Source organism: Odontesthes bonariensis, chromosome 22 (genome assembly GCF_027942865.1).
Source record: "Odontesthes bonariensis isolate fOdoBon6 chromosome 22, fOdoBon6.hap1, whole genome shotgun sequence".
Taxonomy (NCBI): domain Eukaryota; kingdom Metazoa; phylum Chordata; class Actinopteri; order Atheriniformes; family Atherinopsidae; genus Odontesthes; species Odontesthes bonariensis.
The window spans coordinates 30,388,077-30,676,434 of NC_134527.1; the positions used below are offsets into that span (position 1 = coordinate 30,388,077).

At 42.8% G+C, this 288,358-nt stretch overlaps 5 protein-coding genes across 16 annotated transcripts; 1 reads left to right on the forward strand and 4 right to left on the reverse strand.

The window, feature by feature from the left end:
• Positions 1-13,959: 13,959 nt before the first annotated feature.
• Positions 13,960-21,035, reverse strand: psmb7 (proteasome 20S subunit beta 7). Of its 2 annotated transcripts, XM_075455583.1 has the most exons (9): positions 20,927-21,035; positions 19,264-19,357; positions 17,594-17,691; positions 17,308-17,448; positions 17,004-17,119; positions 16,828-16,886; positions 16,547-16,698; positions 15,004-15,030; positions 13,960-14,165 (listed from the first exon to the last, which is right to left on the reverse strand). In XM_075455583.1, exons 1-9 carry the CDS (start codon positions 20,986-20,988, stop codon positions 14,054-14,056), a joined length of 861 nt encoding a protein of 286 aa, XP_075311698.1. In that variant the 5' UTR covers positions 20,989-21,035; the 3' UTR covers positions 13,960-14,053. The 2 variants fall into 2 exon arrangements, with proteins under 2 accessions (XP_075311698.1, XP_075311699.1); XM_075455584.1 differs by lacking the exon at positions 15,004-15,030.
• A 3,049-nt stretch (positions 21,036-24,084) lies between these two features.
• On the forward strand, positions 24,085-49,523 carry dennd1a (DENN/MADD domain containing 1A). 7 transcript variants are annotated; one of them, XM_075455134.1, is made up of 23 exons: positions 24,085-24,233; positions 25,026-25,090; positions 27,565-27,611; positions 27,874-27,923; positions 28,299-28,418; positions 28,719-28,788; positions 32,154-32,234; positions 32,541-32,594; positions 33,775-33,885; positions 35,510-35,610; positions 36,057-36,102; positions 36,276-36,377; positions 36,477-36,602; positions 36,955-37,056; positions 37,214-37,305; positions 39,360-39,396; positions 43,772-43,843; positions 44,141-44,197; positions 44,446-44,613; positions 45,683-45,747; positions 46,313-46,447; positions 46,655-46,901; positions 47,161-49,523. In XM_075455134.1, exons 1-23 carry the CDS (start codon positions 24,217-24,219, stop codon positions 48,193-48,195), a joined length of 3,000 nt encoding a protein of 999 aa, XP_075311249.1. In that variant the 5' UTR covers positions 24,085-24,216; the 3' UTR covers positions 48,196-49,523. The 7 variants fall into 7 exon arrangements, with proteins under 7 accessions (XP_075311249.1, XP_075311250.1, XP_075311252.1 ...); XM_075455135.1 differs by having other exon boundaries at positions 44,446-44,598; XM_075455137.1 differs by lacking the exon at positions 46,313-46,447.
• An 18,292-nt stretch (positions 49,524-67,815) lies between these two features.
• tpm2 (tropomyosin 2 (beta)) lies at positions 67,816-93,340 on the reverse strand. Its single transcript, XM_075455662.1, has 9 exons — positions 93,047-93,340; positions 84,980-85,105; positions 83,405-83,538; positions 82,060-82,177; positions 80,524-80,594; positions 75,762-75,837; positions 74,283-74,345; positions 73,756-73,825; positions 67,816-68,205 (listed from the first exon to the last, which is right to left on the reverse strand). Exons 1-9 carry the CDS (start codon positions 93,158-93,160, stop codon positions 68,123-68,125), a joined length of 855 nt encoding a protein of 284 aa, XP_075311777.1. The 5' UTR covers positions 93,161-93,340; the 3' UTR covers positions 67,816-68,122.
• Positions 93,341-95,906: 2,566 nt separating this feature from the next.
• On the reverse strand, positions 95,907-211,192 carry tln1 (talin 1). Of its 2 annotated transcripts, XM_075455366.1 has the most exons (58): positions 211,026-211,192; positions 197,088-197,146; positions 193,115-193,192; positions 190,874-191,036; positions 185,254-185,351; positions 183,389-183,518; positions 182,970-183,122; positions 179,284-179,426; positions 174,521-174,648; positions 174,361-174,421; positions 174,038-174,142; positions 170,885-171,040; positions 169,867-169,968; positions 169,459-169,535; positions 169,202-169,382; positions 168,304-168,417; positions 167,889-167,997; positions 167,090-167,298; positions 166,898-166,996; positions 161,130-161,297; positions 160,690-160,984; positions 159,864-160,030; positions 159,646-159,774; positions 157,046-157,159; positions 151,004-151,117; positions 150,462-150,596; positions 149,518-149,646; positions 149,236-149,338; positions 148,575-148,783; positions 145,317-145,436; positions 143,035-143,232; positions 142,591-142,730; positions 142,421-142,514; positions 142,145-142,234; positions 141,263-141,385; positions 140,982-141,125; positions 140,720-140,881; positions 139,597-139,737; positions 137,480-137,661; positions 136,163-136,295; positions 134,949-135,050; positions 134,628-134,798; positions 133,482-133,730; positions 132,457-132,576; positions 132,216-132,362; positions 131,871-132,037; positions 131,118-131,301; positions 128,776-128,901; positions 126,638-126,754; positions 126,339-126,524; positions 124,271-124,378; positions 107,460-107,565; positions 104,873-104,997; positions 104,443-104,568; positions 104,105-104,167; positions 103,834-104,016; positions 97,852-97,977; positions 95,907-97,106 (listed from the first exon to the last, which is right to left on the reverse strand). In XM_075455366.1, exons 4-58 carry the CDS (start codon positions 191,001-191,003, stop codon positions 96,972-96,974), a joined length of 7,626 nt encoding a protein of 2,541 aa, XP_075311481.1. In that variant the 5' UTR covers positions 191,004-191,036; positions 193,115-193,192; positions 197,088-197,146; positions 211,026-211,192; the 3' UTR covers positions 95,907-96,971. The 2 variants fall into 2 exon arrangements, with proteins under 2 accessions (XP_075311481.1, XP_075311480.1); XM_075455365.1 differs by lacking the exon at positions 193,115-193,192.
• Positions 211,193-245,688: 34,496 nt separating this feature from the next.
• On the reverse strand, positions 245,689-262,336 carry hmgcs1 (3-hydroxy-3-methylglutaryl-CoA synthase 1 (soluble)). Of its 4 annotated transcripts, none has more exons than XM_075455866.1 (10): positions 262,189-262,336; positions 260,544-260,992; positions 259,153-259,278; positions 258,747-258,911; positions 255,884-256,052; positions 251,504-251,674; positions 251,257-251,363; positions 251,036-251,161; positions 249,383-249,540; positions 245,689-247,923 (listed from the first exon to the last, which is right to left on the reverse strand). In XM_075455866.1, the coding sequence occupies exons 2-10, from the start codon at positions 260,989-260,991 to the stop codon at positions 247,846-247,848; spliced, it is 1,548 nt and encodes a 515-aa protein (XP_075311981.1). In that variant the 5' UTR covers position 260,992; positions 262,189-262,336; the 3' UTR covers positions 245,689-247,845. The 4 variants fall into 4 exon arrangements, with proteins under 4 accessions (XP_075311981.1, XP_075311983.1, XP_075311982.1 ...); XM_075455868.1 differs by lacking the exon at positions 262,189-262,336 and adding an exon at positions 261,849-261,988; XM_075455867.1 differs by lacking the exon at positions 262,189-262,336 and adding an exon at positions 261,627-261,833.
• Positions 262,337-288,358: the final 26,022 nt, after the last annotated feature.

A 288,358-nucleotide genomic window follows, 5' to 3' on the forward strand; every position in this document is an offset into this window, starting at 1 on the left:
TAGGAGCTCATTTTAAATGGACTGCACATGTATAGCACTTTTCTAGTCAAGCTGACCACTCAAAGCGCTTTTATACTACATGTCACATTCACTCACACACTCATACAGCACATCTTAGTCCATATTGAGCTACAGGGCTTTTGTGTATTCATTCACTCACATTCATACACCGATCGATGTGTGGCGGGAGGGGGGCCTATTATAAAGGGACATTTATGTTTTCTTTAAGCTACAAATGGTACTGTTAAAGACAGAGCCAAAGCCACCTGGAGGTTATTTCCACCCCCAAAAATTAAAGATAAGCACCCAGGTTCGAAAGTACACCAACAGGCGTGACCAACAGTGTCAAGTCTTTGTTTACATAAAATCTTTTATTTTTAGTCTTCTTTAAAAGAAGCGGTAGTTCACTGTAATAAAATATAAAAGTAGTTACAAAACTTGATGCTCAACCATCATCCAAAGAGCAGGTCTTTACCCCTTCAACAACTCTAGCTAAATTAATATATAGTCAGAAGCAGACAATTACAACAGCATATCAATTCAATTCAATTCATTTTTATTTATATAGCGCCAAATACAACAAATGTCATCTCAAGGCACTTAGATAGTAAGTCCAATTCAAGCCAATTGGAATTCAATTAATTAATAATAATCATAATTCATAAAATAATCCAATTCGTTCATATAGAGCCAATTCAAAAACAATTTCCTAGCTAAGAAAACCAACAGATTGTACTGAAAACTTTTTGTTTTTTCGGTCCAATCTCCCGGCCTGAGCGGCGTGCCTGAGGCGACTGTGGAGAGAAACGACTCCCTTTTAACAGGAAGAAACCTCTGGCAGAACCAGACTCAGGAAGGGTGGCCATCCGCCTCCACCAGCTGGGGTTTGAGAAGACAGAAAGGGGGGGAGGGCGCGGCGGCGGCGGCACTGTAACACCATTCAAAGGATATCTGTTGGAACAGGGAAACACGAGTTAATGACCACAATAATGTCACATATACATAAAGAGAGTAAAGTGAGGAAAGGTGTGACAGATGAGGCCCCCCAGCAGTCTAGGCCTATAGCAGCTTAACTATGGGATGTTTCAGGATCACCTGAGCCATCCCTATTCAAGGTAAACACAAGAAACTTGTGCTAACGAAAATAAATAAATAAATAAAGGACCAGACTCAGTGAGTAATTCCCTATACTCCCTATATAGATCTGCTCCTCACACCACAACAACCATCTTTTTACAGCCACAAGCTACCTCAGCCTCTCACCAACTGCACACCAGTCACAGCGGGGTGGGGATGCAAACCCTGGTTCGGGTAGGGGGAGAAATAAAAGAGGTAAGATAAGCGGGAATGGGATTCAAACCCTGGTTCGGGTAGGGGGTAATGAAAGTATAGAAGGTGCCAGAGGTGGAGGCAGGACAAGACACACTAGCAGATTCAGCAGACAAACTCACCTAAACAGTCCTATAATCACTAAAAATACCAGCAAAAACAAAGCCATACAACTCACTCTCACCAACTGCACACCAGTCACAGCGGGGTGGGGATGCAAACCCTGGTTCGGGTAGGGGGAGAAATAAAAGAGGTAAGATAGGCGGGAATGGGATTCAAACCCTGGTTCGGGTAGGGGGTAATGAAAGTATAGAGGGTGCCAGAGGTGGAGGCAGGACAAGACACACTAGCAGACACACATATGAGTCTTGAATTGGGTTAAAGAAATGAAACATCTGAACATGCAACACAAATTCTCCAAATAAAATTAAACTAATTATCCCAAATACAACTGAACACATTTTCAGGACTTCAATACCGAGCAGTCTAAAGCTCCTCAAATGTCTTTTCAGCATACGGTTAGGTGTTAGTTATGGACCAACTTCTATGGTATGTCCTGCAGGACATCACCCACAGATACAGTGAGGGTGGAGACCTGCAGCTATCACAGGTGGAGACACTAAAAAACAAGAGGGAAAGACGTGCAGAGACAAGACAACAGCAGCTGGGACCACCAGAGCCACAGCACGTTGAGAGAATACAAGCAAAGCGCATGTTACACATGCCCACAGTACAAATATCCTTTCCTATATGGGCACATACATACCTGGGAGCTGAGGCACAGCTTCCCCACACAGGGGAGGTAGGTGAAGCAGTGAGCCATGTCTCTACCACTACCAGCTATAATGATTGAAAAGACAGATTAGATGCTAATTCAGAAAAGGCATACCTCAGAAGGTGAAGCTGCACAGTCTTTATGTCTTTGAGACATGCTTGTAGTCTAACCATCTGATTGGTTTCATAGATACGTACAGCTGAGTATCATCAGCATAGCAATGGAAATTTATGCCATGCTGTCTAATAATGTTACCTAATGGAAGCATGTATAAAGTGAAAAGAATCGGTCCAAGCATAGAACCCTGAGGAACTCCATGACTTACTCTGGTGTGTGAGGAAGATTCTTCATTTACAAGAACAAACTGAAATCTATCAGATAAATATGACTTAAACCAGCCTAATGCAGTTCCTTTAATCCCAATAACATGTTCAAGTCTGTGTAATAAGATACTGTGATCGACCGTATCAAATGCAGCACTGAGATCCAACAGGACAAGCACAGACACAAGTCCGCTATCAGAGGCTAAGAGGAGATCATTGGTAACTTTCAGCAGTGCTGTTTCTGTGCTATGATGCACTCTGGATCCTGACCGATTAATTCTGATTAAAACAGATTATTTTGTGTTCAAATTATCACAAAGTTGATTTTCAAGAACTTTAAACCAAAGAGGGAGATTGGATATAGACCGATAATTAGCTAACACTTCTGAATTTCTTTATTTGAACCAACACAGCTGGACAGCATGAAAACAGTTGCCTCTTTGCTCACTGGAGCGAATGGCGCTCTCTCACTGTCGCACTAACAATAAATAAATACACAAACATTTCATGAGGTAAAGACAAATAAGGCAGCAAACTGAATAAATCTCTATGTCAACATGGGAGTATTGCACAGAAAAGTAACAAAATACATACATGTTTATGGAACGCATTAGGATACTGTATGGAAACATTGTAACACAGCAATCTTCTGAACAACAACATAACATGAAAAGACCACTCCGGGACATCACATATACGGGCCCCTGCAGAGGTGGTAACTAAACTAATAATAAAAACAAAAGACCAAATGAACCATAGGATAATATAAAAGAGACGACAGACGGAGACATTAAAGGTGAGGATCTGACAATTACTGAATTAAACCAACTGATGAGTGAGTGACTGCAGCTGTGACAGATTGGAATCAGGTTAGTGTGGAACTGAGGACCATACAGGGGAACTGAGGACAACTATTGGTGAGAACGCAGAACAGAATAAACAAAAAAATAAACTGACAGTACACTTTAGTTAAGTACAGAAATGAGGCAAGACTAAACTAAGAGTACAGACAAATGCAAGAACAACAACAAAGGAAAACCATAAATTGAATTATAAACAAGAAGTATAGCTCAAAATACTTAGAACCCAAACAAAATAACACAGAAGAACCAAGACAAGGAAATCAATTAAAAAAATTCACAAACCCTAACAAGGGCAACTTTTCATGAAGTGGTATTACATGAATTGGACTGATTGATTTTAAGGAATTTGTTTTCATTTAATTCTGATTTAACTCAAATCAATTTGATTGAATTGTAATATAATTCAATTTAATTGGACTGGATCTTTAAAGTGCCTTGATATGACTTTTGTTGTGACAAGCACTGAATGAATAAAACTGAATTGAATTGAACTGTGTAAATTAATTGAACTCAATTAAACTGAAAGTGTATTTTATTGGGTAAGGCAATACAAAACCACAAAACCTGAGTACTGATGGAATAACTTGAATGTAAAGTTGGTATGAATAGGTTAATGATACTCATTGATAAAGGTCCAATCGTGCTTTAAGATGAACTTTATTTTTTTTAAAAGGTGGACTTGAATCCCCATGACATCTTCAAGGGAAGAAAAGTGAGATGTGAAGCTTACTTTTTAATCCAATATAATGTACTGGAACACAAAGGCAGCGTGTGACGTGAAAACAGACAGGCAGAGTCAAGTCAGAGCACATTAATCCATTGAAAGTGTAATCACTGGGATCTCAGTGACTAATAACAACCGCCTGTTTTGCCCACTCTGCTTTAATAAGAGGCTTAATCAACATAATGCACTCCCCCTGTATTTTTGTGTTGCACCTGTATCTGATCTTGTCCACCTCGTTGGAGCCTATTACTAGACCTTGAGAGCAAGCTAGCAATGAGTTGGCACCTTTGCCGTTCAAGGACACAGCTTGGCACCAGATTAAAGGTACAGGATGGGACTAAAGGATGGGACTAGACTTTGTTTACAGCTGCATGCAACTTCTAACAGAAGGGAAATAATTCTCTCTTTAGTGGACCAGCGAAAAGATCCTGCTAAAATATATTTTATTGTAATCTCAAAGTATTTAACAATTAATCAGTTGTACATATATATTTACTGGATTGACAATAACACACCAGTTGAAAAGCAATGCAAGAATGTGTTTTAAATGTATTTATTTGCAAGCAAAAAAACCAATATCTAATGTTCCTAAATTATGTATAAAGAGTTGATGATTCTAATTATTATATTGCATTATATCATTTCATATTGTTGTGAGTTGATAAAGATATAATTTATCTGTTTTTGTGGACCTCCACGCATTTTTTTTTTTTTACCAAAGATTCAAGGTAAACACAAGAAACTTGTGCTAAAGTAAAAAAAAATTGAAAAAATGGACCAGACTTAGTGAATAATTCCCTATACTCCCTACATAGACCAGTGAGCAGTGCTGACCAACATGTCATTGGAGTCATCGGGTGGGAACCTCCTTTCATTAGTGTTTTGTCTAGTTGGGCCCACGACACCTCCAGGAGGCTAGACAGTGACCACTGGCGTCCCAGAGTCACCCCCCTAATGCCAGCCATCACTGCTCCTCACACCACAACAACCGTCTTTTACAGCCACAAGGTACCCCAGCCTCTCACCAACTGCACACCAGTCACAGCGGGGTGGGGATGCAAACCCTGGTTCGGGTAGGGGGTAATGAAAATATAGAGGGTGCCAGAGGTGGAGGCAGGACAAGACACACTAGCAGATTCAGCAGACAAACTCACCTAAACAGTCCTATAATCACTAAAAATGCCAGCAGAAACAAAGCCATACACCTCACTCAAAGCCAACTCACCCAAAATGGCCGCCTGGTTTCAAAAGGATCACATGGGCTGTGTTCGAAACCGCCTACTACATACTACATACTTGCAAACGGCATACTCATCGATCAGACAGTATGCAGAGCATTTACCCACAATGCATTTCGCTCCTGCCTGAGCTGAAATCAGCCGGCCTGAAGCTGATTTAGCTTAAGTTATAAACTCTGTAAATATATAACTTTAGCAACATTTGAAACATTTTCAGGCGAGAAAGTAGTCGTTTAGATCCCCAACGTGTTGAAAATCTGACAAAATACCGGCTATTTACAATTTTGTTCCCACGAATTCGGCGCTACTAAAGCTAGCCGCAGTGAGCAACGCACTTCCGGTTATTTTCACAAAATAAAATAACCGTTGCCTTTTATCATAGGGAAAGCCATTACCATACAATTGGTGCTTTTGTTTTGAAAACAGGAAGGGAACCTACCCTCGTTGTAGCTAGCTTGAAACTGCCGTTTTGACAGATAAAGAAATAAAGATCGGCGACGTCAAGTTACGTTGCATCTTAGGTAGTTTGAGTATGAGTAGTAACCTCATGATGCTTACCCAACATTTCGGAGAATCTAGTATGCATCCGGGAACTTAAAAAAAGTTAAAGTTAGTAGGAGTAGCGGGAGTAGTAGGAGAAGTAGGCGGTTTCGAACACAGCCATGGGCCACAACCTCCACTTAAATATCTTGATCTTCTTCTTTGCTTTTTCAAGAGTCTGTTTACCCTAAGTGCTCCCCCTGCTGGGCCCCCAGCTGCTATTGCTTCTTCTAATCCAAATCCACTGACTGGATCTTACTGCCTCATCTGACACTTCCTTCACTGTTTTCCTCACACTCTGCCCACTTACACCCAGCTCCCTCAACAATGAGACAACAGATTTTGCAACAAATCCTCTACATCCTACTTCCACTGGACAGATTCTAACTTTCCATCCTCGCTTCTCTGCTTCTGCCCCCAACTCTACATACCTAAGCTTTTTCCTTTCATATGCTTCTACTACTAATTCCTCCCAAGGAACAGTCAGTTCTATGAAATAGACTCTCATTCTACTCCTAGACCACAAGACTATATCAGGCCTTAGGTTTGTAGAGGCTATTTCCTGGGGAACAACAAGCTTATTTCCTGAGGCTACGGCTACACGAAAACGAAACGAGGTTTTTTTTGAAAACGGGTACGAAAATTCTTGCGACCACACGGAAACGCGCTGCTGTCCAAACGAGAACGGATGAAAACGATGAAACGATGCAATACACACGCCGCTGTGTCACGCCACGCTGTGAGACAATAGAGAAGTGTTAAAATTGGCTCACAGCGTCAACTTGTGACTGACGCAAAAACGTTTTCGCTGTAACAATGGAAACGAAACGAGGCCGTTTTCAAACTTTCCCACTCTGGAACCCGTTTTCAAAAACTATCGTTTTGGGGTAGTGGGAACGCCGGCTCCGTGTGGCCGCGACAGCGAAACGATAAGAAAAAGTATCGTTTACAGTGAAAAACGTTTCCGTGTAGCCGCAGCCTAAATCTACCTGTATCTCCCAATCACAAGCATCCTCCAAGCTGCCGTGCCTCCTTATCGTCTTTTTAACTTTCTCCCCCTCTTGAACAAACTGAATTGCCCTTCTCTTCACCTTAGACCTTCCTAAATATACCTGCCTTTGTTTATCTTCAATACCTGCAGCTAAGCTTCTTAATACTTGGTCATGTCGCCATGTATACCGGCCTTGTGACAGACTAACCTTACAACCTGACAAAATATGCCTTAGAGTTGCAGTACCTGAACATAACGAACATAACTGCATTTGCTGCAGCCAGAGTTTTGATGAGAACTAACAGGAGAGATCATATTTCTCCAGTTTTAGCTTCTCTTCATTGGCTCCCTGTTAAATTCAGAATAGAATTTAAGATTCTTCTCCTTACATATAAAGCTCTTAATGACCGAGCTCCATCATATCTTAAAGATCTCATTGTAAGATATTTTCCTAACAGAGCACTTCGTTCCCAAACTGCAGGTTTACTTGAGGTTCCCAGAGTTTCTAAAAGTAGAATGGGAGGCAGAGCCTTCAGTTATCAGGCCCCTCTATTGTGGAATAAGCTGCCAGTAAATGTCCGGGAAGCAGACACCCTTTCCACTTTTAAGACCAGGCTTAAAACTTTCCTTTTTTATAAAGCTTATAGTTAGGTCTGTTGAATCTGATAGTGTGTCTGCTAGTGTGTCTTGTTCTGCCTCCACCTCTGGCACCCTCTATACTTTCATTACCCCCTACCCGAACCAGGGTTTGAATCCCATTCCCGCTTATCTTACCTCTTTTATTTCTCCCCCTACCCGAACCAGGGTTTGCATCCCCACCCCGCTGTGACTGGTGTGCAGTTGGTGAGAGGCTGAGGTAGCTTGTGGCTGTAAAAAGATGGTTGTTGTGGTGTGAGGAGCAGATCTATATAGGGAGTATAGGGAATTATTAGGAGGCCAGAAAGCTACTTTTAAATTCCTTTTTCAATGTTTATCATTATTTAGTAATATCTAGAACCCGGAGATGACTCGCCATTGTAAAGTTAGCTAAGAGAGAGTTTGGCATTACAGACGACAATGTTAACTTTAGACAGTTATCAATAAGGGGACAACTCAACATACAGAACTGTAAACACTGATGTTACCATGTATATTTTGGACAGTGCAGCATGTGAACATCATCATCTGATGATGAGCTGACAGATAAGACTTCAGAAAGTTCATGTTTGGTTTCACTCTGTCAGGTTTAATGTGCTATAATAGCATAACATTTGTCTATTAGCTTTATTTTGGGGAATAATAAATCTCTATTATTGTTTAATTTAACTGAGGATTTCTAAGCTATTATAGTTTATAACGTAATTATGTATAAAATGTATTGCATCAATAACATATCGAAATAATTAAGCTAATGACATCTGCCAGTAAATGTAATTGGAATGGAATGGTCAGACTACACACTTCCATATTGGATTTGATCAATCTGTCTTTGTTGACAGGATATGTACCTCAGCCTTTTAAGGTTGCTGTAATTAAACCTTTACTTAAAAAACCTACTCTTGATTCAGAAGTGTTAGCTAATTATAGAGCTATATCCAATCTCCCTTTTATGTCTAAAGTTCTTGAAAAAATAGTTGCAGCTCAGCTTTGTGATCATTTCCACAGAAATAATCTGTTTGAAGAGTTTCAGTCAGGATTCAGAGTGCATCATAGCACAGAAACAGCACAGCTGAAAGTTACCAATGATCTCCTCTTAGCCTCTGATAGCGGACTTGTGTCTGTGCTTGTCCTGTTGGATCTCATGAGCACTTTCACATGTGACTATGTGTGGGTTTTTCCTGTGATCAGCTATCACAGTCTTGAAAAGCAGGTGTCCTGCCCAACAACGGGGTCAGCCCCACTTCCTCATAAGATGTGTTTTTTTTTCTTTCTTTGCTCAGAGGTGCTGTGATATTCAGGCTGAATAATTACTCTTAAACTATGATTCTGAGCTGCAGGACTTTCAGGTTAAGTTTGCAGTTCCGTGAGGGGATTCTTAGCTTTCTGGCCACAGCCCAGAGGAATTCCATCATCGCCATGGTTCCCTCCTCAGAAGCATCATCGCAGCATCATTTAAAAACAAACATAAACACCATCAGTCTACACAACTTCTTTTCTTCACATTTCCCTCCACCAGTTCTGGAAGATTCTAACTTCTGCTGAGGACTTGTTGCATCCCAACATGAAGAAAACACTCTCAGAAACCCAGAAAAGTGGAACAACATACTTCCAACAGGAAAAATATCAGGTTTGAGAAATGTCAAAGTCTGCACTCTTTTCTAAAGTTTCCAGCTGTGATATTCAGGCTGAATAATTACTCTTTAAACTATTATTCCGAGCTGCTAGCCTGGGAATTCCCATGCTGCTTTGCGCTCGATTTCATTCTCACTGCAAAGTCAGCCTGGAAACCACCGCCCTTATTTTTGCCAGAGTTTGGGAACCAATCACAGAACGGGGGGGGGGGGCCCAGCAAGACGATGACGACGTCCATGCGCTATACCGAAGCTTGTAGAGTGTTAATCCAACATGACAGCGGACACAACGTTACCGTTCGACGCAGCCTTAGAAAGTGTTTCGGAGTAGATTCACCCTAGGGTCATTTGAACCGTGACATCCAGTCAAGTAGCCCACCCGAAGTTTTTCCGATATTGGCTGAACATCAGTTGAGTTACTGAGTTATCCCGAATAGCTCAGTACAAGCGCTGACGGACCCTGGCAGTATCTCCAAAATTACCACACTAAAATCACATGCCATGACACCAAACTTCTACAGTAGTACAAATATGGTCTGTACTCACAAAATGATGCATTTGGAAGTTTGTACATAGTCCAGGAGTTTATTATTATCATCAACACAAGCCTGATAGCTTTTCTGCTGCTAAAGCTTCGTTGACGTCACTTCTGGGAGCTGGGAGCTTCAAAGTAAGATGAGGGTTGATCTGCTACTGTAGACAACAAAGCAAGGCTGCTCAATTTCTCCATTATCAAAATAAATTCACAACTCTACAACAAAAAAATTCATGTAGAATATAGCATATAGGCCTACTTTGTTGTTAATTTAAGTAGCTTAGAGCGAAAGTTTACTTTTATTTTACTTTTTTTTCTTCTTCCTCGTCGAATTTCTGTCGTCATCTGGTATAAGTGATACAATTGGCTATGAATCGCGCGCAAAGCAGCATGGGAAGAACCTGACGTCATTTGATAGACATTCGTAGCGCCCAATAAACGGCTCTAGGCATTCGTAAACCACGCCTCAAATACGAGAAAATGCACACCTAGTTCCCAGACCACCATCTCATCGAGATTGTGGACGCGTCAGCCAGGCTACCGAGCTGCAGGACTTTCAGGTTAAATCAGATCAAATCAGGTAAAAAGTGATGTGTTGAAGGAGAAGTTAATACACATATACCAAATAAATCCTGGTCCAAATAAAACTGCTTACCAAGAGAGAATAGAGTTAAAAATAATTCCAAATTTTCCAAATTAGCCAGAAATCAGAAATCAGAAGACAGAGTGAGCCAGTAAAAATGTTGAGGAATTAAATGCCTTGAGATGATGTTTGTTGGAATTTGGAGCTACATAGATCAAACTGAATTTAATTAGCTTGGATTAATACAAGCAGAGATATTAGCAAGTATAGGATAGTGCTTTCTTTGAGAGTATTAAATGTTGGGGGTGCAGTCCCTGGGGATGCCAAACCCTCACACTCTCCTGACCAAGGTGCCACCAGTTAAAGTTTTACAGTGTGTTCCATCTGTCTTTTGAATGTTTCTGCATATTTTTCTGGATCACTAATGTTCTGCTTATTCAGTGTGTTCCAGAGTTTCTCTGGCTGAGGACTCTCAGTGTTAGTTTGCATTCATACAGATGTAAGCAGATGTTCATTCAGCACAAAGTCAAGTCATGGCCGAGAGAATTAATGGAACCTGAAGAGCCAACATTGATATGATCTATGAACTGTTCCAGGAGTTGTTTTTGCATTAAAGCATTAATGCTGACATTCTCATGCCAGCACCATAGTTGAGGGGAATCCTTTAAAGGACCCCTACTCAAGAGTTTGCTGATTATTTTGCTTTTAGATGTGCACAGTGTAAATACACTGCCTGGGGGGGAGAAATGGAAAGAACAAAACAGCTGATTACTTCATGATGAGTGATTTTAGATCAGGTTTCAAACCCACCCACTAAACCCAACACCTACTGAAACAAACATATTCTTATAGATGGAAAGAAGAGTGAGTGTGGAGTGCAGTGTTTGTGCGGTGTTCAATGTTGTTATACGTCTAGTTAGTCTTTATTCCCCATTGAAGTTCCTCAAAAATCTTGTGTTTGCCTTTTTGATGTGTTTCAATTTTCAGGGTAAGAGCGGGGGACGAGGGGGGAGACGAGAGGTGTGACACATACGCTTGCGCTGGTTGAATAACAGTTAGCTTCGTGTCTACGATGTCAAAAAGACAACAAACTTTACTTAACTTTTTCAAAGTCAGTGACCAGTCTGGTCCAAAACGATCAAAAATAGTTTCCGAAAATCATGAGTGTGAAGACCACGGTGGAGAGAGCAGTAGTATGCAGCCTGCCATTGATGCTGCAAATGCACCTGTCGTTAGAGGGGATAGCGACTCACACGGGGAAGGAGATGAAGAGGACGAGATGGATGATGGGCACTTGGAATCTGCGAGAAATAGTGATGGCGATGAAGCAAGGTATTGTCAGGGACACTCGCGATGGGCAAATCTGGACGGACGCCCAGTTTACACAGAAAAAAAAAGTTATCCATGGCTGAGGAATATTTCCATGCTGTGTTTGATTATTGGGTGGTCTATGGTTTCATTTGTCTGCAAATCTATATTGAAATCGTAACTTCGTAGAAATCGTAATTCCCACAAGGCAGTGTATTTTTTTTGTTCCCTTACCTATAACACCCATACTGAGCCGCCGGATCCACCCCCCCTCTGCGTTCCGGCACCTCCCACTTTACAAATTAAGCACTGCCGCAGCGTATCAAGCCTCAAATATCATCTCAACGCTAAACATGTAGCAGCTAGCGTGGAAGCTAACAGGGGCCCAACGCAGCTTAACATCCAAGATTCTATATACTGTGTTTTCATGCATGCTACATTCAGATTTCAAATAGGGATATGTTCTGTGTTTGTTGAAATATTGTTGAAAATGTTAATTTTCTAAAGGATAAAGTATATGCGATTAAAATGCGATTAATTTCAAAGTCTGTAGTTAACACGATTAAAAATTTTAATCGAGTCACAGCCCTAGTTAGCCTGGGAATTCCCATGCTGCTTTGCGCTCGATTTCATTCTCACTGCAAAGTCAGCCTGGAAACCACCGCCCTTATTTTTGCCAGAGTTTGGGAACCAATCACAGAACGGGGGGGGGGGCAGCAAGACGATGACGACGTCTATGCGCTACACCGAAGCTTGTAGAGTGTTAATCCAACATGACAGCGGACACAACGTTACCGTTCAATGCAGCCTTAGAAAGTGTTTCGGAGTAGATTCACCCTAGGGTCATTTGAACCGTGACATCCAGCCAAGTAGCCCACCCGAAGTTTTTCCGATATTGGCTGAACATCAGCTGAGTTACTGAGTTATCCCGAATAGCTTAGTACAAGCGCTAACGGACCCTGGCAGTATCTCCAAAATTACCACACTAAAATCACATGCCATGACACCAAACTTCTACAGTAGTACAAATATGGTCTGTACTCACAAAATGATGCATTTGGAAGTTTGTACATAGTCCAGGAGTTTATTATCATCAACACAAGCCTGATAGCTTTTCTGCTGCTAAAGCTTCGTCGACGTCACTTCTGGGAGCTTGGAGCTTCAAAGTAAGATGAGGGTTGATCTGCTACTGTAGACAACAAACCAAGGCTGCTCAATTTCTCCATTATTAAAATAAATTCACAACTCTACAACATAAAAATTCATGTAGAATATAGCATATAGGCCTACTTTGTTGTCAATTTAAGTAGCTTAGAGCGCAAGTTTACTTTTATTTTCCATTTTTTTCTTCTTCCTCGTCGAATTTCTGTCGTCATCTGGTATAAATGATATAAACGGCTCTAGGCATTCGTAAACCACGCCTCAAATACGAGAAAATGCACACCTAGTTCCCAGACCACCATCTCATCGAGATTGTGGACGTGTCAGCCAGGCTAAGCCCTAGTTACATTGTATCGCTTTAATACGTACCACGTCCCCTCTGGGCTTCCGTATGAACCATTTACCATCGACAACGTTTATTGGCTCTTTAGAATAATAATCTAGTCTCACTGCTGTCCCCAAGTTTTCCAAATTGCTAAAACACCAAAGCAGCTACTGCCATCTACTGGTCAACATGTTTAGTGCATAAAATAACGCTACTCAGGTGAAAACAGGTGCATTTTGTTGTTAGAAGACCATTAGTGTAATCTATATAGATATCACCAAATAATCAGTGGCACAATAAACTATTACAAAAATAATTTTGCCAACAATATCATGCACACAGTTAGGCCGTAGCAATGAACCGTAGCCGATGTAGAGCTCACTACTTCAATGTCTCAATAGAAGACGCACAAAGAAATGAACTCACCATCAAGTATTTCTTGCGATCTGTGGTCAGATCATCCAACTGCACCCACATCAAGCTTGAGTGGTTAAGGATAGGGGGTAAGGTTGGGGGGTTTGTGGGGCATGGCTGTAGGTCAAACATTGATTCTAAGCAGATGTAACCATGTTTCCTTTAAATCAGTGAAATGTTGCCTTTGCGGTATGCTCCCGGTATTTGCCATGGTGCAGAGTAAAGCTCCCGTCTGAATTCTCTGACAGAGGTTATTCCCTAACTTTAACATTACACAGCAACCTCTGCCTGGAGCGTGCCAAAGGTTCTCCAGCATGATCCTTTCACTACTATACTTCACTGTGGAGATGGGCTTCTCAGGCTAATACATTTGTGCTTAGCCTTCTCAAACTTAAATTAAACATAAATAAAAATACAACTGTGATTCCATAACATTCAACAGGAGTTGTTCAAGGTGACAAACTACTTTTTTTAAATTGAAAAACTAAAGGAGTAAATCGGAATTATCATTTCAGACAGCAGATACTCTTTTAAGGAAGCCGTTTTATTTTCAGCCTTTGAGAATGAATAAAAACACAAATCAACTCAAACTCTTTTATTGTAAACCATGGAAAAACAACGTTTGTGTCAGGAATTCTGAGGGGTAGTGAGTCACATCAAGAAACATGACACTATTAGGAGGTATCCATAGTTTGGACAGACTCCTCAACCAGCTCCAGGTCCAGCGGGGTCACAGCCTTCGTCAACACAGCTGTGGTTCCCCTTTTGTACTTGTAATCACCAGCTCTGCATCAAGAGGGAAAGAGGAAGATAAAACAGTTACCTACATCCATTACATCTATGCTCTATGTAGACCAGGGGGCGGCAACCTTTAACTCTCAAAGAGCCATTTGGACCCGGTTTCCACAGAAAAGAAAACACTGGGAGCCGCAAATACTTTTTCACATCTAAAATGAAGATATTGTTTTTTTACCTTTACGCTTTGTATAAATAACTATAGTGTGTTCCTTACGAAATCCATGAAGTGCAACAGAGAAAATTTCATTTTATTTATGTAATGAACACATTTTGAACTCTTAAAAAAAATAATAAAAAAATTAAAATAAAAAAAAAACACACCGAGTTGAAGGTCTCTTTCTCACCATAAATTAGGCTGGTGAGCCACTCTGGTCAGAGGTAAATGCAAACGAATCTGCCCAGGCATCATTAAATGTTCTATTTTCTTCAGATATTTTTCTTTTCTTACATTTCTCCATACCTGGGGTTAAAAGTCTCCATGCAGGCAAAGCGTTTTGGCAGGAATATACCGGCTTTCGGCGAGTGTAACGCATATTTTGAGCGACGAAAAATAATGAAAATAATAAAATATAATTTTATTTTAATATTTCAAGATCACAATAATCTTCCAAGTTAGAACTACAATAAAACACACAAATAAAATACACTTCAATTAGAAGTGTATTTCCAACACACACACACACACACACACGCCAGGCATATTAGTCATGAAATCCAACTAAGCAATCCAAGCGGGTAAAATGAACGGGTTGGTTAGTAGTTAACTTAGGTGAGTGGGAGTCAAGGCAGTTAAGTCTGCATTCAACCAGAACACAATTTTACTCACAGCTGCAAGGCCTCTAGCTCATTTTGTCTTCAAGCAGAAGAAGCAACAGAACATCAATTCAGGCGCCGTTTAGAAAGGGATGCAAGTACGATTCATGAGAGCAGCGTCCCAACATGCTTTGTGAGGACGTTAAATGACAGAAGGGGAGAAACGCTCGCACCTTGCAACAACACACCAGCACAATTGTTTAACAACAGTTTAACAACAGTTTTCTCACACATATTAACCAAAATGCAGAAGCAGTTCTGTCCACTGATTAATCAGACCCACTTTCCTTGTAGTGGATCAGAGCATTTGAACAGAGGCTTTCAGCTTCTATCAGCATCAGTCAGGTTCTGCTGTGCCCCGATGCTAAGCCAATTAGCATCGGTGCGACTATTCTAACAGCCGGTCAGCTGCTACAGATGAATGGCAGCACAGTAGGTGTGGGCGATATGGGCAAAAAAAAAAAATCTCGATATTTTTTAGGATTTTCACGATAAAGATATTTTGACGATATTTAAAAAAAAAATTAAAACTTGCATTAAGATCACAATAAAATGAACATAAGCATGCAAGTCTAAGCACACACGGCCGGTACAGTGAAACTGCGAATGGCTCATTAAATCAGTTATGGTTCCTTTGATCGCTCTACCGTTACTTGGATAACTGTGGCAATTCTAGAGCTAATACATGCAAAACGAGCGCTGACCTTCGGGGATGCGTGCATTTATCAGACCAAAAACCCATGCGGGGTGCCTCTCGGGGTGCCGCGGCCGCTTTGGTGACTCTAGATAACCGCGAGCCGTTTCTCAGGCTACTTCTCCCTCCGGAGAGGGAGCCTGAGAAACCGCTACCACATCCAAGGAAGGCAGCAGGCGCGCAAATTACCCACTCCTGACTCGGGGAGCCGGTAGTGACGAAAAATAACAATACAGGACTCTTTCAATTCTTTAACGAGGATCAATTGAAGGGCAAGTCTGGTGCCAGCAGCCGTGGCAATTCCAGCTCCAATAGCGTATCTTAAAGTTGCTGCAGTTAAAAAGCTCGTAGTTGGATCTCGTGATCGAGCTGACGGTCCGCCGCGAGGCGAGCTACCGTCTGTCCCAGCCCCTGCCTCTCGGCGCCCCCTCGATGCTCTTAGCTGAGTGTCCCGCTGGGTCCGAAGCGTTTACTTTGAAAAAATTAGAGTGTTCAAAGCAGGGCGTGGCGCCGTGGTAAGGGCAGAGGACCACTGGCGCCGCACTTTATTGATTTTTGGCGATTGAAAAAAAAAAAATATATATATATATATCTATCTCGATATTGCAAAATAACTCATCGTCAAAACAACATTCACGATAATTTCGCAAACGATACATATCGCCCACCCCTACAGCACAGACATCAATCTCTGCAGAAACACCTGATCATCTGGAGACATGGCACCTTGAGTAAAGACAACCCTCTGAGGGCCAAACTGATATCCTGCAGTGAATCAGATTCTCCTTATCTGAGCATGTACAGGAATCGATCCCGAGTGAAACCAAAGAGTACAAGAGGTAGTAGAGGGGGTGGTTCTCACCTGATCCCCTTCTTGTTGGCCTCATCCAGGGGCCTGACGTAGTCCACATTGCCCTTAGTTATAACACACACGTCAATGTTGCTGCCAGAGCCCAGATCATTAAAGATCCCTGCAGCGATGGCGTCACGCACCAGTCGCTTCGCTTCTTCTTCCTTTGAGGAAATATCCACATGGATGCTCAAGTGAAAACAATCATGTCACATCAACTTATACAAGGCTAGAAAACTTCTGAAAAGGTCTGTGTGACGTGGTGCTGGGAATTATACGAGTTCTACACTCACCTCCATGTTCGGCTTGTAGCGGTCTTCAAACACAGCCATGGCAGCCAGGGACCCAGAGCCTGGAGAAAACCAACAGGTGGATCACTGATCTGGCATTGCTATCTGCTAACAACACATTCCCCATTTCACATTGTGTGCAATATGAGATCCACGTAAGGATAATGAGTGACACTGACCCATGGTGACGTAGGGCAGCTTGTCAGTGGAGCCATGAGGATAGATGCTGTAAAGATGAGGACCATTGCAGTCTACTCCACCCAGAACCAAAGCAGCACCAATGTAGCCCTGATACCTGGAAGCATCCACATGAAAGAGTGCTCATTCACATGTTGGACACTTTCTTACCATGTCAGGACTAAGAAAAGACATTCAATAAAAATACCAAATTTTACATGAAGATTGATTTGGTACCTTTACCTGTACATCTTTGTGTTATTTCAGTTTGAAGAGGTTAGACAGTAGCAGGGCACAGGGACATACCTGAACAGCATTTGTTTGAGCATGCGATTGGCAGTGGCCACGCGTGGCACCCGGCCTGTGGAGAGGGCGTGCAGCTCCAGGTTGGAAGAGATGATCTGAGTGGTCATTTCTGTGTCTGCAGCTGTTCCTGCCCCACAGCAGCTGGATGAAAACACAGTTGCACAGCACTTTTATGTGTATTCACACGCAGTCAATTATTTTCATTTGAACACAACTAATTGTATGCAGAATATTGTAAAGACAAACCATCTGCTTTTTCACTTGCAGTCTGTGCAGCATCACTTACTAAATGTTGGGCGAGATGTAGTGGATCTTGGAGCAGTTCTTGTCTGCCACTATCATGCCCTCAGTGGCTCTGGTGTCAGCTCCGAGGACAACACCATCCTGAACAAGGAATCCAAAAATATCATTTCAGCAAAGTGAAAGAATTACGGTGGCGGTGCCATCTAAGTATCCACCTCTCCCTGTAATGTTTGACCGCATCAAGCCCCAGTACATACTGCAATGATATGCAAATATCATGAACCAAAACTCTGTTCCTGAGCACATGCACTGATTTCCAGGACAGAATCAGGTCTGTTTCTAATACAGAGCTGCCTGAAGGTCACACACATCCAATATTTATTTCAGCCATATGTCTCCAGGTTCTCTGAAGGTTTTGATGATATAATGTACCGTATTTGGTGCAATCATTTTGAAGTACATCAAAATGCACATTATGCAGAATGTCCTCAGAGAGTGAAGTTCTTATGAAAATGGTTGTTAAAGGGAGATGTTAAAGAGTCAGGACAGAAAACTCTAAGAAATACATCTGAAAATAGAAAATGTACAACAAAATAAATTAAACACAAATGGTGAGTTAGGTCTTGGTTCAATAGGCTATGTGCAATCATTTCAATATGTTTTAATAAACATTGAACCAGTCCGGCCCTCGGTGTATTTGACTTTGACATCCCTGAACTACAGGGAGCCGGTTCTCTTCAAGAACTTTATGCATTTACTTATTTTTTATACAGTATATCCATACGGGCAAACTCCCAATAAAGCTGCTCTGATTCACAGAAGTTTTCTGCTTCTCCTGTTACGTGAATAAAAAAATGCCAGAAATTGTTATTGAAAAGCAGCCCATAAGAGAAAGTGTTAATTCATGGTCACTTTAAAACTGCTATTCAGCTTTGATAAAATACATATAACATACCCTCTCTGTAGTGATTTAGGCTATATTTACCTTAACTATGATCGCTTTCACGAAGCAGAAGGGCAGACACAGATGTTTCGACAGACAGAGGTTTTCGCTCTGGAAGACGCACTAATTATGAGTTAACAAGACTGGCGGCGTTTATCTCCTTTTAGGTTGTGATATTTTATGTTTTGAATTTTTAATTCACTGTCTGAGGAAAAGAGTGTGTAAAGAGTCTTACAATCAGTGCAGATTTGAAAGCCCTGCGTATAGGACATTGATTTACAATCAGTGCACATTTTCAAGTGCCTGCCCGCATCGATAGAGCGCTTTAAAAACTCAGATGTACGCTTCCGATGGTTTGGAAAACCTGGAACAGGTTCTTGATTCCATTCTTATCAAACATTCAAAATTTCTGCCAATGCAGCACAGACATAATTACGAATGGGAAATTGTAAAAATGTCTTCTTGTAGATGGAATTGATCTTGAGAAAGGTGACATTTTGCAGTTCAAGATATTCTGTCAGTTGCCATATCACCTTGTGTAGAAAGTAATAGAGTGTGTCTTGACGGTCATTTACATGAGGTGGCATTGTTTATGTTAATGGAAAACAAAAAGGAAAAAGTATTACAAAGACAGATTATTTCAACACAGCAAGAGAGATTAAAACAATATGTATTCTTACAAAATCATGCTTAAAAAGATTTCATGCAGAATTATGCAGACATTAGATCCCAACCTGTGCATGGGAGGCAGTTTGCCCTCAGTCACTCACCTTGAAGACAACGCCACAGATGGTAGTTCCTGTTTTTCGAGCAGCAGGCAAACAACATCCCAATTTGTTAGCTTCACCTTCCAAAACTGCATTTCTGAAATGAAATATATTAAGATATGAGGCACATTCATCACTGAATTATACATGCAACGTAAATCTTAAAACTATTTTGTCAATCAATGAATCCATGGACGTCGGAACTGTTCTCTGAAAGGGGGTGTGGGGTTTTTGTTGGGAGGGACGCACACTCATCAGTGATTAAGGATTTGATTTGAAGTTATTTCACAATAGCATGCAGTTATAAGAGAACTAGAATGGATGTACCCGGCATCTTTATTGTTAAGAATAATAATAAATCAAATTTGTAACGCACTTTTCATTAGCAAAAATCTCAAAGTGCTACAAAGTACAACTAAAATCAGGGATAAAAATCAACATCATAAAAAAAATGATGTTGATGAAGAAAATGAAACATAACAAAATCAAGCCATTTAAGGAACATAACAGCATTATTTGTACCCTTGAATGTTTCATTTATTCAGTAGCGATACTTTACATACCCCGGCATAGCAGATAAAATACACCAGAAATTTAAAAAAAAGAAAAGTCTGCGCTCATGACTCTGGGCTTTCATGCATTTCCAAAGTGGACCTTCTCTCAGGTGACCTACTGATGAAACTTTTAAGCAGGGTTGAGACGTGGCTTTCACCCATAAGGTCACTGTGAGCGTTCACAAAGGCCTAACGTGTTGGTCTCTCCTGCGCATGGTGTTGCGCAGCCAGATCTTCAGCCTGCGCAAAGCTGAGAAAGAGCGCTCGGATGCCGCGACAGATATGGGCAGACAGAGCTTAATGAGCTTCTCCACCTCTGACAGCATGGAGCGGGTTTGGGACTACAAGGTTTACAGGATCACAACATCCTGGATGGTGCCAACTTCACACATCCCTCAGTATGTCCAGCTCAAGGCTTAGCCGCTCTCGTGGAAAGTGGGTCAGTTCCGGGGAACCCACATCCACTCGTTTCCCCTGAGCCGCCTCAAGAACTGCCCGCTCTCGCCCTGGGCTACTGTATGTAGTCAGGCAGGCTGCATATCACAAAAGCATATTTCTGTGCATTAATTATATGAAATAGATAAATGTAAGTCAGACAAATTTAGTTTAAATTCAGATTCTTTATTCTTTTAAAGCGTAATGCAGTGGGTAGGGATGCTGATGGGGTGCGGGGTGGGCGGCCGCATCCCTAGTTCCGACGTCTATGAAGGAATCTATATCCTTTGAAAAATAATAACTGTGAAATTGCCCTGTAAGCACATCGCTTTAATTTTCGATTCGGAAGCCAACTTCATCGTCGTACCCGCGAAGGTTTTCCAGAACATATACCAAAAATAACGTGAATTATTACCGGCTTACTTTCGTATAATAAAACCAAAACAAACTAAAAGCGTTCGGAAAAAATAGTATTAAATTCAAACGTGGGATACATGTGACTTAATATTACAGTTGATGGAAATGCCTGAGTCATTCTATGAACAACAAGTTAGCATGCTCCCAAACAGTGTTTACATCCTGTGCTCCACACAGAAACTAGATTCAAAAGGCAAAACATATTGAATTCAATAATATCATAATTGTAAAACGTTTTTCATTCACTCAAAAGCGTTTACCGTTTGCAGTTTTCGAAACTGAATCCACCGAAAGGAGGTCGGCTCACAGCTAATGTCGCCATCTTGGTGGATGAAAACTGGTGTTTCCGGGAAGTAGAGGAAGCGGCCGGCCGGAGATGCTTAGACCAGAGAGTCTCTATTATGTAAAAGGGCTGTGCTTAGACCTTGTTGGAAAGCGTTCCGCGACTGAGAAAACTAGACCCAGGCTGTGTTCAAAATGTCCACTCGTTCACTATGTACTTCTTTACATTTTGGGGGAACTGGGTATTTTAAGTATTTTGTCCGAATATTTGATTTTGATTTGATTCACATTTGTTATAATTTCTAAGAATGAATGAGCTTCTTGCTATACCTGGGTATATGGTGTTTACTGAATACTGTCTTAAAAATGTATTGTTACATTTATCACTTACTAGGTCCAAATCATCTAATTTTATTTTATGTAAATTTGGAGTTGGAATGATAAAGATATTGTTCTTTACTGATTGGATAAGGACTTGTGGGATATTATGTATAACTTTCCTATAAGTCTCACTGGAACAACTCATGCTATATTTAGCATTAAAATAATTCAGTTCAAGAATATTTCCATTATCATCCATTATATGTCTAACAGACCAAATTTGTTTAGTCACCCAGTCTTCCATAAACACAGACTTCCTTCCACTCAATATTACCCGATTATTCCACAATGGTACATTATGAGGGCTGAAATTATGCTTAAACATCAGTTTCCAATTTAACAAAAGCTGTTGATGAAATTTGGATAATTTTATGGGCAGTTTTGAGATTTCAAAATCACAGACTAAGAGAAAATCAATGCCTCCAACTTTCTTAAAAACAAGAGAAGGTAGCGAGAACCATATCTCATCATGATTTCTTAAAAAAGAACGAAGCCATTTGATCTTCAATATACCATTCATAATTTCAAAATCAATTGCTTTTAAACCACCATCCTGATAATCCTTTATCAAATCTCCATTTTTGATGTAGTGATGCTTATTTTTCCATATGAAATTAAAGTTCATTCTATTGATTTCTTTTATAATTCTAGGTGGGATGGCGAGGGAGTATGCTGGATAAATTAATCTGGATAATGATTCAACCTTGGTTAACATGGTTCTACCGAATAGCGTTAAGTCTCTTTGTAGCCAATTATTTAAAGTTTTTTTGCACTTGTCAATAGTATTTTGCATATTCTTTTTTTCACTAACTTCTTCACATTTAGTTATCCAAATCCCTAGATATCTGGTCTCCTTTTTGACAGGCATATCATACAACGAAGAATCAGAAGAGTCATGGATACTCATGAGTTCACATTTGTCCAGATTCAGGTGCTGAGAAAAAAACTTTATTGTTTCTAAGGCTAATGGAATTTGATCCTTATTTCTTAGAAATATAGTTGTATCATCAGCAAGCTGACTTATAATCAATTTGTGGTTGTTTATGTCTAACCCTTCAATGTTTGAATTTAAAACAGTAATAGCTAGTAGTTCAGTGGCTATAATAAATAAAAGAGGTGAAATACTGCAACCCTGCCTTATGCCTCTTTCTACCCTGAATCTGGAACATGTACCTTCTGAGAGAGAAACACAGCTGTTAACATCAGTGTGTAACATTGTAATCATATCAAGAAATACTTTACCAAACCCAAAATGTTTAAGTGTGTTAATAATGAAAGCATGTTCAATTGAGTCAAATGCTTTGCGGAAGTCCAGGAACATCATAAAACCATCATCCTTAATTAGATGATTGTAATCAATAAGATCCAGAACCAGACGGATATTATTATGGATCAACCTTCCTTTGAGAAATCCTGATTGTGTTGGGCTAATTATTTTAGAGATACCGGTTTTTAATCTTGTAGCCAAAACTTTTGTAAATATCTTGTAGTCCGTATTTAATAGTGTTATAGGTCTAAGGTTGTTTAAATTTTTTTTATCTTTTCCAGGTTTTGGAATCAATTTTATTACCCCTTGTTTCATTGTTTCCATGAGCTCTTTTTGATTAATGCATTCAACTAAAGCTTGAGACAGTAAGAATTTGATATCTTCCCAAAAGTGTTTATAGAAGTTTGTTGTTATTCCATCCGGCCCTGGTGATCGATCAGAAGCCATGTTTTTAATAGCAAGATCAAATTCATTGATAGTCAAATTTTCGTCACAAATATCTTTAAAGTTATCATCAATTACCGGAATTAAATTCTTGATTTTGTCAAAAAAGGACGTGACATTTTGCTCTGAGTACGTGGATTTGTAAAGGTTACTATAAAACTTAAAAACTTCATTTGAAATGCGTTTAGAGTCTGTGCATTCTTCTCCATTGATCAATAAACTACAGATTGAATTATGTTCTTGTCTGCGTTTTTCAAGGTTGCAAAAATAGGCTGTGTCTTTTTCTCCTTCTTCTATCCATCTGGCTCTGGACCTCACATAAGCACCCTTGGCTTTATTCAAGTACATCACATCCAATTGGCATTGCAGGTTATTAATTCTTTCTTTTTCTTCCTCAGTCCAATCTAATTTGCTATAAAGATTCATAAGTTCTTTAACCACATTTATTTCTTCTTCTCTCTTTTGTTTGTTTAGTTTTTTTACTAAATGAGATTGAGAATTTTCTAATACTAAATTTGAGAAATTCCCATTTAGATATTGATGTGCTAATAATGTCATCATTTTTAATATCCAAAATTAGTTTTTTAATAGAGTTACAGTATTCCAAATTCCTTAGCAATTGGGAATTAAATTTCCAATAATCTTTAAATTTATCACTTGGATCTTTGTTTTTTAGTATCAGATTAATAGTACAATGATCACTCAAAGGACAATTAGAGATCACCGTCTCTGTAACATACTGTGAAATTGAATGAGATATCAACCAATAATCGATGCGTGATCTAATTTGACCATTGGGTTTGTACCAAGTAAATTGTTTGATATCTTTATTCAAGGTTCTCCAGATATCTATCAAATTGTTTCAGCTGCAGTAAAGTAACGGTCATTACAGCAGCTCTATCAAACTGGCCGCTATATTGTCACATGACCACGTCGTCACCTCTTCGCCGTATTGTGGAACCTGTAGTTTTTAAAACTTTATGAAGCCTCTTAATCTGTCACAGTAAAACTACAAGTCCCAGTGTTTGTTGCGAGGTGGAGCGTGACATCCGCGTGCGTACGCACCATGGCATTGACTATCTGTATGTGACAGGTAGGCTAGCATAAAAACATCCCAGGACTGACGCATATGCGCACAGGACTCTGCTGCCGGCTGCGGTGAGGCGACTAACAAAGATGGGGTCCCGAATCAAGTAAGAACGTTGGTGCCCTGCTTTACACAAGGCCGCGCGCAGCCTGCTGCTGTGTTAGCTGTGTTCCAGGGTGTCACTGGACATTTAGAATGCAAGGCCCCGACTTGTTGCGACACTGGCTAAAAACATTGATGGTTCCCGACTCAGGGGACCCGAGAGGCAGTGCATTTGAAAGTGTTTTGAGGCTTATGAGTTCCGCTGGCATCCATAACTTAATGGAATATGGCAATACGTCATTTCGAAACCCAAGTAAGGACATCTGTAGGAGCAGCGGTCAACGTTAGTTTGAATTCGCTCTCAGTATTAGCACTGCCCAGCAGCGTCCTAAACCGGATGCTCGTCTTCAGGACTGAGGCGTGGAATAGAAACGGCCCCCTGCTGCTATGATGTCAACTTTGTGCACAAGTCTCTATTTAGGATTTGACCAATTTAGACATTTCAGATTGTTTTGGTTGTGCCACTGAGATCTACCATCACTGTAAGTTATTAAGAATGTATACGTGCGTGTGTGTCCACACACACACACACACACCAAGATTTTACCATATGCATGAACATAAGAATTGTAGTTTCTTCACTCCAGCAGAAACAAATTGCATCCAAATATTGGATAGGCTCTTCTCCACCATGTTGCACTGTCATGTTTTTACAGTAGCTCAGAAAGCACAAACCATATAATGGGTCTGGAACTATGGAGCTCAATCTCTTTAAATCCCACATGCTGTGATGAATTCCCATAATGTTGAACACAGCTGAGTTTGTGACATTTCCTTTTGTAATTTTCTGTTCCAGAGAGAATCCAGAGTCCACTTTTGAGGTATATTTGGAGGTAGTCCTTGTAGACAAGCACAGCTCTGGTAAGTTCATGAAAGTAAGGCTAATTCTGGATTATATTAATATTCTCTTTCACATGTTCATGACTGCTTTTTAAAAAAAAAATCTGTTTCAAAGAACAGAGAAAAGTTGTTCAGAAGCTTGTTCCAAATATTGCTGATTCTGAGAAAATGGATCTGCCTCACATTGTTTTTTAGACTCCCTTCATCACAGCAGGTGTATGTGTACTCAAATGTAAATTCAGTGGTTCAGCAACTGATGTAATGCATAGGATTGACCAGTATGAGCCATGTCCACAATAAGCTGGATGAGTTGCAGGAGGAATGTCAGCTTGGTTCTTTCTGTGTGGAGTTTGCATTTTCTCCCTGTCTGTGCGTGGCTTCTCTCTGGGTAACCTGTTTTAGTTTAATTAGGGATTCCAAAATGAACCAAGGAGTGAGCGTGAGAGTGCAAGCTTGTGTGGTTTGTCTCTGTGTGGCCCTGTGATGGACTGACCTCTCTGGGGTGGACCCTGCCTTTCACCTGATGCTTACCCCAACCCCCACTGAGTGGATATTCAAAATGGATGTTTTGTCAACAGTACAGAGTTGGTTGTTATCGGAATCTGTTGTAGCCGGCTGCCTCATATGTGAACTACAGCAGTGCTCTTCAGACTTTATATATGTCCAGAATTCCTCCCAATGGATTCATGTCTGGTTGTTTTGGGATAAAGCTAAAACAAATCAACTCCTCTGAAAGTTTTGTAATCTATGTTGAAAGTGTGAGGAGTCTGTGGTCTCGTTGTCTCCTTGGACTGCAGTGGTGCCACACTGCTGCTGGAGCTCTGGACATTTTCTTACCAGCCTTTTTTTCTATTAAAAATGCTGCTTGTGTTTTCTACGCTAGTTTGTATCCTTTGCTGCTGGAAAGATTTCTGCTGGTAATTCTGATGCCTTTTTACAACTGCTGTGATGTGTAACCATGGCAATGGAGAGTTGTTGACATCTGGGATCAGCTGATTGAGCTTTCCAAAGCCCAAGTAATACCTGAAAAAAGACCCCAAATCCAGATGAGTCAAAGGGAAGATATTAAGGAAACAGCAGGAACAAAACAAAGATAAAGAGGAGGAAGTTTGAACCTTTCCATGATCATCATGGGAAATTTGAGCTGATCAGCAGATTAAAAAGGATGAGATTGGAGCTCATCGTGGAAGGCTAAGGATGGAAAGAAGTGAATCTTCTAAATACTCATTATAAGCAATGAATGTACCCATCTTCACTTGCCATATAAGGGCATGTTGCATTTCAGCTTTCAGACTTCAGACTTTCAGCCTTTTTTAACTTGTTAAAAACGCAGTTCATGCTGATCTTTTTTTAAATACTTCCTTCCTTTTTCTGAAATGGTGTTGCAGGACCTCAAAATATCTGTTAAAATAGATCAGATAAATTCCTAATCAAATATAAGGATATACACCAACTATAGTGATGCTAGGAACCGCCGTCAGCATCATAAGTGTTACAAAGACACAAACCCTACATCAGACCAGTTTTCACATCAGTTCTCCTCGGGAAGCGCAGAGATTTCAGTTCTTCTGTGGATTCCCGTTTGCTTTGCAACTTTCACCATCCGTCGGATCATTTCTGACACCAGGACCTGAAGTCGCACACTATGAAATATTTCTTTTCTCTTGGTCAGCCAAATATGCTCAGATATTCCGTCTGGCCGGCCAGCCAAAGTTGATCTTTACAGCAAGTGTGTTCCTTTAAATGATTTAGATGATTTATTAGCGTTTTAAAAACTTGTCTTTGACTCTCAGATAAGTGTTTAAAACAAACATTGAGTACTGCCTCATGGGGTCACAAATGAAAAAAGTTTGGGGCAGCTGAGTTAAAGCCCCTCTTCTAAATGATAAATGTTGTGTTAGTTATTCAAATGTTCATCATTTCTTTCAGAGGCATGTTTTTCTTTCAACGTTCCTGTATTCTCTTAAAGACCCACCTCTGCTCTGTGCTGTGCGCTTTTTTTTTTTTTAAGAAGCTTCTGAACAGCCTCACTAATTCACTTTGAACTTTTCACAAAGAAGACTAGTTTATATGGCAGTAATTAGATAAGGTTTTTTGAACAAAGTACTTTCTGCACCGCAGCTTAATAAATGTTGGGTGTTGTTTTCAGATGTTTGCTGTTAAACTGTGTTATTGAGTGACAGGATCCAGTGAAAAACTTGCACCGTTAAAGTATGATCAGTGTTACTCACTTCACTTAGTCAAAAAAGTCAAAAGTCAAGTTTATGTATAGCACATTTCATGTACAAAACAGTTCAAAGTGCTTTACATCAAATAAAAGCATTGTAGCGGGGAGTGTAAGAAGCATTGAAAATACATAAAAAGAATATAAAGAGAAACAAATGAAATAATTAAAAGGATTAAAAACAAGCAACAGTCCAGATAAATTCCAAAGTTTTTGTGTGTGTGTGTTTTTGGCTTTTTAACGGAATTGACTCATGTCTGTCCTCTTCCAGCAAAGCCGGAGGTACAGAGGCAGTTCCCAGAGGACTATACAGACCAGGTCTGAAACACACAATGTCATGTTTCCTGTTTCCGCCATGTCTCATCCTGCTGACACTTAGTCTTTTACTTTTGAGCACACATTAGAACTCTTTTTTTCATGTCATGTACCATTGATACAGCTCAAGTCTGGGACAGAGCCTTTAGTTTCCATCTTTTTAATAGATGTGTTCTGTTGTCTTTACATTCTTTTCTCTCTACCCGTTTTTTTTCTTGGTTCACTTTAATACAGTGCATAATTATCCCTCATCTGTGTCTTACAGGAAACACTTCAGACTGTGCCACAGTTTTGCTTCCCTTTCAGCATGGACAGGTATTCACACGCATGGGCCTTTTTCACATATCTGTTTCTACTTATCAGAGCAAAAATAACAACCTTGTTAACCAGCCTCTGTCCCTGCTTGATAATTCCTACATGCCAAAGACAGGGGGATCAACCCACACATTGGTGTGTGCTTACACACATCTAGCTGGCATCAGCTAAGTGACGACACTTAGTGGTGTATTCCGCAATACAGGCTTGCTCCTAGGCTAAGTGTAATGATATGCAGTCCTGTGTACACTGATTTATACAACAGGTATGGATAGAGATATGGAAAATACATATGGTAGTCTTGTGTGAGCTGATCTTTTTCTTTTTCCCTCTGTCCTTTCCTGCCCTCCCTTGTGAACCTTTCTCCCCCTACAGCCTGACGGTCAACCAGGTGGGACAGAACTTCACATTTGTTTTGACTGACATTGAGAGTAAACAGAGATTTGGCTTCTGTCGCCTGTCTTCAGGTGCACACACCTGCTTTTGCATTCTCAGGTGAGTTTGTGAGCAAGCAGTCAGCGTTTGTGTCTGGGTTCAGTTATTGTGTGAAAATGAAATATGTAGTGTTCACAGGAAAATGAGGGGGGTGGTAAGAAGGCACTTTTAGTCTGTCTTTTGGTGTAATTAATCTATGCATTGTACATAACACTTACAATATTTAACTTTAACACTTTAAACTGTTTTAGTACAGGATTAATACTCTCTTCATCCAAACTGATGCAAACAGTGGGAAAATGTGTTATTTTGTTCTAAGTACATACCCCTCTTCTTTTTTTTTTCTTTTTATCCCCTCAGTTACCTGCCCTGGTTTGAAGTCTTCTACAAGCTTCTCAATATCATTGCAGATTACACTGTCAAAGGCCAGGTGAGTAATGAGAGGTCACTAATCTTGCATCCAGATTTCTTGACTACAGCCAAGAAGTTCATAACTTCATAAGTCATAACTAATAATGTGTTTGCTCATAAGCTTCAAAGTTTCTTTGTTTATCTGAAAATGTGATATTTTCCACTGCCTCTCAGTGGGCCTCATGCAAGAACATTTTCGTATTTTTATTTTTCTCTCACTTTATTTATACGAAAGTCTCGTACGAACGCGCCACGTCAGATTCAACAAACGCTGTTAACTTCGGAAAAAGTGTGTAAACGACCTGCGTAAATGATGAATGCCACCCGTGCGTATTTAAGTGCACGTGCAAGAGGATAGTATATTTGCATACTCCACGCCCAAAATGACCGAAATAAAGAAGAAATGGTTTGACATGAAAATGGCTTGGAAAAAAAAACGTCTCGCCATGGCCAGGCACTCGATGACTACAACTAAAGCCGTGTAATCAGTTGTTGCCTCATCATGATGGCACTTTGATGGGGCGGTTAATACCACACCTTCTGGTCTGCCTGGGCTGGTTCAGGTGAAGACCCTTGTTCATGCAAATCTGGCATGCCTTCTCTGGGCTATAGAGCAGTTTGCCCCCCCGCTGTATCGAGACACACCCACCTGGCCTTCAGCTCAGTGGTGCTTTGATGCGTATATGTGTGCAGTCTGTTGCTCCGATTATGTTTGGCAGTCCAGCCACGGCATGAAAGTCCCTCTTAATTTGTACTTGTTGGACAGCGGTGTATGGGAATCTGATGTACCATGTAGGGCTGAACGATTTTAAGAAAAAATTGAAATTGCGATTTTTCTGGCAGAGATTGCGATTTCGATTTCAACCACGATTTATTTTCTTTAAATCAAGTTTCAGTGTAAATTAATTCAATGCGGCTGGCCCCGGTTCGACTCCCGCACCGGGCGGCCCTGTGCTGCGTGTCTTTCCCCTCTCTCTGCCCCCTGCTTCCTGTCTCTCTCAAACTGTCCTAACATTAAAGCAGACATCCCAAGTTCCAAAGACTCATTTCAGGGAGATGCTTATCGAACCCCCCCCTCCCGGCCGTCTATTTAATTTTTGGGGGTCTCTAATTTTGCCTATTTATCAATATATTAAATTGGGTATTTTTTCAAAAGTCTTAGACAGTTAGATACTGTAATTGGCTAGTTAGATATAGGCCTACACAATTTAGTAACTAAATGTGTATTGATACTTTAAATAAGTCTTTGATACGTTTTGCTTTATTTTATAACAGCATTTAACCTACAGAAATAAAATGCATGTGATGGCGTGTTCAATTTAGCCTACCTTCACCTGTCTTTTATAGTCATTAAGTCCACTGTGGGCAATACTAAAGTCACTATTGCATACTGTGCACCTTGCCACGGTGTCATCATTCTTCACCTTCACTAGACATGGATATACTTTAGTATATATTCTACTGTAAAATGAGTCTAATATTTTCGTTTTTTACTCGAGGATTCAGCCTCTGCCATATGGCAGGATGCACAGTTTTGAGTGGTAACTTAGGTGACTGTCAGAGAGTAAATCGAAGCCCTCCCACACCGAACGTTATTGGATTATTTTGCTGACTAAACCAATCAGCGCTCCTTCTGACAAGCAGTCGCCCTGAACGTTCGTTGAACAGAGCATCGCTTTGGACAGATACGCACAAGTTTCACAAGCAACCTCTCCCCACACCCCTCTCTCTCTCGTGCCTGCGCAGTCCAAACGCGCATGGTGCACGAGTTATTATATTGCCTGCACGCTCTCACTCGCATTGAAAAACAAAAAGGACACGCCCTCGCATAGTCTAAAATCCGGGATATTTTATCCGACTCGCGGGCATCCGCGATTAACTATCAATATCAGGGAGACTCCCGGAACTGCCGGGAGACTTGGGATGTCTGTTAAAGGCATAAAAAGCCCCAAAAAATAGCTGCGGTCGGCAACTTTGTTTTAGTCATATTAGCTTGAACTGTCATGGGATTCTGGAAGTAGAATATTAAATAGGCTGTTTAGGAAAAATAACGAAATCTGTAGCTCCCTCTGAAGCCTGTAATCGTGCTTGCAAAAACCGAGCGCTCCCGGCTGTTTTTAACCAATCAAGTTGGTGGAAATATGGAATGTGGATGGAGGAATCCTACCTGTCAATCACAGCTTGTGCACATGCTGCTGAGCGTGAGTCTGCCCCAGCTTGTGTGCGCTCACACTGGTGTGAACTCACGTGCACAACCTCGTCCACAGAGGGGGAGGGGTTTGGGGGGCGATTCGGAGCTTGTTAGAGGTTGGGGGAGGGACCTGAAAGTTGTATCAGTTCGAATTTTCCGACTTTAGACTCGCAATTTTGAAAACCTGCCAACGGCAGCTTTTCAAAAAAAAAAAAAAAAAAAATTATGCACCAAAAAAAAACCGCAGCTTTGACGATCGCAAAATCGTGTTGTCTGAGATCTCGATTTTCGGTCGAAAACGATAGATCGTTCAGCCCTAGTACCATGGGTGATAAACTGATGAGAGCTTTGATGACCAAGAGGAGCGCACGACTCACAGAGGACTGAGACACCCCCAATCTGTCTCCAATCTCCCTCTGAAAGGTTCCAGTGGCCAAAAATCCAAGGGTGGTGAGGACCTGGATGTGTGGTGGAATTGGGTTTGATCGGCGTGTTTCTCTCTGGAGTTGTGGCTCTAGCAAGCTGCATATCTGCAGCAGCACAGTCCTTGGCAATCTAAATCACGATGTCAGCCATTTGTCTGTCTCCGCGGGACATCTACATGGTCTCGGAACACATGCTCTCTTCCAAGAGCCTGACGCGCTAAGGCATCCAAAAGTAGCAAGTCAGCCGCTGGTTACGCTTCCCATTGAGCTTGTTATATACAGAGTCAATTTAACCTTCAATTAGTGCATAATTTAAGTCAAACAGAATAATGCAAGAATAATTATGGGGTATAATGTATATATTTATTTATGTTTGCTTCAAAGTAATTAAATATACAATCCATTAGTCAAGCTAACTTGATTGGAATAACAGCGGACTATTTTAGGAAACTCCTACGACAGGTCTGGATCACTGTAAATTCTGTTCGTACCTGAAAGAAAACGTAAAATACGAAAAGATTGGTGAATGCGCAAATTCTCTAAAATCACTCATACGGACGATTTAAGAACAAATCTGTGCGTACCAACGGTTGTTGCATGAGGCCCATCGATCTTAGCTTTGAAGATGGAGGACATGTAATCTGCTTCTTTTGTTGTATTGTGTGCCTGACTGCACAGTAATTATTCTGATGGTGCAAGTTGTCTCCCTAACAACAAAAAGCTCTTTAATGACCCTTCCTTGTGTTTTGGGTTGTCTTAATATTTCAGGAGAGTCAGTGGCATGAGCTCCTGGCGTCGCTACATTCGCTCCCCTTACCTGAGCCTGGAGTTCCCGTTCATCTTGGAGTGGTGAGCCCAACTTCATCATATTACATCCAAAGGAACTCTATTTAAACCTGAAACACCACAAGAATCTGTTCTATACACACAGAAAATGAGATTGAGTACTGAAAAGTTTACATTAGTTGGTTTCAGGTCTGATCTACCACCATTTCTGAGTCATTCCCAGCAAACTGAGCTCAGTCATTTAGCTTTGTTATCCATTTTTATCCAGTCACCAGTAAAAGAAGCACACATGGAGGACTTTTCTTCCTCACTGTTATGGTGTGATGCATGCAAACCCTAACTTACTCTTCTTTTGCATCTTTTCTCCAGCATTCCTTCTTTACTGTGCCTGACACAAGCGAGCTCCCCAGTATACCTGAGAATGTGAGTGTTGTCATTTCTCTTATACTGGAAGTCAAATCTCAAAGTTCTTTTGCTTTTATCCACCGAAGCGCTTACTACCCTGGTTCCACAGTAGTAGTTTACACTGCTAGTATGCTCATGTGGCCATCAAAGGAGACACGTTCTACCCTTTTGTCACAAGTTGACTGAAATGTCTGTGTGTTGGACACAATGCCACGCGGTTCCAGCACAGCGGCTCCCTTTTCAGCCATGTCTTACAGTTCTGTTCGCAGCAGGTGCTTTTGCTGGGTTCTCTGAGCCCCTCGATTCCAAACCCTCTCCTCAGGGGGCTGCGCCTCTTTGAAATCAGTTCTGCAGCTTAGTACTTCCATGGAAAATTTGGACACAAATTGCAGTTTTTGGCAGTTAAGCTTGAGATAACATTTCACCAATGTTTACAAGTTTTAGATTTTGCAATAGCAGCTTCCAATGCTGCACTTCTTATGCATTCAGTAACAAATCGGCACAATTTCTAACTTCCATCTGTGGAAAAAAATTTCTCAGTAAGGATATAAGCTATTACACAAAGTACTGGTAGAGCTCATTTCTTTTTTTTAAGTTAAGTGCAAAAAGTTTGAACTTCCTACCTCTGAGGTAGGTACAGCAAATCCCTCATTATGTAAAGATGTGGGTGGAGATAAAGGTGGAGAGGCTGGAAAATGGACTCTAAGCTGGTACTATGTGATGGTACCCTGCAAAGATGAGCAGCTTGCTGATGACATGTCTTCAGACCAGATAGCCTGAAACAAAGTGGCAGGTATTTATGCCAGTTTTTGAGTTGTTGGTGACTTCAGACACTCAAATGAACCCCAGAGGGTTTTGTCCCTTTTAGATTAATTTGAACACTCGGAGAAATCTTTTTGGGATCAAATGTAGGTGTTTGATTGTTTGACAGCTGTAAGAGATGCACATTGATATATAAAAGCTCAGTACAGATCAGATGCAGAGACGGCTCTCTGAACAGGGGGTGCACAGAAAATGTTCTGGTGCAGCATTGGAAATGAGCATTTTTCCAGTAATATTTTCACTGCTGTTTGAACTTGTGACCTGTATTAGATCGACTTTATGAATGAATCAGTTTATACTCATACATTCATACTGCTTTTTGCTGTCACAACTAACTCTTATTTATTTTTCTCTTCTTTTGTTTTGACCTTTGCAGAGAAACCTAACAGAGTACTTTGTAGCAGTAGATGTCAATAACATGCTTCATCTGTATGCTAGTATGCTTTATGAACGTCGAATCCTCATCTGCTGTAGCAAACTAAGCACTGTAAGTAGATCCCACCTCCTGTTTCCTTTCCCCTACAGCTCTGTTGAATGTTTCAGCAATAAACTGGTCTTTTTATGTCTGTTGTTTTCTGTTGTAACTTCTGAACTTTGGTAATGATCCACCGGCATATCCCACACTAGCTTTAGTTTGTTCCCCTGAAACAGAGTTCCTTTATGAGCCACTCTGCTGTACTGGCTGATATGCTCCTTTATTCCAAAAACTGTGGACACTACAGACCTTTAGAAACAGACCCAACAACTGCTTAAAAGAAAGATCACTTTATTGCTGGGTCTTGTCTTTTCATGGGATTTGCTGTCATATTAAAAAAAAAAAAAAAAGAGAGAGAAAATCACTAAATTGTCCTGTAAATATGGACGATGAGTCTGTCAATCCAATGCAGGTAGGACACTTTCTGCATGTGAAGCAAAGTCAGCTGGCAGCGTTCAGTTAGGATACCAACTGAAAGACATCAATATGTTCAATGTCAGAGCTCTGTACTTTGGTGTAAACTATAAATTGTATATTTCAGTATTTCAGAGATGAGATGTTCGGTTGCCATAAGGGTGGAAGAAAAACTCTAACTTTAATTCAAAAAGATTTATTGTTTCCACTCAGCCATTCTAAGTTTTTAAAATAAAAAATAATAGAAACATTTTGTATATGTCAATATGAAACTAGAAAGAGTAATAATGGGATGCAGTGCTACTGATGGCTTTACACTGCCATTGCTTTATTCTTTCATCTCCTTTTTTACTGTTTACTACACATCCCTGAATGTGAAATAATTTGAGTGCGAGTTGGCAGATAAGCATAAAATATCTTACAATTTCAGCAGCTATAAAGAGTGTTTTTTTTTTTTATTATAAATGAATAATAATGTGGGGGGAAATGGATGATAATGATTAACCTACAGATGATCGCCAACAAAATCTTTTTGGAGCGTTTTAATGAGTTTCATTTTATTGTTCAGCAGCTTTAAAAAAATTTTCAATTATTATTAAGAGCATCAGTTTGACTGTAGCAGATAATTCCTTTTCTAAGGAAAGCTGCAGAAGTCAGTGCAGCAGACGTCCTTAGCAGGACGCAGCAGAGGCCACTGCTGTGAACACAGCAACATATCAACAGAGATACCACTCTCTCATAAAGCTGAGGAAGGCAAAAACATTCTACTTTCATCACTCCAAATAAATGCAAACGCAACTGTTTCAGGAAATGCAGCATTTGCTTTAAAACTCACCTTAAAGGAACAATTTGCCATCGTTGTGCGGTGGTATCATGTGTGAAAATACAGAAGTATTTGGGGGGGGGGGTAACAGAAATGAATCTCTGTTCACAATCCTATCATCAGCCATGGCTTGTATAATGGAAATATCAACCTATGTGATATTCAAACTGCATGAGTGTTCAAGAGGGCATGACAGCATGAAGTTAATAAAACTTTAAGGAGAGGAACTTGGTAGGCAAATTCTTCTTTCCTCTGCCTGACACATACATAGCATTTATTCCTCAGCTTTTAATCAATTATTGTTATTATCATTATACAGTATAAATACATTTTATTTGTGACTGTTTTTGAAATAATCCCACATGAGACCTCACGTTGTTGCCTTGATATTTTCCACAGTTAACGGCCTGTGTCCATGGCTCTGCGGCCATGTTGTATCCAATGCACTGGCAGCATGTGTACATTCCTGTCCTCCCTCAGCATCTGTTGGACTACTGCTGGTGAGTGTGTCGGCCATTATTCAAAGTTCTGTTGAGCACACTATGTTCCCATTTAAAGGACTATAAATCACCTTTCTTTATATGTAGATTTTTGATGTTTTTTGTTAGAATATTACAGCAGCTCAGTGGCTGGGACTGCAAGTCAGTGTTTACATGCCTTACAGCTGATAAATGGTTAAGAAAAAAGGCTATAAAAGCATGTATATGTACCTGTCATGTAAAGACTGTTGTGCACTGTTATCTGACTTTGCACTTCATTGATAGATAACAAGTATTTGTGCCATTATTCATTTATTTATTGTTTTAAAGAAAAGGCATAGTGCTCGTCCAAGTCTCGGGGACCAGATGGCTAAAAGTGTCGTTTTCTGATCCTTTTGCTGTGCTCAGATGCCATAACCTCTGAGGCATGACTTTGAACCTTTTATTCTTTCTTTTTATCCGCACAGCGCTCCTATGCCCTACCTTATTGGAGTACATTCCAGCCTGATGGAGGTAGGTATCCACAACTGTGTGGCATTCTTGAACGAATCAAAGGGATACTTTAACTGAACCTTATCCTTCTTTCTTGGTACTGACAAAAAATGTTAATGATCCAAAGTCGGAGCAAGGACTGTGTGTCCTTAGTTATCTGTCACAATGCCATTTGTTCTGTCTGTTGCTTGTAGAAAGTTCGAGGGATGGCCCTGGATGATGTGGTCGTCCTAAATGTGGACACAAACACACTGGAAACCCCCTATGATGACCTCCAAAGTCTTCCGAATGATGTGGTGAGGAACCGCAGTCACTGCAGGAACACTGCAGTCAGGTGTCACCATTATCAGATTAAAATGAGTGTGTCCTAATACGTGGGACTCCCTGTACAACAGGTTGCACCGTTAAAAAGTCGCCTGAAGAAGGTTTCAACAACAACGGGTGATGGTGTGGCTCGAGCCTTCCTCAAGAGCCAGGCAGCTCTTTTTGGCAGCTACAGGAGTGCCCTGCAGATCGAGCCGGTCAGTAGGTCTGTTAGAGGAGGGAGCAGAACAGAGAGACTTTCTCTCTATTAGTCTAAACTTGCTGCTAACAACTACAATAAATGAAAGCCATACTCTATTAAAGCACTAAAGTGTTTGTGCAGAATCACATTGATTTTTTTCTTTTTCTCCATTGACATCCGCTCGTGGATATAATTTTGGCTCAGTGTTTGTTTTATTTGAGATAAATGTCATTTTCGCTGCAGTTAGATGAGACTAACCTCGTTGTAATTGTGTCTTCAGTCGCAGTAAGAGGTCGATCACGCATTTCTAAGAGAATTTAAAAGCTCAAACACCACTGAACTTAGTGTTGTGTTTTGCTTCATGGTAGGGAGAACCAATAACATTTAGTGAAGAAAGCTTTATCAACCATCGCTCCAGTGCCATGAGACACTTCCTTCAGAATGCCATTCAGCTGCAGCTCTTCAAACAGGTACTCACACTCACACACACACACACACACACACAGCCTTTAGCTTAAGCTAACCTGAACCAGAGAAATATGGCTGCACAGAGGTACAAGCCCTTGCAGACTGCTATATTTCAGTCTTCCTCTTCCAGCATTACACATTTTCTGCTTCTGAATGCAGTTCATCGATGGCCGCTTGGACCTGCTAAACTCAGGAGAAGGTTTCAGTGACATCTTTGAGGAGGAGATCAGCATGGGTGAATATGCAGGCAAGTCAACAGGAAGGTTTGGTTTCTTTTCATATAAAGTGCACCTATGCATTTAAAGGATAAGACCGGTTTTTTGACATTGGGCCCTTGATTTCACATTATAACATGATGTTCTACTCACCCCTGCTTGTTGTTGGTCATTTGGAGCTGTTCCGAAGATATTCGCGAGGCGTCTGGCTGCTCTCTTGAGATATTCGGCCATGAAACGGTTTCCTATGGGCAAGCTTATACAGGCACAAACTATGCTGTTTATAATTTATTAATTACTCTACACTAGCACTGATAACGTGGAGGTGCGTCGCTTACTTAAAAAAATCCGGGTTACTAATTTTGAATTTTAGCCGAATAAATAGGCAGCAGGTCTGTGGGCTGTCTGTGGTAGTAGCACGACGATGACGTCAGTAACACCCACTTTACGACAAAAATTCAAAATTACAGTAACCCGGATTTTTTTAAGTAAGCGACGCACCTCCACGTTATCAGTGCTAATGTACAGTAATTAATAAATTATAAACAGCATAGTTTGTGCCTGTATAAGCTTGCCCATAGGAAACCGTTTCATGGCCGAATATCTCAAGAGAGCAGCCAGACGCCTCTCGAATATCTTCGGAACAGCTCCAAATGTTCAACAACAAGCAGGGGTGAGTAGAACATCATGTTATAATGTGAAATCAAGGGCCCAATGTAAAAAAAAAACGGTCTTATCCTTTAAGGGAGAACCCAAAAATGACTGTGGTGTTTGACACGAAAACTAAACGACCCATAAAAATGCCCACATCTTAACTCTGTTAGGGCTGGGTGATAAAACCATTGAGAGATAGGAAACATGGTCATATACTAGATTACATTCGTCCATCTTTTGACAGACAATACGAATAGCCAATGACAACAAGAGTTGTGCCGCGCTGAACCAATCACGTGGCTGGAACAGAGCCATGCCAGCAACATTTGAAACGAACAAAATAATGATTTTGAAATAATTGGTTTGCTGTGTCTTATCGTGATATATATCAATGTCCACTGATGTATCGTGACATGACTTTTTTTCCTATATGGCCCAGCCCTACTCTCAGTCATAGAACCTAAGCTAACCCTTGAGTAAGCACAAGGGAATAGAAGTTAAGACTTTAGAACTTGTCCTCAGGCCATTTGAGCTCACAACCTACCACAGATTAAAAAAGAAAAAAGACCACCCGCTGACTCTGTGTGTAGATAAAAGTACTTTAGATTATTAAGTAGATTATTATTGAGACATGAGGTTCAAATGGCAGTTTACACAATTCCACAGCTCCAGACAAGAGATTAAAGCTGCAGTCTGCAGGATTTGTTGTTGTCATACGTAAAGTCCTAATTTTTGGCATTTTAAGAGTTTACATGATCTATCAGAACGCTTGAAGTTGAAAACGGTGACCTCCGTAGTCGCAAAATGCAAGAAATGCTTATTTTTTAACCAAAAAATAAATAGTTATTCAACTTCCTGTCCCGCCCCATCAAAACACATGAGAACTCGTGCACGTCTACGTGCACACCAGATGCGCGTACACGACTCCTCATTCATCAACTCACCTGTCATTTGCGATCATGGAAGACACAGTAAGTAGACTAGCCCGTAATGAAGTTCAATAGTCTAGATAAATAAGCGTGGGGACGAGCCTACCTTGTATCGCGCGTGCACAATCGGTGATTGACAGGCAGCAGAGCCCAGCTCGTAACCTGATTGGTTACCTTTTACCGGTCCGGTCTGCAATTTTGTAAACAAACCTGCTGGCTTTGGAGGGACCTAGCGGGACATATAGGGGACCTAGAGAACTCATTTTTTTTTGTATTGGGGTATTTAATGTACTACTTTCAGAATCCCCGGACAGTTCCAGGCATTATGCTTGAAAAAGAGTTGCAGACTGCAGCTTTAAAGAGAAAAGGATGTGGTCGCAGCACTGCTTTGCAGCCGGCAGGTCAGTAGCACACGACTGCAGCTGCTCTCTCAGTGGCACACCATGGGTGTGCAGTTTGTGTGGAACATGCTGATCATTGGGTGTTGTGACTTTCTCTCACAGGCAGCGACAAGAACTACCATCAGTGGCTGTTCACTGTGAAGGTGAGCAATTCATAAACACAAATAAAATATGCTGAATACATATTTTTGTTCTGCTTCTGCTTACACTCTTAGTCTTAAATTCATACTTCATAAGCTGACTGTATTATCCCAGGTAACCATTGGATATTTATCTTTGATTCATTCCTTTTTTCTGTCTTTCTTTTTCTCCACCACCAGGGGGTGTACTACACAAAAAGATTAGTGGCTGAGCAAACTGTAAAGTTCAAAGATTGCTTTGGCCGAACTTATAACCTGCTCCAGAACACTTTAAATTTGGAGTTTTGGTTGGAAAAAAACTCATTGAAACCAAGGAGATCACTGACAGTGTAACAGCATTTAAAGCGCATAATTGACCTTTAACAAGCACTGACAGATTGTTAAATAACTGTCCATAATTCAGCTTTCACTTTAAAAGTCACTCACTGTGCCACATTTTGATGTTGATCAAGTTTTAGCATTTTCATTACCCAAATTTAACCACAATACAATATTTATTGGTGACATTTTTTTCAGCATTTAATCCATAAAAGAACTGACCCACCATGGATTGTAATCTTGACTAAAAATCAGCCCTCCAGACGGGAACTTTTGATCCACTAAAGAAGCTGCAGTTCTAGTAAAACAGAGTAGGGTGTTACCATGGGAACCATGCTTTCAATTGGTGAATAAGAATGGATTGAGTACATTTTTATATATTTTCCCATTGCTGATATCTGATCTAACACACTGAAAATAAAATTTGTCCAGGTCGAAGAATCAATGAATAAATAATTAAGAAAATTTTCTGTTGACATCACGGAATGGGCTGAGCGACGCTTGCGTTGGTTCGATGGTTCTGCAACACCGCCTGTCCCTGACACACACAGCACATTTCCTCTCTGTACCACCTCCCTTACTGTGAAATTTCACAGTGTTTCTGCCACTGTGAAGGAAAATTCCTAATTCCCCATCTTGAAGTCTAGGTCAGTCTTAGTTTTACCTCTGGACGGTCATGTTGTCACATGTTCACTGTGAGATTTTCATTGGTGCACAGAGGACTGTTGGCAACTCTCTAAGAACTGAGTCTTTGTGATCTTGACCTAACTTGCTTCATTCATGTTTCCGTTGTGAAAGCTAGCCTTTCTGCACTTCTGGTTCAGGACAGTAAAAGTTTTACCCCAGAAAATAGTTTCTTTAATATGTTCTCACTGATTGCTTATTTTCATCAGGCAGCAGCTGTTTCTGACCTTTCGCTGGCATGTAAAAATTCTTGATACAATGATTTAGAAATATAGCCAGCCTTCTTTGCTTTTGACTGTATGTCAAAGTTTGTTGGATGAGCTGTTTTCAGCTGAAGTTGCCATTAAAGACGAGTGGGAAATGAATAATTCATCCTGTTACTTTTGCACAATGTAATTTTTGAGGAAACGTCCTCTGCTGTTGGTTTGTGTGGAGTCGCACTCGGCCAGTAGGTGGTCAGAATGTGTCTTCAGGAAGGATTGCATGGAGTTTTTCAAAAGAATTCTGACAGAAGTGTCCTGGACCAAAGTGTTTTTTCAGGTCTGTGCAACTAAAGGTTGCGCTACATGGACCTTTTTTCTTTTTTTTTTTTTTTTAAACCCATCCACCACCCCCCCCTTATGGGGGACCTATGTTTTCTTTCTTTCTTCTCACTTTAATAATTTCTTCCATATTTTCCTTCGTTCTTTTTCTCTTTCTTCATACAATCCTCAAGGCACAGAAATAAGGCAAATTATAACATATATTAGAGGACAATAATTGGACAAAGAAAAAAGAGAGAAAAAATACAAAAAAAACAAAAAAACAATATGTGTCCCCCAACATTTCAAAACCATATATTAACTACCCCCCCCCCCCCCCCCCCCCCTCCCCATACACCACCCCAGGAAGGAATTGTAACATATGTTTTGTGTGCTGATGTACTTTGAAATTATACCTTAAACATTTAAGAAATTAAATGAAAATCAAAACAAAACAAAAACCTAAGGCCATCCTTCTCCATCTTTTATCTTAAACCACCTGTCTGCATAGATTATTTTACCTGTCTCCCATGCCATTGTACATTCTATTTTACAATAGTGTCTGACATAATTCTTAAAGGCTCTTAAATTTAACTGTTTTAAATCCATCATTTTATTTATAAAAACTTTTCCCAACAAAAGAATGATATTATGTATTGCCTGGCTTTCATTTGCCAAATCGCCCAGGAGTACTGTAGGGAGATCTAAACGCAAGTTGATATCATATTTTAACAGCCAACTTTGTAATTCGAGCCAGAATATAACAACTGAAGGACAGTACCAAAATAAATGTTCTGTGGTCTCTTCTTCTTCTAAACAAAATCGACAGAATGGATTTGCCTCTATACCCCAAATATGCAGCATTTTCTTTGTGTTTAAGTATTTAAAAATTAACTTGTATTGAAAAAAACGTATTTTTATATCCAGTGATGCTTCGTAAAAATTATTGAATATTTCTTTCCATGGAAGAGGACAATCTATCATTTTTTCCCAGCTATCAAAAACTTTACATGGGAACTCCACCAATTTATCCGTTTGTAAATAAAATGTGTATATTTCCTTGTTAATTTTTGTTCGGTTTAGCCATTTGTACTGCTTTATATTTGGTCTGCACACTAAATTATTATCCCAGCTAGTTTTAATTTTTTGTCTCCAACTTAAAGGCAGAGACGCAATTAATTGATTATACTGTTGAATAGTACATACCTCCCCATACATAATTCTTACTTGACTATATGGAAGGATCTCACATTTTTCATTCAAAATGTCTTTAACAAAAATAATTCCTTTACTAAACATGTGCTTAAAAAAGATTACTTGTCCTCCACTTAATATATTTGAATTAAACCATAACATTTGTTGTAATATTTCTTCTACTTTTTCAGGAGGGTAATACTGGAAATGTAGCCAGCTTTGTAGTGCTTCCGTTAAGAAGGTAGAAGCTTTATAACTAATGCTTACCATCTTATCAAAGTGTGTTGGGCTAATCTGTAAAAATGGGTACAGTTTTTTCTCAAACATTGGATGAATGTTTTCAAGTAACTTGCTTGAGAACCAGTCTGGGTTAAAATAAAATTTTTGTATGAGAGATGCTTTTAATGATTTGTTCATTGACCTCAGGTTCAACAGTTGCATACCACCTACCTCATAATCATTGTAAAGATATGCTCGTCTAATTTTATCTTTTTTGCCATTCCAAATAAACTTAAATATTTGTTTTTCATATTCTTTAAAGAAAACTTCAGGTGGTGAAGGAAGTGCTAACATTAAATAAGTAAATTGAGACACAACTAAAGAATTTATAAGTGTTACCTTACCATAAATAGTTAGATTTTTGCCTTGCCATGGCTGTAAAATAGAACATATCCTACTCAACTTGTTTTTATAATTAATTAAAGATATGTCTCCGATGTTCTGGGGTATGTGGATACCAAGAATATTAACAGCTCCATCTACCCATTCCACTGGAAGATCACAGGGAAGATGGAAATCACTATTCTTCAAATTGCCAAGTCTCAATATGCGACATTTCTCATAATTGGGTTTAAGCCCTGATATTTTTGAAAATGTATTCAGATCACTAATCAGATTATGGAGCGATGCATTGTCTGGTTCTAACATAAAACTAGAATCATCTGCATACATACAGACTTTATTATTAATACCATTTAATTCTAAACCCTTTATCTCTCTATTAGATCTTATTTTCATTGCCAAGATTTCAATTGCAATGATAAAAAGATAGGGGGACAGAGGACAGCCTTGTTTGACTCCCCTTCTTATTGCTATTGACTTGGATAAATGTCCATTATTTAGAACTTTACAGACAGAGCCTTCATACATCACTTTGATCCACTCTATTAAAGAGTCTCCAAAGTTGAAGTGGTTTAAACATCTGTTAATAAAGCCCCAACTGATTTTGTCGAAAGCTTTCTCAAAGTCAGCTATGAATATTAGTCCAGCCTTATTTTTATGATCATAGTGTTCAACTATTTCTAATATTTGTCTGATGCTATTTGATATATTCCGTCCTTGTATAAAACCTGTTTGATCATTATGTATTATGGGTGAGAGTACTTTTTTTATTCTTGTTGCAATGCATTTTGCCAGTATTTTTGAGTCATACCCCTGTAAGGTCAGTGGTCTCCAGTTTTTGAGTCGTGTTGGGTCTTTATATTTTCCATTTGAGTCTTGTTTGAGCAACAAAGAGACTACACTTTGTTTTTGTGAATCAGAGAGTGTACCTTTTTCGTAAGAAAAGTTACACTACATGGACCTTTTGAGATTTGTCAGACCCTTGAAAACGTGACTTGCATGTCTGCCTCTTAACTGCTTTGCAAATGTTTTCTTTCCAGAAAGGGGGTGGGGCTATCTTCCAAACTGTGAAGACGAAGGCAAACCCAGCAATGAAGACCGTTTACAAGTTTGTAAGCACTTCCCCATTTAAACTAGACAATGAACCATTAGCTGGAAATGCATGTAAAAGTTCTGCTTTCATTCACTTTGTTCCTGCCGTTTCTCAGTCTGTAACAAAAGACATTAAAAGCTAATTGTTCTGGTGTTCCACAGTTACACCCTGTACTTTTATCCTGATGGTTTTCACCATCGAATGGGATTCATCACTTAATGATTGTCTGCTCTTTCTTTTGAGATACACAAGTTAGTTGTTGATGAGCAGCAAGAACGATGAAGATGGCAGTGATGTGGTTCTGTTTGTTCAACAGGCAAAGGACCATGCTAAAATGCGCATCAAGGAAGTCAGAAGCCGGTTGAAACAGAGGGTATGTAGCTCTACACTGCTAAAACAGTAGCTGGGATATTGCTTCATCACCCCTAATAGCAAAGGTTGTAACCATTCTTGTTTTTTTCTTTACAAAAAAAAAAATCCTAAACACTGCCTTGCCTTAACTGAACCCATGGGCCTCCCTAGCCGAGACGTGCAGCCTCCCTCCCCATCTCCCTTCCCTTGCAGTACCATCACTCCTTTCTCCCAGATCACCCTCCACCTCCCTGTGTTCCCCTTTCGCAGGAGCAGACAGAGAATGGCTTCTCAACTGCAGGGTCAGCGGTCATCGATGATGACGGTATGGCGGGGTTTGCCTCCCCCGCTGGTGCAGTACCCAGTGAGGGGCCACTGCGGACCTGGGAGGACCGTAGGCCAATCACTGTGCACTTTGGACAGGTGGGCCTAAATGAGGTGAGATGAGGGGCAAGAAGGAAAAGGGGTTTTGAGGAAGTTCACTTAGCTACAATGAGAACATGTGCAGATTGAGTAATAGATCCGTATAAAGCATTAGGCTGTATGAACAGTCTTAGGGTTAGGGTAGGGTTCCAAAGTAATTCCTCAGGATCGGTATGAAATGAAGCCTTTTTTAATGGATCAGTATCAGTTAAAGAGTTTGAGATCAGGTGAGTGTTCAGGCAAATGAGGTAATTCTCTTTTGTTTCAAAATGTGTGAACATCAAGGCCACACTGGTGCAAGTTACTGTATTCTGACAAGTGGATCGGCAAAACACAAACTGCCTTAAAAAATTCTGTTGCCAAATACACTGCTCCAAAAAATAATTTAGGATTAGGAACACCTAAACAACACAATGGAACTCCAAGTCATCCCACTTCTGTGAAAACACATTCCACTATGTAATGAATCAACTGGAATAATTCATTCATTGAGATCTAGGAAGTGTTATTTTAGTGTTCCCTTTATTTTTTTTGAGCAGTGTATGTTATCAGACTTCCCTCTTAATCATTGTAACTTTATTTCTACAGCCCTTTACAGACAATCCTTACGGTGTACCAAAGTGCTTTACAGCAGGTAATAAATTAAGAGAAGAATAAGTAAAAACAATAAAAGAACAGTGAAAGCAATAAAATACAACAAAATCGAATAAGATAAGTGTCATCATACTACTGGGTATTAAAAGCAATCCTAAGCTCATGACTATGATCATAATACCTAATCATACCTAAGCTATGGCGAAGCTCAGTGTAGTTAATATTCATTTAGCAGCCTCTTCTTCTCATGTTACATGTAAAATAAGAGGCCTCACCTGCAGCATCACAACAGCCGTCCATAACTGGTTTATTTCTGTGCCCGTTCATCTGGTTCCCTTCAGTAATTCCGTGCTGCTTACACTTACTTTGCAGCATGACATCGGGACTCTTTCAGATCGTTAACTCTGATTTTTCAAGCACTTCTCACATTCCTGTTGGTCACCGGAGGTATCGTTCCCATTTTTGAAATCGTATTTATTCTTTTCTACAGGCTCGGCCTCCGACACTATTGAAGAGACCAAGCAGCAATGTGAGTCTGGAAAGCAGCTCTGACCAGTAAGCCTGTCTTCATTAAATACACTGAATGCCTTCACACACAAGCTGAAAGACAAATGACATTTCCATATTTTTGATTGGTTCCTGAACCATGAGTCTAAATGAATGGGTGAGTTAATTGATTGATAGATAAATAAATGATGGACGCACATAACAGTCTCTGTGTTAGAACTCAGAGCAAGGCATGTGATGTTGGAGCCCTCTGGGTGCAGTTATTAACTAATAGGTCTCATCTTTGGGACTGTAGAGTGACATCTGTCAGTTATTGTTGGTACTCTAAAGGCTTTTCTATTTCACTCCCATGCTGTAATGCCACTCAGGTTTTCTGATATTTAATTGAATTGATTTTTAAATGTTATAGGAAAGCTGACATTTCAAGATTAGTCGACTCATTCACATGAATATTTATTGTAGTCTACCCAGTAACGCACTAACACTGTAATTGAATGAAGCCTGAAATTCTTCTCATTTCAGCTTTCCTTTTCCATTCTTTCCTGTCCCTTTTTAATGGACTAATGTTTGTAATGCGCTATGAATTTTCTGTTCTTTCCTCTCCTTGCTGTAGCTCTATCCGTCCTACTCGTCACTACACAATCTTTCTGTCTGAGGATTCCTCCGGGGACGAGCTCCAATATGACGACTCCATCTCTGGCTTTCCTGACAGTTTTCTCTTCGCTGTCCCTTTTGATTGGTCACCTTTGTACGCATCTCTCTGTTTGCTTTTGCATTGATTTCTCTGCCTTTCTGTCTAATGAAAGTATGTTTGCACATGTTTATGGCCAGGGAAAGGAAGTTTTGGATCAGATTTGGATTAGAGAGTTGCAGAAGCGTAGTTTGGATGTAGAAAAGCTGGATTAGTGGTTTGACAGTTGATCGGATTGTTTTGTTTTTCTTACTTTTCCTGCAGGCCACAGCCGTACCGCTCCCTAAAAGAAGTGGAGTTGATGGAAGGGGATGATATGGGTTTAGGAGCTGAAAGCCACACTGCCCCTCCCAGTCCAGTTACTGAAAAGTTCTCCAATATCAACCTGCTGGGGGACATTTTCGGCTGTCAAGACGAGCCTGACGGCCAACCCATCACCCTCGCCAAAAGTCTGGAAGACCTTAGAACTCCCAAAGACTCTGAGGAGCTCCAAACCAAATTCAGCTACCAGGTCAGACTAGTTCTAGTTAGTGGTGATGATTTAGGAGTTTTTTTTTTTTCCAACCATTAGAGAATTCAGTTGAACTAATTCAAGTCTTCACTACATTCATGTTCAGGAACATGTTTTCCTCAAGTTCCAAGCAGAATGTCATGAATGCAATGCTGAGTGGCAAATGAATGCTAAAAAGGATTGGCTGGGCTAACTGTAAAAAGCAAATGATCTGCTGGAATGGTCCTGTTGAACCCAGCTCTCTTATTTGTGCTTGCAGCGGATGGACCTGAGTGTCAGTGAAAACACACGAACGCTTCCAGGCCTCAAGCTCTCCAACCCTTACAACAAGCTTTGGTGCACAGGGCAGGACAAAGCAGGCCTGCCTGTTTTAATGCCCACTGCCTGTGAGAGACCTCCATCTGTCCAACTCCCTGCGCAGACAGAAGCCCCCTCCCCCGGCTGTGAACCCTCTGCCACAGCCCTCAACCCCTTGGACCCATCCTCGCCTGGCAACATCACTATTCCTCGTCCTCTCGGAAGGAAGACGCCTGAGCTTGGTGCTGTCCTCGGCCCCCCTGTGGCCCAGCCGCTCTCTAAACCTGCAGGATTGGCTGAGGGAAGGACTACATTGGGGGGACAAGAGTTCAGACAAGCTCTGAGCATGACCGCCGATGAAGACCTGCTGAGACCCACCAAGGATGCTGAGGACAGTACAGATCTGATAAGTCTTCTTGATCCTCTGAACAACTCGGCCCAGGTTCAAATGGACCCTGTACGGACTGACGGGGTCGCCATAAGCACACCATCTACCTGCAGACCGACTCTACCCCCCAGACCCCATCCACAGGGCCTGCCTCCCTTCAGTCTGCATCCTCACATATCACTGAACCCTTTTGCACAGTCTCGTCAGCACTACTCACCGACTGTAAGTGGAAATCCCTTCAATGCAGTCTACGGGCCTCCGCCGGGCTCCCTGAGCACTGCGTCCCAGCTGCAGTCCATCTCTGCGCTGTCAGGCCTCTACAGACAGTATTCACCCGGCAGTTCCACCCTGCCACTGGCCTACGGAGGACCCCCGTCAGCCTTCCCCTCCTCCGTGGCCTCGCTGCCTCACTCCTCTGACAGCAGTCATGGCCTCTCCACATCTGTCTTCAGCACAGCCCTGAACACGCAGGGAAGGCTGCCTCAGGCCCAGGGAGACGGCCAGAAAGTTCCGGATCCATTTGGGGACCTGTTGAGTATGGCCAAATCAGTTCCACCACAGAAGAAGAAGGTGGAGGACCTTCGGAGGAAGTGGGAAACATTTGACTAAAGCTGAACACTATATGTATGCACAAAGGTACCCGCTCCTGTCAGAATTTTCCTTTGTTGTCTCAATGATGCGTCACCTCTGATACTGCCTGCTCTGACAACCAGAGAAGAATATCAGTTTAAGACGTCCTTCTCCTCAATATGCACATATGCACTCTGACACCATGCTGATGAATAGATAGCATCCGTGGTTGTTCTTCCTAAACTTCTGTTCTTAATTATGATGGTGTTGTCCACCAGAGACGGTAAGTCCAGTACACAGTGGAGTGTCTAATTATCTGGAGTTTCTCAGAAAGGATCTGTCAACATGAGGAGTGTGCAGTATTTCAGATGTGAGAATCTGGTTAGAGGAGAATGTGAGTTCCTTCAGTAACGCAACACACACACATATGACACTGGAAAGATGTTCAGTTGCTTATTGTTCCCGTGCTATGGAGGCCCCCCATCTGTCTGGTTGCAGAACACACACGGCAGTGACCACTTTGAAGGTACCAGAAGATGAAATCATGTCCCGCCTCAAACAGAATAACACTGGGATCAGCAAATCAACGAGGAAAAAGATCTTATAGATCAGAAAAGGTTTCTAATCAGCTTATTTATTGAAATGTGTGTGTAATGAAATGTATCATCAATTCTATTAAAACGATTCTAAAACATAATTATCTTATAATTAAGATAAGTTTTAATATGATTTTGGATTTTTTTTTTTGCATTTCTGTAATGACAGGATTTTCTGCTGCCGTTGTGTACAGAGAGACGTTCTCCAAATGAATCAGATGAGGGTTCATATCCTGGCCAGAAAGTCCTGATCCAGTAGGCAGGAATAGTGACCCCCCCCCGTTCCGTTCCAGCAGTTCAGTGTTGCTTCTCACAAGCAAATTTTCCTAACTGCTCCCTCTTGTGTCATTTGTTTTCAGTGCTACATTTCCATACTGTTGACTTTAGATGCGATTCAGCTTCATGAATAACGTGCTCTACCTTCTGAAACGATGCATAGGTCCCATTCACAGCAAGACATGGCTTATTGATGTCAAATCCTACAGTGAGGCGCTATTATCAGCAGCTAATCTGCTATACTTTACATCCTAACAACATGCTGTAGATGCAGAATGTGCTGCATCTCAATCCTGCAGTTCATCTGCTTTGTGTGTGTGTGTGTGTGTGTGTGTGAGTGTGTGTGAGATGTATTCCTTTTCTGTTGACCTTCATAATGAATTCTGTTTTGTCTCCCTGTGACCTGTGAAGATTTTGCCTCGCCATTCTTAAAGAATACATTTAAGCAAACCAACAGACTAATGATTTCAAATATTTCTGTGTAATTAAACATATTAAGATTTTGAAAAGCTGTATTGGATGATCTGGTATTTGAAAGGATCCTTTGGCACTCTGCTCCAGAATCCTGATGTAACTTTAATTATACACTGACCTGTGGGGGGGCCCTGGAGCTGGCGATCACTCCTTTGGGCTCTCAGTGGACTGAGCTTGCTTCCGCTGTGCTTGAGAACTGAGAGGGGGGTCGACCTCAGGAGGACAGAATCATCAGTGGAAATGATTACCTTTGCTTCCAGTCATACTTTTAACCAGAATATGTCCTATAAACATGTAGCAGTACAGGCCTTTAGCACTGCCTTCTTTTGCTTAAGAGAAATGACCAAAATTAGGAAAATCCTGTTTCAGTGATACAGAAAACTAGTCTTTTGTTACTTCAACACTGAACTTCTGCAGTGTTTTCAGGCTGTTTAAAAAAAAGTCTCAGAAGCCTCCAGCTGATCTAAAATGCAGCAACAAGAGAGGTCATACTTTTCCAACTCTAGCTTCTCTTCATTCAGCTGTTAAATCCAGAATCAAATGTAAAATCTTTACTCTCTACATATAAAGCCTTTATTTAACCTCTTAAACACCTGGTGACTTCCGTCTAACTGTGGCCATATTGGTAAAGCCTCATTTGAATTATTGCCCACTGTCGGGGCGGTCGGTGGCGTAGTGGGTTGAGCAGGCGCCCATGTACAGAGGCTACAGTCCTCGCTGCAGCTGCCCCCGGTTCCACATCAGACGGCCCTTTGCTGCATGTTGTTCCCCCTCTCTCTGCTTCCTGTCTCTCTTCAACTGTCCTGTCCATTAAAGGCATAAAAGCCCCAAAAAATAATAATTAAAAAAAAAAAAAAAAAAGAAGATATTGCCCACTGTCAGATTAGTAGCCATTTAGTTGGACGCAGATTTTGTTAGAGAGGGTTGATGTGCTTTCAGAGGCTGATGCTTCCATCCTCTTATTGATATGAAAGAGTTTGGGGACACCTGGAATAAGGCTCTGAGTGTGACAGGTTTCATTTGAGATGTATTCTAATGTCAAAATGAAAGTTAATGTGAAACAAGCTTTTGAATTGATAAACCAGACCAAGTTAATTTCCTAATAAGATTCAGCAAAATGGAGAAAACAGCAGAATGTTTCATTTTTCACCTAGCTTTAAGACGTGATCCTCTATGTAAGTGAATCTGTCATAGAGATGAGCTTAGATTCAGATTCACTGTTTTCTTTCTCCAATTGGGTCAAAACAAACCATTTTAGGCTTTAAAACTATTATAAATAGAACATGTATGAAGTAGAAAGCTGTGAGTTTGAGAATATAAAAAATACATTTCCCTCTGTGAGAAAAGTGCATTCTCAGATTCTGTTCAATTTCACTTACTGTTACTGTTACCACCAATTCACAGCAAAAAAGGCATCTCTTAGTATTCCACCAATAAGGCCTTTTGAGCCAGCACTTGCCAACAATTATAAGGAAACATTCCTTTTTTTTTAAATATTTTTTTGAGGCTTTTTATGCCTTTAATGATAGGACAGTTGGAGAGAGACAGGAAGCAGGGGCAGAGAGAGGGGGAAGACATGCAGTAAAGGGCCGTCCGATGCGGGACTCGAACCGGGGCCAGCTGCAGCGAGGACTCTAAAGAATTCCTGAGATCAGAAAGATTCAGCTCAGAGTGCCACAGTTCCCTGCATGCAAAGAAAATCCCAAATTATGTTGGAGAAACATGTCAAAGTTTGTGACATGTGACAATGTTACATGCATGAAAGCAGAGAAAGCCTGCTGAGCCAGCCCGAACTCCTGACTTTATCAAAAAGGACTTTTTAAACTGTCAGAGTGTCTGCCTCCTGACCCCAAAGTGCTTTTAGAAGGGAGGACCCTCATAATTGTAAGCTCTGTCTTCCATCACAGTTTGCTCATGCAACAACCACTGGAGGCAGGTTTTAAAAGAAAAAAATCTTCTCCTTTACGAGCAGCTGATTGACTTCGAACCACCGTTGGCTTCTGTGCTTTTCCACATGACACAGTCCCAGCTTGAGAAGGCATATTTGCAGCTTATACACTGAATAACTCTCGTCTCCTTCTGACCCCCAACTGTTGAGGAAATGACATCTCACTTTTCAGAGGAGATTATTAAAGTCAGACTGTCATAATACCAGGCTCCAGAACCCAAAAGCAAACTGGAAAACCGGGAAAGTTTGAAGATGATTTTTCAACAAATGTTTTCTAGAACCCTTTACAGTTCAGTAAACCAGGATCTTCATACTTAAGAGAGTCCTCTTGGACAGACTGAGATAGGAGCCAGAGACTGAACCAGCGAGATTTTTAAGGAGGAAATGGTGAAGATAGGGAAGTGAATGGGTAAGTAACAACCAGACAGGATTCTTCACTGGCGAGGACAAAAATCTGGCAAGGAATGTACATTTGACCAAGGAAGGTACACTGCCAGGCTGATGAGTTGAAGAGGAGCTGCGTCAGGAGCCCTGCCAGAGAAAGCCAGAGCCACGCCCACACCTGTGCACACACTGAAACAGGGGAAAACACACCAGGGAAGAGGGGAAATTAAATAAAAGGAAGGATGAACCTGGGGTCAAATGGCTCATGACAGACACTGGAAGGCAAGGCAAGGCATCTTTATTTATATAGCGCAGTTCATACCACAGGCAACTCAATGTGCTTTTGTGGAACACTCTTGTAGGTTTATTCAGGCATCAAGACACCACCAAGGATGACTGTAAGGGGGAAACGCTAAAGAGAGAGAGAGAGAGAAAACGCTATTCTAACTCTCTTCAATGGTTATCATGGTTTCAGAAATGAAGTAAGCAAAAAATCTTGAACACAATTAACAGCAGGGGTACAAAAGCAAGATGGGCAAGGTTCATTTCCAAGCTGCCGAGTAAAAGAATTGTAGAGTAGCGCCACACAAGTGGCAGGTCTGGGCATATCGACGCTTTCTTTGTAGATTCTTGAGCATTTCTCTTGAGAAAACACTGATTTTAGATCTGTATATATATACTGCATATATTTACTGTTTTTTGGATGTTATGCTGCTGGAATGATTTCTGATGGAAATTTTGGTATTTTTTTTTACATCTGCTGTTGCATGTAGTAACAGCTGCTTGAACTTTTCAAAGCATGGAATATGACCTCAAATCCATTTGAGTTGAAGAGGTAACGTCTGGGACAAAAAAGGAGTAGAAATTGAAACTACTTCTTCCCTTAATCATAACAAAAATGTGCAATCACTGGTTGGTAAATTGCACCTTCTTAAGAGGACATGGAAGTGATATCTATTACTTTTTTCTTTGAAACCTGGCTGCAGGAACAAGTCTCTACCCTGCTTTCAGATTCTACAGTTAGACAGAGACTGCAGACAGAGAGATAAGAAGAAGGGATTACAGTGCCTGTTAACAACAGTGTAATCTTGGACATGTCACTGAGAAGGAAAGGAGCTGAACACCAGATGCTGAAATGTTGGCTTTGAGTATCTATCCATGCTGTCTGCTGAAATAAGGCAAGGCAAGGCAAGGCATCTTTATTTATACAGCGCATTTCATACCACAGGCAACTCAATGTGCTTTACATAAAGACAAGGCATTTAAAAGAACAGCATAAAGCAGCAATTTAAAGAGAAAAAAAATAGAATAAAAATTAAAAACACAGTTAAAAGCAATCAAAGAAGAGGGGAAAAAGAAAAATATAAACTCAACCATAAGCACACCGAAAGAGAAATGTTTTTAACCTGGATTTAAAAGTGCTTACAGTTGGGGCTGATTTCAGTTCTGCTGGTAGTTTGTTCCAGTTGTGTGCAGCATAACAGCTAAAAGCTGCTTCACCGGGTCTAGTTTGAACTCTGGGCTACACTATCTGACCTGAGTCAGTAGATTTAAGAGCTCTACTGGGTTTATACTCTCCTAGCATGTCATTCATGTATTCTGGACCTAAACCGCTCCGTGATTTGTAGACGAGTAGCAGAACTTTAAAATCTATTCTGTATCTGACCGGGAGCCGATGTAAAGACCTGAGAACTGGGGTGATGTGATCTGATCTCTTTGTTCTGGTTAAAACTCGGGCTGCAGCGTTCTGAATGAGCTGCAGCTGTTTGAGACTCTTTTGGGGGAGTCCAGTCAGAAGACCGTTACAGTAGTCAAGTCTGCTGGAGATGAAAGCATGAATCAGCTTCTCCTGATCTGTTTGGGACATGAAACCCTTCATTCTGGATATGTTCTTAAGTTGATAAAAGGCTGATTTGGTGACTGATTTGATATGATTGTTGAAGGTCAGGTCTGAGTCTATCAGCACGCCGAGGTTCCGGACTTGGTCTTTAGTTTCTAGAGACAGTGACTCAAGATGTTTACTGACAGCAAACCTCTTCTCTTTGTTGCCAAACACAATGACCTCAGTATAATGAACCTCTGTTATCTGCTGATGCTGCCAACTTGCCTGATGACAACACTCAAACCCAATGATGGCAATCTGGGAAGATTTCAATTACAATTATCTATCAGCACTACACTTCAGCTTTCCACAAGTTTGTCAACTGGCCCTCATTTTATTTTGTCATCTATCTATAACAATAACCAATTCAGAACAATAATTTATAATGCCGCAATACAATTTTCCGTCAAGGTCTAACAAAGTGTTATTGAATTCAATTCAGTTCAAGTTAAAGTCACCCTGACCTTCCACCACACATACGCACATAAGTTAAAGTTCTGGCTGTGGAAACCAAGATTATGACAAAGAAATGACTTTATTGTTCATACCCTCTTCATGTTGTTTAGGATCAGGGTTGCAAGAGGGGCTGGAGCCTGTCCAGGATGGGATCAGGTGAGAGGCAGGGAACACCATGGACAGGTTGCCAGTCCATCACAGGGCCAACACAGAGAGAAACAATTCTGCACGCTCACACTCACCCGCCCAGTTCATTCAGAATCCTCAATTAATCAAACGTGTCTGTTTTTGGACTGTGGGAGGAGGCCAGAGTACCAGCCGAAAACCCAAGCATACAGCATGGGTAAGGAAACAGCAACAGGATGCTCAAAAGCAACAGTGCTATCCACCACACAGCCCCATAGAAATGTTCTTCAACTCACACCTTTTTCTCATCTACAGGAGGGAGTTGAGGACATGGAATCTGAATGGACCAGATCAGGATCTCTAGTGCAGATGCGACTTCCAGGAGTTGTGGCATGAAGGTTGTTGTGCTTGTCGTGACAGTAACCGGAGGACCCACTGATGGACACCAGTGGTGAGGGAAGCTGTCAACCTGAAGAAGAAGGTCTTTCTGGCTTGGTTGTCCCGGGGGTCTCCTGAAACAGCTGACGGCTACCGAGTGGTCACAACGGCCATCCCAGGTTGTGCTGGCCTGGATGGAGAACTACTGACACGAACTGACAATATCGCTGGGCGGTGGAAGGAGTACTTTAGGGATAACCTCAATCTGGACAGCATGTCCTCCACTGAGGAGGCAGAGTCTGAGCCCTTGGGAGAAGACTCGTCCATCAACTTGGCAGAGGTAGCTAGAAAGCCATCTGCCTCGACCATCTGGAGGGAACTTGGAGTAGAGCCGTTGTTCTTCTGCTTCGAAAGGAGTCAGTTGAGGTGGTTGCCACCCGGTCACATCCTTTTGGAGATTTTTCGTGCAAATCCAAGTCGGAGGAGGTCCCTGGGTAGACCCAGAATTATCTGGGTCAATTAAATACCCTTTCTGGCCCTAACCCGAACGCTTTGGGATCCCCCAGGAGGAGCTGGAGAGTGTCGCTGGGGAAAGGAATGCCCGGGTTTCCCTCCTGAACCTGTTGCCTCCACAACCAAACCTCAGATAAGACAGTAGATGACAATAGATGGATGGATAATTTGCTTAAGATTTGGATGTTCATGTTCATCGAAACAAAATCTCAAAAAATTTGTCACATTAGAAAAAGCAGAGTAATTCTTAACTATGGGGACGTTCATCTGTCTGACAGTACTGAAAGTTGGAGACAAAAAAGAAACAAAACCATCAAATTGAACGAGATGGAGCTAAAACAGAATAAATCAGAATAATTTATTAGCAAAGTCTGATCTCTTCGAAGCATTATCAATGTGTTTACTAAATCATGTAATAGCTTTATTTCAGGGTCGGTCCTTTCTTGGAGTGATTTTTTTTTCAAATCAGTTCATTTTGATTCAATTCAATTTTATTTATGTAGTGCCAAATTCCAACAAATGTCATCTTAAGGCACTTCAGAGATGAAATCCAATTCAAGCCAAGCAAATCCAATTAATTCAATTCCAAATAGTCCAATTAATACACACAAAGCCTATTTTTAAAAAGTAGCCTTGCTACAGAAACCAACAGATTGCACCGTCCTCAGCATGCACGAGGCGACTGTGGACGGAAACGACTCCCTTTTAACAGGAAGAAACCTCTGGCAGAACCAGACTCAGGAAGGGTGGCCGTCCACCTCAACCCCAACTGTTCAGGCTTTGAGACACCTTTGAATATCAGATGGTTGACCTGAAGACAAGTTTGATAGTTTTAGACACCCTGCCAACAATTTACAATGTCCCATTCTTAAAGATATCATGGGAATATGTCACTTATTTTTTCATAAATAAAGCCTTTACACAATGTAACATTAAAGCTTGCAGTATTTAATCAAATCTTTTAACATGAAAACCAATATCACAAGTAATTTTTTAAAAATGTAACTTCCTCAGCTTTAAAGTTGACAATTAACAAGTGGGCTGCTACATTAATGCATATAAAGCTGGTATACGAATAAAACCAGTATGAATATAAATCCAATCTAGCTAAAACATTTGCTTTTGCGATAGCAAATGCAATTATTTATCAATTGATTCTGTTTCTAATAAACTATGTATTTCATGCAACAGCTCCCTGTACAATTAAAACAACTTTAACTAACACTGGAGCACACACGTTCTTACTCATGTTCTTCTAGGGGCTGGATAATTCAATATTTATAATTAACAGTTAAAAATATCTCATGACGACATGAAGGTTCAATCGGTGATAATACAGGCTGGACGACTGGGTGAGGACTAATCAGGTCTTCCTTCGTTCTCCATCTATTGGACTGTCCCTCTGTGTCTACAGATTGTTGAGCTCCAGCAGGGTTTGGTCCAACACCTGATGCATGTCCAGATTCTCTTCTTTGGCTTGGGCCAGATTATCTAAAGTTGGAAACAATGTAACAAGTGAGCTTCCAATGGCATGCTCTGTCTTGAGCTCAAAATACAGAAAATTTCATGTGCCTCCATTTGTATGTATTATGCACATTATGCGTTCGAATGCCACCATAAAAGATTGACAAAAAAGATATAGCAACATTCATATGTGTACATCCCTATACAAGCAAAGATTCGAAGTTTGCTGAACTGGTGCTCTCAGATTTAAAAAATATCAAAGAGGAAAGATATCAGTAATGATTTTAGAGAAGCTATTGTTGCTGGGGAATGGTTATAAAGCCATTTTCAAACTATTTGGAATTCAAGCAAGTTTACTCAAAGGTAAGAGTGTGTAATGCTCTTAGAAACTGCAAAGAACCCAAGAGCTACGTCTCAGACTCTGCAGGCCTCATTTAGCATGTTAAATATTTATGACAGTACAGTTAGAAACAGACTGAACAAGTATGGCTTGTTTGGAGCGGTTGCAGGAGAAAGCCTCTTCTCTCTAAAAAGAACATGGCAGCACAGCTTAGGTTTGCAAAGCTGCATCTGAACAAACCACAAGACTTCTGGAACAATGTCCTTTGGACAGAGCAGACCAAAGTGGAGAAGTTTGCTCATAATGCACAGCAGCACGTTTGGAGGAAACCAAACACAGCATATCAGCACAAACACCTCACACCAGCTGTCAAGCACGGTGGTGGAGGGCTGATGAACTGGGCTTATTCTGCAGCCACAGGACCTGGGCACCTTGCAGTCATTGAGTCCACCATGAATTCCTCTGGATACCAAAGTGTTCTGGAGTCAGATGTGAGGCCGTCTGTCCGACAGCTAAAGCTGGGCTGAAACTGGCTCATCAACAGGACAAAGATCCCAAACACAGCAGCAGATCTACAGCAGAATGTGTGAAGAAGAGAAGAATCAAGGTGTTGCAATGGTCCAGTCAGAGTCCAGACCTCAGACCTTCAGAGAGCTGTGCAGAAACCAATGCTGCAGACCTCAATGAGCTGAGATTTATCCCAGGTGTCCCTTGAAAAAGAGATCACTGATCTCAGTGGGACTAACGTAGATAAATATGGGTTAAATAAATAGAGAAATACAGTATATATATACATATATATATATATATATATATATATATATATATATATATATATTCATACATATACACACTATATTGCCAAAAGTATTCACTCACCCATCCAAATAATTAAATGCAGCTGTTCCAGTCACTTCCATGGCCACAGGTGTATAAACTCAAGCTTCTACAAACATCTGTGAAAGAATGTTTCTCTCTCAGGAGCTCAGTGAGTTCCAGCATGGTACCATGATAGGATCCCACCTGTGCAACAAGTCCAGTGGTGAAGTTTCCTCGCTGCTAAATATTCCACAGTCAGCTGTCAGTGGTGTTATAACAAAGTGGAAAAGCACGCCGCCACTGGACTCTAGAGCAGTGGAGACGCCTTCTCTGGAGTGACCAATCACGCTTCTCCATCTGGCAACCTGATGGAGGAGTCTGGGTTTGGCGGTTGCCAGGGGATCGGTACTTGTCTGACTGCATTGTGCCAGGTGTAAAGTTTGGTGGAGGGGGGGATTATGGTGTGGGGTTGTTGTTCAGGAGCTGGGCTTCGCCCATAAACACTCCTAAACCTTGTGGAAAGCTTGCCCAGAAGAGCTGAAGCTGTTATAGCTGCAAAGGGTGGGCCGACGTCATATTAAACCCTCTGGAGTAAGAAAGGGATGTTACTTAAACTCATATGCGTGCGTGTAAGGTCAGATGAGCCAATATTTTTATAATAATAAAAGTATACATATAGTGTATGTATTAATATTTATATCCCGGCTTCCAGAATGATGCCACTCTAGAGGCAGGCTGCCTGCTGCAGTAGCTGTGGACATAATGTGTCTTCCTTTGTATCTTTTTGAGAATTTTGTACCAAGTTTTATCTTTAAAAACTGATTTCTAAAACATTTTTCTGTGCTGGTTTGGATGTTTTACTGCTCGTAGGACCTATGACCATAGTTCTGGCAAGAGGAGACATCTAGGATGCAGAGCACGGACATTATGAAAAAAATGGTGAAAGAAGGTTAAACCATTTCTTCCCTTGATCATCATGGGAAGTGTGAGATGACTGGACAACCGATAAAATGGACAAGCTTGGGTCCCAGATAAGGACACAGCAGGAATATCAGGAAGGCATTATCATGTTTTTCATTGAGACATGGCTGCAGGTACAACTCCTACACCTATCTACTCAGTTTTGAGACTATACAGACAGACAGAGACTGCAGACAGAGTAGATTTTGCTCTTGAAATACTCACTTGATTGCCAGACTCCACAGATCTACCTGGAGACCTGGGGCCTCATGGACAAAGGGTGCATAAAAAGTGGCGTACTCCCTTTTTCACGTCAACAATCAGATGTATCAAGAGCAAAATGACCATGGAAATGTACGGTGCCTCATGCCAACTTGAGGGCTGGCTTACGCACGTTTCTACAGTTGTTGATTCTTTGGCGACACTTAGAGGTGATGTTAGGAAACTGTTATAATAAATAAATGTGAAAACAATTAGTCCTCAGACAGTGATGTGCACATTTGAGATACATGAACAATTAATACTGATAAACAATGAACGCACCCATGTGTGCAATTACACGAGTGGATATAAAAGCAGCGCAAAGTGGTGCAATGCATACCATTAAAAACAATCGCTGCTTTAGCAGTATTAGAAGACTTTGCAGATGGTGAAATTCGAAGAGAGAGTGTGTTCAGAGACAGAGAGGATTTGCTGGCCAAATGATGGTAACTGGCTCATCAGCTGCTTTAGGTTCCCCGAGGGCAATCCTCCTGGAACTGTGAGCAGAGCTGCGGCCGGCGTTGGAGCGCAACACAGAGGCCAACGGATTGGGACTGTGCCAGTCGACCCTGAGCCGAGCCATGCCAGCCGTGTGGGACGGAATTACCTGCATCTCAGCCAGGTATATCAAATTCCCACAATGCAATGAACAGGCCAACATTAAAGCGCAATTTGCAGCGAGAGCTGGTTTTCCTAATGTAATTGGAGCTATCGACTGCACACACATTGCTATAAAAGCGCCATCACATGATGAATTTGTCAACAGGAAATATTTGAATTCAATCAATGTTCAGATCATATGTGATGTGCAAATGCAAATAACCAACATTGTGGCGAGGTGGCCTGGTTCAAAGCACGATTCATACATTCTGAGTAACAGCATCGTTGGGAACAGACTACAAGCTGGCACTGTGCGTGGCTTCTTCGTGAGTAACTTTATTGTGTAATTGCCCTAATATTATTCCCTGTGACGTGCATTGAGTATGTGCGTCCCCAATTTCTATCCCATCTTCACAGCATCATGGTCGGTGGTTAAAGTTAGTTTCTCGCTGTTTTTTACTGGTTAAACTTCAGCTTAAGATCTTTCTAAGAAGCCCCTGATCGTCTCTGTGTGCAAATGTTAATAACCCTGTGCGTAAAGTGTGAAATGTCTTCATCAGCCTCACCTTTTCCCCGGCGCACTTCTGCATGTTACTGTATGAACACGTTGTTGTGAGTTACACAAAAACATCGGTATTTACCTTGGGGGTAATCAGAGTCACGCACATGTGCTCCCACCACCCCAGAGAGAGCAGTGTCACCCATAGTTGCCCCGACTCTCTGTTCAAACAGGATGGGCCCCTCTTCTCCTGTCCCCCTGCCTGTTTTGGCCACACTACGGTGGTGGGCAGCCAGTCTCCGCTTCACATCCACCTTAATGTGGGACCACTTCTTCTTCACCTCTGCTTGTGTGTGCTTCTCAGACCCCACAGCATTGACAGCCTCAGGCTCTCCCAACCTCTCCTCTTACGTTTGCTGCCTATGCCGGAGGACAGCGTGCCAAAGAACACATTTTTGTGAGCCTCCACGTCAGAAAGTGGCACCTCCATCTCACTTTCCATGAAGTTCTTCTTTTTTCCGTCTTACTCATTCTTTTTTCGTTATTTTCTAATCGTACAGAGAGGGGAATCACAGGTGCAGGGCTCATTTAAATATGATTTGCATATTCAAGTAGGGGCGTGGACAAGGAGGAGTCGGGTGCTCCAATAAGCGCGCTCACATGGGATGTACAAAGGAAATGTACTTGGATACATGCGTATGTACAGATTCATACATCCGGATATTTTCGTGCGTAGCAGGGCGTTTAGGTTTGAGCGTACGCCATGTTTCAGTAGGAAATCCACGCAAGTCTTTGTACATGAGGCCCCTAGGCTTTATTGAGGAATGGCCAGAAAAAAAGCCATTGTTTAAGGAAAAGTTCACTAAAAGGCATGTGGTAAACTCTTCAAACATATGGAAGAAGGTCCACTGGTCATATGAGACTAAAACTGAGCTCATAGAGACATACCCTAACAGACTTGTAGCTGTAATTGCTGCAAGAGGCAGCTGTACAAAGTACTGACTTTGGGAGGGTGAATACATACACATCTAATCTAGAAGTGGTGTCAGTTTTAGAGTTTATATTTAAATAAATCTAAGTAATTTTTTTCCCATTACACTTCATCAATTTTGTTGTACATTTTGTTGATTTAAAAAAAACAAACATGTATTTTACATTAAAAAATCCCTTTTAATTACAGATTATACTGTAGAAAAATCCCCAAAACATCAAGAAGGTGAGTGGCACTTTTGCAAGTCACTGAAAATGAAGAGTCTTCCTTAGTTCCTGTGGTTGGACCAGTACATTTCACTTTGTACATGCTTCTGTTAGGTATTAATAGACAGCACAATGTAAATTTCCACTGCTATCCAGATGAAACACAACTATGCTTATACATCAGGCAAAATTGTGCCAATTAGTCAGATAAACTGCAAGCACATTTAACCGGCAACAACCTGTCCAATCTATCACATGTACCCTGCGTCTCACCGTGTCGCAACTAGGATAGGCACAAGCCCCCACATAGATGTGCTGTTGCTAGTTTTCGGAACAAAGCAAAGCCGACAGACAGTGAGGGGTGTAGTGAACAAACTCTCATTGTAGTTCAAACACATGTACATAAAAAAAACAAAAAAACAGCAAATTAGTTTTACTTTAACCCTAAAGCTCGTGCACTTCAGAGGTTGGTGGTAAAAAATTGGAAATCTTAAAGTTCTAGTTATACGTGACGATTTTGAATACTGTAGTAATAGACCCAGATACTTTTGCAGAAAATGACAAAAACAGTAATAGTAATGTTTGATCATTTATACACTGAGGTATAGGAGTAAGAATATCTAAACTCCTTTGTAATTATACAGACACACACACACATAAGTCTCACACACTTCTCTGCAGCTTCCCACCTGCTGCTACCCACCCAATCGATTAACACAAAAGGAGCAAATCCTCTTGTGCAAAAAAAATTAAAACAAAAACTTTAACTGAACAAAAACATCAAACTATTAAATGTGGTTTGCTGAATATCAGATCTCTCCTTTCGAAGTCTCTGTTAGTGAATGAGTTGATTTGTGATCATCATATTGATATATTTTGTCTTACAGAAACCTGGCTGCAGCAGGAGGATCATGTTAGCATTAATGAAGCAACTCCCTCTGACTGTTTAAATGTTCACGTTCCTGGAACCACAGGCAGAGGAGGAGGAGTGGCAGCTATCTTCAGATCAGGGTTACTAATCAGTCCCAGACCCAAGATTAGTTTGAGCTCTTTTGAATCTCTGATTCTCAGTTTTTCCCACGCAAAGTGGAAATCCCAGAAACCTCTTGTGTTTGTTGTTGTGTATCGTCCACCTGGCCCTTATTCTGAGTTTCTGTCTGAATTCTCAGAGTTTTTATCCCAGTTAGTGCTGACTACAGATAAAGTCATTGTAGTGGGTGACTTTAATATTCATGTAGATGTTGAAAATGACAGCCTGAATATGAACTTTAATTCTATATTGGACTCTATTGGATTTTCTCAGAGTGTTCACAGACCGACTCACTGCCTTAATCACACCCTTGATCTTATGCTGACTTATGGCATTGAGAGTGAACAGTTAACAGTGTTCCCTCATAACCCTGTCTTATCTGACCATTTTCTGATAACCTTTGAGTTTACATTACTTGACTATACAGTTTCTGAGAAGAAATTTACGTATAGAAGGTGTTTATCAGAGGATGCTGTAACCAGATTTAAAGAATTAATTCCATCATCCTTTTCTTCACTGCCATGTGCAGACATGACAGAGGACGACTACATAAACTTTACTCCAGCAGCACTTGACTCTCTTGTTGACAGCACTATAGTTTCAATGCGTACAGCACTGGACAATGTTGCCCCTCTGAAAAGGAAGGTAATCAGTCAGAAGAGGCTGGCTTCTTGGTATAATTCACAGCTGCGTGCTTTAAAGCAGACTGCAAGAAAGCTGGAGAGACAGTGGCGTTCCTCTAATTTAGAAGAGTCTCAGTTAGTCTGGAAAGATAGTTTAATAATGTATAAGAAAGCCCTTCGTAAAGCTAGAACTGCTTTTTATTCATCATTGATAGAAGAGAATAAGAATAATCCCAGGTTTCTTTTCAGCACTGTAGTCAGTCTGACTAAGAGTCCGAGCTCTGCTGAGCCAGTTATTCCTTTAACTCTCAGCAGTGATGATTTCATGAGCTTCTTTATCAATAAAATTGTTTCTATTAGAGAGAAGATTGATGGAGTCCTTCCCACTATTATCAGTGATGTATCATCAAGTACAGCAGCTTTAGAAGTATCTTTAGAACCTGATTTGTATTTAGACGGCTTCTGTCCAGTTGATCTCTCTGAACTAACAACAGCAATAGTCTCTTCTAAACCATCAACTTGTGTTTTAGACCCAATCCCAACCAGACTGTTCAAGGAGGTTTTCCCATTAATTGACAATCTCCCTTTTATGTCTAAAGTTCTTGAAAAAATAGTTGCAGCTCAGCTTTGTGATCATTTCCACAGAAATAATCTGTTTGAAGAGTTTCAGTCAGGATTCAGAGTGCATCATAGCACAGAAACTGCACTGCTGAAAGTTACCAATGATCTCCTCTTAGCCTCTGATAGCGGACTTGTGTCTGTGCTTGTCCTGTTGGATCTCAGTGCTGGATTTGATACGGTCGATCACAGTATCTTATTACACAGACTTGAACATGTTATTGGGATTAAAGGAACTGCATTAGGCTGGTTTAAGTCATATTTATCTGATAGATTGCAGTTTGTTCTTGTAAATGAAGAATCTTCCTCACACACCAGAGTAAGTCATGGAGTTCCTCAGGGTTCTGTGCTTGGAGCGATTCTTTTCACTTTATACATGCTTCCATTAGGTAACATTATTAGACAGCATGGCATAAATTTCCATTGCTATGCTGATGATACTCAGCTGTACTTATCTATAAAACCAGATGAACCCAATAGGTTGGTCAGACTACAAGCATGTCTTAAAGACATAAAGACCTGGATGACTCAGAACTGTCTGCTGCTAAATTCAGACAAAACTGAAGTCGTTATCTTTGGACCTGAGCGCTTCAGGGAGAAATTGTCTAGCTATATAGTTACTCTAGATGGTATTTCCTTGGCTTCTAGTTCTACAGTGAGGAACCTTGGAGTTATTTTTGACCAGAACTTATCATTTGACTCGCATATAAAACAGGTTTCTAGGACTGCCGTCTTTCATCTTCGTATATTGTTAAAATCAGGAACATCTTGTCTCAGAGTGATGCAGAAAAACTAATTCATGCATTTGTTACTTCAAGATTGGACTACTGTAATTCTTTATTATTGGGCTGTCCCACATATTCTCTGAAAAGCCTCCAGCTGATCCAAAATGCTGCAGCCAGAGTTCTGATGAGAACTAACAGCAGAGATCATATTTCTCCAGTTTTAGCTTCTCTTCATTGGCTCCCTGTTAAATTCAGAATAGAATTTAAGATTCTTCTCCTCACATATAAAGCTCTTAATGACCGAGCTCCATCACATCTTAAAGATCTCATTATAAGATATTTTCCTAACAGAGCACTTCGTTCCCAAACTGCAGGTTTACTTGAGGTTCCCAGAGTTTCTAAAAGTAGAATGGGAGGCAGAGCCTTCAGTTATCAGGCCCCTCTCTTGTGGAATAAGCTGCCAGTAAATGTCCGGGAAGCAGACACCCTTTCCACTTTTAAGACCAGGCTTAAAACTTTCCTTTCTGATAAAGCTTATAGTTAGGGATGGCTCAGGTAATCCTGAAACATCCCATAGTTAAGCTTTTTTAAAAGAAAAAAGTTTCAGTGCAATCTGTTGGTTTTCTTAGCTAGGAAATTGTTTTTGAATTGGCTCTATATGAATGAATTGGATTATTTTATGATTAATTATGATTACAATTAATTGAATTCCAATTGGCTTGAATTGGACTTTATTATCTAAGTGCCTTGAGATGACATTTGTTGTATTTGGTGCTATATAAATAAAAATGAATTGAATTGAATTGAATAATTCTTTAGTCCAAACAAGATTTCTATCAGTCTTTGAGAGTAAAAAAAATCTAAAGGGTCACTCCTATTTTCTACATTGCTCAATTCTAGGAGTAACTGATTAGATATAATATCAGTCATTACACTTTGTCACAATATTATTTATGGAGATTCTGCAACATAAAAATCCTCTTACTAATAAAAGAATGCTCACAGTCTATATTCGTCCTATTCAAAACTTTAGTATTGTCATAAGCTGTGAAAATCTTCCCTCCCTGAGCACCAGCCTTAGGAAGCTGAGTAAATCAAGTGTTGGTGAAAGTGCACTCTCAATGGGCCTCATGCAAGAAGATTTTTATATTTTTATTCTAAATTTCTCTCACTTTTTTCGTACAAAGGTCTCGTACAAACACGCCACGTTAGATTCAACAAACGCTGTTAACTTCGGAAAAAGTGTGTAACCGACCGCCGTAAATGATGAATGCCACCCGTGCGTATTCAAATACGATAGTAAATAGGATAGTAAATGGAAAGGAAAATCTGTCATTTTTAGCAGTGTCAGCAGTGGAATTACGGGACCTGCTAAAGCCAAGAAATGGGAAGTTATTACGAGTGCTGTTAATTCCGTGTCACCTGTAGTTCGTAATGTCACCGAAATAAAGAAGAAATGGTTTGATGTGAAAATGGCTTAAAAAAAACGTCTTGCCATGGCCAGGCGCTCGATGACTGCAACTAACACCGTGCAATCAGTTGTTGCCTCAACCTGATGGCACTCTGAGCTGATTCAGGTAGTAGGAGACCCTCGTTCATGGCAATATTGTGCAAATCTGGCATGCCTTCTCTGGGCTATAGAGCAGTTTGCCCCCCGCTGTATGGAGACACACCCACCTGGCCTTCAGCTCAGTGGTGCTTTGATGCGTATATGTGTGCAGTCTATTGCTCTGATTATGTTTGGCAGTCCAGCCACGGCATGAAAGTCCCTATTAATCTGTTCTTGTTGGACAGCGGTGTATGGGAATCTGATGTACCATGGGTGATAAACTGATGAGAGCTTTGATGACCAAGGGGAGCGCACGACTCACAGAGGACTGGGACACCCCCGATCTGTCTCCCATTGGGTTTGATCAGCGTGTTTCTCTCTGGAGTTGTGGCTCTAGCAAGCTGCATATTTGCAGCAGCACAGTCCTTGGCAATCTAAATTGCAATGACAGCCATTCACCTGTCTCCGCAAGGATATCTACACGGTCTCGGAACACACGCTCTCTTCCAAGAGCCTGACGTGCTAAGGCATCCAAAAGCAGCAAGTCAGCCGCTGGTTACACTTCCCATTGACCTTGTTTATATAACAAGGTCATTGGGAAGTGTAACCAGAGTCAAATTAACCTTCAATCAGTGCATAATTTAAGTGAACAGAATAATGTCAGCATCATTATGGGGTATAATGTATATATTTATTTATGATATCTTCAAAGTAATTAAATATACAATCCATTAGTCAAGCAAACTTGATTGGAATAATAGCGGACTGTTTTAGGAAACTCCTACGACAGGTCTGGATCACTGTAAATTCTCTGACATGTTAGAGCCATATGAACCAACTCGGGCTCTGAGAACCTCAGGGAGGGGTCTCCTGCTGGGGCCCAGAGTCAGGACTAAACAAGGTGAGGCTGCGTTTCAGTTTTATGCTCCTAAAATCTGGAACAGTCTTCCAGAAGATGTGAGACAGGCCTCAACTCTGACAATGTTTAAATCCAGGCTGAAAACAGTTCTATTTAGCTGTGCATATGACACCTGAAAGTATTTTATCTGCACTCTTCATTATTTTTTTATGTTTTTTTTCTTTTTTTAATGATTTTATTGCCTTCTTGTGATTTTATGTAGCTGTAAAGCACTTTGAATTACCTTGTGTACGAATTGTGCTCTATAAATAAAATTGCCTAGCTTTTCCTAAATTCTGTTCGTACCTGAAAGAAAACGTAAAATACGAAAAAATTGGTGAATGCGCAAATTCTCTTAAGTTTTAAGTCTCGTACGCACGACTTAAGAACAAATCTGTGCGTACGAACGGTTGTTGCATGAGGCCCATTTCTTCTTTCATATAAAAACAAAAAACAAAAAAACATCCCCCCAAAAGAATCTTCTGGACACAACGTTTTAAGTCCCATTAATACCCAACTTTTTTTTTCTCTTGCTTTGATTTGGGAACTTAAATACAGTCCCACATCACTTCTACTTATTTGTTTATAGAGCCATTCAGAAGTGTGCATTACATTCTTCACAAAAGTTTTGTCGACATCTGTTGGTCTATACGTCTGTTGTTGTCACGGTGATAATAAACACAACTGTCATGATTCTTTAACATGATGCTTTCTATCTTTTTACTGAGGGATGCGCTGGTTGGATATGTGGCAAGTGCTGTGGAAATACTCTGACACTAACATATCTCAATTTTAATTTCAATTATTGTACATCTCAATATGATGCTGATCTTTTACTTTGCAAAACGGAAAGAAAGAAAATGTATAGTACAGCAATACATTTCAGAGAAAGCCTCTAACCGACTGCAGTCTTTATTGCTGTTTGCTGAATCCATGTACCTTGAAGCAGTCATTTATAACGGTCTATGACCATATATTGTAAATGTTAAATACATGAAACTAATGGAGGGTAAAGAATAGAAAACTGGAACGAGACAGAAAAGTCAAGAGAGCTTTGAATATTTATTAAAGAAAGGAAAGGGGATGAAGTATACATGAATATTTCACTGAGGACATGAACTCCAGAACCAGAAGGCATGCAGTAGGGAGTGGAAAAGCAGCAACTTAAGCTTCTGTATGAAGAAGAAAAGACCAGTATTGTGAAATAGAGATGCCGCTTGCTAAAAACATTCAGCAAATTACATTTCTAAAATTGTCTAACCCATAATATCAATTTGCAATGGAAGAGGATGGCAAGAGACAAGAGAGAATTCAGCGTGAAGAAGGGGGAGGAAGGAAGGAAAAGAGCATCTACAGTGTGGTCATGTCGTTGAGGGCCAGGTCCAGCTCCTCACTTAGGGCCTTGCCCTTTAGCTTCTGAGCATACACTTCATCTGGAAAAAGACAGAAGGATAGAGACATACAGAAGAGGAGCAGATTGAGGACAGGAAAGAGAAAAGTACAAAATGTAATTAACTTCCAATCTTCACAAAACAGATTCACTGATGTTAATGTCATCACATGAACTCAAATTTGATTAAACCATTATGCAAGATCAGTAGAAGAGCTAAGTTACATTTCTATTCAGTATAATCATTACTGAATCGTATTTTCATGACAACAGCGACTGTATGGCAACAACACTTGGTTTTAGGCTTTTTAAAGGAAATAGACAGGAGTGTGTACTCTGACCTTTACCAATTGCTGTGGCTCCTGAAACACTGGCTAACATTGGTATATTTGTTCTATTCCTGTTAACGTTGAGAATACTGTAAACAAGACATTTCTGTCAGTGGATGACAATTTCCATCCTGTCAATTTTAAGTATGATCAACCTATCTAAGGTCAACTACAATAAAAGCAAACCAATCAGACTCTAAGATTATGATAGTTATGGGTTCCAGTGCTGATAGTATTAAAGCACACATATTACAATTGTGCATACTTATTATGTAAATTATAAAAGCATGTTTTTGGACTCTTAATTTCAATAATTCATACATTAAAACATTCAACTCATTCACAAGATATCTTTTGTATCTTTTTTATAGTTTTTAAAACATTCAGATTTTTGTGCCTCCCAACTGCCCAACTGACAGCAACACAAACTGGGAGCAGGATTGTCTTCCCAAAGCTGAAGAGACCAGAGCTTTTTTCAGCTTGCTCTAATTTCCACAATTGATGCCTCAGTAACACAGATGACACGCTGATCTGTTCAGCAAAGTCTTGTTGTTCCTATTGTGTAAAAACTGTAACAGCTGGCATTATTTTTTTCCCCACAAAATTGATATGTTTGAAAGGATTTCTCAGTCCAGACTCTCATAGAATGTTGAATGTACCATCACCATGGCAACATAACTGACAGACAGAACAGACAGGAGCTGTTCCAACTGGATCTACCATCCTTCATGGATTTACACATATTCAAGCAACTCAACTATCCAATTATACCAGTGGTTCTCAAACTTTTTTGGTCATTCCCCACTTGTTCAAAGTGGGGATTTCCAAGCACCACCTGCGCCTGTCACCCCAACAAAAATATTGACAAATTACATTTCAACTTTATTGAACTAACATCACTTACTTACGTAACATCATATTTTATAATGAATCAAAATCAATAACATCAAATAACACAAAGTTCAAAAAGAGAAAATAAAAGTGTTTCATTTGCAATCTGTGCAAAAAAACAAAAACAACTAAAATGTATCCCTGCATTTATGGCTGCAATGAGCCTGTTTTGCACTGCACAACTTCTCAAAACGTGGTTACAGGCTTGAAACTGCCACTCAAGTCATGCTCAATGTTGAGCTGAGATCTGTGTTTTGTTTTCAGAGATGCCAAAGCTGAAAAGCATGTGGTTGCATTGCGGGATTCTGTATGCAACTTTGTATGAGGCCATTTGTGCTCGACTGTTAACCGACGCAGCCTTTACCAGGCGTTGCTCCTGCTGTCGATTTTCTTTTAAAGAAATCCAGAGGCTTGTTAACGTGACAGGGGTGTGTTATAGTGATGGGATACTCGATTCCTTTTACTGACTCGAGTTTGTATGAGTCACTCACTAAAATGAATCTGGGTTTTCGAGTCACTTGAATCAATCACCCAGAGTGTGCGCCACGGAATGTACAAACACGTCCCAAATCATTGTGAAAAAGGCTAAAAATCAAGAAGTCTCCAAGGCCAAACATTTAGTTTTCTTTCTTTCTCTCTAAATAAATTCAAATAACCCAAATAACCAATAAATTAACATTCAGTGCAAAACAGTGCAAAATTATAACAAAATGTATGGAACTGTGCACAAATAGAACATTTAAATAACCCAAACAATAGTGCAAAAATAATAATATTTTAACATTCAACACTGCACCATTAGAATAAAATAATTATGTACAAATGAATGAACTCCCGCTTCCTTCAAAATAAAGCCGGGAGGGAGAGGGAGCGAGTGAGTTGTGAGCTGCCTGTGAACTCTGTGAGTCATGAACCATGCGGAGCAGCGAGTTTCTACGAGCTGGGAGGGAGAGCGAGCGAGCTGTGAGTCCTGAATCATGAGTCCTGAATTACGAGTCCTGAATCGTGAGCCCTGAATCATGCGTCCTGAATCATGAGTCCTGAATCACGAGTCCTGAATCATGAGTCCTGAATCACGAGTCCTGAATCATGAGTCCTGAATCACGAGTCCTGACTCATGAGTCCTGACTCATGAGTCCTGAATCATGAGTCCTGAATCATGAGTCCTGAATCACGAGTCCTGAATCATGAGTCCTGAATCACGAGTCCTGAATCACGAGTCCTGAATCACGAGTCCTGAATCACGCGTCCTGAATCACGCGTCCTGAATCACGAGTCCTGAATCACGAGTCCTGAATCACGAGTCCTGAATCATGAGTCCTGAATCACGAGTCCTGAATCACGAGTCCTGAATCACGAGTCCTGAATCACGCGTCCTGAATCACGCGTCCTGAATCACGAGTCCTGAATCACGAGTCCTGAATCACGAGTCCTGAATCATGAGTCCTGAATCATGAGTCCTGAATCGTGTGGAGCAGAGAGCTGGCGAGTTTCTCGGGTATTGGAGGGGCTCTACGAGCTGTGAGGGAGCGCGAGCTGTGAGCTGTATTAGCTCCGCTTAGCTCCATGGCTTGAACGAGTTAATGGAGACAATGACTCGTAACTCCCGAGTCAGTAAAAAGAATCTCGAGTTTTGAACGATTGGCTCACGAATCGCACATCACTAGTCTGTTATCTCGAGGTGTCTCCTTAATTTGTTCGGCCTCATGCTGTCTGCTGCTAACGGCTTCAGACACAGAGCACACATCTGTCTCTCCTCTGCACCGACCATTGCAACCGTGAATCCTAGACCAAGATAGCTTTCATCATATTTTCCCCCGGTTCGGTTTTTGGTTGACTTGGCCCTTCCGTCTTGTGTGTTTGTGCTGACTCCTTTTTGGTCTGAGCCACAAATGTATCCATGTTGCTCACAGTTACGCTACCTGCTACCTTGTTGTCCCGCTGCAATTAACAAGCCAACGTCAATCATTGTTTTTGCACTTTAGTTCCAGGTTACGTTTTTCTCCCGGTCTCCCAATGCTCTCTCATAATTTTAGCTATTCATTACTACTTTGTTTGTGTATGGGTGTTTTGTTTAGTGAATAACATTGTTTGGTTCTTTAATCATATGTCATAACTTTACAGATATCCATCTGAATTTTGAGACTCATAATCGTTTCCTATGTTATGTTGTTATTTAATGTCTTTATACCATAAGTCTATGTTTCAGAATTCTCTTGACAAATGTTTTATGAGACGGAGGAATGGAGAAATCGAGTTTCTTTGTTTTATCCAAAATCTCTAACGCTAGAATTAGATCCTACAAAACACGCCCAGGCAGACGTCACAACAGTTTCAGGCATATCATTGGCTGAAAGTGTGGCGTAAGCCTACGTCACGCCCCGCCTCCACGAATCAAACCCCGGAACCCGCGATCCAAAGTCAGAACAAGAACGAAGTACGAGGAAGGATGAAGGAAATGAAGGAACGATGAAAGAAGATGGAAAGACTAAGACAGACAGAAAGATGACAGGATAGAAAGATGAGAAGGAAGAAAACGATCCAAGCAAAGAAAGAAACAGGATGAAGTAGTAGAAAGATATACGTTTTTGTGTTTTTCGTTTGTCCATGTCATATCGTCTCCATGTCTTTTTACATCGCACATTCTTAACCTCCGCTGCTGCACATGTTATCCCATAGTTAGTTTTTCTTACCAAGAAAGCCAGCGTTAAGCTTGTCAACTTTTATTTTGTGAATTTAAGTTCACCTCATCAGGGTTGGTCAGCAACCAAACCAACTCCGACATTTTGTCATTATTTGCGGTGAAGACACCAGCCAGTTCCATCTCCTGGCCAGAAGCCCCCCCTCCGGTGTAGAAGAGCGACCTGTCCAGGCAACTTGAAAGTCCACAAAAGTCACCCACAACTAAGGAGGGCCCTGAGACGCGGAACCGAGAGAAACCCACTTGGATCCCGCTGGTTACCACCTGGTGTGTTCAGAGCTGACTAACAGGGCTAAAGTGTCAACGAAGAAGTAAGGTCTGCCCTCTTCTTACCGTGCAGACGGTATACGATATGATAAATGACTCCAAGATGTTAGCCTTTAACTGCAAATAGTAAACAAAGCTAGACTATTAATCCGGTATCTCTCCATTCCCCATAGTTCTTTTTCAATTCACTAATGGCGCTTTTCCACTAGCTCGCTTCGGCTCGGCTCGGCACGGCTCAGCGCGCTATTGTGTGTTTCCACTAGCACGCAGTACCTGCAACCGGGTAGATTTTCCATATCACCTCAGCCCTGGTTCCAAGCGGGCCGAAGCGTTACTAAAACGTGACGTCAGCCGACTGCCTTCCACTGATTGGCCGATGAGTGTCGTCACTTTTCAATCCTGTTTTGTCTGGCGGCCAGGAGTCTTCTCTGGCTCTCTTCTCTTGCCTTCTGTGCGACAAAAAGCCACAGGGTGAGCAGCAACACGAGCGCCTCCATGTCCTCCATGCTATCCTCCTCGTTTGTTGTTTGTGTTGTTCTGGTCACGCAGCCGTGTTACGACGACCCCGCCCACGTCGAGGAGGCACGAAGTGTAATGGAAACACAACCAAACCGAGCCGTGCCGAGCGAGTGGAAAAGTGCCATAAGTGTTTCCTATATAATCACCCATATTCAACGCATTTCTCCTGTTTGTATTAAGGTTCATGTCTTTGGTCATCTCGTTTTAATAAATAGTTCATATATATATATATAATCAACAGGTTGTGTTGTATGTTTTCTTTACGTCTGTCAAACCAAACGAGAATTCACGAAGTAGCGCTATGAGACTGAATATTAATTTTTACATACCAGAATCGTAAGACTCTGTCTTTTTCCTTCTTTAAAGGTGGTGCCCATACATACGAGGTTAAATAAAGTTTATTTAGATAGTGAGAAATTCTTGTAGATCCTTGTATTTTGTCGAATTACGCTACAGTTGTTATGCTTTTAATAGGTTTAAACAACAAAAGCGGTATATAAAAAAACAGACTAATGTTGATTTTCTTCCAATAAAATTTGTATGATCTTGACAGCTCAAGTAATGGATAACATGAGGTGCAGTCCATATATATTTATGCTTCATTCATAAAATAGGACTTGAGATGAAATTCTGAAGCCATAAAACTCCATCAGAACATTTTTAGGGACGGCTCTATAGCCTTTGGAACCTCTACACACACAGAGTGTTAGATGTTTGACCACTTCTATGACTTTAAACCAAAAATCTAACATTTTCTCATGAAAATGACGTTGTGATTGATTATTTGGTAAGAGGAGAAGTCCCTACCTTTTATTCTATTTTAACATAATTTATCGAAGGACAGCGAGCAGACATGCGAGTAGGAGTACAAGAGAGTGCTCTATACCTTCCAAATCATCGATGGTTTTCTCCAGCTTCGCCACAGACCTTTCTGCAAACTCAGCACGGGTCTCAGCCTGCAACACAAAGCCCAGCTTTCCAAACACTGGCCCATAATACAAATGTAGTGTCCAGTTTGGGACACTGTATAAAACATGAATTAAATCCGAATGCAACAATATGTCAATTATCTAAACCTTTTACTTGAATAGAAATGTTACAATTCTATCAACATATCTCAACATTTTTACCATCTTCTTCTTTATTTTCTTTTAGACAGTTTTCAAAGAAAAATGTTTCCCTTTAGCTAAGATTGTTGCCTCTTTTGTTGTATTTTTTATTTCATACACTGCCAAATGTTTTCAGTGGTCGGTAGGTCAGGACAGACCGGCCAGTTTAGCATCCGGCTATTCTATGACAGAACAAAGCTCTTGTAATACACACAGAATGAGCTCTGGGACTGTCTTTGAAAGGGAAATGTAAGCAGAATCAGAACCAGTAACACCATAAGAATATGACTGGGAAAAAACTCACCTCTTTTAGTTTCTCCGTAAGAACTTTGATTTCCTCTTCAAATTTGTCCTCCTTTTGTGAGTACTAAAATCCAAACAAAAGCATAATTAAAATGCATTTCCAACTTTAGCTTTAAAGGGATGACAGGGACACTTCATACAAGAATGGCAAATCCATTATTTGCGTTAAAGGGAGATGAGGTAAATGTTTAAGAAACAGGTGGGATATTTAGGTGTTAAAATATTTCTGATAATTACATTACATTTAACTTGGCATTGTTTTTCCTCTAGTATTTCAATTCTGAGTAAGGACAAATCAGAGATTTGCATAGACAAAAGTTCTATGCTTGAGAAAATAGTTGTTTAAAACATTTGAAAAGGTTGGTAACTGTGTTTTGTTCAGGATTTTTGAGCAATTTCACTGTATGATTGAGTATTTAGGGTGAACAAAAGTCAATCCAGCCAAAACACTGGAGGGTTATAAATAGGCCTGCTATCAGGCATTAGTTTTGGACTAGCAACTAAACTGAACTGCCTTCATCATCCAATGAAATGCACTTTCATTGGCTGCTAGAATTTGCGGAATTTGGGTGGTTTACTTAAATTACAGGGGAATAGTGAGAACAAGAAAAACTGGATTCATTTTGTGAAAAAAAGTAGCTGAAATGCAGAACCACCACAGATCTGGTTTAGAGAATCTGATTCATGTTTGGTACATTTAGGGGTCAGATTAACAATCTTGTATCACGGTTGTAATAGGACTGCACTTATAGGACTGTACTTACTGAAGTGATTACACACCATGGATTCATTTTGTCAACATTTTGTCAGCTTCCGAGCTCCATGCTGTGGAGCTACTCAGGGAACCATGGTTCTAGAAATAACTTTGGTAGTGAATGCTGAGTGGACTGATTTTGTGTCGAGCTAAGGTGCTAGAGAATACTCTTTTTTTCATATTTTAGAAGAGAGACAGCTGGGATTAACACTGACTTGTATTGGTGTATCATTTTAGATAAGTTAAATTCTAGAATGGTGCCATACGAATTGCAGCCTGCTGCAAAAGGTCGAGACATATTGTTACTTTAAAACTGACTCTGCTGTCACTTTGTTTTACACCTATACATTATATATCATATATATTTATCTCTGCTTTAATCTGACTTTAGGTTTGAGTTCAACAATAGTTCCAGCACATTCATGCCAATGTGGATGAGAAAACATTACACGCAAAATATTTTAAATGTAAATTAAATTTATTCAATCCCAATTCTACATCGGCATCCAAAGAAAGATGACTTTTTAAAAAAGTGACATTTTTAAGGACCCCGCTTTCTCTGAACTGTCTTTGTAGTTTTTCATGTCTTGGCATCATATAGTGGATTCATTTGGATCTCATGTGCTGTATTGAATGGACATGAGTTCTTCAACACTCTGTAACTTTGTGCATTTTTTCACAGATTATATATTATCCTAAATCTCTGGCTCGCAGCTCTAGCTGTACCTTCTCAGCCTGGGCCTCCAGCGACTTCAGGTTGTTGGTGACATTTTTCAGTTCTTCCTCAAGGTCACCTGATTTACTAAGCAATGCAAGAAAGAAGAGAAGCAAAAAGAAGAAAAAGTAGTAATTTGAAAAGTAGAGCAGGAGAATAAATCAAACCCCAAAACTGTTTGAAGGGCCACTCAAAATGTTTTAGAAACATTTTAATTTTGGTCTTGCCCAATGGGTATCAGTTATGTCCTAATCTGAGTCAAACAGCCAACACAGGGTTCAGAGAAAATACCAGGGTGAATTTAAAGAAAAAAAATTAGTCAAAGAACTAGCAGTATGGAATTAATGAGGGCTGGTGGTGGATTAGATATAATCAATCAAAAATATAGTCAATTTTATACATTTTTGTTTCTTTATCATCAAATTCCATGAAAAGATAGAAACCAATAATGTTTATCACACTCAATATCTTCCTTTTATTCTGCTTTTTGCTCTCAGATGAAAGCCCATTGATACGTATTAAAGTCAAGTTTTCAAAGTGAAGCCTATCCCAGCTAGCATCAATAGAGAGCAAAAGGTATATCCTGAACAGGTCGACGGACCATCACAGGGCCTACACAGAGACAAAAAACATGCACACTCACATTCACTCCTCAAGCTACTTTAGAGTCACCAACTACTCTAACATATATGTTTTTGAACAGTGGAAGGTAGCTGGAGTGCCTGGAAAGAATCTACACATGCACAAGGACGACATGTAAACCCCACACAAAAAGGTCCCAGTCGAGATTCAAATTGTAGCATCTTGCTAATCTCATCCCACCCACATCTCCACCCGCCCGCCCGCCACACCCGCGACATTGTGATAAGGCAAATATATAAATAAAACTGAATTGAATTCAATATCTTTGAAACAGGAAGCATCACAGTAATAATGGATTCACTTTCTCAGCTTTCATGTTTTTGAGGCAAAGTGTCCTTTGGCAAGGCACTTAACCCCACAATTCCTCTCAGCAATTAGTGAAGTTTGTACATAAAGCACCTCTGCCTCGTCCTTTGGTGTGTGAAAATGCATGACAGATTGAAAATTCTGTGTTGCTTGAAACATTGTATAGGCTAAGAAGTGCTGTATGAGTCTGTGTAAAAGTAGTGTAAAAGCACTTTGAGTGGTCAACTATAAAAGTGCAGTTTCAATACAGTCCGTTTACCATTTTTACCATTGAAACATTCCAAGAGTTTCTAGAATCCTCTGTAGAATTGCCACCTTAACGTAGTGCAGGGGTTTGAGTACTGCCATGATCCTGAGAGCTGTGTTGTCTTGGGAATTAGCCACTGATATGTTCCAGGAGCAACAGAAAACCATCTTCCCAAAGGTTCACCACTCATGAGGAGGAAATTAGAAGTCGGATGCAGATAACTTGGGCAGCAGGCAAAGGAGGGGGCCTGGGTGTGCCCGTACATGGACATGGACAAGAGACATGGACCGTCAGGGGAAAAAGCCTGAGCTGGTATGTGAGGTGGAGTGGTACCAACTAATTATAGTTGAGCACACCTCCTCACACAGTATGGGTTCTGGAACCAAACTCCTGGAGGGGCTGGACTCTCTCATACTCTGGAGTTGCCTAGGGGGAGAGGCATCAGGCAGGTGTGGAGATAAGCCCCCGAATGAGTGCCTCAGTGTAGAGTTCTCCCCAGTGAGATGCTGGGGCTGCAAGGGTATCAGGCCCCAGAGCAGTGTTTTGTTTTTGGTCTTCAGTGCTAGTCACAGATTGTCCATTATAAAAAACATGTTGGAGCATAAGGTAAGTATAGTTGGTACCAGGTCACCTTCAGCCAAAGGTTGATGATCGACTTTGTAGTCATTTGCTTTTAATTTACTCACTCACCTTTGTTCAAACCTTCACCTATGGTCACGAGACCTGGGTTGTAAATGAAAGAATGAGGTAGCAGATAGCAGATAGATGCAGAGGGTGGCTGGGCTCAGCCTTAAAGATAGGGTGAGGAGCTCGACCATCCAGAAGGAGTTTGGAGTAGAGTTGCTGCTCTTTCACATCAAAAGGAATCAGCTGATGTAGTTTGGGCATCTGATTAGCATGCCACCAGGTGGCCTCCCTTTGGGTTTTTTTGGGGACATCCAACTGAGAGGAGGCCTCAGGGCAGAACCAGAACACGATGGAGGGATTGCATATCTGTAATACCTTTTTAAAATTGCTTTTCATGTTTAACCTCAGTCTAATGTGTTTTTAGTGTACTATTTTATATTGTTTTGATGATTTTATATTGTTTTTATGTAAAGTGTCTTTAAGTATTTAGAAAAGTGCTTTTTAAATAAAATGTATTATTATTATTATTATTATTATTATTATTATTATTATTATTATTATTATTATTATATCCTATCTGGCCTAGGAAGACCTCGGGACGCCCCAGGAGGAGCTAGAAAATGTTGCTCGGGGGTGGGAGGTCTGGGTTCTTTAACTGGACCTGATGCCTCAATTAATTGTAATTATGATTACAATGAATTGAATTCCAATTGGCTTGAATTGGACTTTATTATCTAAGTGCCTTGAGATGACATTTGTTGTATTTGGCGCTATATAAATAAAAATTAATTGAATTGAATTGAATGCCTCCGCAGCCCGACCTTGGATAAGTGAAGATAATGAATGGATGGATGGATAGAAAGGTAACTCTAGGAGACCCTTTGTTTGCTCCAGGACAAGCCAGAAGCTGCTAACTAGCTTAGCTGTATCTTGCTACCAGAGGTATTCAGTTCAATTAAATTCAGTTTATATAGCACCAAATCACAACAAATGTCCTCTCAAGGCGCTTCAATAATACAGTCCAATTCAAGCCAAGTAGAGTCCAATTCATTGTAATCATAATCCAATCAAATCCAATTAATTCAAATCTAAATTAGTCAATTGTATACATACAGAGCCAATTCAAAAACTATTTCCTAGCTAAGGAAACCAATAGATTGCAACTTCTCTTTGATCCAATCTCCCGTCCTGAGCGTGCCTGAGGCGACTGGAGAGAAACGACTCCCTTTTAACAGGAAGAAACCTCTGGCAGAACCAGAACCAGGAAGGGTGGCCATCCGCCTCGACCAGCTGGGGTTTGAGAAGACAGAAAAGGTATTCTGTTTCCCAGCCAAGTGGCACACCACAGAAGCAAGGCAGAGAACATTATGGAAGCTGGCAGCTGTGGAAGCACAAGGCCAGATAGACTTTGGAAATGAGCTAGCCTTGAACTATTTGGCGCTATATAAATAAAAATGAATTGAATTGAACTAACAAAGTAGACTGTTGCACACCCACCGGGAGCTCCTTCATGTCTAAGCACATGGGGGGTTTTGGATAGTGATCAAGATAATGAGCTTACAAAGAAAACCAGGAGAAATGTGTTTTCTTAGAGGACCAAGGGATAGACAAGTTAGAATAAAGCGTATGCAATAATAAGGACTATCTCATTATACCCTGGGATCCTACCGAAGAGCTGACACAGTTAGCCAATTTCAGATGAGCGTCAGGGCATGGATGGATCAATGGAATCAAACACCGGATGCTATTGTTATATGGGGTAGTGATGTTCAAAGACCATCTGACTGCATAATCTTCAGATTCCAGTATTGTTTGTTGGCCATCATTTGCAACTCTGTTTTAACTTTGACTTCACTGGAACCCATTTTGTATAATTCATTATTGGTTCTCATCTTTTCATGAAGAAAGTAAAGTAGAAATAAAAACAAAAAAGAAAGATCAACAAAATGGAATATCACCAGACCAAATTAATAAGGGATGCTTGGATGATATCAAAGAAAAGTTGTGCAGGTTAAACAGAAAACAGGCAGAAGTTGAGAGGCTGCAAGTCAGAAGACTACAATTTGTAAAGAATACATCAAGTACCTCTTCTTCGCCGCACATCATGGACTTCAAATTCTGGTCCATTATTCCTAGCTCCTCCTCAAGCTCCCTCACACGCCTGAAAGGGTTAGTCCAGTATGTTGGCAGTGGTGGTGTTGGGAGTGGGAGCGTGAATGGGCCATAAAACAGCATGCAGTCTCAAACACATGTAGTGCAGGCATGCATTGATGATGCATTACATAAAACACAGCACAACACATCTGTACGTGATTAATGCATTTGGTCAACTGGATTAGCTTTTACTGTGCACAGCGCTAGTTAGTTTGTATTCTATGCCAGAAAAAAATTAAATCTGTAGATTCTATTTTCATCTCATGAGTGTTGCCTGGATGTAATGTTACTGTTCATTTTATCACAAATTACTTTTAAAGGAGCAGTGTGTGTGATAGTGAAAGCTAGTGGCACCTCTTTAACCCTCCCAAGTCTAGAGTAGAAACAACAGTGAGCACTAAATTTTGCAAAAGGCCGTTTGTAGAGCCACTGTTCGGTTTGTCCCTTTCTGTAGAAATTGTAGAAACTTGGTGGTGCAACCCGGCTTACTCTTTGCAGGAAGACCTGTATGTCTGTACATTTCATAGAAATAGCTCTCTCTAAGGTAATACAAACAGTGACTCTTATTTCCAGATGCTTCACTAATGAAAACACACTATTGCCAATAAATGCATATAAATGGTACACACTAGAGTATCATGTTACATTGTTAAGCAAGATATTCAGTGACAGAATTTGTGAATTGGTGTTCTTATGTTGTCATAATTGTGACCACATTATTTCTAACATGACAACATGAATACTGCGCAGTAACTCTTATGTTGGTGTTAATTTTGATTTTGCAGATATGAACTTACGCTTCAGCCACCTCAGCACGCTCCTCTGAGCGTTCCAGATCGCCCTCCAGGATCACCAGTTTACGTGCAACCTGCAGGCAGTCACACATTTAGCTTCATCACATGGACAAGCAGTTTCTTATTTTGTCAAGATGAGGATGATTCATTTGCTCTAACTTTTAACATTGATCATAAGAAATTGCCTTTATTCAGAATGAATTTGATCACAATGTGATCATCACTGACAGTTTTGCACTACTTTGCCTGTTAAGTCAGGCAAGGTGGTTTTTAAAAATGGTTGGAGATTAGCAAAACTGACCAGGTAAATACAAAGGTGGGAGCTGCCAAAGACTGTTGGGCTCCACCGACACCTCCTCACTTGTGTTTATTCTGGGGTATCACTTTTAAAGACTTATGATCAGTTTTGATTTTAAATTTGACTTTGATAGGAAACTATTTATAGTTTCATAATAAATAATAATGAATAATATCCCTTGACCCAAATAGTTTTCGTGCAGGTTATGTTGGAGTACTGCAGCTCAGAGACATGAATCCAAATCTGCTGTGAAGCAGGAATGAGCTTTATGAACGTAATGAAAGGAATTATCATGGAAAAGTTGAAGGTTTCTGCAGATTTAATTCCATTGCTGGTCTTCCTAACACCATCGGCGCAATGACAGCACCCACGTACGCATTGAAGCCCCCCCCGCAATCAGTATCACTCCATAAATGTATATTTTCCATATTTTGCATGTTTATTGATTTTCATCTGTACAGCACTTTGTCGCAGCTACCGTTGTTTTAAAGTGCTTTATAAATAAAGAAGTAGTAGTAAATGTGCAACTCATCTGGGACTCGCAGAACCACCCAATGGATGTGGTCTCCTGCTTCATCTTATGGAACAGCTCCGTGGACATGCTGGTGACGCATGGCTCATTGGTACTTATCTTTTAATCATTCAAATGTTCTACAACAAAGGCTTTTTATTAGGATTTCTTTTATTCGGTTTATTCGGTTACTAACACCACTGACCAGCCCTCAGACTCACCAGGACCTTTTATTTTAATCAGATGCACACACTCGCTCCACAATCGAGTGCACCATAGGCATCCTAAAAGAATCATAGAGGTGTTTGCAGATGGCCCTTCAGTCATGCCCTTTTATGGGCATTTTGGGGTGTTTACCTATGCAAATTAGGGACAGCTGGCATTCGTCAATCTAAGAGCAAAGATGCGAACAATTTTGAACACGTTCATAAATCATAGAATCTTAAGAAGATATTGATGAATGAGGCCAATTGTGCAAATGAGGTCCCAGGAGAGACCAGCGGGGGGAAGATCAGTGTACATATCAACTACATTCTTTGTCTTGACAAGTTTATATGTTAAAATACTAAAGTGTAAATACTTCATCAATTAATACTGAAACACAGGATTGGAACTTTGAAATGTGTAAGCTGTAAAATAGATATTAAGATCTGAATAGGATTATTGTGCAATTTTAGTTTTCAGTCAAGGATGTTACGACATGACCATGGAAAAAGCAGCGACCCCTCACCTCCTCATATTTGCGGTCGGCCTCCTCAGCAATGTGTTTTGCCTCCTTTAGTTGCATCTCCTGGATCTCCATTTTCTCTTCATCTTTTGATGCTCTGTTCTCTATGACCTTCATTCCTCTGAATGATAGAACAGAAATAAGACATTTACTATATAATATATATGTGTGTGTGATTTACTACCTACATCAAATCCTTGAATGGTTGTGAAGGAGCTTTATCAAACTGAGACAATAACTCTGATATGATGTCATCGAGGAGAATAGGAATTTTAAACCAAGCCAGCATTACAAACTGGAACATTGAAGATGTGGCTATTTAAAAAAGTATTGAGGGTCTAAGTGAAGATGCAGTTGGTTGCATTTATGAAAGTGTTTAAATTAATAACAATTGCAACTGAACTAATAAAACTGTACCTACACTGACAAAGGATGATAATGAATAGACAATAGGACGGACAACTGTAGTTTTCTTGAACTTTTAGGACACAGAAAGTTGAGATGTGAAAAAGTGAGTATATCCTAAGGACAACATAACTGAACGAGTACCTGGTGATTACCTGTTGGTAAAATGTGGGCAACAGTTGTCTTCCGTGAACTTCTTCATTAAAGACAAATAGGTGAAATCAAAAATGAAAAAAACTTGCTTAAACAAATATCTAAAAGATAAAAACAAAAAGTGGTACATGACTGTGACTCTACAAAGTCAGTACTTTGTAGAACCAACCTTTGAAGCAAACAGCTTTGTGTCTCTTACAGTATGTCTCTATGACCTTGCCACATCTAGACACTAATATTTTTGTCAACTCTTCAGAGCAAAACTGCTCCAGCTCCTTCACATTTGGTGGGCTCTGCTGCTGTTCAGCAGTCTGTACTGATTCTCAATGGGATTGAAGTCTGGGCTTTGACTAGGCAATTCCAACACATTAAACGTTTTAAACTTCAACTTTCTAAATGTAAGTCAGCTAACTCTTTAAAAAACTATTTATACTACAGTCATATCATTTTCTTTCAGGCATTAATAAAGTATTATTGAATTACACATAACTCATTTTGTAAACCACTGTACCATTTACTTGCTTCTCGCTGCTGTCACACTGATCCGACCATAACAAGGGCAGATAAGGCATCAAACAATGAACCATAATGTCTAACTGTCATTTCTCATGATAAGTGATGCAACTCATCTGCAATTATGCAAATAACAGTCTTGGGCCTGATGTTCTCTTTGGTGTTCAATTGCAGCAACTATCTAAATAGTTTTGTATGGCCTTAAAGAAATGAATCTATAAGTGGCCTATTTAACTACAACATTTTTTAACATACAGATTAACATAATACTCTTCACCTCTCGCTCTCATCTGCAGCTTTCTCAGCTTCTTCCAGCTTCAGCAGAGCAGTTGCCAGTCTCTCCTGAGCTCGGTCCAATTCCTCCTCCACCAGCTGGATACGCCTGTTAAGAGATGCCACCTCTGCCTCAGCCTGCACACACACACACACACACATCTCATTATGGGGCAATCATGGTTAAAATGTTAGACTGTTAAGTCAAAGTGTCCTCAATATGGCAGAGACACACCAGACATACAAGATTTAATCACATTACAAGCTTATGTTCAATTCAGATTTAGCTAATCTAATTTATAAACAAAAAAATCAAGCCCCCCTCACCCCAAACAAATTAAACTAGTCACGGCAACCATTTCCATTTCTCACACTTCATTTTCTATGTCATAAAAGCAATAGAATGTGAGAGATTAGGGTTTTTAATTGGACGGCTTAGGAAGTGAACATGCAGACATATTTTAATACAAACTGGAAAGTACTATCTGAGAAAACAGCAAGAAATAGTTTATACTTCAATCATAATTTTAATAAAAACAAATAATGTTTTGGGTGTCAAATCTTCTGGAGTCAACACAGTAATGGTGTTATTTTTGTATTGTATCAGTTACACTACACACTGTTATTTTATGTTAGCTTTATTGGATTTTACTTTAGTACTTTCCCCCTTGTACCTTAACTGTTGCACAGCAGTTTCCCTCGGTATAAATACAGCTTTTTGAATCTTTGAATCTTTGAGTCTTGAATCTTATCCTTTTTTTAAATTCTAATTTATGATAAAACATAACTGGTCACGTTTATCTTGAACGTGGCTTTGCCGGAGCAGGTTTAGGTTTTCAGCGTGGGTTGCTATGGTGACACGCACCGGAAAGAAGTGAACCTTTGTCGGAAAGTACCCCACTGAGAGAAGCAGCCAGTACGCTACACCGGCTCCTGTTTAAACTAAACTCTGCGTTTAGTTTAAACAAACTAAACTAAAGTCTGAGAGTTAAAAACGCACACTTTAAATACACTTATATAAACTACAGCCAAAATGTAGTCCGTTTTGTGGCGCCACCGTGTGGTCACGCTGCGGTACTAATCGCACTTCCGGGCTCAGTCTTGTCAAAATGACGTTTAGCCTACTTTTGTTCATGTTTAAATAGCGTCAAATGCGTGATGCTGTAAGGTTCAGCCTTCACACTTTAGAGAAGTTAAAAAGCTTTTTTTGTGATACCCTCTCTCTGGCCTGCCTCTCTACGTCCGCGTGCCTCTGACAAAGCTCGCTTCGGTCCTCGGCCTCACACGCCTCGCGCTGCAGCGTCTGAATTTTCCTTCGCACAGCGTCTACGGAGGTTAAAGTCGCCATACTGAGAAGATGCCGCTCCAAGCTTTGCACCGGCGTCACCGCGTTTCCATGGCAACTGGCAACTGGAGAGCTTCCGGGTAATATTTCAAAATAATGGTAATACAGTTATCAATAATGATACACTTTTTTTTCACCCCCAAACTGCAGATAGTTTGAAACACCTGAAGAAACAGTCTGACAGACAGCAGCGCCTTAACTTCGCTGCTTCTGTGCAGTTTAGTCTTCACTTACATCTGTTGCCTTCTTTTCTGCCTGCTCCAGCTTCTCCTGGGCATCCTTCAGCGACTCTGAGTATTTGTCCAGCTCGTCTTCCACTCCTTTGAGCTTCTTCTGCAGGGCCAGCAGCTCCTCTTCCAGCTGTTAGCCACACAGAGGAAAAACACGTGAAATCAAATTTAATGCCAAATAAATTTACCTCCGAATCATGTTTGGCTTGGAAAAGCAGCAAATAATCTCAGTCGAGATAGGTTTTTACCATTGTCACTTGTAAAAAAAAAAGTTATTTAGCATTTTCTAAGGACTTAATAGATCCACAGCATTCATGTTATCATCACCGTCTGACAGTTGCAGAAATGAAAGTTTTTGCTGAATAAAATGTAAAGCCTAGAAAACATTACAAAGCTTCAGAGCAACAAAAACATCCTCATAACCACAATAATTCCATCTCACTGCTTCTCCTTGCATGGGGCACCAGAGCAGATAGTGATGAGGTTCCTCTGAGCAGCAAGCATGAGAACTACAATATCAGATATTTGTGAATATTTCTCACTTTGTTGTACTGCAGCTTTGAGAGAACAGAGAGGAGAAACCTTTCAGGTCCTTTCATTCAGTTTGCACCATTAAAACTGCATTCAAGTCAATGAGTCCATCCTTCTTTTATCCTTTGAAAGAAGCTGAGAAGCACCTGATGCACACTAAGAATACTGTTGAAAGATGTGCAGGTTTTCTTTTAAATAGTTGACATCAAGTCATTCTTTCTCACAGTTCTTGAGACTGTAATGGAAATAAAGAGAACCACTGTTTGTAGGAACTTTACGTCCTTGAAAATAGTCTGTGGAACAAAGGGTGCCCCATACTGTCCTGGCCCTCACTTTATATGCAGGCTCTGAGAGAGAGGTTTAGCCCAAATATTTTGAAAAAGCAACAACCAACTGGGAAACCTAAACGATAACCATTGATGTATTTTCACCATTCTATAAGTGTCAGTTTTCTCAGTCAGTCAGAAACATGAGCTGATCTGATCTCAGCAGCTGTTGCAGTGGTCAGCAGGTGTTCAATGTGGGACACACTAAACAAACAGATACATATTGCAGACATAAAAAGAAAAGTAGGAAATAAAGTGCCTGAAACAGGAGCAGCGGCAAGGTCATCAAAAAGAAATAAGAAGCTGAAATAAATGACAAACATGGAAAACAGGACCTACAGCAAAGGGCATCACAGTGGCGCACATTTGACTGAGCTAATTCATCATCCAGTAAATTCCAGAGTTAAATGTGTCAATTATATGTAATACTGACTGGCAAACTGACAGGAACGATCAAGAAAAGTCAAACTATTTCAGGTGTATTTTTGTATGACGTTAGATCTCTGATTCCCAGCAGGTGAGCACTGACTAAGTGGAATGCTGCCATGAAACGTGCTTTTTGTTGAAAGATTTGAAAGGATTATACAATGTACACCTAGCAAACATTCTGGTGATAAATTCTTGTGAGGATCAGCTGTTTTCATTTTAGACTTGTTCTTTTGTTAGCCGTGACTCATCTCGAAAGATTGTTGGAGCTTCAGGGACTATATAAAGGCAGTTGTAAATGACAGTGAGCTGGCCTGATGAGAATGTCCCAGAACAATTGTCCTTTCTATATCACTTCTGACAGCCTCTCCCAGCCTGTAGCCATGTAAGGCCTTTAACTCATAAATAGAGCTGAGCTTTCCTAATCCTACAGTCATTATGGTAACTCCCAAACTAGCAGCCCTGTCAAAGGGCAGCGATAATTCAAAGAAGGTGGGGGTCTTTAGGGGCAACACAGACATAGATAGTATTAAATGCTCCTAAGCAGAGAGAAGTAATGGAGCAGGCATTGTAATAGCTTGAAGCGGGAATCCACTGGGAACAATGACATGTGGGCAGTTGCACAGTTGAATGGTTTGTATCTATTAATATACTCTGCTACCTGATCTACTCAAATACACTGCGGAGCTGCACAAGCCGAACCTCAGGTCAAGCCATTTTTATTCAGGTGCTTTGTATTCAGTACTGAAAACAAGATGAGATACAATAAGATGGAACTTTATTCATCATTATATCCAAAGGGAAAATAAAACATCAAGTCTAAATAGCAATATATCTAAAAATTGCAAGAAGAAAAAATAGAATAACATGAATAAAATATTTAGAAGAGAATAGCATTCTCAAAAAGTAAATATTCAATATAAGCTATATTCTAAAAAAAAAAGTAAGGTAAGGAAATAGAATAGAAAAAAGGCAAATACTTTATTCATTTGATTTATTTATTAAATAAACTGAACATCCTAGTTCTAAAACAAATTGCACATTTGTATTGCAGAGAGCCGTGTTACGGACACCGCGTTATGTCAGCAGTGCTGGTTGATGACCCTAATGGCTGATGGGATGAAGGATCTGCAGAAGGGTTAACTCCTGCACAGCTGCTTAGAGCGGGAGTGGTTGTCCATGAAAGATGTTAGCTTAGCCAACATCCTGCTTGAGGGAATCCAGGGAACAGTCCACCACAGAGCTGGCACTCCTGCCCAGCTTGTTCAGCCTCTTCCTGTCTCTCTGAGCTTCCACAGCCCCAGCAGACCACAGCACAGAGCAGTGCAGATGCAACCCCTGTGTCATAAAAAGTCCTGAGCAAGGTCCTCCCACACCAAAAGACCACAGCCTCACCTCAGCTTTGGCCCTTCTTAAACTGGACGTTGGTGATCCAGTCTAGTGTATTGTTAAGGTGAACACCCAGAAACCTGTAGTCATCCACAATCTCAATGTTCACTCCCTGGACGCTCATCGATGAGACTGCTGTAGCCTTTCTTGGAAGTCAACCACCATCTCCTTTGTTTTGCTGGCACTGATGTCCAGGTGGTTACGTCCACACCAGTCAACAAAGTTGGCGAAGACCTCCACATATTCCAGATTATCCCTCTGTGACACACAGTGAACTATGGCGGGGTCATCACAGACCTTCTGGAGATGTTGTGTCTGAAGTCTGACGTGTACAGAGTGAATAGGAAAGGAGAGAGCACCGTGGCCGGAGGAGCCCTGTGCTGCATACCACCACATCAGACACAGTTTTGAAGCGTCACATATTGCGGTCTGTTGGTGACACAATCAGTTATCCATGTAGCCAGGCCACAGTCAGTGAGAGGCTGAATTTTGTTAAAAGCACAAGAAAAGTAAAGAATGGTGAGTCTCACAGTGGTTCCAGCAGACTCCAGATGGGAGAGGGAAGCAAACAGATCAGTACAGACAGTATCCTCACCACCAATCCCTGGTTGGTGCAGAAACTGGAGTGAGTCCAGAGCACTGTAAACCAATGGTCTAAGGTGGCTGAGTACCATCCCCTCCATGGTCTTCATTAGCTGAGAGGTCAAGCTGTATGCATCCTTGATATTTGCACACAGGTCCTGGGGTCTTATTGTCTCTGGTGGAGCATTTCACATACTGTAGACAGGGAGGCCTGATTAAAATCCCCAGAGATAGTCGCTACACAACAGCGTGTAGGACGTCCCTGGCAGCTGCAGAACTGGTCAACAGGAAAATATACACAGTTATCGCTATGTGAGAGAACTCCCTCGGAAGGTAGTATGACCGAATGCTAATTGCCAGCACCTCAATGCAAAGTTTTTCCTTTCCACCGATGTGCCTTGGGTTGCATCATTTGTTGCCCCACCCTTTCTCCTCCCGCTGTCCTCTGTTACCATAGAGTTACCCGTGTATCTGGCGTTAGTTACACATGACGCTGCACTCCCAGTACTCCCTCTGCAGTCTGGTGAGCACTGCAAGCTCTTCCGTCTTGTTGGGGAAAGATCCTATGTTGGCCATGATAACAGCTTGGCTTGTATTGTCTCTTTTTTCCCGGCATTTTGCCTCAGCTCTGTATCCTCGACGCCTCCTCCATAGCTCCCGCGGGATTTTAAGTCTCTCCATGGGAAGCTGCCTCGTAGCGCACAGGGCCACAATGAATCCATTGCTTTCACTGCTACATTAATTTTGCAATAGAAATGAAACCATCACCCTCTTCAGCCTTTGGAGAAGTGTCACAAGTGGTAAAGAATGAACCCGATAGAACTCTGTTCACCTGCTCGACCTCAGTTCCTCTGATGTAAATAGACTGTGTCTCTGCCCTGTATTCTTTTCAATTCAATTGTCAGCTCCTTGGTTTTGTTGACATTGAACTCTACACCAACTGTATTAATAATTTCCTCCCCATTGTCATCATTATTTGAAATTCCATCTATATAGGTGGTTTTGCTCAGTGGCTGACCTGTTGGTTCTGAATGCAACCTGTCAGAGGTCCAAGCTAACTGGAATGTTGTATTTTATGTACTTAGATGTACGTATTTTGAGAGAACTTGGCAATTTTTCAAAGTGTGTCAAAAGAATGAGGGCAAGTACCACAGTGGCATGAATGCTGGAATGGCCAATTTGGAATACGCTTGTTCCAGTTTGAAATTTAAAGAAAAAAAAGTCAGAGGCACCAGGTAGCTCAACTGTTGAGCAGGCACCCCATGTAAAGAGGTTAAAGCTCTTCTCACTCATCTTAGCTCACTCTGTTGCTGTTTCTATCATGCAACTTTAAAAACAATGCCTCTAGTGCCTAAAAGCTCTTTTAAAAAGTATGCATACACAGTCAGCACATCAATTAATCTTTTCTACAAGTTCATGTTTCACTTTACTCTTATCCCTTTCCACAATTTGTACATGTAAGATTCATTGCCTTGACACCTTCTCTCATGTCTTTCTTTCTGGCAATCCTCCTCTCTTTTCTCCTCTCTCCTCCTAGTGCATGTTCGGAACGAAGATATCCCTCAAAATACTATGTGGTCTGTTGTTTGATCTCCAGCCCTGTCGAGGTTGCTTCTGGCGAGACAGTAGCTCCTACATTGCCCAATGGTGTATGATAGCAGAAACTAAAGGGCTGCGTATTTGTGTATACAGTGCAAATATTTCATACAATTTGACCTGCAGCTCAACTTTGTGATCATTTCCACAGAAATGATCAGTTTGCAGAGTTTCAGTCAGGATTCAGAGGACAACATAACACAGAAACAGCACTGGTGAAAGTTACCAATGATCTCCTCTATGTTGATGATACTCAGCTCTACTAATCTGTGAAACCCGGTGATACCAATCAATTGGTCAGACTACAAGCATGTCTTAATGACATAAAGACCTGGATGACTCAGAATTTTCTGCTTCTAAATTTAGACAAAATGAAGTTGTTGTCGTCAGGGCTACAGCAAGAAACTATCTAGCAATATAGTTACTCCAGATGACATTTCCTTGGCTTCCAGAACTTATCATTTGACTCGCATATAAAACAGGTTTCTAGGACTGCCTTCTTTCACCTTCGTAATATTGTTAAAATCAGGAACATCCTGTCTCAGAGTGATGCAGAAAAACTGCTCCATGCATCTGTTACTTCAGGATTGGACTGCTGTAATTCTTTATTATTGGGCTGTCCCACATATTCTCTGAAAAGCCTTCAGCTGATCCAAAATGCTGCAGCCAGCACACACCGTCACATCTGACACACCTTTCCTCACTTTACTCTTTTTTCCCCTTTTTAATTTCTCAAATGATATTATGTACATGTGGCATTTCTGTGGTCATTAACTCGTGTTTCCCTGTTGCAACAGGTATCCTTTGAACGGTGTTACAGTGTTTGTTGTCCCCTCTTTTCTGTCCTCTCTAACCCCAGCTGGTGGAGGCGGATGGCCACCCTTCCTGGTTCTGGTTCTGCCAGAGGTTTCTTCCTGTTCAAAGGGAGTTGTTTCTCTCCACAGTCGCCTCAGGCACGCTCAGGACGGGAGATTGGACTGAAGACAAGTTTTCAGTGCAATCTGTTGGTTTCCTTAGCTTGGAAATGGTTTTTGAATTGGCTCTATATGAATTAATTGGATTATTTTGAAATTGATTAATTGGATTTGATCGGATTATGATTACAATTAATTTGGCTCCAATTGGCTTGAATTGGACTGTATTATTGAAGTGCCTTGAGATGACATTTGTTGTAATTTGGTGCTATATTATAAAACTGAATTGAACTGAATTGAATTGAATCACAGGGCCACACAGACACAAACAAGACACACAACCATGCACACTCACGGTCACTCCTTGGGACAATTTAGAGTCAGATCAAAATGATAATAATTTTCTTTAAGGAGCATTTTTATAAAACTGATAAAAATGTTTCAGTCCTTAGCTAACTTTTGCTGTGTATGTTTGTTTTATGTGCTGTTGTTGACAGGTGAAATAACCCAACGGCTTTCACTTCTGTAAGGTTAAATATAAAAAAAATAACTGTGCATTTGTGAGAGATTCCTCAGATAATTACAGTGTTCTCATCCACTACCCAGAAACCTCAATGCCAGCTTGCTTCCTTTGACAACATAACACCAAGACTAGCCAGCATAGTACTTAAGTGTGTTAGATGCTACGTGTAGATATTAGATGATCTTGGCAAAGAATCATCCAGCCAAATAACTTTTAATGCCATATATGGCATATCAGGTCAGGTGACTCCTCGTTGGGATTTTCTCTGAATGGGATGTGCTCAAGAAGAGACTAGATGAAGTCTATGAGGGGTTCCTGGGTGTCACTACCATTGTAGATAAGTTAGTATGAAGCCGCACTGAAGAGGATCATGAAATCTACATATATGCCATGTTGGAGAACCAGGGCAAGAAGAATTTAGCTGAAGAAGAACCAGAGCATTTTCAGTATGCCTGGACTTAGCTATTATGGGCATATGCTGATGTGAGAAGGTGATGTGAGGCTTGACCTTATCAAGGTAAAGACAATAAGTAAAATGGCCCCCCCTCACCCCAAGTTACAGCTGGAGGCAATGCTGAAAACCGTCACTTACCTTTCTTGGTAAATGTTCTTTTGAAGGTATTGGCCCAGCCGACAATTAAAAGTTTGTAAGGGACTTAAACCATGGTGTTGCCCTCCTACTTGAGCCAACATTGAAAAAGATCCAACACAGCAGCCTGGTTTATGACTCACATACTCTGACCTGGTAGCAGACATGAAACTGCAATCCAAGCGCTTAGAATATGGGGATGGAGCAGTCCTGCTTCAAGTTAAGGTGAGATGAGGGGTAATGCGATGGGGAAACCCAGAAAAGCAAAACAACAACCACAACAAAAAAGACAAAACAAACATGACAAAAAATCAAGGTCTACCTGGACTCAGACTGAGACAATTCAGTCAAACTTCAGCAAGAACAGACATGGTTCATCGATGCTTCAACCGTGCATCACATAACTAATACATGCACTTTGTGCATGGAGCTGAATCTTTTCTCTTCTCACAGAAAAACTAGAAGTTTGGAGATCAGGGAGAAAAATCAGGGGTTTAAGACTTGTACAAAGCCTAATCTGAAGTAGAAGGGAACTGAAAAAAATCACCAAAAACAGTCCTGTGACAGGAATACCAAATCACTGATGGCACTGTCAGACACACATCTCAGCTGAGATGGAAGCAGAAAAATATTCTCACTGGAAGGGATTCATGCTCACTACACTCTCTCAGCCGTACGAATGGCCAAAAGCTGCTTCTGTTTCTGAGCATGATGTGAAAGAATCATCAAAGTATTCTTCTTGATCAACAAATCCACTTGTTTTAGTCTTTACAAAATATTAGGTTTATTACTAAAAACCACGAGACTTTGAATTGTTCTGCTGAGTGTTTTAATGTTGATGCATATGAATTATCCAAGCCATTTAAACTTTTTAAGCCCCCTGACTTGCAGCTGCTCATCTGATGGCACAGTCTGAGTGATTCAGCTCATCACTGAAAAACCTTACCTGAGAGAATGAGTTGAATTCGGACCTTGCTCAGAAGTCAATGAGATTTTCTTCTCTTTCGTGTTATTTTTTTTATTTATTTTTTTTACTAGTTTACTTGGTTATTGACTTTTTTGATCAGCTCAAAGAAGTAACCAATTTCTTAGGAAATGTTATGCATCTAGATTTTGATCAGAGAGAAACTTTCTGAAAACACACACGTGGAAAGACAGAACGTTTGAGGGAACTTGGAATTGTTGCGCGCCCTACCAGTTTGCACTTGTCCTCTGCGCCTTTCTTGTCCACCTCGGCCTGCTCTGCGCGGTCTATCGCGTTCTCCTTATCCAGCTTCAGCATCTGCATCTTCTTCTTGATGGCCTCCATTTTTGCTTCTTTGTGATCTCAACAAAAAAGAAAGCTAAACTGAGTTATCCGACCGGAGACACGGGCTGCGACAGGGACCAAGGTGGACAGGAGCGCACTGAGTGGCTTGGCTGAACAGGCTCCTCCAGGAGTGCGCAGGGATAGGAATAGCCCACCAACTACAGGAGCCCGAGCCCGACTGATTCGTTGTGGATTCGCACGGATTGTTGCCCATATTTAGGCAGCGACAGTCTGTGCATGACGTCTGTCTTCAGTATGTGAGAATAAATCAGATCTGTCCTCGCTCTTTGGCTTCTCTGTTCCTTTTCCACCTGAGACATGAGGAAAGGTTGCAGGGCAGCACATTTCAAGTCACCTGCCAAATATTTTGGGAGACAAAGTTCATTCACATTTATTGCACCTTTCTGCAATAAAGTCTGTCTGGCTGCCATCATGAAGAAATCTTTGCCATGAGTAATGTAATGTGTGAAAAAAAGAATGGAAAGTGCATTAGAAGTCGCCTCCTTGAATGTAGCTTGTAATAGTTTGACTACCTCAGTTAAGAAAGAGATCATTTTGAAAGTGAATAAAAACAGAAAAATGTCATTACAGTGGAATATCAAACTTTTATTCAAAAATATAGGTGAGCACAAACATGAAAAAAGATTCACTTTGAGAATCAAACATGTAGAAAAATGGTTGAAAAGAAGACAACTGTTATTAGAGAATGAGGCTGTCCATCACCTGCAGGCACACACGTCTCAGATGTCCGCCTGAATGTGTCACCCTGTGTGACAACCTGAACCTTCATGTGCCATATTCAGGTCAGGAGGGGCCGCCCCCCTCCTGTGAGAATGAACAGGTGTTTTTGTGTGCTGTCACATCTATTCTTTACTGTGCATGCTTTAGTTTATTGCATTCATCATCTTTAATAGAATATGAACAAGAAATAAAGAAAAATGAGGGATCTACATTTATTCTCAAGTCATGTCATTTGATCATTTGCAGTAATGTATAACAATATTAAATTGGATTACAAAGCACATAGCTAGTACTTTCATTTAAAGTCATGTTTAGTAAATCTCAGAACCATGGGGCAACAATTCCAAACCGTTAGTCAGAGTAAGATAAAAAAAAAGCTGAATAAAGCGTCATTTTCCTGTACATTTTATTCTCCGGAATGCAGCCAGCACATCTGTTAAACCGGTCTGACGTACATCATGTTGAGGTTTGCTGCAGGCAGGATCCAGAATGAGTCAAAAGAGAAGAGACTTTATTTAAAGGTGGTAACAAACAATGAACAAACTGGCTGGTCTGAGAGTTTCTCCCAGAGGAGAGGTTAGTCAGTGAGGACTCAGTATTCTAGAAAGGATCCTGTTCCAAAGTGACAGCAGCGACCGGTGGATTGTTTTACTGAAGCACGGATGGACTGTCCTGTGAACGTCCCGTCTGCTGAAGGCGGAGCAGAGGGGCTTCTTCTTTCTGTCCTGGTTACAGCTGGTTGAAGGGAAATCTATCTCCAGTCTCTCTGTGAGCAAACTTCTACGTCTTAGTAAAGTATCCACAGAGCGTTGCCATGACGCAGGGAACTCATGAGCACTGTGCCGGCACAGTTCCGCTGCAGAAGAACAAACTGAGTGTTGCTGAGCACAGGGAAGGCTGGAGCTTAAGAGCTGGAGCCACTGGATCCGTCACATGTGGAGCTAATGAGGGCAGTCAGGTCAGCACCGGCTGCCATGCCCACCAGGCCCACCAACACATACAGACAAAGAGAAATCTGACACAAAGCACAGGTCCCGACTCAGAATCTCCCACAGAGGGACACACTTCAGCAGAAAAATCATCTCTCAAACTCTAAGGAGGACTCACTGAAATCATCTTAGAATTCTGTTGAGGAGCAGATTTTAATGAACAATTATTGGACAAGCACAGGCAGGCATCCCCTGACCTGGGGGGGGCAGGCACGCTGTGTTACTCAGCAGAACATTAAACAAAGAACCAAGACCAGAACGAGAACCGTCCAGGACAGCCCAAAGAGCTTTTAGGAAGAATTCAAAGTGAGTGGAACGTTGGCATTGTTTCAACTAAAAGCACCAGAGGCAGAAACTGCTGATGAGCTCATTTATTGGTTTGTTGATGACAGAACCCTCTCATCTGGCATCACACCTACAACCGCAGGGCAGTCAGTTTCCCTCCATCCACCTTATCCTTCCATTCTTCATCAGTGTTACCGTTCCCTCACTGCAGTAAGGAGGGGGGGGGGGATTCTTATTCCAGGTAAAGACCTACTGGAGTACACCACCAAGAAGGTGGTCCCACATGTTGGACTCAGGAAAGTGTTCAACGTGTATGCTGTAAGTTTAATGGAGAATAAGGTGGTGGAACATCAGAGTTGAGTGTTTTCCAACCCTGGTCATCACGGTACACAGCCTGCAGGTTTTCCCTGCTCCAACACAGCCGACTCTTCAGCTGTTAAAGCCCCGCAGAAGTCTGATGAAGTCTCTCTGAATTCACACACACTCGTGTCAGACTTGGGTCTCCTTCTCATTCACTTTCAGGAAGGTGAAACCTTTATTAAACAGGCTAATGTCTGTGGAAATGTGTCTGTGACTTCACATGCATGAATGGATCAACTTTCATCCAGCTGAGGCTACAGCAAACAAACAGAGCATCAGACAACCCTCGGGTTCGCTTCTTCTCTTTAAAGTACATTTCATCATCTGAAGAGGTCTTCATGTTGTGAGCAAAAAGAGACGAAAACAACATCAACAGTTGAAATGAAAACTGACTTTATTGTATAGAAATCTCTCTTACAGTTCCCACCAGGTGGCACTACTGTGCACCAGCATTATATCATGGTGAAGTCAAGATATGACCCAAAGAAGAAAACTGAAGGATTACAGTCATATACTGCTCTGGTTGTTCTAAAAATATGTCCGAGAAAAGAAAGCTGCTGGTGCTGTTACTGAGCGGAGTGATGGCAGGTGAAACAGAACCAGGGCACTTTATCAGCTGAAACACAGTCGCTCCTTTAATAAACTCATCTTTATGCAAGTCGTATTAACAGCAAAGCATCAGTTAGTCCAATCATCACTGATCAGAGTTCAAAGGAATATCACATTGCATCTGACACATATGATAGTAGAGGGGTCAATAAACACTTTGTAGCCAAATACAGTCACACTGAGGTCATTAAATATATGGCTTAGAAATCATTACACAAACTAAAGTCTAACACATAGGAAAACAATATATTTCATAGCTCACTCTTTAAAAAAAAATACTGATTTTCCCAAGAATTTCTTTAATTCTTTTTTTTTATAGATTTTTTAAAAATCTCAATTTTAAAAATCCAACATTTCATTCGGTTGAAGTAATACACCGAATATCATTCTATCATGAGACTATTTCCCATTCCCACTCCTCGTCATGGTCCTCTGCAAATGTGTTCAGACAAAACAAACGTGCACACAAACCTTGCATAGACTGAATACCTGGACATGAAGCATAATAACGGGCCTCAGATTGCATCTACAGCGGTGAGATGTAACAGCTGGAATAGTAGCAGGGTCAGTTGGTGAAGCCACAGAGTTAAAAAAGAGACAAAGTGAAAGCATGTGGACGCACATCATCACAAGCAAAGAGAACTTGAAGGCATGTATTTCAGTATTAGCTCAATTCATTATCAATGGTATTGTTCCACTTTTACTCTGAAAATAAAGACAAAGACATCCTGATAGCTTACTGCAGATCAGGAACAATCAGCCCGCTGCTGCTTCTGGAGCGTCAGCAGTGGGCAGATCCTGAGCATGACAGACCATCCTTTGGATTCTCACTGCTCCTGGCTGTCCTCTCGCAGCTCTGAGGGAAGGAACTTGTACTGCTGCTGTCTGATCATGGCCAGCTTCTTCCTGGCCTCATCCAGCTCCCTTTCTTTCCGCAGCATCTCCTCCTGAGCTGCAATAATCTGCAACATCACACAGTCTGTTAGCACCCTGAGGAAGCACCTGGAGAGCAGCATCCACTATGCACCACAAGTCAGTTCCAAACTCAGCCAAGCCTCCTCGGTGTGTCGCTGTGTGCTGCACACACCGGCGAGAGGAGTTCAGCGTTTCCTGGATGATAATGATAATTACACATTCAGGCATAAGCTTTTATCTTAAAGGTTTTCAAACCTTCTGAACAACTTTAACCCGTCCATCAAAGCTTCTGTTTCTAGTAAAAAAAAAAGCATTTCTGATCAAAGCTTTGCAACTTTGTGCTTAAGTTTATTAAAATCAAAGATAAAAACAAGTGTTTGTGTGTCTTAGAAAGGTGCAAACATTAGTGTTTCCTCAGGTCTGAATGACTTAGACGGTACAGGTAAAGGAACATCTCTCCTCACGCCCGTGCAACACGATCCCTGCCCTGCTCAGGGGTTACTGACCCCAGCACATCAAAGCATTCAGTGTTGGAAGAAGAATCAGGATGGGACTCTGTAACCTCTGAGTGGCTGTGGCTGTGCCGGCCTTTCACTGGTAACCAACTCTTTACTCTTTACTCTTCACCAGCAGTGGGATAGCATACATCAGGCTCTGACACCATGAACTTGTTATGCTGCCTTCAGGCTCTGTGTGGTGCTGCCTTCAGGCTCTGTGTGGTGCTGCCTTCAGGCTCTGTGTGGTGCTGCCTTCAGGCTCTGTGTGGTGCTGCCTTCAGGCTCTGTGGCTCACCTGAGCGATGCCTCCCACCATCTTGCTCTTCACCACCACGGCCTGGTCGTCCTGGGCATCGAAGGCTGCTTTCTGGGCTGCTTTCACCAGGTTATCGGAGGCTCTCTTTACAGCATTACCGGCCGCCTACAGAAACATACCATGAGTCGGGACTTTTTCACAGTAGCCCCTTTCACACTGCGACCCGCTATCTTAGCGGGTTCAAATTGCACCTTCGACCCGCGTCGAGCAATGTGAACGCTTGGCGTGTCAGGGTGACCCGTGTCGCCTGAAGCCGAGTTCAGGGGGCGTTGCCTAGTGGCAGAGCGTCACACGAAACACATAAAATGCTGGGCGTGTACAATGACGTAGGCACAAGCCATGCGTCGGAGGTAGGGTTAAATACACCTGTCTGCATCAAATTTTTCAAACAAACGATGGCGGGACACCTTGAGAACTCATTTTTGCAATGATGTTCATGGAGATGTTACTTTACGGTGCGTCTTGCTGCGTGGGAAACCGCGCTCTCCCATCTTTCTGGCCAGCCCTTACAGCAGAGGTCCATCTTTCACCGTCCCCGAAATGTGGCGGAAAATAACGTCCTCTGTTCGGGGGCTGAGGAGCTCGCGGACCTCCTTGTCTCCCCAGTTGGCCATATTAAAAAATGTCTCCAACTTGATGTAGGCTAAAACAGAGTAAAACGTGTCCTCACCTGTCGCTGTTGTTCTGAATCAGCTGTCCATTCTGTCTTTTAAACTCCTCACGTCACGCCCACGTCCGACCCGCGTCGATTGCGTTCACATCAAACTCGGCTCGGCAAAAAGACTAGCGTCCGACGCGGGTCGAAAGGCGAGTCGAGTTGACGCGGCAGCCCGGGTCGGCAGTGTGAACACAACAGCGGACACGCTTAATTCGCGAATTAAACGCGGGTTATTCGGCAGTGTGAAAGGGGCTAATGACAACCATGAATGGACAGAAAACAGTCGCTCAAGGAAACAGAGAAAAATGGAAAATAAGGCTGATCATCAAGTACAAACACACCCAAACACACCCACTGACACACCCACTGACAGACCCACTGACACACCCACTGACAGACTCACTGACACACCCACTGACAGACTCACTGACACACCCACTGACACACCCACTGACAGACTCACTGACAGACCCACTGACACACCCACTGACAGACCCACTGACACACCCACTGACACACCCACTGACAGACTCACTGACACACCCACTGACAGACTCACTGACACACCCACTGACAGACTCACTGACACACCCACTGACAGACTCACTGACACACCCACTGACAGACTCACTGACACACCCACTGACACACCCACTGACAGACTCACTGACACACCCACTGACACACCCACTGACAGACCCACTGACACACCCACTGACAGACTCACTGACACACCCACTGACAGACTCACTGACACACCCACTGACAGACTCACTGACACACCCACTGACAGACTCACTGACACACCCACTGACACACCCACTGACAGACTCACTGACACACCCACTGACACACCCACTGACAGACTCACTGACACACCCACTGACACACCCACTGACAGACCCACTGACACACCCACTGACAGACTCACTGACACACCCACTGACACACCCACTGACAGACTCACTGACACACCCACTGACACACCCAGTGACAGACTCACTGACACACCCACTGACACACCCACTGACACACCCACTGACAGACTCACTGACACACCCACTGACAGACTCACTGACACACCCACTGACACACCCACTGACAGACTCACTGACACACCCACTGACACACCCACTGACACACCCACTGACACACCCAGTGACAGACTCACTGACACACCCACTGACACACCCACTGACACACCCACTGACAGACTCACTGACAGACTCACTGACACACCCACTGACACACCCACTGACAGACTCACTGACAGACCCACTGACAGACTCACTGACAGACCCACTGACAGACTCACTGACACACCCACTGACAGACCCACTGACACACCCACTGACACACCCACTGACAGACCCACTGACAGACCCACTGACAGACTCACTGACACACCCACTGACAGACCAACTGACAGACTCACTGACAGACTCACTGACACACCCACTGACAGACCCACTGACACACCCACTGACACACCCACTGACAGACCCACTGACACACCAACTGACACACCCACTGACAGACCCACTGACACACCAACTGACACACCCACTGACAGACCCACTGACACACCCACTGACAGACTCACTGACACACCCACTGACAGACCCACTGACACACCCACTGACAGACTCACTGACACACCCACTGACAGACCCACTGACAGACTCACTGACACACCCACTGACACACCCACTGACAGAGCAACTGACACACCCACTGACAGACCAACTGACACACCCACTGAAAGACCCACTGACACACCCACTGACAGACTCACTGACACACCCACTGACAGAGTCCTGGACAGGGAATGCTCAGTGTGTGAGAACAGCTGTGAGGCAAAGATGAGCTGAGCAGCATCTCTGCACAGGTAGCTCACACAGGAATGAATGAACACTCCTCTGCTGCTTTAACTGGGCTGGAGTGTTGCTGTTGGTTTGGCCGGGCCGTACAACGTGACATCAGCAGCCCGTATCGTCACACTTTGGTAAACTTTGAAAGATTTTGTCCAAACACGTATCACTGTTGGATGTTTGGAAAAAAGAACACCAACGGGTTGTTAAAAGAGCATCCACATGCTTTTAGAATGAAGATGACTTCGGACCCAAACTCCTCGAAGTTATTACAGACAGTTAGGATTCAGTTTATGGTGAAAGAATGATCCCATCACTTTCCTCTGGCTGGCTCTAATGGGGGAAATGTTCCTTTGGAACCAGCCTCTCTGCTGGAGTTCAGACAGGAATGTGAATACGTGCTTCTTATCTCAAAGATGAACCATCAGCTGGGCTTTGATCCCGTTTTTCCTCTGAGCTCCATCAGGTTCCTCCTAACATGACTTCTCATCCTTGCTTGTAATTTGGCCAGTAACGGTGCTTTTACTGTGGGAATGGACAAACAGCATTCTGATGTCAGAGCTATTTTCAACTCATGTGAGGACAGACTGAGCTCCTGTTTCTGATGTGAGGGACATCCAGATGGAAATACCCTCTTGTGCTGATATTAAGATATCGATGCTAACATAAATGAGCTGACTGGCACATGCTATTAGTGCACAGCCCGGGATGTCATCAGCTGAGCAGCTCAACTCACTCACGCCGTGGGCAGAATTCTTCCTACAGCCTCTGCAGTCTCACAGCAGCATGTCCTGCAGACACTTTTCTCCTTTCAGACACTTTTCTCCTTTCAGACACTTTCAGAGGCTTTTGGAGACCAAAGTGAGGAGAAAAAGTAGCGCTCTGTTGTCTGGGATGCTCTGAACTGCCGGCTGCACATGCTTGGGGCTGTTGTCTCTGCAGACTCATGTCAGCTAACAGTCGTGTTCCACAGGTGTGCTTCCTCAGCACTTTACCTCCTTCAGCATCCATCTTTCTTTTTGAACTGTCTCCATCTTTACCAGCTTGTGTTTCATTCACAGCTGTATTGTGAACTCGATGCACATGTGTGATTTCTATCCCGCTTCTTCACAGGATTTAATCTAGCCTTCAAAGATGTGAAATGAGTGGCTCATACACCTAACTGTCCAGGGACATATTAAATGAGTGGATGAGCAATTACCAAAAACCTCTTTATTGGCTACTATTGCATCATATGCATCATTGAAGTGGCCACATATTCGACAGACGGAGTAATTACAGCTGTAATAAGGAGCGCAGAGAGCAAATGCTCCTGGTGTAATCATAGATCCAGACTTATGTTTCCAGCTCCCGGTGCCACGGGGAGACTGGGCAGATTGTTTCCAGAGCCCCTGTCGACGTAAACGTATGGGAATGACTGTGGTGGCAGCTGCAGGCCCAGAAGAGGAGGAGATAAGCCACCGCTGATTGGATCAGAGAATATGAGCTGGCCTGGGCAGCCGATGTGCTCACAGCTAGCATACACACAGCCTTAAAGATAGTATTTTTGGGAGGATGAGGGGACAGAAGATACTTGCACTTTCTGCTATGGCTTGCAACTGACTGCATCAGTTACACATAAAGGTCACAACAACCCTTCTGTGCTACAGTATTTCCACCACTGAGTCAGTGCAATTCATGAAGGAAAAGCAAGAATATCTTTGTAAAAAGATACCCGACTGATTCCACACAGAGGTCCACTGGTTGTGTTATGCACTGCCCGACTCGGTCTACAGAAGAAGCTGCTGCATAATGTCAGCTCCTGCTCTGCAGGCGCTCTGTCAGGCCTAAAGAAGACGTCATCAAAGTGCTCTGCATGGACTGTGGTGGGAAGGGAAAATGTCTTTGGACTGGACTAAAAGTAAGCATATCCCTGGTGTTGTTGCTCATTTTAAACCTATGGAGCAGCACTTTACACATCCTGTCAGGATAATGCCATGTATTAAAACAGCTTTCCTATGCATTTGAGACAGCTGTAGTTTTGGTGAGAATAGTACCACAGTGACAGCCACTTGTCAAACTCCACTCAGATCAACATCAAAATGAAGCTTTAATCTATCCAACCGGGCCAATCAGCCCAGTTGGAGCTCAGAACAGATACAAATCAAACCAACGTACAGAACAGACAATGAATGGACAATAATGTGCTCACTTAAACATCATAACTAGATGTGCAAAGTACAACTTGTATAATTGTGTGGAACTGACAATTCTTCCGATTAGGACACAGCTTGCAAAAGGCTCAAGTAGCAATCTGAAGACAGAATAGTTCTGCTCAGTATCTGGGAGGGAATAATGTTCAAAGACAGGCGGACTCTGTCTGCCATGATGAAAAACTGGCAAAGCTGGATATCCAACACACAACTGTGCAGGTGTGTGAGAAATGGAACAACTAATGGCCACCAAGCGAGTGTGTCCACAGGAAGAGTCTCTGATGGTCTGACACAATGGACGGTGCACCGTGTCACCCACGACACCAAAACTCTGTTGCTCATGTTCATTTGGAATTTAACAAAAAATGTTTGCTCAAATAATTAATTTAACTAGCTAAATAGCTAAACAATCAGAAACTGGAACTCTATCTGAAGCAAAAAGCTCAGCTCCAATCAGCTGGTTCATCTGAATTAAAACTTCCTCGTCTTTGATGGGTGTGGCTAGCTTTAGCTTTCCACTCATACAGTTTGGTGAGACTATTTTAGGTTCACAACTATCTCTTATGATATCTGCATTGTATTTTTCATTTAGGTTATGTGGTAGGCTTAGCATGGCACCGGGTCACATGTGGAGTTAAGCAGCTCTAATTTCACCTTTACTGGTACTTTATGCATTCCATTTCAACACAATGTGTTTGTTGTGATGGGGTCTTTAGTTTGTTGTGACAGACAGTTACTTTTGGTACTTGCCCAACCTGTGTTTGCTGTGATGGGAAATGATGTGTACATATTTGACTGAGTAGTTTCTGTTTCTGCCCTGATTGTGCAGAATGTGCCCACTTTTTGCATTTATTCACCTGTTTTGTATGCAACTCACGGGCTGTTTCAGAGCAGGTTGGGTGATGTCTACAAAGATGCAGTATATTGTGGGTGGGATTTAGGGCGGTAGTCCAGTGCCAGCTGCCCCACAGTTGAAATGCAAAGAGGTTTGTGGCTCAGGGCTAGCTTAAAACCTTCAAGCACTCACTGGCCCACTTAGTCCCAGCAGTAGAGGCTGCAGGCTGCTTTTCCCTGAGCTCCACCTGTCTTATACCTGCATCGTGACACTTCTAAGGATGATGCCTTGTAATTTCTCTGTGGAAAATATGCTTAGACAGGACAACTGCTGTATTTTAAATCTTTTAAATAAGGTTTTCTGATGAGCGGCAGTAACACCATGGTGTAAATAAAGAGTGCTGACCTGGAGCCTCTTCATGGTCTGGGAGTCCTGGTCAGCCTTGACCTTGCAAGCCACCAACAGCTGAGCAGTGGAGGCCGCCACCTGCTTGGCTGATGAGATGAGCTTCTCCTCGCTGGCGTGTCCCTGCACTGCAGAGTTGGCTGCCTCACACAGGTTGTTGGTTGCTGCCGCTACCATCCGAGCCTGAAGAGTCCAATGACAATCAATGGTAAGGAATTTCCCAACCCAGTTCAAAAGATTTTTACATTTAAGCTGGAAGAAACAGACTTACAGCTGAAATCAGCCCCTGAGACCACTGTCCATCATCCACGGCATTGGCTGGGATCGCTCCCACCTGAAAATATAAGACAACTGCTTTTAGTATGGTTTCTATGAAAGATTTAAATAATGCTCAAATCTAACTTTTTGGAGATTTTGGGAGAAATGAACAACCAGATCCTCATGTAGGACAAACCTGTTTGATTCATTCCTAAAATAAAAGGCTTTGGTTGGAACATTATCTCCATAAATTAGGTTCAGATTTCTAAAACTCACTGATCACAGCGAGCAGCACAGCTGAGACGCACTGGTAACATCCTGTATGGTGCTTTTAGTTGGCTTCTGACATACCTTTCCTTGAGCTACAAGCTCCCTCTGTGCTGCTGAAGCAGCTTTGACCAGAGCACTTGTAGCGGCTGCAATGGACTTGGCTGCCTCCAGAATCTGCTCTTCAAAGTTTAGGCTCTCGTCCGCCTCCTGTTTAACAGAGGGGGAAACCAACAGGCCATGAGTACACTGGGTTTGGGCTGTGAAGAACTTTAAAGGATGTCAAAACAAAGAAGCATTACAACAGTGAACAGGAATAGGAAGAGCTGGTGTTCAGAAGTACTGAAAAGGAGAAAACTAAATGCCAGCAGTGGACGCTGTGTGGGACAGCAAACATGCGTGGAATGGCAGATTGACTGCCCTGAGGATGTGGAACGCATACACTGAGTGTAACCCTGCGGTGAGGTTAACAAACTAAGTGTGAATGCCTGTGCTCTGTAAAAAGTCCTCTAACCTTGGGTTTGGTCCTTGGCCTCAGCTGCTCCAGTTTCTTGGCAGCTGCTTCAATAGCTGCCGCTGCTCCCAATAGTTCGTTCTCTGCGATGACAGTAGGATCCTCCGGGTCCACCCACTCTGTGCCTACAGCACACAGAAATAACATTAGGTCAGTCTGTACCCAAAAGCAATGTGGTTTGTGCTTGTTCCACAGAGAACCAAGCCTGGACAGAAGGCAGAGGGTGCGGTTCGAGTCCAAGCTAAGTCCACACAAAGACACGGAAGTTTCACTTTGTTCTGTGCAAAAAAAAAAAAAAAAAAAAAAAAGGTTTGTGCACAGCCTTGGATCTGAACATGAAACAAACAGTGTCTCAGTGCAATTCAAATGGCAAGGAATGTTGACTCTCATAAGCAACATGCACAGAAGTGCCCAGTGAACAGTGCTGCCAATCAAAAGGTTTAACTGCAGCCGTGAAAAAGAGAACAACACTTTGTTCTAATTCCAAGGCTTTAAAAATCAGAACAAAAGAAAAAAATCTTTTGGTCCTTTTTAGGCCGGAAAATGAGGGCAATGTAACCTTGGATGATGACATGTCACACTGTCATTCTTCATTGAACAGGAATGAAATGAGTACTGTGAGGAGCAGCTAGGTGCTGCTAATCAAATGCACTTGGTTAACTGATCCTCAGCAAGTATGAGCACCTCTATAAAAGCAGAAGTTTAGTCAGTTTGCTGGCTGAGAGGCATTGAGGTGTTTTCAGTTGTCAGTCTTCCCAGGAATGGACAACCCAGCAAGGTCAGACTGTGCAATGCTCTAAGAAACTGCAAAGAACCCAACATCTCAGACTCTGCAGGCCTCAGTTAGCATGTTAAAGGTCACCCCAAGGTCAGAAACCCAAGAGCTACATCTCAGACTCTGCAGGCCTCAGTTAGCATGTTAAAGGTTAAAGGTCACCTCAAGGTCAGAAACCCAAGAGCTACATCTCAGACTATGCAGGCCTCAGTTAGCATGTTAAAGGTTAAAGGTCACCTCAAGGTCAGAAACCAAAGAGCTACATCTCAGACTCTGCAGGCCTCAGTTAGCATGTTAAAGGTTAAAGGTCACCCCAAGGTCAGAAACCCAAGAGCTACATCTCAGACTCTGCAGGCCTCAGTTAGCATGTTAAAGGTTAAAGGTCACCCCAAGGTCAGAAACCCAAGAGCTACATCTCAGACTCTGCAGGCCTCAGTTAGCATGTTAAAGGTTAAAGGTCACCCCAGAAACCCAAGAGCTACATCTCAGACTCTGCAGGCCTCAGTTAGCATGTTAAAGGTTAAAGGTCACCTCAAGGTCAGAAACCCAAGAGCTACATCTCAGACTATGCAGGCCTCAGTTAGCGTGTTAAAGGTTAAAGGTCACCTCAAGGTCAGAAACCCAAGAGCTACATCTCAGACTCTGCAGGCCTCAGTTAGCATGTTAAAGGTTAAAGGTCACCTCAAGGTCAGAAACCCAAGAGCTACATCTCAGACTCTGCAGGCCTCAGTTAGCATGTTAAAGGTTAAAGGTCACCCCAAGGTCAGAAACCCAAAGAGCTACATCTCAGACTCTGCAGGCCTCAGTTAGCATGTTAAAGGTTAAAGGTCACCCCAAGGTCAGAAACCCAAGAGCTACATCTCAGACTATGCAGGCCTCAGTTAGCAAGTTAAAGGTTAAAGGTCACCCCAAGGTCAGAAACCCAAGAGCTACATCTCAGACTCTGCAGGCCTCAGTTAGCATGTTAAAGGTCACCCCAAGGTCAGAAACCCAAGAGCTACATCTCAGACTCTGCAGGCCTCAGTTAGCATGTTAAAGGTTAAAGTTGTGACAGCACAGTTAGAAACAGACTGAACAAGTATGGCTTGTGTGGAAGGGCTGCAGGAGAAAGCCTCTTCTCTCTAAAAAGAACATGGCAGCACAGCTTAGGTTTGCAAAGCTGCATCTGAACAAACCACAAGACTTCTGGAACAATGTCCTTTGGACAGAGCAGACCAAAGTGGAGAAGTTTGCTCATAATGCACAGCAGCACGTTTGGAGGAAACCAAACACAGCATATCAGCACAAACACCTCACACCAGCTGTCAAGCACGGTGGTGGAGGGCTGATGATCTGGGCTTTTTCTGCAGCCACAGGACCTGGGCACCTTGCAGTCATTGAGTCCACCATGAACTCCTCTGGATACCAAAGTGTTCTAGAGTCAGATGTGAGGCTGTCTGTCCGACAGCTGAAGCTGGGCTGAAACTGGCTCATCAACAGGACAAAGATCCCAAACACAGCAGCAGATCTACAGCAGAATGTGTGAAAAAGAAAAGAATCAAGGTGTTGCAATGGTCCAGTCAGAGTCCAGACCTCAGACCTTCAGAGAGCTGTGCAGAAACCAATGCTGCAGACCTCAATGAGCTGAAGCAGCGCTGGAAAGAAGAGTGGGCCAAGATTCCTCCTCAACCATGAGAGAGACTGATAACGTCCCACAGGAAACCATTACTTCAACTTTCTGCTGCTGAAGCTGCTGCTACCAGCTGCTGGATCATGAGATGGCTTTGATTTTCCTGAAGTTCTGCTTTGTTACAAGCCTAAAGGTTTAAATACCTTTCATAGCCTCAGCAGCTTGGATGAGCTCAGTGACGCAGCCCGCCACCCGCTTGGAGTAGCCAGCCAACTGTTGCTTCAGATCTTGAGAGGGCTTCTGGATGATCTGTGGATTAAGGAAAAAGAAAAGTTCAGCTTCATGTGCTCTCTTAAAGGATTTTTAGCTCCTTTATGTGCGACACAGTTGTTTTTGCATTGTGGTTATACTATCCAAACATGTCATAAGTTAATGCCATGATAATAAGGAATCTGTACCGTGTTCTATTCAAATGCTTTGATGTCTGGATCAAACCATCCCTGGTAGAGCTCCACAAACTTGGGAGGATCTGAACCCAATCTAAAATGATTGCTGTGAAGCAGCACCCTTAAAGAAACTTCTGCTATTTTAAACCTATCTCCTGTTGCAATCACTGATTGACAAAAACCTTGATTAAAACTATTTTGAAAGATAGTTTTTGGGTTTTTTCGTCAGTAAATTAAAGCTGAACACCCGGGTAGATAGGCCCCAAGCTAAAAGCAAAGTATGTATAAAAGTTGAAAAATATTGTGCATTATAATTATGAAATTCAGTTCATTCAAAACTCTCTCTGGCAAACTTTAGGTGAAAATATAAACAGTAACTACGGTACTTTTCTGGAGTTCAAATTTGTTCCTTTTCCATGAAATTACTTTTTTTTTCATTTCGATGTGAAGAGACAGCAAACACTGTTGGACTTATGCGAATCATTTTTCCATCTAACACAGCCTGAGAGTTGGGCAAGTAACAACAATAACTTCTACTCAGGTTGATGATCAACGTTGGTGCTCACAGATATGAAAAGTGCTCGAACACAGAATCCTCCTCATTCTGTTTCCCTTTGATTAACTGGGATTTAGAAAAGCACAGGGTGCAAATACTTTTCAGCCTGGGGAGTCATCTGAGGTCGTTAGAAAGAAAAATAATGTAAGAACAACTAAACCATTATTTAGACTGCATTGTTTTTTCAGCTGATAAATTAATGTGGAACATGTCAGTCCAAACTGTGTGAGGGGAACAACCCTGTTGAGTTTGTCCCCCGTATGCTGTGGCTCAAACTGCCAGTCGGACGAGTCAGAAACATGAAAGATGTACAAATACTCAGTCGGCCACATGGTGGTGCTGCAATTAAGGTCAGAAAATGAATTAAAAAGTCATTTGAATTGAGATTTGATACATATGATTAGCTTAATGCATACATCTCATGTCTGGACTGACTCAGAAGCAAGTGTAGGTGAGACTTGCCTTTCATATCCGCCCCTGCTGGGAACTTTAAGGCTGGTATGCCTAAAGATAATGTTGAAAAAACTTCAAACTTTCAAATTCTGTGACATCTCAGGGGTTAGAGCACTCAACTGAAACAAGATCAGACGTTCCATATCACCTACAAATACATAGGACTGTGCTAAACTTTGGGAAGCTCGCTGCTGCTCGTCACTTTCATTTTGAGAAGAATAGCAGGGCCACAACTCACACAACCCCGACACTTGCTATGATTTTATTGTTCTCATTTTTAGCACATTAAAGCATATTAAAATCTATTTTGATGCAAGTTCAATAACCAACTACAATGATGAAAGCTCATGCTTAACAGTTGTAGTGGCATTAGAAGTTTGGTCAACCCTAAGCAGCAATCTGCTAATATATCAGAAATACCTTCATACTTTTAAATATATGCACTTTAAGTTGGGCCCTCATCCACTAGTAATTCCTGTTTTTTTTTTTCTTAAACAATACGCAGCTTTTGCCAGCATCTGCTTTTCTCCCTTTATTATGTGCCCAGTTTTTTTAATGACATTTGAGTGAAAAGTGAAGAAATTGACCGTTTCTCCGCTGCCCATATGGTGACATCTTGTGCATATTTCTGTGGGACAGCTTCAGTGCCTCACACAGCCACACTTATTTTGTAGAATGGGATTTGTAATGTAATCCCAGAATCATGCTTAAGTATATAAGCATACTGCTAACAGTACATGTTCTTCTATCAAACAAATCATTTAATGAGGAAATCAAATGTCTAAGAAAATATTTGGTCATCTTGTGACTGAATGGCAGTAACCGCAGACAAGCTTCATACATAGTTGCTCAGATATGGTTGGGTCCGAGTTGGTGTCCTCTGACTGTCCTTGACACACAGGAAATATTCAGATTGGAACGGTGTGTGACAGGTGCAGGGATTTAACAGGGCTCAGCCCATACTCGGCTCAAGTTTATTCAGATGTGATGTCATAAGAAGATACATGTTACAGCACAGGAACGCATGCAGGGGGCCACACTAATCCAACAGGCAAACAAAAACACACTGAACACCAACACTCAATATGGGCTGAGAGTTCATCATTACCTAATGAAACAACACCAGAGGTCTTAAATAGATGCATGTTTATGTGTCACACAAATGCAAACATCCATGAGTTAGTATGATATCAAATGATTTAAAGGTTAACTTGACTAAGTTTTTATTCAATGGGATGACACTGACAAGAACTCTATATGAACGAATTGGATTATTTTATGAATTATGATTATTATTAATTAATTGAATTCCAATTGGCTTGAATTGGACTTACTATCTAAGTGCCTTGAGATGACATTTGTTGTATTTGGCGCTATATAAATAAAAATTAATTGAATTGAAGAAAGAAAGAAATAGAAATTAGAAAAGATCATGCGCCGATTAAAAGTGGTGGTTAGAATAGAACAAGAACGTGGCTGCTTTTTGACAAATCCAGAGGACTGACCACAGGCTCGATTCCCTGATGAAGGCTGAAAAATTCTGAATTCAATGCCCAATTAACTGTTTCATGGAATATTATTTCAGATTCAATACATATGAACGGAATTATGCTCGGTTTTACCCAGAAAACATTTTTATATCACCCTATCTCTAAGTGAGAGCCCAGACACCCTGCGGAGGAAGCCCATTTGGGCCGCTTGTATTCGCGATCTCGTTCTTTCGGTCACTACCCACAGCTCGTGACCATAGGTGAGGGTAAGAACATAGATTGACCGGTAAATGGAGAGCTTGGCCTTCTGGCTCCGCTCCTTTTTCACCACGACGGGCCGGTGCAGAGCCCGCATCACTGTGGACGCCACACCAATCCGCCTGTCAACCTCCTGCTCCATTCGCCCCCTCACTCGTGAACAAGACCCCGAGACCCCGAGATACTTGAACTCCTCCACTTGGGGAAGGATCTCATTCCCAACCCGGAGAGGGCATTCCCCCCTTTTTCGGCTGAGGACCATGGTCTCGGATTTGGAGGTGCTGATTCTCATCCCAGCCGCTTCACACTCGGCTGCGAACCGCTCCAGTGAGAGCTGAAGGTCACGGCCCGACGACGCCAACAGAACCACATCGTCCGCAAAGAGCAGAGACCCGATTCTGAGGTCGCCAAACCGGACCCCCTCAATGCCCTGGCTGCTCCATAAAAATTATGAACAGAATCGGTGACAAAGGGCAGCCCTAACGGAGTCCAACCGAACACAAACACCAATCTCTGCACCCTCAGATGGTCAGAACAAAGCGACAATCAGCTGACGATGCAACTGCACTGATAAGTCCAAGGTCACATGACCACTGGTATATGACAAACTCTGTCAATGTTCAAACACTTCCAACTAAGTCAGTGTCCATCACTCTCTTAATGCATCTCTAAGCAGAATATGTATGCATTTTGCTGGATTGTTGTAAGTTAAATGGTCAGTGTACCATCCAAATGATGCAACCCCACACTTGTGTAAGTCAGTCGTGCAGTGTACTCACCGGCTAGCACCAACATCAGTGAGCCAAACGTTTAAGTGAATATTGGTAAACCGTTGGAAGAAACAGAAAGAAAAGAGTTCATCAAACATTTGACACCTAGAGAGGAGAGGTTAGCATGCAGCCATCAAGCTACACATGAAATCACACAAGCTCTAAACCCATCAGATCTCCAATATAAAATCATGTTTGTTAGAGATTACACACAAGACGATAATGTGGAGACAGCAGAGATTCAGTTTGAGCTGAGCACTGGTGGAGTAAATCTATACTGGTGTACATAGCTGTTCAGACACCCCCATCCTCCTGCAGTAACGCTCTTCACCTCTTAAGAACCCAACACATACAGACAGGTGGAATGGTGGAGGAAAAAGACAACTCACTACAACACAATAAACATCAGGGAAACTCAGTCTGGATATTTCCACACTATCCAAACAAAGTAGGAGAATTCTTATCTGAGGAATTCCAGTAGAAAGAAAATTGGAACTTCTTTAAGTCTGTTTGACTCCATGAAGAAGGCTAGTGGGCCGAAATGCATTGGTGTTTTAAAAGTCACTATGACTATGCCAGAAAAATAAAAGGCATTTTAAGTTATTTTTAAAGGAGAGACACTTTTTTTTATATTTTAAATTATGGTACAAAATAGTATGGTATGGTTTTCAAAATAGGCGACATTAGATGTGAAATGTAACTAAAAAAAGAAAGTATTTATACCCAACTCTATATTTAACCGAAAAAGTATTCTATTGTAAATAACAATGTCTTTATATCATTCTGAATTTGATGATGGCATCAAATTAAAACTTGTGACAGGGGCAGGGTTGATGGCAAAATCAAATCTCTTAAAAGAAAAGATTACATTTGTTGGCCTCAGTATATGTACCCTTGACTTTTGCATAGAAAAGTTGGACTGTTTTAATGTCGCTGGTGTGGCAGTTTACACACTGTGAATGTGGGGAGGGTGGCAGCAAATGAGGTAGCTTGAGGGCCTCTGGATGTTATGTCTGTAGCTGAGTCATGGCATTGTAGAGGTGCTCCCACGCAGCAGGGACAGCGACAGGGGGAGAAATCTACACGGTAAACACAATCATGTGTGAAAACTCCCTCGGAATATAATATGGCCGAATACTGACTGCCATCAGACCGGCTGTTTAACAGTGTATCTGCCATTCACAAACAGCGCCAAGCCTCTGCCTCTCCTTTTTCCTCTCTCTGCAGCACTCCTTTCCGCATGTACCAGTGTAAATTCATTCATAGAAACCAGTTCAATGTAGTAGGGGTGGGCGATATGGAAAAAATGTTGTATCACGATTTTTTTGCATAAAATCACGATTTCGATTTTTTATCACGATCTTCCATCCAAAAAAAAAAAAGACCAATTACAGTAGAGTTAAGTCGACATGCTGAACCACAGAAGAGCTAAGGAGTAAAAGAAAGAATTTGGCATTCAACACATTGTAATTCAACTGTAACCCAATTCAAGATGAAAAATAATGATCTAATTAATGACATCTGACACAGTGAGAGTGAAGCAACCGGAAATAGAAAAACGAACCACTGATGACGACTTGACTCCACCTCATGATGCCATTTAGCAACAGATGAGCTACGCTGCATGTTCATTTACTGCAGCCACAGTCACGCACTGCCATCACCAGAGCGCCCTAAAGGAATACTTTTCAACTGTGTAATGTTTGTCACGGTCGCGCTGCATCCCTTTTCTCTTGCACCGTAGTTAGCTTACGAGCTAGCGGTTTCCTCATCCGACCCGAGAGTGCTGCTGCTGGCCGTGAGTTTCTCCCGTGCGCCGCTATGGATGTGCTGTGGATGGTGCCGCTGCTGCCGTTCCCATTCCTGATGTGGACCAGCAGCAGTGGGTTAGGGTAGAAGAAAACCCGAACCAATTCCAAATTACAGAGGTGGATTTCCTCTTCTTCACCAGCTCGTCGGCTTGGCTTTCAGCCATGGCTGTCCATGCGTTTTCTAAGTTTTTACAAACACAACATGGAGGCGTGTAAGAAAGTGTCACGACGCACAGTTCGCTATGATTGGTCAGTTAGGTTAAGGCCGCATCGGCGGGAACCTGTGGTATTCACTGTGAAACATTCATGGTGGAAGTAGGATTTTGCCTTGTCAGTGGTTCGGGACCTTCTAAGTGTTTGTCGAGGGTGATGGTTCTAATTGTAGTCGAGCTAGTTTATGACCCATCCTCTTATTACAGACACCCTATTACAATGTAACAGATGCAATCTGAATGCGAACAAATGATGCATGTGGCTCATACAGAGCATCCCAGTCTGTGGCCTCAGGAGACCATTTCCTCACTGTCCTCAGCAGCACCCGGCCACAGTGAGGACAGTGAGGAAATGGTCTCCTGAGGCCACAGACTGGGATGCTCTGTATGAGCCTCATGGTGAGGAGTTTGATGGCCTGACTGACTCTCTGAGTACGATGGGTTCTGCATTGACAACATCATTCCCACTAAAGAGGTCCGCTGCTACCCGAACAACAAACCGTGGGTAACCAGCGACCTGAAAGCCCTCCTCAATGAGAGGAATAATGCCTTTAGATCAGGGGACTGAGCAGAACTCAAAGGAGTACAAAGGGAGCTTAAGCGCAGCATCAGGGAGAGCAAGGACCACTGCAGTAGAAATCTGGAGCACAAACTGGAGAACAACAACATCAGGGACGTGTGGAAGGGGATGAGAGAGATCACCGGCTTCCAGAGGAGAGGTGGGGGTCCAGCTGAGGGAAATGAATGATGTGCCAACGAGTTGAACCACTTTTTCAATAGGTTCAACTCCAACCCCAACACGCCTAGCGTGCCTAGGCAGAGCGAGTCTCCTCTTTAGAGCTCGCAACAGAGGATCTGGGCCAGCGAGTGGCTAGCCTCTAAGATTCGTGTGCTGCTCTCCGTGAAGACAACGCCAAGCTAAAAGACAAAGAGACAAAACCTAATAAGAATGGATTATTTTATTACAGATACGAAATGGCTGCAGCAGATACGTTCCTGCTATTATCAAAGCATAGTTATCTCTGACCATGCCCCACTCACTGTCCCTGTCCCTTCCTCACTTCCCCCTAAGAACTGGACAATGGCGTTTCAATTCAACCCTGCTGTCGGATGAAAACTTTGCAAAGTTTATCCAAGATGAGATACGTTTCTATTTTGCTACTAACTCTTCCCAAGAGACCTCCAGCCTTGTTGTATGGGATGCCTTTAAGGCCTACATCAGAGGCCAGATTATTGCCTACTCAGCAAAAATTAAAAAACAATCCACCTATGAACAGAACAACCTAATTCAGCAAATCAAAGAGGTTGATGTAAAATATGCTCTGAATCAGTTGTCCTGAACTGTTCAAATGGCGTGTTGAACTTAAAGGGATACGCCACCCCCAGGCCAAATGAAGTGTATCCCCGCATTCCCGAGACATAAATAAGTGTGTGGGAGCGTTTTCCTGGCGACCCAGGCATTGTCCGAATCTCACAGCACTGACCACTGCTTGGTTTCGCGTAATACCTCCATGCTAGCATCGCCAACCGAAATATTTCGCACAACGTGAATTAATTTACTTGATTTACCTTCTAATTACTGTGTGAGTGGTGTACTTTCACATCGAGTGCAAATGACTGTGTAAATCAACACGGAAGGCTTGGTTTGCTCATGTCGGTTTGGGAACTAGTTTCCGGTGCGGACAACACAGCCGACACACACTCCCCGCTACGTCATTGGGAATCCCCACCCCCACTGTCCCATCTGTGTTCGAAACGGAGGTTGAGCGGAGTAATATTTCGATCGCCGACGCAAGCATGGAGGTATTACGCGAAACCAAGCAGTGGTCAGTGCTGTGAGATTCAGACAATGCCTGGGTCACCAGGAAAACGCTCCCACACACTTATTTATGTCTCGGGAATGCGGGGATACACTTAATTTGGCCTGGGGGTATCCCTTTAAAACAAGGCTTGACCTATTGACAACGCACTCAGCTGAACGTCTGCTTTTACACAACAAAGCCAAATTTTATGTGCATGGCGACAAACCCGATAAACTATTAGCAACTCTGCTCAAGGGCTCTAGGGCAAGGCAAACTATTTCTAGAATTCAAAAACAAGATGGCAGTATAGTCACATATCATGGACAAATTAATGATGCATTCAAGGACTTCTATGAGGAGCTCTACAGCTCCCAATCACAAACCAATCCTAACATGACTGATGATTTTCTAGCTAAACTTCGAATTTTCTGTAGTTTCACCAGAACTTAAGAACAAATTAGATGAACCCATCTCCCAGTCAGAAATCTCCCTAGCAATAGCCTCAATGCAATCGAACAAGTGCCCGGGTCCGGATGGTCTCCCCTCAGAATTCTTCAAACAATTCTCAGACTTGCTCTCTGTGCAGCTCAGCTTCACCCTTACTCCTTACTGATTGTTTTAAACACGGATCCCTCCCTCAGTCATTTTACGAAGCTTGTATCACACTTATTGCAAAAAAGGGCAAAGATCCAGTGGAATTCACCTCATATAGACCTATCTCTCTCCTAAATACAGATGCCAAAATTTTAGCCAAAATTCTTGCCCGTAGACTCGAAACTGTTCAACCATCAGTTATTTCACAAGACCAAACAGGTTTCATTAAAGGTCGGCACTCATATTTTAATGTTAGAAGGCTGCTTAATATTGTTTATTCCAGCGCCACAGATTCGGCTGAGTGCGTTGTCTCTTTGGACGCTGAAAAAGCCTTTGACCGGGTTGAGTTTGATTATCTTTTTGGGGTCCTTAGTAGATTTGTCTTTGGAGAAAAATTAATTTCATGGATTAAACTATTATACCAGCAACCGTCTGCCACAGTTCGTACCAATTTTCAGACCTCAAAACCATTTAAATTACAATCCAGGCACCCATCAGGGCTGTCCTCTTAGCCCCCTGCTTTTTGATCTGGCCATAGAGCCCCTCACCATTGCACTTAAAACCAGTGAGGAGATATCCGGCATTTGGAGGAATGACATGGAACATAAGGTGTCTCTCTATGCAGATGACCTTTTACTTTTTATTTCCAAACCATCAACATCACTGCCTTTTGCTCTCGATATATTTAGCCAATTTGGTCAGGTTTCTGGGTATAAGCTGAACCTTACCAAAAGTGAGCTTTTCCCCATAGGTAATAAAGCTGATGTGTCAGATTTAGCTATTTTACCGTTCAGAATTGAAAGACAAAAATTCACATACCTGTGTATCACAGTGACAAAAAACATAAAAACCTCTTCAAAGAGAATTTGATTCAACTCTTGAACCAAGTGAAGGAATCCCTCACAAAGTGGACATCCCTTTCCATGTCCCTTGTGGGACGTATCAACTCAATTAAAATTAATATACTACCCAAATTTTTATACCTCTTTCAGGGATTGCCTATTTTTATTCGTAAAACTTTTTTTAATGAGCTGAACTCGATTTTTTCATCCTTCATTTGGCAGGGTAAACGCCCAAGGCTTAATAAATTACAACTTCAAAAACCTAAACAGCAGGGGGGGGTTTGCCTTTCCCAACTTCCGGTTTTATTACTGGGCCGCCAACCTTAGATGTTTAGTGTTTTGGTATTTCTACCATAACCTGGACGGCTGCCCCGATTGGGTGGCTATGGAGCTACGCAGTGGTAAGAACATATACATCCCGGCCGTGCTGTGTTCCCCACTTTCACTCGCTTCATCTAACCTTATTTCAAACCCTGTGGTGAAAGACTCGCTGAAAATATGGGGCCAGTTTAGGAAACACTTTAAACTCCATGATTTTTCCCTCTTAAGCCAATTGCACTTAACCATTTTTTTAAACCATCTGTTCAGGATGGGGTGTTCCTAGAGTGGCACCGGAGGGGGCTTATTCATTTTAAGGACCTTTTCATAGAGAAGAATTTGGCATCCTTTGAGGAACTTAGCAACAAATATGGTTTACCTAAATCCCATTTTTTTAGATATTTGCCAACCAGAAAGTTTATTCAGTTTCACTTTTCAGCCTCAGTTTCTCTACCAGAGTATTCACTGTTGGAAACCATTCTTTTATTGAACCCGACTCGTAAAGGGATGGTTTCGTGGCTTTATAATAAAATGTTGACCATGAAAGAGACCTCCTCACCTAAACTTAAAACTTCATGGGAAGAAGACTTGAATATGACTACCGGTATACTGGATGAGACATGGGCCTCTATACTTAAACTGGTGAATACAACATCTCTGTGTGTGCGCCATCGTCTCATTCAGTTTAAAATAGTACATAGAGCCCATCTCTCCAAAAGCAAACTATCTCGTTTCTATCCAGAAATCACCCCATACTGCGACAAATGCAAAACTGCCGTATCCACATTGGTTCATATGTACTGGTCTGCCCCGCTCTTGGTCAGTTCTGGACAGATGTTTTCCGTACGATGTCCATGTTGGCCGGAGTCGCAGTAACACCTGGCCCTCTCTTGGCTCTTTTTGGCTTCATTGATGAGGGGTTGCCTTTACCAGCCTCTAAAAAACAGGCACTGGCATTTTGCTCATTGTTAGCGAGGCGTACAGTTCTGACCAGGTGGAGGGGTGCTGCTCCTCCAATTCACAAGCAGTGGTTATGTGACCTTATGTCGTGGAAATTGGAAAGAATTAGATGCTCTCTTCAACGCTGGTAAATTTGAAAAAACACGGGGCCCCCCAGTGTTTCCCACACATAGACTAATTCGTGGCGGTGCGCCACAGATTAAACATCGGCCGCCACATATTGCGTTTCGTTATTTATTTATTTTTTTAACGCCATTTAAAAAATACTCCTATTCGTTAAGCTGCATTTCCTTTCCCTGCTCTCCCTCCGTCTCTCTGTCCCTCGCGTCTCTCTCGCATAGCCTACTCACACACACAGCCCCTCCCCTCCGTGCTTCCCTGGAAGCGTGGAAGCTTACTAGCTTAGATTAGCTCTATAGCTCTGGCCCAACCGAAAGAAGACGGCTGGCGAAATTCACGAAAGGTTGGTATCACGTGCACCTTTATAAAATCACACATTAAAAAGTCCTATAAAAATATTTTATATTTTTAATACAATGTTGTCCCGTCCCGACCCATAGCAAACAAGCGATTACGCCTTCTTTATAAAGTTAACTAGTCGCAAGTTTGCCGTAAAAAAAAAAAAAAAAGTTGGGTTTGTCGAGGTCAAAACACTATCAGCTGTGAATCAAATAAAGTAGTTTTTTTAAACTCTTACACTGAATGTTTGCTGCTTCAATCCAGATGAGTATTGAAAAATATTTTCCGCGATTGAAAAAGAGACGTGTTGAGGATGAGGAGCAGCCTGAACCGGAGGTATCAGTCTGAAACAGCTGAACAGTCCGACCTGTGTAATTAGCTATGTTTTAATTTGTTTACAATGAAGATGTGAATATCTGCAGATAAGCCGCACAGTGTTACCCACCGTGACACAGGTGTCACACATCCTTACGTCCCCCATCATTTTCCTTGATGGAGAAATTATCCAGGTTCTTAACTCCCAATGTGACATATATGTCACATTACAGATCTCTGACAGTGGGGGTGGTATTTTGGAAAAAAATTCTGAAATGGGTTCTATGTGGTCTATTTAGTCTGTTATAACCCCCTTAATTTTAATTTAAGTAGAAATGGGTCTGGGTTCTTATGGGTTAATACAATAAAGTTCTGTGTGACCAATTATTAACGAAGGAATTATTTTGAAGAATTTTTTACCCCCGGCCCACCACCACCACACATTGCCTTCACATCTGTGGGAAACACTGCGGGGGCCCTTTCTTAACTCATTTCAAAATATACAATAATCCTCCAGATTAATTTATTTTATTAAAATGTGCTCCATTTCTGTCAGGGATAGGAATTAGGGGAGCAACGGATCAAAAATCTCACGATTCGGATCGTTCCTCGGATCAGTCACGGATCGGATCATTTTGCGGATCAGCAAAAAAATAAATAAATAAATAAATAGATAAGACAAATAAACATGTTTTGTCTTTTTGTTTATTAACACTTTTAAATTATTAAATTGAAATATATAAAATCAACTCAAAGTGCACAATTAACATCTTCTTTTCAACATAAAAGAAAAACAACTTAAAGTGCAACATAAACACAGCGATAGCGTTTGTGATCGCTTTAGCCCGGTCGGATTGTGAAGGAAGGGGCTGCTTAAATGCCGCAGTGATGAGCGGTTGTTGAGCCGCTTTCGGTTTCACTCCTGTCAGTGAAACACCGGGGTGATGTCGCAGCAAATGCGTGGCTATGCTCAGCGGCGTCGAACAGGGGGGGAAAGTCAGACTGATTCACAGGGTCCAGCCTACAGGGGGGGCCCTAAGGGAAATTTTCTTCTTCTTTCGTTTTTTAAAAATAATTTTTTAAATAATATCAATATATGTTGGTAATTTATAAAAATCCAATGTTCTCTGGAAATACATCTGTTGAAATGTATATCCCAGCCTGCAAATAGGCTATAATCTATATCAGACACCCCCATTATCAGTGCGCATTGGTTTAGTCCGCCCTCTGGCGGACTTTTGATTGTACATGCACCATAAATTTCACTCACTTCATTATTAGGCATTAAACGCAGCAGACGGCACATGAAAGATGTCATCAAAAAAAAAAAAAAATATCAGGCTTTCAGAAAAGAAAAGAAAGGCAAGAGAGACAAAATGAAGGAAAGCAACTGCTTACTTATTTCTTTCCCAAGAAAGGTGAGCCCAAATGTCAAAATTACAGCCTACAGTAACTGATTATCCCATTCACATTCCGTTGCATAGCCTACCACTGTGATACCAGCCATAGCCGTAGCCAGCTATGAGGAAAGCGAGGTCTGGACCTCGGTCATTTTCAGGGATTTTTTATTTATTTATTTTTTTAATCTCGGTTTTCGCATACACGTTTCAATTGACGTTTGTGTTTACATCACTTTCGTGAATGTGTGACTGCGTGGTACCATTTGAAAGGTCTGTTTCTGCCCTTTCCAACGGTGTGTATAACACGTGTGTGCGCTCTGTAGTCGATGAGAAAAGTACCGTCAACATAGTAGCTGCATACCAGTAATCAGTAATAGAAAAATTAGACGAATTTGACGAACGATTTCCTCGGCCACTCTGCAGTGCAGCGGCGATTGCTATATACTGACGGAAAGCTCAGCTCGAGCTCTTTAGAATGATATGATTGTTATATCGATGTCATATATGGTTCGTGAATAAAGAAGACAGCACCTTGTTATAGCAATGCACATTTATGTAGGCTGGAGACAATTTTTCACATCTAATTTAGTAATGAATTCAATATAGCCCATAAATCTTTATAGGTTGTTTAGCAACAGCAATAGCCTACAATATGCATCTATCCATCTATATTTAACTCTATTTTTTATATTGGTTAGTTAGCCTTACTCTATGCCTGGCCAAATGGCCTTTGCTTGTACCAAACATTTATATAGGCTTGCATTGGGAAATAATCAGGTTCTTTTTAGCTATGGGTTCTTGTTACATTATAATGGTTTATTTTGCTACTAGCCTCAATGTGCAACACTGCTATATATTAAAAACTATATAATTTAAAATATATATATATATATATATATATATATATTGTAAAAATTTCGGGGCGCGCTCTGCGCGCGCATCATGAGCCTCACCTATTCCTAAATCCTGGCTACAGCCCTGATAGCAGCCGAAGTCAAATAATTTAAAAATAATCTCTCATTTTGTTGGCTACCACATAACTGTGAAATAGAAGCCATATTTGTCTTAAATGTATTTATTTTCATAATAACTATTAGCCTATACAAGTGTTCCAAAAGCCTAACATAGGGTCGATGTTGGTTCAAATATGCATGGTAGTGGTTGTTCCTGGGGCCCCAAATTTGGTGCTACGCCCCTGGCCATGCTCGATGTGTTTCCACTGTTGTGTGGCTTTCTTGTGCCACAGTGCCTACACACCGTCACGGTTTTATCCACCAACCTCTTTCCTTCTTCATTAAATTTGACAGGGAAGCCAAAATGCTCCCAAACAGGGGATTTAAATGACGTGGGGCGTGAAGCTCTTCTGTTCCTCCGCTCGCCATGACCACGCTGTGTTGCAGGTTAGGGGTTTTCTTTATGTTAGCTATCGGTATGTCAGCTACGTGTTATGTCTGTGTGGTAACCTAGGCGACAGGTTTGTGGGCAGCGCGAGTATATGGAAACAGACAGAGACAGAGGCAGCAGTTATCGTTACAGTAGTCACCGAAGTCTAGCCTACTTTTATTTTCCATGCCCACTGTTCTACATGTTGTACGCTGAGGACAATAAATCACAAACGAGCCATAGGACCGTTTGCTTATTGAAGAGGGAACTGTTGCAGACTTTTACCCAGAGCGTGGAAAGTAGCTCTGTCCCTGGAAACTAGCAGGAATGGTAACGGCTGTGTGAGGACTGAACATGCGCACAATTTTTTTTTTTTCATAAATCAATCCGCAGATCATGTGTGTGCCGAACCGAAATAATTGATCCGAACGGATCACGGATCAATGATGATCCGTTGCACCACTAATAGGAATGTAGTGCGTGGACCTACTGGGCAGTGACCTGGGTGGTCTAAATGGGATTATTTTGTAGGGATTAATGTTCTGTATATTATTTTATGTCTGTGCCAGATAAACACTTCTTTGTATTCACAAACTGTATGCATAAAAGGAAAAAAACTTAATAAAAAGACAGTGATTTAAAAAAAAAAAAAAGGATCTCACAAACTAAGGTTATTGGGAATGGCTCTACGTTGTAATGATCTATAAATTCCACATAAGAGGCCGACCAAGAGGAGTCCGACTACTCTTTTCTCATGTGCCAATATAACCATATTGATATTACATATCATATTTATACAATAATATAAAATTCTAATCTGTTGCACATTCTAGTTACATATTCATATACATAGTAAATTATTTGTCACATTCTGTGTTTTTATTTTAAATTTTTTCTACCTCAGTTTTTTATTCTAATGTATTTTATTGTATATTGTATATAGACTGCCATGATGACCTAATTTCCCTTCGGGGATGAATAAAGCCATCTATCTATCTATACTACATAAGGGCTTAGAGATCCCAATCACTCAGTACAGAAGAATATTTCACTGACCTTTGTTTTTATAGAGATTTCTTATGATTCTCTGAATCCTTTAATGGCAGAGGGGTTCTATGTAGGTGGCAGTGATGATGTGGCTGTGCTGAAGTCTGTGCCTGAGATGACAAGGTGACACTCTAAATGTGTGACAATGAAGCTGTGGGTGCAGGAAGGATGTGAGGTCTCTATGACTGGGGACACGGGGTAAGAGTCCTCACCTCCTGAGCTGAACCTCATGAAAAAAAGGGTTCAACTCATTGGGTCAGTCCAGACTTCCACCAGTTTGATTTTCCTTCTCCTTGAAGCCTGTGATCTTTTTTCACCCTGACTTTTTTCTGTGTACCTCTTTTGTTAGCTTCACTTTCAGCTCTCTATGCATACTCCTTCAAAACTCCCTGTCTCCCTCCCTGAAGGCTCACTTGTTCGTGTTCAGCAGCTTTTTCAGATCACTGGTGATCCAATAGGGACCTGCATTTGGATTAGGGCCCAATGCAAATGTTGCTGGGGCATGTAGCTTTAATGTTGCTGTAGGCAGGACCAGGAGATGAAAAGCAAACTCCATTCAAGTCTTAGTGTGACAGCATCTCCGGTACTTCGCTAGCATCCATCCATCCATCCATCCATCCATCCATTATCTTCCGCTGGTCCGGGGATCGGGTCGCGGGGGCAGCAGCTTGAGCAGAGAAACCCAGCTCTTCTGGGGGGACCCCGAGGCGTTCCCAGGCCAGCCGAGAGACATAGTCTCTCCAACGTGTCCTGGGTCTTCCCCGGGGCCTCCTCCCAATGGGACGGGCCCGGAACACCTCACCGGGGAGGCGTCCAGGAGGCATCCTAACCAGATGCTAGTGTTTTTATTTTCACATCTGGACCAATTTCTCTATTGGAAACCTGATAAACATTGAGTAAGAGACAAAAAAAAGGTAAACAAAATTAACTGAACTGTTATGGTCAATAATGGTCTGAAATCCATGTGGAGTGGGAGGGAGCCGAATGAAGCAAAGAGTCCTACGCAGGGACCAACAAAGACAATTGGTTGAAAAAAAGTGAGATAAACAGTAAAAAAGAGTGAGGGAGTCAGTTGAATGTTTTCGTGTTGAGTGGTGAAAGAGAAAAAGGAAGAGAAAGTGTCAGAGAGAGAAATATACAACCTCACTTTCAGAAAAGTTGGGATGCAACATTTGGATAGAAATAGAATTCCACTTTGCAAATCTCATCAACCAATCAGCCATAACATTATGACCTCCCCACGCTGCCAAAACAACCTTCACCTCTTGAGGTATGGACTCCAAAAGACTTCTGACGTGTGTGTTAGGGACCGATGATATTATGCTCCATGCCTCTAACATCACTCAGCTAACTCTGCAACACTTGATTGCTATTTGAAAGCGCACACTAATGCAACAACCAGCTTAATGGTTCTATGGTAAGCGGTATAGCCCTTCCAGTTAATCGATCAATAGAAAAGAGCCCCCAAAGGCCTTTACAGAGGCCACAATGAGGTAGATTTCATGTCTTATTCTTGTGACTCTGATAAGATGAGATTGTCATCTTAAGAGCATGTTTACTCAGTCTTGCATAATGGCGGTGGCTCTCCATCTGACCCCATGGCAGGTGGTTTGTCCAAGCAAGAAATCAACTCTTTTGAATAAGAAGGTTATTTAGTTCAGACTGCACTTCTGTCACAGTGTTACTGGTGTTTCTGTGTGGAGCATTGCAACACTACCTGCCAAGAACACTTTCCTGATCATACATTCCTGAAAATGGAGTTTGTTTTTTGTTAACTTCAATTATCACTGCATCAGTTACATGTGGTAGTGTCATGGATGCTGTCAAGTAGGATTCCTGCTTTTACCGACCTCTGTTAAGTCTGAACATTGCATTCTTAAAAAGATATGTCGTCTTACCACCAGCACATGTTCCAGCAGACCCAGATATCCAGAGGCACATTCGTTGCCATAGCGCAGAGCTCGCATCTGGACGTCCTTGCTGACCTCTGGATGGTGGGCAGCTTCCTAAAATGCAGAGAGAAATCATATTACATCTAAACACTAACAGTATTGGCCAAGGGCCAAATATCATCTTAGAAAGCAAAATTTATGATGTGAAAAAGAGAAAAGGTTTCTTCCACAGTGGGCTTGCTTTGGCTCTGGTGTAATCCATGTTCAGTCAATGTTTTCCATTGGGTGTTCAGTGAACCCTTCACATTTTAAAGCATCCTTAGGAAAGAAAGTCAACTCCCACTTTAAACCTGATATGTTCATGGGTGTGTGATTGCATAGGGATAGGGTTAGGGTTACCCATAAAGGGTTAGGATTAACCCATACCCCATAAAGCCCTGCATCCACAGAATGAAATAAAGACATCAGCAATCATCTTAGAAAAACAACTGCTGCTGCCCATCAATCTGGAAGGGTCCATCATTCCACAGTGAATGGTGAAAACCAAACACATCATATGAGACCTGAACCTGACTGAGATGCTGTGGTGGGACCTTCAGAGAGCTGTGCAGAAACCAATGCTGCAAACCTCAATGAGCTGAAGCAGCACTGGAGATAAGAGTGGGCCGAGATTCCTCCTCAACCATGAGAGAGACTGAGAACGTCCCTGCTGCTGAAGCTGCTGCTACCAGCTGCTGGATCAGGGGTTTACTTAGTTTCTCACTCACTGCTGCTACCAGCTGCTGATCATGGTGTGGACTTAGGTTTCCATACTGCTTCTGCATTTTGGTTTCATTTTTGATTTGACACAATGTGTCAATGTGTTATTGATCATCTGAGGTTGTTTTTTCCTCATTATAAGACCTGGTGAGAACCAGATAAATCTTATGTCCTGGGGTGGTCCGTGGCGTAGTGGGTTGAGCAGGCACCTCATGGACAGAGGCTACAGTCCTCGCTGCAGCTGGCCCCGGTTTGAGTCCCGCATCGGACTGCCCTTTGCTGCATGTCGTTCCCCCTCTCTCTGCCCCCTGCTTCCTGTTTCTCTTAACTGTCCTGTCCATTAAAGGCATAAAAGCCCCCCCAATTTTTTTTTTAAATTTTTATGTCCTGAAGGATAATACTTTATAACTGAAAAAGGGTGTACCTTTCCTTTTCACATGACTGTATAGTATGCATTCACTTTACAAAGCTGCCTTGCTCAGGATAATGTTGAGCTTTTTGGTATATTTGATCTTCATCCATAACCGTCAAGCTGTCCATGCAGCAAAAGTAGATTTGTAGATGACATGGCAGTCATGATTTATTCACCATTAACAATGATAAGAGCACATGTCAGGATCAGTAAAGTCAGCTAAACCTGGTGTTGAGCAGAAGCTTTATCCTCCAGGAACATCAGGAAGAACATGAAACTTGTACTGGCCTGAGCTCCGTGCTTAGAAACAGTGAGGCAGGGAGGGAGGCTTCAGCTCGACCTTTTTGGGAGTTAACATCACTGAGGACTTCTAACAAACCACACACACCTCCACCGTTAAAACCCCTTTCTGAGAGCTGAGGAGAGTGAGCCTTTCACAGGACCACCTTCTCAGCTTCTCCAAAAACACAGAGGAGTGTACTGACTTACAACATCCCAGCATGGGATGACAACCGCTCTAAACTGAAGCAGAGAATCACAAGGACTCCACAAAACTTCTCACAGTTGTCCAGACCTCAAAGCAGGGTCTCTGAGATCATCCCAGACCACACTCATCTTGCATACCACTTCCATCCGCTCCACCTCAGGAACCTCAGGAACGCTGAACAGCTCATTTCTCCAAGCTGTTCAACAGTCCAATTACCCTGACGGATAACCTCAAGCTGTCCTCGAAAACCTTTTCTATCCGAACCTCTGAGGAAAAACTACTTTTTTTTTTACATTAAACCTTCTGCTTGTATTGAAAATGATGTGCTCATTAATACTTATTTTCTTGTTTGAAAATGATGATGCAGTGCTGAGCAGAACAAAGCGTGTTCAGTTTATCAGAAATCTGCTGCATACCTTGCAAGAGTGCAGCATGTCAGCGATGGCCCTTCTGCTCAGATTGGCTGTGGCAATGATATCTTCCTGACGACAGGAGTTCCCAGCAGCCACTGCTTTTGCTGTTGCCATGGTGATGCCTTTAGTCATGCGAATGAATTCCTCTGGTGTGGTCGTCTTGGGTGGTGGGTCAGAGCTGCAGAACACCTGTATGTCGAGGACAGTTCATATTACAGTTCGGAAGCTTTTCAGCAACTGTGTTAATGTATCAACACTTTATCATCATTAGAATCATTATCAAGCATTATACAATCACTCACAGCCAGCTCCTGCTTGATGTGTTCAATGGTGGCCTCTAAGGCTCTGGTTCCCTTCGTGGCTTCATCCTCCACTGCCTTCACAGTCTTCAGGAGGGATGTTACATTGGTCACCATCACCTACAGGTTAGGTCATATAGCCAAAGATCAGACGAACGAATATCTAACAAACTGTTGACTTTCTTCATTAGGTCTTAGAAAAAATAACTTACTCCTTAAAAATGTGCAAAACACTTTTCACATTTGAACAAAATGAAACATTTCCAGTTTACATGCATTCAGATATCCATCTTTACAATGACACCCAACTGAGATAGTGTGCTTCAAACATGTTTACATGCTAAACAGTTCAGTCATTCATTGGCATGGATACAAAATATAGCTTACAGTTTGAATATCACGTTCATATTCCTGCTGTGTAAGAGTGACAGGTTAATTATCTATTGTTAAATATTAATGGTCGTGAGTCCAGATTCCAGGACAGTAGTGGAACATTTGAAGCCCTGACATTATGAGGCAGTGGTTGAGAGTTGGATTTAATATTCAAAACAGCTGATGAAAGCATATTAACTCCCCTCCACAACATGTGAGATGATTCCTGACTTTCAGGAAGACCTTCTGTGCAGTGTTGGTCAAGTTACTTTTAAAAAGTAATTAGTTATAGTTACTGCTCCCCAAAAAGTATGTAATAAATTAAGTCATTTATTAGCTCAAATCAACATATTCATTCATAAGTTAGTCCTCATTGGTGTAAAATGATCTCTGTCAAAAATCTCACTTATCCTCCTGAGTGAAGAATAACTTGTCTGTATCTACATAGAGCAGGTAAGCTCTATGGAGGCTGCCATGTCCTTCCGGTCTATGAAAAATGACGAAGTGCCGAGAGGGACATAAAGCACTTCGAATCGCGATTTCCCCACCAGGCCTACAAGCAGAAATGACGTCATTGTGACGTCATTTCCGCCAAATGGCTTATTACAGCCGCTAATGCTAAATAGATTTTATTCCTTGGCACATATGTCTTTGTGTTCATTAGCTTTCTTTTTGTAAGTGCATCATCTTCTTCTTTTTATTATTATTCCTATGCTCCCCCTGGATATCTTCTTTTTGGCGTTATGCTCACATTTGTAAACTGTTATTTTGTTGATTTACTAATAAAGTTTAAAAAAAAAAAAAAAATGCTAAATAGATTTTATCTCGTAAATGATCCCACTAATAATGCATTGATTGTTACCAAACTTCTGCCGTAGTACACATAGGCTCTTAACTCACAAAACGAGGCATTAGAAAGTTTGTAAGTTTACCGGGAGTTTATTTACCGCTGCTAATGCTCCTATTGCTAACGCAGGCTAATGCTAACGCTGCGTCGACGTCACTTCCGGTAACTCCCGGAATATGACTAATTGCATTGCTTGCACACCAAAGGAGATGTTATGTTATCTGACATGTTATCTGTCATCTGTATTCATAGTGTTGTTGTATGTGTGTTATGTAATCCTTTGTACTGTGTGTTTTGATTTCTTTTTGTTTGTATGGACCTTGAGTCTGAAGCTATAGCTTCTTGAATCTTGACACATTCCGCTTGCCGTAGTTCAAGAAGTTGCAGCGCACATTTGAAAACGTGAGGCGCTAGAGAGCAAATTCATTCAACTTTGCAAAATAAAATTGCACCACTAGATGGGGGAAGAAATTACATAGTGTCCCTTTAAACGTCGTTACTGTCCAGTTATCAGCCTTTCCATAGAGTCCCTTTTCTTTCAGCCAGAAAGCCTGAATGTGTTTCCCCAAACTCTCTTTCATCCTTCAGAGCCTCTTTACACCTTGATGTCTGCTTATGGTTCTTTGTCATATGGACATTGTGCCTGAGGCAAGGTAAGTGATGTATACCATCGACGGCATTTATAGCAGTACGACCATATATCTGCATCAGAGAGCACTTATGACGCTGTGAATTATATTTCCAAGGAGGTTCCCGTCAAGCAGCCGCACAGGCTGCTAAGCATACAGCTACAACAGCTAATGCTCGAGCATAGCTAGGCTTTAATGTCAGGAAATAAAGAACAGAGCATTCTATGGACCTTCAACAGACAAAAAAGGACGTAACAGGTGAGTCTGGTGTGATGGTGGGTTATGTAGATTACCTTAGCAGAATTCTTAAGCTGGAGCATGCTGGGGTCATCGTGGGGTTTACCTGCTGCTGCCTTTGTGGCACTAATAAGGTTGCCCAGGGCTTTGGCCACATCCTTAACTGCATTGATTAAGACCACCTGTGGAGAAGAGAACACAGGTCTGCAGTGTGTAGTCAAAAAACATGTGATTCCAACACAAATGTTCATGCAGCTGCAGCTTCATTGTGTATGAAACCTGATAATGTCTGCCTCTGAAAGAGAAGCTCATCAGTCCGAGGAGGCCGGCTCCTTGGTTGCATTGCGCCTGCATACTGGGAGAAAGCTGGGAGCTCTCCTTTAACACTATTCTTCCATCCCGGTTGTACGATGAGCTCCTTCATCTGCATGTTGAATGAGCTCAGTGTAGTTGGGTTGTGGAGGTTGCCATCTAAAACCCGAACCATCAGTACTGGTACCCCACAGTGTATGAATGCTCTACACTTCTGTCCTCATGGTTAAAAATGACTGGATTTCACAGTCCTCATCTGTTAGGATGTTTAAATTGGCAGGAAGGCCAGCCTTCCTCTGATTCTCAACAATATAGAAATTAAACAGCTGGCCAGCTTTTTGTGCTTTTCATTTCATCTAAATATTCTCGTCATGTACAGTAGCTGATTTGACCTTTTGTTATATTTAGATATTCATGTATTTTTTTTGAATGAGTGGTTGCTATTGGGTGAGTTCGCCATGATAAATCTCATCCAAGCAGGTCAACATGTTAACATGGCAAGAAAGAATTCAATCTTGAATCAAATGAATCATCAGCAGAGAACAAGAAGAATCCAAAGTTTCTTTTCAGCAGTGTAGTCATCTGCTCATGGTGGCTGGAGCTAAGGAGGAAGAGCAGTGACTGGAAGGTTGGTGGTTCGACTCTGAGCCTCCCTGGACCACAAGTCGAAGTGCCCTTGGGCAGGACACTGCATCCTTCTGACGGTGTGGGAATGTGTGTGGTAGATAAAAAAAGCACCATGTAGCCTTTAACATGATGTAGCCCAACAAGTGCTGTGTGAGTGTGTGTGTGTGTGTGTGTGTGTATGTGTGTGAATGGGTCGTGTAAAAAGTGTTCAACAAGACTATAAAAAAGCACCATGTAAGTATAGTCCATTCAATAGAATTGTTTCTATTACAGAAAAAAAGCCCTCCCACTATTGTTCGTCTGTATGTTTGCACAACACTAGAAAAGATCTTGACTAACACACCCAGATAAAGTTCTGAGTGGAATGACTGCATCATGCATTCCTCTATGCACTCAGAACTGGACTCAAACTTGCTTCTGTGCTCTGCTCATGCTCCACAGTTCCTGTCCAGTACACAGATGAAGAAGCCAACAAAGTGGAACCCAAAGGGACCTTCTTTTATAAAAATAAAGCAAAGTGTAAGTATACAGGAATACTGCCAAACTCCCCATAGAGCTGCTCTCATTCAGATATCTTTCTGCTTCTTTTGACAGACGACTAACTGCATCAGAGATTGTGTCTGAAAATCAGCCACGTGTCCAAATGTCCAAACTCTGCTCTGACAAAAATCACCATTCCAGTAACTTAAAGACAACATGTGTGCCGTGTGGCTCTTCTTACATATATGATGATCTCCCTCAAAGACAATTACAATCACCAGAATGTATTGTATCTTTGCTTCTTCTTAACATACTCTGAAAACTTAGAAACCTTCTTCTGGGAACAATGCAGAAAAACTGCTCCATACACTAGGCCTATTGTAATTTTTACAAGCAGAGTATCCAAGCAGCTCTCTGGAAACCCTCCAGCTGCCTTTACGGGATTATTTCCAGACACAAACTTTGTTTCTTCTCTGGAGTCTGTGCCCAGAGTTTGTTCTCCCTCTCATTCTACTTTTTTCTCTTCTTTTTCCTTCAACTCAATCAGTGGAAGCAGAGGTCTGTCCTCCCTGGGTCTGGTTCTGGTTCTGGTTCTGCTTTCTTCCTTCCCACTATTACCAAGTGCTTGCTCAACTGGAAATGTCTCTTTAGGTAAAGAGCTTTGAGATGATTGTTTGCTATGAAATGGCGCTCCATAAATGAAACTGAATCAAAACTGAATTGGAAGAGCTTCTTGTGGAACAAACATGAAATTGACAAGTTGCATGGTCCTTAGTTTAGTTCTCAAATCGGATGAACATGCTGACACTGCTTTCTGGCCTTGCTTTACAGACAGACAGCAACCACAAAAGAAAGCTGATTTCTAATTTTTCACTTCCCTGTTTGGCAAAGCTCCAAACTTTAGTGCAACATGGCAGCCGTGTCCAGCAGCTGAAAAACATGCAAGATGTTCTTTGACGTGTTACTGTGGCGTTCATACCTGGGTCTCTGGGTCTTCAGAACCCAGACTGGCAGCCCCCTGTTTGACCACATCAGCCAGTTTGGTAATAGTGCAGACTGATGACTGAGCAGCCTGAGCAAGTCTCTCCTGGCTGGCTCCAGCACCAGACACAAGCAGCTTGGTGTCCTCCACCAGAGCCTTGGCTGTCTTCAGAATGCATTCTCTGAAAGAAGGAAGGTCCAGAACAATAAGTTTATTTCAGTGTTCTGACTGCAGCCCACCACTACCTGCTAAACAAACTTTTATCTCAGAGGTTTTATTCTGTTGTGGAATAAATCGGATTTTGATAGGCCTTGAATCAGAGACATTTCTCATTGGCTAGCCAACTGTGACATCAGCACAGTGAGCTTGAGGCGTGCTGGACTCTGCAGTTTTCCTGCAGTTGTAACAGCAGTTGTAGCCACTGAGAAAATTAATCAGTTGAACCAAGGGGCGTCATGGGTAGTCATGGCAACCAACCACTAAAGCCTGCTAAACTGTTCTTTATCCTGAAGGTGATGAATCATCAAAGCTGAGCACTATCATGGCAGTCTGAGTCAGGTTGAAATATATTGTTAGGCATTGCAAGAAATCTGGATCTCCAGACCTAAAAATGACCAAGTCTTGTCAATCTGAACAGACCAGGGCTTTCCAGTTAAGAGGAAGTGGCATGTTCACTTAAATGTTTCAGTGTGAACATACTCAGCAGCTGTTTCACTGCGATCCATTTCAAAAGAAGGCAGGAGTTTGTACCTGTGGTCAGCAAAGGTCTCAGCATTCTCCCGGTTTAGAGAACCAGCTGTGGCAAACATGATAGTGGTGTCAAGGTCTGCGATGATTCCAGACACAGCACTGGCAGCTGTTATACAGGCCTGGGTGCCACGGTTACCAGCCTGGAGGGATGCCAGCACATGAGAAACCTGCAAGAAGATAAAAGGATTTACAGTCAAGCCATGAATCCCAAAGACATCAGAAAATTGCTCCATCTGTACTAACTGGAGTTCACCGAGGAGAAAAAGTATCAAAGTATACACATACCCCAAAAACATCGCCCTAAAAACTACTGAAAGGAGGGCACATTTCTGCTTGCAATCTGACCTTCTCAGAGACTTTGCGAGCACTTTCAATCAGCTCTTTTTTAGTGAAGGAGTCATTGGGGCTGCACTGCAGAGCTCCAGCTTTGGTCACCAAACCTGTGCAGGTGAAACCCAACTCTCCCACCTGCTTCTTAATGTGAGAGCCAATCTGAAGAGAAAAAAGAGAGGCAACACAAATTAACAAAGAGAAAACCATGCTGGGAGCTGCCAGGGCTTTTTGGGAAGAGTTTCTAAATGTTTACTTCATCATTCTCTGCTGTAAGAGCTGCATATTTAGCCTCATCTGCCAGATTCCCAAAATTATTTGTCAACTGGTTGGCCAATCCTCCAAGGTCATCTGGGTTGGTGTTAGACTTGGTCACCTAAAGAGAGAGAAAATACATTAGTTTAGGAACTTCTGAGCACGTAGGATTTTGTTTGATCTTGAGCTGACGCCAAAGTAAACGAGACAAAGAAACACAAACAGAAGCGGTAAAAGTAAATAAACCCTACGATTCTAGCCTTGTTCGTTCAGATCTCAGTGCAGCAAGTGACAGCACTGCCTGCAACATTACTGACTTATTATTGGGAATAAAAGAACCACACTCAGCTCTTTCAGTGAGATTTACATCAACAAGTTGGAGGATGTCATGTTTGTTTCTTAAACTGATTGTGATTATTTCCTCAGTTAACCTTCATGTTTGAGGTGGGAAAAAAAAGAAAATATCGTGTATTTCTGACCATGAAGTCTGAAATTATTGATAATTAGGCAGCACTGATTGAATATGAGTCCAATTTGATTTAAGATTGAACTTCACTTTCCCTGTTGTGATGCAGTGGTATACATCACTACAGGATCTAATTGTTCTAACCACCAAAACAACGTGTTTTGGAAAATGCTATTTCTCTTGGATATTTGAGCTTTACGATACAGAACGATATTCAAAGATTAGCATCAGAGATCTGTTTCCAAATGTCACGTTTCACCTTAAAATCTCTAAAACTAAATCGGAATACTTTGGAAACAGATCGACTTGATATATTGGAACCTAAAGAACTGTAAAAACACTGAATGACCCTTTAACTTAAGTGGGACAATTTTTGAATAAAGTTGTTCAACTTTGTACAAAATGAAGCATTAGCACTTCAGAGATTGTTTTTTTTTCTTTAACCATGAAGAAGTAGCAACTGTTTCAGATCTTTGAGTCAGATAACTGAAATGTTTACAAAAATATCAGATCAGATTATCAATAAAATACAAAACTTTAGCAAATGATTCCTTTCTTACCATCTCCTGTACTGTAACAGCAATGGCCTTGGCCGTCTTAACCATTGTAGTCTGGTAGTCCACAAAGGTGCCTTCAGGTTCTTGTCTAGGAGCATCTTCCATTTTATTGATGGCATCATTAATGGAGTCCACCATGCCACCCACAGCACCTGCTGCACTGGCAGCCTCAGCCAAAGTGGCCCCCAGGTCATCAACTGCTTCTTTCATCATCTGCACCGACTCCTCAAGAGCATCCTGCATGTGTGCTGCCTGAAGAAAGGAAACACAGAGGAGTGAATTATCCAACAGGTCTGTTCAAACCGCTCAGCACCAGAAATACAACAGCCCTAAGGGAGCGCATTCTCCATAAAGAGCAATGCTGTGATTTACACATCCATTTATGTCCAGAGTTGTTACATATCTTTAACTGCTTATTTGACTAATTGTATATACTATAGACTGTAAAAATAAAGACTTTTTTTACAGTCTATTTTATGTAGTGAATTTGAAGATCTTAAGCATTAAAGATATGTTGTCTTTCCATAATTATCTGTTGATGTGGTCAAATGTACTGCTACTCATGTAACTCCAGAATGCTTGACCCCATCTCTGGCTGCGGCGTACAGGCTGAGAATGGGAATGACAGTTATTTCACCACTAGGGGACACTACAATAAAAAGATTAAAACTGACATAAATGGGTACAAAAGGTCAAATGATCCATACATATATGGTGCCTTTAAACACTGATAAAATCCTATAGTTTAACTGCATTGTGCCTCTGACATATTCACAGATGGAGTGCTCTGTATTAGCACCGGGCAATATGACAAAAACTACATCTTCCTGATCTTGATCACAGATGACATGAACAGTTTGGGAGGAAGATGACATGAACAGTTTGGGAGGAAGCTGCCGTTAGCTCCAGTCATTTTCAGCCTACCTTTAGTCTCCTCTCCTGGTGGCAGCTCAAACAACGTGTTGCAGATATTAGGCAGGCATGTATTTTGATGTCATGTGCTGAACACATTGGTTGGCTCATCATGAGCTACATTAGCATTTTTGTAGGTTCTGGGACCCAGAGACTGGGCCATGGCAGGCCAGGAGTTAGTCGGGTTCCTCTTTCAGATTTCTAGATGACAGATAGGATAAGTGTAGGCTTCAGTACCTTGGGGTTTCCTCCGGCCTCTTTGGCAGTGTAGAGCATCTGCAGAGCCGACTCTGCCAGAGTCTTTGTCTGGTCTAAGACAGCCATCTGCTGTTGGCTGCTGAGGATCTTGGAGGCTGTGCCAATAGCTGCCATGATCAGGGGCTCAAAGTAGCTGGCCATCTGAGATACCTATCCAAGTATGTGGGAAACAAAACAAATGATGCATTATGGCAAGCTGAAACCACAGTTTCTGAAAAAAGAAACAATCCCAGCCACCTCTGAAGGGTCACCAGTCTTATCTCACTGTGAACTGTGTAGAGGTGTTGCACCAAGTGTTACCTTGTGTCCAAGCTGGGAGGCCTCAGAGCGAGCAGCCACAGCTACAGGATCTATCAAGTTACTGATCTCATGAACTGAAGCTGCCATCTGCTCGTGGAGATTCTACAACATACAAATGTTTAATTCAGTACAAGAACAAATGTCGAACAAGTCACAGATCAGACCAGGTCAGGAACAATGGACTTAAAACGGAGCTAATCTTCATCCTTTCATGACTTCCACAGTGTGGAGCTCTTGAAAGCTTATGGTGAGATGTTGTTTTTGTTTCTTTTGTGGGATCATTTGTGCTATTTTGCAGTACATTGTTGCATGTAATAACATTTTATTGTTTTAATGTTAACACTTTTATTTTATTGCATTTTTCTTCAAACTGTAACACGCATTAGAATATTCAGTCCAAAGCTTGTTTTGTGTGCAGAGAGTCTGAGCAGCATCAGCCATGTGCTGATGTTCACCTTCACAACACGCACAGTGCATCTGACCGACTGCAGCCTGCAAGAGACAGAACTGGAACTGTGCTTAGAGCAGATCCATCCACAGGTGATGAATACCATGCAACGCTGCAGGACCAACAGACCAGCTGCTCATCAGTATCAGGAGGAATGCAGAAGTTACAGGAAGGTTTCCAGAGAAAGTTTCTTCTCTGCTTCATCAAACTAATTCTGCATTCAATTTGCATTCACATGGCAATAGAAATATGTCCCACACCTCCTGGATTAGTACTCGGGATCCTCATGTTATTAATGCTTCTCGCAAGCCAAAGAGATATATGGCCATGAAGAAACAGTGGGCACTGGGGCTTTATGATTTTCACATTTATGGATTCAGTTCACACCTTTAAAGTGCCAGGAAGCATCTCGCTGTTAGTAAAAATCAGAGTTGAAATCCAGTTTGGTGCCCTCTGTAACTTTAATTTTTTATGATTTGCAAACTTAAGTTGAGCGATTTACATGTTTATCATTGTTTGTGTGATAAAAATTCAGTGATAATAAGGACTAAACTGCTTGGGCCAAAAGTCGTCTAAATTTAACCTGAGGTATTCGAGACTAAATGAGGGCTAAGCTTGGACGCAACGCTGCAAACACGTCTCATGCAGCAGTCATTTAGACTGCATCATCATCTTCTGGATTTTTTCTGAGGACTTCATGGCAGTAACACCTACAAACCCAAAAGGGAGTAGCAGTAGTAGTAGTAATGGTTGAGTGTGTACTTACCTCCATAGAGATGTCCTCTCTGGGTGTCAGCTGCTGGCTTATGGCAGCAAGTGAGGCCTGATCAACTTCCCGGATGCAGCTGTTCAACACTTCGATAGCATCATCACATTCTCTCTGGCCAGGAGCTTTTTCTCTGAACAGATTAAATGGAAAGTATCTACAGTGATTCTGGAATAAGTATTTACTATAGAAGTAATGGGATATCCTTAAATTCTTGCAGCAAACCTGACTAAAGCTAAAGACATAAGTCTTATTTTTAGAATTAGTTTGAAATGAAAATGGCTTCGTTTTCAGGGCGCTTCAAAGGGCCTCAGAATTCTCAAAAGCATTCATGCATTTAGACACACACACATACCAATGGTCTGACATGTAGAAAGGTCAGAAAACATAATGTTTTTTTTTTTAAAGATGTTTTTATCTGGCAGTAGCTGGACAGGAAGGTGGGAAGAGAGTGTGAGGATGAGCACAGGCTGTGACTCCATCCTGGACCGGTTGTGCTGAGGACCTGCAGCCTCGGTACATTGGGTATGTTCACAAACAACTCAACTACCTGATGCAGAGAAAGAAGCTTTCCATGGTTACAATGATATCACAACAGAATAGAAATAACTACTGTGTGGATAAATGTAAACCTATCGTATATATACATACATATGTGTGTGTGTGTAATTGCATCTTCTCTGCATTTTCTATGGAGCTTTTTCCTGTGAAAACAGATTTCTGAAACATTTTTCGGTGCTCATTTGGATGTTGTGCTGCTGGAAGGACTTCTGCTGAGAACTCTGGTCATATTTTAGATCTGTTATTATGCATAAGCATGGCAACAGGAAACAGTTGGAGGAGCTAACTGAGCTTTCCAAAACCCAAATAATTGCCTATAGCAAGACCCCCAAATCAAGATGAGTTGAAGAGGGTTGAAGCATTTCATCCATTGATCATAATAGGAAGTGTGTGTTCACTGGCAGATAAAATGGACGAGCCTGGATCCCTAATGAGGACACAGCAGGATTATCACCATGGTAATATTATTCTTTTCATCAAGACATGGCTGCAACTCTAACAGCTCTCTGCTCAGCTTTAAGACTATCCGGGCAGACAGAGACTGCAGACAGAGCGGTAACAGGAAAGGAGGAGTTTACAGAGCTGGTTAACAACAGATGCTGTAATCCTGGACATGTCACTGAGAAGGAGCGTCTCTGCACCACAGATGTTGAACTGCTGGCTGGGAGTTATTTTCCATGTTGTCTACTGAGAGTTCACCTGGGTTGCCTGCCAATGCTGCATGTGTATTAGCAGCTGCTGTACAGCAAAGCTCACCTCATGTTTGTGATGAGTTTCTTGATGGAGTCAGACACTGTCCTTGAGTGTCCAGCCAGCACTGACCACTTGGGAGGGTCTTTAGGGTTGACAGCCAGAGATCGGGCTGTCTGAATTAGGCCAGTTGAGCTCTCCAGCATCATCTTTGCTGCTGCCACTATGGGCTCCATGGCTGCATGACCCTAAGGAATGGGAATGAACATCATGACCAAAATGGCTCATCTCCTGTTGTGCTTTGTTTGATGATGTGTGATACGTTTTCCATGGCCGCCCGGTTCAGCCTCTATCTCCTTTACTGCAGAGTTATGGTGCTGTAATGGGTGTTTCATTTATTTTGGAATAATCTAGCTGCAATAAGTAAGGCCTGCACTGAAAATATGCTGATGATTGGCAGTGTATGTTGCTCACAGTCCAGTATTGTGTATATTGTTCAGCAATGGCAGTGCCCTTCCTCTCTTAAATGAGCTTTTACACAGGAGACAGCCATTCTCGGTCAGGAGTTTATACTTCATACATACATCTGTGGATGCAATGACGTTTATACTGATATTTTTCTGTAAAATATTTTGTATACTAAACATGGAGAAGCAGCATTTAGCTGTTATGCTGCAAACAAGTGGAACAAACTGCCAGTGGAGATTAAACTTTCACCAAATGGAGACATTTTTAAATTCAGGTTAAAAACATTTCTTTTCTCATGTGTCTATGCATGAAATCTGCACGATATCTTTTAACTTATCTTGACTGTTGCTTGTTTTTAAATTCATTTAAATGATTTTATTTGTTTCTCTTTATATTCTTTTCTGTATTTTAATGTTTCTTCCAATCCCTGCTGCAATGCTTTTATTTTATGTAAAGCACTTTGAACTGTTTGTACATGAAATGTGCTATATAAATAAATTTGATTTGATTTTGATACGATGAGAAAATCTGAATTAGAAAATGCATGGATGGACATTGAGAAATGTTATTCTTCTAATGCTGAACTATTTTGCCACAGTCTCCAACTATCATTATCTTCCCAAACACTCTCTAAAGCCTCTCTGAAGTGAATTAATCAATTTTTCAATCAATCATTTTATAGTTGATTCAATTCAAAATGTTACTGAACTGAATGACATGTATTCATGTTAAAGAACAATAGTATTATTCCATACCGAGTCCTCTTCCACAATAGAAATAGTGTCAGAGTATTTCTGTACATGACAGGACTGTAAGGGGTACAGAGTGAAGAGAAACAGCTGCTGTGCTGCTGAACACCTCCTCAGACACACAAACTGTGCTCTGTTTGTCAGCTAGTCCATAAATGATCACCATGTTCCTCTCGCTGTTTCTTTTTAGCACTCTTTACTGTTCCAGCCTTTTGTTGCCTCCATCCCATTGTTCCTGAGACCTGCTGCTGCTATTAAATTCAACACGAGTTAAATGTTTTATATGCGCTACTGTGAGTAAAATGTACATTGGTTTTTATTTTCACATTTTACAAGCGTCTCAACTCTTTAGGAACTGGGTTGTGTGTCTTGAAGCAATCGTTCTGCTGCAACTTGAATGTTGTGGACACTGGCTCCCTGATAGTGATTTTTTTAAATTGCATCTCTGGCATTAGAACATCAGTGCCTTCAGAATGGAGTAGTGTAATGCTCTACTTTCCGGTGAAAACCCACGGTGAGACAACTTTCTGCCTGTGAAACAGCCTCCTGAGGACAGCAGGGAATGTTACACTTTTTACTTTACTTTGTTTAAATGATTTATTGTGGGTTTTTTATCCCATTTCATTTATGTATCGTGCTTTGTTTGTCGTATGTATTTAACGTTTTTACCTCATCTCTGGTTTTTCCTCACTGCTAGTGAGTGTGTCAAAGAGAGAGACTTTGGGGCTTTTTGGGATATGTTGTCGTCATGTAAGTGCTGAATAAATAAACTTTGATTGATTGATTGATTGATTGATTGATTGATTGATTGATTGGAAATGCTCCCTTCCCTAACCATTGTGCACACTATAAAAACAAACAAATAAACAAACAGTTGTGGAAATGGGTTTGTAAGAGCTGAAAGCTAAAATCTTCAAACATAAATAGTATGACTTGCTGACATTTGAATGAAAGATGAGGACAAACCTCAGGACTGATCTGGGCAGGAATGCTGGCAAATTCTGGGTTGGAGGCGAAGGCAGTCAGGTTGTCCACAGCTTCTATCAGAGGACCGGTGGCAGCTTTGCACTTCTCCCTGTTCTTCTCATTAAACGCTCCATCTAAAGCCTGTGAAGGGGACACGGCATTACTCACAACGTTGGAACAGACCAGGTCATTAGGCTAGCTTATAACAATATGGTAACAATAACAATAAATTTTTTCAAATAACATACAGCGAATACTGCACAGTATTAAGTATTTTTATTAAGTATTAATTAAGGCTTAATGGTGTTTCCTAAAGGGGGCACTGATAAACCTGGTAACGCAGCCCGCTTAAACCACCGTCACACCTGACCGCAGAGCACGCTAGCTCCTTTAGCCAGAGCACGCTAGCTCCTTTAGCCAGCGCTAGATGCAGGCACAATGGATCGGTTTTTAATTAAAAAAAAAGGGCAAAAATCAGCACAAAAGCCATGCTCATCTTAAATGTCTCACTATGATTACAACAACAAACTACAAATACAACATGAAGAAAGTCAAGGACATGCACGTCAGGTTCCGCTCATCCCAGTATTAAGGTAAATGTGGTCTGAATTGAAAATGTATTGGCTGTGTTGTTTCTTTTTTTTGTGCGATGATTTATATGTAGAAATGCAGATTTGCAAAAGGGGACTTAGTATGTTGTCGTAAAAGTGGCTCTTCCCTTGATTTTGCTCTGCCAATGTGGCTCTTGTGAAAAAAATAGTGAGTATCACTGCTCTAAGCCAACGCTACCAATTTGTGTTTTAAGGATCAGTACGTCTTATTGTTTTATTCAATATCTACTGGGCTCTAGGTCAAAATAAGCCAATGGGCCTCCGTTTACCTCTTCTGGATTTATTCCTTCCAGACCACAGGTTTGATGCTCAATTAAAGTTTAAGTACAACGACAAACAGCAAGATGGGGGGAAAATACTTGATTGACTGGGCTTCAAATAAGCCAATCCCAGTTGGCCTACAGAAGTCCAGAGCCTTAATCCATCCCTTTCTGAAAACCAGGCACATGCTTTCACACAACACAGATGTTTTTCCTCGTAGAATTGATCCCAAAAGGATTTGCAAAACAAACCTTTATGGATTTGACCAGGTTGGCAGTGGTGTTGGCCACCTCTTTGGCTGACTGGACAAACTGCCTCTTGGCAACAGGGTTGGGAGTCTTGGAGGAGGCCAGGCGGCACGCGTTACACAGCGCAGAGGTGTGCTTGGCCACAATGGTAGCAGCAGAAAGCACCTGAGCACACATACGGTATGAATGGATTCCAACACATTAATACTCTCACACTGAAACAAAAAGACCATCAGTAGGAGACTACAGTGAGGAAAGCATGTACCTGAGATTGGGTGCAGGCTGGGTCCACCAGGTTCTGGCAGGCCATCTGAATAGACTGATTAGCACGGGCAAACTGAGTAGGGTCCACCAGGCCCTTCTGACCAGCGGAGCTGTTAGGGTCCGACACTCCCACCAGATAAGCAGCCTACAAACATCAGCAGATCACTGGTCAGCTTCCAGTAGGTAAGAGTTAGAGATCCTGAGATTAGAAACAAGCTGAACACACTTCTTACCATCCCACTCCATTTTCACTACTACAGTAAGCTTAGGTCAGGGTTTTACCTGTGCAGCTGCTTCAGTGAGACCACATAAGGCTTTGGACGCGGCACTGACTGAATCACCAAACTCTGGCAGGTTGGAGTTCTTGGCATGATGCGAAATACCAGCCATGGATTCACCCAGAACCTGTCAACGGGACAAAGCTTGGTTTGAACAATGGAGTCATTTTTAGGACTTTACAGAGAACACAGGCTAAAAAAAAAATCTAAAGCTACCGTCATAATAACAAGGTGTGGCTCAAACCTCCACACTTTGTTGCTGATTAATACAATTTGGCAAAAACAGACTGATGAATGCCATCAGCTCTTGACCATTTTTGACAAATGTTTGCTCAGATTCGTTCCTGATTTCAGTCAAAACATCTGAATTTATTCTTAAGCCTCTCTCAGTTTCAGAGGATCATTACTTGCATATCACTCATAACGCATAAAACTGTTCTTGGACACTTTCTTGTGGTGAACAATACATTTAGAATGTCAGCCTTTCATTTATTGGATTATATTCGGCAGCTATAGCTACACAGCAGCAGGACTGATGCTGTTGATTACGTTTCCCCACAGAGAGGGGCAAACAGCGACACCACACACACACACACACACACACACACACACACACACACACACACAGTCATTGTATGAATCTACAAATTACACAAGACACTTTTCAAGGGTCAGTGCAATTCAAGTATTTAGATTTCAATGAAAGTGGAGACGCTGGAACTTGAGCTGCTAATCCACATCTAATCAGGTCAATGAGTTTTCACTGGTAGAAATAGCTGCTTAAATTTTATTTCTGTTCACAACACAGAATGCTGTCCTTGAGGACAAAAGCTCAGAAACAAGAGGAGGCTGATGGAAGAAGCAAACAGGTGAGAAGAGCAGCAACCTTGGAGTTCTCCATGACGCTGTCGATGGACTCAAAGAACGACTGGTCATTGACAGCCTCCGTCGGGTTCTCCAGCATCCCTCTGACGGACTGCACACAGAGACAGAACAATCACAACCAGCATACCTGAGAAACACACACTGCACCCATACCACATGACCTCTGTATCCTACGATCTGGTGCCTGTTACACGACTTTCCTTTTTCTCCAGGCTCTCAGGGTATGGTGGATTAAGCATCAGATGCAACAGAATGATGGATTTATGATGGTTGTTACCTCCAGCTCTCTCAGAGCATTGTCACACTCCTTCTGGCCTGGAGCCTGCTGAGTGCACATAGTGATGAGCTGGTTGATACTGTCTGTCACTGACCTGTAAACACAACGGCTCAGACATGTAAGAAATGAATAGCTGATGGAGAACTGGAGGACATGAAAGGCTGTTTTACCGAGCAGCTGCTGCTAACTGGTTCTTGAGGTTGGGGGAGCTGGGATCAGTGGACAGAGCTTTGGCTGCCAGCAACAGCTTGCTGGACGACATGGAAATCGTCTTCAGGTTGGACACCACCTGTGTCTGGTCTTCTTTAGACTGGAGGAGATGAGGACAGTATTAAATTGGATTGACATTTTAAATATAAAATGATTATTGGACATTCAGGAGTCATATGTTGTGAAAATTTGATCTAAAATCTTCCAAACTGCTTCAATACAGTTTTTATGCTGGAATTACAGAGGTTCTCCTGACTCCTGGTAGTATGACGTGTTTTACCATGAACAGCTGGGAAGTGGATCAACTGTCATGTTAAGTTACAGAATGTGTTACGTGAACAGAAAGCTTCAAATCAGCCTTTGCCACAATAATTTATGGTCAAGTCTTTTGTCATCAAACTGACGTGGGACGTTCCAGCCATGTCAACGCCGGCCTCCAGGAAGTTGCTGAAGTCATTTCCAAACTTGCTTGTTGCCCTGGCCAGGTCCTGGGTGGTCCCTCTGGATGCCTGAACCACCTCATTGGCTGACTGGTTCAGGCCTGCTGCAACCTCATTGAGCTGCGCCTGAACCTCCTGGAAACTCCGTCCACTGGATGGGAACTACGGCAGGAAGAGAAGGACAAAAAGAGCTCTAAGCAATAACACAGCATAGCATCTCGTATAGCAGTGAAAAAACTGTATCCAAATTAAAAGAAAAGTTTGCTTTTGCTAAAAAAAAACGTCCTCCTGATCAAAACTGTATCAATGTTCATCAGACAGTGCGACCTACTCCCCCATTAGCTGAAGTTGTGTGATGAGAGCTTTTAGTTTTTGGATACGCTTTGTTGTTTTATTCATTGCTTTGATCTTGGCTCTCTCATATGTATGTTATTCACTTCTACAGTACAGCTTGGAGACAAAACACAGAAAGACTGTTTAGAGCAAAGAGGGGAAAAGCCCAAAACAAGATATGTATGCTTAAAAAACAAAGAAAGAGGGGAGTTGGCACAGTGGATCTTGTGGGTCTCTGATGTGCATCTCTATTATCTTCATTTGATAAAGAAAGAACAGAAAGTTCTGAGCTGATTCCCATTTCCATGCCCCCCATGAGCTTTTGGACTTCCCAGACTCTCCGTTATTCTGTTATTACCGTGGGGTGATCCCATCTGGGTGAGTCTATCGCACTCCCGCTGGATGGTGGCTGGAGCTGCTCAGGCCTGTGTGACCGAAGGCACTGGGAGTCCTGTATGCATGCCTCACTCCATTTTAAAAATATCTTCTTTTTTTCATAGTTCTACATGTATTTATTTCAGGGGACACTGATATTTATATTTCAAACTAACCTACAGTAACTGATTTATTTAATCATTCATTCATTTATGTTGAATGATTCATTCTTCTTAAATATGCAGTCAGGCCCACGCTTCAGACAGCAGTTTTGGAGCACTTTACTTTAAAAACTATAATATATCCTTCAAATCATCAACTGCTTTTACTAATTTTCCAAATGAAAAACTCTAAAATACCGTTAAAAGTACTTCCAAAACATCTTTTTTTTTTACATATCATATATAAACACACACTGAATTTGCTACATGGGAAATGATAAAACTAACCAAATTATATTTAACAGCAAATCATCAACACTGGATCAATGTCTAGTGTTGACAATAAAGAGGGTCTTGCAACTGACAGAATGATAATAATGGCGCAGTACGCCAAACCTATTATAAGTGATCTGGGGGTAAAAGTGGACGCGTACCTCAAGTTTGACAGCCAGATTAAAGCTGGGGTTAAAACGAGCTTCTTCCAGTTGAGACAGTTGGCAAAAATAAAACCCTTTCTTCCAAGACAGCACTTAGAAACAGTAATCCACGCCTTTGTAACCACTAGGCTTGATTACTGCAATGCACTTTTTATGGGGGTTAGTGGGTCCTCCATCGCACGCCTTCAACTGGTACAAAACGCAGCTGCACGACTTTTAACTGGCACTAGGAAATTTGAGCACATTACGCCGATTTTAGCATCTCTCCATTGGCTTCCCGTCCATTTTAGAATTAATTTTAAAATTCTTTTATTTGCTTTTAAAGCCATGAATGGCCTTGCACCAGTGTACCTCTCTGAGCTTCTGCAGCCCTACGCACCCAGTCGAACCCTCAGGTCAGCTGATCAGCTGCTCCTGAGGGTTCCTAAAACAAGGCGGAAGCTCAGGGGGGACCGAGCATTTTCTGTTGCTGCCCCTAGGCTCTGGAATGAGCTGCCGCTGCACATTAGGCAGGCCCCTTCCTTGTCCTGTTTTAAAAGTCGTCTTAAAACACACCTCTTTTCTTTGGCTTTTACCACCGTCTAGGTTGTTTATTTTATGTGCACAGTTTTGTTTTATGATGTTTTTATTGTGTTTATTTTAACGTACAGCACTTTGGTAACCTTTGCGTTTATTTAAAATGTGCTTTATAAATAAAATTGATTGATTGATTGATTGATAACATAAATATATATTCATAAAGCCTCTTTTATGTATATGTGAGGGTGTCGTGTTTATGGCATTTGGCAGAATACATTCTCCATAACGTATCAAATTACTAAAACTTCTTATATACCGGTATTCACATTGATTGTCTGATACAGTCTGATAGAGTTTTTCATTTTTTTAATGATATTCATCTGACTATTATAACATTATCAACAATCATTTTTGTACTCACAGAATCAGCCAAGAGAGCCTTGCTGGCTTCGCCCACAGTGCGTATGGCGTTGTCCACATCCCTCTGGCCAGGAAGGGAGTTCACACATCTGTTCAGAGCCTGGGACACCGCCTTCGCCACCTGCACACAATCACACACAATCATTAGCACTTTACTAATCAGTCAACAGTTTAACAAACAACTCCAAATGTGTTTGTGTTCTGAAGTCTTAAAAAAAAAAAAAGATCATGCTTTCACCTACAGCTGTGGGGCCCAGCCTCTTTTTTTAGCATGTTAAATCACAGCCTGAATGCTCCCACCACAGATCACCAGGGACCACTGGATGGGAACCATCGGGCCTCATGCAACAACCGTTCGTACGCACAGATTTGTTCTTAAGTCGTGCGTACGAGTGATTTAAGAGAATCTTTTCGTATTTTACGTTTTCTTTCAGGTACGAACAGAATTTACAGTGATCCAGACCTGTCGTAGGAGTTTCCTAAAATAGTCCACCGTTACTGGAATCAAGTTTGCTTGACTAATGGATTGTATATTTAATTACTTTGAAGCAATCATAAATAAATAAATACATTATACCCCATAATGATACTGACATTATTCTGTTTGACTTAAATTATGCACTGATTGAAGGTTAATTTGACTCTGTATATAACAAGGTCAATGGGAAGTGTAACCAGCGGCTGACTTGCTACTTTTGGATGCCTTAGCACAGTGTTTCCCAACCCTGGTCCTCAAGGCACACGGCCCTGCATGTTTTCCATGTTTCCCTGCTCCAGCACACCTGATTCAAATGAATGGGTCGTCCTTAGCATTCTGCAGAGCTTTAAGACCTGACCCAATTATTTGAATCAGGTGTGCTGGAGCAGGGAAACATGGAAAACATGCAGGGCAGTGTGCCTTGAGGACCAGGGTTGGGAAACACTGCCTTAGCGCGTCAGGCTCTTGGAAGAGAGCGTGTGTTCCGAGACCGTGTAGATGACCTGCGGAGACAGACGAATGGCTGACATCATGATATAGGCTACATTTACACTGCAAGTCTTGATAACCAGATCTGATTTTTTGCCTAAATCCGATTTTTTTTAACGTGTGGTTACACGTACTTTAATAATGTGACTCATATCGGATTCACGCGATTACACTTGCCTATCACCTGAAACATCGCGCATGCCTACTTAAGTGTTTACCAAACTCTACTGCTGAAGCAAATGGACGACGTTGACATAGGTGTGATGCTAGTGTTGCGATACATGAGAAGTTCGCCCAACATTGGCAGGATTTTAAGGCAGAGAAGGAGGAAAAGGGCCGTTATTGCATCCTGTGCACACGCTGCAATTATTGCCTCCTCAGCTGTTCAGAGGAGTGTCTGGGTGCGAGACCGATCCCAGGACTGGTGGGAGAATGTTGTGGCGGGCTTTGATGAAGAGCAGTGGGTCAGCAATTTTAGAATGCTGTGCGAGAGTTTGTCCCCATTCTTCTCCTACCAAGACACCAAATTTCATCGGGCGATTCCACTGAAAATGCGTGTCGGTGTCGCTCTTTGGTGGCTCGCAACAGGTGCAGGCTATCGCACATTGGCTCATCTATTTGGCACTAGCAACGCATCAGTGTGCCTGATTGTAAACAACTTCTGCCAAGTCGTGCGAGATGAGCTGTGGCATCGGTACATACAGCTTCCACGAGCTGATGAGCTACAGACCGTCCTCCGAGGTTGACGTGTGGAACGCAATGTGTAAGAATATCCGATCTGCCCGTTTACACGGCGGTCGCATTGTCACATATCCGATTCATATCTGATAAATTTCCACATATGAAGGAGGCCTGTATCCGATCTCAAAATATCCAAATGCATGCGTCCTTGTCCTATTTACATGGTCAAAAAACATATCCGATCTGTGTCACATGAGAGCAAAAAATCGGAATTGGGTAACATTTAACTGACAGTGTAAATGTAGCCTTAGATTTCCAAGGACTGTGCTGCTGCAAATATGCAGCTTGCTAGAGCCACAACTCCAGAGAGAAACACGCTGATCAAACCCAATTCCACCACACATCCAGGTCCTCACTACCCTTGGATTTTTGGCCACTGGAACCTTTCAGAGGGAGATTGGAGACAGATAGGGGGTGTCCCAGTCCTCTGTGAGTCGTGCGCTCCCCCTTGGTCATCAAACGTCTCATCAGTTTATCACCCATGGTACGTCAAATTCCCATACACCGCTGTCCAACAAGAACAAATTAAGAGGGACTTTCTTGCCTTGGCTGGACTGCCAAACATAATCGGAGCAACAGACTGCACACATATACGCATAAAAGCACCCGTGCTGTGGTGGAGCACACTGAGCTGAAGGCCAGGTGGGTGTGTCCCCATACAGTGGGCGGCAAACTGCTCTATAGCCCAGAGAAATCTGGCATGCTGCGTTTTGCACAATATTGCCATGAACGAGGGTCTCCACCTGAACCAGCCCAAGCAGACCAGAAGGTGTGATGCCAGAAGACCCCCCTCATGGACCGTCCCATCACAGAGCCATCATGATGAGGCAACAGCTGATTGCACGGCTTTAGTTGCAGTCATCGAGCGCATTTTTAAGCCATTTTCATATCAAACATTTTTTTCTTTATTTCGGTGACATTACGAACTACAGGTGACACAGAATTAACAGCACTCGTAATAACTTCCCATTTCTTGGCTTTACCAGGTCCTGTAATTCCACTGCTGACACTGCTAAAAATGACAGATTTTCCTTTCTGGATCTCTGAAAGCAGAACTTCAATCTCAGAGCCCCTAAAGTTGTTCTTTTTGCGCCTTGATGCCATTCTCATGACTCAACACTTCCTGGCACAGGACAGAGGAAGCACAGCCTTATATGGTATCATTTTGGGCGTGGAGAATGCAAATCTACTATCCTCGTGCACGTGGACTTAAATACGCACGGGTGGCATTCATCATTTACGCAGGTCGTTTACACACTTTTTCCGAAGTTTAGAGCGTTTGTTGACGTGGCGTGTTCGTACGAGACCTTCTTACGAAAAAAGTGAGAGAAATTTAGAATAAAAATACGAAAATGTTCTTGCATGAGGCCCATTGTTCTTAAGTATTAGCTCAACTTCTAATTGCACACTGTAGCAAAAAGTAGGTTAGTTTTACACTTTGTAACGGATGCTTAAAAGGAATGTCAGAAATTAAGCAGTAATTATAGCTGCCTTGTACATTCCTGACAATATCTGTAACATTTTTTCATTCTCTGTCACTTTGTGTCGAACCTGGGCCAGTCTTTGTTGACTCTCTGGGTCTCCTGGTTTAGCAATGGCCCTCTTGGTTTCTTCAATCAGGTTGGCCGACTTATCCAAAACATCACCAGCACAGTCGAGCACAGCAGTGCGTGCTGCTGGGTCATCAGTGGTGGCAGCAACTCCTCTAGCAGCTGAGGCCAGGGACTTCAGAGCCTGGGCCATGTCTCTGGCTGATATCCCTGGATCCAACAGAGGAGAGCACAGGTGACAAACGGCAGTCTGTATTATATGCGGTGTCATTTGGAGAAGATGAAGCCACTTGTTACTGTTGTCCAAATAAATGTTCAATATATTCAGGGGATATTGTGACATACGAACCTTTAAATCAGAAATAATCACATTAAAAAGGTTCTTCACATGATTCTGTCTGACAACAATATTACATACTAACCATCATGAAAATTGATTAAGAGGCAGAACACAGATATATGTAAAGAAAGAAGCCATTCATTTTGCTGTGGACACATGTTACTTGTTTTCAAACTGCAGAAATAGGCGCTGGTCTTGATGGAAGATGTGCTCCTACTTTGAATTGCTCTTCAATAAAATCTCAAAGATTTTATTGTAAATGTAAAGTGCGTTATAAATAAAATTTATTATTATTATCTATGTGTGTTTATGTTGAACTCACCGATGTAGTTCTCATTTCCCTGGGTGGCCTCGCTCAGCAGCTGTGCGATGCCTGAGGTAACAGCCTTAGTGCTGGTACCCAGATCCTGGGAACATTTCCCGAGCTGAATGGCACATCAAGAAGACAAAGGAAGAAACTAATGGTCATACTTACTGTTCTACATGCACTTCTTTCACTTGTCTGTTTGTAATAAATTCAATTTACTCTCACGTTAATATCTACGACATAATGTTTCCCAACCTAATAAGAAATGTAAGCCTTTAATGTGTGTGTGTGTTTCACCGTGTCTCCTGGTAGGGGTTTGAGTTTGCCTTCTTCAGCAGAAGCCTTGGACTCCTGGATGTCTTTCTCTAGATCTCTGACCATTGTTAGAGCGTTGTCTATCTCCAGCTGACCACAAGCATCCTGAGCCTGGTAAATACACAGATTCCATACTTCAATAATGTTTTCTGATGTTCAATACTAATCCCTGAGCCCTTACCATAAGCATCACAAATATATGCTAACACAAAAACATTGTCACTGATATCCCTAACGTATGCTGGATGAGCCCATGGGGAGTTTTAATCCCCTGCTGCACAGCCTTCCTGTTTTAGACAAAACCCATCCAACCCATTAGTTATGTTGCCAGTTTGGACGCTTCCTTAACTAATGGGTTGGAGGGGTTTTAACAGGACCCCTTCCTACAGGTACCTTCACTGAACTCCCCTGTTGAGGCATTTTCCAATGCTGTATCTGATTCCATGACAATATCTTTCCATAATGATGAAACACTCAGACAATCTATCCAAGATCAGTGTCACAGCAGAATTTATATTCAATTCAATTCATTTTTATTTATATAGCGCCAAATACAACAAATGTCATCTCAAGGCACTTAGATAATAAAGTCCAATTCAAGCCAATTGGAATTCAATTAATTGTAATCATAATTATTCATAAAATAATCCAATTCATTCATATCTAGCCAATTCAAAAACAATTTCCTAGCTAAGGAAACCAACAGATTGCACTGAAACTTTGAAACTATCACTGTTGACTGGAGCAGGAGCTAATAACTGACTCTGAATATTCTACAGAATCATTTCATGCAGGACTCAACAGCGATCGTACCCTTTGCTAATGGAGACAAAGTGGGTATTGGTATTTTTTCAGGTGCAGCTTTGGACTCAAAGGAAAATGATACCAATCACACTATTGTGGCATGAAAACATGATGTGCAGTACCTTCTGTGAGGCAGTTCGGAGTTCTGCCAGGGCGCTAGCCAGATTCTTAGCACACTGGCTGAGCTGCATAGCTGAGGCCTTGTCACTGATGGTGGGAGCTGTAGCTTTGGCGGCTGTAACCATCTTAGTACCTGGCTGGTGGAGGAGAAGAAGTTTATTTCTATTGGCTTCATAAAACAATATAAAAAAAACAAAGCCCTTATCAGAAGTGCATCTTAATGTCCAAGGTTTTTATAAAAGGGAAACTGGAGCTAATATAATAATAATAATATATAAAATGATATTTGAATGGAAGTAAAACACAAACTCATTTCAGTTTATTCTTGAAAAAAACTTTAAAATAGTAAGTCATCTTTTCGTTACACTGTACAAAACATCAAAGTTAAATCAAACACACCATTTCCATTTCTCTTGGTAAGTATTTCTGCTGGTTGGTTTTAATATCATTGTTTAGAAGTGTGTTGCTGTGTGTACCATTTGGAATAATCTAGATGTGTGACCCTAGTTTAGTGAGCGAATGAAAGAGGAAGAGTGACGATCACCTGAAGGAAGTTCTGACTGGCACTGATGAGAGCCAGCTGAGCGCTTGGGCTGTCAGGCTGAGACTGGCTGCCTCTGACCCCTTGGACTAACTGAGGGATCTGCTCCGCCACCACCTGACGACACACACACAAACACACACAAACACTTCAGGAGAATACAATCAAATCAAATGACCTTAAATAAATGGAAGATAAAACCACTGTGCTGTATTCTTAAAGTGGGAAGATAATTCCTTTAATGAATTGTGTTCAGCCCCCCCTCAACAAACTGTCTGCCTCAAACTTTCAGCTGGACAAATAGCTGGAGAGACTGATCTGGAATAAGACTGCAGGTTTCAGATCTCCAGATGGCCTGCATGGAACAGCAGTATGGGACTCTACAATATCTTTTCAACCTTAGCTTGAGTCGTCAGAGAGTTCCAATGCTGTGAAAGACTCCCTGCCTCGTTGTGGTACCTATGACACGTCATTCATCTGCCCTCAGTGACTACAGACCTGTTGCCCTAAAATTCCACACCATGGAACTTCTGGATAGACTATTATTGACTCAAAGTATACCATAGAACATCTTTTCAACATCCTGCAGCTGGAGCTGCCATCATCAGCCTAACCCTGCTTCAACAATCATGTTCTTTGACTTCTCCAGGGCTTTTATTACAATTACCTCTCAAACAGAGCACATTTTTGTGTCTGAGGTGATCAGCAGCACAGGAGCACCATGGGGGACTGTACTCTCTCCGTTTCTCTTTACTCTGTACACATCAGACCCGTTCCTGCCGATTCCTCCTCTACAACATCCGGAGGATTCGCCCCTTCCTCACCAACAAGGCAGCACAGGTGCTCATCCAGGCTCTTGTCATCTCCCGCCTGGACTACTGCAACTCCCTCCTTGCTGGCGCCCCGGCTTCTGCCATCAGACCTCTGGAGCTGGTTCAGAAAGCTGCTGCTCGTCTGGTGTTCAACCTCCCCAAGTTCTCCCACACCACTCCCCTTCTCCGCTCTCTACACTGGCTCCCTGTAGCTGCTCGCATCCAGTTTAAGACTCTGGTGCTGGCCTACAGGGCAGTGGAAGGAACAGCTCCTTCATACCTCCATGCTATGGTCAAGCCCTACACCCCCGCCCGACCACTTCGCTCTGCGGCCACCAGGCGCCTGGCTGCCCCGTCACTCAGGGGTCCCTGCGCACGAGCAACACGGTCACGGCTTTTCTCTGTTCTGGCACCCCGATGGTGGAACGATCTCCCGACTGATATCAGGACAGCTGAGTCGCTGCCCATCTTTCGCCGCAGGCTGAAAACCCACCTCTTCAGGAAACACTATCCTGATCCGTCCTAGTTCCTTACGCACTTATTGTTTCCTCCACCACTGGCACCCTCTATATTTTCATTACCCCCTACCCGAACCAGGGTTTGAATCCCATTCCTGCTTTTCTTACCTCTTTTATTTCTTCCCCTACCCGAACCAGGGTTTGCATCCCCACCCCGCTGTGACTGGTGTGCAGTTGGTGAGAGGCTGAGGTACCTGACTTATCGCACTTACTCTAGCACTAGTTTTGCTCTTAGCTGTTTGGTATTGGAAGGAAATGCACTTATGATTTCTTGTGACCTGAAGTTCTTTTGCCTACCGATGTTGAACGCACTTACTGTAAGTCGCTTTGGTTAAAAGCGTCTGCAAAATGACCGTAATGTAATGTAGTAAAACTCAGAATCCTTTCATCAGCAGAGATACACGAGATGACTCTGCAGTTGTGGGGAGTATCAGTGAAAGGTTAGAAGCTAAGTACTTTGTGGGATGGTGTGGAAACAATCGCATCATCCTGAATGAGGTCAAACACGATGAAGTGCAAAGACACTCTTCAAGCACAAACTGAAGTACAGAGTTGAAAAAAATGGAAAAGTAAGAGCCACAACAGTTTGAACTGTAGATTATGCAGTTCAGTGGCACTGTGCACGAGCCTTCTCACTAGGGATGCACCGATCCGATATTTGGAAAGGATATTGGTACCAATATCGAAGAAACTTTGAGATCGGGTATCGGTGACACTGGACCAATCCATTTCGGCCGATTTTCTTCCCCTTGTCCTGTCCAGTATTAGCATTCATCCAAGGGCCTTCTGCGCCCTCTAGTGGTGAAATAAATTGTTAAATTGGGACGACCTTTGATTTTTTTGTTTGTTTGTTTTTACCAAGCGAGCATTATTTTGTTCAGATTATTTTGTAATGGATGCTTAATTCCCATTTGTACTAAACTATGTAAAGAGCTGATTGCTATTTATTTGTCTACTGACCAAGCTATGGAAGCTGTTGTTTTTTTTTTCTTAATTTCAGCTCCTTTATTCTTTAATATTTTGTTTTACATTGGATTTTGTATCCCTAATTGCACCGACTGAACCAGTTACACTTATTATATCTTTATGGTTAAAGCAATACAATGTAACTTTTCAAAAAGCCCACTATGGAGCTCCCCCTACAGGCTTGGAGGTAATGTACGGTTACACTGTTGTAAATACAACACCCTTTCGCTTTCACGTTTGTTGATGAACCGGCGAGGAGTCAGAAGGTGCAAGCTATGTCGACCGAGAAGGTAAGAGTAATCAAATGTACCTGGGAACGTGAGAGGGGTCTATTTGTTTTTGCCGTAGGTGTGCCAGAAAGCAAGTCAAAGTACTTCCGCTCAGCTCCCGGGCCGCTCCAGCAAAGTTACATAGCGCAGTTTTTCCAACTCAGACCCCTGAAGGGCATATGAGACAGGCCAATCGTAATATTAAAACTCATTCTAGCCGCACAATTTTTTTCAAGCTGTTATTTTAAGGTAGAAATGTTACATAGTATTGCTTTAAGATTGTTTTCCTGGTGCACAATTATTAAATAAAAAAGTAATTAATTTATATCTGTTTATTTGTTTTAGAAAAAATAGGAAAGAAATGTTAAAGTCAAGTCTGATGTTACCTTGCACAAAAGAATGATCCCAGTCTTTTCCACACAATGAAGCTTACCGTTTGTTACCATAAGTTTTTTTGTATCAGTATCAGATCGGTATCGATACTAAAGCTCAGATATCGGTATCGGAGGTGAAAAAAGCGGATCGGTTCATCCCTACTTCACACACATACTCAGCACTGATTTGCACACTAATATTCAGCAATATGAGCATATTTCAGGAAGAAATGTCATTTTACAGATGTTGAACAATTGTGTGTTAGACTCATTGATTTCCAGCTTCAACAACAGTGAATTCCACAGATCTTGAGCAAAGTCTCAGAATTGGAAAAGATTTCCTCGGTTCTTTTGGAAAATAAAATATGTGAAGTTTTAATTGCTTCCTTTGGAATATTAATTTAGAGTTTGAAATGGTGAGAGAGGTCTTGTGTTTTTATGTTCTAAAATTCAACTATGAGGCACACCCAGTGTGACAGTTCTGAACAACAATTTCTGATAAGCATGGCTGGCTATCTAAAAAAAACTAGGCTTGTTTATAATTTTCAAGTGCCTTGTGGTCATCAGCCCCAGACAGTGGGACTGCCAGCTGTTTTGTGAGCCGTCTCTGTCAGTTTATGAGTCCCCATCTGAGATGTTAATTTAATAAGATGCATAAACAGAACTGAATAACAGTCCTCCAATGCAAAGCATGACAACATTCATAGACAATATTGGCAAAAGTATTGTCTCATCTGCCTTTACACGCATATGAACTTCAGTAACATCCCATTCTTAATCCAGAGGGTTTAATATGACGTCGGCCCACCCTTTGCAGCTATGACAGCTTCAACTCTTCTGGGCAAGCTTTCCACAAGGTTTAGGAGTGTTTATGGGAGTTTTTGACCATTCTTCCAGAAGCTCATTTGTGAGGTCAGACGCTGAAGGCCTGGCTCACAGTCTCTGCTCTGATTCATCCCAAAGGTGTTCTGTCGGGTTGAGGTCAGAACTCTATGCTGGCCAGTCAGGTTCTTCCACACCAAACTGGCTCCTCCATGTCTTTATGGACCTTGCTGTGTGCACTGGTGCGCAGTCATGTTGGAACAGGAAGGGGCCGTCCCCAAACTGTTTCCACAAAGTTGGGAGCATGAAAGTGTCCAAAATCTATTGGTATGCTGAATGCAGTTTCCATGGAAACCCATTCCATGAAGCTGTCTACGCACTGTTCCTGAGCTAATCTGAAGGCCTCATGAAGGTTGGAGGTCTGTAGGGACTGACTCTGCAGAAAGTTGGCGACCTCTGAGCACTATGAGCCTCAGCATCCTCTGACCCCGCTCTGTCATTTTACGGCTGAGCTGCCCAGTTGCTTCCACTTTGTTATAACACCACTGACAGCTGACTGTGGAATATTTAGTTCAGTGTAAAGAACTGTAGAAAAGATAATAATTTGAAAGCTAAGAACAAATTGTTTAACATATTCATACAAGAAAGCATACTTCTTATACTGTTTTGATAGAACGCCTGCAGAAGGTGATATACTTGAAGAAGGATTTACTCACCCAAAAATAACAACAGTATATAAAAGGTAAGTGCAGCTTTGGCTTTTTAGCAGAAATAACTTGTGGCCATGTTTTGCAGAATTCTTCCCCAGTCTCTGAGCATTTGCCATGCAAAATTGCCTTTATTGCACATTTCAACAAGATTGGTCAAGGTATTCCATAACCATTTGCTTGTTTTGATACATTAGTTGGTGGATTTGTGCTCGTCTGCTGAAAGGTTCACATTCTCTTCAACTTCAACTTTCCACTTGATAAACTATCATTTGATATGATGTACAATCCATTCTTAAATCTGCTCACTGCCCAGTCTGTGATTCAATCTCAATCCATAGGATTTCTAACACATTGCACAGCTGATATCAGCTTCCACTCCCAAAGGACTGCCTTTGCCCACATTAAATTTCCCTTTGGGGACAGGTTAGGTATTTTATCTAACCATCTATTTATCGACCTACTAACCTGTCATCCCAAGGTCAGAACATCTTATGTTCTAAGAAACTGCAAAAAACCCAAGAGCTCCATCTCAGACTCTCCAGGCCTCAGTTAGCATGTTAAATGTTAAAGTTCATGACAGCACAGTTAAAGAAAGACTGAACAAATAGGGCTTGCTTTAAAGGGTTGCCAAAAAAAACATGGCTGAACAGCTTACATTTAACCGGAGCTCTTTGGTCATACTGCACAGCACTACGAAAATAATTAAATCCCAATGGTTCTACAAGCTACTGAACTTATGCGGTGGACTTTGTTTTTCCACCCTCTGTTTGGCATTTGAGCTTTTTTTAGGTTTAATAAATTATGACACAGTGTAATATGTCATGAACTGATGTTTATCTGGGGTTGGACTTATCTCATTTTAAGACCTGGTAAGGACCACATGATATTTTATGTCCTGAGCCATAAAACCTTAAAACTAAATTCCTGTCATTCCTGAAATGCAAATACTATTTGAACTATTTTGTTTGGAAAATTGTCTGCTCTTGCCAGGCTCTTGTGCATCCACTACCCTAATGGTTAAGACTCTGGAGCTTTTGGCATGTTAACACCACACATTTAAGTAAAAAAGAAAACACTGAGCCTGATCAGGGTTCTGGTTTTAACAACTGGAAACTAATATGGAACTATGGGAGTGAATTGATCCACACCACAAGCTGTCTGTCCTGACAGACGTCAGAGTCTTTTCTGCTTTGGTCAACAACAGAAGATGTTTTTGGAAAACTCAGACACAATGGCACCAGATAGAGATCGGATGTTGGCCACATAGGAACAGAGCTCTATCAGAAAGTAGCAGAGAATACCACTATCGATCGTCTTCAAGAAGTCCTTGAATGCTGCTCTGTGACATGCATCTCTACTGTTTCTGTTAATAAATTCCCCAAGAGGCTGCCAGACTGAGTACGACTACTCCACAACACAACTTCTAATTTGATTCATCTGAAAGCATTTTATCAATTTGAATTATCAAAATTAGTATCAAAGATCACTTCAATATGTTATTTGTTAGAACAAATCAAATCATTACCCGTACAAGTACATATTAGGGTGTGCAGCCTGAAGCAGACAGTGTTTACCTTGCAGCTCTGGACGAGCTGCTGCTGGGCAGCCTGATTCCTGTTGGATGAGGCAGCATGCTGGGCAGCGGCGATAGTCTGAGTGGCAGCAGCTGCTGCTTGTTTGGCTGCATTCTGCCAGGAAACAGGGAAAATACATGTCAGTCTAAAATACTGTACTTTTATAAGACAGGTCATGGTAATCAGAAGAGCTTTAATAAGGGCAACCGGACTTCTTCTTGGATCCAGAAGATGTTTCCCTTCTCACCCAAAAAGCTTCCCCAGTTCTGAACTAGATGGTCAGTATCAGTTTATAAGCTGAGAGGGTCCTTCCAGTCACATGTGTCACTGAACCCCCCATTATCCCCCGCCATCTAGTTTAGAACTGATGCAGACCTTTGGAGGAGAAGTCCAGTAGCCCTTATTCAAGCTTCCAGGATGATAAGACAAGTAATAATGTTATGTTATATTTATGCATTTAGCAGACGCTTTTATCCACAGCGACTTAAAATGAGGATATAACATTACAGCTAACATCAAAGCTAACAATAAGCTACATAGAAGGAAAACCACCAGTCAGTTTCTGTCAGAGGTGACAGTGTAGAGATAGAGTGCAGACAGATGGAGGTACAGGGTCAGTGCAGGGTAGCAGATGTTCTCTGAAGAGCTGGGCCTTCAACAGTTTCTTGAAGATATTCTGTTCTGGTAGCACTCGGTAGGTCATTCCACCATCGTGGAACGACACATGAAAAGAGTCTGGATTGTCTTAAGCGTGGTGTAGTCACTGCTAGACGACAATCCTGTGACGACCAGAGTGACCGAGTCGTGATGTAAGCCTTTGAGAGTAAAACTGTATAGCTGATTAAGGTAGCCACCATGATTGAGGCTGCCCCTTGATCCATCAACATATAAAGACTCATTTAAAAAAAATCTCAAATCTCAGTGGGCCTCATGCAAGAACATTTTCATATTTTTATTCTAAATTTATCTCACTTTTTTCGTAAGAAGGTCTCGTACGAACACGCCATGTCAGATTCAACAAACTTGGGAAAAAAGTGTGTAAACAAACTGTGTAAATGATGAATGCCACCCGTGCGTATTTAAGTGCACGTGCACGAGGATAGTAGATTTGCATTCTCCACGCCCAAAATGATACCATATAAGGCTGTGCTTCCTCTCTCCTGTACCAGGAAGTGTTGAGTCATTAGAATGGCATCAAGGCCATAAAGAACAACTTTGCAGGCTCTGAGACTGAAGTTCTGCTTTCAGAGATCCAGAAAGGAAAATCTGTCATTTTTAGCAGTGTCAGCAGTGGAATTACAGGACCTGCTAAAGCCAAGAAATGGGAAGTTATTACGAGTGCTGTTAATTCTGTGTCACCTGTAGTTCGTAATGTCACCGAAATAAAGAAGAAATGGTTTGATATGAAAATGGCTTAAAAAAAAAAAAAAAACGTCTCGCCATGGCCAGGCGCTCGATGACTGCAACTAAAGCCGTGCAATCAGTTGTTGCCTCATCATGATGGCTCTGTGATGGGCGGTCCATGAGGGGGGTCTCCTGGCACCACACCTTCTGGTCTGCCTGGGCTGGTTCAGGTGGAGACCCTCGTTCATGTCAATATTGTGCAAAACGCAGCATGCCTTCTCTGGGCTATAGAGCAGTTTGCCCTATCGAGACACACCCACCTGGCCTTCAGCTACTCAATAGTGTGCTCCACAACAGCTTTGATGCGTATATGTGTGCAGCCTATTGCTGGGTGGAATTGGGTTTGATCGACGTGTTTCTCTCTGGAGTTGTGGCTCTAGCAAGCTGCATATTTTCAGCAGCACAGTCCTTGGCAATCTAAATCACGATGTCAACCATTCGTCTGTCTCTGCAGGATATCTACACGGTCTCGGAACACACGTCAGCCGCTGGTTACGCTTCCCATTGAGCTTGTTATATACAGAGTCATATTAACCTTCGAAAAGGTTAACCTTCTACTCTCAGAGCAGAGCTTGTGTTTGTCCCAACACTGTGCTGTGGGACCATGTACAGTGAAGCATCTGTAATAGGCTGTGGACCCATAACAGTGTGGTTAGGAGCAGCAGCGAAACATGACAGAAATAGACTGCACAGTGGTGCTCTGAAACAATCTGGGTATGACAGAGAGAAGGAGGGAGAGGCCACATTACAGCGCAACTGAGCAAATCCCTACATGTGGACAGAGTATGAATAGAAAAGAGAACAAATGGCGGGGCAGGTGGGGGAGATATATTTCAGGTGAAATGGTTCGATGAAGGCGATGTGGTCAACATAAAGCAGGCAGAATAAACTCCCTTGGATAGAAATAGTTGTCATTACATGTGACTGAAAAAACTTGTTACCATGGTGACAATGTGCATGCATGAATTAACGCAAGGCCACTACAAGTGAGGGAAGTGGCATGTAGATTTATTTTGAAGTAAAATACCCCATAGCAGCAGATTCTTTCTTTTAAGAAGAATAAATGGAAATTTCCATCCATGAGTGCATGTAGAATTTGGTTGCATCAGTCACTGCCAATAATGCAGTCATCTGGAAGCTGTTTATGTGGCCAACACAACATAGAATACAAGCACTTTGTTTTTTTATTGTTTTACCTCCAACTTGTTGACCAGCCGTTTCTTGATGGCATTCTGGGCAGCAGCATTGGTGGCCATGCGGAGACCTTCAGCGGCCTCACGCAGCCTCTGCTGCTGTTCCTCACTGTCAGGATTTGCAGCTGCACCCTAAAGAGAAACTCACACCTTTTATTTCTTTGAACAAAACAAGACTCTTCATTGTGTTAAGTGCAGACAAGATATTAAAAGGGGCATACCTTAGCAGCCTCCACCATCCTGGCAGTGGCATCAGCCAGCAGCTTTGCAGCAGAAAGAAGCTTGCGCGAGTTCTCCAAGTCTGACTCTCCCTCGGCATCCATCTTGATAGCGTTGACCAGATCAGAGGTCGCCTGGGCGAGAATACGAGCCTGACGAACCATCTCACCTGATGTTTAACAGGGAAAGGAAAAAAAAGCACAAGTAATAAACAGAAAATCACAGATGTTCTCATGAGATTATATGGTTTATTGTCACTGCTCTTTAAGATTCATTGATGAAGAAAGGAATGAATGTGTTTTAATATTTTCTGAGAACCATATTTACTGTCCAATGTATAATAGGCACAATTATTGTGAGGAACACTTGGTTGGCTCTGGACTTCATGATGACCAATCAGAGGTCTGCAGTGTTTTATATGTCACCTTTTAGAGTGGATCAGTACTAAACAAATTCCACCTCATATTTTTTGTATGATCATACCCCACAGTGGAAAACCAACAGACACGGAGCAGAGAAAAAGGAAACAACAGACTGTCACTTCCTTCAGGAATGTGCATTGGTGTGCAGAATTATGTGCAACAACTGGGGACTATTTGGACTTTTAAGGTATCGTGCAATTTTCTGTGAATATAAACCCCTTTTAGAGATTTTATTATAGTGAAAAAAAAGTCACTTTTACTTGCTGTTCCTGTCTCAATTTTTTTTTAAAGTCCAGATTAAATAATCTAGTACAAATCTTGGAGTAGACACATTGATGGCCAGCTGCCTCAACAGTAAAAACATGTGATCTATGTGAGTTTTGTGGTCACCATCTTGTCAGCTCACCAGCATCTCCCATTGAGCTAAAGATGTTCTCAGTGACATCCAGAATTCGGTCAGTGGCCTCTCCGTGCCGTCCAATAGGATGTCCTCCACTGGCATACTGTTTGATGTGTTGCAGCAGCTCGTTGAGGGCCTGGGTGACACCTGTGGCAGCCATTCCCACCTGTTTCAGTAGGCCCTCATCATTGGTGGCCCACTGTGAGGCTTCTACACAGCCCTCTACTGACTTGGCCACCAGCTTGCCTGCCTCTATCAGCTGCTCCTGGCACACTGGGGAGCTAATGGTTGGAGCCACCACCTTGACAAAAAAATCAAATTTGGAGGACAGAAGAATAAAGAGAGCTCAGATTACACATTCAACAGGAACATCCCCTGAGCTTTGAGATGGTGAACATTATGGTCATAGTCAGCACCCAGTAAATGTGTCACAGACTCCCACTCACCCTTGTGCAGGCGACCAGCTGAGATGTGGACAGAGCGCACTGAGTGGCTGCTGCAATCACCCGGTTCTGTTGGGCTGAGTCCTCCGTCTTCTGGGCTACATTCTTAGCTTTGAGCACCAGAGCTGCTGCAGCATTAGCCACAGCTTTAGCAAGTTGCATCAACATATCCTGCCAAAAGCAAACAAACAGCAGGCTTTAGTACTGGCTACAGTTATTAATGACAATGCCACAAATGACAAAACATTTGAATGCAGGGATGCTTGTAGAAATCAAGAAATCATTTCCAATACATGATTAAATGTGAAATGAGGGTCCTTCGATCAATCACCCACTAATCACCGGGTTGTTTCATCATCAGGTTGATCAGAAGATTTGATCCCATTTGTTTCAGAAAGGAGTGGCATGCTCTGCCCTCTCATCCCTGGACATTATTTAGTGATGACTGTGTCCGCTCCACCCAAACACCACCACCTGGCCCTTATTCTGAGTTTCTGTCTGAATTCTCAGAGTTTTTATCCCAGTTAGTGCTGAGTACAGATAAAGTCATTGTAGTGGGTGACTTTAATATTCATGTAGATGTTGAAAATGACAGCCTGAATATGAACTTTAATTCTATATTGGACTCTATTGGATTTTCTCAGAGTGTTCACAGACCGACTCACTGCCTTAATCACACCCTTGATCTTGTGCTGACTTATGGCATTGAGAGTGAACAGTTAACAGTGTTCCCTCATAACCCTGTCTTATCTGACCATTTTCTGATAACCTTTGAGTTTACATTACTTGACTATACAGCTTCTGAGAAGTAGAATGTGAGGCAGAGCTTTCAGTTATCAGGCCCCTCTCTGTGGAACCAGCTACCATTTTGGGAGGCAGAGCCTTCAGTTATCAGGCCCCTCTCTGTGGAACCAGCTACCAGTTTGGGAGGCAGAGCCTTCAGTTATCAGGCCCCTCTCTGTGGAACCAGCTGCCAGTTTGGGAGGCAGAGCCTTCAGTTATCAGGCCCCTCTCTGTGGAACCAGCTGCCAGTTTGGGAGGCAGAGCCTTCAGTTATCAGGCCCCTCTCTGTGGAACCAGCTGCCAGTTTGGGAGGCAGAGCCTTCAGTTATCAGGCCCCTCTCTGTGGAACCAGCTGCCAGTTTGGCTTCAGGAAGCAGACACTCTCTCTACCTTTAAGACCAGGCTTAAAACTTTCCTTTCTGATAAAGCTTATAGTTAGGGATGGCTCAGGTGATCCTGAAACATCCCATAGTTAAGCTGCTATAGGCCCAGACTGCTGGGGGGCCTCATCTGTCACACCTTTCCTCACTTTACTATCTTTTCCCCTGTTTAATTTCTCAAATGATATTATGTACATGTGACATCATTGTGGTCATTAACTCGTGTTTCCCTGTTCCAACAGGTATCCTTTGAACGGTGTTACAGTGTTTGTTGTCCCCTCTTTTCTGTCCTCTCAAACCCCAGCTGGTGGAGGCGGATGGCCACCCTTCCTGGTTCTGGTTCTGCCAGAGGTTTCTTCCTGTTCAAAGGGAGTCGTTTCTCTCCACAGTCGCCTCAGGCACACTCAGGAAGACAAGTTTCGGTGCAATCTGTTGGTTTCCTTTAACTCTTTCGGTGCCATTGACGTCTTTAGACGTCAATTTAAAAAAAAAACGTTCACTGCCAAAGACGTCTATAGACGTCAATTGCGTTTTGTAACGGAGCGGGCTGGGGGACAATCTAGCGGAGTTCGTCACTAAATCTTAGGCTTGTAAACACTAAACAGAGAATATACTGGCAAAATTACCCGCTAGGTGGCAGCAGTGCCACTATGCACACACAAAAAAAAAAAGAGCTTGTTTTCTCCATTTTTTGGGTCAAACAGCTGATTTTGGTGAAACCAACCTATGTTCTACTGTCTATTACTAAAAGACTGAAAATGGTAGAAACAAACTTTTTTTTCCTGATCAAAGAAGAGAGTCTACTCTTTCTTTTGGTAATTTCGGTGTGTACATAGTCATAAGACATACTTTTCTGTGGGTCTTGGAAAATCAGTCAAAATACTGAAAAACACTTGGCAGTATGGGTGTCTCTGAACTGAAAATGGCTGGCAGCCAATGAGTTAATAGGAAATAGTTTTTGAATTGGCTCTGTATGAATGAATTGGATTATTTTGAATTTAATTTTCTGGATTTGATTGGATTATGATTACAATGAATTGGACTGTACTATTGAAGTGCCTTGAGATGACATTTGTTGTGATTTGGCGCTATATAAATAAAAATGAATTGAATTGAAATATCTTTGTCCGATCAGTAGCAGCATCCAGTGAGCAATATCACCCCCCCCAAAAAAAATCCTCATTAAACCATCCTTAAAATGAGATTAATTCATTCAATTATAAACTAATAATAAACCATCGGGAAGTGAAACAAAATTACTACTTATGTGCAACAAGTTGATATAATCAATCTTGATTTGATCTTTTTTCATTTCAGTCTGTTCAGAGGTGACTCCAGTGAAAATCTGAAGGTTCTTAAAGACCTTGGTTTCATATTACAGTCCCAAACAGGTGGTCCCCTCAGGGAGGCTGATGAGTGGACACATTGGGCCTCATTCACCAACAGTTCTAACGACAAATTTCTTCTTAAGTCGTTCTTACGCACTTTTTATGAAGACTGTGGTATTCACAAATGTTTTCTCATCCAGGTAAGAACATGAAGACCTTAGGTAAGAACAAATCTAAATAAGCATGTGTGTGGTCTTCTGTTGGACAGCTTATTAAAATGCCATAATAAAATTACAGTATCATTTTTGTGAGATATTTGAAAATAACTTTTGGTCATTTACAAAGCTTACGTACACCAACACTTTAATTTACAAGTTAATTGGAAAGCGTACCATCAGTTTATGGTTCCACCCTTTGTATAGGCCATACTGGCCTTTTTTCATCCCAGACTTGCAGAGAGTGATGAGTACGTATTTGAATGCTTTAGACTTTTCCAATCGTTTGGAGCCACACACAATGATCCAGCCCTGTAGTTTCCTGTTCATGTCTCTACTCACTACTACTCACCATGGCTGTATTTTTAGCATTATTTATTCGGAATTTATATTTCTAATATTTATACTTTAACTGACAATGTCTCGATCACTTACAAAGTACAATATTATTAACATCATCATGGATACAATTTACCTTACCATAGTATATATAATCATGGTCACTTTACATTACAATACTTTTTATATCGTGCCCCTTTTTTTTTTATCCTCAGTAGTGTTTTTGTCTGTTTGCAGGTTGATTGTTTTCTTGTTTATTGTGTAGGTTAAAGATATTTCTGTCTGTTTTTTTGTGTTTTTGCCCCTTTAACTCTTTCGGTGCCATTGACGTCTATAGACGTCAATTTAAAAAAAAACGTTCACTGCCAAAGACGTCTATAGACGTCAATTGCGTTTTGTAACGGAGCGGGCTGGGGGACAATCTAGCGGAGTTCGTCACTAAATCTTAGGCTTGTAAACACTAAACAGAGAATATACTGGCAAAATTACCCGCTAGGTGGCAGCAGTGCCACTATGCACACACAAAAAAAAAAAGAGCTTGTTTTCTCCATTTTTTGGGTCAAACAGCTGATTTTGGTGAAACCAACCTATGTTCTACTGTCTATTACTAAAAGACTGAAAATGGTAGAAACAAACTTTTTTTTCCTGATCAAAGAAGAGAGTCTACTCTTTCTTTTGGTAATTTCGGTGTGTACATAGTCATAAGACACACTTTTCTGTGGGTCTTGGAAAATCAGTCAAAATACTGAAAAACACTTGGCAGTATGGGTGTCTCTGAACTGAAAATGGCTGGCAGCCAATGAGTTAATTTGAATTCTGTAGTGTATACTACACTTTATTTTCTGCTGCTGTAATAAGTAAATTTCCCCGTTGTGGGATGAATAAAGTAGATCTAATCTAACATGTGCAGGTTCTCTGGACCTTGGGCTTTTTGGCCACAGGAACATTTTAGCAGGCGCTGGGAGACAAGGTGGCAATATCCCAGCCGTCCATCAGCCGTGCTCCTGCGAGTTGTGGATGCCGTAAAGCAAACCAACACATAAACTTTCCACATACAGCTGAAGAACAAGCCACAGTTAAGAGGAGATTTAATTCCATTGCTGGTCTTCCTAACACCATCGGCGCAATAGACAGCACCCACGTACGCATTGAAGCCCACCCCCCACCTGATCTATTCCCATACCTCAACCGCAATCAGTATCCCTCCATAAATGTGCAACTCATCTGGGACTCGCAGAACCACCCAATGGATGTGGTCTCCTGCTTCATCTTATGGAACAGCTCAGTGGACATGCTGGTGACGCATGGCTCATTGGTACTTATCTTTTAATCATTCAAATGTTCTACAACAAAGGCTTTTTATTAGGATTTCTTTTATTCGGTTTATTCGGTTAATAACACCACTGACCAGCCCTCAGACTCACCAGGACCTTTAATTTTAATCAGATGCACACACTCGCTCCACAATCGAGTGCACCATAGGCATCCTAAAAGAATCATAGAGGTGTTTGCAGATGGCCCTTCAGTCATGCCCTTTTATGGGCATTTTGGGGTGTTTACCTATGCAAATTAGGGACAGCTGGCATTCGTCAATCTAAGAGCAAAGATGCGAACAATTTTGAACACGTTCATAAATCTGACGTAGGAAATTTCTTAAGAACTCAAGAAATAATTGAAGAAAATTCTTAGGAAGATATTGTTGAATGAGGAACATCGTTCTGTCCAAATTCTTAGACACCGAAACCTTTCAACATCCAAAATCTTCAACTGGCTCTTTGGGATATGGCGCTGCAACTGACTGCTGAAATAAAACCAGGAAATGCAACTTCAATGCAGACTTTTGCTTGCTCATCACATGTACATATTACAATGAATGAACTGCCGGTGACTTTAATCTTTCCTCTTGTCAGTATGTAATACTGAGTAGAATGAAGGTGCACCTTTGTGTGTCTTTTATGGCACAATACTGCACCCATACACATGACTGAGAAAATGGTGATCGTGGTGGAAATAAATGATAAATAATACAAAATATCATTTTGTAATTAAAGCTACAAATCTTATCCCTGCTGGTGATCTACTGTAGACATTTTCTCTGGAGTCATCTGAGACATATTTGGATTTGTTCTGAATGTTTACAGACCTGTTTTTTCCCACTATTTTTCACTTTTGGATTTTTTGATTGACCTCCCGAAATTGAGCATTTTCTTGATGAGACATTAGTTACCAGCATTTGACAATAAGAGGGGATTCTCCATCTGGCACCCCTGAAAGATCCTTTACCTCCAAGCTGTCAAATATATGCATCAAGCAGAGGAACACAGGACAACGTTTTATAAGACAACATAATGCACAAGTCTGAAGGTGTTTTTTCAGCTCCTACAGTTCCAGTGAGAAGCTCGAACAGACCTCCCCATCCAAATGAATAGCCAAATTGATTTTTTTTTCCACTCTTTATGGATGAAAGGATTATTTTTCAATTAATCAAAAGCTATTTTCTTTAAGGATATCTGGTTTTGAAAAATCCTGGAATAGCTTCTGTCCCCCATGACTATAATTGTCCCACTTATTGCATAAGGGCCAGCGCTACAGCGCTTTGACCATCAAAACCATTAAATCCTTCCATCTCAGACAAAGACAATGTCCATTTCCCACCTACACTGAAAAACATTAAGTACCAGCAAAATGTAACAACACTTCAGTCACCAGCGTTAAGATGGACACACCTGAAACTGTGGATCAGTGTCCGTCTCTCCTATGTGAGACAGCAGCTCTCCACTGGCCTGCCCCACATTTCCGGCAGCCTGCAGCAAGTTCTGACGAGGCTGAAACAATGAGATATTCTGGACATAAATTCAAATGTCAGGTAGAAGAGAACATAAAGTATGTCTTTACGGTTTTGTTTCTATGCCAGGTACCTCTGTGTTTGCAGGCTGCGCCGTCTTCAGCATGTCAGAGACAGCACAGGCCAGGTTCTTGGCAGCACCGAGCAGCTGCTGCCCATTTCCCCCTTCATCCTCCATGAGTGCTGCCAGTAGTTTAACACCCTTCGACATCTCCGTCAGGTTGGAGGAGATTGTGGTGACAGCACAGCCCACCGCTGTGTAGTCCGTCTCTGCTGGATCACCTTGGTACACATAGACAGAGAAGGAAAAACTGTATTTTCATTTGCTCCAGAGAACAATGCAGACACATCAAATTAAAAAAGGCACGAGGTGGTACCTTAAATGATCTGCACAGAACAAGAAAGAACAATATATAAAATAACTGTCCTAAAGTAAAATGCCAAATTAAAGAAAAAAACTCTTCATTTGTCCTGGGATACATTGTAGTGTGTTAAATGTGGTATTTCAGTTGGAATGTTTTGGGTGTAGGTGTTCCATCACATGTCTTAGGTCACTGAGACAGACCTGTTCAGACAACTCAAGTCATCCACATGGTGCTGGCAAAAGAGTAAGAGAGTGGACGCCTTAGGGCCAACTGCCTTGATCACATTCACTGAACCCTAATGTTGTACTCGTTCTTATCAAAAATGTGCTTACCAACACGGACATCTGTTTCTTTCTGGCAACTCCTTCAATGAGCCAATGAATTTTTTACAAAGTGCACCTTGGTTTTTCTAAGTCTTCTTTAAGCCTCACACCGGCCCTGAGAAATTCTTTGCGACTCAACAATCATGATGAATATGAAAACCAGCAGCCATTCTACGCCTCCTACCTGCAGTGAGGTTGACCATGGAAGCTGTGCCTGCTGTGATGGCATCCACCTGAGAATGGATCTCATGCTTGGACTCATCCATCTTGTTTTTGCGCCATGCTTGGGATGCCTTAAACAGAGAAACAAAATGGAGTTTTCTGGGGACCCTTCCAGAAAGCTTATATCAGGTATAAGGAAACAAGGTTATAAAGACATTATAATTCCCATAATGAGATGTAATTAAATTTTTTACTCCGTTACCATGGTGACTGTCCCAATGCTTTTGTTACCTCCGAGTTGATATCTTATAAAAGAGGTCCCATGTAGAAATAAATCATATTCTCAGAATTTGCTAAACCAGCTCTCTGGAAGATGCCCCATTGCCCATTTCATACCGGCACAGAAATCAATCCATATGAACAAAATTTAATCTCACAGCATCTGTTCCAAGTGGTGGCAGGGTATCAAAGTCATCCAGAGCGGCTTGGGCAGCCTGGACAGCCTGCATGCTCGAGTTAATGGTTCCAGTCAGGGCCTGCTGTGCTGAAGTCTGTGAATACACAAAAAACACTTGATTCATTGACACGAACACGAGCAAGAACAAAACGTTTTCAATCATTATAGTGAGTGGAAGTGTGAGCTTGGTTTTTGTGTTGGTGCTAGTATTAGCCCTCACACTCGCTAACGTTTGCTCTCAAGAGCTAATAACATACTTAAACGCTTTTTTTTTTTAAATATTTTTTGGGGCTTTTTATGCCTTTATTATAGGACAGTGAAGAGAGACAGGAAGCAAGGGGCAGAGAGAGGGAAATAACACGCAGCAAAGGGCTGTCCGAAGCGGGATTCAAACCGGGGCCAGCTACATGAGGACTATGGCCTCTGTACATGGAGCGTCTGCTGTACCCACTACGCCACAGACCGCCCTACTTAGACGCTTTTTGAGTGCCAGTGGCATTTTGGGATTTACATTTCACACGAGCTATAAGACAATTCTCAATGAAGACACACTCCGTCGAAGAGGAGGGAAGAGTGGAATGGAGCTGTTCATTCTACGTCCCACAGGGATTTGGAAGTAAAAGAGATAGAAATTCATGGGAGTAGAAATGTATCTCTGCCATATTTGAACCAAAGCATGTCACAGAAAGGGTGTCAACTCGTGGAAAGAGGGGAGTATATGTCTCCTTTAAAGCAATTAGAAAAGGAATCCTTTGTTTTGTGAAATAACAACATACACACTCACATTCCTATTCTGAACAGATGAGAATGAAAATGTGAAAATATGTATTGGTTTCCAGTTTAGTTTTCATGCTTTGTGATATTGGTCTTGGTTTTACCAGTGGAGGCATGTGTCCCCTGTGCATCTGTCCACTGGTGATGTGCTGTTTGGCCTGAGGCATGGAACCCATCTGGAAGCTCTCTGGCCCTCCAGCTCCTGAGCGCATGATAGCTGGAAGGGCAACTGAGCCCGTCTCCACTTTGCCCACCTTGTTAAACTGCTGCTGCAGAACAGTGGACCTGCATCACATACGAGATGACAGTGTTAAGGCAGAAAGACACACACACACACACATACAAACAAACACACACTTACTTTTTAGGTGACACAGAGTCTTCCAGCATGGTTGACTCTTCATCTCCCGCCAGGCCAAAATGGTCTTTGCTCTTTTTCTGTTAAAAGGCAGGAATGTGGTGACACATAAGTCAAAACAGACCACAGAGTGATGGACAAGTAGTTTAAAAACCGCCATCAAGGGAAACGGTAGCTGCTTTAAAAATCTACCTCTGGTTTGTTAAACAATGCTTTGTTTATTACACAATTCTGTAAGTGTTATTTCAGTGTCACTCCATTATCATTCTACAATGTAGACAGTAATGAAAAACATTGAATGGGTAGATGTGTTAAGAGTTGTGACTGGTAATGTAAACAATGGCATCAATCAAATAAGTTTTTTTAAAGTCAATAGAAAATGTATAATATGGATTTTATGTTCCAGCTGACCTTCTTGAGGATGATGTCGATGTAACCAGCAATAAGCTGTGCTATCTGCTCTCCTTCAGTGGTCTGCACAGAGTAGTAACCATCCTGGTAGTCTCCAAAGTCCTGACAGAAAATCAAACAGAACCTTTGGGTTAAAGCGGTATTTTGGATTCAGTCCCTGTGACAGTCACACAGCCCATGAGCAGGGTATACCCAACGCTCTGGCTCCAGAACTATTCATTCACAATGCTATAAAAGTGTAAACCCCTTCCATCAGCTGACTGCCACCACAACACTTGGAGGTGTCCAATATGTAGAGCCCCCCGTTTCAGGGGCTCGGATAGAACTGGAAAAAGCAACACAGAAAAACATGGACATTGTCAACAAATGGCCTTCTTCTTTGTGTTGCTTTGCTCGGCCTTAGTTGTCGTTTGTGCGTCTATCACCCTTTGACCCTGTGGGTCTACCTGAGTTTAGCTTGGTCTTCTTCACATGATATACAGCTCCACCAGGTTTAGTTCAGGTAAAGGTTTCCTCTACAGCAAAATATCATTGTTCAGCAGACAGTATAGTTTTTTTTGGAAACTTCTGAAATCATTTGGCTGCTTCTAACTTCCATCCATCCATCCATCCATCCATCCATTTTCTATACCCGCTGAATCCGTCGGTCTGGTCGCGGGGGGTTGGAGCCTATCCCAGCGGTCATCGTACGAGAGGCGGGGTACACCCTGAACAGACCGCCAGTCCATCACAGGGCCACACAGAGACAAACTAGACAAGCAACCACACACACACTCACTCCTAGGGACGATTTAGAGACACCAATGAACCTAACATGCTTGTTTTTGGGCAGTGGGAGGAAGCCGGAGTACCCGTGGAGAACCCATGCATACATGGGGAGAACATCCAGACTCCACACGGAAAGGCCCCAGCCGGGAGTTAGCTTCTAACTTCTAACACAGAATCAAGAACTATTTGTGACTTGGTCATCCAGGCCCATGTAAACCCACTGCTTCATGGAGTTCAGAGAAAACCTTACCAGGGTGAAGCTCTTGGGGGATGCAGCCCAGCGTTTGATGTTGGTCAGGTTCCACTCCTGGATGACCTCCTTGGTCTTCTCATCGACCCTCATCACACACTCCTTGGTGATACCCAGCAGACGGGGCACCAATTTATTCTTACCCTTCATTTTCTCCTACAGTAATTGAGAGAGAACAACATCTTTATTGGAAATACAATAATAATTGGCTATGTCACATCTGGCATCTACCTCACTCATCAATATCATCATTTCCCCCTCAAACTCAAATTTCTCAGTTTCCACAAACAAGCTCTTGAAGATTGGATGAGCACTTTCAAAGAAAAGATTTCTCTATTTTAATTCATATGTTTGAATAATCAGCATGTGTTATATAGAAACAAGTTCACATCTGTGAGAGAATGGCATCATCTTTGGTTCAGTCTTTACTGATACTGATCATGTTTTTTATCTAAAAAAGAAGAATTACGTCTTATACAATATGCATTATTACGTGGTCCTTTATGTTTATGTTGTTTATACATTTGGCACACACTTTTATCCAAAGCAACTTACAGGTAGGCAGGTAGGGTAACGGGGGTCTTGCCTAAGGACCCCTACTGGAGGTAGTACCTTTCATGCAGGGGATTTGAAAATAGAACAATCCCCAAGCTTTACATTGAAGGTCAAATTGGTTTACTGCAGGTGTGGATTCATCTGCCAACTGAAAACATGAGTGAAAATGTAGAATAGGAAGCAAAACTAAGTGATGTGCACAAAGATAAAACCCAGAGATAAATCAGGATGTGTGTCTGAAGCCAACTGAAGTGTTCCACTGTAAAACTGATACAAAGACCTTACTCCTGTGAGCTCTGAGCTTCTTGTTTCCATCTTAGTACAAATGAACTGGAAACCAAACTGAATACTCCCTCTAACTTCTGTATTTATAACTGTTCACAGTACATGTACTGGAACTAGGGATGGGAATCGAAAACCGGTTCTTGTTGAGAACCGGTTCCCAGTGTTTCAATTCCTTGGAATCGTTTGGCAATTTTGCAAACGATTCCCTTATCGATTCCAGTGGGCGCGAATGACGTCACCACGCAACATTGCGTGGCGAGTCCAGTGCAGCCAGCAGTCAACAGTAAACATGGCGCCCAAGCGGTACAAACGCTCGAAAGTTTGATTACACATCCCTAAAAAAGACGACAACAGGGCAACTTGTAAAGTGAATATTTCACCAAAGGGAGGAGATACTACCAACATGCAATAACTATGAATGAATGTCGCGTTTTCGATCTGCTCCGGACTAACGTTGGTGAATCTGAACCCAGCAATGTTAGCATGTCCTCGGCTAACACTGCAGGTAACTAACTAACTAACTAACTAACAAACACTGCCTATCATGTTAGCTCCATTTGCCTCATTGTAAAACCTGCTGTTAGTAACGGTTAAGGTTAAATGAATGCCTTCTCAGGCATTACATTTAGATGAAATCATGAGAGACAGAGCCTGACTGGCTCAGAGCCAGCGGCTGGTGGTACTACCCCCAGTTCACCTCTACCTCCAGCTTCTCCTTTCACCAGAGCAGGGAAGAGTTCAATTACCCAGGCCATGATAGACCAATGTGGACCTCACCATTGTTGGGTTTGTGAGGTCATGACTCGTGTTACTACTAAACTAAACAAAGTTGATGCTAATCGACCGGTTTGTTGTCCTTTTTCTCCAAATGAGAATCGACAAGGGAACCGATAAAGAACCGAATTGTTAAGCAGAATAGAAAATGGAATTGTAATCGTAAAAATCTTATCAATTCCCATCCCTAACTGGAACTATGTCTTCTTTTAAAAACTTCCTTCTTCTTTTCAGATATTAAAGGAAGCTTTGTTTATGTCTTCCATTTTAGATTTTATTTTATTTCTATGTCTGCAAAGACTCCATGAAATCAAAGGGCTTCTTCACGTGTCCACTCTAAGTCACCTTTGTGGCAGTATCGGGCTTTGTAAATGACAGAATGCTTTATGGAAATATGGTGCAGTGGAACACACGAATCATGCAGACAGACACTGAGTTTTTGGCAGGGGAAGTGAAACCTCCTTTGCCTGACTCTACAGAGAGCATTTAAAAATAGGTAGCATAAAAAAGAAGCTTTTAGCATTTGGTGGGAACTTTAAAGATCTCTCAATAAAGGCCGTAGCAGGACTGTGGACAACACCTGAAGCAATAAAGGTAGCAACCTTTAGCCCAGCTCCAAACATCCAACTCTTTCTCTGCCTGTCAACAACACACACTGTCCAGTGTGTGAGGGATTATTGGCAGTTTGGCAGCCTTTGGAAGCTGCTTTGGTTGAGTAATTTCATCACGGTAATCTGGCAGTCTCTAATGACCTGAAGCTGAACAGTTTGATTTGAGCACCCAAAACAGAGGATTGTGGTTGGGCCTTGGGAATCCTTGCATTGCAAAAGTCAGCAGAAAAATGGTCCTTGTGTTTGTCCAACTAAAGCCCTAGACTTTTAAACATGTTAGTCCAACCAAAATGGTACAAAATCAAGCTTTTCAAATTTGGAGTAAAACACCCAGATATATCAGCTGGGAGTCAAAACTGGCACTGTACAGTTCCAGTCCAGTATACATGATAAAAAAGAAGCCAGTAACAACAAAGAATAACCATGGGTAGCATGCATCTTATTCTCGCTCTGTCTCATAAAATCCTCATTTTATAAGCACAGCCTCATCTGACAAAAATCGCCTTTCAACTAACTTAAAGAGAATGTCTGTGCAGAGTGTTTGGCTATTTCATATGTACAACGAAGAGGCTCCAGTTAGAATGTTTTCTCACAGCATCGCGGGCTCGGGCATTCAGTGGTGAATAAATCCATTCCCTTTAGGTGCATGCAAATCACTTGGGAAAGGATTTAAATACCTGTATTTAGTAATACATGCATTTAGTTTTCTCCATTTCTTCCATTGTGTAGTAAGTGAAGGCCGAATACAGGGAGAACAAAAACTGTATGTGACTGTGTTTAACGCAAAGCTAAACAAGAGACCTGCAATCAGTTCAGGAGGAGACGGTTGAAGCCTGAAGCACGTCAATGGGACTTAATCTCAAAACATATGCCCCCACCTTTATGGAATTGAACCAGAAGAGTAACAGATGAATGGATTTCCTCTTACCTTCACCAGGAAGAATGACACGCCATAGGTTTTCAGGGACCTGGCCAGCTTCACATAGCTGACTTTGGCCTCAATCTCTGTCATATTCTGACAATTTTTATGAGCCTGTAGAGGCAAGGGAAACAGAGTAGTAGTTTGGTGTAGTATTACAAACGCAGACAGTCAGATAATATCTCATTCATTTCAAAGCTCAAGAAGTGGATCTTTCAGCAAAGAAACTAACATAGTTTAACTTTAACTTAATATAAGCAAGAATCAGATCAAAAAATGAAATTAAATTAAATGAATCTGTGCTGAAATGAAAGAAAGAATCCTTTTTTTACCTGGAAGATCCTTTTCTCTCCTTTGTTCTTGATGTACTCTTTGGGAAGGAATTCCTTTAAACTGAGCAGGAAAAATGTCATCAATCAAACACACAGTCACCGCAGAAATGTCAAATCATGATGGATCCGCAGCGATATTAAACATGAAGTTGGGACTTACTCTAAGAATCCAGGCTTGTGTTTGGACTCGTTGTGGTCCCCAAACTGAATCTGACACTGATAACCTGCAAACTCACAGGCCTTGTCAAAGGAGACTGGATGAGATCCATTCAGAATGTCATCTCGAGCCTGTACACACCCACACAGACATGTGCACATGCAAGCACAAACAGACACAGACACAGCACCAATCAGACTGATAACATATTCAATCTTATTTAATCGCTGTTAAATAAACTTGTAGTTAGTTAGTTATCTAATTATAATAATACATTTAATTTTTTTTTAAAAGCGCCTTTCTCAACACTCAAGGACACTTCACAACACACTAAAAACACAATAAATAAAATAACACAAGTTAAAAAGAGGCTAAAGGGAGAATGCAGCTTGAAACAGATGGGTTTTCAGTTTTGATTTGAAGAGGGGTAAAGAGTCAATGTTGCAGGAGTGCATGGGTCTGCTTTTTATCCATCCATCCATCCATTATCTTCCGCTGGTCCGGGGATCGGGTCGCGGGGGCAGCAGCTTGAGCAAAGAGACCCAGACGTCCCTGTCCCCGGCCACTTCCTCCAGCTCTTCTGGGGGGACCCCAAGGCGTTCCCAGGCCAGCCGAGAGACATAGTCTCTCCAACGTGTCCTGGGTCTTCCCCGGGGCCTCCTCCCAGTGGGACGGGCCCGGAACACCTCACCGGGGAGGCGTCCAGGAGGCATTCTCACCAGATGCCCGAGCCACCTCATCTGACTCCTCTCGATGCGGAGGAGCAGCGGTTCTACTCCGAGCCCCTCCCGGATGACCGAGCTTCTCACCCTATCTCTAAGGGAGAGCCCAGACACCCTGCGGAGGAAACTCATTTCGGCTGCTTGTATTCGCGATCTCGTTCTTTCGGTCACTACCCACAGCTCGTGACCATAGGTGAGGGTAGGAACATAGATTGACCGGTAAATCGAGAGCTTCGCCTTCTGGCTCAGCTCCTTCTTCACCACGACGGGCCGGTGCAGAGCCCGCATCACTGCAGACGCCGCACCAATCCGTCTGTCAATCTCCTGTTCCATTCGTCCCTCACTCGTGAACAAGACCCCGAGATACTTGAACTCCTCCACTTGGGGAAGGATCTCATTCCCGACCCGAAGAGAGCATTCCACCCTTTTCCGGCCGAAGACCATGGTCTCGGATTTGGAGGTGCTGATGGTCATCCCAGACGCTTCACACTCGGCTGCGAACCGCTCCAGTGAGAGCTGAAGGTCACGGCATGACGACGCCAACAGAACCAAATCGTCCGCAAAAAGCAGAGACCCGATTCTGAGGTCGCCAAACCGGACCCCCTCAACGCCATGGCTGCGCCTAGAAATTCTGTCCATAAAAATTATGAACAGAATCAGTGACAAAAGGCAGCCCTGACGGAGTCCAACCCTCACAGGAAACATGTCCGACTTACTGCCGGCAATGCGGACCAAACTCTGACACCGGTCATACAGGGACCGAACAGCCCATATCAAGGAGTCCGGCACTCCATACTCCCGGAGCACCCCCCACAAGAGTCCCCGAGGGACACGGTCGAACGCCTTCTCCAAGTCCACAAAACACATGTAGACCGGTTGGGCGAACTCCCATGCTCCCTCCAGGATCCTGCCGAGGGTATAGAGCTGGTCCACTGTTCCACGGCCAGGATGAAAACCACACTGCACCTCCTGAATCCGAGATTCGACTATCCGGCGGATCCTCCTCTCCAGTACCCCCGAAAAGACCTTACCAGGGAGGCTGAGGAGTGTGATCCCCCTATAGTTGGAACACACCCTCCGGTCCCCCTTTTTAAAGAGGGGGACCACCACCCCGATCTGCCAGTCCAGAGGCACTGCCCCCGATGTCCACGCGATGCTGCAGAGGCGTGTCAACCAAGACAGCCCCACAACATCCAGAGCCTTGAGGAACTCAGGACGGACCTCATCCACCCCCAGGGCCTTGCCACCGAGGAGTTTTTTGACCACCTCGGCAACCTCAGCCCCAGAAATGGGAGGTCCCACGTCCGAGCTCCCCAACTCTGCTTCCTCATCGGAAGGCGTGTCGGTAGGATTGAGGAGGCCCTCGAAGTATTCCCACTCCAACGTCCCTAGTTGAAGTCAGCAGAGCCCCGCCCTCACCATACACGGTGTTGACGGTGCACCGCTTCCCCCCCCTGAGCCGCCGGATGGTGGACCAGAATCTCCTCGAGGCCGTCCGGAAATCATTCTCCATGGCCTCCCCGAACTCCTCCCAAGCCCGAGTTTTTGCCTCAGCAACCGCCGAGGCTGCGTTCCGCTTGGCCTGTCGGTACCCATCAGCTGCTTCCAGAGTCCCACTGGCCAAAAAGGCCCGATAGGACTCCTTCTTCAGCTTGACGGCCTCCCTCACCACTGGGGTCCACCAGCGGGTTCGGGGATTGCCGCCACGACAGGCACCGACCACCTTGCAGCCACAGCTCCGGTCGGCCGGCTCAACAATGGAGGCACGGAACATGGCCCATTCGGGCTCAATGTCCCCCACTTCCCCCGGGACATGGTTGAAGCTCTGCCGGAGGTGGGAGTTGAAACTCCTCCTTACAGGGGATTCCGCCAGCCGTTCCCAGCAGACCCTCACAATACGTTTGGGCCTGCCAGGTCGGACCGGCTTCCTCCCCCACCAGCGGAGCCAACTCACCACCAGGTGGTGATCAGTTGACAGCTCCGCCCCTCTCTTCACCCGAGTGTCCAGGACATACGGCCGCAAGTCCGATGATACGACTACAAAGTCGATCATCGAGCTGCGGCCTAGGGTGTCCTGGTGCCAAGTGCACATATGGACACACTTATGCCTGAACATGGTGTTCGTTATGGACAATCCGTAACGAGCACAGAAGTCCAACAACAAAACACCACTCTGATTCAGATCGGGGGGGCCGTTCCTCCCAATCACGCCCCTCCAGGTCTCACTGTCATTGCCCACGTGAGCATTGAAGTCCCCCAGCAGGACGAGGGAGTCTCCCGGAGGAGCACTCTCTAGTGCCTCCTCCAGGGACTCCAAAAAGGGTGGGTACTCTGAACTGCCGTTCGGTGCATAAGCACAAACAACAGTCAGGACCCGTCCCCCCACCCTCAGGCGGAGGGAGGCTACCCTCTCGTCTACCGGGGTGAACCCCAATGTACAGGCGCACAGCCGGGGGGCGATAAGTATGCCCACACCTGCTCTACGCCTCTCACCGCGGGCAACTCCAGAGTGGAAGAGAGTCCAACCCTTCTCGAGGAGGCTGGTTCCGGAGCCCAAGCCATGCGTCGAGGTGAGTCCGACTATATCTAGCCGGAACCGCTCAGCCTCGCGCACCAGCTCAGGCTCCTTCCCCAGCAGAGAGGTGACGTTCCACGTCCCAAGAGCCAGCTTCAGTAGCCGAGGATCAGACCGCCAAGGTCCCTGCCTTCGGCTGCCGCCCAGCTCACATTGCACCCGACCCCCATGGCCCCTCCCACGGGTGGTGAGCCCGTAGGAAGGGGGACCCGTGTCGTTTCTTCGGGCTGTGCCCGACCGAGCCCCACGGGCACAGACCCGGCCACCAGGAGCTGTGCCGGGTCTGCTTTTTATTGTTATTTTATTTTATGTATTTTTATTTATTCATCTTTATTACATGTTGTATGTTATTCGTTTGTGTTAGGTATTATGTTGAGGTTTGGATGGCTTGGGTGGGTATGTGTTGTTTTGTTTAAGTCTTCAAGTTGTATTTTACTTTGTTGTGAATTTGGATGCTTACTTTTGTGCTAATTAAATGACCTCATATTTCTCTTGCCCACTCACATTCATGTTTTTGTACTTGATGAGCAACTTCTCAATAAAAAAATTTGATCACAAAAAAAAAAAAAAGAGTCAATGTTGCGGATGTCTGGTGGGAGTGAGTTCCAGAGTTGGGGAGCAGAGCGACTGAAAGCTCTGCTCCCCATGGTGCTGAGACGGGCAGAGGGCACAGGGAGGTGGAGGGAGGAGGGAGAGCTGAGGGAGCGAGATGGGATGACAATGGAGAGGAGATCAGACAGATATGGGGGGGCGAGGTTGTGGATGGCCTTGAATGCGTAAAGTAGGGTTTTGAAAGTAATTCTGAATTTGACCGGGAGCCAGTGAAGCTGCTGGAGGACGGGGGTGATATGGTGAAAGGAGGGGGTACTGGTGATGATGCGGGCTGCAGAGTTTTGGACAGTTGAAGCTTATGAAGAGATTTGTGAGGGACACCAAAAAGGAGTGATTTGCAATAATCTATGCGGGAGGTGACGAGGCTGTGGACCAGGACAGCAGTGGTGTGAGGAGTGAGAGAGGGGCGGAGACGATTAATGTTACGTCAGTGGAAATATGCAGACCGGGTAATGTTATTGGTGTGGGAGTAGAAAGAAAGTGTGCTGTCGAGGAGGACACCCAGACTCTTAACCTGAGGGGAGGGGGACACGGTGGAGCCGTCTATGGAGAGGGAGAAACTGAGAATCTATACACAAAGATAGAGCAAGGTTCATTAAAATATTAAGAAAGAGCATATGTATGCAAGAGTTTTTTTTTTTTTCATGTTTTCTGTACCGCCACTTTATGTTTCTCTGAAATGATCTAAGGTTTGTGGAGTTCTAGCACTCCGAGGGTGAAAGAATGTGTGATCTTCATCATCTACTCTACTCTTTCTAATGAGACGACATCACACACAAAAAGGAAGAAAACTGGAACAAATGATCCTGTGTGACCAAAGTATCCAGAAAAGGTAGCAGGTGTATGTGGGCAGGTACCTGCACATAAAGAAGGTTGAGCTGGACAGGGTCTCTGGAGTCCACATTCTGGTCCGAGTAGAAGAACTTCCTCCTCAGCAGCAACATCTCCGTCTCCTCCACCCCCTGCTCCCTCAGTGTCCTCCCATGGTCCAACCAGTTCACTAAGAGAAGGATCATTCCAATGAAGGAACCAAACAACGTCTGGGTACCAGCAAGTCTTTGTCATTTCTGTCGCATGTTTGTTCACAAGTTATTTAACATCATATACAGATACAGATAAAGAGGCAAGATCCTTTGCACCTACCTGGAGTTCTCTAAACACTAAACTATTTGAATGATTCTTTGCACTATTCAATTCAATTCAATTCATTTTTATTTATATAGCGCCAAATACAACAAATGTCATCTCAAGGCACTTAGATAGTAAGTCCAATTCAAGCCAATTGGAATTCAATTAATTAATAATAATCATAATTCATAAAATAATCCAATTCGTTCATATAGAGCCAATTCAAAAACAATTTCCTAGCTAAGAAAACCAACAGATTGCACTGAAAACTTTTTGTTTTTCGGTCCAATCTCCCGGCCTGAGCGTGCCTGAGGCGACTGTGGAGAGAAACTAGTGTCCTCCATTCAAAAAGTGCTTGACAGGAAATGGGGGCAGAGAAAAATAATGGATGACATGCAGCAAAGGACCCAGCCGGGACTCAGACCCAGTCCGGCTCCGCTGAGGAGCTTTTTAGCTTCTGTACATGGGTCGCCTGCTCACTCAGCTGAGCCCCCAAAATCTAACCGGATGCTCAAAGCTGTTCAACTGTAAACCTTTTCAGTTGTGCTGAAAAGGTTTACAGCAGCTGTCATAACCCATCAGTCATCATCTTAGAAGCCCTGGGGGGAATTACAGAATCAGCACACTTGGAGGCAAAAAAAAAACATAATAATAATAATAATAATAATAAAAGCAAAATACAAATATGACACAAAAAGATTTATTTAATAGCTGTTGCCTTTGTAAAAAAAAATGCTTTCATTCAGTTTCACTCATCACTTTCATGAGGAAAGAAAGGATGGAACCATGAAAGCAAAGCCCCAGTTAGTACTGAATGTTTAAACACCCTTTGCTCTTTGGCAAGATGCCTCATCCAGGAATGAGCTCAGCATCAGCAAACCTCTTGATCGATGGAATGAGAAAAGTGTTCTCTTCAGCCGTAACCTGCTTCTCTTCAGCTGTAACCTGCTTCTCTTCAGCCGTAACCTGCTTCTCTTCAGGTGTAACCTGCTTCTCTTCAGCTGTAACCTGCTTCTCTTCAGCCGTAACCTGCTTCTCTTCAGGTGTAACCTGCTTCTCTTCAGCTGTAACCTGCTTCTCTTCAGCCGTAACCTGCTTCTCTTCAGGTGTAACCTGCTTCTCTTCAGCTGTAACCTGCTTCTCTTCAGCCGTAACCTGCTTCTCTTCAGCTGTAACCTGCTTCTCTTCAGCCGTAACCTGCTTCTCTTCAGGTGTAACCTGCTTCTCTTCAGCTGTAACCTGCTTCTCTTCAGGTGTAACCTGCTTCTCTTCAGCTGTAACCTGCTTCTCTTCAGCCGTAACCTGCTTCTCTTCAGCCGTAACCTGCTTCTCTTCAGCCTTAACCTGCTTCTCTTCAGCCGTAACCTGCTTCTCTTCAGCCGTAACCTGCTTCTCTTCAGCCGTAACCTGCTTCTCTTCAGCCGTAACCTGCTTCTCTTCAGTCGTAACCTGCTTCTCTTCAGCTGTAACCTGCTTCTCTTCAGCTGTAACCTGCTTCTCTTCAGCCGTAACCTGCTTCTCTTCAGCTGTAACCTGCTTCTCTTCAGCTGTAACCTGCTTCTCTTCAGCCGTAACCTGCTTCTCTTCAGCTGTAACCTGCTTCTCTTCAGCCGTAACCTGCTTCTCTTCAGCCGTAACCTGCTTCTCTTCAGCCGTAACCTGCTTCTCTTCAGCTGTAACCTGCTTCTCTTCAGCCGTAACCTGCTTCTCTTCAGCCATAACCTGCTTCTCTTCAGCCCGCTGTAACGCGCTTCTTTCTTCTTTTTTTTACAAAATAAAAGATTGCTACAGAGATACAGAGGTTGTAGCGGAGGGTAGAAATCTGGATTGACTGCTGCTTCTTTTGGCTCAGCTACAGATTCAGTTTTCTTTGTGTTCCTGTAGGGCAATTAGTGTTGCAGAAAGTACAAAAGACAGAAAAATAAAGGACATATGATTAAAAGTCTAAGAGGGAGGGATAATACAGTGTGCTGAAACAACAGCAGTAGCAGCCCCTACAAAGGAGCTAAAGTGCGTATCATCAATTTCTGCCAACATCAATATCAACACATGAAAAGCATTGTCGCACCAGTCTCCAAATTTACTGACCACAGGACCGTGGGCATATTCATCATCATGTAAGAGAACGACTAATACCGAATCGTCAGCAAATTTGAAAATGAATCTATTCTCATGCAACTGCGGCAATCGTCGGTGTAGAGAATATAGAGGAGAGGGGAGAGGACGCAGCCTTGGGGAGACCCAGTGGATAATGTCATCCTCACGCTTCCTCTCCACCATGATAGAGTAGAACTAGGGGTCGTGTTAACCGAATATTTTCCGTCGTTGACCAGTTTTTTAAAATGGTGACGGCAAAATCTGAAGGCCATCTGTCATTTTGACAGATTGCAATTCACACCCTTGACCACTTGGTGGCGAGTGAGCATATTAATTAGCTATTGTCTCTCTTGATGCATGACCTCGTTGGCTTCCCTCGTTCAGAGAGTCTTGTGCACTTCTGATCACTTCACTCGGAGAAATGTTCCCTGATTTCAAAACTTTGGCTGAAGTCACGCTTGTAATTCCAGTCTCCAGTGTGGCAGCAGAACAACATCAAAACAGCCATGAGAAAACCTCATGATAAGATGTTATGGGAACTGTGGGAGTTGTGGGAACGCAGCAATAAACAGGTCCTTTCCACGTTTCCCCCTAGAAAATGCTATCGCGATCAGACAGCAAGTAGTGCTGTGCCATCCTCTGCAGTAATCCCACTCGAGACATTTGATTACGCACACGCGGACGCAATTCAAGTCCATGCGGACCAGGAGGAAGGTGTGAGGCTGTGCGTTCAGGCCACAGCAGGTGAACTGTTCATATTTTAAGTGCAATCGTTTCGTTTCTTTGTTCATATGTAGCTACTGGGGCCACAGTCGATGGTTTTGTCTGCTATACATCTGCTTGATGTGTGATGGCGCGGTGCGGATCACACATCAAGTGTGCAGCTAAATCAGTTTCAAGATTCACAAATGTGCAGGACAAGACTCACAAATGTATTTCTGATGCACACACAAATATAACTTGATTTACAAACTGCTTCTGGTCTGTGGACTTCGCTGCATCTGTGTGTGGATTTTGAGACTCCCCTGACTTGCGTCAACCCACAAATGTCTTTTTTTTTTTTTAACACTGAATGATCTGCAACCAATCAGATATCTTCCTTGTTTCAGCTAATCATAAGAACGCACCCAACATGGGAGACCACGTGTACTAACTGTCAGTACAACACCTCACCTAGTCAAATAACCCAACAAGCTTCATCATCCAGCAGAAATCCCTTACAGTCAAACCATTGTCATCTCATCTGTGTGATACTATAATCCTTAAAGAAGGTGTGTTGGAAATTGTTAATGAGGGCTCTTTCTTGTTTGAAACTTACACTCATCATCTGTGTGGAGCTTCTGCTTCAGCTTCTCCATCTTTTTGTCATCTCTTAGAAGAGTCTTGTCTCTTTTCAGTGTGCCTGTGGTTTCCTCCTTCTTCTCCTCCCCAATGTCTCGCACCAACGAGTATTCGTCATAGTTTGTTATGCCTGGCAGACAAACAGATCTGCCTTTACTTTACATTTCACATTGTAGCACATTAGATAATAACCAAGGCAAACAGTGTAAGGCTTAATTAGATCAACAGTAATTCAGAAAACATTTAAAAAGCAATTAAGCAGCAGCAGAATCAACACATATCATCTTTTCCTGGAATGATGAGCTAATGGTTAGACAAGCAGATGTCAGCATGTTACAGTACTTTGCTACATTTCAGGAAACTGCTCAGGTTAAAGTGTGAGCAAACACAACTGACCAATTCTAGCACATATGGTCATGAGCATGTCACTGACAATCTTGGAGTCATCCACCATCACAGTCTTTACTGTGCCATCCAGCATGCGGATCTTCAGGGGCCTCTGCTTTTTCTTGTACTCCAAAGTGTCCTGAGATGAGAGAAAGAAGAAGGAATTTGGATCGAGGATGTCACAAGCTGTCTGCTGCAGAGTTGAGTTATATGTTCGCGTCACGTTGGCTAAATCCTCAATACAGTAACAAAGTTATCTTGAGTTGTCATTGTTGTTATACTTCACTGTGATTGACAGAGCTCTTTTGAATCCATGACACCAGTGACACGATTGGTTCAGAGACAATTGAATAATTAAAATACATGTATTATGGCAAAACATTTCCATTGCTATGCTGATGATACTCAGCTGTACTTATCTATAAAACCAGATGAACCCAATAGGTTGGTCAGACTACAAGCATGTCTTAAAGACATAAAGACCTGGATGACTCAGAACTGTCTGCTTCTAAATTCAGACAAAACTGAAGTCGTTATCTTTGGACCTGAGCGCTTCAGGGAGAAACTGTCTCGTTATATAGTTACTCTAGATGGCATTTCCTTGGCTTCTAGTTCTACAGTGAGGAACCTTGGAGTTATTTTTGACCAGAATTTATCATTTGACTCGCATACAAAACAGGTTTCTAGGACTGCCTTCTTTCACCTTCGTAATATTGTTAAAATCAGGAACATCCTGTCTCAGAGTGATGCAGAAATCAAATCACCAATAAGAAGTGTTTAGGGGCGGGGTGCCGCCGTGAAATGTCGTCCACATAGAGACAGTGCAAGCGTTTTTTGTTTTTTTAAGGGGTCGGCGTCATCGCTGGACAAAGCGACATCGCTTGCAGCATGTCAGGACAGGCGGATTGAAAAGTACGCATTCTAAATCACTTTTTAATCGCTCTTTCGCTTTCAGTCAGGATGGGGTGTAAGAGATCTGAACACATCACAGCAGTTTTAAAATCTTTACTCTGGCTTCCAGTCAGTCACAGAATAGATTTTAAAAGCCTGCTGATGGTTTACAAATCCCAGAACGGTTTAGGCCCAAAATACATCTGTGATATGTTCAGAGAATATAAAGCCAGCAGAGCTCTTAGATCCAAGGACTCAGGTCAGCTGGTCCAGTCCAGAGTCAAGACTAAACATGGAGAAGCAGCATTTAGCCGTTATGCTGCAAACAAGTGGAACAAACTGCCAGTGGAGATTAAACTTTCACCAAATGGAGACATTTTTAAATCCAGGTTAAAAACATTTCTGTTCTCATGTGTCTCTGCATAAAGTCTGCACGCTATCTTTGAATTTATCTGGACTGTTGCTTGTTTTTAAATTCATTTAAATGATTTTATTTGTTTCTCTTTATATTCTTTTATGTATTTTAATGCTTCTTACACACCCTGCTGCAATGCTTTTATTTCATGTAAAGCACTTTGAATTTGTTTGTACATGAAATGTGCTATAGAAATAAATTTGATTTGATTTGTAATTTGGTGCTTTATGAATAAAACTGAATTGAATTATAATATAACCTGCATGGTGTAGCAAACCTTTGCTCATCAAGCAGCAGAGAACAGCTTCTCAACCTCTCTGCTTTATTCTTTTTAATGTTGCATTTGCTGCAGCAGTAGATATAGTCCCTCTACAACAAGTTTTTGGCACATTCAGTTTGCAAAAGTTTTTGTCTTTTTTGTTATGTTTTTTTTTATATCTATTAATCTCTTCATCTGTCTATCTGCCCATCTGTCTACCCACCGACCTACCTGCATGGGAAAGCATTATGCGCCGGCAGTATATTTGCAATACATGGTGATGATTTAGCATGCCTCAGAGTGACTCACCCCATTTCTCAACATGTAGTAATCCAGAGCCTTTCCAGCCTCCAGCCAGATGCCTTTCTTTGGGTCCTCATCAGACAGAAACAGCCCATAGTCATTGGCTGCAGAAGAAAATAGAAATATAAAGTGAGTCACTGTAATTGTACATCCTGCAGATGTAGATATTCAGCAACCAAGAAGCTGTTACTGTCTAAGGTACTTCTGCTGGCTAGAACTTCTAGTTTGTGTTAACCTCATCAGAAAATAACTGTTTCAATAGAGACATGCGCTTTAAATTTATAAGGTTGCACATGTCAACAGATGACAACTTTTTAACTCTTTCAGAGGGACCTTTCAGTTTGGTTCACTTTTATCCATGCTTCCTTCTAAAGGAACGAGTCACAACAAAATATCATGTTAAGAGATTTAAGCAAGAATTCAGTAAAAGTGGGAAGAACAAAACTCCCTTTGAACAGGAAGGAAAACTCAGACATGACGTCCATATACCTCAGCTGACTGAAGGTAAGACAAGAAGAAGAGACACAAAATCTGAGAGACTTTGTAGCTGTGGAGAGGCAAATGAAAAGAAAATGTTCCTTCCTAAAAAGGAACGTGAAATGATGACATAAATGTAGAGAAAGAGAGAGGAGCGTATAACGTAGAGGGGAGATGCTCAGTGCATCATGGAATGTCCCCCAGTAGCATCACTAAAGGGATGATTTCGGGTCAGCTGAATCAGCACTATTAGGTAAGTTTGATCTTCAGAACACATTATGGAAGTTGACGCTACAAGAAAGAGGCCTGATAACTGAAGGCTCTGCCTCCCAAACTGGCAGCTGGTTCCACAGAGAGGGGCCTGATAACTGAAGGCTCTGCCTCCCAAACTGGCAGCTGGTTCCACAGAGAGGGGCCTGATAACTGAAGGCTCTGCCTCCCAAACTGGCAGCTGGTTCCACAGAGAGGGGCCTGATAACTGAAGGCTCTGCCTCCCAAACTGGCAGCTGGTTCCACAGAGAGGGGCCCGATAACTGAAGGCTCTGCCTCTCAAACTGGCAGCTGGTTCCACAGAGAGGGGCCCGATAACTGAAGGCTCTGCCTCCCAAACTGGCAGCTGGTTCCACAGAGAGGGGCCTGATAACTGAAGGCTCTGCCTCCCAAACTGGCAGCTGGTTCCACAGAGAGGGGCCCGATAACTGAAGGCTCTGCCTCTCATCCTGTTTTTAGAAACTCTGGGAGCCACAAGTAAACCTGCAGTCTGAGAGCAAAGTGCTCTGTTGGGAAAATATATGTGTGTGTGTGTGTGTGTGTGTGTGTGTGTGTGTGCGCGTGCGTGCGTGTGTCTGAGAGAGAATGCAAGAGAGCCACTTCCACAACACCCTTTTTCCTACTTAATTCCTGTCAATCTCAGAAACCTGTTAGAACTAAGAAGTGAGGTGGGAATCTTACCAAGGTGAAAGGGGAAACTGCCAACTTTTCTCCAGAGCAAAGGGGATAAACAGAGGAGCAAAGAGGCAAAGAAATAAAACATTCAATTAAAAAGCACCAGCTACACTGTCATGCAGTAATGTTATCCTTGTAGTTACCACATGTTCTTTTATAATACATGTTCTTCTATGTGTGAACCCCTTTAGGAAAAAGAGCTGTTACAACATCAAAAAGCCTGAAACTAGCCTCCAATCTCCTTTTTATAACTCTGAAAGGTCAAAACACGGCACAGAGCTGCTTAAGCCCTCACACTGGTCAACACTTGGTAAAATTTGGCTTATCAATGAAACGGGAAAGTGTTGAACAGCATTGAGTCCCACGTCAAATGACTCTGTAGTACACTATATTACCAAAAGTATTCTCTCACCCATCCAAATAATGAAATTCAGGTGTTCCAGTCACTTCCGTGGCCACAGGTGTATAAATCCAAGCACCTCTGCATGCAGACTGCTTCTACAAACATCTGTGAAAGAATGTTTCTCTCTCAGGAGCTCAGTGAGTTCCAGCATGGTACCATGATAGGATGCCACCTGTGCAACAAGTCCAGTGGTGAAGTTTCCTCGCTGCTAAATATTCCACAGTCAGCTGTCAGTGGCGTTATAACAAAGTGGAAGCAACTGGGCAGCTCAGCCGTAAAATGACAGAGCGGGTCAGAGGATGCTGAGGCTCATAGTGCTCAGAGGTCACCAACTTTCTGCAGAGTCAGTCGCTGCAGACCTCCAACCTTCATGTGGCCTTCAGATTAGCTCAGGAACAGTGCGTAGAGAGCTTCATGGAATGGGTTTCCATGGCAACTGCATCCAAGCTAGAGCTGTCCCAAACGATTATTTTTCAAACGATTAATCTAGAGATTATTTTTTCGATTAGTCGACTAATCTAACGACTAATTTTACGATTAATCTAACGATTGAGGCTCAACTTAAAAAATTATTTATGTAATTTAAATTTTTTACTACTTGGAACTGGTTGCTACCTGATCGTGGAATTTCGACAGTCAACAGGTAGACTAGAACTACATAATGCCAGAGTATAAAATCCACCGCGCGGTGCATCAGTCCCGACTCATGAGAGTTCATCTAGTAGGTCGTTTTGGAACGGGGACTTCAACCAAAAAAAAAATAATAATTTGCGACCCATCGACGCGAATTATTCATGTCGACGAATTTATGACGTCGAATAAGTTGAATACGTCGACTATTTGACCCAGCTCTAATCCAAGCCATACATCATCAAGTGCAATGCGATGCGTCGGATGCAGCGGTGTAAAGCACGCCGCCACTGGACTCTAGAGCAGTGGAGACCCCTTCTCTGGAGGGACCAATAACGCTTCTCCATCTGGCAACCTGATGGAGGAGTCTGGGTTTGGCGGTTGCCAGGGGAACGGTACTTGTCTGACTGCATTGTGCCAGGTGTAAAGTTTGGTGGAGGGGGGATTATGGTGTGGGGTTGTTCTTCAGGAGCTGGGCTTGGCCCCTTAAGGCTGATTTATACCTCTTTTAACTGCCCTTGCGCCTTGCGCTAATGGCTCGAGGCGTTTGTGCTTAATTTTGCTTTGTCGGCCGTTGCGTGTGCTGCGTGGCGATTCACCGCCAGGACAGTAGGTGGAGCAGCGGGTTTTTTCAATGACAAGCCTACTACGATGAAAGGAAATTCACCGCCAGGACCTCTTCGGCAAGTCTCTCTTCGAGTGGATTCATGCTTCATCTTCTTCTTCTTCTTCTTCGCTTTCTACTTTGGCGTTTGAAAACATAGACATAATGTCTATACCATGTCTATGTTTGAAAACAGCGGCCTTTTATTCAGGGATGAAACCGGAAGATGAACACGCCGCCGGAAGTGATGTAGATAGTGGCTTGCGCTCGCGTCTTGCGTCTTGCGTGAAGTTTAGAAAATTGAGGTGACATAGGCAAGCACGCAAGGGGGGGTTTGCAACCGCGCAAGGGCTTGCGTTGCGTCTCCGACCATAAATCAGGCTTTAGTTCCAGTGAAAGGAACTCTGAATGCTTCAGCATTCCAAGAGATTTTGGACCATTTCATGCTCCCAACTTTGTGGAAACAGTTTGGGGACGGCCCCTTCCTGTTCCAACATGACTGCGCACCAGTGCACACAGCAAGCTCCATAAAGACATGGAGGAGCCAGTTTGGTGTGGAAGAACCTGACTGGCCTGCACAGAGTCCTGACCTCAACCCGACAGAACACCTTTGGGATGAATTAGAGCAGAGACTGTGAGCCAGGCCTTCTGTCCAACATCAGAGTCTGACCTCACAGATGAGCTTCTGGAAGAATGGTCAAATATTCCCATAAACACTCCTAAACCTTGTGGAAAGCTTGCCCAGAAGAGTTGAAGCTGTTATAGCTGCAAATTTTGAGCCGACGTCATATTAAACCCTCTGGATAAAGAATGGGATGTTACTGAAGTTAGGGCTGGGCGATATATCGATATTTAAGATATATCGATAGATTTTTAAATAAGATATGGAATTAGACCATATCGCATATATCGATATAGTTCAAATTTGCGCTGTAATACTTGCTTCAGGCAAGCCGTTGATCAGAGCTCTCTGCACTGCTTCCCTCGCTCCGGCTCCGCCCCTCCTCTTTCATGCACAGAGGGGGGAGGGGGAGGAACACTCCGGCACTCTTAAACAAACATGGAGAAGGCAACAACACCTGCGGAGCATACGGAGGAGAGCCCCTTGGTTGGTAAAAGAAAAAGCAGTGGCTCAATCATTTGGAGATGGTTCGGATACAAATTGTCAGACGAGCAACAAAACCAAGCTATATGTAGGGAGTGCCATAAGCACATTGCAGCCAGTGCTGGAAGCACTACGAATCTTTTTTATCACTTAAAAACGTGACACAAAGTGCAATATGAAGAGTGTGTGAAACTGCGCGCTGCAGCAGCCACAAGCCGTCCCCAACCTGACAAAGCTCCAGCCCCAAAACAAAGCTCACTGCAAGCTTCATTTTCCCGCTGTGTGCCGTATGAGAAGAAAAGCGATAAGTGTCCTTTCACATTGCCAAAGACATGGTCCCTGTTGCAACAGTGGAACAGGTCGGGTTCAAAGAGCTAATTAAAAAGCTGGGCCCAAGATACGAGCTTCCCAGTCGGAACTATTTTGCACGAGAAGCACTGCCGCAAATGTATAGTGAAGTCAGGCAGAACGTTGCGGGCCGGCTCGCTAACGTCACCCATTTTGCGTTGACCAGCGACATGTGGTCAAGCAGAACCTGTGCGAACCTTATATGAGCGTGACAGTTCACTTCATGCAAGACTGGCAGATGAAAACAGCTTGGCAACTGGTTGAGACTGTTCAGATAAGCTATTAAATTAACAAAAATAAACAGGTAATCTCAAGCTGATGTTTAAAAACGTTTTTCTTAAACTGAGCACTTTATTTTGTTATCTCTTTATATATAAATGCTGCCCTCAGAAAAAGATTTACCTATTTTATTTTATAGGCTAATTTTATTTAAGATATTTTTTTTATTTAAATGTGCACCTTACGGAGCTTTGTTATACAGTGTTTACATTTTATAGTGAGTTTTCAATAAAACTACTCGTATCTGGCTTTGACTTTGACTGAGCATTTCATTTCACAGCTCTCACTTTGCGGAAAAAAATATCGGGATATATATCGTATATCGATATTCAACCTAAATATATCAGGATATGACTTTTGGTCCATATCGCCCAGCCCTAACTGAAGTTCATATGCGTGTAAAGGCAGATGAGCCAATATTTTTGGAGTTTAGTTTCAGGTATTTTTAGAGGGTGAATGGAACACTGAATGGAACACAAAGCTGGGTGTATATGGTAATTATCAGTGAGGGTGCAGGGCAACAAAAGTTGGTGCAGTTCACTTTTTCTTTTTTTAATAAACTTGTGATACAGACTGTAATTTCTTGCAAGGATTTGACCTGACTGTAGGATAGCTGGCAGTTCTCTCTCAGTCCCACTGTGTAGGGCTGACGTTCCAAGTCCAATATCAAATAATAAACTAGACTAGGTATCTCACAAAGTCAGAATTATCAGAAAAGTCACTCTAGAAAAGAAAAAGTGTGTGTGTGTGTGTGTGTGTGTGTGTGTGTGTGTGTGTGTGTGTGTGTGTGTGTGTGTGTGTGTGTGTGTGAGAGAGAGAGAGTGAGAGGACTCACGCTGGCCAAGCTGTGCCTCAGGAACTCTCTCCCTGATGATCCGGCCGGCATCATAGACCATGGTGGAGGGCTCAAACTGCATCGTTTTCACCACATTCCCCACGCCAATCTTTAATGACAGGGCAACCATGATTGCTGCTCTGCACCGCTGACGATCTTACACCTGCATCAAGGTGAAAAAAAATAAAAAAGTACAGGCCATCATCAAATTGTTTTTAATGTGTAAGCAGCATCAAAATGCTGACTAAAGCCAAACTCAACCAAGACGAGGAAATCTCCCTTTGAAACCATCAACCTTCTGGACCTTTCTAGGAGTTTTTGAGCTTTAGAGATGCTGGCAGGTATTACCTATGAACAGAACAAACGTAAGCCTTTCCCACTCGTAATTGTGTCGCTGGGATGTATTAGCAAGGCAATTAATGCTAGAAATCTAACCTGCTACAGAGGTGAATGTGAGAAGTCTCTAACAAAAAAAAAAGTCATTTTTGTCTATCTTTTTATCTATCCAATTTTACACCATTAACCTTGGCAATTAAGTAATCTATCATACTGCATTTAGTATATTATGATATATAAGATAGGGAATAAGCTCCATAAAACAACATAAAGGGAACACATTATTACAAAAAGTACTTGTATGCTTCTTGAGGAATATTTTTGAACGGGATGTCTTTTCCTGAGTCCATATGGCTTCTTACTACCAGCTTACTTAAACCTCATGACGTTTTCATTTGAAGTAAATGAGAAGTGTTTAGGCTCTAGAAAGTTGTTTTTTTCTATTCAAGCATACATTTCATATCTGTGTCTGCGCGTACTGGAAATATGAACTATGAGTCATTTATCGTGTAAATATACCCAAAATCAAAGCACAAATTTCACCTTTGAAAAATAATGACTGCTCATAACGTGTAGTCTTAAAGCACAGCATTTCAGTCAATTAATAAGACTTCATGTAGTGTTTGACAACACAAAAACATGGAAAAGAAACTGAATAATAGGCAATTTAGTTATATTAAGATACAGTGCATGAGAGCGAAGAGTAAAAGAGAATAAAATATATTAACGAGCAAACAGAATCTTATGTATATAATATCAGCATTAACACTATAACATTAAATGTTTGTTTAAAATGTCCCTTTTGTCTAAAAATATACCTCGTCCTATGACATCGTTAGAGCTGGCCCAAACTAAAACGACAACTTTTAAAATAGGTCTATTCATGGTTACATGCACAGTGGAGCACCAGTTACTGGGCTCTATGTAACTGGACCACCATCCTTGTCCCGTATACATGCAGAGGAGCAGAATCGTGTTATGGAATAAGACGCGTCTGTGACAGTGTCGGCTGTACGAGAAATTGTCCAAGATATTCTGCTGCTTCTGACCTTCTCTGTGGGAGATCATCCTAAATGGAAGTTCAGATGAATTCACAGCACAGATGTTGCCTTTAACATACAGAAATAGTGATTGTGATGTCAGACGATGTTGTGGTCGCAAAAATCGGGATTTTATTAGAGCAGAGCGACAGACAGAAATGCTTTCAGGGACCACCAGTTCACCTGTGGTCTTAAAGGGCTGATTTTCATTCACAATGTCTGCTGTATTCAGAATCTTGATTTTGTGTGATATGGTCAGACTGGTGTTGATATACATTTTCAAAGTTTGGTTTTGTCCAAACTCGTGCCGTGTACATGTGTACAATGTTAGCTGCAAGCAAGACTTCAAATTCAGGTCCCCACCACATCCACACGGTAGATTGGCCCCTTCCTTCTTAATGGAAATATGTCGAATCAATAATTAAGCACAAAAAGAATACTTTCTCTGAAAGAGAATGTTGCTGCAAAGAAAAGTGCAGCAACAAATTAACAGTGGGAAAATTTGTAATTGTGTATTATGAAAAAACAGGAATGCTTCAAATTTAGTGGTTGCTAATTGGACCAGGTAAATGTGGCAGCTGACTATTCAACTGCAGTCTGTTGTGTGTGACAGAATGAACAAGGAGCAGCAACACAGCCGGCAGATGTGAAAGTGAGTGAAACAGAGGAAAAGCAAAGCATTTTTGACGTAATAAGTGAAGCAAAAGGGCAACAGCTGAAAAGTACCACCATGATATAATGCAGTAATGTTAGCATATCTGACATTTGCATTGGATAGTTTTTCAAAGAGTGGTGCAAAGCCAGATTTCAGTCAAACGTTTCTGCTAATTTTTTTAGAACTAAAAAGATTCCTCAAACTACAGACCTGCAAACTCTCCCCTTCTGAAGTATTTCTGTGTGAAGAACCAGTCTGAGCTGCAGGACACAGAGAGCAGTGTCTAACCTACAGTGGGAAAAGCAAAGAAAACAAGCTTTGGGTGATGAGTTGTGGGCATTTAATCCAGCTTTCTGCTTGTGCTCCAACTCCACATGAGAATGTAGTGGGCTAAAGAAACTCATCCATTACTTTTAATGTATTAAATAATAATGTATCAATATATATATTAGTAATAATTGTTGCAACATTATAATTTCCCTTTTGAATAAATAAAGTATTTTTTAATTTCATTACGCTCTCCAGTCTTTACCCCAGTTACTGAAACAGGCATAACTGGCTTAAAGTTAACATATTTTAAGAGGTATAGTGAGGATCAATTGTGAGGTAACTGGAGGAAAAAGACAGAAATAAGACACAAGAAGTACTCAACCAATTAGAAGTTTTTAGGGGGAACAAGCCCCACTAAAAAAATTAAAAATAAAAACACTGGGGACTGTACTTCCTCCCTCCCAGATATATCTCTCTGCTCATCAGTTTGGTCCCTGGTCCTTGCAGTGGAAATAAAGAGGTTTGGGAACTTGGTGCTCTAAAGGCCCTTCTGCAGTATCTGTGCGATGCCACTTTTTAAAAAGCTTTCCAACAATCAAGCCAGAATAATACCCATTTTATCGTTGACTAGTTTCCACTCATCAATGAGAGTCCAGTATTCACTCTCTTTGCTCTGTTTTAAGGGAACAAATTTTACTTTAGTGCCTCACAAATGCACATCTGTCTGTTAAAGCTTTTTGCTGCCACCTGCAATTAGGAGCGGTCTCAGAAATGTGTGGAACAATCTAAGCTGTGGGTTGCTCTTAGTCAAATTAGCACTGTTGTTGGTACTTTAGCTTTAGCCTAGAAAATATTTGTTTAGTGGTGGGGTGAGCCTGTTAAAGGGATAATCCGGAGTAAAATGCGCTTTAGATCAATTTACGGGATGTTGGGAGTAGATACGTTGAGTTGACATCAAAATCATGTCATTCGGATGTGTTTTGAGAATTTCGATTTGACCGTTTTTAGCCAAAAGTCGTTAGCCTGGTAGTGATGAGGGCATATTGTATCGCCGCTACAAAATGCTATTTTTATACCTCTTCTACAGCTCCAAACAACATAACACTTACGTGGTAGTGAGTAGAGGGTCCCTAAACCCAAACCGAAGTGTCCCGAGGTCTTCATGTGGTTGGATATAGAGTCCAGAATGAATTTAATCAAGCCAGTACCTTTCCAGAAATGTTGCTGCTGCAGCTGCCGCTAAAGACCGTGGTGAAGTTGGTTTGATATTGGATATTCGACAGAAATGAATATAAAATAGAGTGTGCATTCAATTGGTGTACAAAAAGGTGTGTGTGGTTGGTACTACACTCACTAGGTCACAAGGCTTGGGAGGTATTGGAAAAAAAAGACACCTTATTTCCTTATTGTGACTATATCCGACCATATGAAGACCTCGGGACACTTCGGTTTGGCTTTAGGGACCCTCTACTCACTACCACGTAAGTGTTATGTTGTTTGGAGCTGTAGAAGAGGTATAAAAATAGCGTTTTGTAGCGGCGATACGATATGCCCCTCTCACTTCCAGGCTAACGACTTTTGGCTAAAAATGGTCAAATCGAAATTCTCAAAACACATCCGAATGACATGATTTTGATGTCAACTCAACGTATGTTCTCCCAACATCCTGTAAATTGATCTAAAGTGCATTTTACTCCGGATAATCCCTTTAAGATAATTCAGACTGTCCAGTGCAGCTGTTGTCTTTGCATTTCACCGGTGCTTTTTGCTATTCGTCTTTTTTGGCACTTCGTTCTCTTTGTTATGAAAGCAGAAGTTGTCAGTTCCTCCCAGCTCTAGCCGGCTGAAGCTAACTTTTGCCTAATCAGCAGTCAATCAGCACATAGTGTCATCTGCAGAACCTATGTGTTGCTAGTTTTTTATAGGACTGCACGTCTATCTATCCAAGTTAAATTGACTTCTGCGGGGACTGAGAGTGACCCACAGGGATATAAAGGTATAGGTATAAAAAACAGATCTCAGTCTTCCCCTTTCTTGATCAAAATCCATGGTACTTCAGATTCTAAACGCTGTGGTCACTTGTTAGTGGGTTGGTTAAAAATGCTGGAAATGAGGTTGATGAAAGCATTGAAGCTGCGCCGAACAGAGAAATGCTGGCACATCTAGCAGCCTGACTTGACCTGCGTTAAATGGACTGTACTTACATAGCACTTTTCTATAGTCTCGTTGACCATTTAAAGAGCTCTTACACAACAAGCCACAGTCACACATATAGTACTTATATACACATAGATCACACTTATACAGCACGTCTTAGTCTATACACTTTCACAGGATACACGGTGCTTTTTTCATTTATCACACACATTCACACACTATAAGTAGGCAGGTAGGGGGGGTAGGTAGGGTTCAGTGTCTTCAGAAGCCAGGATGGAACCCCCGACCTTCCAATCGGCAGACGGCTGCTCTTCTGCCTGAGCAACAGCCACTCAAATGTGGGACTATAGCCGCTTTCGGACAGACCGTTCTAAGAAAGTAGTTATCAGAACTACCCTCCTCGAATTTCGTTCTGATAACTATCCTTCCCCAGCGGAACTGTTTCAGTCTGCATTCGCACATGAGTCGGGACCTGATAGGGACTGATGCGCCGCGCGCAGCCGTCTGCTTCAGTGACGTGTTAGCCGTTAGCCGTTTAGCGCTACATTCAAACACAAAACAAAACGGTAAAAGTAAGGAGAGTAGAAAAAACACCACCAAGAAGCTAATATGGAGAGCGGGGAGGCCACCGTGTTCATGGTCTGCATGATGGTGATATTAATCATGGACAATCACATCAGGCGTCTAATATCGAGGCTGGAAGAGCACACAGAGAGAGTCAGGATACTTTTTTATTTCATGAAGGAAGAAAGGAGAGCAGAGCTCTGCAGACAAAGGAGACCAGTGTAAGTTTAACTTATTAAACACCCGCTGGTTGTGTCTGTGTCTATGAGGAAACATTTCAGCCGTGATAGCATGACATGGGGCGTAGCTACCGACCACCAAACACCTCCGTTAGATTCGTTCTATAGAACCATGAAAAGACCCGACCTCGGAGAAGGAGCTAAATGGTTATAGGAACTAAGGGAGAAAGCCCCGAGTTCCTGTATGTCCGAACACGGGAGAAAACGGCCCCGCGGATTAAAAGGTTTTTAGAACTGCCAAAGGTTCCTACAGTCCGAAAGCGGCTTATGAGTGACATTCTTAACACCACACCCCTCTGACCCATTGCTTCATCAAAAACACTGATATGTCTACATTGTACATTTTCTGCAGCTTATTGTATCATAACAAATATGCTGAGAGATATGTTGACAGTCTTTTCCAGCCGTTTGAAAAGAACATCTTAACCGTAGATTGACAGCATGTGTTTGCATCAGTACTCAGAGGAACCAACACTAAATGTACCAAAACTAAAATGGAACCCACTCTGATGGCAGATGACCATAACTTTCAGCATCGAGACATCAGTATGAACGCTCGATAGTGTCATCAAAGCTAAAACAAAGCTAACAGGAAATGAAGGAGGACTTGCTCCTAAATCCATTAACTGAAACTTTAACATGCTGCGCCCCATGAGCCACAATCAGGAGTTAGATTTGTGTAGAATGTCTGACTCAAGTTTACCGTTAGCTAACAGAACTTCTTGTGCTTTTATAGATTTTCTAACAGTGATTTAAAATGTAAGTATTTACAATGTGTGTCTCGTCATTAATCCTACACTGTAAACTGGCAACCAAAAGCTAAGATTCTGAAAGGTGGAAGTACTGGATTCATCTCAGATCAACTGCTGGTTTGTTGTTTTCAGTTCAAATTGGATTTGAATTGAATATATTCTGAAGCATATTAGCAAACTAGAGAGGGTTGAAGTAAATACCTGATGTAAAAAACGTCCTTCCTGTGCACTCCGATGATGAAGTCTGGGTTGCACCAGTCCTGGTTGAAGAAAAAGAAAGACAAACACTGGTTTACAGAAATGCTTTCCTTACATGACCTGAACCATCACATCTTTATCATTGCACAAAACACTAAGTTGACAGTCCATTAATTTGTAATCCCACTTTCAGGAAATAACAACCAATCCCCACATTAGCGTGAACTTACAATTTGAACAGTTTCTCACAAAACTGCTGCTAAAACCATTGCAGTGCTCAATCCAAATGCACATATCCAATGCTATATGCTACTTAATTGCAGGGCTTAAATATGTTGAAATGCGCTTAATTATACATGATGACTTTGCTTGAGCGGGGTTCAAGTTCAGGCATAACAGCTGTACGCATCCCAGAAACAGATGTAAAAACTTCTGGAAATGCCAAACTGAATGTGGGAAAGGTTAAGGAGTCGAAACACCTTTGACAGCAACATGGTATACAGCTTTCTACTTTTTTTGACTCTGCATTCACATTAACGCTTGAGATCTCCCTAAATAAGCAAATACAATTCAGAGAAAAGGACACGAACACACAAAAATAGGAGGACTTAGTTCAATTCTCCTTTTATTCCACAGAAAATAAAAGCAAAGGCCATGTGAAGTTGCTGTAAATCATGCACTTGTTCAGTTACTGCTGTTAAACTGCAGCAGTGCTTCTAAAGTCTTATTCAATAAGTTGATTAATTCAGCTAGTTTATTATTTCAGTTTGGTCAGGTGTTGGTGACCTCATCTTCTGTCAAACTTGCATCTTTCACTCCTTTGAAATGACATGGTTCTTGTGAGATCAGATGTCCCGATACCATTTCCTGTTTTTTAAGCCCTTCAATGCCATAAAAGGGCATTTCAGACATCTGTATGCTCGCAGCTATGATTCAGCAGGGAGCATTGAATCCTGTCTGCATTGAGTGGAAACTCAGTTTGTTTGGCTCAAGAAAGGATAGAAGCTGATTCATCTAAAGCTCATTCAGGTCTGTACAGGAGTTCCAAAGTTTCCCTGTTAAAATCTTTCCCTCAGTGGTTGTCAACAGTCAATTATCAAAGACATTTTGGAACTTTAAGCTACACAAGACTGAAACACCACACACACAAGGCGAGTTTAACCTTCCACTTGTCCAGTTTAATCACCAGGTCAAAGAATGAGAGATAATCTCATTTCAAAAGGTCTGCAGACTTTCAGTCCACCTACAGGAAGTGCAGAGTCACAACAGTCATTACTGTAGTTACTGAGGAATGAGGAAGAGAGACAAAATGAGCTCTGCTGGAACAACTTTTTTTAGGTCTTTTTTAAGGCATGAACAACCATTAGAGGTTCTTCGTGCTTTTAAATCAAATACTTTTTGGTAGAACAACAGTTAAAGTGGTTTAAATCATGTAGATTGGAACCAAATGGTTGCTTTGTGTCCAGCCCATCTGATCAGCAGCAAGCTTGAGACATGTACAAACAAGATGTTGTGGTAAACTGACTATAAACTGGAAGTGTCCATTTAAATGGAGCTGTGCTCTCATCAGTGTTAGTGCTTAAAGATCTGCCCGAGCAGACGTGTCTTCCTGTGTGTGGAGTCCAGACCTCTGCAAAAAGTGACAGCAGCCAGCTGTCATCACCAAAGCCAGCATCCGCTCCATCTCTGGCAGCCAGATACTGTACATCAGTGTCTCTATCTCATGTCCGTCAGGCCCGACCAAGTGTTCGTGGAACTGTCTGTCTGCAGCCACACACATATTTCACTAACTTATCTTCTTTTACACACACACACACACACACACATTACTTAGAACTGTTCCTCAGGGCTGATAGTCTTTTTATGGAATACTGCAGACAACATCTAATCTGCAACTTTTAATATTTTTTAATAACAAAAGGAAAAATGTGCTTTTTTTCCCAATTTCAGCAAAACAAATGTATCGTGTCGATGAAAAAAAAAAAAAGACCTGTCCCAAATAGTCACTGGACTGCTATTCATAATCTTTAACCAGAATGACACTAACTGTGGGAGTATGTAGGGGGGCCATACAGTCATTAAAGGCATGCAGGGCCCCTGACACAGCCTGAGCTGTGGAAGAAACTCCACTGATAACCACTTCATCAAGTCTTTCCTTTCTTTTTGTTGGAGATACATTGTGCACGTACAGCCCTGCCCTGCAGCCCTACTATGGCACATTCTGCTCCTGACCACTGTGACTGCGCTTCCACTCATTTTCAGACTATCAACAATCTTGCTTTATCCTTTTCATCTCTACATAGACATGCATATCAACATGATCCAGAAAAGGAAGACTTTTTAGTGTTGACAGACGATCCAGAACACACATTTATGCAATTTAGCTCGTTAGAAATCACAGATTGAGACCTACTCGATTTAGTTTCAGTGAATATGAACTTGTGTGCCAGTAATCACAGATTAATGTACTTTATAGTGTAAAAGTGCTTCTCTTTTACTTTTCACAAGAGGAAACACCCTTAAATGGATTATATGGCCCCAGAGTTCAACACAGTCACTTCAGACCACGCTTGTGATTCCACCAGTTAAAGGTAGGGTAGGAGATCCTGGATTTTGAGTCCAGCGAAGCTGCATTTTGAAAATACACCGGTAAAAAGTCCCAACCCTTTTCTTCACTTTCCCCCCGAAGGCACGCCTCTAGAGTACATGAACGCGCACGAGCACGATGGTGCACGAGCGCTGTTCTGACAGCAAGCATCGATCGTTGCCGTATTTAGTATATGATAACTATACGTTTAATAATGCTAGGTGCTAGCCAAGCTGGCTCTAGTTTAGCTTCCTGCCAAGCTTCTGGACACGTAATTCGTTCACGGAGCAGGGTACGCGCACAGGGGGAAGGAGGAGCAGGTTGCAGTTTGATGGACACATCAGAATCCAATCATTGTGAACGGTCCGTTCACAATACCGTTTTTCCTAGATTGTACGTTCTAGAGGCCACTAAAACTTTTCATATTTGTGTCAAAACTTTTAATTAATTGGTTGCAATGGGGGTGTGAAGAGTATTTCAAGCAATATGTAAAAAGATGTTCCAGAAAAAGATCCCCTACCCCACCTTTAAACTATGACCCGTTTCAGAAAATCACAGAAACATTTCACGGCAAAAAGTACACACAGGAGCCAAAAAAAAAAATCTGTGTGCCGACACCCAACTGTTCATCACACCGCAGCATCATTAAAACTGGTGGCACCAGGCCAGAAATCCACCAGACAGAAGGTTTTAACCATGGCTATTAGAGGTACAGCAGCTGGGAAACACGAGGCGTTTGATCAAAGAAAGGATGACAGAGGACAAGGCCAAGATGACAACTGCGTATGGAGTAGAAGGCGACTGAATTGTTGTTTTTATCCAATCGAATGCAGTTGGTACAGTTGGATAGAAAATATGTTGCTCCTGTGACATAAAACTGAGGGGGACAGAACAAACCCACAACACAACAATGTGGGCAGAGCAGTACTCACTCACACTCACTGCACAATAATGTGGGCAGAGCAGTACTCACTCACTCACTGCACAATAATGTGGGCAGAGCAGTACTCACTCACTCACTGCACAATAATGTGGGCAGAGCAGTACTCACTCACTCACTGCACAATAATGTGGACAGAGAAGTACTCACTCACACTAACTGCACACTACACCCAGATCAATACAAATGTATCCGAGTAGTTCTGCACCTTCTCTAAGGCAAGTCAAATGTGATCAAACACAAATCATTGCTTGGCCATACAAAGGTAAAAGTTGTTGCTGCTACATAGATTCACTTTTTAGTTTGTTTTAACCTGTGTTGTGCATGTGGGATTTCCCTTTTCAGTGAAAAGGAAGTTCTTAGTTCACAAAACCCCTATGATGAACACTATGTTTGGACACCGTGTTCCCTTGCCCGGACGCGGGTCACCGGGGCCTCCCTCTGGAGCCAGGCCCAGGGGTGGGGCCCGCCGGCGAGCGCCTGGTGGCCGGGTCTGTGCCCGTGGGGCTCGGTCGGGCACAGCCCGAAGAAATGACACGGATCCCCCTTCCAACAGGCTCACCACCCGTGGGAGGGGCCATGGGGGTCGGGTGCAGTGTGAGCTGGGCGGCAGCCGAAGGCGGGGACCTTGGCGGTCTGATCCTCGGCTACTGAAGCTGGCTCTTGGGACGTGGAACGTCACCTCTCTGCTGGGGAAGGAGCCTGAGCTGGTGCGCGAGGCTGAGCGGTTCCGGATAGATATAGTCGGACTCACCTCGACGCATGGCTTGGGCTCCGGAACCAGCCTCCTCGAGAGGGGTTGGACTCTCTTCCACTCTGGAGTTGCCCGCGGTGAGAGGCGTAGAGCAGGTGTGGGCATACTTATTGCCCCCCGGCTGTGCGCCTGTACATTGGGGTTTTATTTGGTAGACGAGAGGGTAGCCTCCCTCCGCCTGAGGGTGGGGGGACGGGTCCTGACTGTTGTTTGTGCCTATGCACCGAACGGCAGTTCAGAGTATCCACCCTTTTTGGAGTCCCTGGAGGAGGCACTGGAGAGTGCTCCTCCGGGAGACTCCCTCGTCCTGCTGGGGGACTTCAATGCTCACGTGGGCAATGACAGTGAGACCTGGAGGGGCGTGATTGGGAGGAACGGCCCCCCCGATCTGAATCAGAGTGGTGTTTTGTTGTTGGACTTCTGTGCTCGTCACGGACTGTCCATAACGAACACCATGTTCAGGCATAAGGGTGTCCATATGTGCACTTGGCACCAGGACACCCTAGGCCGCAGCTCGATGATCGACTTTGTGGTTGTATCGTCGGACTTGCGGCCGTATGTCCTGGACACTCGGGTGAAGAGAGGGGCGGAGCTGTCAACTGATCACCACCTGGTGGTGAGTTGGCTCCGCTGGTGGGGGAGGAAGCCGGTCAGACCTGGCAGGCCCAAACGTATTGTGAGGGTCTGTTGGGAACGGCTGGCGGAATCCCCTGTAAGGAGGAGTTTCAACTCCCAGAGCTTCAACCATGTCCCGGGGGAGGTGGGGGACATTGAGCCCGAATGGGCCATGTTCCGTGCCTCCATTGTTGAGGCGGCCGACCGGAGATGTGGCCGTAAGGTGGTCGGTGCCTGTCGTGGCGGCAATCCCTGAACCCGCTGGTGGACACCAGTGGTGAGGGAAGCCGTCAAGCTGAAGAAGGAGTCCTATCGGGCCTTTTTGGCCAGTGGGACTCTGGAAGCAGCTGATGGGTACCGACAGGCCAAGCGGAACGCGGCCTCGGCGGTTGCTGAGGCAAAAACTCGGGCTTGGGAGGAGTTCGGGGAGGCCATGGAGAACGACTTCCGGACGGCCTCGAGGAGATTCTGGTCCACCATCCGGCGGCTCAGGGGGGGGAAGCGGTGCACCGTCAACACCGTGTATGGTGGGGGCGGGGCTCTGCTGACCTCAACTAGGGACGTCGTGAGTCGATGGGGGGAATACTTCGAGGGCCTCCTCAATCCTACCGACACGCCTTCCGATGAGGAAGCAGAGTTGGGGAGCTCGGACGTGGGACCTCCCATCTCTGGGGCTGAGGTCGCCGAGGTGGTCAAAAAACTCCTCGGTGGCAAGGCCCCGGGGGTGGATGAGGTCCGTCCTGAGTTCCTCAAGGCTCTGGATGTTGTGGGGCTGTCTTGGTTGACACGCCTCTGCAGCATCGCGTCGACATCGGGGGCAGTGCCTCTGGACTGGCAGATCGGGGTGGTGGTCCCCCTCTTTAAAAAGGGGGACCGGAGGGTGTGTTCCAACTATAGGGGGATCACACTCCTCAGCCTCCCTGGTAAGGTCTTTTCGGGGGTACTGGAGAGGAGGATCCGACAAATAGTCGAATCTCGGATTCAGGAGGTGCAGTGTGGTTGTCGTCCTGGCCGTGGAACAGTGGACCAGCTCTATACCCTCCACAGGATCCTGGAGGGAGCATGGGAGTTCGCCCAACCGGTCTACATGTGTTTTGTGGACTTGGAAAAGGCGTTCGACCGTGTCCCTCGGGGACTCTTGTGGGGGGTGCTCCGGGAGTATGGAGTGCCGGACTCCTTGATATGGGCTGTTCGGTCTCTGTATGACCGGTGTCAGAGTTTGGTCCGCATTGCCGGCAGTAAGTCGGACATGTTTCCTGTGAGGGTTGGACTCCGTCAGGGCTGCCCTTTGTCACCGATTCTGTTCATAATTTTTATGGACAGAATTTCTAGGCGCAGCCAGGGCGTTGAGGGGGTCCGGTTTGGCGACCTCAGAATCGGGTCTCTGCTTTTTGCGGACGATTTGGTTCTGTTGGCGTCCTCAGGCCGTGACCTTCAGCTCTCACTGGAGCGGTTTGCAGCCGAGTGTGAAGCGGCTGGGATGACCATCAGCGCCTCCAAATCCGAGACCATGGTCTTCGGGCGGAAAAGGGTGGAATGCTCTCTCCGGGTCGGGAATGAGATCCTTCCCCAAGTGGAGGAGTTCAAATATCTCGGGGTCTTGTTCACGAGTGAGGGACGAATGGAGCAGGAGATTGACAGACGGATCGGTGCGGCGTCTCCAGTGATGCGGGCTCTGCACCGGCCCGTCGTGGTGAAGAAGGAGCTGAGCCAGAAGGCGAAGCTCTCGATTTACCGGTCAATCTATGTTCCTATCCTCACCTATGGTCACGAGCTGTGGGTAGTGACCGAAAGAACGAGATCGCGAATACAAGCGGCCGAAATGAGTTTCCTCCGCAGGGTGTCTGGGCTCTCCCTTAGAGATAGGGTGAGAAGCTCGGTCATCCGGGAGGGGCTCGGAGTAGAACCGCTGCTCGGGCATCTGGTGAGAATGCCTCCTGGACGCCTCCCCGGTGAGGTGTTCCGGGCCCGTCCCACTGGGAGGAGGCCCCGGGGAAGACCCAGGACACGTTGGAGAGACTATGTTTCTCGGCTGGCCTGGGAACGCCTCGGGGTCCCCCCAGAAGGGCTGGAGGAAGTGGCCGGGGACAGGGACGTCTGGGTCTCTTTGCTCAAGCTGCTGCCCCCGCGACCCGACCCCCGGACCAGCAGAAGATGATGGATGGATGGAAGTTCTTAGTCCTTTCTACAATGCAAACAGTTTATGAGCAACATAGCCATAACACCCCCCACTCTGAATATATATCTATAAACATATATATACACTCCGGCTTCTTCCCAACGAATTAACATAGGGGTGCGCGATCTGACGATATAAAATCGTGACTGGCGAGAAAGAGTGGAGAATCACAGGCGATCTACCAAATTAGAGAAACCGTATAGATCGCCTTTGCCAATCAGCGCAATGATTTATTTATTTTTTTTAATGCTGGTTCCCGCCGATGCGGCAGACGTAGGGCGTCCTTAACCTAACCGACCAATCATAGCAAACTGTGCACCGTGACACTTTCTTACACGCCTCCATGTTGTGTTTGTAAAAACTTAGAAAACGCATGGACAGCCATGGCTGAAAGCCAAGCCGACGAGCTGGTGAAGAAGAGGAAATCCACCTCTGTAATTTGGAATTGGTTCGGGTTTTCTTCTACCCTAACCCACTGCTGCTGGTCCACATCAGGAATGGGAACGGCAGCAGCGGCACCATCCACAGCACATCCATAGCGGCGCACGGGAGAAACTCACGGCCAGCAGCAGCACTCTCGGGTCGGATGAGGAAACCGCTAGCTCGTAAGCTAACTACGGTGCAAGAGAAAAGGGATGCACCGCGACCGTGACAAACATTACACAGTTGAAAAGTATTCCTTTAGGGCGCTCTGGTGATGGCAGTGCGTGACTGTGGCTGCAGTAAATGAACATGCAGCGTAGCTCATCTGTTGCTAAATGGCATCATGAGGTGGAGTCAAGTCGTCATCAGTGGTTCGTTTTTCTATTTCCGGTTGCTTCACTCTCACTGTGTCAGATGTCATTAATTAGATCATTATTTTTCATCTTGAATTGGGTTACAGTTAAATTACAAAGTGTTGATTGCCAAATTCTTTCTTTTACTCCTTAGCTCTTCTGTGGTTCAGCATGTCGACTTAACTCTACTGTAATTGGTCTTTTTTTTTTTTTTGGATGGAAGATCGTGATAAAAAAAATCGAAATCGTGATTTCATGCAAAAAAATCGTGATACAACATTTTTTCCATATCGCCCACCCCTAAATTAACATGCATGTCAGGTTAACTGGTTAAAGCTGCGGTCAGCAACTTTTTTTTAGTCATATTAGCTTGAACTGTCATGGGATTCAGGAAGTAGAATATTAAATAGGCTGTTTAGGAAAAATAACGAAATCTGTAGCTCCCTCTGAAGCCTGTAATCATGCTTGCAAAAACCGAGCGCTCCCGGCTGTTTTTAACCAATTAAGTTAGGGTGGAGGAATCCTACCTGTCAATCACAGCTTGTGCACACGCTGTTGAGCGTGAGTCTGCCCCAGCTTGTGTGCCCTCACACTGGTGTGAACTCACGTGCACAACCTCGTCCACAGAGGGGGAGGGGTTTGGGGGGCGATTCGGAGCTTGTTAGAGGTTGGGGGAGGGACCTGAAAGTTGTATCAGTTCGAATTTTCCGACTTTAGACTCGCAATTTTGAAAACCTGCCGACTGCAGCTTTAACTGGTTAACTGGTGAGCATGGACGGCTGTGCGTCTCTGTGTGGCCCTGTGATGGACTGACCACTCTGGTGCAATGACAGCTGGGATAGGCCCCAGGCTCCAGGCCCCAGGCTCCAGGCCCCAGGCTCCAGGCTCCAGGCCCCAGGCTCCAGGCCCCAGGCTCCAGGCCCCATCGAGTCGACCGAAGCATGTCCAATGCCGCAACTCTCTGGGAGAAATCATTTAAGACCTTGTGCTGTTTCTAACTTTCTCCGTGGCAGATCACATTAAATGTAAGTGTTGCTGAATTCACTGCACCGATATTGTCTTTTAGTTCCTTCATCACGGTTGTGGTAACCTTTTGGAAATGCTACAAGTGACCATGATTACCTGTCCCACTTTCTGACAGGTGGAACTGTCTGGGAAAAGAAACAGAAAAGAAAAGGATGAGAGCAGTTTGTTGAAAATAGAAATGAATATGAAACCACAGCAGCAGCTTTGGTGGGATTTTAGAAGTTTCATCTTGTTTGGAATAACGCATCCTTCTTTCTTTTTAAACCATTCCAGGTTTACAATAACAACTTCTCTAATGGAGCAACATAAAGGATAATGCTTTGCATAAATGAGACTGCCGGTGCACTATAGGAACATTTGAGCTGGATCTTTGTGGAGAGCTTTAAGGGGAAAAGCTTCTCTGCTACTTCAAACCCTGCAGAGGAACTGTTCGCTCCAGAATGCCAGCATCACAACTCAAGCATGGGGAGAGAGCTTAGACTTTACAGAACAGACATTCTGTGGCAGAGGTAAGATAACATGTTTGAAACGGTTTTTAACCTCAGTCAAGTCAACTAAAACAAAGCTGACTGCAAGTTTTGGATCATTTTCTTTTTCAGGCTGCGTGATTCAGAACATCAGTAAAAACGTAAAGAAAAGAAAGCCTCGTTTTTGCTTTAAGGCTAGTAGGCTTCCTAAAAATGACTTCAAATTAACTGCTGCACAAAGCAGCTTTCAGCTCATTTCAAGGTATTCACAGAGGAAACTGCTGCAGAGGGAGTGTTTAATGATATCAGCATCATCAATAATGATAATACTAAGATGAAGAAGAAGAGGAATACATTTACAAAATATATCAGAGAAATTTTAAGGGGGTATTTGCAGAATGCTTTGGAGCCTGCAGAGCATAGAGAATGGACACAACTGAAACTGGGAAAGGATTATATTGGCTTGCTGAATATGTTTGACAGGAGATAAAGATAGGATTGCGTACAGCTTTGGTTATTTCTTGACAACAATCTCTCCTCACCCATTTCACAAATGCATTCAATATGAGTAAGTACTGCTATAACAGCAAAGTAGAAAACACATGTTTAAAAAAAACTAAGAGTATCCCGAATAAAAAAAGCTGCTGCAGTACAGGAGCCAAGATGTACTTGAATGAAGAATTAAAAAAAGAAAACTTTGTTTCCTCATTAGCAGCAGAGCTTGAAAATAAGGCATTATTGAGAGGTGGCATGGTAGAACACTGTCCTCTGATAGGAGATAAGAGGAGCCGCTGGGTTGTTTGGCCCTGGTGTGTACGGGCCACGATCACGGGCCACGATCAGGGCCACGATCACGGGGCCATTCACCAGACACACCAACCTGAAAACCTAGGTCTCAATCCATTTCTACTTAATATCACTGAAATGCATCCACCAACTGAACATGTCCATACAAAGTTATTACAAATATAGATAATGATAATAATAATACATTTTATTTATGGGCGCCTTTCACGACACATATATTCCAGCATCAATCAGGGCTGATCAATATTCATGGGAGTCATGGGGCGGTCGGTGGCGTGGTGGGTTAAGCAGCCGCCCATGTACAGAGGCTACAGTCCTCGCTGCAGCTGGCCCCGGTTCCAGTCCCGCACCGAGTGGCCCTGTGCTGCGTGTCTTTCCCCTCTCTCTGCCCCCTGCTTCCTGTCTCTCTCGAACTGTCCTCTCATTAAAGGCATAAAAAGCCCCAAAAAAATACTTAAAAAAAAAAAAAAAAGATTCATGGGAGTCAGAAATTAATTCACATCAGCGAGTTTCACCTCCCTGCCACTGTAAACTACTGTGAGAAAACATGGGAAGCACTTTTTTATTATAGCATTTATCAAATACCTCCAAAAGCATGAGTGCATTGTATGATCTTTCAATGAAATAAGCACTGGATTTTCTTCTGGAGACTCTTCTCTGGTCTGACTGGACTCCCATGGCATCTGACACAGGCTTTGAATTGGCTCAAGTCTAAAACAAATGAATTCTTGTGCTGGAGTAGTAGGAGCATATGTTGTCTCAGCCAAATATGGCTGAGTTTCAGTACTACAGTCCTCTCTCTGCAGCACACTGGAATGAAAAGCAGGTTTCCTTAACTGGGGCTGCAGTGCTCTCCAATGAAAAGCGATAGAGATGTGGGTACACAGCCAAAGACCACGTTGGGGATAAAAACAAGTACATAATACAATGGAAATTCAGAATAAAACACGGTGTCATTGTATGCGTGAAGGAAAAAAATCCATTCATATTTAAGTTGATTCAGAACTTTGAAATATGATTTTTTTTTAAATATTTCACACTTTTGGCTAAATTGACCTTCCATGTGCCTCTTCCAGCTTCTGGACTGCCAAAATCTGATTGAGTGCCAAACGCTTCAGAAAGATATCCATGAAGAACACATTAGCAAACTTTCACATATATCTGAAATAACTAGTGTTGAAATCATCCTAATGGTAGTAGCTTTGCTGTTATTAAAGTTAGACAACAAGAGAACAAAGTAGCTCCCCCTGAGGCCTTAAAATATTTGAAACAATATAAGAACATTTAACATTTAAAAACTAATAGAAAATAATAGACAATAGAAGGCAATATAAACAGTGTTCCTCGTTTCGGAGTCTGGATTCAATTGGACTAAAATCCATGTGGCTCTCTTCTCTTCACTTTTTTAGCAGTCTGTAAAACAAGAACTGCCTAGAAGAATGTGTTGGTAGCCGAGCGCACAACTCTTCCCCATTTTAGACAAGATTTTTGGTTTCCCAGCCGGCCGGTCTGCATTCATTGAGTCACAGGTCAGATGACATCCTGTACCTCCCTCCTAAACTGTAAAACATTCTCTCAATGCAGATCAGTCAGTCAAATCTATGAATCAGTCCTTTATCATAGCCAGCAGGGGTGAAATGTGGTTCAGGATTCATCGGCACAAAACTGATATCATATTTACAAAATATTTTCATCTTAGCGATAACAGCTCAAGGTCTCTTACATTACAACTTAAAGACAACAACCCAGTGGCTAAACAATAGCAGCAAGCATCAACTGCTTAGCAGAGGCAAAGCAAACATGCCACTCTACACACCCACATGATTATCACTTTTTCATTCCACAATGACAGAAAGCTGTTTGAAAGCAAACAATGAGACAGTGCTGAAGTGCATCTGTCCAATCAGTGTGAATGAGCAAGATGCGCATTAACAGCATTAACAGCATTAACAGCCCAAAAGGGCTCGTATCATACATGTGACCTGAAGGTGCTGACAACCTCGCCAAGAGCTTACATGCTGGTGGAGTTTTGCCTAATCCAAGAGAGAATAATTCAGAACTGAGCTTCAACATGGGAGTAAAGTCAGAGCAGCAGTGGAAGAACGTGAGCACATTGGAATCCCGGCTGGGCCTTTCTGGGACAGGTTCCCCGGGTCCCTGAACTGGATTAAGCGGGTATAGAACATGGATGGATGTTTTCCGTGCCACATCAGGCACAATCACTTTTAAAAACTCTGTGGGTAGTTCTAAATGCCACTGAGCACTACAAAGTGCATTCTCAGACACCTACTGTCAAAACTGAGGATATTAAGACATGGAGTTTAGGGACAACAGGTCAGACTCTGATCTGGGCTTTAAGATTGGGACTTTAAGGTGAAACACTTGATTTGTAACATCATTGAAGAACATAAATCAAAATGTGTTCCAATCTAAGCATCTCATGAGGTTGGTCTCTGACATGGAGCAACCATGTACTCATTTTACTCCAGCTAGCTTACATCTGGTGGGGTTAGTTTGGCCATGTGCACAGAAACACCGTCTTAAAGCTTAACATAACTGACACGAGGAGCTTTTTCATTATTCATAGGCATTATAATAAAATGTAATGTAATAAAAGTGTGTTACATAAACACAGACAAAAGAACCGCTAATTTGGAAAGTCAGGTAGTAGTAGGTTTGTAAAAGCGATGTTCAACACCCATTCCTTTTTATCAAGCCCTCAGTCATCAAAGACACTGTTAGAAATGTTGCCCACTGTTACTGACAGCCACCTGAAGCCACTCCTGCCTCAATGCCAACAGGGTCAGAGATTTATTACCCCTGCCCCAGTATCTGTTCACCTCAAACAGCAAAAAAAAAAAAAAAAAGCGTTTAAGTATGATCACAAATACAAACCGAATTGAAGTCTTTAATGTTTATTAAAATGGTGGCAGTTTACACAGAATTATTTAATGGACAAAGTTATAGTGGAGATCCATAACCTGAAGGAAGACATTCATATAACACAGCAGTTTATACCAGGTGCTGCCATCACATCCTATATAACCTTCTGTATCATTCCAAACCGACTTGTAGCCTATCAAGCATCTAATTACTCGGACGTAAACGTCGATGCAAATTCCTTCCCTCTGTTGTACACAATCTCAGTGTTGGAATGTGTGCCCTGAGGCTACATTTCTTTGGTGCTCTGCGTGGTATAACACGCCCAGCAGCGAGCTCCGAGCAGCCTGCTGCACAATGAGGGTTATGAGCTGAACTTCTGCTGTAGGTCATAAAAGGAACAGTCAAAGTTAGAGGCGGTCTCATGACAAGAGCCTCTTTAGAATACGGAACTCACAGAGCAACACTTCCGCCAGAACCAGAACCAGGACCAGAGCAACACGCAGACAAATCACACAGATATATCTCAGCATAGCACACCTCCGTCGGCAAACTTGAACAGAGTATTTCAAATACAGAGCGCAATACCTTCAGCTCAGTGTGTGTGAGAGAGTGAGTGAGTAAGTGTGTGTGTGTGCGCGCGCGTGTGTGTGTGTGTACGTGCGCGCGCGCGCGCCCATGTATGTGGGGTGTGAGGCGGGGGGGCTTCGCTGTCTATGTGGCGTGCGTTAATGAGGAGTCGCCTCGTCTTTGTGTGCTTCAGCCCGCAGCTTCACGCAGCCTACACGACACTCTGTGCTGTCTGTAAACGAGTTGGCCTTCTACACCGTTTTCTCCCACATTCACGCGACGCCAGCGACTTCTTGCTTCAGACCTTGAAACTTTCAAAGTTAAAAATATTCTGTCTGACCTGTACCCGCAAGTCCAATCCCGTAGACGAGTCTTCGAAAGATGAATTCCGAAAAGTTAATGTCTTTCAATTATTCCCCTTTAGAAGTCTAGTTTTCGACAAGGGGAAAGGCCAAAAACGACTTTTTGTCCGCTCCCCTCCCTATCCGCTCTGAGTAGTGGTGCTGCTTTAAACCCCACCCTGCCCGCGCGCGTCGACGTACAGTGGGGCGGTGTCGCACTCCCTCTGCCGCAAGCGGGTTTTTTTCTGCACACAGCTTTAGTCTAAGTTAAATATACTGCGAGACTTATTGTCTTTTACATTGTTCTCGTAGTTCACCAGCTTTTTGAGCGCGAGACTCACGAAATGAACACTTCTCGCGCCCTCACGTCACAGCCATTTTTCATAAACCAGTAGAAAAGTTCATAACTGATAAGCTAGTGGAGCACAAGGAGGACTGACAGTTCACATACAGGGCAAAAAATAACTGTGCTGCCTCAACGAGTTCATTTTTCACCAATCAGGGTCAAACCGGGAAATGTTTCACTGTACGCTTCCCAAACTAATCTTATTGGTCTATTTAGCAGCGTCCATCATTCTCTTCCTGTTCTGTTTGCTGCGGGAAAGGGAAGCGGGTGTAAGAGTTACTATGGTAACGCAATGTCGTGTCACTGTTCTCTGCAACTTTCTTTCTTTATGTCAACTTGTGTGTGGTCATGGTCATCTGAGTTTATGGCATTTCTATTGCAGTTTTACAGCAGTGTACAGGAGGGGCCAGAGCCGTCTCTTCTTCCTGAGGCGGCTCAGGTCCTTCAGTGTCTGCAGTGATATGCTGTGCATGTTTTATCACACTATCATTGAGAGTGCACTGTTCTATGCTGTTGTCTGCTGGGGGAGTTGCACTAGAGACACAAACTGTAGGTGCCTGGACAAACTGGTGAAAAAGGCTGGTTCTGTTGTAGGTACAAGGCTGGAGCCTCTCAGTGCTGTGGTGGAGGAACAGATGTGTTGGAAATTAGATTCTGTTTTGGAGAACAATAAACATCCTCTCCACAGCACCCTGCAGGACAGAGGAGCAGCTGCAGTGAGAGGCTGCAGGACTGAGAGCTTCAGGAGGTCCTTCGTGCTGACTTCTTCTCAAATTGATTGATTGATTTTTTATTTTTTTTATTTAGTCATTTATTATTATCATTATTATTAGTTAGTAGTAGTATTTTTATTAGAATTGTTATTGTTATTGTTGTTGTTAATATACAATCATTGTAAATATTAATAATTTTTTTGAGCTACTTGACTAATTTGAATTTCCCCCATTGGGGATGAATAAAGTATTTTTCTATTCTATTCTATTCTAAATCACATACAGATGGGGGGTTTTTTTAAGGTTATTTCATTAAGCCTAGATGTTAGAATGCTCGAGCGGCTATGGAGGCAATACTGAGGATCCAGGCCCATTTATTTTTCTTATCAATAATTTCCATACAACAACACCTACAACTACCCAGACATTTTCAGACTGACTACCTTTTGGTTCAGACTACACAATTTAATTCAGGTAAAATCAAAGACACACACATACCTATATGTACAGCAATATTTACACAACTCATCACTAGAAAACATATATAATCTTAACAACCATCAACACACCCACAGTAAACCTAATAAACACAAACACATATATTTTACACCAGTTAAATACATATTTACACAACATGAAACTCCCCTCTACCTATTTCCAACTTGTCCTACTCCCTCCCAGAACTAATAAGGTGCGCGTGCCCCCGGGGAATTCTTTTGCGCGAACACCTCGGGAGACAGGAAGACAAGCAGAGGTAAGTTTATGCTAATCCACCAATCGATACAAGTAATACGTGTTGCGTTGGTCTTTTATACCCTTCTACCGCTATCGGCTTATCAATCAACGTTGTCTCATTCACAGTTGACCTACGAGGTGCGTCAGCCCCGTGTCCCTCTCTGTGACATGATTATTTCCGGACTGTAATGTACCGCACCCAATCAATAAATACATTTGCACCCATACCCGTGTGTGTTCCATCTGTGCGATTTTCAAATATATGAATCGTTCAAGAGTCTTTTAAGTAACACTCAGAACGCTAACTCATCTGGTGAGCTAGTAACGGTGGCGCATCAAGGGTGTTTTGAACGCTGTCAGCTCCTTGGTCTCAGATGCCAGCTGCCAGTACCCCTTGCTCAGGTCGAGTGTGGTGATGAACTTGGCCCTCTCTAGTAGCTCATCGATGCGCGGCATTGGGTAGGATTCAAACTTTGACACTGCGTTGAGGTACCCGAAGTCAATACAAAACATCAGTGAACCATCTTTCTTGGGGACCAATACAATAGGACTGCACCACTCACCAGTTGAAGTTTCAATGATCCCCAGCTGCAACATCAGCTCAATCTCTTTCTTGAGCTTTGGCACCAAACTTTTAGGGATCCTGTAGTTCTTCCGGTGGGGAGTGGCATCCTCTTTCAGGTAGACCTTGTGCTGAACCAGAGTTGTGAAGCCAGGTTTTTCTTGGAAAAACTCTGGATCCAACAATGCTCTTATCTCCCCCTACTGAACAGCCTGGAAATGGGACAATACATCCATTAAACAGTGACAGCAAGCTGTTGGTGGGGAATGAATGCTCCCTCTCTTCCTCCCTGTCAGGGACCTGGATGAGGAGCTGCTGCCTGACAGGCTGTTGGCTTGGTAGTGAAGGTACCTGGAAATCCTTCAGCAGGTTCACATGGAAACACTGATGTTTCTTCATCCTACCAGGCATGTAACACACTTAAAGTAACACCCTTTCGTCAAACTTAATGAGTTAATTGGATGTGACAGGCTTGACAGGTGAATTCTAGTTGACCCCTGGTCACGAGGTGAACTCTACTGACCCCTGGTCATGAGGTGGGGGTGGGGGGTGGGGGGGGGCTAAAGGGGGGAGGGGGAGGAGGGGTTAGGGGGAGTGGTGTTAGGGGAGGAGTTATGGGAAGGAGTTTAGGTGGGGAGTGGTTAAGGGATGGATCTAAATATTTATTGAGTGTAAAATGAAAGATTGTTTAATGACAAAATAGGGAAAGTTTAAGTTTTAGGAGCAAAGCTGACAACATTTTGAAGTATCCTAAGTGTCGGGACTAGGAATGACGAAAAAATAGCTGTTTGGCGGCTTTGCAGATCCTTGTAGGAGTGAAAATAGTATAAAGTAATTAGGTAAGTCTAAATATTTATTGAGTGTATAAATGAAAGAGTGTTTAATGACGGAATAGGGGGAAAGTTTAAGTTTTAGGAGCAAAGCTGACAACAATTTGAAGTATCCTCGGGACTAGGAATGACGAAAAATAGCTGTTTGGCAGCTTTGCAGATCCCTGTAGGGAGAAAAATAGGATAAAGTAATTAGGTCATGTATAGCCCGTGACTTTGAGAACCAATGAGATGATAGAAGGGTGGGGTTTTGGTAATGTATAAAACCCTGAACGAGTCCGTATGTAGAGAGCAATATCAGTGTGAAGATAACTGATTCAGGATGATTAGGACAAGAAGCAGAGTGAAAGAAGAAGAGAAATCTTTGCAGACGGGGGAGAGGTTATTTACTCGGCGCTCTCTCATTTGTGAGACTCCGGTAACGTTATATCAAGATCCTCCATTGGTGCCAGATGCTCCCAAAAGGTGTACGGTGTTTCTGTGTAGAACGCAGCAGCCTCCACCTGAATCTCTACAGGAAGAATGGTCGCTAGAGCCCTATGGAATGCGTGGAAAATGGGGGTATGTGTTCAGGTATGAAATAGGCGAGCTCTGTCTGTATCAGCTCGACGAAAATGATGAGACTCTGGGGCCTCTGACCAGCGTGGGTATGCTAACCTCCAACGACTGGGGAGTGTTGAAGCTAGCGACCCCTCGTCGTCGTCCTGGAGGATTTCGGGAAGAGGCACCAGTGAAGGTAGAACCAGGAGAAAGCCAGGGACCTCCTGCTAAACGCCCGAGAGTGGTGACTCCTCTAAATGACACCGAGATAGCCCAAACAAGGATGGCTTTCAGTGCGGTGTGGCAATCGAAAACAGCCGTCAGTGGTCGTTGGTTCTTACGTGCAAGCTCCCGGGAATCTAGTGATAAGATAGACGGGGATCTTTTTGTTCTTGAGTGTTTTAACTCTGACTGTGGTGTGTTTAGAACGATGCTAGCACTACCTCACGCAGCATGGATGGAGAAGATGGATGAAATAGTGGAGCGGATTTCCTCGCTCTTCCGCAGCTGTCAGAGCTGGGTTGAAATTCTGGCAGTCAAGAAAACACTGGCTGTATAGACATACCGCCAATCAAGTACTACCTCCTCCTCATCCCCCACCCCCTAGACATTAACCACACCCCCAACCTTTAGGTTTATAAAGAGACATTCCAGCACAGTCAGGAACTCAGCAACCAGCACCGAGAGCAGGATGAGTACTAATGTTCAGAAGACCACGTGCGACGAGATCCCTGATTGCTGTTCGGTGGATACTTCTCCCTCGCTCTTGGTGCAACCAGGGAGTCCATCTGAGGCATCCGTATCGCCGCAGTGTCGATCACCAGACTATGACCTGGAGCCGTACCACCCTCCCTCACGATCAATATCACCCGAGTACTTCCCATCCTCTTCTCCCGAGATTGAGTTCTCCCCCACGGCACCCGATGACAGACTCGTAACGCTCTACCGGGTAGGATCTAGCATCAACACCATGGCCGTAATACCGGAGGAAGCTGAGTCTGACAACTTGGAGGACTCTCAGATTCCACCAGGCCAGGGTGCATCGGCTGGCACTCGGGATGACCGAGGAGAGGAGGACGTGGATGAAGGAGAAGAGGGGGATGAGGGTGAGGATGAATTTGATGGATGGGTACACTCGGGGTTTATCAAAGTTGTAAAAACTGCAGTGCTACACCTCTTGAATGAGACCATCAAAAAATTCATGGTAGAATGCTGCTATGGATGCACCGTGGACCATCCTAGTTTACGACAACATCAATGTATGGATGTGATGGAGGAGGACTTCTTCCATGTCCATTACTACAGACTGATGCGGAAACTTTATAATCATCGATTCGTTGCTTCTATTCAGCGTCTTTTGACTGCGCGTAGGATTCGTGAGGATGACGCGAGAGTCACGGCTGTGGCTGAAGCTTACTTGTATGAACTGACGGTGATGAAACAAATCAATACAGCTATTCAGGACATGTACGAACACCTGATTGGAGAGGATGCTGAGAAACTGCAACAACTTCAAACCATGACAAAGTTTTGGGAGGGTTGAAGAAGAGGGATGTAACATTTTTTCATTTTATTATCTCGAGAGATCACGCTTCTCCAACCTCGTCAGGTGCATCAGAACAGAGTTCGCAGCAACAGCAGCAGCAGCAGCAACATGGAGGGGGTTTGAATCAGGAGATTGTAGACAACGCTGATCAAATTCAGAGAGATACACCCCCGTCAATTGTACGGGAACGTTTCAACACTTTTGAAACAAGGCGCTCCCTCACAATACCGCGACCAAGTCCCGGTACTGTACCTGATATCACTACCTTCTCCGTAGCAGTCATGAGCGTGCTCGTTGAACTGGCTGAAACAGCACGATCACAGGCCAGATGTAATGATATTGTCCAGCTGGAGTTAGTCGGGGAAAATTTCTCTCAGCACACCATTGTTAACGTCACTGCTGAGGATAATGTCATTCTGGATGCATTTCTAGACTTTTTAGATGACTTAACTCAATCTAACGTAGAAATACCTTCAGATACCAACTTGGAATTAATCTTACAGGTGGTGAAAAACCCCTCAGGTGGAGGAAAACGTAAGGCTGTAAAAACCTTAGACTGTGAATTGATCCAAAAGAAAAAACGTCACCTGTACATTACAGATAACTGTGACAATCAGCTCTGCTTTGCCATCAGTCTCGCTCACCTCTCAGATCCAAACTTGACTGATAATCAGGCCTTAGCACAAGGAGTAGAATGGCATCATCTCGCGGGTCTTGCCAATCAGACACCTGTGTCTTTCAGCGATGTAGGGAAATTTGAAAACATCCTACAGAGAAAAATTGTGGTGTTCCACAGAGCCTCAGGGGAGCGAGCTCTGTGTAAATTTGAGACTGATTTCAGAGATCGATCATCGAGGCCTCTCTTTCTGTTGTTACTCCAGAATCATTACTGCGGGATAAAAAATCTCAAAGGATTTATCGGGTCAAGACACGTCTGTGATTATTGCTACAGCAGTTACAGCATGCCACACTCACATCATTGCTCTGGTTACTGCTCGATCTGTTACGACAGGTCTTGTACAAGCCAGGAGTTCAACCCTGTATTATGTGGTGATTGTAATAGAACCTGTCGAAATTCATTATGCTTCACCAGACACAAAGAACCCCGGGAGAGACCCCGTGCAGGAATGCGTGTGAGTGATTGCGATCTGATTAAACTTTGTCCAACGTGTAAGAGGTTTTATAAAGTTGCAATGACTAAAGAGAAAACTCCACATGTCTGTGAAGGGTTAAAGTGCACAGTCTGTGGTGAGAAGCTAGCTCATGGCTCTGCAGCTACTCTCGGTGAACATCAGTGCTACATTCAACCCGGCGTCGTTGACAAACAACTCGGTGAGAAACTGATCTTTTATGATTTCGAGTGCTTAGTTGGTCAGAATGATGTACACGTCCCCTTTCTGGTCTGTGCAAAAACGCTGAAAGGCGAGAAATGGTATGCTTATGGTTTAGACTGTGTACAGCGATTTCTCCTCCATTTCAGGAAGCCTCGATACAAGGGGTATATGTTCATAGCACACAATGCTCGAGGATATGATAGCTATCTCATCCTCAACGTTATGGTGCAGCTAGGGAATAAGCCCTTTCTCATTACGCAGGGGAGCAAAATTCTCTGTTTTACAGACAGGGATTACGGGTTGAAATTCATCGATAGTCTGTCCTTCCTGAGTATGAAACTGAGTGCGATGCCAAAAGCACTAGGTTTCAGTGATCACAGCAAGGGTTTCTTTCCCCACAGATTCTCTTCAGTGCAGAATTTGAATTATGTGGGACCCTTTCCTTCACCGAGTTACTACTCTGTGGAACTCATGAACCCCCGAGAACAGGAAGAGTTTTACAGCTGGTACGGAGAAGCAAGCAATGCTATCTTTAACTTTGAAAAAGAAGCTCTTCATTACTGTGAAAATGATGTTGACATACTTTACAGAGGCTGCGTTAAATTCAGGGAGCAGTTTTTCAGCGAGACACGTGTGGACCCCTTCAAATCCATCACTATTGCGTCGGCATGTATGAAGGTGTTTATTTGCAATTTTCTCGAGCAAAAAACCCTGGCTATACCTTCACCCATTGATTACCGACATCAGTGTAAAACATTCTCTCATGTAGCCATCCAGTGGCTGGAACGCGAAGCCTGTAGCAGAAACATTTACATCCAACACGCGCTAAACACTGGGGAAAGAAAAATCGGGCCTTATCATGTAGATGGTTATGCTGAAATTGAGGGTGTGGGGCACGTTTTTGAGTTTTACGGTTGCTTCTTTCACGGCTGCCCCATCTGCTTTCAGCCTCAGGACATTTGTCCAGTAAGGAGTGTATCATTTGAACAGTTCCACGCTGCAACCGTTGAGAGAGAACGGGTGCTTCAGTCAGTGTACGGTCTTCGTTTGCATGTCATGTGGGGGCATGAATGGACCGAGTTGAAGAAATCTCACCCGGAGGTGATTGAATTTCTCAAGAAATTTAACGCCCCCGAACCTCTTACTCCCCGACAGGCTCTGTACGGTGGTCGGACCTGTGCACTCAGGTTGAGATACACTGCTGGGGCGGGTGAAACCGTGCACTATGCCGACTTCACATCTCTTTACCCTTATGTGAACTGCAGCTTTCCCTACCCTCTTGGTCATCCCACGATTATCTGCAAAGATTTTGATGACCCTGACAGCTATTTTGGTCTCATTAGAGCCGTCGTTTACCCCCCGCGTGGTCTGTTTTTCCCTGTTTTACCTTACAGGTCATCTCACGGTAAACTATTGTTCACTCTCTGTCGCACTTGTGCTGAAATAAATAACCAGACAGATGCATGCAGCCACAGTGACGAGGAGAGGGCACTAACAGGAGTGTGGGTGAGTGTGGAGTTTAGCAAAGCGCTAAAGCTTGGTTACCGCCTTGCTAAAATCACTGAGGTGTGGCACTTTGATAGAAGCAGTAGCACAATCTTTCAAGGTTACATACATACATTCCTTAAGGGTAAGCAGGAGGCTTCCGGTTACCCCTCTGATGCACGTGATGAGGAGAGCAAGTTGAGATATGTCAGAGATTACAAACTCCATCAAGGTATCCAGCTGGATGCCGACAAAATAGAGGTGAATCCTGCAAAAAGACAGGTGGCTAAATTCTGTCTGAACAGTTTCTGGGGGAAATTTGCGCAGAGGAACGATCTGGCTCAGACCGTCATCATCAGTGACCCGAATGAATTTTTTAACTACGCGTTCTCGGGTAAATATAAGATCACTTATTTCCACTTTCTCACCCCGGATACGTGCATGTTGCAATGGACCTACAGTAAACGATGTATCATTCCCCCAAACAAGGTGAACAACGTATTCATTGCTGCATTTACCACCGCTTATGCACGTTTAAAACTGTACAGCTGTCTAGAACTCATGCAGGACAAAATTCTCTACATAGACACAGACAGTCTGATCTATGTGGTGAAGCAGGGTGAGACCCCCCTGAAATTGGGGAACTATCTGGGAGATTTGACCAATCCAGGAGTTTGTTGCAGCTGGACCCAAGAGTTACGCCTACCAGACCAAAAACCAGAAAAAGGTATCGATGCGCGTTAAAGGTATCACTCAGACGCATGAATGCAGCGAGAAGGTCAACTTTGACAGCGTCAAAGAGTTGGTGGAGAGTTTCTTGGCCGACTCCAGAGACGGGGTGATTGAGACACCTCAGCGCACGATCAGAAGGGATAAAAAGGCGTTTCTCTTAAAAAACGCAACATTCCTCAAAAAGTTCCGAGTGGTGTATGACAAGAGACGTCTCTTTCCTGACGGAACAACTCCCCCTTTCGGTTATTAAGATTGGTTAAGAGGTATAAAACAGGAAAGTTGAAATAGGGAAAAATGTCACAGTCCTCTGTTAAAGAGGTAGATTTTGACCCCAGACTAAAGACCCCGTTTTCATGTCTGATTGTAGGACCAAGTGGGTGTGGGAAATCTTTCTTTGTTAAAACTATTTTACAAAATTGTAACCATGTGATGGATGTTGTACCTGAAAATATTGTATGGATTTACACTTCTTTCCAACCTTTGTATGCTGAACTGCAGCGGATGAATAAAAAGATTAAGTTTGTGGAAGGATTGCCTCATTCTTTTGAAGATGAAAATCTGTTTCCTCCTGATCGAAATCACTTGGTTATTTTGGACGATGTTATTTTTCAAGCTTCGGACCATCCTGAAGTGGTGAAAATTTTCACACAGTAAAGACATCATAGAAATATGAGCGTTATGATGTTGACTCAGAACGTGTTTCATCAGGGGAAGTACAGTCGTACCATTAGTCTGAACAGTAATTATCTGATGTTGTTTAAGAATCCCAGAGACAGATTGCAGGTGAATATACTAGCCCGTCAAATCTTCCCCTCACAGAAGGCTCTCTTCCTGGAAAGTTACGAAGACGCTACCAGAGAACCGCACGGGTACTTAATCGTCGATCTAACCCACTCATGCCCAGATCAATACAGACTGAGGACGGGTCTACTTCCTGGTCAGTGGCCGGTTGTCTACATCCCCAAAGCAAAGTAATTCATCATGTCTGCGCGTATAAAAAGGAATGCTCCTTTACTCAGAGCTCTGTACTACGCCACACCTCAGAAACGTAAAGACATTCTTAGTCATTGTTCACCCGATTTTCTTAAGACTTTGTGTGAGATTGCTCTGAATATTTTAAAGGGTAACATTAAGCTGTCACCTTCTCAATATCGGAAATTGAAAAAGCAGAAGAAAGTTATCAGACTGCTGGATGATAGGAGAAGCGGTTTAAAACGTAAACAGCTGGCTCTCAAAAGTCAAGGAGGCGGGTTTATTCTACCCATCCTAACGGCTCTAGCACCTATAATTGGGGACCTAGTGGGTGGACTCGTCAGAAGGTAAAAAGTCATGTCTCTCAGAACGGCGCAAAAAATGTTTCTCATTTCACCCCATCAGTTCAGACATTTGACTCAACCAGAGACTTCCATCAGACAAACGGCGGAGGATGAATTAGATGGTAAAATGAGAGCTATACTCGATGAGTCGGGAATGAGCTCTTATGAAAAAATTAAGAAATATAACGCTCTGTTGCAAAGATATCTCACCCTAATCAAGCAGGGTCAAATAGAGGAACCTCAAGTGACTGTGACTCTACAACGTAAAAACGTTAATGATCCAATACCTGAATCAGATTCCACTGAGACGGATCGCGTTCACGATACCGATCAGATAGAACTGGATGCAACAGCGAATGAGGTGTTAAAAATCCTCCCCAAGCGTGATCGTCGAAATGGAGAATACATTCTGAGAAAATTATCTGAGAGAAACGGGTGGACCGCTAAGGGCGAGTTTATTTACCAGGGGCAGGCTGTGAGAGGGTCTCATTTGATTGATTTGCTTAAAAATCTTTTACTCCCTTTTAAAAGAAAAACCAGTGCCCTGCAACCGACAGGTTGGATGAGTTTTCTTAATACCCTGAATGAACTGAACATACCCATATCCTCTGTGAATAACCCGCAAGCCCGTGATCAGTACCAACGCCTCAGAACGGATCCGAGTGGTTTGGAGAAATGGCCAATCGTAAAAACCAGAAAGAAAATAACCCTTTCTCCGCATTTTTTAAGACCGGTGGAGCAAGATGAAGCTGCAGGTGGACAAAGTCTGCGTAAAAGGACAAAACCTCTCCGTTGGGATACCTTATCCCCTTAAACCTCTGTAAGAAATGAATTAAAAAGACACCGTTATTTGTTCTCAATAAAGTGTTTATTGATCCCAGTTTTTTCAGAGTGTACAGTTTTCTTTTTTTTTTTTTTTTTTTTTTCATGCATTCACAATTTGTAACAATCTTTGAACATCTGTAAAGAGCAGTCTCTGTGATGAAAATAGGTACCCTTCTGCTTTCTGATGCATCTCTGGTATTTTTTCACAAAGTTGGACACCATCACATCGTTTTTAAGAACATCACCACCGTAGGAAGTTAATACTTGCTGCAGAGATAGACCGCAGGCTCGTCTGCAGAGGTAATAAATACAGTGTTGACCGCATACGATGGACAGGGTGTTCTGAAGTTGACGGTTGTGGTACAATATTTCCGAGGATCGATCTTTCAGAAATGAAACAATGTCTGACGGGTAGTGAGTAAAATCTGGAGGTAATCCATAAGAATCAAAAAAGGTGGCTTGACCATTCTCCTCCAAAGTCAGAGCTAGCCAGTGTTCTCCGGGCATGTGAGAAGGATGAGTGTTCACGATAAAGTAGGATGGTTTTGTAAACGTTTGTGTGAGTAAGGGGAGCTGGTCACAGGCCCATACGCCGCAAAACAGGTCTCCCAGTAGGTGATGCAGCAGGCTCTCGATCTCGTAGTTATTCATGCTCTCTCTTTTTTAATAATAGTCCACCAGCACCTGTCTTCTTGAGTTGATCTCCAAAATGGAATCGTAACACGCATATACAATTAGAGTAGTGGTATGAGGTAGCGGTACTCTAAACCTCATTTCCAATCTTAAATTCCCGTTGGACACAGGTGACAACGCCTCAGTATCCTCACCAGGGTTTAGATTAAAGACAAAAAGCGAATACCCATTATTAAATTCTTCACGGTTGATACTCAGAGGGAGGTCTTTTAAATGGCGACCGGTAGCGATGAACATGTTGTAAAATTCTCTGACTGAAATGCCTTGGTTGAACTGCGGTTGGAATGCCTTGGCGGGGACTTGTCTGCCATCTTGGCAGAGGGCCAGATATTCTATATCCATGTGTTTAAAATTAAAAGGTGAGAGGTCGCGTCTTCCTGTGAATGCCTCGTGATGCACCATGCCTAAAACAATATATTTAGGCATCGCTCCCAAAAAGAGATTCTCCTGATTACATATCCTAGAGTTTTCAGGAATGGAGTATGTTTTCACATTCACTCGTGACAGAGGATAGAGGGCATTTCCTCTCATTAAGGCGGATGTATGGCCTAAACGAACCGCCGGGGAGACGGTGACTTTTTTGACAAAAAGAGAGGCGCCTAATATCTGCAATCGGAAAGTTGAATCTCTAGCTCCCATGAGGTAGAAGGCTTCACTAGCCCTGGTTAGTTTAATTCTCATATCCACAGAGTTCAACAGAAGTCTTTCACAGAAAAAGACATCCCCGTGGAGAGGACCCATTAGATGTACTTCTCTGGAATTAGCTGTAGAGGTCGCTCTCTGGTTTAATCCTCTGTTTGGACCGTTATTAGTCACTATAGAGTCAATAGAGCCGGCTGTATCTTTATAGTAAAGACCGGCGCTGAACTGACTCTTTAATGCATCTTCAGAAAAGTTGAGCAAAGTCTCAATCATGGCTCTATAAGGATGAGTGGCGCTAGACTGTGAAATTAATCTATCCCCCAGAGTAACATCGCATTGACTGAAAAGTGTATTGAGAGGATAATTGATGAGGCCCACTGGTGCATCGTTGACCAGGTCAGTTCCATCTGCATTGGTGATCTTCACGCGGAGATGTAACAAGGTATCATTCAGATCAAGATATTTTTCTCCATCTCCCGGTATAAAAAACTCAATCGGACCATTCTCAGTAATGGCCGAAAGAGGCCTAATTTCCGTGTAGACCTTATCCTCGATAGAAAGCTGAGTCATAGGTACTGAAAATAAGTCCAGTTCTGCCAGGGTGCACTCCGGGGATTTGTGATGCAAAAGAGCCATGTTTTTATTCTCTCGCCCCTGCTCCTTCTATTTATGATTCAGTGAAATATATCTCTGCTCTGTGTAGACTTCCTACCCCTAGGTCTGTTTATCCCGACTGACTTCTTCCTTTTTGCCCTCCTCTGTATTTGTAACCCTCTCACACGTTCACCGGGCGGTCGCTTCCTCGGTCTTCGTGAGAGAACCATTATCCCTGACCCGTCTTGACCTCCTGATATTTTTGTCATGGCTTTACCTACAACGTCTGAGGCTATGTTTGTGGCTGCTGTCTTCAGATATGGCTTGGCTATAGCAAAGCCTTTTTTAACTAAGGCGCAACAAAACGGAATAATTTTGAAAATATAGACCCTATCCCGCGACCGTACATTACAGGTGCTCCATAAAAGCCGGGCAAGGTCCCGCCTACCTGGTTCTCGTAATAGTTTACAAAACGATGAGGGTCATCCCTCCTGTTCATCTTAACCATGTTGCTTTGTTTTGTTATCCTTTTTTCTTAACACAGGCGGCACCTAGGGGCTTAATGTCTGCTCAATGTCTTACTCTCTCACTGATATCTGAGTGAATGACCATCATTTCATAACGTGCTGCGTTTTCACTGGTCGGAAATGTAATCTCACAGTGGTTTTCCCGTAAGTAAAATTTACCGGAACGTTTTGATCCGTTTTAATCTCTATGTGGATGTTTTCAATATGTCTCTTGGCTACAGGAAGATAGTTGACTGGGTTAAAAGTATGCGTGATTATATTGCCAAACTGCCCCTCTACTCTAACCGTACGTAAGAGGGGAGCATAAGCATCACCGACTATCTGTGGAGCAACCACATCGCTGTAGCAATAAAACTGGTAGAAACCTGATCTTAAATCCATCGGATAAGGGGCTCTCCTTTTATCAAACACAATCCATTCACCAGACTCCACGCCTAGTATGTAGCTCAATGGTGGATAAAATCGTAGATGATACTGGGCACCTGCCTGGTACTTGAGTTTATTTTCAAACGTATCCAGGACAAAGTAAATATCAGAACCTATTTTTCTAAGCTGGTTCTCGATCTCTGTCTTTAGTTGAGTCATTTCCTTAAAGTATCCACATCCTATATTCTGGCGATGTATCTTTTCCACCCCAAGCTTCTTCCACTCAAAATAAGCCTGAGTCTTTGGGACATTGTGCCATGTATGTGGATAGGAAATCTCTGTCAAGGCCACTTGCCACGAACCTTCCAAGTCAATATGTTGTGCTAAAACCACACGAAAACTGGAGCTAGAATTATGCTTAAAGACGTTGAGACTGGCGTTAGAGGGCAGGGTGATATAAAACCCCTCGTCCTCTTCCGTTCGGTTCATGATGTAAAGTAACTGGTGGGGAGTAATGAAGGCTTCTTTTTATACGCCGCGAAGATCGCTGGCTCTGACCCAGCTGTTGAATTTCTCAGGCCAATTTTTCCAGCGGACAAAGACCTGTTTTATACCTCTGACGGTGCGTCGTTTTAATACCTCCTCCACTTGGTACATCTTGTCTTTATTGAGTTTAACTTTTTGGAGTTCCTCCGCATAAAAGGAACCTTCGATAGGCTCTCCATCAAAATCTTTGAGTTTGTATACACGAGGAGATCGGGCAATCTGATCAGTCACTGTAAACACCTCGTCTGTAAAACTTTGTTCATATTTTTTATCAAACACACCTCGCAGTTTAGACATTCTCACACTATCGCCTATTTTAAATCTTATCCTGGAGTCTGCGCGTCGTTGACCTGAAGTACCACCGTACAGGTTTTTAAACACTTGAACGGTATTTTCTAAAGTCACCTGCATAGGCATCATTTTTATGCTTGAATGGTAACTATGGTTGTAACTTTTCACAAGATCCTGCAGGACATCCAGGTATCGGAGCGTGTTATTAGCAGTAAAAAATTTCCACATCCTCGTTTTTAAAGTACGGTTAAACCTCTCAATCACAGATGCTTTTACTTCACTAGGTGTAGCAAAATGTTCAATGCTGTAGCGTTTTAGTAAAGCCTTAAATTTCTTGTTAAAGAATTCTTTACCAGCATCTGTTTGAAGTTTTTTAGGGGTCTTACTTTCTCTAAAAACAGATTCAAAACCCTTCACCACCTCTGCAGCGGATTTTCTCTTGAGAGCACGAACGTACGCCTTTTTTGAAAATATGTCAATGACGGTTAATAGGTAATTATAACCATCGTTATGTTCCACCAGGGCCTGCATGTCGCAGAGATCTGCCTGGAATTGTTTTAAAGGGCTGGTGACAAAAACTCTGTTTCTCGGAAAACGGATTCTTGCAGGCTTATGTAGAGTATAGGCGTCTTGCCCTGATAAAAACTCTTGAACTTTTTCGTACATAACTTTCCTACCATTTTCATCATGCACTGCTTTACGTAAACTCTCTACTCCCCCAAAACTACCTGGTCGACCAGGATCGTAGTAAACCTTTTTCATTAATCTCATTTCAGTCATCTTATCTTATGCAGGTTCAGACTTGTACTGATGAAAAAACATAAAACGCATGTATATTTCAATCTTATCTTTATTATATACACACACACACGTTTATATATTCATGAACAATGGATAAATGACAGTAATTTAAGAAGTAGAAAAAGTTAAATGTTATAACAACATCGTACGTGATTACATCATTAGTCTAAATACTTATAAAATGAAAAAATGTTACATCCCTCTTCTTCAACCCTCCCAAAACTTTGTCATGGTTTGAAGTTGTTGCAGTTTCTCAGCATCCTCTCCAATCAGGTGTTCGTACATGTCCTGAATAGCTGTATTGATTTGTTTCATCACCGTCAGTTCATACAAGTAAGCTTCAGCCACAGCCGTGACTCTCGCGTCATCCTCACGAATCCTACGCGCAGTCAAAAGACGCTGAATAGAAGCAACGAATCGATGATTATAAAGTTTCCGCATCAGTCTGTAGTAATGGACATGGAAGAAGTCCTCCTCCATCACATCCATACATTGATGTTGTCGTAAACTAGGATGGTCCACGGTGCATCCATAGCAGCATTCTACCATGAATTTTTTGATGGTCTCATTCAAGAGGTGTAGCACTGCAGTTTTTACAACTTTGATAAACCCCGAGTGTACCCATCCATCAAATTCATCCTCACCCTCATCCCCCTCTTCTCCTTCATCCACGTCCTCCTCTCCTCGGTCATCCCGAGTGCCAGCCGATGCACCCTGGCCTGGTGGAATCTGAGAGTCCTCCAAGTTGTCAGACTCAGCTTCCTCCGGTATTACGGCCATGGTGTTGATGCTAGATCCTACCCGGTAGAGCGTTACGAGTCTGTCATCGGGTGCCGTGGGGGAGAACTCAATCTCGGGAGAAGAGGATGGGAAGTACTCGGGTGATATTGATCGTGAGGGAGGGTGGTACGGCTCCAGGTCATAGTCTGGTGATCGACACTGCGGCGATACGGATGCCTCAGATGGACTCCCTGGTTGCACCAAGAGCGAGGGAGAAGTATCCACCGAACAGCAATCAGGGATCTCGTCGCACGTGGTCTTCTGAACATTAGTACTCATCCTGCTCTCGGTGCTGGTTGCTGAGTTCCTGACTGTGCTGGAATGTCTCTTTATAAACCTAAAGGTTGGGGGTGTGGTTAATGTCTAGGGGGTGGAGGATGAGGAGGAGGTAGTACTTGATTGGCGGTATGTCTATACAGCCAGTGTTTTCTTGACTGCCAGAATTTCAACCCAGCTCTGACAGCTGCGGAAGAGCGAGGAAATCCGCTCCACTATTTCATCCATCTTCTCCATCCATGCTGCGTGAGGTAGTGCTAGCATCGTTCTAAACACACCACAGTCAGAGTTAAAACACTCAAGAACAAAAAGATCCCCGTCTATCTTATCACTAGATTCCCGGGAGCTTGCACGTAAGAACCAACGACCACTGACGGCTGTTTTCGATTGCCACACCGCACTGAAAGCCATCCTTGTTTGGGCTATCTCGGTGTCATTTAGAGGAGTCACCACTCTCGGGCGTTTAGCAGGAGGTCCCTGGCTTTCTCCTGGTTCTACCTTCACTGGTGCCTCTTCCCGAAATCCTCCAGGACGACGACGAGGGGTCGCTAGCTTCAACACTCCCCAGTTGTTGGAGGTTAGCATACCCACGCTGGTCAGAGGCCCCAGAGTCTCATCATTTTCGTCGAGCTGATACAGACAGAGCTCGCCTATTTCATACCTGAACACATACCCCCATTTTCCACGCATTCCATAGGGCTCTAGCGACCATTCTTCCTGTAGAGATTCAGGTGGAGGCTGCTGCGTTCTACACAGAAACACCGTACACCTTTTGGGAGCATCTGGCACCAATGGAGGATCTTGATATAACGTTACCGGAGTCTCACAAATGAGAGAGCGCCGAGTAAATAACCTCTCCCCCGTCTGCGAAGATTTCTCTTCTTCTTTCACTCTGCTTCTTGTCCTAATCATCCTGAATCAGTTATCTTCACACTGATATTGCTCTCTACATACGGACTCGTTCAGGGTTTTATACATTACCAAAACCCCACCCTTCTATCATCTCATTGGTTCTCAAAGTCACGGGCTATACATGACCTAATTACTTTATCCTATTTTTCTCCCTACAGGGATCTGCAAAGCTGCCAAACAGCTATTTTTTCGTCATTCCTAGTCCCGAGGATACTTCAAATTGTTGTCAGCTTTGCTCCTAAAACTTAAACTTTCCCCCTATTCCGTCATTAAACACTCTTTCATTTATACACTCAATAAATATTTAGACTTACCTAATTACTTTATACTATTTTCACTCCTACAAGGATCTGCAAAGCCGCCAAACAGCTATTTTTTCGTCATTCCTAGTCCCGACACTTAGGATACTTCAAAATGTTGTCAGCTTTGCTCCTAAAACTTAAACTTTCCCTATTTTGTCATTAAACAATCTTTCATTTTACACTCAATAAATATTTAGATCCATCCCTTAACCACTCCCCACCTAAACTCCTTCCCATAACTCCTCCCCTAACACCACTCCCCCTAACCCCTCCTCCCCCTCCCCCCTTTAGCCCCCCCCACCCCCCACCCCCACCTCATGACCAGGGGTCACTAGAGTTCACCTCGTGACCAGGGGTCAACTAGAATTCACCTGTCAAGCCTGTCACATCCAATTAACTCATTAAGTTTGACGAAAGGGTGTTACTTTAAGTGTGTCATGTATAGTTCATAGGTTATCTTACTCAGGCGCTTGGTGATATGGCAAGGCCCCAGCCATCTGGCTAACAGCTTGCTGTCACTGGTTGGGAGTAACAGCACCTGCTGGCCCGGCTGAAAAGTCCTGTCCCCTTCTTATCAAACCAGGTCTTCCTGGTCTCTGCAGTCTGTGTGTCCTCTTGTGCTAGAGGAATCAAGAAATACAAGACGGTCCTTCTCTCCTGACATTATCACCAAGAACAATAACAATGCAGAATCCTTGTTTGATGCTGTGGACAGATGAACAAATCCTCCTGCACCATTACCCTGTGAATTTCTATCTACCACAGCCTGCAATGGCTTTGCCACCTTTTTCACAGACAAACTCTTTACATTAGACAAGTTATCAATGCCTCTTTTATGGCTACCAGAAATCCAATATCCTACTCTCTGCAAAAGTAAATTAGGAATATAATCACAAAGTTTTTTCCTAACAACTAATATGTCCTTGAAAACATAATAAAGCATCTCAGACCTTCAACTTGCTGTTTGGACATTTTACCAACAATCTATTTTTAAATGTTTCCGGTGGCTTAACTTCAGACCTTGTGGATATTGTTAATACATCTGTTCTTTCAGGTGTTTTTCCACAGGCTCTAAGAACAGAAGTTGTCAAGCTACGATAAGGATACAACTATTTGGACTTCTCACAACTAGAAACATTGTTGCTGTCTTGTGTGTGTTTAGTAGTAGTAGTCAGCGCGTGCAGTGAGACAGCGTGAGCAGGGCATCCGCCCACATAGCCAATCATCTTCACATTTGCAATGGTGTCATCATCCCCACCCCTGCTTTCTCCAGGCAGCATGCAGCTGATGTGTAGCCGAAAGCCTACAACCAAATTGTTACTATAGTAACGTGCCACTTTATAGTCTCAGTAACGATAAAGGCGTTGTAACGATGGGAAAAGTAATTAAAGAGATTACTCCGTTACTGGAAAAATAACGCCGTTAGTAACGCTGTTATACTTAAACGCCGTTACTCCCAACACTGTTTAACGCACATATAAAACAGGTTTCTAGGACTACCCTCTTTCATCTTCGTAATATTGTTAAAATCAGGAACATCTTGTCTCAGAGTGATGCAGAAAATCTGCTCCATGCATTTGTTACTTCAGGATTAGACTACTGTAATTCTTTATTATTGGGCTGTCCCACATATTCTCTGAAAAGCCTTCAGCTGATCCAAAATGCTGCAGCCAGAGTTCTGATGAGAACTAACAGGAGAGATCATATTTCTCCAGTTTTAGCTTCTCTTCATTGGCTCCCTGTTAAATTCAGAATAGAATTTAAGATTCTTCTCCTTACATATAAAGCTCTTAATGACCGAGCTCCATCATATCTTAAAGATCTCATTGTAAGATATTTTCCTAACAGAGCACTTTGCTCTCAGACTGCAGGTTTACTTGAGGTTCCCAGAGTTTCTAAGGCGCCGTTTACACATACCCGGGTATTTTGAAAAACGCATATTTTCTAACCTTCGTTTGCAAAAAAAACTAGGTGCACACAGCCCCGTTTTTTAAAAAAAACACGTCTACATTGATCCGGAGAAATACGCTATCAGGAGCTGTTAAATTACGCCAAGCCTGACGGTGGCAGTGTTAGAACAATGAGAATTCCACACAAGCCAATCAGAAGCCTAATAGAGAACCGCTGACAGGAAGAACTTCCGGATCCTTTTCAAGAAGAAAATATTGCGCTAGGCTCATGTGTGTGGACTGATAGCGAGACTGAGCTACTTTTACACGTTGCGCTGGACTATAAAACTGCTAAAGCCGTGAAAAATGTCTTTGTTGTTCAATACATTGTATGACTGTAATTTTCAAAATCACACAAGCGAGTATAGCTCTCAACAACAGAAATGCTGCTAGTACCTCCATGCTTGCTAGATAAACAATGGACGGAGAGAATGGCTTTTTCACGCTAGCATCCTGCCAACATGATGGATAGGGGCGGGGCTCTGTACTATGACGACAACTCCGCATTCCATTCTGAAAACTCCGTTTTCGTCTCTTTCAACCAAACACACAAACGCTAAACGGAGTTTTTAAAAAATCTCCACTTTTGCCGGAGTTTTTTTTCAGCTTCGTTTTCGGAGGAAAAAACTCCGTTTGTGTATAAACGAAAGGCACAAACGAAGGGAAAGGTCTTCGTTTTTCAAAATACCCGGGTATGTGTAAACGGCACCAAAAAGTAGAATGGGAGGCAGAGCCTTCAGTTATCAGGCCCCTCTCTTGTGGATTAAGCTGCCAGTAAATGTCCGGGAAGCAGACACCCTTTCCACTTTTAAGACCAGGCTTAAAACTTTCCTTTCTGATAAAGCTTATAGTTAGGGATGGCTCAGGTGATCCTGAAACATCCCATAGTTAAGCTGCTATAGGCCCAGCCTGCTGGGGGGCCTCATCTGTCACACCTTTCCTCACTTTACTCTCTTTTCCCCTGTTTAATTTTTTTAATGATATTATGTACATGTGACATCATTGTGGTCATTAACTCGTGTTTCCCTGTTCCAACAGGTATCCTTTTAATGGTGTTACAGTGTTTGTTGTCCCCTCTTTTCTGTCCTCTCAAACCCCAGCTGGTCGAGGCGGATGGCCACCCTTCCTGGTTCTGGTTCTGCCAGAGGTTTCTTCCTGTTCAAAGGGAGTCGTTTCTCTCCACAGTCGCCTCAGGCACGCTCAGGATGGGAGATTGGACTGAAGACAAGTTTCGGTGCAATCTGTTGGTTTCCTTAGCGAGGAAATTGTTTTGGATTTCATTGGATTATGATTACAATGAATTCAACTCCAATTGGCTTGAATTGGACTTTATTATTTAAGTGTCTTGAGATGACATTTGTTGTAATTTGGTACTATATTAATAAAACTGAATTGAATTTAATTTAATTGAAGAAAGAAATAAACAACTGGATCCAGAGTTTCCTTCAGGGAAACAAAGACGAAGATGTCATTGTCTTTGTAGCCAGTGAATGGCTCAACTTCCGTCTGTAATTTTGAAAACCACAAACCAAGCCAGATATCTGAGTGTTATTATGGACTGAACTCAACATCAACAGCCATATCAAGTCTGTTATAAAGTCAGCCAAGTATCACCTGAAAAATATTTCAAGGATTGAAGGACTTATGTGTCAGGGTGATTTAGAAAAGCTGCCCCATGAAATTATCGTCAGTGAACTTGATTACAATAACAGTGTATCTACTGGTATGCCTAAAAGATGGATCTCAGAACTCTGCCGCTCTGGTCCTCTCTAAGTCCAGAAAAGTGGATCATATCACTGCAGTCCTGAAGTTTCTACATTGGCTCTCTGTCTTGTGAAGGTGCTGATTTTATATACTGCTTTTGGTTTACAAAGCTTTAAATGATTTGGGGCCAAAGTTAATCTCAGATCTTCTGGAACATTATGAGCCTTAAAGACATCTCAAGTCTTCAGGAATAGGTTTGCTTTGTGTCTGCAGAGTTGACACTAAACATGGAAAAACTGCTTGCAGTTTTATTTACCATATATGTGGAACAAACTTCCAGATAACTGCACGTCTGCGTCAACTCTTGCTTCTTTTAAATCAAACCTTAAGACTTGCCTGTTTACTACTGCACTCAATCAACTGATATGATTTAAGTGAAGGACTTCGCTCTCTGTTTTAACTGTTTAATGCTTTTATGTTCTATGTAAAGGAATTTGAATCCCCTTGTTCCTAAATTTTTCTGAGTAAAAAAAATTGCCTTGCCTTGCCTATCTGAGGTTGACCAGCAGACTTTGTGGTCTATTGTCACACCAAGAAATGCATCCTCATATGCCCCTCCTACGATCATATCATATAACTGTCTCTGTACTTAAATATGTTTCCAAAAAGCATAATTTTTGTTTCCTTCATCATTGTTTATCATTTGTTTCTTTTGAACCATTTTACTTGTTTCATTTGGGATAGTCTCCAACAACTGCCATGAATCCTCCCTGCGTCATCCCCAAATGAAAACTTGTTCTCTTTGATATACTTATAGAATTAATGTTTTGGGAACCCTAAACCACCCTTTGACATAAACTGCTGTAATTTCCACATTTTTAAGGGTGAAATGCATATTCGTTCTAGAGAAATTCCCAACATCGAATTATACTGTCAAATCTCTTAAAATGATTTGAGTACAAAGTTCATCTTAATTTATAATTTAATCTGCCAGCTTGAAAGATTTAAATTGGACGGCACTGTGACCAATTTATTTAAATTTGTTTTATACCCAGATTTTTACAAAGTCTTGACTATATTTAAAAGTGAGGGAGCTGATGTCAAAAGGACAAACACAAAAGAATATCATCCATGTATTATGTCACTTAACATATAACAAGGAAGTCACCATGATTCACACCGAATTGAAGCCACGAGAGGTTCCATCATAGAATCGGCACAGAACAGTAATCGACTTAGTAGTCCTTGGTAGGAATGTCCTGATCCGATCACGTGATCAGAAATCGGGGCTGATCACGTGGTTTCTTACTCGATTGGTGTATAATATTTCAAAACAAATGGGAAAAAATAACAGCTTAGTATTTCCTGTTATGTGGTGGTAAAGTCAGAGCATCTCAACCATAGACATAATATACGTAGACGCCTCATAGACTGACGCTGTCTATTGGAGCTGACGTATCAGCACGGCCGCCATCTTGGATGGGTCTCAAATGCCTCCACATTACATTTATTTCGACTGAGGAAGGTGTTTATCCCCAACTACAATAATCATAAGTCCCCGAATTTTTATGTCTACGGTCTCAACACCACACAGAAACAAGGCATGCAGCACGACGTCACTTTGCTGCATGAATTAGGAGTGCAGTTCCCAAAAGCACATTACTGCCTTACTTTATTTGCTTATTTGATTACATGCCTGCAGGTATTTCAAGTTGAGCTGATGCTTGTTTTTATATTAGACATTGTTGCACTGAACTACAATGTGAAGAATTTGTTTATTACTTGATTACTTTTTTTGTTCAAGCTGCCTCACAGAAGTGCTCTGTTTATAAGTGTTAAATGATGAAATAAGGTTAATAAAATAAAAAATCAGGGACATCCTGGATCTGTTTTTTTCGCCGTTCTTCATTTTTTTAATGTACTGTAGAAGTATCGGATCGGGACTCGGTATCGGCAGATACTCAAAATCAAATGACTTGGACTCGGACTCGGGGGCAAAAAGACCTGATCGGGACATCCCTAGTCCTTGGTATGTACCTCTTCCCAATTCAAAGAAATTAGATGTGTTTCCATTAGTTTGTTGTTCTTCAACTGGGTGATTATATAGTAGACCTACCTACTAAATCCTTCCTCAAATCCAAAAATGTCTTTAGTTCTAAATAAGTGTCTCTATTCTGTCATATCAAATGCACGGGACAACAGTATGCCCAAATCATAATAAGTAACTTCTGAGGTTGATTTATTATTTGCACTCTTGGAGCTCATAGCTGTTGCTCTGCAGTGAATTATTCTGCTAGAGAGCAAGTTACACAAATAAAATCCCAAAAGTTGTTAAACCACCCTGTCCAAAAAGAATAACTAGGGAGTGTTTCTACTGCCATATAGAGGAGAGTCATCAGAATCCACTACAGACTTTCAGAAAGTTTAATTCCAACAGAACCACGCATAGACACAGCCAGCCTTGGATCTGATCTTGACCTATGTTTCAAGCCAGTTATTTTTTACTGTCACTCATAGAGGAGTCTGCTGACAAACACTACAAGCTAATTCTGCAAGATACAGCCATTCATAATCTGCCAATCTTAGCTTTTTTCCCCCATGAACTAACAATGTGTGATTTTAATTTTGCACTGTTTGGCAGAGAAATGGGTTCTGTCCCTCATTGTTTTCTCATGAAATTAGGGGTTGTTACTAATTTCTTACCCAGTTACTGTAAATGGACTGTACCTATATAGCCTAGATGACCACTAGCACTTTCACACTACATGCCACATTCACTCACACAGCACGTCTTTGTCCATACAGGCTACACAGTGCTTTCTTCTCCACATTCATACACCAATGGATGCATCAATAGGCAATGTGGGGTTCAATGCCCTTGCGTCTTGCTAAGGATGCTTTGACAAGTGGCCCGGAGAAGCCAGGAGTCAAACCACCTATCTTCCGATTGGTAGGCAACTGCTCTTCCTCCTGAGCTACAGCCACCCCAACTGTATGTCCTACTGATCAAAAGCTTATCAATACAAAGCCAGAGATGGATTAGAAAGTTCAACAATTGTTTTGCAGAGTCACCTGCTAATCCTTGACCACACTTAATAGTGTTAGGGTTTGGTCTTTAGGCAGGATGCACAGAACAGTGAGAGAAGCAGATAAGTAAAAATGGTTGATTTACAATATACTTCCAGAAAGCAAAGATAAGAGGAGGTTTCACTTGATGATAAGGTTTGGGTTTTCTCAGAGGAGATGTTTGTTAGAAATAGTTCATGTAGCTCTGTAGAGCTAAGAATTTCCATGATGGTTGAGCACTGACTGGTAAGTGGTCTTTACTTGAACTGACTTCCCTGTGGTGTGGTTGTTTCAGATGGTTTCCTGATGGGCAGTAAGTGTTGGCAGTGCAGTGGCTTTCCAGCAGAAAACTGCTTGGCAAAATGGTGACTGATCCGGTGCAGACTTCCTGGAAGGCAGACAAGGGGTTGGCCATTGTTGAACCACTTAGAGGAACAAATGATCTGGCAAGAAAAAGTGAGAAGACTGAGACTTTTAAGCCACTGACACTAGATAAGCCACAGGTTAGGACAATGAGGACTTCAACCACCACCGGTCACCACGCCCACCAAGAAACAGGATCCACAAACATCCAAACCTCCACAGGGAGAGAAACATGGACAAAAACACCCTGTAACCATAAATCCTGATAAGTAGTATTCCCCACACATAAAAGATTTTGATGTTTGTCCTAATTTTTTTTGTGTCAGGTTGGATGAGTCTAATTATTTCTAAAAAGGCCTGCTTGTTGATTGGCCCTGCCCGTTTCCAAGGTGAATATCAATGAATGGTGGAATAAGTATTATCTGCAAAGTGACTGAGGAGTGGATGTTTACATGTGATGTATTGTTTGTACAACAAAGTTTCATCATCACCACCACTTTCCTTGAGGGAATACATTTGCTCTATCAGCCCTTGAAAAATAAGTTTTAGTGTATTTGCCGATGGAGTCTATGTGGTGCAAAACCAACTTTCTCTTCCATGTGCATAAAATTCAGTGAATGATGTGATATCTCTCATCCTACAAGACCGCATTCTGCAAATTTGTTGTAAGAAAGATTCTGGGAACTGTTGGGAAGCTGGGGTTTGGGTTTTCTGTTTTCTCCACTAGGGGAGTTCTGCAGCCTACGTGGAGGACGGTCTTAAGATTATTGCTCACACCTGAGTCTCATCTATAATCATCAGCAGCAGGATAAGAGGAGCCGGTTGCCAGTCCTTCAGCGCCTGAGTGTTAGCCATACATGGTTACCTCCCTGTTGTCTCCTGATCCCAGTCATCACAAACTCCTCAGTATCCCGTGTCTTCATAAACTTCCACTGGATTCTTGGACCCACTTCCACGGCTGGCGTAACCTGCTCCTCCCTGTGAAACAAACCTGCGTACCCTGTCCGTCCTCCAACTCACAACCACTACAAACTATCTCTGGAACTCAACTGAAACCTCCCTTGGACCCAAGCCCCAAGCTTCCACTCACCTCTCCCTGGCGGACTTCCATTTCACCACCTGTAAGTCATCCATTCACAAAATTCTTCCTGGCTAAACATTCTGGAACTCACCTTTTCACTTCCCATTGCAGAACCCAAATAACTCCAACCTCATCACCAGCAGCCCCGGACAAAGAGACCCTTCATACCATCTTGTATAATAAACTTTATTTACCTGAGAGAATCTTTGCGTTTGCGTCAAATAACATCCTAAAACCATGACAGGAACACGTGTACTGATGACATTTCCAGGATAAATTCTTTGTTTTTGCATTTACACCGTAAAATGTAGTAGCTTCCCCAACCTCCTTAAATTAAGTTAACTTTACTGGGTTATTAACAATATCAACTTCTTACTAACTTTTCTGAAGTAACAGTTAAAGCAATACTATGTAACATTTCTACCTTAAAATAACAGCTTGAAAAAAATTGTGCGGCTAGAATGAGTTTTAATATTACGATTGGCCTGTCTCCTATGCCCTTCGGGGGTCTGAGTTGGAAAAACTGCGCTATGTAACTTTGCTGGACCGGCCCGGGAGCGGCCCGGGAGCTGAGCGGAAGTACTTTGACTTGCTTTCTGGCACACCTACCGCAAAAACAAATAGACCCCTCTCATGCTCCCAGGTACATTTGATTACTCTTACCTTCTCGGTCAACATAGCTTGCACCTTCTGACTCCTCGCCGGTTCGTCAACAAACGTGAAACGTGAAAGCGAAAGGGTGTTGTATTTACGACATTGTGACCGTACATTACCTCCAAGCCTGTTGGGGGAGCTCCATAGTGGGCTTTTTGAGAAGTTACATTGTATTGCTTTAAGTAAACTATGACGAATGTGATGGAGTGACCATCACCAGGGTTGTGGGTGTGTTCTGACTGTCACACCAATGAGCCTGGCTCTTTGGTGTAGTGGTCAGAGCCCCAGTTTAGTACCCAGAAGGCTGGGGTTCGAGTCCCGGCGGCGCAACTCTACTCCCCTTCGCTACAAATGGTGTCAGAAGTGGGATGGCTACCGTGAGGTCATCGGAAGCGTACCCATTGTGTATAATTCCATGTTAGGGACCCCCAGGATTGGTGACCCCGATGCGAGGGACCCCAGTGATGGGTGAAGCATTGATGATAGGGCACACTGGATGGGAGAAGCATGATGGGCCTCTGCGTGAGGGACACCATGAGTGTGTGAAGCGCACCGGTGCGCTTCCCGAAGGGGAAGGCAGTGTGATGGAGTGACCATCACTAGGGTTATGGGTGTGTTCTGACTGTCACGCCAATGAGCCTGGCTCTTTGGTGTAGTGGTCAGAGCCCCAGTTTAGTACCCAGAAGGCTGGGGTTCGAGTCCCGGCGCCGCAACTCTACTCCCCTTCGCTACAACGAACATAACTTAATTGGTTTTTTTTTAGCAAAGTTAACTTGGGAGCATGAAGTAAAGGGGGAAATGACATGGCTACATCAGTTGAGAGAGAAGAAATAACGGTTATGCACGGGAATAGACAGGCAACTTTGAACTTGAGCCATACGGGCACCAACTCGCAAATCAGTTAAGATAATGGTCATTGTGTACCACTTGAAGAACCGCCAGGTAAGCAAATAATAAGATTTTTTTGTTGTTGTTGTTGTTTGTTGGAAACGATGTACAAAGGTTGTTTAAGTGTGTGATGAAGTGATTTGAATTCCCACTTTTTTTTTTTAATGGCTTGGTGTCAGAAAATAGCCTAGAATTACACGAGTGGGAGCAACTACTAGGGTCCTATCACTCATATCTCAGTCCTTGGTACTCCTCTGTAGGCTCCTCTGAGTTAGATTTGCATTGGCTGAGCCAATAACTCCAAGGAATATGGGCAGTCATAGAAAAAAGTTAACTAACACGGGTTTTCTTTATTTGTCATGAATTAAACGTGTCCCGATTCTAAATTAAGAGACTGGCACAACTCGAAGTAGACAGTGTTTTAGCGCTGTGGTTGTCTGGTGGTTGAACTGGTTAAGACCTTCGGTGCAGACAGTTCAGTTGATTGAATGAAACAAGTCAGCTGTGCTGCTGCAGGGTTGGAACAAAAACCTGCAGCCACACCGGCCCTTTCCCGGATCAGTTTGACACCCCTGCTCTACGCTGATTATCTTCTTTTATTAATTTCCAAGCGGTCTGAGTCTATTCCATCCATCCATCCATCCATCCATCCATCCATCCATCCATCCATCCATCCATCTATCCATCCATTATCTGCCGCTTGTCCGGGGATCGGGTCGCGGGGGCAGCAGCTTGAGCAGAGAAACCCAGACGTCCCTGTCCCCGGCCACTTCCTCCAGCTCTTCTGGGGGGACCCCGAGGCGTTCCCAGGCCAGCCGAGAAACATAGTCTCTCTAACGTGTCCTGGGTCTTCCCCGGGGCCTCCTCCCAGTGGGACGGGCCCGGAACACCTCACCAGGGAGGCGTCCAGGAGGCATCCTAACCAGATGCCCGAGACACCTCATCTGACTCCTCAATGCGGAGGAGCAGCGGTTCTACTCCGAGCCCCTCCTGGATGACCGAGCTTCTCACCCTATCTCTAAGGGAGAGCCCAGACACCCTGCGGAGGAAACTCATTTCAGCCGCTTGTATTCGCGATCTCGTTCTTTCGGTCACTACCCACAGCTCGTGACCATTGGTGAGGATAGGAACATAGATTGACCGGTAAATCGAGAGCTTCGCCTTCTGGCTCAGCTCCTTCTTCACCTCGACGGGCCGGTGCAGAGCCCGCATCACTGCAGACGCCGCACCGATCCGTCTGTCAATCTCCTGCTCCATTCGTCCCTCACTCGTGAACAAGACCCCGAGATACTTGAACTCCTCCACTTGGGGAAGGATCTCATTCCCGACCCGGAGAGGGCATTCCACCCTTTTCCGGCTGAGGACCATGGTCTCAGATTTGGAGGTGCTGATTCTCATCCCAGTCGCTTCACACTCGGCTTGCGAACCGCTCCAGTGAGAGCTGAATGTCACGGCCCGACGACGCCAACAGAACCGCATCGTCCGCAAAAAGCAGAGACCCGATTCTGAGGCTGCCAAAACGGACCCCCTCAACGCCATGGCTGCGCCTAAAAATTCTGTCCATAAAAATTATGAACAGAATCGGTGACAAAGGGCAGCCCTGACGGAGTCCAACCCTCACAGGAAACATGTCCGACTTACTGCCAGTAATGCGGACCAAACTCTGACACCGGACCAAACTCTGACACCGGTCATACAGAGACCGAACAGCCCATATCAAGGAGTCCGGCACTCCATACTCCCGGAGCACCCCCGACAAGAGTCCCCGAGGGACACGGTCGAACGCCTTCTCCAAGTCCACAAAACACATGTAGACCGGTTGGGCTAACTCCCATGCACCCTCCAGGATCCTGCGGAGGGTATAGAGCTGGTCCACTGTTCCACGGCCAGGACGAAAACCACACTGCACCTCCTGAATCCGAGATTCGACTATCCAGCGGTTCCTCCTCTCCAGTACCCCCGAATAGACCTTACCAGGGAGGCTGAGGAGTGTGATCCCCCTATAGATGGAACACGCCCTCCGGTCCCCCTTTTTAAAGAGGGGGACCACCACCCCGATCTGCCAGTCCAGAGGCACTGCCCCCGATGTCCACGCGATGCTGCAGAGGCGTGTCAACCAAGACAGCCCTACAACATCCAGAGCCTTGAGGAACTCAGGACGGACCTCATCCACCCCTGGGGCCTTGCCACCGAGGAGTTTTTTAACCACCTCGGCAACCTCAGCCCCAGAAATGGGAGGCTCCACGTCCGAGCTCCCCAACTCTGCTTCCTCATCGGAAGGCGTGTCGGTAGGATTGAGGACGCCCTCAAAGTATTCCCCCCACCGACTCACGACGTCCCTAGTTGAGGTCAGCAGAGCCCCGCCCTCACCATACACGGTGTTGATGGTGCACCGCTTCCCCCCCTGAGCCGCCGGATGGTGGACCAGAATCTCCTCGAGGCCGTCCGGAAATCATTCTCCATGGCCTCCCCGAACTCCTCCCAAGCCCGAGTTTTAGCCTCAGCAACCGCTGAGACCGCGTTCCGCTTGGCCTGTCGGTACCCATCAGCTGCTTCCAGAGTCCCACTGGCCAAAAAGGCCCGATAGGACTCCTTCTTCAGCTTGACGGCTTCCATCACCACTGGTGTCCACCAGCGGGTTCGGGGGTTGCAGCCACGACAGGCACCGACCACCTTACGGCCACAGCTCCGGTCGGCCGCCTCAACAATGGAGGCACGGAACATGGCCCATTCGGACTCAATGTCCCCCACCTCCCCCGGGACATGGTTGAAGCTCTGCCGGAGGTGGGAGTTGAAACTCCTCCTTACAGGGGATTCCGCCAGCCGTTCCCAACAGACCCTCACAATACGTTTGGGCCTGCCAGGTCTGACCGGCTTCCTCCCCCACCAGCGGAGCCAACTCACCACCAGGTGGTGATCAGTTAACAGCTCCGCCCCTCTCTTCACCCGAGTGTCCAGGACATACAGCCGCAAGTCCGACGATACGACCACAAAGTCGATCATCGAGCTGCGGCCTAGGGTGTCCTGGTGCCAAGTGCACATATGGACACACTTATGCCTGAACATGGTGTTCGTTATGGACAATCCGTGACGAGCACAGAAGTCCAACAACAAAACACCACTCTGATTCAGATCGGGGAGGCCGTTCCTCCCAATCACGCCCCTCCAGGTCTCACTGTCATTGCCCACGTGAGCATTGAAGTCCCCCAGCAGGACGAGGGAGTCTCCCGGAGGAGCACTCTCCAGTGCCTCCTCCAGGGACTCCAAAAAGGGTGGGTACTCTGAACTGCTGTTCGGTGCATAAGCACAAACAACAGTCAGGACCCGTCCCCCCACCCTAAGGCGGAGGGAGGCTACCCTCTCGTCTACCAAATAAAACCCCAATGTACAGGCGCACAGCCGGGGGGCAATAAGTATGCCCACACCTGCTCTACGCCTCTCACCGCGGGCAACTCCAGAGTGGAAGAGAGTCCAACCCCTCTCGAGGAGGCTGGTTCCGGAGCCCAAGCCGTGCGTCGAGGTGAGTCCAACTATCTCTATCCGGAACCGCTCAGCGTCGCGCACCAGCTCAGGCTCCTTCCCCAGCAGAGAGGTGACGTTCCACGTCCCAAGAGCCAGCTTCAGTAGCCGAGGATCAGACCGCCAAGGTCTCTGCCTTCGGCTGCCGCCCAGCTCACACTGCACCCGACCCCCATGGCCCCTCCCACGGGTGGTGAGCCCGTCAGAAGGGGGACCCGTGTAATTTCTTCGGGCTGTGCCCGACCGAGCCCCATGGGCACAGACCCGGCCACCAGGCGCTCGCCGGCGGCCCCCACCCCTGGGCCTGGCTCCAGGGGGAGGCCCCGGTGACCCACGTCCAGGCAAGGGCACACGGTGTCCAACATTGTCCATCATCATAGGGGTATTCCACATATACTAAGGACATCAGAATGTTTCGGAAAGATTCCTTGGTACAAACTCAACTTTGACAAAAGTGAGGTCTTTCCTGTCAATAAAGCTGCAGCCACAAATCTAAATCTACTTGCAACACTTCCCTTTAAAGTGTCATGGAAAGGTTTTACCTACCTAGGTGGAGGTTACTGATAAATTTAATAAACTTTTTTAATCTAATTTTGAAACTTTATTTACATGTGTCAAAGATGATCTTCACCGTTGGTCGTCATTGCCTCTATCTTTAGCGGGTAGAATCAATTCAGTGAAGATGAAAGTACTTCCCAAATTCCTGTATCTATTCCAGTGTATTCCGGTATTTATTTCAAAGACATTTTTCCACAAATTAGACATGGCCATACTGGAGTTTATATGGGACAAGAGGGTTCCCCGACTGCGTAAAAATGTCCTACAGAAACCATTAAAAGGACGGCGGTATGGCACTACCCAACTTCTTATACTACTACTGGGCTGCCAACTTGCAACCAATCTTATATTGGATGTGAGCACATGATGATTCCCCTGCTTGGTGTCTGATGGAGTCGGCATCTTGCGCTCCAGCCTCTCTCTGTACTTATTGCTTCCTTCCTTGTTTCTGGTTGACTCGAATCTCGCAACAGTATAATTGTAAACTCTAATCTGCGTATATGGAGACAGTTTTGTAAAAATATTGGTGCTCAGATACCTCCACTATGCATGCCAATTTGTAAAAAATCCTATATTTCCCCCTTCAATGCAAGACAAAGCCTTTGACTTATGGTTTCAGAATGTATCCGTACAGTAAGGAACTTGTTTGTTGAAGGTGTATTTGCTTCATTTCAGCAATTGGCTGAGATATTTCATCTTCCAAATTCTCATCTGTTTAGGTACCTTCAAGTAGAGACTTTTTTTCCCAAAAAAAGTCAGACCTCACAATTGCTTGGCGCTATTTCTCTCTACCTTCATATCAATGCGTTCAGCCACCTGCTGATAGCTGCACCTGTTACGATGTTTCCTGCTCGGAAGCAGGGGACTGCTCGGTCTGCACAGCAGGCAGTGATACGAAGGGAGAGAAAATAGGGCCAAGCGATTGTGAGGTCTGACTTTTTCTGGAGAACGATTTTGTGATGCAAATGTATTACTCTGTTGAACAGATATTATTTTGAGAAGCAAAACGCTTTATTTTTTAAGTCCCAGCCAACTAGCCGGACTACCTTCGTCAACGCCAAAACGAGGCTGGAACTCTGCTCACAGGATGCAGCAGGGGGTAAGAAAATGTTCATAAATGATATTGCTAATATGGGATGTCATACAGCTTCATGTCAAAAGAGGCGAACTATCCCTTTAAAGCAAGGTTCTGTATATAAATTTAATTAAATCTGGCAGCAGAGGTGGATTAGACTCAATCAGGACTGCATTAACTGTGTTTTTGTCGAGCCATGTCTCAGTTAAAAACAAAATCAAGATTGTGAGAGGAAATAAAACTATTAATTAAGAATGATTTGTTACTTAAAGATCTGACATTGAGTACTGCGTGTTTGAGATTAGTTACAGTTGAACTGGACGCTGTGTTCTTGCAAGGGATATGGATAAGATTTCTCTGATTGGACAGTCTGATTGTCCCTCTCTTCACTCCATCCCTGGAGTTGAGATGGTGTTTACCAACACAGATGCCCTTAGCATCCCAGACAACAGCATTGACACTGTTGGAAATGACAGCTGTGGGCATCGATGGTGGGGGCCGAGCTGGGGGGGCTTTGGTCGATGGAGTAGGCTGAGGGGGGAGAGGGGCTCGATGCTTCTGTGAGGACAGAATTCTTGATCTTGCCATGTTTGGTGTGAGAGGAACCATTTTAATCCCCGATTTCACCAAGCTTTCAAGGTGATCAGGAAGTCTCATGGGTGACGGTGGAGAAGAGAACGATGGTGAAACATCTCTGGAGGGTGTAGATGCAGCAGATGCTCTTCTCTGGCTCGTCTTCTCTCTCGGCGGCAGCACGGGGCCCGGTCCTGGCCCTGGTCCCGGTCCTAGCCCATTCTGATGCCTCAGAGCGTGGCGGAGATTATCCGTCAGTCATCTCACTCCACCTCTGTTCAGGTGTGGGCCTTTTCTTTGAAACAGATCATCTTTTTGCCAGAAAAGATTAAAGTTCTCAATGAAATGCAGTCCTCTGGACTCACAGACTTTGGACAGCCATGTGTTCAACTGAAGCAGCCGGCTGAATGAGTTTATCCTCCTGTCGATGTTTGGGAGAGGTCCACTAATGAACGTTGGTATCGCCACTTTATCAAGACTCTCAAATAGTTTCTCAAAGTATTTTTTAAGATTTAAAAAAAAAAAGCTGCATGTAACTATTCTGTTTATATTTATATTAGACATGGCTCCGTCTCCAAGCACAAGAGTATCTTTGACCTTGACACTCGGCACAGTTTCTCTGTCCATCTGCTGCTTTGTACCGTCTCTCTGTCTGTTGCACTCAGTCACATTTGGCTCTGACAGTGGTAAAAATCTGTTAACTTTATTCTGGGTGATGTTTCATATCCTTCCTTTGGAAGTAAATGTCGACTTCTTACCACTGGATTCCATTGGGAGCGTTTCATGAAGTCCCATTTCAGTTTCTAAGGCAAAAATCCTCACTTGTTGCGCACAAATTTCTTGTTGATATATCCGACAGCTTTCACAGGGCATGTTGAAAGGATTGTAGTTGCTGGCTCGTCAGATAAGTTGTAAAAAAAGAATAAAAATGATTTAAAAAATTCTTGGTTCACTTCAAAGAAAAAGAATAAAATTATATCCAAGACATGTGGAAAGAAGTAAAATGATTTAAAAGCAAATAAAGCGATAAGCAACAGGAGGAAGCAGAGACACGTCTGCACTCTTCAGAAGCAGGGAAGCAAAGGCTTAACATTCCATAATAAACATTCCTGCATAGGAAAATAAAAGTGAGGAACCAAATGAATAAAGGAATATATTAAAAAAATCAAGTATAAATATAGCCTACAGCCCAGGAAAAACTATAAGAGAACATTTTCTTCAACGTGTCCCACTCTGACCTCTAGAAGCAGAACTCTTCCCAGCACTTCTGGTTTGGACACATCATTTTGTCTTGACTTTGTAACTTGGCATTAGGGTTTAGTTTTAGTTTGTAGCTTGTTGGTCAACTTGTAAATTGGCTGATATCGAAGATTCTTATGCACACCAGCAGTTTTATATGTCTGTATATAGTAAAAAATCTAAAACTCCCTGCAGTATACTGACGGGACCGAAGTGAAAACGGATATATGATTTCTAAATAAATTAATTGGAAAAAGAAAAAGAAGAATCAGAATCAGAAAAGCTAGACCGACACAAAAAATGTTACATTTCATTTTATTCTTGCTTTACATGGACTCAATGCAACTGATGAGATATCAGCACATTCATATCTACACAACATAAATAATTTGAGTTTGTGCTGTGGATCAACTGGGAGACGACCTATGAGACGGGTAGCACAAGCACACACCGTGCACGTAAAGCAGCCCTCACAGGGACGCTGTGAGGCTGCTGTGAGCAGCTGGACATCAGAGGACCAGGTGGCTGTACAAAGGGAAAGAATACATCTGTTCATTATTGGATGAAAACCTTTATTTACATTTTGCACTTCAGAGGTGCTTATTGTAAGGCTTCTCCAGAAGGAAGTCAACTTTATGTTGACTATCCCTACTCCCCTGAGCCAGTGCAACCAGCAGCAGGACCGACCCTGCTGTCTGAAGGCTGATGCTTTCTGCCTGAGCTGTTTCAACATCCGTTTGTTTAGCTGCTGGATGCAGCTACTGACAAACGAGAAAAAAACGCATTAAGACAAAGAACCAAATGTTTGTGTCATCTAAATCTCCTTTAGCACTTTACCAACTAAAGCCCTTTGATTTAAGCATTAGCTTAGCGGAGATTGAGTCTAAAAACTGATGACTAATCTGATGTGAAACTGTGGCTATTTGGCAAAATGAGAAGTGATAAATGTCAGTGTTTGCCAACAACTGCAGCCTGCAAAGCGGTTCCTTATGGTCTTATACAGGATGTACCTTCTAAAATCTTACCTTGAAAATTAGTATTCTTTGGCTGCAAATACTGTCAGTAAGAATTAGAGCAAAGATAGATCCGTAAGGATGCACAACATTTAACGGTTTCTGCAGGAATGAAATACAAAAATGGATCTTTTAATATGACATAGCTTATTTTCATACTTTGGTTAGACTATGTTAGTTCTACAAAAGTGGAGCAACAAATTGGAAACAAACAGTTGCACAGTAAATGAATGCCAAGCCTGATCAAGGTGTGAAAAATACAGCATGACATTCAGAGGTGTTGGATAAGAAGTCTGCCAGCATGCACAGAACGGTGCTCAATCAGACGTATCCCTCAGCTCATCTTAGTGACAGACATTCCAGTGTCCCAACAGGATTACTTTCTTTTCTGGTAGTTGTTATTAGTTGTGTTCTATAGCAGAGTCCACATTTCTCAACTAACCTCCTCACTACTTTTCTTTCTCCAGTATGGTGAACTCTGTCTGTCCAGTTGATGGCATTGAACAGGAAAAAAATACTCATGGCATGTAAAATCACCAGCCTGAAACTGTAACATAATCAGTCTGACACAGCATTAAAAAAATCAAATGTCCAGCTCTCCTTACAGTCCATCATGATGTCTTCAGATGTCTTCTTTTGTTTTAAAATCCAAATATGTCCACAGTTATCCAAAAAGCAGCCATTTTTCTGTCCACAGCTGAGATGCTCGGGTTCGCCAACATTCCACCAAATATCTCCCTGAAAATCAACTCTTTGATTAATCAACATGTTGCAGTGCTTTTCAGGGGTTTTTAGCTGATAACTTTGCAACTAACTTAATAACTTGTCTTAATTTTTCATGACTGGAAGACCCCACCACTATTTGCACACCTGACTCTGAAACCTTTGTGGCTCTAATTTCAGGACTCAGGATGTGTGGTCAAAAGATCACATGATGGAGAAAAAAAGGGAAGAAAAAAATCTAAAATGGAGGTAATGAACCGACAGCAGAGTGGAAGACGAGCTCCTTCACTTGCTGTGCTGTTGATGCAGCACTCCCTTTGTTGTTCTGATTAAGAGGAAGCCTAAAGCACATAAAGTTAGGTCCATTTCTTTGAAATGGCCGGCAGCTGCAAACCTCATGTGCAGTGTGTTTCTCTGAGCTCTTCCCAAATAGAACAGTGTATTCTGAACACCCGTGAGGTTAAAATACATTCATATGTAAGCTCTGAAATAAAGATTTGCTAAGATATGGAATATGTCATCTGGCAGCATTCTATTCTGATAAGATGGAGATGATGGGAGAGAAACAGGATGGTCTCCAGCTGGACTCTTATCCCAACGCACTGCTGCCTCTGTGTAGAGCTGAAGAAAGATTTGGAGGCGATGCTGCCGTCTCTCGCTGTCCAGGTGAACTCGAGTATTATGGAGTTGTTACATTCTTCAAACTGTTGGATTGGGACCTCAGTTGCTGGTGGTAGCTTCAGGGCCAGCAGCGGCTGTAGGGATGCGAGGCATCTTCTTGGCAGGACTCGGGATGTGCTGCAGGATGGAAGCAAACATCATGAAGATCAGTTGTTGTTTCTAATATCACATGGTCAGATTGTGGATGCCAGCTAGTGGCTACGAGCTTATAGGAATGGGAAATTTTAGGAAATGTTTTTGTTTTTTTTTTTAAAGCTTGCAGGGATTAGACAGCAGCGAGACTCAGTATCACCAAAAGGGAACCCATTAGGGAGCAGAGGAGCGTCATTACAGGAACTGAGCCAAGTTAACTCGGACTTTAGGCTATTGCTCTATTCAATTTACATCTGTGTGTGGAGGGTGGCTGGGACAGAAACTCAGGGACGGTGCTCACATCTGCAGCACACCTGCAGCGAGCAGGTTGCACCACAGAGGGGTGGGCTGGGTGGGCTGGGTGGGCTGTGCTGGGTGCTGAGGCAGCACAGGACTGGTCGGATGAGGGGAGGACTGTGATTGTATCTGTGAAGCTCGACACTTAAACATGTTACCAGATGTTTCTGATATCTGAACAGAGACCATGTTTGTTTTGCCACAGAATTCACTGTGTTTGTTGGTGCTGTTTGGTCATGAGCAGTCATGTAAAAAAAAGATTGGGATTTTACTGTAAATGGATTTGAAAAAACAACAAAACCTACCTCAGTTCTATCTCTGTTTACCTCTCCATCAGAGGAAGGAATAACCCGGGCATTCTTGGCCCTCACACATCCTTATTTTTGCCATTTCCCTTCTTCTCTCACCAACTAACTCCAAACTGATTAAAAGGATCAGATTTTTCTTCCAGTGCTTTTGGACTTGCAGCTCAATGGACTTTTATTTGATGTCGTTGGCTCAGAGAGATGTCGTCTGTAACTTCTATGAAAGATGTGTAAAACCAGATAAACTGAAGGAGACACTTTTTTAAGCGAAATGTAGACGCCATAATGTTTCCGTCCTGGAAGAAGAGGAAGCTGGTGGGGGACTACACACACCGGGGGGTTCATATGGACCACAGACTAGACTGGAAATGCAACACGGAGTCCGTCTACAGGATGGGACAGAGCAGACTTCAGTTCAGGAGAAGGCTTACGTCTTTCAGTGTTTGTTGCAAGACTCTACAAGTCTGCTGGGGATGGGCTGAGTCCAGTCTGCTGTGCAGCGTCTGTTGGGGCAGCAGCATCAGAAAGACAAACGGATAAACGGATAAAGAAGGCTGGCTCTGTGCTGGGGACTGCTCTGTTGCAGAAGTTCTCAACATAATGGACAACACTGCACACCCTGCCCCGCCCACAGCAACGGCTGCATAGAATGACTCTTTTATTCATTACCTGTTTGTTCTTCTTTTGATTTGATTTTCCTTTTATTTCAATCATTAATAGTGATAATCTATTCTATTTCTATCAGGCACTGGTCAAACAAAACATTTTCACAAAAGCTGGAACTGAATTCATTCGCTGTGCATTCAGAGTAGGAAGACATCCTAATGTTGATTGAAGCGTACCTCAGTTGCTGTGCTGGAGTGAACGAGCTCCGGCTCTGCTGGCAAGTCATCATCCAGAGGTCTGCGGGCGTATTCCCTGCGGTGCTTGTCATCCACTCGTGTCAGGTACCACGTCCCTGGGAACAGATCTTCCACTGAGCCCTGAGGGACATAGCTGGCTGTATGGGAAGATTAAAAAAAAGAAGTCATTGTTTTTGTATTCACAGGACAAAACTTATACTTAACCTAACTACGCTCAAAAGATTCCTTCACAGCAAAGAGGTGGAAACCATGGGAAAGAAGCAAACAAATCCAGTTCATTTTATTTATCCAACAGCATCTCAAAGCACCTTAAAAGAAGGTTTCTCAGTTCCTCTTTCTTCCCTTTCCTCGGACCAGATATGAACAAATGGGACTGTGTCAGTGTAGAGGAGCGCAGTTAGGCCAAACTAAACCAAGGGTAAAGGGATGTAATGTTTCTGTTTAAGTTGAGATGTTTTCTCCAGTGGCATTTACCAATACGCTTTACACATGTAAGCATGGGCAAGGCATCGAACTCAGAGACAGAACTTTGTTGCAGTCCGTCCCATTCAAAGACTGCAGGCCCAATACCTCCAAACAAGCTTCAAGATATCCTCCACCTCCACTGGGCTTTTCCCAGCAGCCATTGTGGGACATGGTAAAGATGTTGGAAAACTGGCCATGCATCCTTCAGACAGATAACATGTTCAACTAAAATGGCTTTTTCTGGCCTGGCAACAAAGAGAGGAAAGCTCCTGAAAGACCTAAAAAGGTTGTGCAGCTTCCTCTGGTGCTGACGGTACAGGAACAACTGTTGTCAGGGCTCAGTTCCATCTCATCCTCCTCTTCTGTTCCCTCTTTCCTCTCCACCAGTGCCTTACAGGAGCCTGGGTGACATCCTTTGGACCTTTTTTCAGGCAATCGTGTATGCTGCCTGCCATGTGGCCAAGAGTTAGTTGTTGGCAGAAGGAGGAAGTAACACAACTTCAGTGCCTAGCAGCCTAGCAGGTCATAGCAGGTCTTTTGGCCTTTTTCTTTTGGGCCTAATACAGATTGAGCAGTGCCTCCTCCTGGTAAAAGTCACTTCCTCAGAATCCTATCCTTACTCAAGGCACATCAACAGTACAGACTTTTCAGGCGATGGTGGGTCTTGGTGGGTCCAGGTAGTACAATGGTTGACTGGGACTGCTGTGGTAGGTTAGGAAATGTTAGAACTTCATCAGCAGGGCTGCTTTCAGGCCAGAAAGCACATCAAATAGTTTACAATGTTTTCCCCTGTTTGATATGGGGATTTGGGAATCTGAATAGAGTTTTTGGCCTGTTGGGTCCGGTGTCTGATTCTTTCAAATGAGACTATGACATTTCTGACTCATTGGGGCGGCAGGATACTGGTGTAGGCCAGTTAAAGCTGGGACTGCATAGTACTTGTTGAGCTGTATGTTGCAGTGGAGTTTTTCTCTCCTCTACTGTTTCACCAGGAAGTCTTTGATCAGTGACAGCAGCTCGTCCCCTGATGTACCAGCAGCTCAGAGAAAGAGCCCCAATCAGGGAGTTTGTGAGAGCTCTATTCCCTACAAGGGTTGTGTGAATAATTCATTCAAATGGCTGCTCAAGATTCATACAAGAGTAGCAGTGAAAACAGTGCAAAGATACCTAAGTGGTGAGTCTCTTCTCTCAACTTCATACTGTCAGAGAAAACAGCAGGTTGGACCTTCTTTCTGGAGTCCAATCGGACCCTCAGGTCACTCAGGCTGGATACCAGTTTGTCCAGACTGGACCCTAAAACAAATCAATAGTTAGATATCATCCTTCCTTTCTTCAAATGTATAAGAACTAAACATTCAATTCCATCCACATGACACAACTTAACTCACCAGGGGTATAATCTTGTGTGACTCTAAGAGAATACAGAGTGGCAGCAAATCCCGACCCGTAGGAGAAAAGCCCAATCCTCTGCCCTGCCAGCTGGGAAGATGTGTGTCTACGGCAGAGAGAAAACACCAGTGAGACTGCTGCCTCACAGGGCCTCCTTCCTTTCAACAGCTCTTTGGAGAATTCATGTGCATCCAGCTGTTAGTGACAGCTACTGCATACAGACTTCAGTCAGACAAGGAGACCTACTCAGCGAAAAGTGACGCCAGGCAGCCGTAGACCGAGGGTGTGTACATGTTTCCATTCTGGTTGGAGATCAGCAAGGAGGGCTTGGTCTTCCTCTCAAACAGATCTGCGCTGGACTTCATGAAGGCCTTCTCCACATCCCTGTCAAAGTAACTCTCTTCTGGTTTTACATCTCTGCCAACCAAACACACACACACACAATATCAGTTTTCTTCTGTCTTTAGTCAAAGTCAAAGTCAACTTTATTGTCAAATCTGTATAAGTACAGGACATACACAGGATTGAAATTACGTTTCTCTCAGACTCAATAGTGCAGCGGTAACATTTAACTTAACACTTAAAGTGTTAGTTCGCCATTTTGCACATTAAGCCCTGTTTGGGGGTATTCTGGGATGAGTTAGAGATGTTCTGATCACAATTTGGACATTTGGTGCTGAACGGAGCATTTAGGTATCCACTGCTGCAGCCCCCCCACCTTTGCATTGAGTCAATGACCACTCAAGCAAACAATCATAAAACGGCATTAAACTCGTTTGCAGAGACATGAAACTCACCGTGTGGTCTGTGGTGGACAGCGATACGTTGGCTCGAAAATCACCGCGAAATACGCTTCCAGAGAAGTTATATTACCATTATTGTCCGTCTTCATTGATTTGTATTGGTTTGACTAGTATTACTCCGCGCGCTGTATGTCGCTGGATGTCTTGCTGCTGCTATTCAACGGTGTCCGGAAAAATAGGTCCACCAAATGCTAAAACAACTGTTAGAAGGCACATTTCGCTGCGATTTTCGGGTCAATTTATCGCTGTCCACCACAGACCACACGGTGAGTTCCATGTCTTTTCAAAGAAAGTTTAATGCCGTTTTATGATTGTTTGCTTGAGTGGTCATTGACTCAATGCAAAGGTGGGGGGGCTGCAGCAGTGGATACCTAAATGCTCCGTTCAGCACCAAATGTCCAAATTGTGATCAGAACATCTATAATTCACCCCAGACTACCTAAAAACAGGGCTTAATGTGCAAAATGGCGAACTAACACTTTAATACACAGAAAAAATAAACTATAGTAACCGGTAAACAGAGCGACAGTACAATGTGGATATATATATATATATATATACAAAGTCTCTGACATTGACATCAGAAGTAAAGTGGCATATGCAGAAGTAAATAAAATAAATATGTTTATGTGCAAATATATATGTGCAAAGTAAATGTAAAGGTCCTTGATGTATTCTTACAACTAAAATTATGCTATGCAGTGGATTTGGAGTAGTGCAAATATAACAGTAGTGCAAATTGAATGTTCGAGAATACTCTGAGTTGTACATGTGCTAAATATTAAAGGAAAACTCAAATGTTTCAACTGGACCATATTTGAGTGGAAATGATTGATTGGATCAATCTGCTCCAGCTTGGCTCGACTCAGAAATGAACACAACATCTGGATGTGCGTGCAAACAATTCTCCGTCAGGGCAACAGGAATGGCTGCAGCTGCAGCAACAAAGGCTCTTTGCATGTCAGGTGTGGCAGGCTCACCTCATGTGGATGCTCCGAAACTAACGGGAACAACTCGTGGACCAAATAGAAAACACTAATCAATTTATTTTACCTGGCGGCAACACAGCTGGCAGCAACACAGCTGGCAGCAACACAGCTGGCAGCAACACAGCTGGCAGCAACACAGCTGGCAGCAACACAGCTGGCAGCAACACAGCTGGCAGCAACACAGCTGGCAGCTTGGCAAATGTAGTGGACACAGAAAGAAAAAGCAAGCCTGGTAATTAAAGCCATGCTGTTCAAAAGTTGTTGTCCAACTCAGCCTGTGGGCCTTGGCTGTGCCGGCTGTGCCATGCAGTTGGCCAGATCTGTACCAAAACCCGTGGACATAAATGCACCAGACATATTGTCCCCATAGTTATTCCAAAGGGAGCAACTACAGTGGCTTGCAAAGGTATGCCCTACCTTTGGCATTAGCCCTAATTTGTCGTGTTCAACCTATGATTAAAATGGGTATTTGGGTGGTTTTAAATAATTCAATTTACACTATGTGCCAACAACAAGATGCAATATATTTGTTATTTTGGAGCGTTTCATAGCCACCTTCTGCAGCTCTCACGTCTGCAGGAGCTCGCACCATCCAGCCAATTCCTCAGAGCAAAAGTGTTCCAGCTCCTTCAGGTTGCATGGGTTGCCACAGATTCACAATTGGATTGAGCAGACATTTAACAGATTGCAGCTGGGTTGTCTGTCGGGTGCAAAAAGACTTTTACATTGACATCGCTGCAGAGAAGTTTACTTAGGCACGGTTTTATTTGTAGGGATCGCAGTGTTGTTTTGTTTGTTGTGTTTTACACATTACTCAGTACCATAAAAATGATTTTAAAAAAGAAAAGATCAAATTAGCACAAGAGGTGAGAATGGTGACGGGGGATAAAGGAACATGGGGGGCTTGGACGTGAGCAGGTGACACCGTGCATCATTTCATTCCGTTTACATTAGAATTTCATTTTTCTCAAACGTACTGAGACAAAATGCTGAAACACACGGGAGGCAGCACATGATGCAGAAGTTCCTCTGGAGAAACGGCTTCATTTGGTGTTGATGTGAAAATGTCCAAACAGCAGGGAGCAAGATGAGAGTGTTAGAAATTGGCTTTATTCTTAGACTTTATGTATTCATATTCTGTAGTTCACTAAATAATCTATGTTCCTAGTTTGTACCTTTAAACGCAATGTATGTCCGAGACTTTAAGATGAAGTAGCGGGATAAAATAAGTGGGTCAGATAAAGCGTCTCTTTTAGGTCAGATAGGTCTGGTACAGTAGATGCACGCCTGAAACAACACGCACACACAAACGTTGTTTATCTCGTCCAAAGAACATGACGAAGACGGTGGATGGCCCGCTCATGTCACTAATAACTGGCCAATTCTACTCAGTCCAGTGTAAGTTCAACCTCTGTGAGATAAAGGTAAACGTAAATATGAAATGTTTCCGGATATCGGGGCTCGGGCTGACGGATTTCCTGTCTCCTGTGACCACCAATAAATGCTTTGTTTAACTTACACACACGCTTACTCGCATGCTGACACATTTGGATACGTCGTCACTAGGGCTGAACGATATCGTATCAATATCTAGATAGTAACATTCAAGATATTAATATCGCAAATTCAACGATATAGATTTTCTCCGCATCTGCAGCTCAGGCAGTCGCAAACATAATTTTTACGCTCGCCCTTATGTAGAGCTGAAGCCAGCCAATGACAAACATCCGAGGGAGGGAGGGTGGGAGTGAGGGAGGGAGGGAGGGAGGGAGGGAGGGAGGGAGACGGAGACGGAGACGAGACAGAGACACACAAACTACATTCAAAGCATGAGCGCGGAAGATGAGGCCGGTGCAGAATCGGCGCATTCGACGGATTTAGTCAAAAAAAAAAGTCATTCTCCATTATTTGGAGGTATTTTGGATTCAGAAAAGAGGATGTGAACCAGAGCGAGGTGTTGTGCAGGTCGTGCTTGGCAAAAAATTCGAGGAGGTAAGGCAGCACAAAAAACATGTTCCACCACCTGAAACAACACCACCGCTGCACGAAGAGTGTAGCACAATGAGAGAAACGGCGGAGAAGTGAAGCCCGAGCAAAGTTTGATTGCTGATGCGTTCAGTAGCGTTACGCCATATGAGACGACGTCCACCGGGCGCAAAGACATTACACATGCTGTAACATACCACATGCAAAAGACGTGGTGCCCATGTACACCGTCACAAAAGAGGGCTTTCAGAATGCTTCAGACGCTGGACAAACGTTACAAAATACCATCCCGAACATATTTTAATCAAGTGGCCATTCCAAAAATCTATAACGAATGTAAAATGAATGTTGAATCCGAACACAACCACGGACCTGTGGTGGAGCCGGACGACTGAACCTTACATCAGTTTAACGCTCCATTTTATAACAATTAACTTCCAACTCAAGACCTGATGTCTGCAGACGTCCTTCTTTTGGATTATGTTTTTATTTTTCAGAAAAATGTTTAGTTTTCACTGAACCCACAGTTATATCGTATCGATATTGAGATATCTGGCATGAATATGGAGATATTAAATTTTGTCCATGTCGTTCAGCCCTAGTCGTCACACCCATTCATGTTCCACAGATCTGACTCGGGGCTGGGTGGAATATTTCAGTCCAGAATGTTGCAGACTCTCACGTGGCCGTGCTCCAGAACACATCCAGAGCTTTGGAAGGCTGCAGTATGTGTGTGAAAACAGCTCCATTCTATCCCATCCTCTCACAACTAGTAAAAGCTAACTTTATGCAACTTTTTGAAAGAATCCAAACCTGTTTACTCTTGGGCAGCTTAACTCTTTACGTACCTGAAGGCATCCAGGCCTGTGAAAGGTCCGGTCTCAGTGTTGGGGCTCGGGTGGTTCAGAAAGTCATTCAACATCAGTCTGGCCAAGGATTTCTGCACCAGCTTGCAGTAGGGAGAGTGGAAGACCAAAAACCCAAAATCCTCCAGGCTGAAGCGCTTCTCTGAACCCTCTGTCAGAAAACAACAAGAAACCATTGCTGCTATTAAAAATGTTGTCTTTCTCTGCGTGGTCACAGGAAAGCCCCGCTAATACAGGCTCAGTTTACCCAAAATAACAAGACTTTACCTTTCCCCGTTTTATCAATGCACAGCTCTGCCCCACACACACAGGAGCTCACGTGCTGTGTGTGTGTGTGCTGGGATAAAACAGCAAGCACTCAAACCCCAGCTGGAAACACTGCTTGTAATACCCAAATAAATCAAGAGAGAGATGGAGAAAGGCCTCCAGGAACTCTTTTCAACTGTTAGGACAATCATGTCAGACAGTGTCAGGCATGTTTATTCTCTACAAGCAGAAACAGCTGATTGCTCATGTTATGATAGCATAACTTAACTATGGAAGAGCTAATTCCCATAAGGAGTTTCCACCCACCTAATGGCTGCTTAAGCTGTGGGATGCAACACCCCTGCCATAAAAACAAATCTGTGTGTGAGCCCTATACACCGTGCTGCAGCTCGGTGTGGTGCAGCTCGGTGTGGTGCAGCTCGGTGTGGTGCAGCTCGGTGTGGTGCAGCACGGTGTGGTGCAGCTCGGTGTGGTGCAGCTCGGTGTGGTGCAGCTCGGTGTGGTGCAGCTCGGTGTGGTGCAGCACGGTGTGGTGCAGCACGGTGTGGTGCAGCTCGGTGTGGTGCAGCTCGGTGTGGTGCAGCTCGGTGTGGTGCAGCACGGTGTGGTGCAGCTCGGTGTGGTGCAGCTCGGTGTGGTGCAGCACGGTGTGGTGCAGCTCGGTGTGGTGCAGCTCGGTGTGGTGCAGCACGGTGTGGTGCAGCTCGGTGTGGTGCAGCACGGTGTGGTGCAGCTCGGTTAATACAGGTTTTAGTTTTAGAGGAGGATCTGTTTCAGTCTTCCAGAAATGTGAGACTTAAGGGGAAGGTTTAAGGTGGAATTCAATTGAACAAATGGAAATGGAATGGAAACAAATTAGATGTGTTGGAATGGCCTAGTCAAAGGCCAGACTGTAACTGAATTGAAAATCAACGGCATGACTCAAAGATTGCTGTACAACAGCCAGAACCCATCCAAGATGAAAGGGCTGGAGCAGTTTTACTTGGAAGAAAGGGCCAGAAAAGACCAGCTTATGGAGACATGTCCAGTTACAGCTGCAAAAGGTGGCTCTACAAAGTACCGACTGTACTGGGGCAATTGTTACAAACCCGAAAGTTTTCTGTTTTCTGGGGTTATTTCTCATTTGCTTCAAAACAGTGTTGTTTTCGTCAACGATGACGATGACGAAATCATTTCGTTGACGCCACTTTTTTTCATGACGATAACGACACGGTGACGAGATAAACATAGCTCTCTGATGATGAAAACATGACGAGACGTGTGTGAGTTTTCGTTGACGAGACGAGAATGGACGAAAATGTTAGTGGGTGATCTGTCAGACGTTTAAAATGCATGACATTTCTGCTTATTGTGTGTGTCAATTAAAACCTAAAAAGTATCTGCTGCGGCACCTTAAGGCTCGCCACAGGGATATTTTTTCAAAGGTAAGTTATAAATGCTGTTAACATAATCGATAAATTTCATAGTAAGCTAATACATTAGTACGTTTTCCACATACTCCTGGCGCAAATGGGCTGCTAACTTCAGGCTAAAGTTAGCTTTTGTTACGCTAACGTCAATTCATTATGTGTGTGTTACTTTAGCAGCATGTTTAGCCATGTTTACATTCAGTGACGGTGTGGTTATCTCTTTGTGTGTACGTTCTGTCAGCACGTAACTTGATATGTTAAACAGGTCGGGTTACTGTTATACGTAGAGTCTGCTAGCTTTAGCCTAAAAGCCACAAGTGACGTTGTGCAGCCCTAACCAGAACCTGTGCGTTTAGTGCGCTTACAGTAAAGTTGGGACACACGCACAGTACAGAATGAAAAATCAGAAAGCTTTAGTACAGGGTCAGTTAATAAGCTATGTATTTTTGTTCTGCTTGTTTGATAGTTAAGACCATGCTATTTTCTTAACATGGTAGACTATACTTATTTTTTCTTTTTTTTTTTTGACTAAAACTAGACTAAAACCCTTTTGAGTTTTCGTCGACTAAAACTGGACTAAAACTATCACATATAGAAGTGACTAAAATGTGACTAAAACTAATAAGCATTTTAGTCCAAAAGACTAAGACTAAGACTAAATCTAAGATGGTTGTCAAAAACAACACTGCTTCAAAATAACAAATATTTTGCATCTTTAAGTTTCTTGTGTGATAGAAACCCCACAAATATCTTAATTCCACGTTGTAACAAAAGGAAAAAAGGAACAGGGCCTAAAGGTTGAACATTTCTGTAAGTAACTGCAGGAGTGTTGTACTGTTATGTACTGTTTTTATATGGTTTGTTCCTTTTTTTTTTTTTAAATGCACTGACTGGATGACACTTTTTCATTGTGTTGTACACGCTACAATGACAATAAAGATGTAACTGAATTGAAATTGAACTGAATATACCTTGATCATGATTTGCATGTGAAACATGGAGCTGAGACTTGATGGTTCATGTAGGAAGCACGAGTTCAGCAGAGATTACAGAGACAGGTTTACATGCCTAAAGAAACATTTGGCCTCCTCATACTGTCATCTGTGTAATAATATGAAGGGTGGGCTTTGTGCAACACTTTCAGACGCTCCGGATAAATTGGAACCCACCTCTTTGCCATTGTGCATGGATCTTGTTGCGATACACAGAGTAGCAGCGGTCCAAAGCACTGAGGTAGCATTCAATCGACAGCTTGCCGTCCACCACGGGGTACTCCGACAACATGTCAGGTTTGTAGAAGTCATAAGCATGCTGCATGTGGGTTCCCCGCAAGCCTGCATTGATTAAAAGTTTCAAAATACTCTTTAAAATACATCTGCTGTTACACCTCTGGACTTCAGAACTGAGTTCATCCTCTGTAACCCCCCCCCCACACACACACACAGTAAGGAACAGAGAGCCCCAGTTGATACAATTAAAACTGCAGTGATCTAAAACAGCTTTGGATGTTGGGGGCAGCTGACAGTCACTGTTTGTAAAGCTGAACACAGGAAGCACAGTTATCAGGAGGATCACCTCGTTCAAAGGCCAAAGGAGCGTTAGGTCCAACCAGCAGGGCCACTGCGCCTGCGCCCCCTGTAGGCCGGGCGCTGCCTGTGGCGTAGACAGCAATGTCCCCTGCGACCACCAAAGCATAACGCCCTGCAGAGATACAGCCAGAAAACATGGGTTATACAACACTGTATCTGAAAGGAACGATGTTCGGCTCAACTGCACGTAGAACAGGCGGATGCATCAGCTTTGTGTTCAAAGCCCAGTTTTACAAACTTTCACTGAGATTACCAGATGCACAGCTGCCACATGTTCTCACAGCTGCCACATGTTCTCACAGCAGCTGCCACATGTTCTCACAGCTGCCACATGTTCTCACAGCTGCCACATGTTCTCACAGCTGCTGCCACATGTTCTCACAGCTGCTGCCACATGTTCTCACAGCTGCTGCCACATGTTCTCACAGCTGCTGCCACATGTTCTCACAGCTGCCACATGTTCTCACAACTGCTGCCACATGTTCTCACAGCTGCTGCCACATGTTCTCACAGCTGCTGCCACATGTTCTCACAACTGCTGCCACATGTTCTCACAGCTGCTGCCACATGTTCTCACAGCTGCCACATGTTCTCACAGCTGCTGCCACATGTTCTCACAGCTGCCGCCACATGTTCTCACAGCTGCTGCCACATGTTCTCACAGCTGCTGCCACATGTTCTCACAGCTGCTGCCACATGTTCTCACAGCAGCTGCCACATGTTCTCACAGCAGCTGCCACATGTTCTCACAGCTGCTGCCACATGTTCTCACAGCTGCCACATGTTCTCACAGCTGCTGCCACATGTTCTCACAGCAGCTGCCACATGTTCTCACAACTGCTGCCACATGTTCTCACAGCTGCTGCCACATGTTCTCACAGCTGCTGCCACATGTTCTCACAGCTGCTGCCACATGTTCTCACAACTGCTGCCACATGTTCTCACAGCTGCTGCCACATGTTCTCACAGCTGCTGCCACATGTTCTCACAGCTGCCACATGTTCTCACAACTGCTGCCACATGTTCTCACAGCTGCTGCCACATGTTCTCACAACTGCTGCCACATGTTCTCACAGCTGCTGCCACATGTTCTCACAACTGCTGCCACATGTTCTCACAGCTGCCACATATTGTCACAGCTGTTAACACCGGCTTCAGGATTCTGTGGTGACTGACACATACAGTATGCACAGCACTGTGATGGGCCACTCCAACTGGCTCTTTATTCGCCATAGTTGTCGGAAACACTTTCTTTTGAAGGTTTGGATTTGGACTTGTTGATGACGATGAGATGCATCCTAATGCAGTGAATAAAGGTTCACAAAAAGAAAAATGACAGAAGAGATAAAAGTGTTTGAACACATATTTGTGACTCACCATCCCATGAGCTGGACTCCACCCAGTTCACAGCATTGAAGAGTGCAGCTGTACCACCATAGCATGCATTCGTGGTATCAATGCCCTCCACATCTGTATTGCCAGAATCTTCAAACAGCTGCATGATGACTGTCTTGACAGACTTTGACTTGTCGATGATGGTCTCTGTGCCAACTTCTAACCGACCGATGCTATCATATGACAAGGCATTTCTCTCCATCAGCCTCTGGACCACAGTCAGACACAGAGAGTTGATGTCCTCGCGGTCTGAGCAGAAACCCATGCGCGCTTGGCCCAGGCCTATGGTGTATTTACCAGCTGCTACACCATCAGACTGCTCTAGCTCAGCTTGATCCACATACTGGGATGGGAAGTACAGTTCCAAGGCAATGACACCCACATCTTTGGGCCATGGTCCCAAACAACTAATTGGAGCTGACCCAGGCATCCTGAATAGGTTGAGAAGGAATCTTATGTTCAGGAATGATCAGGTTTTATCATACAAGTGTAATATGAAAATATTTCACATAATTGCAATTTGAAAAATGTCAACTGGCAATCTAATTTAGAAAATAAAAAGAGTGATGGATACATAGAGATTCATGAGCTATTTACATCAAACAACAGCTAACATCTGAGGGAGTGTTGATCCAAGTGCATCATTCTCTGAAGAAGAATAACCACCAATACTGTCATCCATCTAGCTATATGACGGGTTCCAGTCACAGCGGTTTCATGTTACCATAAGAGAGCAAACTAATCTACAAGAGTTGCAACGTAACACCGAACGTTAAGTAGTCCCACACACAGTGTCCCGTTATTCCTCAGTAGCATCTGTAAGGTTACTGAGAGCATAGCAAGCTAGCATGGAAGCTCGGGCTGTGTGTTGAAACAATACTACCGGTGTGCTTAATGCGAGGACTACAATAACCAGGTTACAACAACAGACACTGCCTACAGACAAGACAAAAACAGAAAACCGCTGACTAAAAAGCTTTTAACAGGACCTTCTCACAACTAACGTTGGCTGAGTTAGCTTAACATTAGCTTAAAATCCTTCAATCTGAATCTGAAATACTGCACCCAGCAGATGTGCACGGTCTCGCTGCTTATTACACGTATCTTCAAACTCCACCGGGTTCGACTCTCGGAGATGTGGTCCAGGACTGGAGGATAGCGTAAAACAAACTAGGTGAAAGGGCAACGGGATTTCCTGGAACTTAAGCAGTTTACCACTAGTAGCAAAAGGTCACACTGACTAAAATAAATGAATTGGTTAGGTGAACAAAAAACAAGATATGTTACCATAGTTTCAAAAATATGCAACAGGATTATGTAAAAATGTCTGGCTACTAAAACCGATGGATCATTTAAAAGACCACCAGCAAGTTATAAAACCATTTGCTGCCCGGAACATAATCGCTGACGGACCCACACATAGTGTTTAAACTATCCAACCTGGAACAGTGACTGACCTGAACGTTACATTATACGGTTTCAAACCAACTGCTAGAAACGTGTTGAATAAGTGAATATACACACAATAACAGGTGCCTGATCATAAATAATACCATCAGTTAAATTAGAGAACAACACGAAAGCATACCGTCTTTCTAAAAGTATCAAACTGTAAAAAGCTTCTCACCTGCGCGGTAAGTCAACTCTAGCGAATTCTACTGTTGTCGTCACGAAATTGTCAATATTCCGCCAAGCACTCTGCTTGCAGGGCAGAGATATATTTATATTTGGGGATGACAGGGCACCATACCCTTTGCACTGCTGTACCTGCCGTCGTGTCCAATCACAGCTAACAAACACCATGCGGCGCTACGAAGCCCCACAAGCTTCTGACCAATCGGAGATCAGGAATAACAAACACGGACCACAGCCGGACTGGCTGTCCAATCGTATGACATGTACGATGTCTGGTGAGAGAAAATGACCCAATGAAAGTGGAAAAGTAATTCATGGTGCCGTAGACGTATTAGTGGGCAGCGCTTATGCTACTTAGGCAGCACATCTATGTGAACAGGTAAACGTGGTCCAGTCTGTGAGTCTCTGGAGAGAACAATCAGTGCCTATTACATTCTGTAAATACCAGTTTGTTACTGTATCATTAAATACAATAATATACCATATAAGCTCTAAAAGGGACAATAATCATGTCAAATTGATATATTAATTGGTTACTATAGTTTTCAGATAAATATAATAGAGTAAAGTGGTCTTTTTTTCCTGCTAAGCAGAGTATGAAAACCACTTAAACCTTAAGACTATGATCAATTTTCATCTAGCTAAAGCATACTCAAATGAGTTTGGTATGAACTAAAAATGAATAAGCTTGGTCCCTGTTGGAAGAGACACTTTTGGAAGAGAAAGAGGATTTTAAAGAAAACGAGTCTGTGTCCAAGACTCCAGGTCAGACTGAGATTGAAAAACAGAGATGTTATCAAAACTGTAAAAAGTCTCAACTTAGAGTCCATTTAGGTCATTATAGCATGGGGGAGCCTCTAAATGTTTGCTATTAGGATTTAAAGTGTGCCTCTGACAGTAATATGAGTGAGTGCCAGAAGACAGGAAAGACAGCACATAACTCTCACTTCCAAATGATTTTCTGTGACTGCACAATTGAAAAGGAAACTGCCAACTTTTTATAAAAGGAGTCAGTCTGAATGAACATTTTGAAATAACACATGGCACTACACAAATTTTACATAATGACACACTTCTAAAATCATTTCCAGGTTAATTCAACCTCTGTAAGGCACAACACTACATTGGATTTTTTTTTTTGCTAAATGAATCAGTCTGAAAAGTCTCATGGCCACGATGTAACAGTCTTCATAAAAGGCCAAGGGTAAGCAGCAGTGAAACACTTATTACACAACAGGAGTTACTGGCTGTACACACTAACAAACACAAGTAACTATTAAGAAAAAACATAGACACGAGGTTCTCACTTACTTTTTACATTCTTTTGTTAACTTTTCTCTTGCACAGATATTTGACAAATAACTGATAATGCATAACTTTTGCTTCATCTATCAAAGTTTATTTTTTTATTGTAAGCAGTACATTAGTTTCTGTTGTACCAAATACATTTATTTAAAATCTCCCTCTGTGTGACCTGAGTTGGGCACTAGAAAGTTTTTTCTAAAAGTTAAGGTTTCTCTGAAAATCTGAGCTCAAAGCATGGACCTGTTTTCAGTACATCTACACTACTTTGGGAGCCCATCCCGATCCAAATAGCAGCTTAACAGCACCAGTCCTATCATTGGCATTGGTTAGTTTTGGATCAAGACCAGATTATATATGATTGTCCATTAGCTTTAAGTGCTAATAGTAATCTTATAACTCTATTCTAAGCTTAGCTAAAATACAAAAAAAAATTTGGCACACGTCCATTTACAGAGTTTAAATGTGTTGAGGTTTGACCAGAGCCTTTATCAGAACTGTTGCTACAACCTGTTGGTGATGATCCCTGCTTGAATTGAAAACAAATAACTACAGTAGCAGATGTTCCAGATCTGTATGATGACAAAATGTTCCCATATCAGATAGATATGAGTACAGTTTGTTCAGAAAATATATTCTTTTAATATTGAAACGTCTACGTACAGGAGCAGCTATCATGATTATCGTAAAAAGAAAGATTTTGTATAAAAAATCTCACAGCCTACAGGCAGTGACATTAACAATGTAGCAACGCTGATGATAATGTTACTCCTGAGTTACACAGAGGCACGACAGCCCTGTGTTCATAGTGTAAAGCCAACATAGATGGGTGTATTTATCGTAAAGATTTTATTCTCAAACATTAAGGAATAGAAAAAATATTGAACAACTATTGAAAAACAAGGCACACAAGATAAGGAAAGCTATCAGGATCACAGGATAACAAAGACGAAAAGTAAATATGAAGGAACAAGCATAAACTCAATCAGCATTTTCTTCTACAGTGTCAGGATAATGGACTTTGGCATCAGTGATTATTAATCGCTTAGCCAAATATGAACATTAGTTACCTTTCTGTGCTGCTTTTCTGTTGCCCGTTTTCTCTTCCAGTCCTCTTGGCTATTCTTTTCCTCTGTTTTGCATAAATACCTTAAGCAGCTTCTCCATGTTTAGTTGTAACTCTGGAGACAGAAGCAAACCTGTTCCTGTTGACCTGAGACATCTTGAATGCTCGTAACGTACCAGAACATCTGAGATGTACTATATATCTATCTATCTATCTATCTATCTATCTATCCATATTTATATGGATAGATAGATAGACATATATGTGTATATATATATATGTATGTATATGTGTATACGTGTATACATATATACGTATATGTATAAAATTAAAAAAAAACATCTGAAGGTGGTTCCGTTGGCACCAGGCCATGAATTCCTGGATTAGTCCTCTGAACAACCGGTTTACAGGGTGCATCTCAGTCTGTGGCCTCAAAATATCTCTGCAGACTTTCCTCCAGGCATTAACTGGGTTTTGGAAAGCTCAGTCAGGTTTCCCTATTTGTTAACAACTCTGTTGTTGACATGGTTACTCATAGAAATAGAAATAGAAAAATACTTTATTCATCCCCCAATGTAGGAATTCAAATGAGTCGAGTAGCTCAAAAAAATTATAAATATTTTCAATGATTGTATATTATTGTTGAAGAAATTTAAGAAAGCAGTGGAAAAGAGCTACAGAAGAAGAGAGGGAGGGAATTAATGTTTTGCAGGAAGAATTGAGAAACAGGCTAGCAATACTCAGAAGGGCTGAATATCTTAGGAAAAAGAGAAAGAAGAAAGAATATGGAACGACTGCGTTTTACAGGGACCCGTTCAAGTTTGTTAAAGGATTGTTTAACCAGGAAAAGGGAGGGCAGCTTAAGGCAACAAAGTCAGAGGTGGAAGAGTATCTAAGAAATACATATTCAGATCTTGAGCAGCGTAGAGTAGTAGGCCTTCCACCTGACATGCCACCATTAGGAGAGATAGCTCATAAGATGGATGCTAGACCACCTAGGTGGTCGGAATTGCACGGAAGAGCCTTTTGTGTCTGCTAGTGTAGGTTTTTCTATTTTTTTTTGCTAAATCAAAATCTGCTGTTGTGCAAGTGATTGAAACCCATCCGTGGGAAACCTGTTGTCTAGTAGCCTCGGTTGGGCCATCGGAAACAATCAGAGTAATCAGGGGCTGTGAACGGGCGGTCACTCCCGTCTCTGAAACCATTTCTTGGCACATTTCGTACCTCATTCAAAGAAGCTTGGGTTACACCGCTGCTCAAGAAACCTTCCCTCCCTCCAACTCATGTGGAGAACTATCGGCCGGTCTCTCTCCTCCCGTTTCTGTCTAAAACCATTGAAAGGGCGATCTTTAAGCAGGTCACTGATTACCTTTCACAACACAACCTCCTTAATCCAAACCAATCTGGGTTTAAAAGTGGACACTCCACTGAAACGGCTCTGTTGGCTGTGACAGAAGCCTTAAAGGGACACTATGTAATTTCTTCCCCCATCTAGTGGTGCAATTTTATTTTGCAAAGTTGAATGAATTTGCTCTCTAGCGCCTCAGGTTTTCAAATGTGCGCTGCAACTTCTTGAACTACGGCAAGCGGAATGTGTCAAGATTCAAGAAGCTATAGCTTCAGACTCAAGGTCCATACAAACAAAAAGAAATCAAGACACAGTACAAAGGATTACATAACACACATACAACAACACTATGAATACAGATGACAGATAACATGTCAGATAACATAACATCTCCTTTGGTGTGCAAGCAATGCAATTAGTCATATTCCGGGAGTTACCGGAAGTGACGTCGACGCAGCGTTAGCATTAGCCTGCGTTAGCAATAGGAGCATTAGCAGCGGTAAATAAACTCCCGGTAAACTTACAAACTTTCTAATGCCTCGTTTTGTGAGTTAAGAGCCTATGTGTACTACGGCAGAAGTTTGGTAACAATCAATGCATTATTAGTGGGATCATTTACGAGATAAAATCTATTTAGCATTTTTTTTTTTTTTTAACTTTATTAGTAAATCAACAAAACAACAGTTTACAAATGTGAGCATAATGCCAAAAAGAAGATATCCAGGGGGAGCATAGGAATAATAATAAAAAGAAGAAGATGATGCACTTACAAAAAGAAAGCTAATGAACACAAAGACATATGTGCCAAGGAATAAAATCTATTTAGCATTAGCGGCTGTAATAAGCCATTTGGCGGAAATGACGTCACAATGACGTCATTTCTGCTTGTAGGCCTGGTGGGGAAATCGCGATTCGAAGTGCTTTATGTCCCTCTCGGCACTTCGTCATTTTTCATAGACCGGAAGGACATGGCAGCCTCCATAGAGCTTACCTGCTCTATGTAGATACAGACAAGTTATTCTTCACTCAGGAGGATAAGTGAGATTTTTGACAGAGATCATTTTACACCAATGAGGACTAACTTATGAATGAATATGTTGATTTGAGCTAATAAATGACTTAATTTATTACATAGTGTCCCTTTAAAAGAAGCCAGAGTGACAGCTAATTCATCAGTACTTATCCTGCTCAACCTATCGGCTGCATTTGACACTGTCAACCATCGTATCCTTCTGTTCATACGCTCCAGCATGGGCATCACAGGGAGAGCACATTCCTGGTTTGAATCATACCTCACTGGTCGGTCATTCAAAGATGAGGATAGATGACTGTGTTGTGGATTTTTTCTATCAAAGTGGGTAAGAAGACAACTCAATAATAAGAGAAAATCCGGACTTTGTCTTTAAGTTTATTCAAAGGCATACAGCTTTTGAAGTCTCCGTCTGAGCGAGTCAGAAAACAGAGCCAAGAACAGCATTACATACATTCATAATATACCGTAAGCGGAGGGGGGGGGGGGTATCTCAAAGAACAAATGGCCCCCTCACGCTGTTCAGGATCCAAGATAACGAAGAGGTTTACGAGGTAGCCCCTTTATTATCCCCTGCGCTAAACTCCCCAGGAAGTGTCAACCATAAACCTCCTCCTGATGAATTTAGAACCTGTTTCCCTTAAATGACCAAACAAAAGGAACACAGGGTGAATGGGGTCAGAGAAAAGTCAACGCACTTTTTAAAACCAGATGGGCAAATAAGAATTTCCCATCACAACTGGCTTGTCTTCCAGCTTGAGAGAGAGGTGATGTAGTCACAGAGCTGAATTGACAGATGTGTGAAGGCATCTCGACTGATTATTCTTCTATGCCAGCTTGCTTTGGAAGCCGACATTGATAAGTTGCTACGCCGCCATTCAAAGTGTCCTGGCTTGGTCACACTTCTGCAGTGCACCACCTCGCCACAGGGGTCCCACCAAGGTTCGGTACTGGGACCTTTGCCATATACACCACGTCACTGGGCCAGATCATCCGATCACATGGCTTCTCATACTAATGTTATTAGCCAGCTCCATCTGTCATTCCCACCTGATGACCACACGGTCTCAGCACAAATCTCAAACCGTCTTTCTGACATATCAAAATGGATGAAAGCCCATCAGCTCCAACTGAACCTCTCTAAAACTGAACTGCTCGTCTTTCCAAGCCAAACCAACCATACACCACAGCATCTGCATCCAAACTGAATCCCTATCTCTTGCTCCATCAAAGGTAGCTAGAAACTTGGGTGTCATGATTGATGACCAACTAACCCTTAAAGATCATGTTGCCTTCGTTGCTCGATCATGCCGCTTCGCATTGCTAAACATAAGAAAGATCAGGCCGTACCTAACCCAACACGCCACCCAGCTCCTGGTGCAGGCTATGGTCATCTCCCACCTTGACTACTGCAACGCCCTCCTAACTGTTCTCCTAACTGGTCTCCTAACTGGTCTCCCAGCCTGTGCTGTGAAACCTCTGCAGATGGTCCAGAACGCGGCGGCGCGTCTGGTCTTTGAATCAGCCTAAAAGAGCACACGTCATCTGTTCATTGAGCTCAACTGGCTACCACATCAAATTCAAGTCACTGATGTTAGCCTACAGAGTGCTTAAAGGTGCCATGGCATGAAAATAAATGGAGGCTTTTATTTATTTTCATAGGCTTTAGTGGTTCCCTAATACTGTATCTGAGTTTTTTTCCCCAAAATTCTGCCTTGGTGCAGAATTATAGCCAGTCCCAAAAATGAGTTTTCCTTAGGATCCTCAGAATGAGCTGTTTAGGGTCTGCAGCTTGTGGTAACAAGCTATGTAACTATACTGTAGATACAGGAAAGCAACACAATTATAGAGCGTTAAATTACTTACTTGTCTTACTTACTTTGGCACACATACACAAATCTCTTCGGTTCTGTAGTCACTTTCCCAGAAAAAACTAAATCTGTCCACTGGCTCTTTAGAGGTTCTGATGCAGGAGCTCTAAACATATTTTTTACATCCATGTACAGAGCAATGAGCTGGCCAAAGAGCTGTGGGCGGGGAAAGGCAGTTTTGGCATAGCCATGTATGGGCTCTGGGTGGAAACAACCTCCACGTCATATGAGGCGCTACGTCATATGAGGCAGCTTTCCCGATTAGGCCATCTGCATGGTCACATTACCAAAGGCGGAAAATAATTTCCAGTGCATGGTTTAGGTCTATCGTCATTTTTAGCCACTGGGGGACCGCAGGCAGGCTAGGGGAACTCATATTAATGTTAAACAACCATAAAAAGTGAAAATTTCATGCCATGGCTCCCTCCTTTAATGGAACGGCTCCCATCTACTTGAATGCTCTCGCAAAGGCTTATGTCACAACTCGGTCACTCCGGTCGTCACAGGATTGTCGTCTAGCAGTGCCTACACCACGCTTAAGACAATCCAGACTCCGAGCGCTACCAGAACAGGAAGGGTCTTCAAGAAACTCTTGAAGACCCAGCTCTTCAGAGAGCATCTCCTATCCCAGCACTTACCCTGTACTTCCCGACTCCCTCTACTGCACTTTACCTTTCTGTACTTCCTTCTATGCCTGCACTCTATCTCTACACTGTCTGACTTGTGGTTTCCTTCTATGTAGCTTATTGTTAGGTTTGATATTCGCTGTAATATTATATATTTTTTCAATTGTAAGTCGCTTTGGGAGGGCTGCACGGTGGTGTGGTGGTTACCCTGCGTCTCGCCTGATGACCGCTGGCATAGGCTCCAGCCCCCCCACGGCCCGACTGATGGATTAAGCGGGTATAGAAAATGGATGTATGGATGGAAGTTGCTTTGGATAAAAGCATCTGCTAAATGCATAAACATAAAACATAAAGAGGTTGAGGAGGTAGTCAGGCGAGCAAAGGCTTCATTGGCCCCAGGGCCAAATGGAGTGCCCTACCGGGTTTATAAAAGTGCACCTGATATCCTAAAGTTTTTGTGGAGGCAATTAAGAATAGTTTGGGAGAAACAGGTTATTCCTAGAGCATGGCGTAGGGCAAGAGACGTTCTTATTCCAAAGGAGAAAGAGTCTTCGGACCCGAGTCAGTTCCGGATGATTTCTCTCCTAAATGTAGAGGGGAAGATTTTCTTTGGTTTAGTTGCACAGAGATTAGCTAGTTATTTAGAAAAGAATAGCTTAATAGATACTACTGTGCAGAACAGTAGTTCAGTGCCACATAGCCTTATTTGGAATGCATTTGATTATTTTAGAGTGCCTGTAGTAGTTGTTAACTTAGTAAGAGCAAATTTTCAGGATATTAGACTGTGCCTAAGTACAGCAGGTTTCACAACAGGTTGGCAGAGGCTAGAAATAGGCATCATGGCAGGGTGTACGATCTCTCCATTAGCATTTACAATGGCCATGGAGATAATTATTAGAGCTTCGAAGTGGGTTGTAGGTGGAGAGAGACGTCAGGATGGCATGCGCCTGACACCAATTAGGGCCTACATGGATGATATGATGTTAGTGACTACTGTAGTATATTGTTAGAATGATCTGGGATCGATTGGTTAACCCTAGAGGGACGCATCACTCAGTGTTCGATACGTCATGTCTGTTCTGGGTGTGTACCATGTGAGCGGCAATAAAAGTCACATACAAAGTGTTCTCCGTAGAAATATGCCTCACTGTTTTATTTATTAGTGTAACAAGTACACAACATGGTGTCAGAAGTGTTTTTTTCTTACTTCACATGAGACACGAGACACCATTAGTTTTCGTTTGATACTCCGCTGTGGTAAGAAAAGTTTAGTTTTAACGACTACGAGTGACCGAACGTTAACGTTAGCATGGATCAGTTCAAGCTACCTGCACCGCTAGTGCTAACCGGCAACATCAGCGAGAATTGGCGCCGATGGGAGCAACGGTTTAAGCTATATGACGGCCACAAGTGCGGACGAAAAGGATGAACCGGTGAAGATAGCCATAATGCTACACACGGTCGGTGAGGAAGCCCTAGAGATCTACAACACCCTAGATGTTGAAACGGAGTTAGTGAACAGTCAACCCGGTGAGCCTACACTACAAAATATCCTGGATGCTTTCAGAACGTACTGCATACCAAAGAAAAACATTGTGTTTGAGCGTCATCAGTTTTGGTCACTACCCATGTCAGAAGAGTCAACGTCGACCAGTTCGTGACTGAACTTCGCCAGAGATGTGAAAACTGTGAGTTTGGAATGACCGAGAATGACATGATCCGAGATAAGCTTGTGTTTTCTGTGACGGAGCCCACAGAATGGGTAAATAGCCTTGTCATCACAGAGAAGAAAAACAGGTCGCTCCGGGTGTGCTTGGACCCTCAAGACCTGAATGAGGCGATCAAGAGACAGCACTTCTCAATACCAACCTCAGAAGAAGTACTCCACCGGCTGTCAGGGAAAACCATCTTCTCCATCCTAGCTGAAAAGGACGGATACTGGCAAGTGAGTCTGGACCAGCCCTCCTCGATGCTCTGCACATTCAGCACATAGTGGGGCAGGTTTCGTTTTAAAAGACTTCCTTTTGGCATTAAGTCCGCCAGTGAGGTGGTGAGGTTTCCAGCAGAAAAATTGTGAGATATTCGGCAACATTGAAGGAGTGCACATCATTGCAGACGACATCATCATCGCTGCTGCGTCTGAGGAAGAGCATAATGCCATTCTGAAAAAAGTCATGGACACCGCACAGAAAAACAATGTCATATTCAACAAGGACAAAAATCAATACAAAGTGGACTCAGTCAAATACATGGGACATGTTGTCACCACAAAGGGAGTGAAGCCGGACGAGTCCAAGGTGTTAGCCATCAGAAACATGCCGCAGCCTGAGGACAACAAAGCACTACAGAGGCTACTGGGAATGACAAGGTATCTCTGCCAATACATCCTAAACGAAGCCATGATCACAAGCCCACTAAGAGAGCTGCTACGAAAAGACGCTGCCTGGCACTGGAGCCATCAACACACTGCTGCACTGGACAAGCTCAAGACCGCCCTCATGCAGGCCCCAGTACTCCAGTTCTACGACCAGAGCAAGCCACTCACCATACAGTGCGACGCATCAAAAGACGGCGCCTGTCTGCTGCAGGAAGGTAGGCCACTGTCTTATGCATCACGAGCACTCACAGACTCTGAGAAGAAATATGCTCAGATTGAGAAAGAGCTGCTGGCAATAGCTTTCGCAACCAAACGCTTTCACCAGTATGTCTATGGCAACAAAGTGACTGTGCAATCAGACCATAAGCCACTAGAAGTCATCTTCAAAAAGCATCTAAGCAAGGCACCAGCACGACTTCAGCGCATGCTATTGCAGCTCCAACGCTATGACCTGAGAATAATCTACACTCCAGGCAAGGACATGCATGTTGCTGATACCCTGTCCCGCGCTGTTGTCACTGACTGCAACGATGACCCTAAAGAGGATCTGTTTGAGGAGAGAGTAGTGCATGCAATGGAACCCACAGACGCACTCGACGCAGACACACTCTCAAAGCTCCAGGCTGCCACGGTGACAGACAACATACTGCAACAGGTGATGGAGCTACTCAACAAAGGCTGGCCGAGACGACGAAGCAGTGTTTCCAGCAATCTACACCAGTACTGGCCTATGCGACACACCATCAGCGTCAGGGATGGCATCCTGATGACTGGTGACAGGATCGTGATCCCACAGAGTGTGAAGCAGCTGATGCTTGACAGAGTGCACCTCGCGGACCAGGGGACACAGCGGATGAAAGCACAGGCGAGAAAAGCGATGTACTGGCCAGGTATGACACACGACATTGAACACCTGGTGGAAAGCTGCAGCCCATGCCAACAACTCCAGCCACAGAATCACAAAGAACCTCTGATTCCACATGAGGTACCTGAGCTGCCATGGCTGAAGATTGGTGCAGACATCTTTGAGCTACACGGACAGTCATACCTTCTGATGGTGGATTACATGTCAAAATATCCAGAGGTGCTCAACTTACCTGACAAAACCGCCAACACAGTCATACGCAAAATGAAGACCATATTTGCCAGACATGGAATCCCAAAGGAGCTGGTCAGCGATCATGTTCCTTTCGCCAGCTCTGAAATGCGACAGTTTGCATCGGCATGGGGCATGAAGCTTGTCCACTCCAGCCCTGGATATCCACAGTCAAACGGCCTTGCAGAGAGAATGGTAAAGACTGTAAAACACACACTTAAAAAGGCAACACAGGCTGGCACAGACCTGCACTTAGCTCTCCTGTCACTACGAAACACTCCAGTGACTGGTACAGACTTTTCACCAGTACAAGTCCTGATGGGTCGGAGTACTGCGAAGAACCTTGCCAAGCTCCATAGCTGTCCTGCAACCAGCTGTTCCACAAGGATTTCACTCAATACTGAAACACCTACTAGCCAGGCAAGAGCACTACTACAACCACAACGCCAGAGTTTGCTCCTGGTACCACAGTGCACATGTCAACACGTCGTGGCTGGGAACCAGCTACTGTCGTGAGCAAAAGAGAGGAACCACGTGCATACAATGTACAGACTCCCAGTGGTGTCACGTTCCGGAGAAACTGACGTGATCTGAGGAGAATCCACCCCAGTCTACACAGAGACGACGACGATGAAATGCTGGAGTGACCCACCGCTTCACAGAGAGAGGACATCGCATCACAGGCCCTGCGACACCAGCGCACACCTGCCTGTGAACCCAACAGTCCCACTCCAGCTGCTTCCACCTACAGCACCAGAAGTGGGAGACTTGTGAAGATGCCTACAAGGTTCAGGGACTATGAGTTGAAATAACACTTAAGTTCATCTTGCAGATAGCTCAAGTTCTGAGTTTGTAAAAAAAAAAAAAAAAAAAAGGCGTGAATGACAATGTGAATGAAAAAAAAATGTTTTAAAAGACTTGTATGTAATGTGATTCAAATGTTTTTACAGTAAGGATGTCATTTGGAATACCTAATGCAGATGTTATGTCTTGTGGTGACTTTAAGATGTCAAGTTAAATATGTAAAGTCACAGTAAAGTTAAATATGATTCTCATGCTTAAAAGGGAGGATGTAGTATATTGTTAGAATGATCTGGGATCGATTGGTTAACCCTAGAGGGACGCATCACTCAGTGTTCGATATGTCATGTCAGTTCTGGGTGTGTAGCATGTGAGCGGCAATAAAAGTCACATACAAAGTGTTCTCTGTAGAAATTTGCCTCACCATTTTATTTATTAGTGTAACAAGTACACAACAACTACAACAGTCAGTTATTTTATGAATAATTATGATTACAATTAATTGAATTCCAATTGGCTTGAATTGGACTTTATTATCTAAGTGCCTTGAGATGACATTTGTTGTATTTGGCACTATATAAATAAAAATGAATTGAATTGAATTGAATTGAACAGTGCCAAGTATGAAGAGAATACTTGAGAGACTTAATAAAAATCTAAATGGGGCTGGTATGAAAATCAAACCTACTAAGTCTAGAAGTATCTCAATAAGTAGCGGGAAATTAAGTGATAGAAAGTTTGTAATAGATGAAGAAAAAATTCCAATAATTAGGGAAAAGGCAGTAAAGAGTTTAGGCAGGTGGTACCAGGCAGACATGAATGATGTGGAATCCAAGAATGGCAGCTCAGGAGTCAGAAGCAACTCTTAGACATGCAGAGATTGTGGGTAATGTGCAAATAGGCCGGGGAGGCTTGGGGCTTGGCCCAGGCAAACCAGTGTGGAGTAGAGCAGGTCCCAAGGAGAAGAGAAAGCTAGTTGTTGAGCAGGTTCATAGACAGGAGGAAATGTTAAGGGGTGCAAAGGCAGTGGCTCAGGCTAAGCAGGGATGGTGGTTGAATTGGGAAGGTGTAGAGAAGAAAAAGCTTAGTTGGAAAGAGCTGTGGAGTATGGACGAAAGGAGTATTAGATTTTTGATAGGGGCAACATATGATGTATTGCCAACTCCCCAGAATCCAAAACTCTGGGTAAATGGAGACCCGTTATGTTCGTTATGTTCAGGTACTGCAACTCTAAAACATATTTTGTCAGGTTGTATGGTTAGTCTGTCACAAGGCCGGTATACATGGCGACATGACCAAGTATTAAGAAGCTTAGCTGCAGGTATTGAAGATCAATGAAGCCAGGTAAACTTAGGAGCGTCTAAGCTGAAGAGAGTGGCAATTCATTTTGTTCAAGAGGGGGAGAAAGTTAATAAGACTATAAGGAGGAGAGGCAGCTTAGAGGATGCTTATGATTGGGAGATGCAGGTAGAATTAGGAGGAAAGCTTGTTGTTCCCCAGGAAATAGCCTCTATAAATCTAAGGCCTGATATAGTCTTGTGGTCTAGGAGTAGAATGAGAGTCTATTTCATAGAGCTGACTGTTCCTTGGGAGGAATTAGTAGCAGAAGCATATGAAAGGAAAAAGCTTAGATATGTGGAGTTGGGGCAGAAGCAGAGCAGCGAGGATGGAAAGTTAGAATCTGTCCAGTGGAAGTAGGATGTAGAGCAGGGGTGGCCAACCCGTGGCTCCCTAGCCGCATGCGGCTGTTACGTTCATATCAAAATTTGTGTTTGTGTTTTTTTTAATGTGCGTGTTCGCTTCGTTTGAGTTTAATACGGCAGCGGTCTCCAACCTTTTTTGCTCCATGGACCAGTTTAATGTCAGACAATATTTTCATGGACCGGCCTTTCAGGTGTGGCGGATAAATACTATAAAATAAAAAAAAAGTAAAACACATTGTGATCTCAGCGAATGTTTTTCTATGTACAGCACGTCAGCAAATCAACAAAACCCCAACCCACTACTTTGTTTTTTTATATTAACCTATATAACCTAAGGCCTGATATAGTCTTGTGGTCTAGGAGTAGAATGAGAGTCTATTTCATAGAGCTGACTGTTCCTTGGGAGGAATTAGTAGAGGAAGCATATGAAAGGAAAAAGCTTAGATATGTGGAGTTGGGGGCAGAAGCAGAGCAGCGAGGATGGAAGGTTAGAATCTGTCCAGTGGAAGTAGGATGTAAGGATTTGTTGCAAAGTCTGTTGTCTCATTGTTGAGGGAGCTGGGTGTAAGTGGACAGAGTGTGAGGAAAATAGTGCAGGAGGTTTCAGATAAAGCAGTAAAATCCAGCCAGTGGATTTGGATTAGAAGATGCAATAGCAGCTGGGGGCCCAGCAGGGGCAGCACTTAGGGTAAACAGACTTTTGAAAAAGCAAAGAAGAAGTTCAAGCTATTTAAGTGGAGAGTTTGGCACATGTGATCCTTTTGAAACCAGGCGGCCATTTTGGGTGAGTTGGCTTGGAGTGAGTTGTATGGATTTGTTTTTGCTGGCATTGTTAGTGATTATAGGATTGTTTAGGTGAGTTTGTCTGCTGAATCTGCTAGTGCGTTTTGTCCTTCCTCCACCTCTGGCACCCTCTATATTTTCATTACCCCTACCCGAACCAGGGTTTGAATCCCATTCCTGCTTTTCTTACCTCTATTATTTCTTCCCCTACCCGAACCAGGGTTTGCATCCCCACCCCGGTGTGACTGGTGTGCAGTTGGTGAGAGTGAGTTGTATGGCTTTGTTTTTGCTGGTATTTTAGTGATTATTGGATTATTTAGGTGAGTTTGTCTGCTGAATCTGCTAGTGTGTCTTGTCCTGCCTCCACCTCTGGCACCCTCTATACTTTCATTACCCCCTACCCGAACCAGGGTTTGAATCCCCACCCCGCTGTAACTGGTGTGCAGTTGGTGAGAGGCTGAGGTAGATTATGGTTGTTGTGGTGTGAGGGGCAGTGATGGCTGGCATTAGGGGAGTGACTCTGGGACGCCAGTGGTCATTGTCTAGCCTCCTGGAGGTGTCGTGGGCCCAACTAGACGAAACACTGATGAAAGGAGGTTCCCACCTGATGACCCCAATGATATGTTGGTCAGCACTGCTCATTGATCTATATAATACGGAGTGTAGGGAATTATTCACTGAGTCTGGTCCTTTATTTTATTTTTTATTTTCTTTAGCACAAGTTTCTTGTGTTTATATTGAATATTAGTCGCTACAATCATATTGCTGTGTGACATTTACAAAAATTTGACTGAGCAGAGGTGTGTGTGAGAGAGGAAGGGATTGGGTGATTTTCATGTGTGCCCATGTGTATGATGCGGCTCTTTGTGGTAACACAGTAAAAAATGCGGCTCTCACTTCCGGCTTTGAATAATGGCGGAGTAGGTCGCAAACCGGGAGAGCTCTGTTAAAATATTGCTTAATCCGTGCAATAAGTGTATCGGTACATCACCCAGTCTGTGTGAACCTGTGTGGACCCGGGTGGAGCGCTATAAACATGGTCAAACCCAAAAAGCAGAGCCAGCATACGAATGAGCAACCCCCAACGGAGAGCGACAACATGCTAACTAGCCAAGACGAGCAGCATGCCAACAACACGCCGCTAACGTTAGCCGACATGGAGAAACTTCTGAAGGCAATGGAAGACCGCATTATAACTAAACTCTCCGACCAACTTTCTGCCGACCATGCAACTATTGAACGTCATGACCAAACTCTTCAAAACATGGAAACTTCACTCAATGACATGGAGACCAGATTGACAACCCTCGAATCTACGTGCCTGACTAAAGAGAACCAGAGCCTCCAGCTAAAAACCGACGACCTCGAAAACAGGTTGCGGCGAAACAACATCCGTATAACCGGTGTGCGGGCGCACACCGGGCGCACAGAATTGCAGTCCCCCGTAAGAATCAAGACGATCCTCCCCGCCCGTTCATTGCGCGGATCCATCACTACCAGACCAAAGAACGCATCATGAAACTCGCCAGGGAGACCGGCTCGCTTTCCATTCGCGGGTCCAACATACACATTTACCCGGATTACAGCGCCGAGGTGGCTCGAAGAAGAGCAGCCTTCTTCGCGGTTAAATCCCAGCTCAGGAACGCCGGCCTCGCATATCGGATGCTCTTCCCTGCAAACTCCAGGTCACCGACAAGAACGGCCAGAAGCTCATCTTTCCCTCGCCTGATGAAGTTTCCTCCTTTCTTCATAACAACCGACCTGGCTCATCTTCCACACTGACCGACTCCTGAAATAATCACGGTATGATAATAACCGAGCGCGGCGACGCAAAAAGGTACATAACCAGGGTCACTCTACTCACTGTTTATTCTGTTAAGACCCAACATGTACAGTCTGTTATGGTAATCTTCCTAGGCAAAGCTAAGCTTACGTCACGATTTTACCATGGACTGTTAAACCTTACATGCTTAATGTGGGACTTGTGTCTCTCCTCATGCTGGAGGCACTCCCTGTCTCTCACTTCATACTTGCAGACTTGTATGCTGCAACGTACGCATATTTAATATACATTTGTTAATGTTTCTGGTGGGGCTCATTATTCATTAAGACATGTTTATGTATGTTTTTTTTTTGTTGTTGTTGTATTATTCCTCCCTTTGCTCCCCACACGGGTGTTTACACTTAAATTTTAATTTACACTTTTCCCATTTACTCAGAAACAGAGTAGTTTCAACGTAAGTCACTGTAGATGTTCTCTAAGATGTTAGTCAAGAGCACTGTTATAGCTCTTGTCCACACTCAGATTCCTTTCTTCACATGTTATCTGGAATTGTGTGTGTGTGTGTGTGTGTGTGTGTGTGTATCCTTTTTTTTATTTTCTTCCCCCCCAGTCTCACTGCCCTATCATCCATTCCCACAACCCCTTAAGATATGACGACCACATCAAATCGCAATGCAAGTCGTCCCATCCACTTCCTATCGTTAAATGCAAAAGGGATGAAAAGACAAAAAATCTGGTCCTATTTACAACAATTAAATTTGGATTTAACATTCTTACAGGAAACTCACCTTAAGAAAGACTATGTAAATGATCTTAAAAGAGGTTGGGTAGGCCAGGTATTTCATTCACAGTTCAATGCTAAAGCCAGAGGGACAGCTATCCTTATACATAAAGACATACCATTTCAAGTGAAGGAGGTGATCGCTGATACTCATGGAAGATATGTCATGGTTTCAGGTCAGTTATTTGACAGTCTTGTCATCTTGATCAACATTTATGCCCCAAATTATGATGATGGTAACTTCTTTGACAAACTATTCTCCACCATACCGAGTGATAATAATTACAACCTGATAATCGGAGGTGACTTTAACTGCGTACTTAATACTGTATTGGACAGATCATCGAACAAACCCCAACCTCTCACCAAATCAGCCAGAGTTATAAATGGTTTCATCTCGCAGTATGGTGTCTCAGACATTTGGAGATTTAAGTTTAATAACAAAAAAGTATTCTCCTTCTTCTCCAATGCCCACCGTACCTACACCCAGATCGATTATTTTCTCCTAGATAACAGACTATTAGGTAATGTTACCTCTTGCACATATCATAGCATCACTATATCAGATCATGGGGCCGTCTCTTTTTACGCTGTGCTACCCAACTGCTGTAGACCTCCCCGCAGCTGGAGACTTAACCCTCTCCTATTAGCTGATGAACAATTTATACGCCATATATCATCTCAAATCCCCTTCTTCGTTGAAACCAACACGTCTCCAGAAATCTCCCACTCCACCTTATGGGAGACCCTTAAGGTCTATCTTCGCGGCCAAATAATTGAATACTCATCCAGGGCAAAAAAAGAAAGAGAATCCAAATTAAATGATATTTCACGATCCATTGCAGAAATTGACAATCAATGCCCGTCCTCCCTTTCCCCTCCACTTTTTAAAGAAAGGCTACGGCTGCAGACAGAATATAATTTACTCTCTACTGACAAAGCAGCATACTTACTCACCAAAGCCCAATTCAAGCTCTATAGCCGCTTTCGGACAGACAGTTCTAAGAAAGTAGTTATCAGAACTACCCTCCTCGAATTTCGTTCTGATAACTATCCTTCCCCAGCGGAACTGTTTCAGTCTGCATTCGCACATGAGTCGGGACCTGATAGGGACTGATACGCCGCGCGCAGCCGTCTGCTTCAGTGACGTGTTAGCCGTTAGCCGTTTAGCGCTACATTCAAACACAAAACAAAACGGTAAAAGTAAGGAGAGTAGAAAAAACACCACCAATAAGCTGGAGCGGGGAGGCCACTGTGTTTATGGTCTGCATGATGGTGATATTAATCATGGACAATCACATCAGGCGTCTAATATCGAGGCTGGAAAAGCTCACAGAAAGAGTCAGGAGACGATACTTTTTTATTTCATGAAGGAAGAAAGGAGAGCAGAGCGCTGCAGACAAATGAGACCAGTGTAAGTTAACTTATTAAACACCCGCTGGTTGTGTCTGTGTCATATGAGGAGACATTTCAGCCGTGATAGAATTACATGGGGCGTAGCTACCGACCACCACACACCTCCCTTAGATTCGTTCTATAGAACTATGAAAAGACCCGACCTCGGAGAAGGAGCTAAATAGTTATAGGAACTAAGGGAGAAAGCCCCGAGTTGCTGTATGTCCGAACACGGGAGAAAACGGCCCCGCGGATTAAAAGGTTATTAGAACTGCCAAAGGTTCCTACAGTCCGAAAGCGGCTTATGACTCAGGTGATAGGGCCGGCAAATTGCTAGCCCAACAGGCTCGCCAGACCCTATCCTCCCGTCTTATTCCTAGGATTCACAATGAAACAGGTGAATTAATCACAAATCATGTTGAAATTAACAATACTTTCAAGCAATATTATAATAACCTGTATAGTTCTGAATGTGATGGCAACCAGTGGTGTCAAAAGTACACACATTTGTTACTTAAGTAGAAGTATAGATAATGCAGTTTAAAAACACTCTGGTAAAAGTTGATACTTCAATGACCTCTTCACTTGACCTCTTTACTCAAGTAAAAGTGAAAAAGTATGTGCTCCAAAACCTACTTAAAGCTGCCGTCGGCAACTTTTTTTTAGTCATATTAGCTTGAACTGTCATGGGATTCTGGAAGTAGAATATTAAATAGGCTGTTTAGGAAAACTCCCGAATTCTGTAGCTCCCTCTGAAGCCTGTAATCGTGCTTGCAAAAATCGAGCGCTCCCGGCTGTTTTTAACCAATCACGTTAGGTTTATTATTTATCTATTATCTGAGCAGAACAGTCACCAACCACGTCTTCCATGCTGAGCGTGAGTCTGCCCCCAGCTTGTGTGCGCGCACACTGGTGTGAACTCACGTGCACAACCTCGTCCACAGAGGGGGAGGGACCTGAAAGTTGTATCAGTTCGAATTTTCCGACTTTAGACTCGGAATTTTGAAAACCTGCCGACTGCAGCTTTAAAGTATAAAAGTATAAAGTAACCTTTAAATAAAAAAAATAATATATATATTTTTTAAACCCACACAAAAAGGTAGATGCCACTATATGAATTGCAAGCTTAATTTGAAAACTGATTAGTTCTACACGGGGGTCTTCAGTGTGCAGAGTTTGCATTGCATTTTCCACGAGTCATTTTTGCACCCGACTATTTCGAAAAATTCTTTGAGATAGGGCCAAGGATGAGGAAGGTCTTGTTGGTCTCCGTCTCCATCTCCCAATACGCTCTCGCTTGTGTCCGACCTTTCAGACATTTCGGCATCTTTTTCTGAATCCCACATTGTGGCGTGGCACACACTTCGCGCAGCTTCGCGTTTGCAGTTTGTAGAACACCTGCTTGCTTCTGATGAATGACGATTTCCTTGTGTGTAAACACAAATTTGACGAATAGCCTAACCAATGAGTGTTTGTGTTATATGATTCATCCAATTACACTCGTTCTCACTAGGTGTGGATGGCGCCACTGATCTGTATTGGATGGCGCACATGACGTGAAATACATAATCATTAAACTGAAGCCAAGAGTTACAAAAAAAAACAACTGAAGCCAAGAGTAACGAGGCTGTTTTTTGAAAATGTAAGGAATAGAAAGTACAGATACTTGTGTGAAAATGTAATGAGTAGAAGTCAGAAGTAGGCAGAAAAATAAGTAATGGAGTAAAGTACAGATACCTAAAAAGTGTACTTAAGTATTTGTACTTCGTTACTTGACACCTCTGATGGCAACCCCTCTGAACTCCACCTCTTCTTTGATAAACTCACTCTTCCCTCTGTATCTGCCGAACAGAACGATTTACTGGGAGGTGAGATCACAGATGTAGAAATTTTACAGGCCATTAATTCTTTAAAATGCAACAAAACACCTGAGCCAGATACATTTCTGAATTCTACAAAAAATTTGCACTTCAATTGTGCCCTCTGCTTCGGACCATGTTGAACGAATCTCTGTCCTCGGGTCATCTCCCACCCTCTCTACGGCAGGCTGCAATAACATTTATACCGAAAGGAGGTAAAGACTTACTCAAGTGTTCATCCTATCGTCCCATCTCCCTTTTAAATACAGACTACAAAGTTCTATCTAAAATTCTATCTACAAGATTGGAGAAGGTTATCTCACATATAGTTTCACCAGACCAAACTGGCTTCATTTCAAACCGCCACTCTTGTTCAAATCTCAGGAGACTTCTCAATATTGTTTACTCACACTCACCTGAAATGGCTGTAACTCTCGATGCTGAAAAAGCATTTGACAGAGTCGAATGGCAGTATTTATTCTTCACCTTGAAAGCATTTGGATTTGATGACTCTCTCATCTCTTGGATAAAACTCCTTTCCTCCCATCCTGTAGCCTCAGTAATCACTAACGGACAGCAATCTGAATTTTTCTCTCTTAACAGAGGCACTCTGCAAGGTTGTAGTCTTTCCCCCCTACTTTTTGCCATTGCCATAGAACCCCTCGCTGCTGCCCTTGGGCAATCAGTTGACTTCCTTGGTGTAGAGCGGGGGGGGGGGCATTACAACAAACTATCTTTATATGATATTATTTTGTATGTCGCTGACCCACTAAATTCTATTACAGTCATCCTCCGCATCCTGACTGAATTTGGGGAACTCTCAGGATGTAAGATTAATAATGATAAAAGCGAAATATTTCCTCTTAATCAAGCTGCCAGTCTAATTCCAGCTTCTCACCTCCCATTTAAAATTGTTGGGAAAGGCTTCAAGTATCTTGGAATTGAGATCACACCTGCTTTTCCTTCCCTCTTCACAAAAAACTTTCACATTCTATTTGAAAAATGTAAAAAAGACATGGCTAGATGGGCAAAACTCCCGCTATCCATAGTCGGTCGGATTAATCTTATTAAGATGATTGTGCTACCAAAATTAATTTATCTCTTTCAAAACATCCCTATTCAGATTTAAAAAATCCTTTTTTAACTCACTGCATAACAGTATATTATCGTTTATCTGGAATGGTAAACCTCACAGAATTAAAAGAGATGGTCTTCAAAGGCCTAAAAATCTTGCAGGCCTGGCATTGCCTAATTTTATTTATTATTATTGGGCATGCAATATAAAAACCATGTTGCACTGGAGGGAGAGAGACGAAGCAGGTGGACCTGATGCTTGGTTACAAATGGAAAATGCTAGCAGCCAACTTAAATTGGGCTCTGTGTTATGCGCCCCTGTGCCCCCTCTTCTAAATCAGTTTCGGTCTAACCCAGTTGTTTATCAATCAATCAGAATTTGGTCACAATTTAGGAGACATTTCAAACTTCAGACAACCTCTGTGCATTCACCCATCAAGGACAATTATAACTTCCCGCCCTCGTTATCTGACTCGACCTTCGGAGTGTGGAGCTCAAAGGGTATTAAATCCATTTCTAATTTATTTGTAGAAGGTAAATTTGGATCATTTGCGCAACTCTCTCAATTGTTTGGCTTACCGAAATCTCATTTTTTTAGGTACCTTCAACTTAGGCTACGTTCAGACTGCAGGCCTTGATGCTCAATTCCGATTTTTTTTGTGAAATTGGATTTTTTGTGAGGCAGTTCACATTGCAATTAAATGCGACCTGTATGTGGCCTGCTGTGTGAGCGGCTTTTCAGACGCGTGGGTCGGACAAATGCGCCCTGGCCGTTCAGACTGCAGTCACATGGCAAAAGATCAGATACGTATCGGAATTAGGACCACATATCCAAGTGGCCTGGATCAGATTTGAAAAAATCCGATCTGTGCTGTTCAGACTGTCATGAAAAGATTAGATACAGGTCGCATAGGGCCAAAAAAAAATGGATTTGGGTCACTTCAGTGTGCTGTCTGAACGTAGCCTTAGACACTATGTCCAGAAAAGCATTCCATCCTTTCCAGATTTTCCAACTAACAACACAATTGATCATATTCTCTCACTACCGCTAGATCGAAAGGGTCAGATTTCCACCCTTTATGACAGTATACGTAATATCGCTCCTCACTCTCTGCAGGATGTTAGGAGATTATGGGAGAATGATCTTGGAGCATCAATGACAGATGATCAATGGGAAGCAGTACTGAGGTTAATACACACATCCTCCCCATGCGCTCGGCATAGCCTAATACAACTCAAAATTGTATTGAGAGCACATTTTACCAAAGCAAGACTGGCAAAAATCTTCCCAAATATGGACCCCTCTTGCCAACCAGCAGATTATGTACACATGTTTTGGTCCTGCCCCAAAATAAACACGTTCTGGACCAACATATTTAATTCCTACAGCAAAATGTTTAAAAAAGTTATCATCCCAAACCCCATGTGTGCTCTATTTGGATGCACCCCTGAAATCCGTGGCCTTAAAGGGGAACTCCGGGGCATTTGAAGCGCATTTCCATTGCCAGAGGTTGTCAAATACTGATAGTAGGACACAGAGGTGAAAATCTGCGCTCCCTGTGTGGAGATCGCGCTGTTCGCACAGCGTGTACCATCAAAACCATATGCATGGTTCTCACATTACTGGCATGGGAACGTTACAAAACAACTTTATAAACAGCATGTAACTCACCGGTTAGTTGTACGCTCGCGCATGTGAAAGCCCAAAAGAGTCAATGGACGATAATCACATATACAAAGCAATTATCTTCTCTAGAAAAACTGTGTTCAAGTATTTAAAACATTAAAACAATATTACTGGGCATGTATTTTTGTAATGTTTTAAATACTTGAACGCAGTTTTTCTCTCCTGGAAGAAAGCCACTCCTCCCACCTTTCCAAAATGGATAAAGGACATAATGCACTTTCTTACACTTGAAAAAATCAGATATACCCTTAAAAAGGCTCCTTGCAAAAATTTGAGAGGATTTGGACCCCCTTTCTAGAACACTACAAAAGCTTACAAACTCCATTTAATGAGGATTAAGACACCAATACAGAAGTGAGAATGGACCCCCCCCCTCCTTCCTCAAACTATTATTATTATTATTTACTTTTTTTATTTATTTACTTATTAATTAATTTATTTTATTTTATCTTTTAATTAATCTTACTTTATTCTATTTTACCCTTATTATCATTACTATTACTACTATTGTTATTATTGTTATTATTGTTATTACACATTTATTTATTTGATTTACCCTTTTTAAATATATACTGTATATGTATATTTCTTAAGATATCTGAATGTACTTATCTATTACTTATTTTATTTCATTATTGTTATTGCTGTCTGTGTGTCTGTTCGATAATTCATTGTGGAAAATCAATAAAAATTGTTGAAACTAAGGGTCCGTTTATACTAATCAGTTTCTATATCGTTTCTATCGCGGATGCACTGTCCATTTACATTAAAATACTGGAATACGACTTCATAGGTGGAAGGATTCAAAGACGCCGGAGCCCACGTAAGCATTCGCATACGATGCTGATTTTAGCAGTTGTAAACGGGGAGAAATGGGGATCCGCAGTGCTGAGCTCTAGCTACTCGGCTTTTATAATGAGAACCCAGCCACATCAGCAACGCAAGCCGTACATGGAGCGCCGCTTTTGGGTTAGACCGGGAAGAAGCAGCGCATGGTGGGACAATTTCGTGGACCAAGTTGTTGTCGCCAAAGAATGGTTAATATAAAGCAGTTGCTCATGCTCCAGATGCAAGGGCGATCATGTGATGTGATGGCTGATTAGTCATGTGACTAGCGAATCAGCCGATCCCCGTTTCAGTGTAAATGTAAATAGTTTGCAAGACGCCGACACGAAGAAATGGTGAAATGAATTAATGTAAACAGAGCCTTAAAAATGCGGCTCTTAGTCTCTGACTGATTGGCCACCCCCGATGTAGAGGATTTGTTGCAAAGTCATTCAGTGGATTTGGATTAGAAGAAGCAATAGTAGCTGGGGGCCCAGCAGGGGGAGCACTTAGGGTGAACAGACTCTTGGAAAAAGCAAAGAAGAAATTCAGGATATTTAAGGAGTGTGTGGTCCATGTGACCCTTTTGAAACCAGGCGGCCATTTTAGGTGAGTTTGCCTGAATGGCTTTGTTTTTGCTGGCATTTTTAGTGATTGTAGGACTGTTTAGGTGAGTTTGTCTGCTGAATCTGCTAGTGTGTCTTGTCTTGCCTCCACCTCTGGCACCCTCTATACTTTCATTACCCCTACCTGAACCAGGGTTTGAATCCCACTCCTACTTATCTTTACCTCTTCTATTTCTTTTTTTTTAAATATTTTTTTTTGGGCTTTTTATGCCTTTAATGGATAGACAGTTAGAGAGAGAGACAAGAAGCAGGGGGCAGAGAGATGGGGAAGACATGCAGCAAAGGGCCGTCTGGTGCGGGACTCGAACCGGGGCCAGCTGCTGAGGACTGTAGCCTCTGTACATGGGGCGGCTGCTGAACCCACTACGCCACCGACCGCCCCATTTCTACCCCCTACCCGAACCAGGGCTTGTATCCCCACCCCGCTTTGACTGGTCTGCAGTTGGTTGTGGTGAGTTGTGATGTGAGGAGCAGTGATGGCTGGCATTAGGGGAGTGACTCTGGGACGCCAGTGATCATTGTCTAGCCTCCTGGAGGTGTCGTGGGCCCAACTAGACGAAAAAGGTTCCCACCTGATTAAAGGGAATTCTTCAGTCTGGTCCATTTTTTTCTTTAGCACAAGTTTCTTGTGTTTACCTTGAATAGATAACAACAACAACAACAACAACAATAATACTAATACTAATAAATGACTAAATAAATAAATTTGAAAAGAACATGTCAGCAGTCACTGTTAAAAAGCCTTATGGCGCCCAACTCCGCCACGATGGAGTAGAGGCAGCGTGGGATAGCTCTGTTCTAATTTTGTAAATTGATTAATCTTTATCTCGACCAAAACATTTATTTCAACGGGCAACTCTGGATTTGAACTGACAGAGAACCTGTACGTGCTATGAATCGAGCCTCAGGCAAGGGGAAAAAGATAAAACCTTCGCTTTCTACAACCACGACCTCGTCAGAGTGTCATCACGAGAAGAAGTGCTTAGTGAAATTAAATCTGAAATAGTCACCCTTCGCTAAGAAATTAAGAAGGACATCTCATCTCTCCAAAGCAGACAAGTAGCATTCGCTCTGAGATAGCAAATTAGCTATCTTCACTCCGTGCTGTGCAGGGCAACATTTCCAGGGAGCAATCGGACATGGGCAAAGCTCTGAGTGACACCATAGATCCCGTTGGAGCCCTAGAAGAAATTTAATGCCTTGTGTACACCAAGAGCGACCTACGATAACTGAGCGCCGGAAATCATTATCTCTCTACGGAGGGTGAGCAAACTGAGCGACCAGAGCGAATTCCAGCGATTAAACTCGAGCTAATATTATGGTAATGAGCTATGACGCGGTTCGGCGAAAACCAATGACAATCCACAGATTGTAGGGGTCCGACAATCCGCGGGGTTCGTGGAAACAGACGTGTAAACTTTGGTTCCTAGTTCCTACGTCCTTTAAACATGGCTACTGAAAAATTAATCGCCGCGGTGTCCGCCCACCAGATATTGTACAACCCCACAATTATATCCCACAACATACCTTTCTCACTGCAATTAAGTTTTATTTCGGATTTATTTCGGATTTTATTTAGAATTTATTTTATTTTTCACAGCTGCCTCTGCTATACCTGCTCTTCTCAGGTGTACCTAATGTAGTTTTACATAATTTGTAACGTGATTTTTATCTTGTATAACAAATTGTAAATAACAACACCTTTATTCGTGTCCCTGCCCTCTCTTTCCTCCTTTGTTCTTTTGTTTCGCGCGGGTGCTGCACAGCCGCGGGGCCTTTAAAAATTGAACATTCTAAATGTGACGTCACGAGCGAACAAAGCTACCAAAGCGAATTCTCAAGCGAAGCTTCTCCAGCTACCTCCGCTACCAGGCAGCGTAGGTCGCCCTTAGTGTACACGCAGCATAAGAGTTGCTGGCGAAACATTATAAAAATCTTCAGGAAAAATGCATGGACCTTGAAAACCGGAGCTGGGGACAGAATCTGAGGTTGATTGGTATTGAGGAGGGAGTTGAGGCCGGTCAGCCAACAAAGTTTGCCGCAGCTTTCTTCCCCAAGGTACTGGGAGAGGATATTTTCGAGACTCCGGTGATGATCGACCGCGCACACACAACGCTGGCACCCAAGCC

Coding starts and splice junctions, on each gene's coding strand:
- psmb7 (XM_075455583.1), bottom strand. CDS start 20,988: ATGGCGACATTAGCTGTGAGCCGACCTCCTTTCGGTGGATTCAGTTTC. Junction 17,449..17,593: donor TACATCTCGCCCAACATTTA/GTAAGTGATGCT, acceptor GTTTTCATCCAG/CTGCTGTGGGGCAGGAACAG. Junction 16,699..16,827: donor GCTACAAGCCGAACATGGAG/GTGAGTGTAGAA, acceptor ATTTCCTCAAAG/GAAGAAGAAGCGAAGCGACT.
- dennd1a (XM_075455134.1), top strand. Junction 37,057..37,213: donor AGCTGCAGCTCTTCAAACAG/GTACTCACACTC, acceptor TTCTGAATGCAG/TTCATCGATGGCCGCTTGGA. Junction 39,397..43,771: donor AGTGGCTGTTCACTGTGAAG/GTGAGCAATTCA, acceptor TTTTCTTTCCAG/AAAGGGGGTGGGGCTATCTT.
- tpm2 (XM_075455662.1), bottom strand. CDS start 93,160: ATGGAGGCCATCAAGAAGAAGATGCAGATGCTGAAGCTGGATAAGGAG. Junction 82,178..83,404: donor GCTGCAGATGAGAGCGAGAG/GTGAAGAGTATT, acceptor TCTATCATTCAG/AGGAATGAAGGTCATAGAGA. Junction 74,346..75,761: donor TGGAGGCCCAGGCTGAGAAG/GTACAGCTAGAG, acceptor TTTGGATTTTAG/TACTCACAAAAGGAGGACAA.
- tln1 (XM_075455365.1), bottom strand. CDS start 191,003: ATGGTTGCCCTGTCATTAAAGATTGGCGTGGGGAATGTGGTGAAAACG. Junction 157,160..159,645: donor GGCTGGTCAACAAGTTGGAG/GTAAAACAATAA, acceptor GTTTCCTGGCAG/AATGCAGCCAAACAAGCAGC. Junction 97,978..103,833: donor AGACCATGAAGAGGCTCCAG/GTCAGCACTCTT, acceptor ATGTTTCTGTAG/GCGGCCGGTAATGCTGTAAA.
- hmgcs1 (XM_075455865.1), bottom strand. Junction 251,675..255,883: donor ACAGGCCTGGATGCCTTCAG/GTACGTAAAGAG, acceptor TTTGGTTGGCAG/AGATGTAAAACCAGAAGAGA. Junction 247,924..249,382: donor ACTCCAGCACAGCAACTGAG/GTACGCTTCAAT, acceptor TCCATCCTGCAG/CACATCCCGAGTCCTGCCAA.